This window comes from Marmota flaviventris, chromosome X (assembly GCF_047511675.1).
Source record: "Marmota flaviventris isolate mMarFla1 chromosome X, mMarFla1.hap1, whole genome shotgun sequence".
Taxonomy (NCBI): domain Eukaryota; kingdom Metazoa; phylum Chordata; class Mammalia; order Rodentia; family Sciuridae; genus Marmota; species Marmota flaviventris.
In genome coordinates, this window is record NC_092518.1 from 40551278 (window position 1) to 40788858 (window position 237581).

The following is a 237581-nucleotide window of genomic DNA, read 5'->3' on the forward strand; positions in this document are numbered from 1 at the left end:
TTTCCTGCATCTATTTACATGATAATTTATTACTTTTTGCCTGCTAATATGATACATTACACGAATTGACTTTTCTCTATGTTTTTGCAGTACTGGGGATTGAACCTGGGGCAAGCAGTCTACCACTGAGCTACATTCAAGCCCCATCAATTGATTTTTGAATGTTGAACCAGCCTTTCTTTAACTGGGATAAACCTCTTTTAGTCATGGGGTACAATTATTTTTATACATTGTTAGATTAGAATATTTTGTGGAGGATTTTTGCATCGATATTCATAAGAGATAATGTTTCAGTTTTCCTTATGACATCTTTTTATGATTTTGTTAATTAGGGTAATGCTTGTCTTATAGGAAACTTAGGAAATGTTCTCTTCTGCTTCTGTTTTCTTTAGATTGTGGAGAACTAGTATTGTTTCTATTTTGAAAATTTGTAGAATTAATCAGCAAAACCATCCGGGCTTAGTGCTTTCTGTTTTGGAAGGTTATTAATTTATTGACTTCATTTCTGTATTGGACATAGATCTATACAGATTATCGATTTCTCATTGTGTGAGTTTTGAATGTTTGTGTTTTTCTTGCATTGGTCCATTTTATATAGGCTATCAAGTTTCACAGCATAGAATTCTTCATAAGATTTCTTTATCTTACTTTTAACATCCATGGAATCAGTAGTGATGTCCTTTCATTTATTTCTGATATTAGTAGTTCATATCTTCCCTAATTTTTTATGGTTAGCCTAGATAATTGTTCATCAAATTTGTTAATATTTTCTAAGAACCAGCTTTTGATTTTGTTAATTTTCACCATTGATTGCCTGTTTAAAATTTCATTTATTTGTGATATACTTTTTTATTTTTCTTCTGCTTGTTTTAGACTTACATTGTTCTTCTGTTCTTTAGTTTCCTAAAGTAGATGATGATATTAATTTTACATTTTTTTCTTTCATAATATAGATGCTCCTTTGTCTTATGAAGTTACATCTCTATAAACCCACCATAAGTTGAAAATACCATAAGTCAAAAATGCATGTAATACACCTAACCTACTGAATATCACAATGTAGCAACACAGTACACTGTAGAATGTTGGTGGTTTACCCTGGGCCATTGCATGGCTGACTAGGAACTGTGCTCACTGTTGTTGCCCTGCATAATGAAACAGTGTCATATCATTGAACAGGAACATTCAAAATTCAAATTACAGTTACTACTGAACATGTGTCACTTTTAACCCATCATTGAATCAAAAAATCATAAGTATAGCCAGTATGATTTGAGGTCCATCTGTATATACATTCAATGCTATAAATGCCCCCTCTAAAAATTCATTTTACTACATCCTACAGATTTTGATCAGTTTTGTTTTCATTTTTATATAGTTCAAATTATTTCAAAATTTCCTTTGGGACTTCTCTTTTGACCTAAGTGTTATTTATAAATGTGTTGCTTTCTTACCAAATATTTTTACATTTTCCACCTATCTTTCTGTTATTGATTTTTAGTTTAATTCCAATATAGTCCAATAGCAACTAAGCACTTTTAAATTTGAGATGTGTCTTGAAGCCAAGAATGTGGTTCTTCTTAGTGTTGTTCCATGTGAACTTAAAAATAATGTGCATTCTGATGTTGTTGGATGAAATATTCTATAAATGTCAATTAGATTTAGTTGATTGATGGTGCTGTTGAATTTAACTATATCCTTACTGATTTTCTGCCAACTCAATCTGTCAATTACTGATAGAGGGGTGGTGAAGTCTCCAAACTACAATAATGAATTCATTTATTTCTCTTTGTTGGCCCATCAGTTTTTGCCTTATGTATTTTGATGTTCTGTCTTTATTTGCATACACTGTCAGGATTTCATATCCTGTTAGAAAATTTATCCCTTTATAATTATATAACATCCTTTTTTTATTCTTGATAAATTCCTTTGCTCTTTAGTCTGCTTTCTGAAAGTAATACAGCTAATATAACTTTCTCTTGATTATAGTTAGCAGGACATATTTTCCCCATCCCTTTATTTTTAACCAATATCTCTCCTTATATTGAAAGATTTCTTTTAGGTAATATATATCCAGGTCTTGTATTTGAATCTTCTCTAACAAACTCTATCTTGTCATTTATGTAGTTATACCATACACATTTAGTGTGATATTGATATGATTAGATTAATGTCTGGCATGTTAGGAACACTTTTCTATTTGTTGTATTTATTCTTTTTTTAAAAATCATTCCTTCTTTTTGACTTCTCTGATTTGAATTGAACAGATTGTATGATTGTATGTTTTCTCCTTTCTTAACATATCAATTATGCTTCTCTTATATTTTTAGCAATATCCTTAGAGATTTTGCTATACATCAGTCTCTCCCTTCTTTCTGCTAAATTAAAATTGTATTGAATAAAGAATGCTCTCTAGAACACAGGATCTTATGGACTACATCTACAGTACCTTCAATGAAGTGAAACATGACTGTCATGGAACTACAGTCAATGGAATATCAAACAAATTTATATTTTTCATTGTACAAAACTGTGTTTTACTCCACCCTGTTTTTGCTTGAATGGTCTGTGAAGGGAAGAATTGTGTATTTCTTATCCCTGCTCCTCCATAAGTAAGATTCTTTCTTTTCGTCTGGCTTTTTTCACACTTTTCTCTTATTTTCTAATGTTTGAATATGGTACTTCCACATGCAGATATTTTGGTATTTGCCTTGGTGTTCTCTGAAGTTTCTAGATCTGTGCTTTTGTGTTTGGCAATAATTTTGGCAAATTCTCAACTATTATTACTGTTTGTTTGTTTTTTAAATTGGTGCTTTATAGATATACATAAAGGTGGCATCCACTGTGGTATATCCATATATATACATAGCATAATTTTGTCAGTTTCATTCTGCAGTTCCTACCTTTTCCTATTCTTCTTCCCTCCCTCTTGATTCCCTTCTTCTAGTCTACTGATCTCCCCTCTGTTTTCATGAGATCCACCCTCTTTCTTTGCCTACTTTGTTCTAGATCTCACATAATGTGAGAAAATATTGAATTCTTCACTTTCAGAGTCTGGATTTCATCTTCCTAAGTGAACTATTATTACTTTAAATATTTATTCTGATTCTTTCTTTTCTTTCCTTCTGGTATTCCCATTACATATATGTTATACCTTTCCTAATTGTCTCAAGTTCTCTCTTTTTTATTCTTTCTTCTCTTTGTTTTGCAGTTTGGGAAGTTTCTATTGACATAACATTAAACTCACTGATTATTTCCTTGAACATATCCCGTCTACTTGATCAAAGTTATTCTTCATTTTTCTTACAGTATTTTTCACATCTAGAATTTAGTTTATAGTTTTCATCTCTATGTTTACATTATGTATCTGTTCTTCAATATGACCACTTTTTCCATTAGAGCTCTTGGCATATTATTCATAGTTATTTTAAATTCCCAGAAGGTCATATATGAGTCTAGATTTTTTGTAAGTATTTTTCTGTAAGTGCATATGTTTTGGCACTCCTTGTAATTTTTTGTTGAAAATCTGATGCACTATATCAGGTCATAGGAACAGAGATAAATATGCAATTAGTGTGAGTTTTATTTTTTAATCTGGATAGGAAGTAGGCTGTTTAATATTTTTTGTAGTTGTAGGTGTTGTAAGCTTCAATTTTCTTTAGTATCTGTGTTTTTGTCTTCCCTGATGTCTTTATGTTTGCCTGGAAACTTCTTCCTAAAAGGAATCAGAAAACTGTTTCATCTATAATCCACTGCTATTATGAAGAAATTACATTGATGTAGAGAGAAATAATAAACCCTAAAATGTTTTTTGTTTGTTTTTGTTTTGGTACCGGGGATTGAACCCAGGGGCACCTAATCACTGAGCCACATCCTCAGCCCTTTTTTTATTTTGAGGCAGTGCTTCACTAAATTGCTTAGAGCTTTGCTAAGTTGCTGAGGCTGGCTTTGAACTCACAATCCTTCTGCCTCAGCCTCCTAAACTGCTGGGATTACAGGTATGTGCCACCATGCCCAGCTGCATCCTAAAATCTATGATTATGTATCATCTTTTAGTGGGCCTTTGTTTTTTCTCCAATATCATGGTCTCTCTGTTTTGATTGATTTGTTTAAAGCAAGTGAAACTGAATATTAACATTGAAATATGGGGTTTTACAATCAATAAATTGGGCAAAAGGACTAAACAGTCATTTTTCAAAAGAGGAAATACAAATGGCCCAAATATATGAAGAAATGTTCAACATCCCTTGCAATCATGGAAATGCAAATCAAAACTACATTGAGATTTCATCTCATTACTGTTATAATGACAGTCATAAAGAATACAAATATTGGGGCTGGGGTTGTGGCTCAATGGTCGAGCACTTGCCTAGTGTGTGTGGATGACTGGGTTCAATCCTCAGCACCACATAAAAATAAATAAATAAATGTATTGTGTCCATATACAAACAAGAAAAATTTTAAAAAGAATACAAATATTAATAAATGCTGGCAAGAATGGATGGGGAAAGACACACTCATACATTGCTGGTGGGACTGCAAATTAGTACAACCACTTTGGATAACAGTGTGGATATTTCTCAAAAGAGTAGGAATTAAACCACCATATGACCCAGCTATTCCACTTCTCAGTATTTATCCAGAAAAACTAAAGTCAGCATATTATAATAATACATCAACATCAATGTTTATAGCAGCACAAATCACAATAGTCATGTTGTGGAACCAGTCCAGGTTCCCATCAACAGAAGAATGGATTAAGAAAATGTGGTACATATACAGAGTGGAGTTTTACTCAGCCATAAAGAAGAATGAAATTATGGCATTTGCTGGTAAATGGATGGAACTGGAGACTATCATGATAAGTGAAATAAACCAGAATCAGAAAGTCAAAGTTTGAATGTTTTTTTTTTTTCCCATATGTGGAAGTTTGAGCAAAGTAAGGGGAAAAAGGGGGCAGATTCCATGAAAATAGGGGGAAGACCTGTGGAGTAGAGGAAGAAAATTGACAGGGAGACAGGAGAGATGGGAGAAAAGAACAATTGCAGAATGAATTTCATAAAATTGTGTCATGTGCCACATTGAATTCTACCTTTATGTATACCTATAAAGCACCAATAAAAAATAACTAGGGCTGTGGTTGTAGTTCAGTACTGCATGCTTGCCTAGCATGTGTGAGGCACTGGGTTCAATCCTCAGCACCACATAAAAATAAAATAAATAAATAAGATAAAGGTATTGTGTTCACCTACAAGTAAAACTAAAAGAATTAAAAATAACTAAATACAAGGAAGAGCAGTAGAATAGAGGAAGGGGAATGAGGGCAGGAAGGAGGTAGGAATTGAAAGGGAGTGAATTATATTCCAAGTATGAATGACTATGTCAAAATGAATCCCGCTATTGGTATAACTATAATGAACTAATAGAAGAATATTTTTATTTTAAAAAGATTGAATTTACATCTATTTTGCCTTTTCTTTATTGTCTTAGTACTTTTCTGTTTATTTGTTTCTCCTTTAAGATTTTATTTTGCACTAGTTTTTCTAGTTAACAGTTTGATTCATTTAATTATTTTTTTACTGTACTTTTGGAGCTATATTCTTAACCAATTTCTCTAGAGCTTATCATATATGTTTTAACTTATCTGAATATACTACAGATTTATACTAGCTTAATTCCAGTATGAAATATAAAATATATCGGTTACTATACAGTTTAATCTATTCCTGTTTTGTGCTATCATGTTAATACATGTTACATTCATATATGGTAAAAAATTATTGCTGTTTGATTATATTAATATAATTGTCACATTAAATAAATGTATATGCTTGAAAGAAACTGAAAGAATAAAGGGCATTATAATAGCCTTTTTAGGGCTGCAGTTGTGACTCTGTGGTAGAGCACTTGCTTAGCATGTGGGAGGCACTGGGTAAGCACTACATAAAGATAAATAGATAGACAGATAGATAGATAGATAGATAAATGTATTATGTCCATCTGCAACTAAAAAATTGTTTTAAATAGCCTTTTATATTAATTATTTTTTTGTTTCTTCTTATGCATTCGAGTAACTACCTAGTAACATTTCCCTACTCTAAATTGGCTTTTGTCCTACCCATATACTTCATTCTTCTATCATCAGATTACATTCTATATGTTATAGGTCCAAAATATAATCACAAATGTTTTAGTCAGCTTTTTCACCGCTGCAACCAAAAGATCTGACAAGAATAATTTTACAGAAGGAAAGTTTATTTGGAGCTCACAGTTTCAGAAGTCTTGATGCACAGATGGCCAACTCTATTGCTCTGGGCCCAAAGTGAGGCAGAACATTGTTAGAGTTTAGATGTGATGTCCCCCAAAAGATCACGTGTTAGACAATGCAAGAAAGTTTAAAGGAGAAATGATTGGGTGAATTAATCCCTGATAGAGATTAACAGTGGTAACTGAAGTGGTAGGGTGTGACTGGAGAAGATGGGAATTGGGGCGTGGCTTTGGGGTGTGCATTTATATCTGGCAAGTGGAGGCCTCTCTCTCTGCTTCCTGATCACCAGGTGAGTGCTTCCCTCTGCCACACTCTTCGACCATGATGTTCAGCCTCAGCTCAAGCATTCAGGAATGGAGCTGGCCTTCTATGGACGAAGACCTCTAAAACCATGAGCCCTCAAATAAATCTTTCTTCCTCTACAGTTGTTCTGGTCAGATCTTTTAGCAGCAAAAATGCTAACTAAACAAACATCATGGCTGACAGATATGGAGGAGGAAAGCACCTTAGGATCTTGTACCAGGAAGCAGAGAGAGCTCCACTCAACAAGGACAAAATGGATGTCACAAAGGCACACCACAATGACCCACCTCTTCTAGCCATACCTTACCCTCCTACAGTTACTACCCAATTAATCCTTATCATGGGATTAATTTACTGATTATGTTAAGGCTCTCATAACCCAATCACTTAACCTCCGAACTTTCTTGCATTGTCTCACATATGAGCTTTTGGGGACACACCACATCTAAACCGTAACAACAGACATGTTTTTTTTATTGTATTTTGAATCAGCCATACAAGTTCTTTTTGTTTTTCTTGTGGATTTGAATTACTGTCTGGGGCCACTTGCTTTCAACCCGAAGAACTTTCTCCAGTGTTTATCCTTCCTTTCTTCTTTTTATTCTTCCTTCCTTTCTTTTCTTTCCTCTAGTATTTTTGTAAATCATGTTGGCTCATAGCAAATTTTCTCAAGTTTTCCATCTGAGAATATCTTTATATCCTCTTGATTTTTGGAAAATAGTTTTATTGAGTATGAAATCCTTATTTGAAAGTTTTTTTTTTTTTGTTTGCTTGCTTTTTGAACACTTTGAAAATGTTTGCCACTGCTTTCTGTTGTCCTTTGTTTCTGATTAAAAGTCATCTGCTAATCTTATTGTTTCTCTCCTGAACATAATGAGTCATTTTTCTCTTGCTAACTTCAAGATCTTCTATTGTCTTTAGCTTTACCATTTTATATGCTGTGTCTATGTGAGTCCCTCTTTGAATTTATCTTTTCAGACTTCTTTGAGGTTCTTGCATGTGTAGATTAATATTTTTCATCAAATTGAGGAAAATTTCAACCATTATTTCTTTAGGTACTTTTTCATTTGCTTTTTTCCCTTTCTCTTCTTCTGGTTCTTCTATTATGTATAGAATGGTGTACTGAAATGTGTGCTACATTTATTTGAAACCATATTCATTGTTTTTTGTCATTCTTTCTTCTATCTGTTCAGATTTTATAATCTTTATTAAGTTCAAGTTCACTGATTCTCATTTTTGGCAGCTTGAATCTGTTGTCGACCTATACAGTGAATTTCATTTGACTTATTATTAATTTTCAACTCTTCAAATTCTATTTGGTTCTCTTTAAAATAATTCTGTCTCTTTATTCCATGAGATATTGTCATCATACTTTCTTTTAATTCCTTAAGCAAAGTTTGCATTAGTTCTTCTAATGTTTATCTGGGCCCCCTCAAAGGCATTTCTATTCCTGTTTTTTTCCTATTTTCTTTGAATATTTCATTATTTTTGTTAAAATGGACATTTTAAATAATTTATTGAAATAACTCTAGATAACTGATACTTTTTGGGGGGTTTTATTGGTTGCTCGATTGCTTATTTGTTTTTTTGCATAGCTAAACTATTTCAATGAAGTGTAAATCCTCCTCAATGTGGAGCCCTTCTATCATTCCTAAGGTAGTACAGCCTTAGGCATGAACACAGTTTTCCTAACCAGCAAACATGGCAGTGATTTCAGCTGATTCTCTTTGAATGTTTCTCTCCCTGATGTTCTTCTTAAACGTGTTCTGTTTCTCCATTAGTATTATATCCAACTATTAACCTCTATTAAATTCTAGCTGATTCATCTATTGTTTTCAAAAGTGCTCTGCAGCATAAATTAATCCATAGCGTGGTCCAATTGTAGTTGGGTACCTTGGCAGAGATCACCAGTCTCGTGGGCTTGCTCAGATCCACCTCTGTGAAGAAACTCTGCAATATAGATCAGGCTGGAGGTTGAGGATAGGGAATGTGGAAATTATTGTTCACTAGATGGTCACCCAAACCTTCCTCTGGAGCAGGTGGTATGCGTGTGTGTGCGTGCACGCATGCGCACATGCATGCACATGCACACATGCACAAGAGCACTAGTGCCACCTCAGCAGCTGACAGTGCTTAGTACGGATTTTCTGCAGCTCAAGGGTGGGTATGATGTGATCTGCAATTTTCACTGGCCACTGATTCTACCAGTAATAGGTTTCCTCCCTGGATATCTTGGCAAGACGAGAGCTATCTCCTGACTGCTAAGTGCAATGGAACAACCTTCTCATAACACAGAGCCGTGCAAGAAAGAGAGAATTTTCTTTAATCAGCTACCCTTTCTGCATCCTCTCTACACAGTAGGAGTTCAGATGAAGGAAAGGTATCTCCTAGCTGTTTCTGCCATTCAATATAGGCTTTTCATAGAATAGAGCTGTAGGAAATAGGATCTGACAATGTTTATTGGTTGCCAAAAGTACACAAAATAGTTCTTCCACCTCAGGGGTCTGGGAAGTTAAGAATTGCTACTTAGCTGCCAAGCCTGCTAAAACAGTTCTTCTGCATTACGGAACTGCCAGGGATGGCTTTAGTTCCCAGTTCAAATGCCATAGAATCCCACTATTCTTTTTTTTTTTTTAAGAGAGAGAGAGAGAGAGAGAGAATTTTTTAAATATTTATTTTTCAGTTTTTGGTGGACACAACATCTTTATTTTATTTTATGTGGTGCTAAGAATCAAACCCAGCGCCCAGCACATGCCAGGCGAGCGCATTACCGCTTGAGCCACATCCCCAGCCCAGCCCATCCCACTATTCTTATTAAGTTTCCATACATTTTAAAAATAAACGATGCTTAAATTTGTTGTAAGCTCTTTGGACAATCTTCAGATGGTTTACTCATTTTGACTAGCTTACCAGATTTTTTTCTTGGGATATATTAATTCAAATTCCTTACTTAGTAATTTTGGTATTAGGGAAATCCACTTTCCCCTTTTATAGCCACCTTGGTAGAATGAATTGTTTAGTGTCTCACGTTCTCTATTCATATTCCTCAAACTATTGCATTCCAGCCAGGTGCGGTGGCAGACACCTGTAATCCCAGCGACTCAGGAGGCTGAGTCAGGATGATTGCAAGTTCAAAGCCAGCCTCAGCAACAATGAGGCCTTAAACAACTCAGTGAGACCCTGTCTATAGATAAAATACAAAATAGTACTGGGTATGTGACTCGGTGGTAAAATGCCCCTAAGTTTAATCTCCAGTACACCCCCCCCAAAAAAAAAAAAAAAAAAAAAAACTACTGCATTCTGGCTCCTGTCTCCGCTATGTACAACAGGTAGTTTTCCTGATGACCTTCTGACTGCCAAATCAATTGATGCTTTATTGTCCTAATTTCACCAGAAACACTTAGCAGAATTTGACATTGTAGAAAAATCTCCCTTCCCCTTCCCCCCCTTTTTTTTTGCACTGCTGGGGATTGGACCCAGCTAGGCATGTGCTGGATTGAACATGCTAGGCAAGGGCTCTATCACTATGCTACATCCCAAGTCCCCAATCCTCTTTTGAAACTTTCTTTCACATCTTTGAGAAAATTATCTTCTGAATCTCATCCTATTTCTCAAACTACACTCACTTTCATATTCTATCTTTTAGACTTTTCTTTCTCTACCTTCCCCTTAAATGTTGGCTTTTCCCAGAATTCTGTCCTTATTGCATCTTCTTCTATAAATTCTCCCTGGGTAATCAAATTCACTATTTGGGTTTCAAGTACTACTGACATTTTAGTGCTTGCCAAATAGACATCCATATAATCTTGCCTGGAGCTTGATCTTTGTATGTCCAAAAGTTTGCTAAAAATCCTCACACAGATATTTCCTGGGCTCTTCAAATTCAGTGTCTACAAAATAGGCCTTATCATCTACCTACCCCTAAATCTGCTCTTCCTTCTACATACTCAGTCTCAATGAGTTGTACCAATATTCACCTAGTCCCCCAGATAAAAACTTGTAAATCATTTTTATTTGCTCTTCCTTATTTTCTGCTAAATCCAATAAAGTTAACAAGAGCTTATCCCTGAACATCCCTCAAATTTATCTTTTTTGTCTTTATTCTTCCTGCCCATGCTTTAATTCAGCAACCTTTATGTCTGGCCTTAACCTAGTAGTCCCCATGTTCCTCTCTAGCCACGTCACTTCCACATCTTTCCCATAACAGCCAGAATGATGTACCTATAATTCATAAATGACGTTATCACTACCTTTGTAAATACCTTATCACCAACAGGATAGTGTTCAAATTTTCTATTCCTATAAATCTCTTTATGACTTGGTCTCTGAATACTTATCAGGGTTCATTTCTTACAAATTCTTTCCCTCCTCCATTCTTCCAATTACGTATCCCAAACTACTCATATGTTTTTAGTAAACAACTTTTCTGCTTCAGGTTAGTTAGGTTTCCCTTTCTTATAATAACACATCCAACTAATACTCTACCTCTTTGTATTACTCAGCCAATGAACTCAGGCTTTTGTTTACTTCCTCATCTTTTTAAAAGCATTTCAAACAGTTAAGAGTATGCCACTTACATCTCTTGACTGCCTGGAAATATCTGAAAATTTTTCAAGGCTCATTTATGATACCAACTCCTTTCCAAGGCTGTCTCTGAATCCCTGGTACTGTTAAGCATTTTCTTTTTCAAAAGATCTCTGAAGTTCCAAGTGTGTTGTTCATCTCCGTATCCATAAGGTCTAGCAAATGTGTAGCATATAACAGGTGTTCTATAAATGTTTAATAAACAAATGACTGAAATTCACACTAAATTTCTATTATGTATGGTGTGCTCTTATATTGCTTTTTTCTTTCTTTTTTAAATCTGTTATTGCAGTCCTCTCAGTAGCACAATATGTATTGTTATTATCCTGAATATAGGTTGTCCCATCCAAAACTCACCTTGGAATTTAACTGTTTTTGTGATATTATTGGGAGGCAGGGCATTTACAAGATGAGGGCTCTATCCTTGTGAATGGATTATGGTTATTGTTGTGGGAATGTGTTCACTATGAAGGAAATATATTCCTTATAAAAGAGCCCACCAGTTTATCTCATTTTTACTCTCTTTCACCTTCTTTTGTTTTTCCAGATTCTGGAATAGGATGACATAGTAAGAAAACCCTTTCTGGATACCATCCCCACAATTTTAGACTTTTCAGCTACCAGAACTGTTAGGAAATAAATTTATGTTCACTTTGAATTATCCAAAATAAGACATTCTGTTATAGTAGCACAAAAGAGACTACGATAAAAAAAAAATAGTATTGAGAAATGGCACCATTGTCATACCGAATATCCAAAAATGTGGAAGCAACTTTGGAACTGAGTAATAGGTAGAGGCTGGGAGAGTTTGGAGGAAAAAGGCAGAAAAGGCTTATATTGCCATGAACAGAGCTTTAAGAATGATTGTAATCGGGGTTCAAAAGAAAAGAATTGTAGGAAAAGTCTGAAACTTCCTAGAGATTATTTAAGTGGTCATGACCAGATTGTTAGTAGAAAAATCTACAATAAAGACTGTTTGATAAGGCCTGAGATGAAAATGAGGATTATCTTACTGGACTGGAGAAAGGACCCTCATTATTATGAAGTGGCACAGAACTGTGCTAAATTTTGGGTCCACCCCCAAGGATTTTATGGAAGTTAGAATTTAAGATCAATGAACTAAGATGTCTGGCAGAAGAAAGGATTTCTAAGCAAATATTGCAAGAGCTTCATAGCTTTTTAAAAAAAACTATATACAGCAAAATGATAGAAGAGATAAATGGTTTAAAGATGGAACTTATAATTAAAAAAGAAACAGAACATAAAATTTTGGAACATGTCCCACCTGGCCATATAAAGAATAGAAAGTATATTCAATCAAATGCTAAGAGTGTGGTCAAACAACACTTTGATAAGATTAATATGGATAAAAGGAAGCCATCAAGATAATGGGAGAAAGACCCCAAAAGCATTTCAGAGATCATCTAAGTTATTCCTCCCTTCACAGGTCCAGAGTTCTAGAAGACAGAGTGGTTTTGGGGGATGATCCCTGGGTGTCCTCCATTAGCTCCCAGCCTAGAGCCACCTGGAGACTCTGCTCCTTATATTTGAATGTAGCATCCCTGCCCTGACTCAAGCTGACCTAGATATGGCTCAGGCTGCCCCTCCCAGAGGGTGAAAGCAGAAAGCCCGTGTGGCATTCATATAGTGCTAATTTTGCTGGTGTAAAGAGTTCTCAAGCTGTGGAGACATGTGGCTACTTCACCTAGATCTCAGAAAAGGTTTCAGACAGTCTGGGAACCCAGGCAAAAATCTGCCGCAGTCTGGCTGACTACAGCAAAAATCTACCAACGGGGGCACAGCCCCTGCAAAGACTTTCCACTAGGGAAATGCCTAATAATGCCATGGGGCAGGGCCTCCCCGAGACCCCCAAATTGTAGTGCTACTGATGTTCAGTACCAATCTGGGAGAGTAGCAGGCATGAGACCCCAATCTTTGAAAGCTGCTATATGGGATGAACCCAATAAAGCCAAGAGCAGTACTACCTTGTGGACCCTGTACTGCTTCCAGTACTCCCAGAGACTGGGACATGGAGTAAAAAAAATATTCTCTAGTTTTAAGACTTTATATTGTCTTCTCTATTGGGTTTCAGGCTTACTTGGAACATGTTACTCCTTTAAAATTGCCTGCCACATCATTGTATTTTTTATACCTTTATTTTGTTTATTTATTTATTTATATGGTGCTGAGGATTGAACCCAGTGCCTCATGCATGCCAGGTGAGTGCTCTATAACCCCAGTCCCACATCATTGTATTTTTTAAAGAATTTTTTTTTAGTTGTTGATGGACTTTTATTTTATTTATTTATATGTGGTGCTGAGGATCGAACCCAGTGCTTCACACATGCTAGGCAAGTGCTCTACCACTGAGCTACAATCCCAGCCCCCACATCATTATATTTTGATAATAACTTATTTAATTTCACAGGCTCATAGCTGGAGGGGAGTTTGCCTCTGGATGAATCATGTCTTCAGTCTCACCCATATGTGCTTTGATTTAGATGAGATTCTGAACTTTGGACTTATGAGTTGATGCTGAAACAATTTAAGATTTGTTGAGGGGCAGTTATTTGATGGAATGAACATATTTTGTATGTAAGAAGGACATAAGTTTCATGGGGTGAGGAATGCAATGCTACGGTTTGAATATAGTTTCTCCCCTCCAAAACTCACACTGAAATTTAACTGCCATTGGGGTGTTATTGGGGCATGATACATTTATGAGGCAATGACACTCAGGGACCATATCCTAAGGTATCATGTTCCAATAGCATCCCAACAGATCAAAGCTGTTATGGGAATGGGTTTCTTATAAAATGACAAGTTTTCACCTTTTGCCTCTGTCTCTTCTGCCACATGATGATCTGGCAAGAAAGCCCTAGCCAGATACCAGGGCCTTGAACTTGGACTTTACATTCTCCAGAACTCTTAGGAAATAAATTTCTGTTCATTATAAATTACTTAGTCTCAGGTATTTCTTGATAGCAGCACCAAATGGACTAAGACAACCTATTTTATACATAAGAAAAAAGAGGCACAGAGAAGCAAATCATGTTGCCCAAGAACATATGGCTGGTGAGTAGCAGAAATCAAAATGGAAACCAGTTCTTTAGGAATCTGAAACCTTCACATTATAAACTCCTGGAATGAATCTTAGGTTGAGGATATAAGAAATAATATAAGCAAAGATGCAGATTTTCAGAGGCAGAAAACAGTGAACGTTCTAGTTGGTGTGTGGACTTGCAGAAAGCAGCATAGTAGGAAGACATCTGAATACAGATGGCCTGAAATGCCAAACAGTGAAGCATGAACTTTGTGCAGCAGACATATATTGGAACAACATGATGAATGTGTCTTTTTGAGAATATTAATCAAGTGCTACTGTGCAAGATGGATTTAAGGGCAAGAGACTGAAGTATAGAAGTCAAGTCAGGGCCCTTAATACTGCTCAGCAATCTTCTTGTTCCTCAGCACCTCCCTCTCTACTTCTCAGCAGGTTCCAAGCATTTTAATCCTTTTCTTCAGCCCCCTAACTGCCCGCATTGGTGGCACTTTCAATAGCAGATATTTATTAAGAAAGACAGAGTACTCGAGTAAGAATGCTTTCAATTCTTGGCTCTTTACTGCCAAATTTATTTCTAGTTTGTCCTGTCTTATTCTCGTTAGTAATAATAGTGACCATTCTGAGCACTTACTGTCTCATATAATCCTTACAACTATGCTGTGAGAAAGGGTTCATTATCCTCAATTTGTAACTAAGAAAATTGAGGTCTAGAGTGGTTAAGTGCTTGTCAGGTTCTCCTAGACAGTAAGTGGCAGAGTTGGGATTTGAACCTAGGGTGTTTTGATTCCAATATCACCCTCATAACTAATGCAGTCTGGGAGTGAGGGATGTCTGCACCACTGTTCCCTTGGGCTCCATTCTATCCATCTCCTCCAACCTCCTTGGCACCTCTCTTCAGCAACTATCTCCTGTCTTTCCCATGTAAACTCAACCTCTCTGTTTCCATGGACTTTTTCTTCTCAGGGAATATATACCCTGAAGTCTCATCTACCAAAAACCCACATCAAATCAACAAAAGAGTCAACATGTTTTTCTCCTTAAATGCCATTCTAGCTCATATTTTTTATTTCAAGAATCTGTAAATATTTGTCTGTGTTGTCTCTACATCCTCACCTCCCACACTGAAATCTGGATTCATCTCTCCACTACATGATATCACTTTTTATAGTGTTACCAAATTGGCAAATCCTATTTTAGTCCTCATGTTACCTAGTCTCTCTTTCTGTGCTCTTCTCCTTGTTACTCTTCCACTGTGTCCTCTATACTCAGCTTCTATACCACTATTTGCTGTATTTCCTCATGGTCTCTTATGGTGGGGGGCAGGTTTCAGGGATTGAACTCAGGGGCACTCGACCACAGAGCCCCATCCCCAGCCCCATTTTATATTTTATTTAGAGACAAGGTCTCACTGAGTTGCTTGGGGCCTTGTTGTTGCTGAGGCTGGCTTTGAACTTGTGATCCTCCTGCCTCAGCCTCCAGAGCCACTGGGATTACAGGCATGTGCCACCATACCTGGCCCTCATGGTCTCTGGTCTGGATAAATCTCCATTCTCCACTCTTGCCATCTCCAGTCCATTCTCCTCACTAGTTATAAGAATGAAGTTTCTAAAATGTAAATCTGACCATGTTTTTGTTCTGCTTAAAATATTTTAATTAAAGTATGAAACTATGGAGTAGTAGTAGTACATAGTACATATAGAGTTATGATACTTTTTTAGACTTTCAGTCTCATCTTCACCTCGTCCTTCCTATGCATCATAGATTCCTCCTATATTAAGTGCCTTATTTTCTCATACCTTTATGCCTTTACATGTGCGTTGGTCCCTCTGTTTCAAATAATCTTCACCTTGGTCACTGGTTGAACTTCTTTTCCTTCAAGATTCAGTTCAAATGCAATCTCCCTTGTTCTGCCATTCTTGGGCTACCTCTCTACAACCTTTCTACCAGTACCTCTTCCCTATGTCCTACTCTCCCAGATACAGTTTGTTGCTTTGCTGTCTATTTTAACACAGTGCCTCTAGTAGAACACACACACACACACACACACACACACACACACACACACATATATATATATATATATATATATATATATATATATATATATATATATCAGAATAATTATATGCACCAATGGTACTATCAATTCTTCAATGACAGAAACTGGATCATAAACATGTTTGTATTTCAGAGTTTGGCATATAGTAGGCACTCAGTGAATGTTTGTTGGACTTGAAGAATGAATGAATGAAGCTTTCAGCTTTGTACATATATAAGAGACCTCACCTATGGTAGCAGTTGTAGGATTAGCAAACAGAAGACATAATAGGTCTTGGTGATTGGCTGGGTATTGAAAAAAGGGGCTAAGCAAAGTGGAAAAGATAATTGGGGATAACTGGGTACATAAGAGTGTTGATGGCAAAGTATGGAAAACTAATGTGATTATGTCTCAAGTGCCGAAATAGTACTGGTTACAGAAAACATAAAGTGAGAAATTGCCACAGTCTGGCTGGGCACAAATGCCGCAGTCTGGCTGGGCACACAATCACGAGCCACCACACAGCTTGTAGATTCAAACAGCAACTCTTTATTCCCGAACTCACACCAGCCGTCTATAATCACGTTCTGGGGAAATCCACGTTCTCTGCCCAAATCCACGTTCTCTGCCCAAATCCACCTCCACTGGGCTTCTGTCTCCCAAAATATACTGTCTGAATCCCGTGAGAACTCAAGGGGAACTCAGGCAGCAGGATACGCCCTATTCCCAGCAGGAATAATCTTAAACCTTAAACCTGGAACCTAAACCGGGAACGCCCTAATCCGCCTTGGTCCTTGAACAAGGTCACCTACATTCAATGTCACTGCAACATGGGGTACGCTGGCAAGGAAATTGTCATACCTGCTTGGCTAATGGCTCCCAGCATCTCCCCCCTTCTGATTAATTAAACAACAAGCAATGTGGCTTAAGGACCGTGCCTGGTAGGTTGTCCAATTCAACATATGGTTCTTACCCGTCATCGGAAAACTGACCTTTAGGCGTCAGCCTCCTGTCTTAGGTTGATACCACTGCAATTGGATCATACCCGTCACTGACTACCGGTCCAGCATAAGCCATTGGCCCCCAAATTTTAGACCATCACTAGCAGAAGGGAGGAGGATACAGAAATGCCACGACACCAAGCCAATTGACGGCTCCTTGGGAAAAAATTGCATCACTGGTGACACCATCAGCAAAGATATGTCAGCACTACCACAATTAACATGGGGTGCGCTGGCAAGGAAATAAAAATTGCATCACTAGTGACACCATCAGCAAAGATATGCCAGCATTACCACAATTCGCTGCACCAAACGATAGTTACATAGTCCAGGCAAGTTCTGCAAGCAGTTCAAAGCAGAGGAATCTATCAATATGTCCATTTCCTCCCAAAATCCGTTTCCTCCTAAAGTAAGTTAACTCCTTGATTGAGCATTACTTGTTGAGTTATATTCATTGATGCATCAGTTTATACAGCTTACTGTGATAGCTATCATAGAAGCTGACTTCACCGGCACTGGGATGGAGATGGGAATTCTGGCAATGATGCTAAAAAGACATTATCCTGAAAAGAATTATTAAATATAATGAAAAGGAAAGGTGAAAGTAAACAAACAGATCTGTTAACCTACTTTAAAAACAATCCTTAACAGCTGTTTACCTAATTTAAATTAGTAAACAAACAGATCTGTTAACCACCTTTAAAAACAATCTTTAACAGCTGTTTACCTAATTTAAATTAAACCATTTAAATCACGTGAATAAAAATAATAATAATTCGGGTCCATTTTTTCATGAGCGCTCCTCATATAAGAAATATGGACATACGCACATACAGACATACAACACAAAACACAAGAGTGTACACAAACGTACAACACATAAGAAAATAGTAAAGGCCTTGTAGCTTTACCTAGGTGAAATCTCCATTGCAATGTTTAAAAACTCCACAGTCAAAAAATAAAACTGATCAGAAAAACATTAACCTAGGTTTGTATGAGCTCAAAAAATAAAAATAGAACCTTATGATGTGGAAAAATGCAATAATAAAATAGCTATTGAAAAAAGCATCCTGGTTAATCACTGTCGCAGATGTAAGAATGGCCAAGCTGGAGTTCTGGATATCAGCTGTTATGGATTTGAGTCAAATCATCTTCTTTTCGATCTGTAGAGACTGTTTTAGTTAATCTCTCTGGAATCCAAATGGGCTGCTGTTCTCCCTGTGGAAAAACACAAACAGACCCCCGACTCCAGACAATCACTGGGTCAGGACCTTTCCATTGTCCTGTTAGAATATCTTTCCAAAGTACTTTAGGCTTATGTACATTTTTTTGGATACATATGCCTTTCCGCAGCACTAAGTCCTGATGAATCCAAATTTAAAAAGTTTAGAGTAAAAAGCGTTATTTTAAGTTTATCTTTGGGGGATATATACCCCTTTCCAATTCCCTCTTTTTGCTTTAATAAGTATATGTCTGTATCTAATAGTTGTCTTAGCTTTTTGCATTTTCTATCTGTGTAATACCTTACTTGACATTTTCAACCATTTTCTATCTTATTTCTATCTTCTAGTTGTTGTTTTTTTTTTTTTTAAGGTTTGTATTTTTACCCTTAGTTGCTTATTTTCCTCCTAGTTTTTTTTTTCTTCCTATTTTGTGGGTTTAAAATTCTTGTCTTCCTACATTTTTTTTATCTTTCTACATCTTCTTTATCTTTTTTTCTTTTGAACTTTCTATTCTTCTGTCTTTAAAGTTTTTCACTTCAAATTTTTAATCTTCTTTATCTAAGTATATTTTATCCTATTATCTTCCCATTTTTTTTAAAGTAATGCCTTTAAGATTAACTAGGCTTCGAATGATGCAATAAAGCAATCTTTTTTCCGCCATGAAGGTATCTCGACCACCTTCAATTTAACCTTTTAAAGCCTTTTAATTATCATCTATACTGTACTTTTAAATGTACTTTTTCACCACCTACAGCTTCACTCTTTTAAACGAGGCTTAGATTTTGTTTAAATCGCTTCAATGTTAGTTTACATGGCTGCCCTTCAACCAAAGGCTTTTTTTTAACTCCATTGAGAAGCTTTGTCTCAATCTGCCATGTACAAATACCTTTTTCTTCTTTCTTTCTTTCTCAAGCTTTTAAATTAAGTCTAGTTTCCTCAAAATCTTTTTAAATGGCATTTTACAACTTTTTACTTTACCACACAGATTATCTCATCTAGAATCATTTCTTTTTCCTTTAACCTTTTATATTAAAATATATTTCCACATCTTGAATCTTTTTCTATCTCTTTTTTAACCGTTAACCCTTTTTATAAATTTACATTTTGAAACAACTCTTATAAAATTTCTGATTTAGACAAATTACTCCACTTTAATAAGATGAAAGACTTTCATGTTTTTTTATGATACTATAATACTATAATTGAAACCCAACTGAAAATTTTTCTACTCTTTGTATATAAATTACACATAATAGAATCTTAACTCTTAGTAACCTTGTTTTAGCAAAGACACAGACACAAAGCAATATTAAACATTTTTCCATTTACCAATTTATGAAAACACACATAATGCTCAAATATATTACCTTATGGAACTTAATAAGTAAAGAGTGGTTGTTGTTTCAACATTTTAGCTTTGTAAATTAATCAGAACTTTGTAGAAACCAAGATCTTAGACAAGTGTAGCAAACAGAACTAGCCCTCTCTTTCTTGTGGAAGAAAAATCTTTCTACAGGATACCATGATGGTCCCATTGATATACTTAATAACTCATCTTTAAAAAGCCATGGGCTACATTTTTGTATTGTATCAACATATGCCCTAATTGTTCTTGGTCTCACTGTGGTGCCTTCTTCCTCTAACAATTTCTCTTGCTCGGAGGCGAACAACTTCAAACCTTGAGTCAACCATTTTTCCCAGTTTGCCTGAGAAAGTTCTAGGAACAGGCAACTTGAAATAAAAACAAAATAAATCAAAACAATAACACATTGTTTTTTGAATTGGTCACCCATTCTTTCGCTCTTCCTCAGGGGTGAGAAATTTCACTTACCTTTAAGCTTCAGAAGTTCCCCGCACGGGACGCCAAATGCCACAGTCTGGCTGGGCACAAATGCCACAGTCTGGCTGGGCACACAATCACGAGCCACCACACAGCTTGTAGATTCAAACAGCAACTCTTTATTCCCGAACTCACACCAGCCGTCTACAATCACGTTCTGGGGAAATCTGTGGAGATTTTGCGTCATTGGAAATAGAGGTATGAAACTCAAAAGTGAAGTGGAGGTTTCCAATATATAACCTGGAAATGGTCTTCTCCTATAGTAATCATATTTAAGACTGAGTTTGATCGAAATTTCCTGCACTTCCTTATTTCCCACAAAGTGGGAAAATAATTATTAAGAACTTATTATTTATAAGTCAGGACTAGATTACTGTGGTTCCACACGTGTGAGTGTGAAAGTGTTGAGGACAGACATTCTGTTCCCTTTCAGTCACTGAAAGTATTCATTCAACAAGTACTTGGTAAGAACCTATACTCTTCCAGACTTTGTGCTAGGTGGTGCTCTGAACAATACACACTAGGTCTCTGCCTTCATGTGGCTCATGAATTGTGAAAAAAATCATAAGAAAATAATTATGTGAATATATGTAAAATGAATCATAAAACTAAAACAATCAATCATAATTTAGGGGAACTTAAACTAGGGAAGGGGCAGAGTACGCAGTTAAGTCTTCTTTGAGAAAGTGATATTTAAGCTCAGATCTAGATTTTCATCAATCTTTTCAAAGGTCAGTTACTTAGAAATAGGGCACAAACCATAAATAAAGAGTCATTCAACACTGGGGAGCTCAGCTACATATACAACTGATTCCATCTCTCTCTCTCTCTCTCTCTCACACACACACACACACACACACACACCACTACCATCATAGACAAATCTGCCCATTTATGGCTACAGAAGGGCAAAGATTGGTGGCATCAGAGGTAAGGTTCTGTGGAAGGTAGCCTCTAAACATGACTCTTAGTGAACCATACTTCCCAGGGTTCACATCTTTGTATTCCTCTCTCACATTGACTTTGGGCTGTCCCTGTGATTCATTTTCACCAATAGAAGTTGCAGCAATAATGCTTTGTAACTTATTAAGTTGGGTCTTAAAATATCTTAATTTTCTGAATTCACTACTTAATACACACCTTCTTTAATCTTGCTGTGTTTCTGTGAGGAATCCCAAGAAACCACATAAAGAGGCCCACATGAAGGAAAACCAAGCTTCTAGCCAACAGGCCCCGCTAAGCTCCCAGCAAACAGCCAGCACAAACTCCCAGCCCTGTGAATGAGACCATTTTGGATCTTTCAGCCATCCCAGCACCTCAGCTCAGTACATGAAGCAAAACTTTCAAATCAACACACAGAATCATGAGAAATAACAAACCATTCTTGTTTTAAGCCACTAAGTCTCACAGCAGCTGATATGGGGAATTATATCCAGAAAAGACGAAAAGTAAGAAGAAACTATATGGATTATCCTTTCTATGTTTTTTTTAATGTTTCTGTTTATTTTGTAATTCCTAACCTGTTTTCTTCTAGAATGATCAGCAGTTACATTATTCTTAGAAAAACATAAATATTTTTATAATTAAAAATATGGTCATTCCCAGGGTGATCTGTGTATAGGATTGGGTGATGAGCCTGGTAGATAACTGCCCACACAACCTCTTTGCTGACTCTTTCTAATGAGTACTGTATATTTTTTACTGAACAAGTGCAGTATTGGTAATGTATCTTCCTGACTCACATGAGTCTAGATTGTTGTTAGAGGTTCAATAAAGGCACCTTAAATTATTTGGAGATTTGGAAGAGAATGGAGAGAATCATGAGAATAAATTCAATAATATAGAAAAATACACAAAAGTAAAAGAGACTGAAAGGTGTGGGGGCTTGGACAAGAAATACCTAGACATTTCTGCAAACAGTTGAAACCCTGTTTTGGGGAGAAAAATCTGATGCAGAGACAATTAAATATCGAACAGAACCCTGGCCTGTCTGTCTTCCTGTTCCTAAATTTCTTTATTTGGCAAGAGGTATGCAGGTAAAGCAGCCAAACTTCAATTTCCCAAATAAACAAATCAAGATGATAGCTGCCCAACTTGATATTTTTTATCAGACAAGAATGCCTTCTTCTCTTGATGAGAAGACATCCCAGTTGGCACCCAGATGCTTTATAGCAGCAATACAATGAAGAAGAGGCACTGGACACAAAAACTCATTTTCTTGTCACTCGTCACAAAAGCAATAAGAATTGGAAATTGGTACTTCAGCCTTAAAAAGAAAGAAAAGGGCTTTCTTCAGATTTACTTGTTTGACAAAAAAAGGTGATTGTTTTCAGCAACAATGGGGATTTGTGTATTTTAATTAACATCACATTTATGTATTTATGGGGTGCAGTATAATAATTTGATACATGTAGATAATGTACAATAATCAAATCAGGGTAATTATCTCCATCTCCACAAACATTTAGTATTTCTGTGTATTTAGAACCTTCTCTTCTAGTTCATTTGAAATATCTAACAAATTGTTGTAGACTATGGTTACTTTTCCTTTTTTTTTTTTTTTTTTTTTTGTGCTGGGGATCGAACCTAGAGCCTGTAGTTACTCTCTCTTATGCTGTAGCACATTGCAACTAATTTATCCTACAAAAGTATATTTTGGAGGGCAGCCATGCTCACCACTATACAATCAATGGCTTCCTAAAACTGTATTTTGGTGACCATAATCCAACCTTTCATTATGTCCCTTCCCCACTACTGTACCCAGTCTCCAGTGGTCACCAGACTACTCTCAACTTAAGAAATCACATTTTTCATTTCCACACATGAACAAAAAGAAATCATATTTGTCTCTGTGTTCCTGGCTTATTCCACTTAACATAATGTCTTTCAGTTCCATCTATGTTGTCACAAATGACAGGATTTCATTCTTTTCATGGCTAATTAATATTCCAGTGTACATATATCCTCCTTTTTTATACATTCATTTGTTGATTTTGACATTGTCATTTATTTATTTTACAAATAACTATAATTATGTTGTGATAAATGCTATTAAAGGAATATGCAGGATATTAAGATTATAATGAGAGGTTTCAAATAAGAGACTCGATAACAAGAGGTTTTCATAAGCAATTTGTTATATTGTTTCATATCTTCCATACAAGGATATTTATTTGGTAATCAATATCCATCCTGATGTTTGCATCCTTAAAATGGCTCTCAAACACAGTTTTCAAAGTCCAAACATTAAAAATTATTAATGCTAAGAAGATATGTTTGCTGCTTTGACTGTGGTGATGGTCTTTTAAAATTTGATTGGTGCATAGTGGGTTTCATTGTGACATATTTATACGTGCACATGACATAATTTTCATTCCCCAGTACCTCCTCTTACCCTCCCCTCCTCCCTCCACCAATCCCTTTCCTCTACTATAATATTCTCCCTTATATTTTCACTAAATTCTTTTTTTCTTTTTTTTAATTGTTTTTAGTTATACATGGGCACAATATCTTTATTTTATTTATTTATTTTTATGTGGTACTGAGGATCAAACCCAGGGTCTCACACATGAGAGGTGAGTGCTCTACCACAGAGCCACAACCCCAGCCCCATTCTTTTTTCTTTTTTAAGAGAAGTGAATTTAAAAATTTTCCTCTTGTGTTATTTCATTAAATTAGACACTAACAATCCATTCCTATCCAATCTGTTGGTTAAATGTGAAGCAATTTATTCAAATTCAGTCAACCGGGAATGTGATAATGGTTTCTTCTTCAGTATGCATAAATGTAACATAAACAGGTATTCACAACTTGATTATAAATATTTGTCCTAACAATAAATAAATAATATTTATTACTCACATACAAATTACAAATAAGCAAAATCAAAGCCAAGTTCAACATTCAAACTAAGACCAAAGTTATATAAAATAGTAGGATAATAGAAAAAATGCTTTAATAATTTCAAGATAGACCATCACTCTCAAATTTGTAGTATTGGAAAAACTTTCTCAAAATCTAATTGATAAAAGACATAAAGAAACTCAGAAAGGAATATGAATGGTGGGTTCTCATCTCATACCTTGATAGTGTGGATTTTGGACTCTGCATAAACTCTTCACAGCAAATGTTCTGTGCTCTATTTTGTATCCAAACAACTGTGATTTGAAAATAGACTCCCTTTTAGCTTACACTAGAATTGCAAAAACGAAATCAATATGTAATTGTGTTCTGGTTCAAGCAAATATCCATTTGTGAAGACCAAGATCTGTAGTAGAAAGGCTGGTAAGGAGGTGACTGAGGGATGAGTGCTTTGGGGGAAGATATGAGTTCCAAAATCAATGATGAAGACTTTAAAACATGGCCAGTTCACATACAGTTACTTCAGGGGTTCAGAACTGGGAAAGGTTTTAGGTGATTCTGTAGACAGTATCTGAGGAACTGGACAGAAAGAGCCTTAATTATTGAGTCAGCAGAGGAACTATAAGAAAAAACACTGGTTTTAATAGAAAAGTAGTAATCCTCCTTTGATTTATTCTAAATATATTTGAGTTCTTACTCTATGTTATGCCCTATACAGGTATGGGGATGTAGCTGTGAGCCAAATAAAGTATCTGCTCTCCTTAGAGCCTACATTTAGCAACTAAATTCAAATGGCAGTGAATGATTTTTTTCTTTTTCATACTTTAATTTTTTTATTTTTAGTTATACATGACAGTAGAATGTATTTTGGCAAAATATTCATACATAAAGTTTAACATTCTATTTAGGTCTCCACTCTTGTAGTTGTACATGATGTGGAGTTGCCCTGATAGTGTATACAAATACAAGGCTAGGAAAGTTATGTCCAGTTAGTTCTACTGTCTCTCCTATTACCTTCCCCCTCCCTCCCTTCATTTCCCTTTGCCTAGTCCAATGGATTTCTACTATTCCCCTCCCCAACATCCCTTGTTTGGGGTTAGCATCCACAAATCAGAGAGAACATTTGGAACAAAATGTTTAAATGGTAGTTAAGTAATGGATCTATTTGTGAGTGATGCCTATGATGTCACTTGTACAGACTTTCTGACTCCTGAGCATCCGATTTAAATTCCTTTATGAGCATGTATATATCAATGTCAGGGAGTTTCTCCCATCCCCAAGATTCTCCCCTTTTTGCTTTAGCTTCTCACTAAGCATCCTTCATCACCCAGAGTCTGACCTTTGAGAGTCAGCATAATTAAGGAGCAAATGTTGACTTCACCTTGTGGAATAAGGTGCTCAGTCTCTGCACCTGAAGGAAGGCCTTGAGTGTCCCATTCTGTTAGCTGTAGGCATGCCAGGTGAGAGAAGCTAACAAATATGCAAGCAGGCCAGAGAATGGGAGAATAGATCTGAATTCTAACTCTGGTTAGTTAGTTACATACTCCTAAGAGGCATATTGCTGTGTTACTATAAAATCAAGAATAAATGATACTGCCTGAGAGGAGAAAGAGAATGAGAGAGAGAAAGAGAGACAGAAGCAGAGAGACAGAGAGAAACACAGAGAATGACCATGAGAAGATTAAAAGAATCAGAGATAGAATATGAATAATGGTGCTGTCCAGAGTAAATAAATTTTATAAACTCCTTGTTTTTGTTTGTATGTGAGGTGTCCCCCAAAAGATCATGTGTGAGACAATGCAAGAGGGTTCAGAGGAGAAATGATTGGGTTGTGAGATCCTTAACCCAATCAGTGAATTAATCCCCATAGGGAGTAACTGAGTGGTAATTGAAGGCCAGTAGTGTGTGGCTGGAGGAGGTGGGCATTTAGGGGCATGCCTTTGGGATATATATTTTGTATCTGGTAAGTGGAGTCTCACTTTGCTTTCTGATCATTATGTGAGCAGCTTCTTTCCACCACTCTCTTTTGCTATGATGTTCTGCCTCACTGCAAGCCTGGAGAAATGGAGTCATCTGTCTATGGACTGAGACTTCTGAAGCCGTGAGCCCTGAAATAAACTTTTCCTCCTCTAAAATTGTTATTGTTGGGTCTTTTAGTCACATCAGAGTAAAAGCTGACTAAAACACTCCTTTAAAAAGGTCCTTTATTCATTTGTTGCTTTTGTAAGCCAAGAAAAAAATCACATTGAAAAATAAAGAAACCTAATCATAGTAGGCACACATGAGTGTAGTGTTACAGTATACCTGCACCAGCAAAGTTTTGAGTAAGTTTTGAAGTGAAATTAAGTGTAATAAAGAACTGGCATCATCAAGCTCTTATGTCCTTGAAGTTTCCAGAAGTCCTCTTCAGAATTTCTACAAAACTCTCCATCTACCTCTTCATCATCTTCTAATTAAACCTGATTTTCTTCAAGCACTAGCAATCCTAAATACATAAAATAATTTCTTATTCAATTTTATTGTTTTCCCATTTACTCATTTAACAGTATCACTTTCTACCCTTTTCCTCACTAAGTCTCCATACTTCAGCCACATTATAGACTAATATGGTTTTATGGGCTAGCCTTGGGACCGAACAAACATTTATAAAAGATTTTCCATACGAAAATTAATTCTGTACTTCAGACAACTGACATACAAATGAACTTTGCAGCTCAGACCATTTGTAAATTAGCAATGGCATTTGTGATTGATAAATGTCAGATGATGTTGCAGCCAAGAAATGCTATTAGAATTCAGCTGGAAAGAGATTAAAGATTCTGAAAGAGTTTTTACATATAAGACGATAAAGCACCCTAACCAAGCGAAAGAGCAAGAGCAAGGGTATTAAAGCAGGAATTTCCTAGGATGTATTTAGAGGGAATGGCTTGGCTGGAAACTAGATTACTATTATAGTCAGATTATAGAGATGTGTGAGGGCTAAAGATTCACAACAAGAAATAGATGTATACAAGAGACCTAAATTTATGCAATCTTCCATGTCAACACTCTCAACCACTTAAACACAGAATAATATACAAGCTTACACACACATGTGCATGCACGCACACACACACACACACAGAATTCATGACCTTCCACTGCAAATTATTGTCCATACTTTTCCTGAACTCCTAATCTCAGTGAACAATAACACCATGCACCCATATGCACCAGATAAAAACATGGTTAATTTCCCTTGGTATCTTTCCTTTCATTCCCACATACAAACCATCAGCAAGTCCTGTGAACTCTATCCCACAAACATATCCTGAATTCACCCACCCTCTCTGGGCATAGTAGCCTCTACTGCTACCTCCATAGTCCAAGCCACCAACATCTGTCACCTGGATACCTCAACATCCTCTCATGAATATTTGCCATCTTCATTCAACCCACTCCACATCACAAGCAGAATGACCTTTCCGGAAAGCCAATTGGATTGTGTTACATGTGCCTGAAACTCTTCAGTGGTTTCCCATTGCTTTTAGAAAACAAAACCTCTCAACATGACCTTTTGTAGTTTGTTTCCCTCTGTATCTCCAATCCCACCTCAAAGCATGCACACACTATTCTCTACACTCAGCCCTGCTATCTTTATTTCAGACCTTCCTCCTTTCTGTGTTTCCTGTTGCCACAGGGAACTTTGAACATAGTGTTCCCTCAGTCTGGAAGGTTCTTCCTTTAATCTGCTTAACCTGTTTAGCTCATTCTTCATAGTATTCAGTTTATTCTGAGAAGACTTCGTTGATCTCCTGGTCTGAATTAGGACCTCATATTATTCTTTCATGATATGTGCAAGTTTTTCTTCCTAACACTTTTGGACTTGGGCAGTTAGAGAGCATACATGATTTTTTTTAAAAAATAATGTATCTCCTTTATTAGACTGTAAGCTTCAGGAGAGCAGGGGCTGGATTTATTTTGCTTTCTAGTATATCCCTGGTGCTTAGGACAGTGAAAAATATACAATGGGTGCTCAATAGAAATGTAATTCAATCTCCTTGCTCCCTTGCACTTCCAGATATACCAGCTTCCTTACTGTTCCACTAACCCACTCCTTGAACACTCCCTGTGCAGAGACTTTTGTACTTGCTTTTCTTCTAGAAAACTCTTCTATCGGTTTATTTCCTTATATTGTTCAGGTCTGCTTTAATGTATCCTCTTTGAGCACATATTTGTGGTATGCACTCTTGAACAAAGTGTTATTATGCAGTGATAGTGAGGATTATTAACATAGCCCCTTGGAGTATGTTTCATGAGAGCAGGGATGTTGATCTGTTTTATATACTGCTATATCTCTAATGTTTAGAATAGCACTTGGAAGATAATTTTACTCAAAAAATACTTGTTGGAAATAAATAGATTATTCCAGACACCTAAACAAAACTGTCTATACTTTGTAATAGGACAATTTGAAAAACCACTGAAAAATGATCATTGGAGAATTATTGGACTGATAGCTAGAGCAATTTGTATGGGGTATAAGTGTTGGCAGACTTACTAGTTCTCAGAGATTCTTTTCTTCCAGCTTTATTGAGATATAATTGACAAATAAAAATTATAAAACCCTGATTTGAACATTATGCGGTCCATGTATTGAAGCATCACACTGTATCCTATAAATTTGTATGATTTCTGTGTATCAGTTAATTTTTTAAAAATAGAAAACATCATATATATTGAAGATGTATTACATGGTGTTTTAACTTACATAAACATTATGAAATGATTACCACAATCAAGCTAATTAACATATCCATCACCTCACATAGGTATTAGAGGTTCTTTTGAATTTATATGTTAATGGGATACCTCAATATTGTAAAAGCAATCTATGCTAAGCCTCAGGCTAGCATCATTCTGAATGGAGAAAAATTGAAGGCATTCCCTCTAAAATCTGGAACAAGACAGGGATGCCCTCTCTCACCACTTCTGTTCAACATAGTTCTCGAAACACTGGCCAGAGCAATTAGACAGACGAAAGAAATTAAAGGCATCAAAATAGGAAAAGAAGAACTTAAATTATCACTATTTGCTGATGACATGATTCTATACCTAGCAGACCCAAAAGGGTCTACAAAGAAACTATTAGAGCTAATAAATGAATTCAGCAAAGTGGCAGGATATAAAATCAACACGCATAAATCAAAGGCATTCCTGTATATCAGCGACAAATCCTCTGAAATGGAAATGAGGACAACCACTCCATTCACAATATCTTCAAAAAAAATTAAATACTTGGGAATCAACCTAACAAAAGAGGTGAAAGACTTATACAATGAAAACTACAGAACCCTAAAGAGAGAAATAGAAGAAGATCTTAGAAGATGGAAAAATATACCCTGTTCATGGATAGGCAGAACTAACATCATCAAAATGGCGATATTACCAAAAGTTCTCTATAGGTTTAATGCAATGCCAATCAAAATCCCAACGGCATTTCTTGTAGAAATAGAGAAAGCAATCATGAAATTCATATGGAAAAATAAAAGACCCAGAATAGCAAAAACAATGCTAAGCAGGAAGTGTGAATCAGGCGGTATAGCGATACCAGACTTCAAACTATACTACACAGCAATAGTAACAAAAACAGCATGGTACTGGTACCAAAACAGGCGGGTGGACCAATGGTACAGAATAGAGGACACAGAAACCAATCCACAAAACTACAACTATCTTATATTTGATAAAGGGGCTAAAAGCATGCAATGGAGGAAGGATAGCATCTTCAACAAATGGTGCTGGGAAAACTGGAAATCCATATGCAACAAAATGAAACTGAATCCCTTTCTCTCGCCATGCACAAAAGTTAATTCAAAATGGATCAAGGAGCTTGATATCAAATCAGAGACACGCCGTCTGATAGAAGAAAAAGTTGGCTACGATCTACATACTGTGGGGTCAGGCTCCAAATTCCTCAATAGGACACCCATAGCACAAAAGTTAATAACTAGAATCAACAAATGGGACTTACTCAAACTAAAAAGTTTTTTCTCAGCTAAAGAAACAATAAGAGAGGTAAATAGGGAGCCTACATCCTGGGAACAAATCTTTACTCCTCACACTTCAGATAGAGCCCTAATATCCAGAGTATACAAAGAACTCCAAAAATTAGACAATAAAATAACAAACAACCCAATCAACAAATGGGCCAAGGACCTGAACAGACACTTCTCAGAGGAGGACATACAATCAATCAACAAGTACATGAAAAAATGCTCACCATCTCTAGCAGTCAGAGAAATGCAAATCAAAACCACCCTAAGATACCATCTCACTCCAGTAAGATTGGCAGCCATTAGGAAGTCAAACAACAACAAGTGCTGGCGAGGATGTGGGGAAAAGGGTACACTTGTACATTGCTGGTGGGACTGCAAATTGGTGCAGCCAATTTGGAAAGCAGTATGGAGATTTCTTGGAAAGCTGGGAATGGAGCCACCATTTGACCCAGCTATTCCCCTTCTCGGTCTATTCCCTAAAGACCTAAAAAGAGCATGCTACAGGGACACTGCTACATCGATGTTCATAGCAGCACAATTCACAATAGCAAGACTGTGGAACCAACCTAGATGCCCTTCAATAGACGAATGGATAAAAAAACGTGGCATTTATACACAATGGAGTATTACTCTGCATTAAAAAAATGACAAAATCATAGAATTTGCAGGGAAATGGATGGCATTAGAGCAGATTATGCTAAGTGAAGCTAGCCAATCCCTAAAAAACAAATGCCAAATGTCTTCTTTGATATAAGGAGAGTAACTAAGAACAGAGTAGGGTCGAAGAGCATGAGAAGAAGATTAACATTAAACAGGGATGAGAGGTGGGAGGGAAAGGGAGAGAGAAGGGAAATTGCATGGAAATGGAAGGAGACCCTCAGGGTTATACAAAAGTACATACAAGAGGAAGTGAGGGGAAAGGGAAAAATAATACAAGGGGGACAAATGAATGACAGTAGAGGGGGCAGAGAGAGAAGAGGGGAGGGGAGGGGAGGGGAGGGGAGGGGGGATAGTAGAGGATAGGAAAGGCAGCAGAACACAACAGACACTAGTATGGCAATATGTAAATCAATGGATGTGTAACTGATGTGATTCTGCAATCTGTATATGGGGTAAAAATGGAAGCTCATAACCCACTTGAATCAAAGGGTGAAATATGATATATCAAGAACTATGTAATGTTTTGAACAACCAACAATAAAAAATTAAAAAAAAATAAATAAATAAAAAAGATGTTATGAAACAAACAAAAAAAAAGAATTTATATGTTAATGGGAGCACATCTTGAGGTCCTTCCAAGGGTCCATCGTGTTTGGGTGTGAAAAATGTCTCAGCTTATATCATCTTCCTCCCAGAATTACCAAACATCGACTTAAAAGTTGCTCTTATATAGGTTAGTCTGACTTTCCAACTACTATAGAGTGTAAACTACTCAAGGAAAGATACTGCTTCCCTTTTTGTCTCCAAGAGGGACAATGGTTTTCAAAACATAAGGATTGGGGGCTGGGCTTGTGGCTCAGTGGTAGAGTGAGGCCCTAGGTTCTATCCTCAGCACAACATAAAAATAAACAAAATAAATGTATTGTGTCCAACTACAACTAAAAAAATAATTTTAAAAAAAACATGTGGATTTGACCCCATTTAGGGTAATGCTTTTAAAGCTTCATCTTCATTTTTCAGGGGGATCAGTGCTTTCCTATCTTTTTCCACCCTTCCTCCCAGAAATATTGGAAGTCATGGGAAGAAAGGAATGAAGCTGTAATGAGTGCTTCAGAAATAATTGTTGAGTGTTCTCAGATGACTAAGAATACTGCTTTTTCCCCACAGATGAACAAATTAGTCTATTAGAGAAATAGAATAGAGATGTATTACCTAATATAGTTAAAGAACTATAGCTTCTGCTGAATGGATCCAAATAGCAATTTACTTCATAACTAAAATAATTTTCTGGAAACAAATGATGAAACCAATTCACGACTTTATAGCAAGGTTCATAATTTACATTGTTAAAAGAGGAGCCTCGAGAATTCATTTAATCATGATCTGAGGGCTCTGAGTATGCATCAAACATCAGAGACCAAATAAAAAATGGACTAAAAGAGTTTTCAGCTTTTCTGAGGTTGCTAGTTAACAAATCTAAGCCTTTGTTTGTTTGTTTTCTATTCCATGGTCTGTGTGCCTTTTTGAGCTTCTTAAACAGAATATGAGAATAATAACTATGAAATACAAATAGCCAGGCCTTGAGATTCATGGGTGAATATGAACTTCAAACTACCCCAACTATTATTCTGAATTATTCTATCCAACAATAAGAGGAGAAACCATGGATCTTTTCTTCATTTTTGTAAAGATAAGACATCAACTGAGTATTACCAGGCTGCTGTTATAGAGCTGACAGGCAGATACAATAGGGAAAGAACCAAACATGACAATATACATCTTTCTAAGCTTTCAATCTATCAGGCCCATTTACAACGGCCCCAATGTGTGGGTTTGGAAAAGGTTCGTGGCAGGGATTCTATCTTGGCAGTGTGAATTGATTCTTTGTAGCATGCAACCTCCTGTAAAGATAACCCCCTCCCACATGCTAGTCATCTATTAACCTGTTCTGACAGGTGAGGCACATATTAAAATGCTCCCAAGTATATAGACAAGGAAATGTCAGACATGTAATAAATCAGAGAAGGGGAATGGACCACAAAACCAGAGCAACCATACAGTAGAAGAGACCAGTTTTGTCATCTTTCAGATTGGTTTTGTTTAGTTTTTTTAAAGGTAAGTTATACACAAAGTCCAATCACTCTGTGGTTAACTCTCCTGTCTTAAGGCTAAATTAGCAGTATCTAGAACTCGGCTACTCAATTCAAATCTCAGTACCGCCACATGAAACTTGGGAAAATGAATTCATTCTGTGCCTCACTCTTTTCTTCTGTAAAATGGGAAGAATAACAGTACCTACCTCCAGGAATTTCAATGACAAGAAAATGTTTATAGAGGACATGAAACAGTGCCCAGCTCATAAAACCTGATGCCCCATAAAGGGTAATTATTACTACTATCCAGCTAATGGATAAGATAGTTAATCAGTTGTAACAGCAAAATACCCTATGCCTAAAATTAAGATCAAATAGCCATAATTTTAAAGCTTTTCTTTCTCAACATATTGCATCTTGCTTGCTTTGCCCCGAGCTTCAAATTTAAAAAAAAAAATACTCCTTGGGTCCAAATAATCATGCCTCTATCACTGTCTATGCTACATTCATCAAGTTATATGACTTATTATCTCAGTTTTTCAGTTTATGAAAAAAACATAAATTAGGAGCACCTTCATGATATGGTCATTGTGAAAATTAAATAGGTGAATTCAGAAGAAATCCTTAAAAATAGTGCCTCCTGGAAAGGCTGGGTGGGACTGCAGCAAGATTAAAGAAAACCAGGAACAATTTCTAAGGATGAGGAAACCAGAATACAAAAAAAAAAAAAAAAAAAAAAAAAGTTAAGTAATCTCTAAAATCTTACAGTTAACAATTGTGGATCCAGTGAGCACAGTTGTAATGTATTTTTTCCTACAATTTTCTCCTCGTCTTTTTTTTTTTTTTTTTTAATACCAGGGATTGAACCCAGGGGCACTGAACCACTGAGCCACACTCCCAGTACTTTTTATTTTCTGTTTAGAGACAGAGTCTTCCTGAGTTGCTTAGGCCCTTGCTGAATTGCTGAGGCTGGCTTTGAACTTGCAATCCTCCTGCCTCAGCCTCCCCAGACACTGGAATTACAAGGGTGTGCCAACATGCCTGGCCTCCCATTCTCTTAATGCCCAGTTCCCCCATGCATGAACTATCTCCTTCAAAGTAATGTATTCAGTGGGCCTCAAATGTGCCTTACTCCAACACATCTTTGCATACACTATATCTCTTGCAGTGCTCTTTCCCCTTTCTTTACAACTCTCATTAAGAGTAAAAACTTAAATTAAAATTCCACCTCTCACCATGGAGCTCCGCTGACTTCCTCTTTAGCTCATACTGATTTCTGCATATGTACTCTGCAATTTTCAGAGTCTATACCACACACTTGATGCTACCACCAGTGATTAACATTTATTTGCTACCTAGTAGACCTAGGCAGCATGCTATGCAATTACATGCCTGGTTTCATTTACTTTTCCCAAGAAGCCCAGATCCAAATACATTTTTTCTTCCAAATATGTTTTTGTCAGCCTCATTTTGTAGATGAGGAAACTGAGGCTTACAAAACTAAGTAATTCTGTTCATGGCTGATATATGAAAGAGACAGAGTTCCAGTCCAGGCCACATGATCCCCAAGACCACACTCTTGGCCCATTATACTTTACTGACTGGTGTCCTTAGACATCTATTTACACATTTTTCTCAGCTCCCCAGTTTGATTCTGAACTAATTGAGGGGAACAACTGTGTCTTATTTATCTTTATAGTTTCAGTGTACCTAGTAGCATAGGACTTGGCAAGAAACAGGTATCATAAATATCTATTTAATAAGAATCCGCTTCCAACTTAATCCACAATTTCACCTTGAAAATCAAACAGAAACAAACATGAATCATGTTTATGGATGAAATTAGTCAAAGTAGTACAGAGCGATCATCAATCCCATTAGTCATTAGTGGCAGGGTGATGTCTGCATATTCTGGAACCTGAGATAAGCTTCTCTTTTTTTGTCTTTCTGTCTTTCTTTCATCACTCATTCATTCAACAAACTATAATAGATGTGGAAGTGTGCATAGCATGCTATGGAAGCATAGAGAAATAAACTGACTGTGGGGGTGGGTGGGCAGGGGGATGGTGTCAGGGAAGGTTTTTCAGAGAAGGTAGCATAGCCCCATTCAGCAGCCACTGCAGTACCATTTCAATAAGTGGATGCATAATAAATGGCAGTAATAATACCATTACTTAAATAAATAATGGAAATGAAATAGAGTTGGCAGAGATCACTTGATTATAGAATTCTTAGTGAAAGCAAGTTAGAGACAGGATCTTAAGGCTTAAGGGCATGGAGTTTGCCAGGGCCGAAAGTATAGATAAAAATTTAAGAAAATAGGGGAGTAAAAAAAGCATCCCCAGGTACTGAATGTTTGTTAAGTGTCAGATGTTTTATGTATGTTACTTTATTTTAGACCCCAAAGGAACAAGATGAGTTTTTCTTTCCATTTTTTAATAATAACATAGAGAACAGGAAGGAGAAGTGACTTAAAAATGGTGAAGATCAATTTGACTTCAGTTTCAGTGCCCTTTCTATGATTGGTAACAAGCTTTCATATAGACACGATTACGTACCAAGTATGTTCCTTAGGGTATTAGGTTTATGAAGTTATTTAATCGTCTCAACACTTCCAATGAGGTAGGTGCTGTTATTTTCATTACAAATAGTGAAAATAAGATACAAGGAAATTAAATTATTTGCCCTAGATCACACAGGAAAACAAATGATAGAAGCAGAATTCAAATACAAATCATGGGTCTTAAAGTGTGTCTTCTAAGCTGCTTCCACCATGCTAAACCTACATAGCTAGAAGGAGATATTTTCATTCCTACTTCCTCCAGGCCATCAACACAAACTTCCTGTGAAGGTAACTGACTGGGGCAGGTGAAATAAAGAAGAGGAAATGAGATCTGGGGTCAGCAGAGGAAATCAGCTTTTCTTGCTGCCTCTGTTTTTCCCTGCGTTATCCTGAGGTCAGAAAGGTGGATGTGTGCAGCTAATGGAACATAGAACTCATGAATCTCTGTCCCTAGATCAAACTAGGGAATTTTCTTTCTTTTTAGAAGATACCACTCTGTCTAACCCCACAATTCTCTCATAGAGAAATGTGTAAGCACTGGTCCTAGAACCTTAAATTTCTTCTTAGTTGGTCCTATTTACCACCCACAAACATGGCACAAAATAATGGCAGAGAATTACCAAGTGGTAAGGGAGTCTCCTTTAATGCTATCATTCATATTCCCAGGATATAATTGTGATTTTCAGAAGCCCACAGTCAATCTGCAGCCACACATAAGGATAACTATATAAAAATGTTTCTCCAATATCCATTGCAAGAATGGGAAGGAATTGGCAGACTGGTAGCCATCCCATATTTCCTGGGCTGATACAGTTCAAGACTACTCTCAGTGTGGAAGTGTTAGAAGTGGGCTGTTGAGTTTCAGAAGAAAAAAAAAATCAGTCTCAGACTGGGAAGCCAGGAGTCTGTCTAGGCTAACCATGATGAACAAGGACTCCAGGGTAGAGAAATTTGAACTTATTTAAATCTAAGTTTTCTCTTTGTTAGTGGGGAAGAGTATGGCCTAGGGGTATGAAGGCACAATATTGTCTATTTCTGGACTGAGGCAAATTCCATGAAAACTCCCAGCCCTTCCAGCATCAGACCTGTTGAATTGTTCTTATAGGGGTTGTCAAAATCAGTGTCTCCTCTTAGGTGGTACTATCCAAATTACATCCTTCATTTCATTTTTTTTAACTAAGTAGCTGGCTATGTCATCAATATTTGCAACATTACTTTGGTGAATGTGTTTCAGTAATGTTTGTTAGTTGCTTTTTTTTTTTTTTTTTTTTTTTGGTACCACAGATTAAACCCAGGAGTGCTTACCCACTGAGCTGCATTCCCAGTCCTTTTTATTTTTTTAGAGACAGGGTCTCACTAAGTTGCTGAGGGCCTCACTAAACTGCTGAAACTGGCTTTGAACTTGAAATCCTCCTGCCTCAGCCTCCCAAGCCATTGGGATTACAGGCATGCACCAATGCACCCAGCTTGTTAGTTGCTTGTAATGGAACAGATAAGAGCCTTTATTATGGATCTGGTTCAGATTGTATGTCCTAAAGGAACTTCTGTCTGATGTGGCAGTACCTCACTGACATGCCACTTAGTGACATCCAACTCAGGTTTCCCCACATATTCAGAACTGATTTATCGTGGCAGAACCCCCACTGAGATGATTGAGACACTCTTGCTTACAGAAAGGCATATAGCATTTGAAGAGGAATCCCCAATACTATCATGAATACAAAATGAAACATCTACATGACACCCCCTGCAAGTTTCCAATTTGGAAGGCAGTCCAGAGACTGATTTGTAACAAGCCACAGAATTAACATTCAAAGTGTTTCTGTGGTTTGACTTTATTATACCTTTGATTAAATCAATGCTGTGGTACCCATTTACCCCCAATGGAAGTGGCAGTTAATTCAGAGGATTCTGAGGGAAAAAGGCTTGTCTAACCTGTAGGCAGAGAAAAATGTTGGTTGCAACAAAGTCTGATGCAACTGTTGCTGGAAATGAGAGAGGGAGAAGGAAGGAGGGAGGAAAGGAAATAAGAGGTTCATATGAAAGAGAGAGAATGAGTGGAATACTGGATAACCAAGACCAGAGAGAAGGTGAAGCATGTAACAGCTGCAGATCAAGCCCCATAGCACAGGGCTGAGACATCTGAAGAGTTTTTTTCCCCCTCTGGGAAATAACTAGATCTGTGAGCACATTAAGAACCTCATTGGAGGCAGGAGGTTTGTAAGTTCAAAGCCAGCCTCAGCAACTTAGCGGGACCCTGTCTCAAAATAAAAGATAAAAAGGGCTAAAGATATGGCTCAGTGGTTAAGTGCTTCTGGGTTCAATCCCCAGTACCAAAAAAATAAAACAAATGAAAAATACCCTAATTGAACAGCACAGTGGCTACAGTGGCTGGAGCTATAAAGTGTGGAGGGCAAATCATAATCTCCTGGATATGGAAATGACTTAAGGTGGTCAGGGGTGGAAGGGAATATAGAATTTGGGGGGGGGTGCAGCAATCTCTAAAAGAATGGGGGAAAACATTAAAGATGGTATTCGGATGTTGACATTCTATTTACTGTTCAGTGTCAGAGGCTCGCAGGGGAATACAGAATTACACAATCCTCAAGGTGAAAGGAAGACACATGCAGAATTACTGAGGGGAAGAGAAAACATCAGTAAACCATTCAAATGATGATTTGTTGTCAGGATTAGATACCCAGTGATATAAGTAAATATTCACACAGAGACTGTGTGGTGGGAACATTAATAATTCATACATTGGGATGCTTCCCAGGGATCTATTTGCTATGATTCAAATCTGAGGCGTGACAGAATTTTATGTAAGTTGGAGGCCTCAGGGACAGCTGCATATTGTAGGGTTAGAAATAAAACTACAAAGAAAAGAGTCAGATAAATTTTTGAACTCAAGTATCACCTAATCGAACCCTCTTTTTGACAAATAAAGACACTGCAGCTCAAAAAGGAGATCCATTTGTCCAGTAAATTATTATGGATCCCATGCTTTTAGGCCATGACCCCATACACATCCCCAAACCATTAAACCCAGGTGCCATCTGTGTGGGTGCAGAACTGAGGAAATTTGGGACAAAGAGACACTAGAGCCAATTGCAATCCCCCACCCCTACTCCCATCTCCAAGAATCAGAAAGTGGAGAGATCTTGAAATGCATATTAAACAAAAAGAGGAAATGTTTGGGACATCATGAAAAGAAAATTGGCTCTTCCTTTCATTATTTGAATTAATTAAATGGATGCAGCATCAAATCACATGCAACCAAAATGATAACCCAACATTATTTAGAAAAGTACTTCTTGAGATGCTTCTATGTATTTCATCAATATGAGGTAGTGAGAAATGGAAGGGAGGTGTTATTGTTTGGATGTGGGGTGTCCCTCAAAATCTCACATGTGAGACAATGCAAGAATGTTTGAAGAGAAATGACTGGGCTATGAGAGCCTTAACCTAATCAGAGAATTAGTCTCTGATGGGATTAACTGAGGGGTAACTGGAGGCAGGTGGAGAGTATTTGGAGTAAGTGGCTCATTGGGTTATATATTTGTATCTGGCAACCTCTCTCTGCTTTCTGATTATCAAGTGAGCTGCTTCTCTCCACCACCCTCTCCCACCATGATGTCCTGCCTCACCTCAAGCCCCGAGGAATGGAGCTGGCCTTCTATGAACTAAGACCTCTGAAACCATGAACCCTCACATTTTTCTTACCTAAAATTGTCTGGTCAGATCTTTTAGTCACAGCAGTGCAAAATCTGACTAAAACAGGAGGCATGATGTTTAATTTTCTCTATCAAAGGTGATCTCTGTGTGAGTGTGGAAAACTACCCCAGTGTAAGTGAATTTGGCCACCAAATGGACTTGATCTTCCAGGTCAATCTGTTTAAAATCTTCATCTCCATGATCCCCTTTGTATTTTCACAGTTGCAGAACAATACCTTAAGCAACTTCAATTAGAAATTTGGGTCAGTCATTCCTGGCAAAAGGAATAGCATGTGCAAAGTCCTAAAAGCAAGAGAGCAAAATTTGGAACCCATTTATGTTGTGGGTTACAAACATTAAACACATTCAAGATGAGAAGGAGGAAAACAAAGTTGTTGTTTTTTTAATGGGGAGGGATAAGTGGGATCAAGACTGAAAGAAAATCCAAAACCCTGAAAATTAGCTAATACAATTTTGACTTCCAAAAAATGGGAAAAGAATAATTTTTAAAACCATTAACCAATGTGTTTGATGTTAATCTAGGTCCATATTTCTAAATGTATTATTTAAAAATATCTTTTTTTGCAAAGAAATGAAACAAGGTAGAGCTCACCACGGGTTAGGTAAGTCAGTCTTCCTCCATTTGCCCTATTTATGAAATTAGTAACTCATAGAAATACTATTAACAGGGAATATTTGAGTGCTAGGCAGGTCCCTCCTTCCATTTATCTCAACAACTGGATAAATTAACAAGGATGATAGTAGAATTTGATGGATTCTCCCACAAGATTAATGACCATCCCCAACATGTATCGAATATGATGGAAATCAGAATAAGGAGCCACAAAGATCTTTTCTCTCAACCAAGTCATAAGTGCTCTGTAGTTTATCACCCATACTGGAAGATTTTGAGAGCAATGGAGGCATTCTGAAGAATTATCTCAGCAAAACAAGCATAAACTTGCAGATCAGGGCATATGTCCCCTATCTATAATTATTTGTTGACTGAATGAACAAATGGACTAATAAATATCACCTAAGAACTCTACTTCTTAAGTCCTTTCTGGTGTGGCATAATCAGGAGACAGTATTATATATCCTTCTAGTTCTCCATATTTGTTTCCAAAGAAGTAGAAGTAAAACTCTTTTCTTTTGAAGTTCATATCTTCAGCAGATGGCCAGTACCTGTCAAAGCCACTTGGTCATTCTTCCACATTCATTATATCTATGGAACCTACCCTTAATTTCTCCCTCTCTCACCCAAGCCTCCTGCCATCCTTGGGGGACTTAATGGTCTCATAGTCCCTGGCTCTCTTTAATTTCAGTGACTTTCTCTTTTCTGCTTCAACTGTAGCCACATCCTGGACTTTTTTGGTACTTGGAACTGCACCATTTTTGAAACTTTGAACTTGAACATCCTATTGTGTGATCACACCTTCTTACCCTCTGACTCTCTCACTCCCTCCTCCTAGGACACCAATTATGCCATCTCACAGAAACCTTAAATTGCTTTTCTTTGACCAGTGTAGAACTCCTGAGCAATATACAACATTTTTTAACCTTTATTTTATTTATTCATTTTTATGTGGTGCTGAGGATCAAATCCAGTGCCTCGCACATGTTAGGCAAGCGCTCTGCCACTGAGCTACAACCACAGCTCCTCTAGGATTTTTTTTTGTGTGTGGTTTCTTTGGGATGTTTTCCATAGATAATCTGCAAATAGAGATAATTATATATTTCCATTTCTTATCTGTGTGCCTTTTAAAATATTTTTAGACATTGATGAACCTTTTATTTCATTCATTTATTTATATGCAGTGCTGACAATCGAACCCAGTGCGTCACACATGCTAGGCAAGTGCTCTGCCACTGAGCCACAACCCCAGCCCTTCTGTATGCCTTTTATTTCCCTCTTGAACTGTCTGAAATTTCCAGTACTGTATTGAATAGCAGTGGTGAGAATGGATATTCTTCCCTCCTTTCAGTCTTTCAGCATTAAGTATGATATTAGCTGTAGGGTTTCTGTATATGTTATTTATCAACTTCATGATATCTCCTGCTAATCTTAGTTTGTTGATAGTTTTTATCATGAGTGGGTGTTGAATTTTATTAAATCTCTTTCACATCCATTGATATGATCATGCAATTCTTTCCTTTAGATTCTTAAGGTGGTAGATGGTATTGATTAATTTTCAAATATTGAAGTAGTCTTTCATCCCTGGAATAAGCCTCACTTACCTTTCCAGTGTTGATTTGCAGTGTGATTCTATTGTGGTCAAAGAACACATTCTTATGTGATTTCACTTCTTTTAGATTTGTTTAAGTTTGTTTTATGGCCCAAGATATGTTATCTTGGCATATATTCTTTGAGCACTTGAAAAGAATGTGAATTCTGATATTTTTGGATGAAGTGCTCTATAAATGTTATTAGATCCTCTGGGTTGATATTTTCCTAGGCTGAGCTACTACTGAAAAATACCTTTTAGGGCTGGGACTATAACTCAGAGGTAGAGCACTCACCTAGCAAGTGTGAGGCCCTGGGTTTGATCCTCAGCACCACATAAAAAAAGATAAATAAAATAAAGGCATTGTGTCCAACTATAACTAAAAATAAATATTAAAAATACCTTTTATCTGGTAACTTACAAACAACAGAAATGTACTGCTCACAGTTCTGAAGGCTGGGTAGTCTATGACCAAAGTACCAGAAGATTTGGTGTCTGGGGATGGCTAAATTTCTGTCTCATAGATGGTACCTTCCAGGTATTTCCTTATGTGGAAGAAGGGGCAACCAATCTTCCTTGGGCCTCTTTTTATCATGGCACTAATTCCATTTATGAGAGCAGAACCCTCATGACCTAATCAACTCCCAAAGGCTCCACTTGTTAATGTTATTGCTGTAGAAATCAGGTCCCAACATATGAATTTGAGTGACACATTCAGATGAAAACAATGATGTGTTTAGTTTTCCTGTATCCTTGCTGATATTCTGTCTAGTACTTTTATCAATTATTAGAACAACAAAAGTATATTGATCTCCAACAATAATTTTAGATTTATTTCTCTTTCTAGTTCAATCAATTTTTGCTTCGTGATTTTGTGGCTCCATTGGTTTGTTTTAACACATTTAGAATTGCTGTATCTTCTTGGTGAGTTTATGCTTTTATCATTATGCAACATTCCTCTCTGTCTCTGGTGATTTTCTTGTAAAATCTACTTTATCTAACATTATCATAGCCATTTCCACTTTATTTATTTCTTATATATCAATGTTTGTATGGGATATCTTTTTTCCATCCTCTTACTTTCAAGCTGTACACATCATTATGTTTGAAGAGAATTTCTTGTAAGTAGAATTTAGTTAAGTCATTCTTTTTTAAAATTTCACCATACAGATCTCTCTTTGAATTTGTGTATTTAGATGATTTTCAGTGAATATAAGTATTGATACATTAGAGCTCAAATCTATCATTTTCTTTTTTTTTAGTTATAAGTGGAAACAATGTCTTTATTTTATTTTTATGTGGTACTGAGGATCGAACCCAGTGCCTCACACATGCTAGGTGAGTGCTCTACCTCTGAGCTACAATCCCAGCCCTATCATTTTATTTTTAACAAATCCATTTTTATGTTCAGTTTTAAGTTCATTGAGTTTTTTCCCAGGAGGATTAATTGAACATTATTAGCTTAGTTCAGTTTTTTGTTTTGAACATTATTAGCTTAGTTCAGACTCCTTTATATAGCATTTTAGTGACTGTCCTTAATACTCCACTATACTTCTACAACTTATATAATACTTATATAAGACATACACATATATAGACATATATAATTTATATATCACATTCTACTGGTGGCAACATATTTCCTTGCAGAGTAAAACAGAGGACCCCTAACTCCCTTTATGTCCTTTTGCTAGCTCCAATTTATAATATAATTGTCTTAAATATTTCCTTTATGTCTACTGAGAACAACTGTAGCATTATTATTTTTGCTTCAACCATTAAACATAATTTATAAAAATCACAAGGCAAAGGAAAGTGTATTAGTCATCTGGGGCTGCTATAACAAAATGCCACAGCCTGGGTGTCTTAAACAACAGAAATTTATTTTCTTATCATTCTGGAGGCTGGAAGTCAAAGAGCAAGTTGTTGACAAGTTTGGTCTCCTCTGATACCTCTCTCCTTGGCTTATAAATGGCTGCCTTCTGGCTGTTTCTTCACAAAATCTTTCCATTGTGTGAGCACCAATATATATTGGAATCTCCTCTTTTTATAAGGATGCCAGTCATATTGAAAAAGGGCCCACATATGACCTCATTTTTATCTTAATTATTTCTTTAAAGGCCCAATATCCAAATATACTCACATTCTGAGGTATTACGGGTTAGAGCTTCAATACGCAAATTTTGGGGAGATGTAGTTCAGCACATAAAGTCTATTGTATGCACTACTGTTCTTCCTTCCTGCCTAATATTCCAAGATTCCTTTGCTTTCAGAAATCCCTTTAGCAGTTTTTTAAGGTAAGTAGGTCTGTGAGCCACAAATTCTCTGAGTTTCTTTCCTCAGAAAATGTCCTGATTTCTGCAACATATCTATATGATATTTTAATTGGATGGAGAATTCTGATTTGGTTGTTATTTTCTTTCAGCTGTTGAAAAAAATCTTGTACCACTTCCTTCTGGCCACCATGGTCTCTGATGGAAAATTTTATAGAACATGCATCATATTTCTACGCCTGCTTTCAAGATTATTTTTCTTTTTTGTTAGTTTTCAAGACTATGATGTGACTTGACACAAACTTTTATTATGTTTGGGGATTACTTAGCATTCTGAATCTGTAGCATCCTGAATCAAATTTTGTCACACCTGGGGAAATGTAAGCCATTTTTCTCTAAATACTTTCCAGTCCCATCTTTTTTTCACTTTCCTGTAACTTCAGTGCCAAGGAGGTTAGATTTTTTATTATAGTCCCACAAATCCCTGAGGTGCTATTTTTTTTTCAGTTTAGTATTTACATTGGATATTTTCTATAGTTCCATTTTCAAGTTCACTGATTGCTTTCTCTGTCTTCTCTCCATTCTGTTATTGACCCCCATGCCTTCAGTGTTTTTAATTTTCTTATTGTATTTTTCAGTTTAAAATTTTCCATTTTGTTCTACTTTATGTCTTCTATTATTTTTCTGAGAATTTCTTTTTCTTTGCTGAAACTTTCCACATTTTCACTTGTTTCAAATGTTTGTAATTGCTCACTGAAGCACTTTTATGAGAGTAGCTTTATGATTTATTTTAAGATAATTCTGATTTTATTTATTTCTTTATTTATTTGTACATAGTATTGAACCCAGAGGTGGTGAGCCACATCCCCAGACCTTTTTTCTGTCTTAAGACAGGGTCTCTTTAAGTTGTTTATGACCTTGATAAGTTGCTGAGGCTGCCTTTGAACTCGTGATCCTCCTGCCTCAGCCTTCTGAGTTTCTGGGATTATAGGTGTGTACCACTACACCTGGCTAATTCTTACCATTTTATTTTAATTCTTGTCATCCTGTCATTGATATCTGTGGATTATCTTTTGGCTTCTGAGAGCATCCTAGTTCTTGGCATGATGAGTTATTTTTCTACTGAATCCTGAACACTTAGGTATTTTTTTTTTTAATGAGACTCTGTAACTTTTAAATATCTTGTTTTAGCAGGCTTCCTCTGACACTGCTCTGGCATGGGACAGGAACGTGCTGCTTCATTGCTGCCTAACACTTAAATTCAAATTTTCCCATAGGTCTACATTGCTTCTCAGGAGGAGTATCATCGAGAGTCTCATCTTCACACATTTTTTCTTCTGACATCACCCTAGCAAGTAATGGGTGGAGTTACTCAAAATCCTAGCTTCCCATGGAGTTTCTATGTGATATCATGGAAGGGAATATCATTACATCCAATTGAGGATGAAAATCTCAGCTCATCGCTCAGCATTCTTTAACACCACCATGGCAGGAAATGGTATGGGGTTGGTGTACCTTGTTGTAGCCCTGGTGAAGGTAGAAGTCTAGCTTCCCCCCTTGATCTCTGCTGACAAGAGTGGGAGAGGGACCAGAGATTTTTTTCTGTGGTGTTTGGTTGGGATTTTTTTTGTCTTGCCACTTTTCCCCTTTCCTTGTCCTTTGTCTAGAGAAATCAGGCTTTCCTGGAATATATATGCACTTTTAGGTGTTTCTCTGTTTCTGGCATATCGAGTACTCAATCTTCAATATATGAGGTACAAAGTTAACTCAGGGGACTTAGCTTTGTGTCATTCCTTGGGGCCCAAGGTCCTTAGCTAGTCTCCTTCTTCCCAACACCTTTCAGTTGTCTTATTTTGGGGTTTTTTTTAAAAAAAGTATAATTACCAGGGTTTTGAGCTGTATTTATGAATAGAATAGGAAAAAGTATGTCTACTCTAACTTCCTGGAAGAAATCCCATAATCCTAAGTAATAATTTATATCTTCAATTTATTTGACCTCCCTGCAACATTTGATTCTGTTGCCTATAGCTTCCTTCTTGAAATTCATACTGTTACCTCGCTCTCTGCATTTCTTCCTTATTTCTTTGCTGTTGATTCTTAGTCAACATTTGGGGCTCCTTATTCCTTTGATAGATTTTGAAGTCCTCTGGCTTCTCCATCAGATTTACAAATTTTCACTCTATATCCTATAATGATTAACTCTCAGATCTAAATATTAAACTCAGATATTTCTGTCAAGCTCTCCATGCACATATCCAAATGCCACAGGATATAAATACTTGTATCTCTAACATGTATTGCACACTTAACAAGTCAAAAACTAGTCCTATAATTTTTCTACTGAAATCTGATTTTTTTATATGTAACCTTGGAAAATTGGGAAGATATAATGGTTAAGCATGTGAATTCTGGAGCCTAGATTAAAATGCAAGTTCAGTTCATTACTAACTGACTACATAATTATGGGAAAGTTATTTAATATTTCAGGGCACCATCACCTCTTCTATAAAACAAGATAGTAGCTGGGTATGTGGCACATACTATAATCCCAGCAGCTCGGGAGACTGAGGCAGGAGGATCAAGTTCAAAGCCAGTCTCAGCAATTCAGCGAGGCTCTAAGCAACTCAGTGAAACCCTGTCTCTAAATAAAATACAAAAAAAAGGGCTGAAGATGTGGCTCAGTGGTTAAGCATCCCTGGATTCACTCCCCAGTACCAAAAAAAAAAAAAAAAGAAAGTGGGGCTTGGGATGTGGCTCATGCAGTAGTGCGCTCGCCTAACATGTGCGGGGCCCTGGGTTTGATCCTCAGCACCACATCAAAATTTTAAAAATAAATAAATAAATATGTTGTGTCCACCAAAAACTAAAAAATAAATATAAAAAATTATTTAAAAGAAGTAACTACCTCACAAGCTGAAGAGTGGACAACTATGGCATAAAATTCTTCAAAGGCTACTCTGCTTTTTCAGGGTCTGATCCAAACTTATTACCATGGCAAACAAGGTTTAGTCTCATGTGTTGACATCCTCCTTGTTACCTCTTCCCCTATCATTGCCAATATACAATCTTTGCTCTGTTCTTCCAAACTTACAATTTTCAAATGTATCATGTTCGTTCTAACCCTACCTCTTGAAAGGCTTTATCCTTCACTTTTAAAGTAATTCTTCTAATCTTTTAAGAAGCTGCTCAAACACTCAAGCTAAGCTGCTGAAGACTAATTTAACACTTATGTTACCCTTACCATGCCCCAGAAAGTGTTCTAAAATCTCCACTTGCATTATTTCATTTCATCCTTGCAATTTCATGGTGGGTGCTATTATTATCACCATTTTAATGACAGAGAATGAGGCTTGAGGAATTGAGCAACTAGTAAAAGGCTAAGTGAATCTATCTTTCTAGGCTTATCCCCCCAAATCTGAGTTTAGACTGAGTACCTCTTTTATGTGCTTCCACATAACTCTGCATAGTTAACTTAGCATTTGTATATCAGTCTTGTTGTTTACTATTCTCCCCACAATACATGGAGGTCAGGGGCTGTCTTTGTATCTCAGCACCTATCACAAGAGTTGACTTTGTAAATGAATGGGATGGTGAGTTAAATAAAACACAATAAAGTATAAAGGAATAAATGGAATGGATTACCTGTGGATCTTAAGAACTAGGGTGGAGATCTGTGTCTTCACACCAGTTCATGTGAGAACCATGTAGATTTGTGGTTTCACAGGACTCCCTTTCCTGCTATCAGTGGAATAGTTGTCAAAATTCTAAAAGGACAGCAACCCTAACTAACTTGACCCTTCACAGCTACAGTCATTACAAGCTCATCTCTGCCCTCATCAAAAGCTTATTCTGGCAAGACATTTAGCACATTTCAAGTCTAACACGACATCAAGTGGAAGTTACACACAAATATCACAATGAAAAATGACCAAGGGCCATTGTAAGAAGTCACTGATTGCAAAATTCATTCTGTCTTCAAAGAAAAGAGAGATATGCATCTTAAATTTGATAAAAAATTAATAATATCTGTATCTTTAGCCCCACCTAAAATAGGAACCTAAAATCATCTCACTAGCAATGCATTGTCAGTGTAGGGCTAACACAAAGCTTTTATATAACCTCTAAGGTACAACATTTCCATAATACCTCTTCTCCTTTCCCATTTCCTCTAACTTCTCTGTTTAATGTAGGTTGTAGAATAGGGGGTCTATCTGTCTGACTCTAGATCCTTCTTAACATTGGACTGTTCTGGTACTAGGGCCCCACTCCAATTCCTAGTCTATATGGATGAGGCTGGAGCCATCTCTCTGACCTTTCTATTCCCCAACTGGAGTCTAGAGTAAATAAGTTAATTGTCCAAAGGCTCCTGACCTATTGGAGGGATACTGGGAATCAAACCCAGGGTTTCGGGCCTACTAGGACAGTACTATATCACTGAACTAACTATATCCCTAGCAGAGAAGCACCCAATTTCAAAGATCCCTCTACCCATTGGGCTTCTGAGTCTCCATTTTTTTTCAGAAGCCTGGAGCTTGTCCCATACTTTGGATATCATGCATTAGACCTTTTAGTGGCCCCTCAAAGACTGGCATCTGCATACTAGCTAGTGTCTCCAGTACTGCTCTGCTCTATTATGAAAAGCAGCTTCACAGCTGCGACAAAGAGCAGCTCCAAAGAACACTTCATCATGGCTTAAAGCCTGCTGCAGTGTTTAAAGCACATTCACCGCTTGATTATCAGCCTGTGGATCATTTATTTTGTGAATTATCTGTGGTCATTTAGAGCCCTGGTTTGCCCCTCCCCCAACTGCAGAGGCTGCATCCAGGCACCTCCACTCTCAGCCATCAGGCTCCCCCCTCCCTTTGCCAGCAATTCATGTGTGCTCAGGAAATGCAAACTCATTCTAATATCGGGCCAAGAAAAACAGAATTAGGAACTGAGGTGGCTGTAAAACAAATTCATAAATATACTTCTAACTCAAAAGGAGATCATTCTAACATTATCAGTACCACTGATAACTTCAAATAGTGTAAATAATGAAGAGTGGACTCAATTCTCTGAAGGCACTTTAAGGCACATAAAACGTGTAATCTGATGAAATCTAGGCAATTGAAATAGACTATATATATGTATGTACATATATTTGTGTGTACATATATGCACATTTATATACATATGTGTGTATATATATACATATATACATATATATACATATACATATATATATGTATGTATGTATATATTCTGTACAGAGGTAGACCCTATTTGATACCTGTATGAGTTTAGACTAGAAATGAGATAATTAGGCAAAATACTAGAGAACAGGAATGAAATGGCCTGAAAGATCATTGCCACTGAAAAATAAAAGAATTGTGTATGCTTAAGAGATGGTGGATGGAGATGAACTAATGAACACGGCAGAGGGAAGGAGGAGGAAGGTGGGAGAGGGTCTTGTAGACACCTAGGAATGTTTAATGCTAACAGTGGTGAAGATGGAAAAGAAAACCAACATTGTTGCTTGCTGTCTGCTGTAGGAATAGGGAAGTGAAAGGGACTCCAGGGTAGAATGCAGTCTGTGGTGACTGTAGCCAGTGAAGGACACTTCAGGGATGTCTTTAGGGATGAGCTGTAGATATGAATTCTTCATTAGTTCTTCAACTGATTTGACATAGAAAGGACAAGCAAGTGGTGGTGGGGGGAATGGTAAAAAGAAGTAATGAGGAAAAAGAAAACCAGAAATTGAAGGCCGAAAGAGGCTGGGCCAGGAAAAAGAGAAGCATGTGGTGAAAATTGAAGCTAAAAAGTACTTGAGGTCCAGCTATTTTAAGAGGTGCCTGATGTGAAGAGCCAAATGAGACACAGCTTTAGTCATCATTATGCCTTCAATGCCTAGTTCAATGCCTGGTACATCGTGAGTGTTCAAGAAAGGTATTTGTGTGAGTCAGGATGTGCGTGCGTGTGCGCTCACTCATGTGCATATCTCTTTAGAAAGTTGGGGGAGGGCTAAAATATAAAATTTTCCACAGAGAAACCCAAAAGCTAGTCAGATTTATTCCTGCCTCTGTCTTTGCTAAGGCTTTGCCCTCTAAATTACATTAATCCCAATAATGGCCCCCTTTTGGGGACCCCAACTGCCCTGCTTATGGCATCCATCTTGCTCTAAGAGTTGGGTTATATGGTTTGCTGCCTTTCCTGTGTACTCATTGAGAGTAGAGAGCAGTTTTTCATAGCACTTTCTGGCCCAGAGTTAGACACATAGGTGTGTAAAAAATATAGAGTGAGTATATTAAATAAGTAGAAAATCCCAGTATGCTTTTCTTAAATGCTATGTTCTTTTTGTACTTTACAAAATAAGTTATTGACAAGTTTTCTTTTAATTTGGAGAACACTATAGAGTATCTTCAAAAAACTAAAAATAGGGGCTGGAGATGTGGCTCAAGCGGTAGCGCACTCGCCTGGCATGCATGCGGCCCAGGTTCGATCCTCAGCACCACGTACAAACAAAGATGTTGTGTCCGCCAAAAACTAAATAAATATTTTTTAAAAATTCTCTCTCTCTCTTTAAAAAAAATTAAAAAACTAAAAATAGATATACCATATGATCTAATATTCTGTAGATAAACAGAGGCTCCATTTTATTCTGCAGGGAACTGCCATAAGGTAAAAAGGAAGAGCAGCAACTGCCCAGTAATGATGGTTGGAAGTTGCTTATTGCTTTGGAGAACAGGCAGGCAGGGATGCTTCCCTCTCCCTCCACTTCCTCCTCCTAGAGAGCATTCTGACCCCAAAGGTCATATCGAGAATCAGAGTATTCTGTTCCTAATCAGCCTACCTTACTCAAAAAAAACCTTTTTTACTGAATACAAAGTGTGATACCACATTTGAAGACAAAAACCAATTTGAAGGCATTCTTGTCTTTATTTTTGTTTTTCAAGTAAATAAATATATAGCTTCACATTCTATTAAAGGATGTAAATGCCATTTGCAAGGATAGATTCCATCTCACACACTATAAAAGGGCCCTTAGATGTGCTTTAACAGAAATGGGACTAGGAGATGATAATGACAGCTAACAATTGCATAGCATAATTCAGTTGCAAAGATTCTTCATATCCACTGTCACATTTAATCTTTAGGACAGCCCTGTGAGATAGAATTTACTCTACTATTTTACAGATTAAAAAATGGAGTTTGGAGAATTGAAGTGACCTGCTGATAAATAGTAGATGCAAGGCGTGAACTTGTATATATTGCAAATACCAACTCTGCCTAGAATCTCTTGTTGCCAGGTTGTACTGGCAAGAACAGTTTGATATGCCTTCCTGATAACTGTGATTTAAAGCTTCTTCCTTTGGGAATTGTTCTGTTTGTCCATGAGAACTCTGAGCAATAGCCTGGCTTATCCTCCTTCCCCAAAAGCTGCCATTTGGAGGGGTCCAGCTAAGAGGCTTATGTCAGGTCTGGCTAGATGAACCAAACAGGTCATTTAGCCCCTATAAGACTTATTTCATCTCCATGAACCATCATGAGGATAATTTATAAAGATGAGTGTCAATGTTATCTATTTGTTCATTATTAAGGTATAATTGACAAATCCAGAAGAATACTGACACATAGTAGGAGCTCAGTAACTGTCACCTCTTGGAAAGCTTCCTTTCTCACTAAAACCTGTTTCTCATTCCACCCTTGTAAAGATAGTAGATGGTTTCTTTCATCAACTTTCCTCTTGTCTCCAGATCTGATTCAAGTTGCATGGCTTATTTGATTCAACAACTCGCCACAATTGCTTTACCCATTCTATTTTTTAAAAAATATTTTTAGTTATTGATGGGCCTTTATTTTATTTATTTATGTGTGGTGCTGAGAATCAAACCCAGTGCATCACATATGCCAGGCAAGTGTGTTACCACTGAGCCACAACCCTAGCCCCTACCCATTCTAATTTTTAAAAAATATTTTTAGTTGTAGATGGACACAATACCTCTATTTATTCATTTTTATGTGGTGCTGAGGACCAAACCCAGTGCCTCACACATGGTAGGCAAGTACTCTACTGCTGAGCCACTACCCCAGCTTACCCATTCAAATTTCATGAGTCTTTTGCCAAATATATTTGCTGGTTATTTCTCTGTCCCTAAAGGAACACAATGGAAGGAAAACATATTTTCATTTCTTTATTTGATCCATATTTATTGAGCTATTTAAAAGGCACACACTCAGTAGGTATTTCATATTTTTAAAAAAGTAAGTTTTAAGGCATTATCTCTAGACACTCGTGAAGAATATCAGATATATAAGTGAATTGTTATAATATGATGAAATAAATATTCTAATGCTTTGCTCCTTCAAAATACCCCCTTGGCAGCAGCATTCCCCCTGTGCAGGAGATATCATGAACATTCCATAACCTAGCATTGTGTTTGCCACTGTCCTTTAGGTACCTGAAATTATTAATTTTCCCTGAGTATAAACATGCTTTCCTTGTCTCCCCTATTCCCAGACCTCACCCAGTCTACTTATCTGCACCTTTTAATACCATTGACCAGCTTCCTCCTTGTTGATAGAGTTTCCTCCTTATCTTCTGCATCCTTTGGTTGTGCTCCTACAACTTTGATTGTTCCTCTTGACTCATCTTCTTTGACTTCTCAGTCACATCCTAAATTTAGGCATTCCTAAGGTTCTGTCCTTAGCCAACTTTTTCCTCTATATGCCATTCATAGATTCTTTCACCCATTCCCATTCCTTTGCCTGTCACCCATTCACTGATAATACCCAAATCAATGATAGTCTTGACCTGGAAGTGATTTTTATCCCCTACAGGACATCCACCAATATCTGGAGACATTTTTGGTTCTCAAAACTGGGAAAGGTTCTGTTACTGGCATATAATGAGTAGAGGTCAGGGGTGCTGCTAAATATCTTATTACAATGTGCAGGACAGGTCCTCACAACAAAGAGTTATCTGGTCCCAAAATGTCAATTGCACTGAAGTTGAGAAACCCTGATTTAAAACAACCATAAATCCCAAACATTTGGGAACAAATATTTTATTCCCAAGTAACAACACTGTCAGACTGTGTGATCTAACATTTTTTTTAAAAAGCACATGTGTGCTTACATGTGTGCATACACACACACACCATCAAAACCCATATTTTGAAGGATTGTCTGAAGAAAATCATTTGGATTTCACATAGTCAGCTCAACATCAACATTATGAAAATAAAATTTATTATCTTCTTCCATCTCAATTCTATCATCTGTGGTCTCCATTCTAAGAATTGGGAATAATTTCTTACCCTCTCTCGCCAGATTTCATACCAACAATCAGTCCTAAGATCCCTTATTTCTACCTTATGATATATCTAACACCTACCTGTTTCTCTTTGTTTGTGGTACTCTAACCCTAGCCCAGTCACCATTATCCTCTTATTGAGATGACAGAAAGAGCCCCCAACAGGATTCACTGTCACTCATCTCAGTTCCTCTGATCCATTCTTTACACTACATCCAAAGAAAATATACTAAAATGTAAATCTGATCATGCGACTTTCACCATTCATGGCTCCCAGTTCTTGAAGAAATCTCAGCACTCCTGTTCTACTTTTACAGACTTCCTACATATACTTTTTATTCCAGCTACATCAGGTTCTTCAACAATGCTTAACAAAATTCTGTACAACTTGTACTAGGGAAGGAATCCAGGGCCTCATGCATGGGAGCTACATCCTTAGCCTGTACAACTTAAAACATATGCTCAGAAGTCATTCTGCTTTACTCCAGTATAAATGTGGACAAGAAACCTGAACAGGAGCTTTGCAAAAATAGGCCATCCAAATGGCCAATTGAACACACAAAATGACATTAAACCATATAAATCATTGGGAAAATGCATATTGAAACTACAATGAGTTACCATTATATAGATACTGGAATATCTATAATTAAAGAGACTGACAATACAAAGTGCTGGCATGGGTGTAAAGCAGCAAGAAGTTTCACATACTGCTGGAAGGAATGAAAATTGGTTCAACCACTTTGGAAAACTGATACTATTTATGAAAGTTGAACATATGTTGTAATTCACCAATTTCACTCCAAGGTATATACTCAAGAGCAATGGGTGAACATGCAATCACAATACATGAACAAAAATCTACACAGTGCCATTATTCACAATAGTCATGGACTAGAAATAATTCAAATGCCTAACAACATTGGAATGAGTAAATAAATTATAGTATACACCCACAATGGCACACTCTACAGCTACATGCAACAACATTGATAACTTTCACAAGCACAACATTGAGTGAAATAAGCCAACTTTATACCACACAACTTTACACACCACTATACACACAACTTTATACCAATTGTAAAATAGTGATAATTGATTTATTCAATGAATATTTATGTATAATTATGTATACTTCTATATATAATTCAGAAATCATATTTAGGTAGTAACTTATAAACATAAGTAGAGAAATAATTATCATGAAAGATAACCTATTGATTATATTAGTATGTAAGGAGGGGCTGTGATTGGTAAAAGAAATGCGGAAGACTTCCAATATACTGTCAATGTTCTAGTACCAGACATGGGTAGCGGTTAGCCAGTTCTTTACTTTAAAATAATTTTGAAGCCGTAAATTTGTGTCTCATATATTTTTCTATATCTGCATTTTATTTCACAAAAATATTTTTTAAAGTTAGGTTGTTTTCAACTGATGAAGTGAGTTGAGTACTTGTTGAGATAGTAAGAAGCATTTAAATGTAATAAGTGATCATAAGGCAGTGCTTTTGCACTGTGTTAAAGTAATTGATTGTCTTTATCATCTCTGAAACTTGTCAGAAAGCAATAAGCCCTTCATTATCATCTAAAAGCCCATAAAAGTGGCTGCCAAAAGAAGATAGTCACCTCTGGCAGATTTACAAGAATTTGTTTGGGGGTGAAAAACCTCTGAAAAAAAATGTTTGTGTTGCTGTCCTTTATTGACACAATCTAAAGCCCAATGACTAATTGGACACAATGCTGCTAAAGAATAAATAAATGTCCAATGATGGTCCTCTCACCTCTTTTCCCAAACCTACCCAGGACTGGTTGGGAATATAAAAATGATGGTAGGACCCTCTCCCAACCCCCTCTGTTTCCTGACTGCAATGAGCGAGAAACTTTCCTTCCACCATGATATTCTACTTCCCATGGACTGAGACTTTAAAACTATGAGCCTCAAATCAATTTTTCCTCTTCCAAGTGCTTCTTGCTGGATATTTTTGTCACACAACAGTGATGAAAAACTGACTAACATAGAAATTGGTAGCAAGAGGTAGGGTTTTTGCTGTGACTAATGTGACCAATTGTTTCAGAAGCATTTGGAACAGGTTTTGTGGGAAGACTTTGGAAAAATTAGGAGATGCAGTATGGAGAAGCCTTAGAATGTTGCAAGCGGAGATTAATGGGCAACTTTGGTGGGATCTCAGAAGACCAGAATGTTGATAGGAATGAGGACATTAAAGATTGTGTTCATGAGGTTTCAGATGAAAATGACAACTCTATTGGGAACTGGACTAAAGACCACACATGCTTCATTCTAGCTGAGAAATTGTCTACATTTTGCCTGTGTCCTGACACTTTGTGTGAAGTTGAATTTAAAGGTTTTGAACAGTAATCTGGCAAAGAAAATTTTAAGACAGCACAGGATTCAGGAGGTAGCATGAGTATTGCTAGAAGCATTTAGCTAGGTTTCCTGGGATTATCTGGAGAAGAAATAAGTGAAGAAAGATTTTTGAAAAATGCAGTTTGGCCAGAAAGCATATATAAAACTGTGGTCAAGGAAGATGCAGCTGCTGAAAGGATTACCAGCAACTAAAAAGAAGTTAAGTGCTTTGAACAGAGACAATAGGAAAGATGCCTTGAGGTCACCTCACGAATCAGCAAGACCACATCCATTGTAGATTAAAGTGTGTAGAAATGAAAATTCCTTTAAAAAGAGACACTGGGGCACTCTGCTCACACAGGATTGCTTAGAAAGTTGTTTTCCCCAGGATTTGTTTCACTATGCTCAGTCACCCAGGCACTCAGATCAGAGGCCAGTGCAGCTATGGTTCCAAAAGGCCCAGCTACTGCTTCAGCTGATTTTAGACCTTACTGTTGTCCACATGTGCTGGCTCTGCAGGAATGCAGATTGCTGAAGTTAGTCAGAGGCTTCCACTGAGATTTCAAAGGAAAGCCTGAGAGGCCATGCAAAGTGTAGCAGAGTTGCAGTCCCAGCAGGCTGACTCTAAGAGAGTGATGCATAAGCTGGAATGGAAACCCCTGGAATTATAAGATGCCAGAAAAATGGAATGTCAGCCAAGGAAGGCTGCTGGTGTGGACAGAGATAACTTAAAAGAGAGGCCACATGTGCTGCAGTCAGCAAGGCCATAAGGATGGAGTTGCCCAAGCCTTTTAGAGATCACATCTTTCTTCCTCGTGCCCTAGATGCTGGACAAGAAGGTTCTAGACGTACTTACCCAGCTGGGTTTTCATCTTGTTTTGGTCCAATTCCTTCTTTCTATACCCTGATTCCTTCCTTTTGGAATGGGAATGTTTACTCTGTGCCTCTATATATTGCATATATAAATACGCAATATATCGGAAATATCTAACTTGTTTTTGAGTTTTACAGGTGTTCACAACTAAGAATTTGCCTTGAGTCTCAGAAGAGACTTCAGACTTTGACTTTTGGAAAATGCTGGAACTGTTAAGATTGTGGGGACTCTTGAAGATGGACTAAATGCATTTTACATTGTGAGATTGATATGAGTTTTGGGGGACCAGTGGCAGGATGTTATAATTTTGGAAATAAAAGGTTCCCCAAAAGCTCATGTGTGAGGTAATGCAAGAGGCAAGATGAGTAGATTATGAGATTTAACCTAATCAGTGGATTGATTCATTTAATGGATTAATAATTTCAATGGATTACTGAGCAGTAATTGTAGTCAGGTGAGACATGGCTGGAGGAAGTAGATCACTGGGGGGGGGGGCATGTTTCATTTATTTTTAGTCTGTCTCTCTCTTCCTCTCTCTGCACACCCTTAAGCCTTGCCAAATGCCACTTCCTCTGCCTAGAATGCTGTCCCTTATTCCCACCCCATTTCTTACCCAGCCAATCTGCACTCTTCTGTCTGAACCTAGATGATGCCATCTCCAAGAAACCTGTGTCTTCACTTGATGCCCTTCCTCTGTACTCCCACAGCATCCTGTACTCACTTTCACAAGACCCTGATCAAACCAGACTGTAATAACTTGTTTGGGTTCTTGTTTACCATGGCAGACCCAGCATAGGTTCTGGCACATAATAGGTGCTCAGTGAAAGATGCTAAATGAATAAATGAAAGAAAATCCACTAATATGAAGTCTTCCCCACCTTTACCAGTAAGAACAAATTGTTCTTTCCATGTTTCATGGCACCTTTTTTTTTTACAGACCTCTATTCTAGGCTACCTTACAGGATAACTAGTTGTGTACTAGATATCTTCCCTCACAATGTTACATGCTTCCAGGGAGCAAGGAATTAATCTTATTTATTTTTATATTTTACCTGGAAATTACCTTCTTCTTTATTTGAACAAAGTGGACCTCAACAAATGTTTGTTGAATTGAATTGAATTTCTCTGCCCTCTCACCTCTCTGTCCCACAGTTAATGATTAGTAATGATTGGTTCATGATCTATAAACAAAAACTTAACTGCACTAGACAAATTGCTATTTAAAAGAACATGTTTGTGACTATTTAGAGAAAGCAGAAAAGGGAAGATTATGTAATATGAATAACTATCTCCTAGTTCATCTGATTTGTATGTCTAGGATTTTATAAGTATATTTTTTTTCCTACAAGCATACACACCTCTCTTTGATTACTTTATACAATTTTCGTATTTTTTGCTTGTAGGATTATATATGCATTAAGTGGGCCAGAATTAATTTTAGAAAACTAAATGAGAAGACACTAAGGCACCTTATGCAAACACACACACACACACACACACATACACCCCTACATGGGGAAAAAATGTTGTAAATTAGAGAGACTTCTTTGGTCTCCGCTGTAACCTGAAAGAATCCCAGTTAACCGAGATGTGAGGTAGCATAATGAATATAGCTTGACACTTTTGCAAGCCACTAATTTAATCTCAAGGTGTGCATATTCAATCTTTGCAATTTGTTGCTTATATTGCATACTTGTCTGGTCACGACTTTAAAAATTAAATGTAACATTGCAATCTCTACTCTACTGATTTTCCAGCTTTCACTCTTCCCCATGCACAGCCCATTTCCTACACAGCCTGCTAGAGTGTTCTTACAAAATATAAATCATATCATGTGTGTCCACTGCTCCTAATTCTTCAATAACTTTGCATCACATGAGAATAAAATCTAAACTCCCTATCTTGGCATAACAAATCCTGGGTGACTCAACCCCTATCTACCTCTTTTTACTATTTACCTTGTTCTAGTGGTTTCCTTTCAGCCATGCTATACCAGCTTAGAGACCTTGCAAATACTATTGCCTTGCTTAGATTGCTCTTCTCTTATATTCTGCCATGGCCAATTCCTTCTCTTCTTTCTAATCTCAAGTCAAATACCATTCTATGACCACATATGTAAAGTAGCCCCACATCCCAACATGAGTCACTTTCTAAATATTTACCTTCACAGCAATGATCATCATCTAATATCAGTATACACTTGTTTGTTGTCTTACTCTTCAAAAAAAACCAAGTTGTAGTAAAGAAATGGCCTTTAATACAGCTGTGTTGACAGCAGGTAGAATAGTGCCTCATTCATGAAATAAGTTATTGTGAAAAGCAGTTGAGATCCTTTGCAGTACTGAGTTTGTTTTCTAACTTGCCCAGAGCTAAGCCATTCAACCCAATTTGTTTAATTTAATTCAATAAGCATTTATTTGTTTGCTTTATATTCTGATCTTCAGAATCTAGGGCCAATGCCTGGCATACAGTAGATGCTCAACCAACAAAAGTTAAATGCCTATTGCGTGCAATATTGATATACAAACAGCTGCTGGGAAAGGGGGTCATGGTAATAAGAAAAGCAGTCCACAGGCCATTTATTGACTACCAATAGGCCAGAGGCAAAGAACAGGCCTGGTCTTCATAACAACCATTCAAGAGAAAGCATAAGAAGTAATCTATCTTACACCTCTTCCCCAAGCCACTTAGGAGTTATAAGGAAGATGAGAAAAGGAAGAGGCTTTTTTTTTTTTTTTTGAGGAGGCCCACATCACGTCTCCTTTTCATTAACAGGGTGTGGATCTCCAAACTGCTTTGTGGAAGAGGCCTCTCCATCAATCTCATTGTCACCTGAGCACACTGATTGAGGAGTGCATCACAGTGCCAATTTGTCAGTAAGGTGGTCCCTTGGGGCCTACCTGAATCATTGTGTGGGAGGAGTTTCCATGGAGAGGGCTGCTTCCCTTAACTCCATTAGGCTTGGGTAAAAGGTGGAGATGGCGAGGAGGAAGGGGCTTAGCATGAATTAATGCTGCAGCTTGTAAAGCAAGATTCAGGTTCCATGACGCCTCTGGGGCTCTTTCTACAGCAGTGCCTCTCTCCTGCTCTCCTAGTCACACTGCTGGTGATATCTTTAAGGAAAAGCATCACCAGTGCTGTAGATTCTACTGAAGGGTTCTAGTTCTGGAGTACCTATAAAGAATGGGCCCAAGATATATTATTTATATATCTCCATAGTAGTATAATATTAACCCCATCTTATAAGTGATGAAACTGAGACTCAGCTTTAGTAGAAGTTTAACAGCTTAGACTCTGGATCCAGATTATCTGAGCAGAGCTTTGCTGCTCTGTCATCTTGGAGAACTCAATTAACATTATAGAACCTCAGCTTCCCCATCTCTAAAGCAAGGATAAATTCTAAATTAGACATTTAGATATCTAATTCTATAGGGATAACACAAACATAAATGTATACATGATAATCCCTTAAAAATTGGTAGATAGGGGGCTGGGGTTGTGGCTCAGGGGTAGAGCGCTCACCTAGCATGTGTGAGGCCCTGGGTTCGATCCTCAGCACCACATAAAATAAATAAAATAAAGGCATTGTGTCTAACTACAACTAAAAAAAATTTAAATGATAAATAGCACATTATCTGGTAAACAGAACATTGCTCAATAAATATTAGCTATTTTCATTATCCAAGGTTACTTATGCAGTGTGAAGACCAGATTCAAATCCAGGTCTATTGGCTCCACAACCCAAATTCCTTTCATTATGCCAGGGATTTTCAAACCTTAGCCTGCATCAGAAATGACCTAGAGCACTTGTTAATACACAGATTACCAGGTTTCAACCCTAGAGTCTGAGGTCTGAGTGGGGCCTGAGAACTTACATTTATAACAAATTCCCAAGTGTTGCTGCTGCTCCTGATCTAGGGACTATACTAAAGACCAATGCACTAAACCTCGAAAATCAGAGATTTGCTTTCAAAAAGCATCTAAAAGCAGTTCAAGAAATTTTAGATGATAATAAAATGTGAATGCTCCCAGAGCAACTGCATTTTAAATAGGGGATTAGGGAAGGTGAGGTACTACAACTCTGCCTACAGAAAGGTGCAAAGCAGGACTGCTTTTTAGAGCAAGGGACTTGTCCTTTTAATCGTAAAAAAGCTGTAGGCTGGCTCTTTATCCTGAGACTGTGCAGCTACTTTATGCAACACGAAAAAGCCCTAGGGGAGAATCTCCTCTTGACTGCTCACTAGAGCCACAATGGCAAGCAGCCAGACCTGAAGAGTGCTTTGGGTTTTTCTAGCCACATCCAACCCATATTCTTGGTGCTGGGTCAGGCCCAAGTTCACACCTTGGGGATTTGGGAGTTAATGGGAGATGGTGGAGCCTGGAGGTTTGATTTACAACCTACTTGGCTCACATGGACTTCTCTTTTGAGTGAACAACAATGAAATACTGCCTTACCAACAATTCATTTTAAAAATAATTGAACCTAGTAACATGGGCTTTCTCAGTTCTCCCACAAACCAAAGTTCATGCTTAGGAATTCTGCACCCTGGGACATCTACACTCACCTTGCTCAAACTCTTATCTCTAGCTCAGCTCCCAACAGGAGTAGAGTACCAGTAGAGTTCCCACAAAATCCCATCCCTACTGCTTCTTAAAGATCTATGTCCTAACTGGGTGTGGTGGTGCATGCCTGCAATCACAGTGGTTCAGGAGGCTGAGACAGGAAGATTTCGAGTTCAAAGCCAGCCTCAGCAAAAGTGAGGTGCTAATCAACTCAGTGAGACCCTGTCTCTAAATAAAATACAAAATAGGGATGGGGATGGGGCTCAGTGGTCCAGTGCCCCTGAGTTCAATCCCTGGTACCAAAAAAGAAAAAAAAAAAAAAAAAGATCCATGCCCTATACTTATTGGCCATCACAGGCCACCATTTCCACCGTAGACTCTCAATTATCTAGTTCCCTCCACACCATCATGGGAATTCAAAAACCATATTTCAACCTCCAGGTAGGAAATCTTTCCCCAATTCTCTTGTGAACTGTAGTTCAAAATGCAGTTATTTGGCATAGGCTCCTCAAAATGCAAACTTCCCTGGCATGATAACATTTCAAAACACAGTAAGTCTTAATACCAAGTGTCAGTGATTCTGGGAGTCCTGTGTCAATGATTTTGGGAGTCCTTGACAAGTATCAGAAAACTAATACAGGGGATAAAATCCAAGCTGCCTGAATGCTGGTCTCATGACTGGTCCATTTCTATATCCGTCCTCCTAAGAAGGCCTTGCTTTTATTCTGAACTATTTATCTTCCTATTTTGTTATTTCTTTGGGAAAATCAATTGAGTGTCCATGTGCATTAGCTACTAAGTCATCCAAAACACCTCTGTACAGTTAACAACGTGAACAATTTGCATGACTGTCCCAGGTCTCCAATTTTGACTTTTGTAAACAATAGTTACATTCCTTTCCAGAGGGTGAAAATCTTCATCTCTCTCTCTCCTCTCTTATTGTCTTAGATCTGGAGATCCCTTAACTATCATCTATTGCCATTGCTTCTCAATTGTAGATATGCATTAAAATCAGTTAAGTTGCTTTACAAAACCAGAGATACCTGGTACCTACTCCACATCTAATGAGGCTCCCACAAGAGGGTCTGGGCATACAGATTCTCAAAAATGTATCTTCCGGTTGTTTCTTAATCCATCTAGTCAATGCCCTCTTAAAGATGTGGTGCCTAAGAGTGAAAGGACTTGTGCAAGATAACATAGCAAAGTTATGTCAGACCTGACTCTCCAGTCCAATCTTTTTGGAGGGGAGGTGTACTGGCGATTGAACTCAGAGGCACTCAACCACTGAGCCACATTTCCATCCCTATTTTGTATTTTATTTAGAGACAGGGTCTCACCGAGTTACTTAGTGCCTCACTTTTGCTGAGGCTGGCTTTGAACTTGTGATCCTCCTGCCTCAGCCTCCAGGGCCTCTGAGATTACAGGTGTGTGCCACTGTGTCCAGCCCCAATCCACTTTTGATACAGCCAGTTCGTTGCCTTTATTCACAACCTTGCCCACAATTGTTCTTTTTCTCAGTGGCATACAAACTTAAAAGTACCCAACAGAAGCTATTCAAGAAAGGACTCACAAAGAAAAGATAAAGGAAAAACAGGCTGAGGAGATTTCAAATTACTCAAGGACTTACATGGGGATAAGAACCTGTGAAGGTCTGAAATTTCCAATACACACTAGTCTGACAGAATCTACCCAGAAATGATATGAGAGTCATATTGCAAATACTATTGAGAATTTTATGATCCCTGAGCTCAGTGGCTGTCATCTTTGTATTGCTATTAATCAGCCAGGTTTGGTCCTTCATTCCCCAGTACAATCTCTTCAATTGTCCTTAGCTCTAGGCTGTGTCATGTAATAGTGTCACCCCACACTGAATCGTACCCAATCTTCTGTCTCCTTGCAGGTCAGACAGGCTCCCAGCCATCCTTTCTGTATTAAAGCCATTTAAGGAAGGGCAGAAACGATGATCCCATGGATCTACTTACATGAGTTGGTTTTATTTTCCCATTTCTTGAGAAGAGTGCAGAGCTGGAAACCTCCAAGGCTTTATCTGCCAACACATCAATGACATCCCAATCTGTGGGGGGGGGGTTAGCTGTCACAATTGTCTGAGGGGAGGTACCGGGGAATTGAAATTGATCAAATTATGTTATGTGCATGTACGAATGTGCTACAATGAAACCTGCTATTCTGTATAATTATATGCACCAATAAAGAAAACCACAGAAAAGAAATAGGATCCTGATAGAAATCAAGCTATTTTAAATTGAAGATTAAGGAAATGTAGCTTGGTGATTGGTAGCACGAATTTCTCAACTACCTTTCCCCTCTGTCAACAGTACTTCTGCATTAGTGATTTCTGTCCTTCTAAGCCTTGATAGAAGAGGTCATGAAATAATTCTTAAATCATTTTAGACATATTTCTTTGGCTCCTGCATCACATTCCCACTGCATGTCACATACCTGCTCAGCTCAGTCAAGCCTCCTCTAGTCAATCTTGCCACCCACCTTATTGAAATCAATGTCATCTGAAGTGAGCTCCCCAGACTTCCCTCCTCCGTACTCTTCTACCTAACATTCTATAGCCTTCTTCGTATCATCCATCTTCTCTGCGATGACTGCTCGTATCCACCCACCCAACCTTTCCTTAACCTCCACCATGCTGGCTTCTATCTCCATCTCTCACTTACACTATTATTTAATCAATAAATGCATGAAATGAGCTACTACATGTAGATTACACACACAGTTCCTCACACAGAACAAGTGCTCAATAACATCATAGTCCTTCCCAAACATAAGCAAGCATTCACATATGTACAGGTGCACACACACACACACACACACACACACACTTAATTCCATTGGCTTTTCTTCTCTCATTCTTTATCACTTCATGGCATTTGATACTATTGACTATTTCCATTCCTGAATATTTCTCACAGCTGAGTGGGGACATTGTACACTAGTGCAGACTCTTGTGACTTCTTTCTCTTTTGGTAACTCTTCGCTTACTACTCCCTCCAAATATGGTCACATCCTAAGGTTCTCTTCTCTCTTCTAGAAATCTCTTTCTGCAATTGCTTCTTTTTCTACATTCTTCCTTTCACAGAGTATTACTATTCAAACTGTAGTTCACATACTGGTGCCCATCAGCAAACTGTCGGTTATTGGTCCACAATGAGATTATAAGCATGCGTAGGATGTAAATCACTCCTATCACTAAGCTCATAGATTAGTTCAGCTTGCATTTTTTACAACAAAAGTTTCTCAATGAAGGAAAAAGTGCATTGATTTACATTCTGCCACAATTATTTCCTCTTGTTATGGCCTGGTACTTTGAAAAGCATCACCTTTGAGGTCCTTTCATGATTTTGGCTTCAATATTCACCCCTAATCAAAGAAATTTCATTCAAATCAACATCTCTAGATTTAGCTTCTCCCTAGAACCAAAAGCCTGCATTTCTAGCTGCCTCCTGGGCTCCAACCACAAGATCAACCTGGATATTCCATTAACTCCTTAAATCCAACAAGCAAAAAACTAAACTCACACCTTATAATTCTTTTTGGAAATGAAAAAGTGCACATCTCCAATGAGTTTTATTTTGTATAAATTTAAATCATACATATAACACATGAATTCATTTTCTTTGTAAAAAATTTGAAGTTATATATAAGGTCCACTTTGCATATCATCAACAGTTAAGGTCCACTCATCTTCTACTCAAAAATAACTATTGTTGACATTTTAGGTTTTGGTATCATTTTAGACCTTTTGCTAGACACACACACACACACACACACACACACACAATATGCACTTACATGGAGCATTATTTGATTAAATTCATTTTTCCATTTGTTTTCCTTTTAACATTGATATTTTTAACTTCTTAATTTTATAAAGTTATGGATTCACATGAAGTTGCAAAATTCTATCAAATTCACATATACTCTTTACCAGTTTTCACCAATTTTTACAACTCAGACAATGAGAATGTAATAGCATAAACAGGAATTTGACACGGGTACAATGTGTGTAAATGATTCTATGTTATTTTATAATCTAAATATGAGTGTGTGGATTATATAGCCATGAGTACCATCAAGATTCCATCACCATATATAAAGAACTTGACAAACTCAACACACACACACACACACACACACACACACACACACACAAAGTAACCCAATCAATAAATGGACAAAGAAACTTAACAGACACTTCACAGAAAAAATATGAATGGTCAACAAATATATTTTTAAAAGTTCAACATCACTAGCAATAAGATAAATGCAAATTAAAACTACATTGAAATTTCATCTCACTGTAGTCAGAATGGCAATTATCAAGAATACAAGTAACAGTTAATGCTGGCAAGGATGTGGGGGAAAAGGTACACTCCTACATTGCTGATGGGACTGCAAATTAGTGCATCCACTTTGGAAAGCAGTACGGAGATTCCTCAGAAAACTTGGGCTAGAATCACCATTTGACTCAGCTATCCCACTCCTCAATATATACCCAAATGATTTAATATCAGCATACTACATTGACACAGCCACATCAATGTTTATTGCAGCTCCATTCACAATAGCTAAATTATGGAATCAACCCAGATGCCCATCAACAGATGAATGGATTAAGAAATTGTGGTATATAATACAATGGAGTTATACTCAGCCATAAAGAAGAATGAATTATGTTATTTGCTAGTAAATGGATGAAAATGGAAAATATGATGCTACATGTAATAAGCCAATCCCAAAACCAAAGGCCTAATGTTTTCTCTGTTATGCAGTTGCTGACTCACAATAGGCAGAGGGGAGGGAGGAATGGAGGTTCACCAGATTCGACAGGGGGTAATGGACAGAAGGGAAGGAGGATGGGAATAGGAAAGACAGCAGAATGAGCCAGACATAATTTCCTATGTTCATTTATGAATACATGACCAGTTTAGCTCCACATCATGTCAACCACAAGAATAGGAAGATACTCCATGTATGTATGATATCTCAAAATATATTCTTCTGTCATGTATAACTAAAAAGAATAAATAAAAAAATTTAAAAGATTCCATCACCACACTAAAGCATTGTTTTGTTATTTGTAAAAAAAAAAAAAAAAAAAAAAAAAAAAAACCCCTATAGAATAAGTAGGAGAATGGGGAGGGAAAGGGGAAGTACTGTGGACTGAAGTGGAGTAAGTTATATCCCATGCTTGTACAATTATGTAAAAATAAACCCCCAATATTATGTATAATTATAATGCATTAATAAGAATATTGGTGTTATATTATAAGGTATCATTCTCAAATTGTTTCTAACTGATCATCCAAATATTCTACAGATATTCATGCCAATGCAAATAGAGGCCATTCATTATTTTTAAAATATTAAGTAACTTTTTTTTTGTTACTGGGAATTGGACTCAGGGATGCTCAACCACTGAGACACATCTCTAACCCTTTTTTTATTTTATTTAGAGACAGGGTCTCACTGAGTTGCTTAGCACATCACCAAGTTGTTGAGGCTGGATTTGAACTTACTATCCACTTGCCTCAGCCTCGTGAGCCACTGGGATTACAGACATCAGCCATTGCACCCAACAAAATATTAAATTGCACTGTCCAGAAAAGGTATCCATAGTTCATTTAGCCATTTGTTGAATCTCATCATAGCCAAAACACTGCTATATGTTCAGCTAGCCACTCTATTATTCTACCCTGTAACGAAAAGTTACAGGGTAGAAGATTATAGTATTACAAGATGGAAGAAATCAGATTTCTGAATGCCTATGGGGATCAGAGGATCCATCTCCTCACTGACCACATTAGACTGTTATGTGAGCAGGAAATATATCTTTAGTCTGTTAAGTCACCGAGATCTTAAGATTATTTATTACAATAGTTATCGTTGATTATCTTATATTAAGAAAACAGATTGGGTAGAAATTAAAGGCCAAGTGTTTAGGAGATAAAAAGGTGACTGAGTGTTCCTAGGTAGCCACAAATCTATGGTGGCCTTAACATTTTCTTCTTTGTTCCATTTGTGATTCAACCAAAGCTCTAATTACAGTTGATGAGTCTAAGAGAAGTGCTAATGCAACCGAATTGAAGAATGAAGAGCCATATGCTTTAAAGTGCAATAATACATGATGAAAAAAGGTGCAGCACCCTCTAAAGTCCTTGAAAGTGTCTAAAGTCCTATTGGGAATCTTAATAAAAATATTCATCTATTCTAGTCCACTCCTAATTAAACCAACTTCTCTTCAAGTACCAGAATTTAAAACCCATGTCTTATGCAACTTTATAGTTAAATCTGCTTAATTGTCAATACCACAACAATGTTATTTCATACTAATTTTCCTAGCAAATATATAGTGTTTCAGCTATTTCATGGGACAAATTGGATTTATGGATGTACATCTTTAGCAAGTTCCCCTCAGTAAATCAACTCTGAGTTTCAAGCAACTGCCTTACAACCCAGGCTTAAAAAGCACCATCTATTATTTACTTTTCCATATGTTTATTTATTTAAACAACAAACCTAGACAAACAGTCCATAAATACTTAAAAGTTAGGAACATACCATCTTCATCCTACACCGACCTATGGCCCCTCCAACACAGGGTCAGGTGCACATCCTACATCTTCCAGAGAGGAGAATAGGGTTTATATAAGAGTACAGCTGAATATTAAACTCAATCTTCCATCTCCATACCTGTTCCTTTTACATTCTGTGTTTCTTCACCACCACATTTCTTTTTTGAGGGGGAGGAGTGTACCGGGGATTGAACTCAGGACCACTAAGCCACGTCCTCAGCCCTATTTTGTATTTTATTTAGAGACAGGGTCTCACTGAGTTGCTTAACACCTTGCTTTTTCTGAGGCTGGCTTTGAACTCATGATCCTCCTGCTTCAGCCTCCCAATTCCTGCTGGAATTACAGGCTTGCACCAATGCACCCGGCTGCCATCACACCTCTTGAAGGGGTAGTCTGTCAAGGTTAATCACATGATGTGATTTCTATAACAAATGCTTCATATTATCAATTTACAAAGATAAAATGTTTTTTCCACTTACAGTTTTAGAAGTTTCAGTCATGATCAGTTAGACCCATTGCTTTGGGGCCTGTGGTAAGACAGAACATCATCACCAGAGTGTGGCAGAGCAAAACCACCCTTCTCATGGCCAGGGAGCAAAGAGCAGAAAGAGGAAAGGTCTGAAGATCCATTATTCCCTGCTGGGAGCCATTAGCCAAGTAGGTATGACAATTTCCTTGCCAGCGTACCCCATGTTGCTGACATGTTGCAGCGACATTGAATGTAGGTGACCTTGCTCAAGGACCAAGGCAGATTAGGGTGTTCCTGGTTTTAAGATAATCGTGTTTAGGGCGTTCCCAGTTTAGGTTACAGGTTTAAGGTTTAAGATTATTCCTGCTGGGAATAGGGCGTATCCTGCTGCCTGAGTTCCCCTTGAGTTCTCACAGGATTCAGACAGTATATTTTGGAGATAGAAGCCCAGTGGAGGTGATTTTGGGCAGAGAACGTGGATTTGGGCAGAGAACGTGGATTTCCCCAGAACGTGATTATAGACGGCTGGTGTGAGTTCGGGAATAAAGAGTTGCTGTTTGAATCTACAAGCTGTGTGGTGGCTCGTGATTTTGTGCCCAGCCAGACTGCAGCATTTGTGCCCAGCCAGACTGCGGCATTCATTAGCCCAATGTCTCCCTCTACGGCATCGTGGGCAAATACCCGGTATTCTATTCCTTTGATACCTACTTTTGTTAAACCCTCCTCCTATGGGGCAATTCCTTTTAAAATGTCCTGTTTGTTCACAATCATAGCATGTTTTTGGCCTGGCATCTAAAGCCTGTTGTACTGCAGCTGCCAAGACTTGCCCTTGTTCATTAATATCTCTACATAATTTAATATATGTGTTTAAATCTTCATGTCTCCATGGTCTAATAACCTCTCTGCAGCAACGATTTGCTTGGTCATAAGCCAGTTGTTTTATTAATGGCATTGCTTGTTCTGTATCCCCCAAAATTTTGGCAGACGTTTGAATTAGCCTATCTACAAAGTCAGTGTAAGGTTCATTAGCTCTCTGTATTACCTTAGATAGCTGACCTTGTAAATCTCCATGTCCTTGTAAAGTCTTCCATGCCCTAACTGCGTCTGCAGCAATTTGTGCATATATAGCAGGATCATATTCAATTTGTTGCCGTTGACCCTCATAAGGTCCTTTTCCTAACAACATATCTAGATTTCTTTGAGGGTAACCGGCTGCTGCATTTCGCCTAGCTGTCTCCGTGCAAAATTCCTCATTGGCAACCTTCCATAACAAATATTGTCCTCCATTTAGTACAGATTTACACATGCTAGCCCAATCTGCTGGCGTCATGTCCAAGTTAGTAATGGACTCAACCATGCTTACCGTGAAGGGAGCTTGGGGACCATAGGTTGTTACAGCCTCCTTTAACTGCTTCACTGTTTTAAAATCTAATGCACGGTGAATTCGCTGCCCTCCTGCCTGTTCAAGTACAGGGCATGCTAATCTTTGAGGTCCTGTCTCAGGATCCCATTTATCAACTACAGGGTTTGAGGGCCACTCAGCTGTCTCCATCGGTGGGGCTGTTGGTTGAATTACGCCCTCTTGTGATAAAACGGAGTTAGTAACAGCCTCCTGTTGTGGCCTTTTTCCTAACAACCCCTTTTCCTTTAAATTTTCTTCCTCTGTCTGACTAGCTCGAGAGACCTTCTCTTTTGCTTGATCTAAAATGTCTTTCTCCATGGTCTGAACCTCTAACAATTTACTTAACATCTTTTCGGTTTGTTTTTTACTAATTTCTAATCTACTATAAAGATAACGCAACCCAATAAGATAGCACAAAACAAAGCCGAAACTGAATGAAACAAAAACGGAATAAAAAATCATTGTATCAATGATTTTTTATTCCGTTTTTGTGTCACCAGTGATGCAATTTTTCCCAAGGCGCCGTCAATTGGCTTGGTGTTGTGGCATTTCTGTATTCTCCTCCCTTCTGCTAGTGATGGTCTAAAATTTGGGGGCCAATGGCTTATGCTGGACCGGTAGTCAGTGACGGGTATGATCCAATTGCAGTGGTATCAACCTAAGACAGGAGGCTGACGCCTAAAGGTCAGTTTTCCAATGACGGGTAAGAACCATATGTTGAATTGGACAACCTACCAGGCACGGTCCTTAAGCCACATTAACCTCACTCCCCCACTGGCACCAAGGCCAAATTTGGGGGCCAACAGAGGTGAGGCAAAGAACCTCACCCCCCCACTGGTGCATAGACCTATCCACAAGTATGGCTGTATGCTGGACCGGTAGTCAGTGACGGGTATGATCCGATTGCAGTGGTATCAACCTAAGACAGGAGGCTGACGCCTAAAGGTCAGTTTTCCGATGATGGGTAAGAACCATATGTTGAATTGGACAACCTACCAGGCACGGTCCTTAAGCCACATTGCTTGTTGTTTAATTAATCAGAAGGGGGGAGATGCTGGGAGCCATTAGCCAAGTAGGTATGACAATTTCCTTGCCAGCGTACCCCATGTTGCTGACATGTTGCAGCGACATTGAATGTAGGTGACCTTGCTCAAGGACCAAGGCAGATTAGGGTGTTCCCGGTTTTAAGATAATCGTGTTTAGGGCGTTCCCAGTTTAGGTTACAGGTTTAAGGTTTAAGATTATTCCTGCTGGGAATAGGGCGTATCCTGCTGCCTGAGTTCCCCTTGAGTTCTCACAGGATTCAGACAGTATATTTTGGAGATAGAAGCCCAGTGGAGGTGATTTTGGGCAGAGAACGTGGATTTGGGCAGAGAACGTGGATTTCCCCAGAATGTGATTATAGACGGCTGGTGTGAGTTCGGGAATAAAGAGTTGCTGTTTGAATCTACAAGCTGTGTGGTGGCTCGTGATTTTGTGCCCAGCCAGACTGCGGCATTTGTGCCCAGCCAGACTGCGGCAATTCCCTTCAAAGATATGCCCCCAACAACCTGAAGACATCCTACTAGGCCCCACCTTTTAAATTTTCCATCACCTCTCAAAAGCACCAAGCTAGGGACCAAGCTTTTATCGTATCAGCTTTGGGGAGGACATTTAAAATTCAAACCATAGTGCCTGATTTCTCTGACTCATTTGCACACCTGTATGCTGGGCACATAGTGATTTTATTTGATATAAAATGCTGAGGACAGTATCTGGCTATTTAATAAAAGTGGTCATCATTATTACCTTGCCTCCTGGTTTACTATCAATGGATTACTGTTACTGATAGTGTAAGATAGACTCTCAAGTGTGTTAGAGTAAAAAGCACAGGTTGAGCATCACTACCCAAGAAAGTTCCTTTGTAGAATTTGGAACTCATTCTTTTTAAAAAACAAATTATTTTTAGTTGTTGATAGACCTTTATTTTATTTGTTTATATGTGGTGCTGAGAATCGAACCCAGTGCCTCACACATGCCAGGCAAGTTTGCTACCACTGAGCCACAACCTCAGCCCTGGAATTCATTCTTTATAACTGTTTTGAGAAACCCGGATGGACTCAGGAGTGCTTCTCAGCCTCAATTGGCATTCTTGCTCAATAATGGTTCATGGGAAGAGTACTGTTCCCAGCATAGGTAAATACAAAAAATATAAATGCTTCCAGGAGGTTCTTCATGCCTTTCATGGTAACATCCCCCTTTCACTGGGGATGAAGCTGCTTTGAAGCAGGTATGAGCATTTCTGGAATCAAAAGGGTAAGTAACTGTTCTGCCAATCATTATCCTGAAGGGATCTCCAAAACCTTGATCAAATTTTTACCCTACCAGAAACAAAAGACACTCACATATGTGTATATTTCTTCATATATATTATATAAACCATGGCACAATACACAAAATGAAATGCTAAATATTAGATATAGAAAAAAGCATCTGTTACTATCATTTCATCTGTGTTTTTCAGTGTACAAGGGAACCTCAGGGCAAGGTTAATTGTTATTGGAATGTTTACGAATCTATATTTCAAAGTGAAAAAAAAAAGAGTAGTCTGCACTGTCTCCACTTCCTTCCCTCCCATTTGTCTCCTCCCGCTTGGAGTGGGCTTCCTCTGGCACTAATTTACTGAATATGCTCTCTTTAGGACCACTACCAACCCACATGCTGAATCAATATGCTCCTGTCATCATTTTTTGACCTCTATGGAGAAACTGACACTGTAAATAAGACCTTCCTTCTCTCAAGATTTTCCTTCTGAGTTTTCATTCTTCTTTTTCATTGACTTTTTTTCTTGTGCACACCCATTAAATGTTGTTGTTTCCAAAGACTTTATTCATAACACCCTTTTCATATCATTCTGCAAACTCTTTTAGGGCAATCTCTACTTCTATGGCTTCAACTACCACATAATGATATGCAAATTTTTACCTCTAACCTGTACCTAATCCTCTACTCCAGACCCATATACTGAACTGTCTGTTGGAGCTCTCCAACTGATTTCTACTAATGACACTGTCATCTATCAAGTCACCTAAATTAGAAATCTTAGAGTCACACAGCTCTCAGTAACCACATTCAATTGGCCACACAGTCCTCTTCTATCTTCTTTCAAAATGCTTCTTAATCATAGTCCCTCTTCATTGTTTCCAACTGTCACTGCCTTTGTTTGAAAACTGTATAGCTTCCCACCTGGAGTTTTGAAACAACCATCTAATCAGTCTCTCTGCATCCATTCTTGCTTCCTTTCAAAGTGTCTTCCTTGTAGTTGCTGTAGTGGACTTAATTATAAATTCTCAATAATACTATATTACACCTCTACCCCAAAATATTCAATGCAAATCCAAGTTCTTTAGCATGGCACAATAATGTCCTTCCTAATCACTCCAACTTCCTTTTCTAGCAAAATCACCTGACAGATTTAGCCAAACAATTTCTTGCAGATCCTTGAACACTCTATGCTGCTTTACATTTCTATCTTCACATATGCAATTCTTTAGACCCAGAATGACTATTCCCTTCTTCTCTATCATTGAAAGAGCAAATATGTTACCTCATTCATGAACCTTTCCTTGTTTCCATGAAGCAGAGATATGCTGTTCTCCCTGAGCTAGCACTTTGTCCAAATCATCACACTTATTACAGTATACCTCAGCAATTTGTGTGTGGCTCTGTCTTGAAGAGAGATCTGTGTTGGACCTGTAAGTGCACCAAATGCAGAAAATTGTATATTATGGGTTTCTCTGTAACTCCAATGCCTACTAGAGTGCTTGGCACACAGCAAGTACTCAATAAAGTTTGATGAAAGGATTAATATGGTTGGCTGTCTAGAAAGACGCTACCTCTCCTATGCGGGAAAAAGCAAACAAACAAAAACAGGCACATGCATTGAGACCTATGGACTATTTGGAACTCAACCATCTGGGTTCATGGTGAATGGCCACACAAACTCTATTGTGAAGGTGCCTCAGGAAATAATAGAAGGCTCTATAGCAGCAACCAGAAATACAATAACCAGGAAACTAAGTTATTTAGTTACTTATAGCACTGTGATATCCCTTTCTATTCTTTAGTATGTTCATTATTGGCACTAAAGAAGAAAAATACTAGCCCTTAGGCTAGCGGTGGAGGTGGGAGTGGAGCAGGGAGTGAGAATTAGCTGACTCCTTCAGTCTCATTCACACGTTTCGGTTTCCATGGAGGAGAGAGAGCACACGGTTGATGTCGTCAAGACTACAAAATCTTCCCTCGTCATTCTTGTCTCCTAAGAAGTCAAACCTCTTTTACAAATTCTATGCTCCGAATTACCCTCACCCCTGTCACTAGTCACACACAAAAAAGAACCTTTCTCAAGGGAGGAAAGTCAATGCTATTTTAGTATGTAGTCAGTCAATCTAGCCACATCTTTTATCATCAAACCAGAAGTACATCTCAATGAACCTTAATATAACACAAAAGGAAGAGATTTACAGAGAAGGAAAATCCAATCAGAAGTCAGCAGAACAAAAGTGGTTCGAGGAAAGAATGTCAGCTCTACAGGCACTGTTATAGGGAATGGCACAAAGGAAACAAAAGGATCCATGCAAATCTCACCTAGATTTGCTGATTGACTCGGTGTTAACGTCCCATGTTCCCAATTTTGTTAATTAACATTAGGGGAGATATTCAGTGAGGACGTGGAAAAGTAGAGCTTAATCTTTTATAGGTACTGAATTGCACCCCACATACAATTCATATGTTGAAACCCTAACCCCCAAATTGATGGTAGATGAGATGGGGCCTTTAGATGAGATCATGAGCATGAGGTGTTCATGATGCAATTAGTGACCTTACAAGAAAAGACACCAGAAAGATGGCTCTCTGCCCCAGGAACACACAGAAAGAAGATGACCATCTGCAAACCAGGAAGAGAGCCTTTTCCAGAACCTGACCAGTCTGACATTCTTATCTCAGACTGTCAGACTCTAAGAGTGTCAGAAATAACTGTCATTCAAGCCCCCACCCACCCAGTCTGTGACTTTTGTTATGGCAGTCTGATTGACTAAAACATCCTTCCAAGGTTTAATCCTGGGGGTAGCAACCCAATATAAAAACTAAGAAATGAATGTAGTGTATACTGGCTGCTCCATTCCCCCAACCCTTCCATTCCTCAAGAAGGTCAGGAAAAGTCTCAAATTGCATTGAAGTCAAATCTCCTTATTTTTCCTGTTTGTCCACTTCCAGGTTATATGAACAATTCAAGACATTTTCATTCTCATGCTTTTTCTTCCTGAGATTCCACAGAAAATATGCAGATTGGGCCAAGTTCTGCTGATTTCCACTCTGAGCCTCCTCATCTATGAAGAAAGTGTAGCATGGAATAAGATTGCATTTCTGAGCTACAATTGTAAGAGAAATGGACATTTCTTAGGAAATAAATAATTATTTCTTGGGAAATAATACAAGCCCAGGAGAGGATTTTGTTTAGAGGAAACAAAATTCTAATGAAAGGACAGGAGGAACCAGTTATCAGGAGACTGAAAAGCAGGTGCATACTACCACAAGTGTGGAGTGGACAACAAAGGAATAGGAATGACAATAGCTGATGTGATATCCCCTGCTGTCACTTCAAGAGCCCCTGACATATTTTGCAGTGAAACTATCTTCTTCAAAATTTGATTGATTTGGAAAGAATCCATTTGAAGATTTCAATGGTCATGAACTACAGATGTATGTCTACCTCATAGGACTGGTAGGAAATTAAATGAAAAAAATATATAGAATGTGCTTAATCTGGAACTGGTCTTAGAGTCAACTTTACATAAATGGGAGTTATTGTTGATATTGTTGTGGTGGTTATTGGTTAAATTAGGGTTTCTTTATCATGGTTATTGTGTTCCTGGCAATGTTATATTTGTTCTGATTTGGTATTGTGATGACATCAATTGGAGTAGTAAGGGGAGACAAGTATCTTGATAGCAATCCTAGAAAATAACATGAAAACACAGAATCAAAAAAATAGATGAAACCTATCTTGCAATACAACTTAGGACTCATCAGTAACATCTTCCTCTCTCTCTCTCTCTCTCTCTCTCTCTCTCTCTCTCTCTCTCCCCTAATCTCAACCTATTACCAAGGTCTATTTCTCCTCTCAAATATCTCTTGATTGGCTACCTAACTATTCTCCCAACTTCTATGATTACTGCTCCCTCATAGCCTATTCTTCACAAAAAGGTCAGAGTAATCTTTTTAACATGTAAATTAGGATATTCGACTGACCATAACAATTTGAACACATGCATTTACCTCCACTCCATTGCCAAACCTCACTAAAATGACAGTAATTTTGGGAGAGGCGATAACATTGCAATTTTCAAAGCTGGAAAATAGAAATACAAGAGTAACTGACTTAGCAGACCCAGGGAAATTGAATACAAAACTGTCAATGGAGAAAGTTGATGAGCAACACAATTCACAATAAAGAAGCTGTGAAAGGCTCAAAAATTGGTGGTATCAATATGTCTGGAAGTAGAGACAATAGTGAAGCTGAAAAGGAGACATTTTAATCATGCAGTTAGATCCCAAGATCTCTTCCACAACTCCACACAGCCCCATTGTATATGAGTTTTATTCTCTAGAGAGAGTAGAACAAGGGAGGAATTGAGTACAGTTGAGGAAGAGGTTTCATATGGAAAACGGAAAAAGTTAATAAGTTTACATATTGATTATTGAGACTCCTATCTCCTTACTCCAGTTAGTTCTTAGGTTTATAAATTCCAGGCAGGGGTTGGAAGATTCTTCTTTGGGAAAGTGAAAAATCTCCATAAAAACTAACGATACAGATTTAGGGGATGTCCAGTGAAATGACCCAGCCATGCCACTTTGTAGTGAAGCTCATTGTTGTAGACAAACTCAAAAGAAATCTCCAATGATTCCTGCCTTCTGTTATTTATACTTTTGTATAATTCTCTCTTCTTCAATGCAGGTAAGATCTGTGACTTGCTTCTAAGCTAACAAAATATGGCAAAGGTGCTAAGTTACATTTTTAAAAATATTTATTTTTTAGTTGTAGTTGGACACAATATCTTTATTTTATTTACTTTTATGTGGTGCTGAGGATCGAACCCAGGGCCTCACACGTGCTAGGCAAGTGTTCTACCACTGAGCCCCAGCCCCAGCCCACTAAGTTACATTTTATAAGGCTCTACCTTAGCAAACCCACGATAAGGTCTCATCTTGTGGAGTTGACAAAACAAGAGACTATGCTAGGGAAACCTACGTGGTAAAGAACTGGCAGTGGCCCTAAGGGACTTTGGATGGCCCCTAGGACCTGAGAGTGGCCTCCAGCCAACAGATAGCAAAAAGACAAAGCCCTCAGTCATATGGCCACAGGGAAATACATTCTGGGAACAATCTAAATGATCTTGGAAAGCAAATTCTTCACCACTCAGAACTCCAGATGAGACTACATCCTGACCAATATTTTGATTACAGTCTGTGGAGACCTAATACCAGAGAATATAGCTGTACCAGGCCTGAAATACACAGAAGTTGTGCACAGAAGTTATGAGATCATAAACGTATGTTTTTGAAAGTCACTGCTTGTGGTAACTCATTACACTGCAATAGAAAACTAATATAATCATAACCCACAAGTCTCACTAAGTATTTTGACCTTCCAATTCATTTTTTAGGAAACTACTCATAAATATGAACAAATAGTCAAGGATGAGGAAGGATCTGAGAAAAGCTTCTCATATCAAATACTAGGGACCTAAACAAGCAAACAAACCAAACAAAAGAAACAGATGAATATTAACGACCATTGTTATCTTCAATGAAATAAGAGAAGATACTGTATCTATCAAACAAGAACAAGATGAAATTTAAAAAGATACTCAGAGAACAAAAAATTGCTCTTAAAATTCCTGCTTTTGAAATTCTTATAATTTTTTTTATATAATGAAAAATTATAGGTTTTGTCCCAGGCTTCTGGAACAGAGATTCTAAACCCTTGAAATTTGTTGAGTGGGAGATGTGTCTTTGTTGTTAGTACTATGCCTCTGGTACCATGCCTGAATTGATGCCAACGAGGTGATTCATGATGGGCCCCATGATAGTTTAAGCGTGGGGACTGGCCATGCTGGAAAGACCGACTATGTGATTAGAGAGTTAGGAATTTGAGTCAGATAATATCAGTCCAATATGACCTCTGAGGAGGGAAAAGGGGATTATAAATCAAGTTCAGTTGTATGGTAAATGATTCAATTAGTCATGCCTATGTAATGAGACTCAAATGATATCTCTGGACACCAAGGCTTGGATGAGCTTCCTGGTTGGTGAATACATTGATATGCCAGGATAATAACATCCTGAAGGACACAGAAACTTCACAAAGGGACCCTCCTAAGCCTCATCTTATAGGTCTTTTCATTTGGCTAGTCCTGATTTTTTATACTTTATAAAAATTGTTATAAAATAGCACTTTTCTGAGCTTAGTGAATTATTCTAGGGAATTATTAAACCCGAAGGACTCAATGAAATTCCCAATTTTCAGCCAGTTGGTCAAAAGTGTGGGCACAGTAGAGATATCCAAGAATTTGTGGCTGGCCTCTGAAATGAGGCCAGTCTTGTTGGAGACTGTGCCCTGAACTGGTGTGGTCTGTGCTAACTCTGGGTAGTTGGTATCAGAATTGCACTGCAGTATTTTAGAAGAGTTTTAAGATAAAGCTGAGGAAATCTCCCAGAAATAGAACAAACAGACAAATAGGGAAAATAGAAGATAAAATGTAAGCCAATTATAGGACCAGTGCAGAAAGTCCAACATAATAATTGTATGAATTTGAGGGGGAAAAGGGTCAGAAAATTGGAGAGAAAAAATAACTCAAGAAAATTTCCCAGAATTGACAATTTTATCATTGAAAAAGCCCATGGAATGCTCAGCACAAGGGAAGAGAATAAACATGCATCATGGGATATAAATGTGATGTTATACACTAAGGGCAAAACAAAGAACCTAAAAGCTTCCAAAGAAAAAATACTACAAGGGATAAGGAATGAGAATGGCTTCAGACTTCTCAAAAGGTAGAATCTAGAAGACAATGCAGAAATAAATGCCTTTGAAATTATTAGGAATATGAAAGGATGAGGAGTTCTACAGATTTAAAGTGCAATTGAGCCAGATTGGAGCAATTTGAAAGGATGTCTCCTAAAAGATGAAATTGATAGAAGGGTTAATGCATCTTAACATATGGGAGAAGATTTAGTCAACTGAATAACAGGTTGTGGATAAACTAATGTTAAATATATAGAAAAACAAGCAAGTGAATTAACAAGACAATTAATCTGCTCCATTAAATACTAGCAGATGGCCAGGCACAGTGGCACACATCTGTAATCCCAGTGGCTCAGGAGGCTGAGGCAGGAGTATCACAGGTTCAGGGCAGCTTCAGCTCAGCAAGGCCCTGAGCAACTTAGCAAGACCCTGTCTCTAAATAGAAAAACAATTTTAAAAGGATGGGGATGTTGCTCAGTGGTTAAGCCCCCCTGAGTTCAATTCCTGGTACAAAAATAAATAAATAAAACCAAAAAATACAAGGAAAAGTAATCATAGCAGTGTGCTACATAACTGAATTGGGAATAGGATTTCTATGAATATTAAATATTGAGCTAATCAAAATTATGACATAACTGTGCTGGGAGAAGAGAGAAATGAGAAGTTTGTGTTTGTGTACACATGAGGGCTAAAGGTAGATGAAAAAAAACCCTCTCTTCTTCCATAGAATTCATGAATCTGAAAAATTATCAATTAGGTTTATAAGTATACTATTTAGCTAGGATAGTTCGAAGTAGTTTCTTTCAGCAAGTAGATAATGGGGGTGGACTTTTGCACTTCCGTAGCTGTGACAAAAAAAAAAAAAAACTTGCTTCTCTAAATTACATATAAAGTATGATTTTTAGAATATCAAAACTACTTTTAAAAGAAAATTCAAATCAAACTGTCATTGAATTGCTTAAAACCCATAATGTCTTGCCATTGCAATTAGAAAAAAATCCCAACTATTTTCCAAACTTATATGGCTCTTTATGCCTAACTCTTGCTTCATTTCCTACCACTCTTCCCCTTGATCTCCAGATTTCAGCCACTCCAGCCCACTTTCTCTTCTTTAAGTACAACAAGCTTGCTGCCATCTCAGGGCCTTTGTTATTTGTTTCTCCCTCTGCCTGGAATCATTTTTCCCAGATTTTTTTTTTAAATTTGTAGTTGTAGATGGACACAATACTTTATTTTGTTTCTTTATTTTTAGGTGGTGCTGAGGATTGAACCCAGTGCCCCACACGTGGGAGGCAAATGCTGTACCACTGAGCCACAACCCCAGCCCTCAGCTTTTTTTTTTTTTAATAGCTGGATTCTTCTTTCTTTCTTTTGTAGTTTTTTTTCTTCTTTATAGGACTCATCAGAAAGTTGCCTCTTCATAGAAGCCTTCCATAACCACATAATCTCAAACAACTTCAACCTCAAACACTCAATCAGACAAACCCAAATCAAAGTCCAGTCTGTAAGTCAATTGGCTTATATTCTTCAAAAATGTCAATCTGTCATGAAAGAAAAACAAAAACTGGAGACTATTCTATACGAAAGGAAACTACAGAGACAAAGCAACTAAAGGCAATCTATGAGTATGTATTTAAAAAATATATACAGAGGACTATTGGGGTAATTCAAATATGCATTGTATGTTAGATGATATTAATTTATTGTTTTTAAGTTTTCTGAGTGTGATAATTGTGTTGTGTAGACAGGAGAATGTCCTTGATCTTTATGAGATCCCTACTATAATACTGATGGGTAGACTATATTGATATTTGCAACTATGACATGGCTCAGCCAAAGCAGACCCATGCATCAAAGAGAGACAGAGAGAGAGGGAGGGAGGGAGGGAGGGAGAGAGAGAGAGAGAGAGAGAGAGAGAGAAACAGACAGAAATCAAGTTAATGTGGTAACATGTTAATGCTTGTTAAGAATAAATGAGTGTTCATTGTATTATCCTTGCAGCTTTTTTGAAAGGTTGAAATTTTTCCAAATTAAAAGTTAGAATTTTTTTGAACTTCATTTAGTGTTTGTTGGTGGTAGTAGTATTGATAAAGTTAATTTCAAACCGTTTGTGCTATAGGATGAAGCAAACAAGTAGATATATTGACCAGCCCTTCAGGTGCTTTCTATCACATTATCCTATTTTGTTTCCTTCATCAGATTTATCATTTTCTGAAAAATTTTTGTTTATATATTTACTTGTCTGTTTAATGTCAGTATTGCTTTAGCCCCTATTCCAAATATGTCATTTTAACAAGGTTGGTGTCTGTCTTATTTACTGGTGGATTCCCTGCATTTAAACAAGTGCCTACCACATAATACATGCTCAGTAATTACTTGTACAATGCATTAATGAAGCAACCCCAAGGAATTCTGGGATCAGGCAGCTGGGGTTTTGCTCCTAGGGCCAAAGTAAGGCCCTGAGGACCAATTGTGAAAAGGCCTTGTTAATACAGAGACGTGTGAGACTGAGAGAAAGTGGGAAGTGGGAAGACTCAGCCTAGATGTGGTATATGGAATGTGGTTAAAAGGAATAGGCACTACAAGAGATTGCAGGGACCCCAAAGGTTATAACTAGGGAATGGGAACTTAAACCTAAAAGGTTAATGAAGACAAGGAGGCCCTGGAACTGACTGTTTAATGCTTTAACCACCTTTTTATAAAAACTGAGTTTTGTGACACCTTGTCCTTGTCATTTCGATATGTAGAGAATTTTCCCTATGATTACCTCTTACCACAGAACCAATGAATTGTACATTTTGAGTTACCTCTCAGTAAGGCAGAACTATGAGGGAAAATAAAAGGACATCTAGCAACACAGCATATGTTTCTTTGGAAGAAACAAAACCAACTTCTTCATAGCCATTCTGCCTGTCAATCCATTTTTATTAAATTCCTGTCCCTACCTCTTTCTCCCTCTATCACTTTCTCCCCTTGGGTTGGTGTCAGAAAGAAATGTTTGTGGAGAGTGGTAGGGTAGTAAAATCATTTTACTATGCAAGGACAATTCTTACTAAATGAGTCCTTTCTTTCTTTATTTTTTTTCCTTGCACTGGGGATTGAACCCAGGAGTGCTTAATTTTTGAGCCACATCCTAAGCTCTTTGTATGTTTTATTTTGAGAAAGGGTCTCATTCAGTTGCTTTGAGCCTTGCTAAATTGCTGATGCTGCCTTTGAACTTGCAATGCTCCTGCCTCAGGCTCTGGAGTTGCTGGGATTACAGGCATGCACCACCATGCCTGGCTCTTTCTTCTTCTTCTTCTTCTTCTTCTTCTTCTTCTTCTTCTCCTTCTCCTTCTCCTTCTCCTTCTCCTTCTCCTTCTCCTTCTCCTTCTCCTTCTCCTCCTCCTCCTCCTCCTCCTCCTCCTCCTCCTCCTCCTCCTCCTCCTCCTCCTCCTTCTCCTTCTCCTTCTCCTTCTTCTCCTTCCTCTTCTTCCTCCTCCTCCTCCTCCTTCTTCTTCAATATCTTTATTTCTTATTTATTTTTATGTGGTGCTGAGGATTGAACCCAGTGCCTCACATGTGCTGGGAAAACACTGTACTGCTGAGCCACAACTCCACAGCCCTTTTTTTCCTTTTAGAATAAAATCTTTCTCTCTCTTTCTTAAATATTGAGGATGAGTATTACAAGCATTCCCCTTCCTTCATTTAGAGACATCACATCTTGAGTGTTCTAGACACATTTTTTTCCACTCTTTCTAAACATCACCTTAGTCATACTATCAGCTCTATGCTCTTTTTCTTGGCATCACCCCACCCCACACATACCTGCAACCTCCACACCAAATCTTGCCACTTTTTACTCTGTGCCATTAGGACAATCTGTTTTCTCTTCTTAATCCAAGCTCAGTTTAGATCCTTGGTAGTTCAGGACTGAATAGCTATTTCTCATCCTCATTCCCCTATATCTGAGCTTCTGCAAAGATCCATTTTCTTTATTCTCCTCCTTCAAACTGTTCTCTATTTCCTAATCTGCTTTCAGATCCACAACCATCACACTCCAGCCTGACTACAAAGACCTTTCTCTCATCCCCTGGTCATTCATCATCACTTAGAATTTCAAATTAGGAATTCCATTAGCATGTTGAGTCCATGGAAGCCAAATGTCCCATTATGGAATGAATCCAAATATATAGGCAGGTGATTAAGCAGGTTGAGCCAGCAGCTTGGCCCAAGCCTTGGCAGTTCAGACCCGAAACTAGAGGTTGCAGCAAAAATCAAGAAAGAATCATGATTTCACAAATGACCCCACATTAACTGAATATCAGCTCAAGGGAACAAAGCAGCTTTGTAGATGCTTCCAGAATAAAGTGCAGTGTCAAGGATAATTTATTTCACTAGATGGCTTTACCATGTCATCCTTACACTCAAACAACTTTTGTTGGCTCCCTATTACTTTTAAAACCAAATCTTTAAACTCTTCAATCTGGCATCCAAATCCTTTTACAAACTCACTTTTATCTAACCTCATCTCTCATCACTCCTTGGTATGGACCCTCTGCCTCAATCAGCCTGGCTCATTCTCACTACCAGGTTTCTTTTTTTTTTTTTTAATTTGTTCTACTTAGTTGTACATGACAGCAGAATGCATTTCAACTCATCAAATGGAGTGCAACATTTCAATTCTCTGGTTGTACGCAGTGTAGAGACGCACCATTCGTGCAATCAGACATATACCCAGGGTAATGATGTCCATCTCATTCCACCATCTTTCTTTCCTACCCTCATAACTCCTCCCACTCTCCACTTTGCCCAATCTAAAAATTCTCCATTCTTCCCATGCCCCCCCATCATAGATCAGCATCCACTAATCAGAGAAAACATTCAGCCTTTTCACTACCAGGTTTCTATGCTTTCCCTTCTCTTTGCCTGCAGCGCCTTTCCACTTCCACCTTGCTGACCCACGTTAACTGAATTATTCAAGACTCACATCTAAGTAACTCACAGCAACATTGATATTTCATGTTATAACAGTTTAGAGCTAGCCAATCAAGTTCAACTTTATCCCCCAATACATTTTTTTCAAATGAGAAAACTTGAGGCCCAAAGATATTAATTAGTATAAGATCATGCTATGGGTTATAGTGGTAGAACCTTGCCAGATTTCTTCCACCCTTTGCATTTTCCTTTCCACTCTGTCACACTTTATTCCCACCCTGCTAATCGCCCCCCCCAAAAAATTCAAAGTGTGATATCATGTTTATAAACTAGTATCTGTGTTTGGATTAGTTTTCACCTACATCTGATTTATCTCAACAACCAAGTTCTGATGATCCTTATGGGAAAGATCATGACACATATTTCTGCTCCCTCTCCTCCTTCTCCATGACTCCTTAAAAAAAACGTTTTTGTAGTTGTAGATGGACAGCATGCCTTTATTTTATTTGTTTCATTTTTATGTGGTATTATGGATAGAACCCATTGCCTCACACATGATAGGCAAGTGCTCTGACACTGAGTTACAAGCCCAGCACTTTCAGTGGCTCTTTAACAGAGCCATACACCTTTCAGACTGGCAGTAAATGCATCTTAGCTGCAGAGTGCTTCACTTCAAGAAAATATAAGAACAGAACCAATAAAACAAGTATACTCTGGATGAATTATTCTATTACATACATATTCAAAAATGTTCCTCTAAACAAGGATCTCCTATAGTGAGTTTCATTACTGATCAACAGTTCATTAAGTACCGTCCGGAGGCTGGGGGTCCCTAGGAGAGAGAGAGAGCTGAGAAACACAGAGATAAAAATCTGAGAGTCATAGCTCCTCTTATAGGCTGAGAAGGAAATGGGCATTAAGACAGCATCCCATTCTGCACCACAGAGGATTTACATAGCCCCTGTCTCACAACTCCCAGGTTAGCACTATGCTTTGGTCTCCCTCAGCTGGGAGTTGAGTGACATAAGTTCTAAATGTCTGTTCCAACACTAATTATTTCTGTGACCTAAGACATGGCACTTAATCTCACTGGACTTGTGTTTTCTTCTCTATAAAAGGTTAGAGGGTGGAGATGTGCTGTGGGAATCCAGATTATTTGCCTCACACATTTGTTGTGAGGCTCAAGTGAGATATTGTATGTGAAAGTACTTTAAAAACCAAAAGGCATTATATGAATGCAAGGTATTAACTTTTTATCTCTACAATCCTGTATCAATTAAATCCTAGGAGACCAGAGTGAGTGAAGGATAACAGGCTTGCATTTTAATCCCATCTCAATTACTTGCCTGAATCCTCTCCTTTCTCTGTAAATGCTGTTCATGGTCCCATCTCTTAATTTTATTTAGCAGATTATTATAAAGGCTGCTGTTTGGGCTTTGCACACTGCCAAGGTGGTGAGGGTGGGAGAGGTCAGCACCTGTTAAGCCTCAGGAGAAGCACTGATTTCTTCCCAAATTTCTCTAAAACGGAGGGCTTAGGGAATTTGAAACAATTGGTTAAGGGAAATGGGGCTTTTATTCTAGCACTGCAGCATTACTCTCTCATTTGGTAACAAAAGGAAATGAAAATAAGGAGGAAGAGCTTTTAATTTTGCTACATTTCTCAAGTTTTTTTTTCTACTTTGCCTCTCTGGAACTCCTAGCATGGCTGATGATGACTTGGATGGTCTTTATTTGGGGTGGAATCAGAGTAAATGCTGGGTGTAGGGGTGAAATAAAAGATTGTACATGCAACAGACATGAGCCACTATACTGATTAATCCTTCATCCAGCACAATCAGGTTACTTTTATACAACATGCCAAATAGTACCAGGTTAGGGACCACATCTGCCCTGGGACATCCAGAACTATGTCTCTATGGAGCCATTCAAGACTCTGTGGAAATGGTCATCATGCTGGTATGCCTGCTTGAAGAAAATTTTTTGTAGCTCTTGGCCTTTTATCAGTATTGTTCAATTAGAAAAGAGCCTCTTAGGAGATCATTAATCATCTGAAATATCAAATACTGCTAACAAGCAATGCAGCAAAAAGACACCCAAACCAGTAACCTGCAATGAATCAGCCATTAAACAGACATTTCCTGAATTGCTTACTATGGCCTTAGCACAGGATTAGGTTTTGCGGAAAATACCCAAGAATCTAAGTAAAGCTTTGTTAAACACACACACACACACACACACACACACACAGACTCCAACAGGTTACAGGGAAAAGGAAGATGTATACTAGTTACAAGAAAGGTGACTTCCCGAATCAGGTACTAATGAACAATTCTGACCATCCCTTCCCCAATGTAAAGCATTATGTTCAATGCCATCTGAAGAGAGACCAGAACAAACACCTTTTACTGTGGCAGAAGGCTATAAGGCAGCTTGTGATGTGCTGAGGAGTAATTTTTTGAAACCCTCAAATCTAACCGTATCATAATTCAGGCAATGTATTGTCAGTAACCCACCCTAGAGGAGCAAAAGCCACACGCAAACAATCTCAACTGACCTTGCGCTGATATTTTACATCATAATGTTGGACTCATTGTGATTGAGCATAGAATTATAGACAGGAGTTTCCACGAACGTACATAAGGCAATAGCTCCAAGTTGTCCCCTTGTTGTGTCCTGCTTGACAACAGACATACTGTCTATGTCAAGCCCCACCTCATTGCTCTCTAACCTAAGAGGCCGTCTTACTCTGTGGCTGTTCAGCCTTCAGTCCTTCTAACTACATGGCAGGGTTTCATGAAAAGCAATATTTAAATGTAGGATATTGGTTCCTTCTAAGGACAGGGATTTCACCAAGGTGTGATAGCCCGAGAAATGAGCTCCAAGCCTGGGCTTACAAGCTGATCAGATCTGGCACCTGTAGGTTTCAGATCTGAACTCTTAGGGTTAAAGGCACCTTGGTTGTTTGAATGTGGGGGAGGAGAGAGGAGAAAAAGCCCAAGGAAGGTGAAGATGGTGGACACAAGGGCGAATTTACTGAGAGGCCTGCCACCTGAGAGACTCTAGGGTTCACCTCCCCTGGGCTTCTCCATCCCCAAGGGTTAGAGATTGTCCCTGCACTAGGCTTAGTAGCTGCCAAGCAGTGAAACACATCTCCGGAAGGGTGGGCTTAGGTTGCCATGCTGCAGCAAGGATCCGGGAAATGCAGATTTCATCAGAGATTCTGGTCTTTGGAGGGGGTTAGGTGAGACTGTGTTCTGTGGCATTATTTCCTGCTGGGACGTGGTGTAGGGAAAAGAAAAATGCTGCAGGTTCTAGATAATTCTGGGCGGGTCAGTGTCGGTTGGCAAAAGAAGAGGGAACTAGTGAGGGATATGGTCTGGGAGAAGATAGCGAGAGAGGAGGGACTGCAGATGGAGGGCTGCCATCCACAACTGCAGCATTATGTGTGTGGGAAATAAATTCACTTGTCATATTTCAAATTAGGTTTATAGGTATTCCTCCCCCACCCCACCCCCACCCAACAGTAGCTTGATGGGAAGTCTTCTCAAATTTTAATTGCAATTGGCAGTATATTGGCGTCTAAAGTCTAGGTCTGACTAAGATGATGGTTTGTATGTATGCGTACGTGACTAACCAAGAGAGCTTCTCAAGTCTCCTGATGTGGTGGGAAGGGTGCTGCGGCAGCGACCCGTCGTTCTAGTAGCAATAAAATTTCCCATTCCTAATGCCAGAGTGCTTCAGGAGGTGAAAAAGGTGTGGGTGTTGCAGTGAATTTTTCCCAGCTCAAGACACACACGCACAAACATTAACAAGTTCGGTAAAAAGTCCTGCCGATGCTTGGAAAGTCCAGCTAAAAGCAAAAGGCAGTCTCCTACGGCAAAGCCCAGCCAGACTTGCCCTGCTAGCTGCGGAGATCAGGGTACCCTCAGCTCCCAAGCGCGCAGCCCAGCTGCCGCTGCCGGGGCACTCTCGCCTTGCTCTCAGGGCTGCAGGCTGCGGAAACCCAGGGCTCCAATTCTCCCTCATCACACTCCTTTCCCTAAGCAGCCCAAACCCTGTACCCAACGACAAACCGCTGGGATCTGGCAAAGCACAGAAATGCAAAACCTGAGGCAGGGTTGGGGGTGTGTGTGTGTGACAAATTTTACTTCAATTCAAAGGAGGTGGAATCCCGTTCCCCTGACCCCGTGCACCCACACACCAACCCCAACCCCGTGCAGGTTAATTTCTTTTCCCGGGTTAGATAAAAAGGATTACTTGCCCACCGAGGCTTGAAGATGGGGGCAAGAGGTTGGTCCCAGACTAGGCTCACCTGCTGCTGAGGTGAGAGAGCAGCCACAGGATGGAAGCTGCTATGAGCAGCAGCTCACGACTGAGTGGTTAGGGGGATTACAAAGACCCTCAACTTCGCCTGTTTCCCCCCCCCCTTCATTTGTGTCACTAAAGAGTTAAACGCGGCCGGGCTCCAAATCCTCCCCTCGAAGCCCGCTCCACTCCCCCTCCCCTTTATGCCTCCCCCCTCCTCTCTGTGCGCGTCGCTAGGAGGTCATCAAGCGCTCTGCCCAGTCCGCGTTCGCAAGCCCCTCTGTTTCCCGCCCATCTGGCCCGTGGCTGCTTACGAAGAGGTGTGCGCACACCGAGGGGCGTGTTCCAGTACAAGCAGACGCTGAGCGCCCCTGGGTTAGACCTCAGAGCGGAGCCGGCCATGGAGCACGGCGGGGGAAAGTTTGGCACCCCGCAAGGGGATGTCGGACAGGAGTGGGCGGGGCGCCCGAGAGCTCGTTAGCCCTCTAAGCTCAAGGGCTCCGACTGCCTGGACCTGAAGCGGTGTGCAGCCATGGACCGCGAAGCTGCTGCGGCCCAGGGCACTGCCCCGCCTCAGGATGGAGAGCAGCTCTTGGAGTCTCCAGAGCCTCCGCCGCCTTGGCCGCCGCCACCACCCGCTCCGCCGCCGCCGGCTCCACCGCCGCCGGCTCCACCGCCTCCGGCTCCTCCACCACTTCCCGACCCCTCACAGGAACCGGCACCAGAGTCCTGTCCAGAGCCTGCTCCAGGTCCCTGTCCGGAGGCGACCCCAGAACCAGCTACAGAACTAGACACTGAACCGACCCTAGAACCAGCCCCAGAGCCGGCCCCAGAGCCGGCCCCAGAGCCAGTCCCAGAACTGGCCACTGAGCTGACCCCAGAACCTGTCCCAGAGCCGGCCCCAGAGCCTGCCCCAAAGTCGGCCACAGAGCCAACTCCAGAACCAGTCACAGAGCCGACCCTAGAGCTGGCCCCAGAACCTGCCCCAGAGTTCTGCCCTGAGCCGGCTCCAGAGTCCGGTCAGAAACCGAGTCCAGCACCATGTCTACTGCAGTGTCCAGTGGTCCCTCAAGAGAGGGATCTAAAGACTTCACCATTGCCGTCACCCCGAACACCAGTGACGTGGTCCAGAATAAAGGTAAGAAAAAGACCCCCGAGGTGGAGGAAAGAAGCAAGGCGAAGTCAGGTGGTTATTGAGCTTAGGGGACTCCTGGTATCCCTTGCATCCCATTTGACTGCCATCCACTGACCAAGATGCTCAGAAAGATGCAGGAATAGGGGAGCCAGGAGGAGTGGGAAGCGATTAGGAGGCGGGAAGCAACATGTGGGAAGCAAGAGTGGGCTTTGGGGGGCTAGGAATGGAGGTGACAGAAGGGGTGGGAGTCGGAGCAGTTTTCCCCATGTGGAGAAGAGACAGTGCGATGAGCGCCTGTCTGGGAAAAGAGGGGGAAGATGCCTTCAGGAAGCGCAAGGGACCTGTTTGGGGCTGGTCCCGGGTACACAGAGGATGGGATTGAATGGGGACGGTGGGACACACTTCTTAGTCGTGGTCACTGCCGCAGAGGCCCAGGCTGCAGAGCTGCCGCCTACTTGGCCCCCTCCCTGCCATGAGGAGGGGGCGCCCAGGCTGGGTCTCAACTGGCGACGGTCCAGGGAGGGGCTTGGCGCCTCTGCGGGCTGCCGGGTACTGGTACTCTTGGTGGGGGATGAGGGGATGGGCGGCGCCCACGCCCACGCGCACTGCAGGGGAAGGGCAGGGTTCGCTAGGAGGAAGGGGAGAGCATGCGTGTGTCGAAGCCACCATTCCATCTGTCTGCAGGATTTCCCAGCAGGTAGTCGCAAACAGTGATACAGTGATGTGCCGCGTCACAAGCCCGCAACTGGCATCCCACACCAGGGCCAGTTGGAATGGTACACGAGTCCTGGTTTAGACACAAGAAAATAAGAGTTGGGATTTGAGAGTGTATGAATGGGAACCCTCATCTCTACCAGTCTACAGAGATACCTTCTAAACCATTGCACTTAGCCAGTGAAAAATGCGTCGAGGGTCCTCGGGCACCAACCCAAACGGGAGGAGGGAGGGAGGTTTTTGGTATTTATCCTGGATCTCTGAAACCTCATCAGCCTGCTTTTCAGTGAGAGTCTTTTTTGCTTTCGCTGTGCTCCCCCTACTCTTTCTTTCCTCCAAACTTCGTTCCACAAAACAGTGAAAATCACGATAATGCTTACGTACACTTCAATATAGCTTACCCTGGGAAAACACAGAGAAACGAGCAAATGAACAACACACCAACAATGCCAGTCCATCCTGCTGTTTGGCAGGGCAAAGGGACAAGGCTCCAGAACCCTTCCGCTGAGGACCGCACACTTGTAGAATGTAGAATGCGGGGGTGGAGGCGGGAACAGAGATTGGCACCACGAAATGGAAGCGCTGGTTGCTTCCTGAGTTATTAGTAGGAAAGGTTGAGTTTGCAAAATATCTGCAGTGATAAACGACTGAAAAATAGGAAGTCTAAAGGGAAAAGTTTCACTGAAGACAAAAAGTGCAGAGGTTTAAAAAATAAATGAATAAAATAGGCTGGTAGGGGACTCAGACTTTTTTTTTCTTTAATTCAATACTCCCACTCTCACAAGGGGGTGGATCCTTCCCCTTCCTGCAGATACCTTCCCTTTCCCTGCTGAGATCTCAATAAAGGGAAGGGTGGGGCAGCTCCACATGGTGGGTCACACTAACCCTGAGGCTTGCTCTGGTCTTTTTGGAAGATTTTACATTTAGCTGGTGGGAGGGAGACCAGCAGGAATCACCTGATCAGTGGCCATCTTAAGTCAAGTTTGGGGAACCTGGCTGGGAAACTGACACCTAGTGACTTAATTACCAAGATGGCCAGCTAATACTCTTTGGCCTCTGGAAGGCTGATTAGAGGCCCAGAGTCTCCCCACCCTCCAATTCCCCCCACCCTCAATCCTGAATAAAAATCTTCCTGTCAAGCTGGTAGGAGATGTTCTGAAAACTCCTGTTGCCAGACTGACTTGGAGGATCAAGGCAAGGGTTATCAGGTTAGCTTTCTGTATATAATGTCCATTCAGACATGCTGGACTGCTGTCCCACAGACACTTGACAGCACTGCAAGGAGTCCAGGGTCCCAGGGTTTTGATTTTGCCTGACCATCCATCAAGAAAGCCATGAAGATTAACTAATCAATGGCTCTGGAGGATTTTGAAGGATGCAAAAGATCTAGTTAAATATGCTCAGATTGCTAGGAGCAGAACCCTTCCCCAATACCCTCCATGTTGCTCTGTAATTGCTCTCTGAGCAGTTGAGAATATCTGATCTTCAGTGATAGGACCATTCTCTGCGGCATCCTCTTCAATCAAGTAGCAACTGCAACCAGCTGACTTGAATCTTAACATTCAAGGTAAACAGGTTGCCATCTTAGTTGGAGTGGCATTGTTCTCAAACACTGCCTCCTTGAGGAAAATATGGGGGAAAACAACCACACACACACACAATATCAAGGAACAAAACAAAATTCCATACAATAAAATCCACTTAATTATCATGAAACTAGTATAATAATTCAAAGGATGAAATTAACAAAGCCAAGTGCTTGAATACAAATGCAAACTTCTTCCAGTTAATTTCATCGACTGGTACTGCAGTAAAAATACAACATCTTCCAGCCTGTCGTCTGTTTTCTTTGGGGATTTTGGGACTTGCTGTTTGGAATTCTGTACCAAGAGTGTGGGTAGTGACTAAGAAAGGGGGGCTCATGTTTTCTTTCCAAATAGCTATCAAGGTTATGCAGTCTGTGAACCAAACCTGCCTATTCCTTCCTTTCTAAAATGTTTTGATTCCCAGGAAATGAGCCATGGTCTCCCTCCTGTTGGCTGCAACTGTAAGTAAGGATGTGTGAATTGGTTCTTTAACAATGCTATACTCTCTTGGGGGCTTGGGGGGCTTATATGAAGTGGATCACATTTTTCTCCCCTCAGCTGTGCTTGAGGAAAGACAGTTTATATTTTTATTCACTGGATTTTGACCAGCTGTGAAATTATAATCATACTATACCAGCAATCAATGAAAATCTTTTATTTGAATAGGGAGGGGTCTGTATATCCCTTCTAATGACTACAAAGTACTACTCCAAAATCAGAACAGAACATTTTTTGCCCACAAAACTGGTGTTTTGGACACATGTTTTCTTGTAAAACAGCAAGCATTTATTTATATCATGTCTGGCAATTCCTACCCAAATATTTTATTATCTTACCTATTTGTGAGCTTCCCAGAAGTAAGTACTGTCTTTCTCAGACCTGGTACATGCAGCCTACCAGGTTTTTGCTCAATAATTAGTTGCTGAAACTTGAAACCTATTAATTCCATTTCCAGCGACGTAGATGCTGCTGCTGTGAATGAATAAAAATTCATTCTCATTGGATTCAGAGTGAGAAGTAAATGCTTATTTAAATAGCCTGGAATATATAGCTCTTAAGGAAATACAGTCAATCTTTCCATTTTCATAATGGATATTGGAACCATAATTAAGAATAAAATTATTATAACACCTTTTTAAAAATGGCTTGTAAAGTGTCCTTATCCCATGCAGTCCCAGCAGTAGCAGACTAATGGTGATGTTGGTTTCAGGAGTAATAAATTTTTTCCTAAGTGCACAGAATATCTGCAGTGACTGTGAACAGTTTTTGGAATACACATTTTGATGTTTAACCTGTTGAAGTTCAGGACAAAATTATTTTCTTTTTTTCTTAGGTTCATTCCCCCTTCTTTGCCAGCCTTTGATGAAACCATCTGACTTATTTAGTATATTCTGAGAGCTCCTGAGCATTTGCTGCAGAATGTTTGAGAAAAGATAATGAGGCATTTGGTCAGTGGTCTTTCCTTTCCAAGAGCACTCTTCTTAAGTGTTTATAAAAATCTATGATTTGGATTTCTGCAGATGGGTAGCCCAAAAGGAAAGGTTGAGCCTTTATCCAAAGTGCTTCCCAGGAAAGGGTAAAAATCCATAGAAGTCAGGAAACCATTCAGAGACATTGTAATAAGGATTATTTAATCTATTCTGCTAGTATGGCACTTTACAGTTTACAGAATGATTTCATCTGCATTATTAACCCTTTTATTCCCCTGAGGAAGGCAGCATGATAGCACAGGGCAAAGAAAACAGTTGACAGAAAATACTGTACAATAGTTAATTTATGTATTGTGGATATTTCTGGAATATTCAATACAAGGCTTTCTGTGACACATAAGATCCTCATTTGTCTAAGGAAAGTCTTTTTAGCTGACATTTCATTAGCTCTGATTTTTTTCCCAAAGCAGTGATTGCTGCTCCACTTCCCAGGCTCCCAGAGGGGGCCAGCATAGAACAGGAGCCTCACAAGGAAAGAGAAGAAGCACAAGCCCTTGAACCTATTACCCACACAAAAAAGACCTTTTTTGGAAAATGAAATAAATAGAAATCCTCCTGAATGATAGGATATTCAACCTTTCCAATGCCTGCTGACTGTAATTCCCTCCGTGGAAAAAAAAATTTAAGTATTTAAAAAAGAAAGAATGCAGTCATTCTTAGACGGAGATGCTACACCCTCATCAAAGCAAATAAACCTTATTCTCAAAATAGAAAAAAAATTATGAATTTTTTATAAGGAAAAGAAAGGGACAGTCACTGCAGATAATAAAAGTTATCTCTCCTCCAAAAATTTTTAAAAGAAAGGTAAGAAAGGAAGGAAAGAATTCTAAAGGAACATCTTCCCCTCACCCCCTCCAAAGCTCATGAAGTTTCTATTCCCCTAAATAAAAATTATGAAAAGAGAAATAAACATCTTAAATTAAACAGCATTTCTAATTTTCAAAAAAATCATGAAATTTTCAACTTTATTTGCACTACATGTCCCATGCCTAATCCCTGGTGAAAATTATAGGGACAAAAATAATTCTTCTAACAGGGAGGCCCACAACCTCATCAAAGTTCCCTAATATTATTTCTTTCAATTCAATGAGATGTCAAAAATAAGCAAATCCTGGGTCAGGGATATAGCTCAGTTGGTAGAGTGCTTGCCTCACATGCACAAGGCCCCGGGTTCAATCTCCATCACCACAATAATAAATAAATAAATAAATAAATAAATAAATAATCATTATAAAATAAGCAAATTCTTAGAGATGGGAAGGGGATGAATGGTTGCCAAGGACTGGGACAAAATGGAAGGGAAAGAGTGGGTGATGGCTGAGGGGTGCAGGTCTTCCTTTGGGATACTAAAATGTTCTAGAATTAGATAACACTGATGTTTGCACAACCTTGTTAATACACTAAAACCCACAGAATTGTACACATTTAAATGGTTAATTTTATGGCATGTGAACTGCATAAAATAAAAGATAACTAAATGAGTCTATCCCCTAACCTCAAGATAATGATCTATTATATTCCCACAAACAACCAAAGAAATTGAAAAAAGAATATAAAAAAGGAAATAAAAGAAAGAGATCCTCATAAGGACAGTACCTCCAAACTCACCAAAGAAAATAACTATTATTCACAACTACCCTAATTTTTTAAAAATATGGCAGAATGCAATTCAATTCAATTACACATATACAGCACAATTTTTCAAGTCTCTGTTTGTACACAAAGTAGATTGACACCATTTGTGTCTTCATTCATGTACTTACATCTTTCTTACCTCTATGCCCCCTCCCTTGCCCTCCCTCCCCTATGCCCTATCTAAAATCACCCTAATTTTTAATATTTTGAAGAAAACAATCAAAAAAGGAGATTGTTTTAAGGGTAGATACTCTTAAAATTATCAGTCAATGAAATGTACTTATTGTGCCCCGTACTTGCATTTTAATTAAAAATATTAAAAGACAGGGTTCCTGATCTTGCCAAATGTTCTGAATTCTTAATTCCAAGAAAGGGAATAAAGAAACAAAAGAAAGGGCTGGGGTTGTGTCTCAGTGGGTCTAGCACATGTGAGGCCCTGGGTTTGATCCTCAGCACCACATAAAAATAAGTAAATAAATAAATAAAGGTATTGTGTCCAACTACAACTTAAAAAAATTAAACATTTAAAAAGAAAAGAAATACAACCCTCAGATGACCAAAGCACATGAGCCTTATTCTCAATGTATGCTTTTTTATGATATAAAAGAAAATTAATAATGAAAGGTGTGTGTGTTGGTGGATGGAATAATATTAATAAAATGTTCCAGCCTCACAAACATCCATGAGCACAATTTAAATAAATGTGAATTTTTAAAGAAGAACAAATAAAGGAAATCCTCTAATTAGAGTTGACCCAAATTCACACAAACTCAAAAGCTTTATTTTTAATTTTTTTTATTGTAGATGGACACAATATCTTCGTTTTTTTTTTTTTAAAGTGGTACTGAGGATCAAACCCACTGCCTCGTGCATGTGAGGCAAGCTCTCAATCACTGAGCTACAATCCCAGTCCCAAAAGCTTTATTTTTAATACAGAAACTGTTTTGTTTTTTTTTTAATTGGAAGAGAAATAGAAAATGTAGGGGAGAAACAGAAACAAAAAACAAAAACATCCACTTAAAGAAAAGAATCCCCATCCTCAACAAAACTGCCTTCCTTTTTTTCCCCTCAAAATAAGTAAATACATTCAGAACTAGAGGGGGGAAAAGGAAGAATGTGAATAGGGATTTTTTGGGGAAGGATACTGGGGATTGAACTCAGGGGCACTCGACCACTGAGCCCCATCCCCAGCCCTATTTTGTATTTTATTTAGAGACAGGGTCTCACTGAGTTGCTTAGTGCCTCACTTTTGCTGAGGCTGACTTTGAACTCATGATCCTCCTGCCTCAGACTCCTGAGCTGCTGGGGTTACAGCCTTGCACCACGACACAGGCTGAAGAGGGTTTTTAAACTCCCCCTTTTAAGGGAAAGTCACCAAAGTCCTGGAATATTTTTCTTAAAGCAAAAAAGAGAGTGAGTGAGAGAAGGAGCTAGGGGAAGAAGGGAAGGAGAAAGAGGAGGGTGGGAGAGAGACAAGGTGGAAGGAGAGAGGGAGAGAACAGAAAAAAAGGAGATGGGGAGAGAAGAAAAGAGGTTGAGAGAGAGGGAAGGTGAAACAGGGAAAGACAGAGAAGGAGAGAGTGACAGATGCTGGGGGAGGGGGAGAAGAGGGGAGGGAATAGTGAAGGAGATGGGGAAGAAAGGAGAGAAAGACAGAAGGAAGACAATAAAGAGGGTTGGGGGTGTGGCTTCAGTGATACAGCTCACACGTGGGAGGCCCTGGCTTCCATCCCCAGAACTGCAAAAGTAAATAAATAAAGAGCTACTTCATTAAAGGTTAAAAGGAAGGAATTCTCAGGAAAGATGTGTCCACACCATCTTGAAGACAATGCATGTTATTTCTGATAATCAACCCATCCCACCCTACAATAAGGAGGAAACACCATAGAGTCTCCCTCTATAGTTTCCTCAAGGGTGGGGGCAGGAATTTATCCAACCCAAGGTATCCTTTTTATCTTCCAATCTTCACTGTTTATTTTATTTTATTTTTTTAGTTGTTGATGGACCTTTATTTTTTTATTTATTTATATGCAGTGCTGAGAATCGAACCCAGTGCCTCACACATGCCAGGCAAGTGCACTACCGCTGAGCCACAATCCCAGCCCTCACTGCTTATTTTTTAAAGGAAAGAAAAAAAAATATTTTGAAGGAGAGATGTCCCCAATCTAATATCTTCCAAATAAATTATTTATTTAAAAAAAAAGAAAAAGAAAAATCCTCCTAGGGAAGGTTCCTCAACTTCATTAAAACTGGTGGCCCTTGTAGTACCTCTTCACAAACCTATTTTTAATGGAAATCCTCCAAACCTAAAAATAGGTGTTCACTCAACCCCATCTAAAGCAAAGATTCTTTCCTCCCAGACTTTTTTTTTTAAAGAAAAATCCTTCTATCCCAACAGGGGATACCTTCAACTTCACCAAAATCAATGGTCTTATTTCTGTCTACACCCAATAAGAAAAAAGCATTTTTAAATAATTGGGACCCTCTTACCCCAAGGCAAGTTGGCTGTAAGCTACCAGCACCATTGAACTTTCTTGCCCTAAGAAGGTTTTTCAAAACAAAGAGAGGAAAAAAAAAAACTGTCTTCTAAAAAAAGCACCCTCTTGACCCAATCCCTCCACAGACTCAGAAATATTACACAAAGAAAAGGTAATAAATATCCCTCTCAAATGCTCCCAGTGAGTTTTAATTTGAGCATGGAAGGCTAAAGGGAGGTGCACATATAATCCCAGGTTGGCTTCCCTCTGCCTCAGCCTATTTACAGTTACCTTTCCCATAGCTAGGCAGGGTAAGCACTCAAGAGGGCAAACCCTGTCCAAAGAAAAAAGAATTGGAAAGGCAAACCTGCTGGGGAAAAGGCATATATACCTCTTTTCCAAACCAAACAGATGATTTCAGGATGAGCTGCATCATTGTTTGTTCTAATACTACTTCTAATTTTACAGAGTAGATAGTAAACTTTAAAGCAGTGACACTCTGCTGGTAATTCCCAATGAGATACACACCTTTGCCTAACAGGCAAGGACCCTTAGCCAGTTCTGTCACGAGGGTGACATACCATTTTACAGTGGTTGTCTCAAGATGTGCTGGCTTCAATTTCCATTCTTGTAGGGTGGTAAAGACTTGCTTGTCACAAATTCATAAAATCTGCAAGTCATATTTATAGACAGAGAGTAAGACTTAAAGTTTTCCACATTTTTAAATTCATTTATTTTTTAAAAAAATAAATTGGTGCATGCCTGTAACCCCAGTGGCTCAGGAGGCTGAGGCAGGAGGATCACAAGTTCAAAACCAGCCTCAGCAACTTAGCAAGGCCCTAAGCAATTCAGTGAGACCCTGTCTCTATATAAAATACAAAAAGGGCTAGGGATGTGGCTCAGTGGTTGAGCACCCTGGGTTCAATCCTCAGTACCCGCCCCCAAAATCGAGAAGGGTATGGTACCACACACCTCTACTCCTAGATACTCTAGAAGCTGAGGCAAGAGGATCCCAAGTTCAAGGCAAGCCTGGGCTACTTAATGAGATCCTGCCCCCCCCCCCAAAAAAAAAAAAAATTAAAGGCTTGGGGAGGTAGCACTGTGGTAGAGAGTTTCTGGGTGCAATCTCCACTACCACAGACACATATGTGAGCACACACACATGAAAATTAAATTGAGTACTTGCTCCCTCTGCTTTGTGCCTAGCACTGTGCTAAGCAGTGGAGTCCATGGTAAACAAAATTGCATAGTTGAGACTTACTTTAAGCAAAACTGATAAATAAGAGACCCAATTACCAAAAAAAAGATACAAATGGTGATTATTTGTTTTATCAGATGCTTTGCTGAGGTATTCACTATTAATAGCCAATTGTCTCAACATCTCTTCTCAAAAACCCAGGGTAATAAATGAAGTTGTGCTAATTTCAGAGAATGTAGAAAATCAAGGAAATTTCCAAAAAGTAAATAAAAATCTTCTACCACCCCACCACTGAGAGATAATTACTGTAAAAATATATTGCTATGTTTATCCATTTATTTTCTCTGACTACATGCATTTAGTCTATATAGTAAGATGTCAGGGAATGGACAAATGTGTTTCAGCCTTCCCCCTGTTCCAGTCATATCCCCCTGTCACAAACTTAATTATTAGATCATATTCATTGTTCTCTATTGTTTTTAGGATATACTTATAAATTTTAGCTTGATATTTATCTAGTCAAATTGCTATATGAACTTATTGATAAACATGTGCTTGAAATGTAATTGTGCAGGTGTGTATTTGATGTGCAAAGCAATACACTAATAATACATTCTGTGAAGACACATTGTTGTGAATACTCCCATATAAAATAGCAGTTTTATTTTATTTTCACTTACTGTACTTTCTTGGATATCCGAATTTCATTTGTCCAGGTAGCTTTATATGAGTTGGCTTTGGAGAAGCGGATCCAGAACAAAATCCACCATCTTTCCACTGTTAAATTCACAAAAAGAAAATGTAAATTTCTGAGACTCTCTTGGGTCACATTTTTGGGGAGAGTACAAGGGATTGAACCCAGAGGCAGTCAACTACTGAGCCACATTCCCAGTGCCGCCTCCTCTCCCCTTTTAAATTTTGAGACAGGGTTTTGCCAAGTTGCTGAGGGCATTGCTTAGTTGCTGAGGCTGGCTTTGAACTCGCAATCTTCGTGCTTCATCCTCCAGAGCCACTGAGATGACAGGTTTGCACCACCACACTTGACCTCTTGGGTCACTTATAACCATAAGCAAAAATATCACTGATGGCTCTATTTCTAATACAAAGTTTCTGTATCGTGCTCAGCTAAGTACTTCAGACTGAAAAGGGAAATACTCATGTGTGAGGACATTATTGACAATTATAAGGAGATAGAATATTCAATCCATCCAGCTCTCATTAACCAAGTGTGGTAGACGATTGAGAGTTAATAAACTGTATACAATCCAACCAAGGCTGAATCGGTAATTTAAAAGGCAAACATAATGCATTATTGAGTAAGATCGGAATCTTCAACCCTGTCTGTAGCACTTAGAGATTTTCATCTTCCAAAGCATTACAGGCATTTATTGTTTAAGCCTCTTGCTTTAAAGAGCCTGTAAAAGAGATATTGGCCCCTGAGGAGAGGGATTCCCACCTCATTTCCCTCAAGCAAAGAGCCAGGGACTGGAGGCTCCTGATCAATACTGTGGGATTCTGAGAGAGAGGCTTGATGCTCCCCCAGCCCAGAAATTTGCATAATTCTCCTGAAACAGGAGACAGTGGGCCTGGGAAGTGAGCCTGGACCCTGCCTCCAGGAATAGGAAGGGGGGGATTGCTAACAATGTTCACAATCTTGGATGTTTATTCATTTGCCTTCTCCTGCAACTAATGTCTCTACCTGTTCTCATCTGAGATTTTGCAACTTTGAGGCAGAATATGAAAAGTACCTGATTAGCAAAATTTGTTAAGCTGCTTGGCTATGAATAGAGAGACTTGAAACCCCAGGAAAGTTCCTTTAGCTCTGGGCTCTGTCAGTTGAGTCCTCCCTCTCCTGAAGCAGGCTTCAATCAGTATCAGGGGACTATTTCTTGAATCCTAACAGTAGTCTCTGAACCCCATTTTTATAATGATCTTAATTGTTAATTTTACTTTGATAAGTGTCATTTGCATGAATTATTATACCTTTCACATATTATTTCATGGTATACTTATATTACTATACATGTTCCTTGCAGTATAAAAGAAAATGTGATGTCACTTTATTAAAACAGCTAAGCATAAACAGTAAAGAGGAAAATCAGTGCACCTACAGAACAAGATTCTTGCTTTCAAAAAATTAACAAGTTGCTACTCTTCAGTCTAACCTCAATTAATGTATACTTTGACAATTTCATTCTGGATGGGCTTGAGTAAAACCTCATTTTTTCTTACACCAAATTTTGGATATTGTTCTCTTTTCTTTCCCTCACCTCTAGCAACAAAGTACTTACTCTGCTTGACTGTTAATAATTTTCAATTAAAATGATAATTTTGACATTGCTGTTGTCTCCTCTGCTTTAATTTACTCAACTTGATATGAGATCTCCAGGCCTTTTGGGGTGGGGGCGGGGTGGATTCATTTTGGTTTCACATGGGATAAAAGCATTCAGTGGCTCTCATCATGAGTTTCTTTTCTTTTCTTTTTTAACATTTATTTTTTAGGTGTAGATGGACACCAGTACACACTGATAAGTTCACTCCCAAGAACATCTTTGCCTTTATTTTTATGTGGTGCTGAGGATCAAACCTGGGTCCTGCCCGAGCTAGGCGAGCGCTCTACCGCTGAGCCACAATCCCAGCCCCATGAGTTTCTTATATTGCTTCTCACTGGTGATTCCTCTTTCTAGAAGTTCCTGGAAAAGCCTTTCTTTGCCTTTATAGCACGCCTCATCAGCACTAAGTTTTTAAATAATGCCTGCATTTTTCTCTTTTAATGATGGAAATCAAAGAAAGACATTTCTAGACTGAAAGTTTACAAGCAGAGGGTAGTAGTTCTTTGCGTTCAATGTAATAAAATAAAAATAATGAACTTCATGCAAATATATCTGATAATTAGTTCTTTGAGTTTTCAATAATTAAGCAATTGGTGGTTTAAATGCTACATAATATGATACATATTTGGAGGATCATTACATGGATATTTGAGAATGTTTGGGTGAAATTGGTTTGGGTTTTTAGATGGAATAGGATTGCATTATCGTTTTTCCAGCTTGAATAATGGAATAAAGATTCTCAGTTTCAAAAATTCACTACTTAACAAGTTTTCAAAGATGTATCAGGTTCAAATATGAAGGGTTTCCTAATAACAAATTCACTTTGATATAAGAAGCTTAGAGGGAGAAATGAAGACATTATTTGAGGTAAGTGGGAACAACACAGCCTCCTTAAACCTATAGAGAAAACAAGCATTAAATTAATCAGTGTCATAAAAGTATTAGTAAAAGCAAGGTTATGGCTGAATTGGGCAGGAAAGTCTAGGACTTGGAGACAGGAGTGAAGCTCTTATATATAAAGTTATATAAGTATGACTACTTTGATTGAATTATAGGGTATAGATTGAAATATTGTGGAAAATAAATTTTATGGGGCAAATACTACTGAAACTTCAAAGACAACTGGTAAAATTTTGGATATCATCTGATGACATACAACCATCAGAGGACTGTAGATTAGTATAGGATGGCTGAAATGAAGAGTGGGCAGATGGGACATATAATTTTAAAACTATCTTTCAGTATCTTGTTATGCCAATTTTACCTATAAAAGCTAAAAATGGGAGAAAATAATTATATTATCTAGTGTACTTTTTCTACTGTTTCAGACCTTCTTTGACCCACATTCCACTTTTGGAAATCTGGTCTACTTTCTCCATCATTTTTTTTTTTTTTTGTATTTTATGTCCCAGTGTTTTCTATAGTGAAAATAAGAAACCGTGATGGGCATTCAATGAAAACTTTTATCTTCAGTATTATAGAACCATAGAATGTACTGGAAAGGGCCTTTGGGGGAAGAGCTAGTCCAGTATTTTTAAAAACATTTTTGTAGTAGAATCTTATGTTTTCCTCAATGAAATCATAAATGAAAACCCAATATTTAACAAAACAAGTTGTGTTTTATTAGTCCTTTTCCATGCTAAAATGGGTTTGTAATTGAATTACCACCCCAATTGTCTATTTTAGGATAATAGGAGAGTGAGTTTGCACACCTTGTTTATTATTGGCTCCTTAGCAAGGAAGTTGGTGATACAGGAGCAAATTGGACAGGGAAGAGAAGCAAGTCAGAGTTTAAAAAGTGGCCTATAATATTCCAGAAAGTAGGTAATACTGTCTTGGAAACATGGTCCATCTTGAGATTTTCTTTCCCCTCCCCCAGCCCCAGAATGTTACAACTGTCTCATAAAGTGGGTTGTCTCAGCACTGTCTTTGCTTGTAGGAACATTATTATTGGGGATTTTGTTCCTGAGCAAGGACACCACACCTAGTAAACTGTAGATATAACTAAAAATATCTAGTAAAAGCTAAAATATAACTCTAAGCTTCTGTAAACATTTAAGGCAGCAAAATTGTTCCAAGTCCTATAAAATGGGCATAAATGTACCATACACATCGATTTTCTAAGTGGCCCCAGTACACCATAAACTGTACATGGAACACATAAAAGAGCCGATTGTACACAAATTGAATGTATTGTTTATTATTTATTTGGAATTTACACTCCGCCTGAATCCAGAAAGAACATGAAGTATCTTACAAAATTAAATGTGTATAAAATAGGACAATTAAGAACAAATAAAAACAGAACAAAGCCATCTCAAAGCAGTGATGAATGAGACCTAAAACTAATATGTGCTAGTTATAATAAACCCTAATTACACATTTAATTAGCAGTACTTTTGTTTTGCTGCTTTGGGTGGTTGAAGGACTTTAGGGAATGATTTGAATGACTCAGCCCTCTTAAAGTTTGTATCTGAGGAAGTCTGAGCCGATGCCTCATTTTTATGCAATACATCTTCCTGTAGCAAGCTGCAGCAACCACAAAATGAAGAACTAAAGGTTGCCAGGATTGTGGTATAGGTGTTAATTAGCTGTCCTAGAAGGCTGCAAGCTTGGGTTATTTTGGTGTGCCTGCATTTTTTCAGTATTCTAATGCATGTGTCTGTGAAGCATATCAGTATGGAACTTTCTCAAATAAGCCCTTGTTCCATGGTAACTGGTAGCCAGAAGTTCAAGAGTGTGAACTCATTCTTAAATTGGGACTCACTTCTCTTTGGTCTAACTTGATTCCATTTTAGATAGTTATCCAATATGGAGTAAATTGCTTAATCTTTCCATGGATTAGCCTTTGTGTCTCTGAAATGAAGCCAATAATATGCCAATGACTCAGATCAGAAGTCTCCTCCTGAAAGCTTTCAGTAGTATCCCATCTAGGCTGGATCATCCTTCCTCTGGGATCCTGAACACATTATGCAAACCTCTGCTGCTTATTTGCTGTATACTGAGATCATCAGCTGAGTATCGCATTAGACTGTAAGAACAAGGCCCTTAGGGCCTATAATGCTGTCTGCCACTTAATAAATGCTGGTGGAACTACCTTAGAAGAATATGATAAAGGCTGATGAAAAAGTAGACTTTATTCTTTCATCATTAAGTGACCCGTAATAATTAGACATATGTATAGAATATAGTTTGATATTTTAATACATGTGTACAATGTATAAGGATAAGATCAGTGTAGTTAGCTTTTTCATCACCTCAGAATTTTGCCAGAGAAATTAGAACATATTTCAAAAATAAGAAACATGCAAATGCTAGTTTGTTTTAGTATCATTTGTACATGTGCCAAGATATTTGCTGTAATTTTTCCTATGTTTAGGTATGCAGATGAGTTTTAATATATTTATCTGTCAAAAATGGACTTAGCAATTCTGGTGCCTTACCAGTAGGTAATGATTGGCAGGGCTATTTCATATCTTCCCAAATAACAGTAGATTTTTCTAACTCTCACAGAAGCAATTTATGCACTTAAAGCAACCATGTATTGATCATTTGGTCTTAAGTTCCTAGTCTTCAATCATAAATATAGTTAATTTTGATAAATTTGATCTAATCATTTCTTAAGAAAAGCAAAATGCAAATGTATGAAAACTAAAGAATATTATATTTAAGTCTAATATATAAAGACTAAGTTCAAACAAGTAACTAGATACCATTTGGTACCCTTTTTACTAATCTTAAATCAAAATTTAATCTATTTATGGTATTCTTTTCATTTTAATTGAAAAGCTCTTGAGTCATTACCTTGGTGTCAAATTTCTCTTATAGCTGTCACTTGAATTTGGAGCTAGGTGTCAGTAGGACTACTCCAGGCTTTCCCTTTTTCAGAAGGACTGAGAAGCAACAGCTAAGCTTTGATGATCCTTTGGTAGTCCAAGTTGTATCCAAAATAGCTTTCCACTAATTACAAAAAAAGCCTTAACTTGTTTCACCAATGTCTCTGGGCAGATTAGCGCCCTGAGCTAGAAAATGGCCTGGTCAGGAAAGAGAATGTGGAGTCTTTTTTCAGACAGCAGAGATCCCTATCAGCCATCTTGTTTCCAACCAGAAGGAAGAATTGTTCTGTTAAATGAGATAGAAAACTTTTACCCTTTCTAGAATAGCTTGCTGGGCAGGAGCACCACATAATGTTGTTCAGGTTGCATACTATATGAAGTGCCATGTCCAAGGGGACAGCTTTCATATTACAGCTTCACAGATGTATAATTTATTCTAACAATTCTCTGGCAATGAAGTGCCTTGTTCTAACAAAATTAATATATTATGTCAATTTTCTGACAAATGAAGGTAAAGTATCTTTAGGAAAAGGTATCTTTTCCCAATGTGCTCAAAGGTGTCTTGTGGGATAACCCTACTATTAATTCCTTGCATTTAAATACAGTGATTTCTTTAGCAATCCCCTAGAAGAAAATAAATTACATGCTCAGAACTGATCTCCAAAAGTACATAATGAATTCCATATAATATTTAATCCAAGAATCATTTTAAAACCAAAAACTGTAATAAGGATTTGAAACAGGAATGAAGGGACCCAAGCATAGGCAGACATACAGACACCAGTACACACTGATAAGTTCACTCCCAAGAACATACCCAAGTATATATATTCCAATTGCTGAAAACCCTGATAGTTACACATGCATATACACGCTGATAGTGATTGAGGGGAACACTTAATTCTATTTTATAGAATAAAATGTTGCCCAATTGTAGAATCACAAAATAAATTTGAGAGAGGGAGGGGGGGAAGGGAGAGAGAGAGAGAGAGAGAGAGAGAGAGAGAGAGAGAGAGAGATTCATATTAAAGAGGAGGAAGCTCTGGGTATTTGCTGTGGTTGTCAACTTCTCTTCCAGTTCTCCTTTTAACCTATTTTCAGCCAGTTTCACTCCCACTGGCAGGGAGTTCCCTACAGTTTACATACACTTATGTGAGTCTAATTTAATAAATTTTTACTAAGGCTTTAATAGTGACAAAGAACGGTGCTATGTATAGATGGAAGACATTTAGTCTTGCAAGGAAGGTTTTATGAAGGAGCAAAGATCTATCTGAACTGTATCTGGAGATTAGGTAGGACTTTGATGGAAGGGCATACAAAAACAGACCCTTGAGGCAGTGGGAATATCTTAAACATAGACATGGAAGAGGTAGAAAGGGCAGTGCTCTGAGAATCCCACAAAGATTGACATGGGTAGAACTTTTAGTGCATCAGAAAGAAAGGCTGGGAAAGTTAGGTAGGAACTAAATTGCAGGAGACCTAGAATGCCGGGTAAAATAATATGTATTCTATTCCATAAATAGTGGAGAATCTTGGAATATTTTTGGTTGAGAATAAAATGGTTAGGTTAAGATTTATGAAAAAATAACCTCAATATATAGGATATGTTAGGTAGGAAAACTCTGGAGAATGGGACAAAAGCTATTGAGGGCCTTACCCTAAGGCAATAGGTACTGAAAGATATAGAAGAGATGCTGACAGGATTCAGTTTGTAGTTGATTTATTGCAAATGGCTGAGGGAGAGGGAAGAATAGAAGATGATTCTGAACTTTCTAACCTGGAGTTGTAAAAATTATGGAGAACACAGGATAAAAAGCAGGCTTAGGTAGTAGCTAGAGGAAGATGATCAGTTCAGTTTTGGAGAATTACAGTTTGAGGTGTTGGTGAAGCTGAAGTTCAAGACAGTGATCAGTGAGAGGCTAGGACTTAGGGGTTAAAGGAACATATTTTTCCATGAAAATTAGGCAAGGTGGAAAATGTCTGTACCCCCAACTGTATATCTGTGTATATATTTTACTGCCCTCCAATCTACCCATTATATGTATATACACGGTGTAATGGGTAGATTGGAGGGCAGTAAAATAGGAAGAGGCATGGAGATTACCTAGGTTGTTACAGAAATCCAAGTGAAAGATGTAGTGGCCTGCTTATTGCAAACAATGATGATAAAAATCACTTGTAGAGTGCCTACTCTGTGTGGGGCACTGTGCCAATATCTGTAATTCTAGACAAGTAAAGGAAATAAAACCAAGTCAAAACAGTGGCAGTGGCACATGCCTGTAATCCCAGCAGCTCAGAGGTTGAGGCGGGAGGATCACAGGTTCAAAGCCAGCCTCAGCAACTTAGAGAGGCCCTAGGCAACTTAGTGAAAAGCTGTCTCAAAACTAAAAAATAAAAATAAAAAGGGCTTGGGATGTGGCTCAGTAGTTAAGCACCCCTGGGTTCAATACCTGGATAAAAACAAGAACAACAAAAAATCAAGTGTTTGAATAACTTTAATTCCAAGAAGAAAATGAGAATGGACATGAGAAACTCTTAAATTCATAAGAGATAAAAATTGATTGGGGGGTCTGATATTGTGGCTCAATTGTAAAGTGGTTGCCTAGCATGTGTGAGGCACTGGGTTTCATTCTCAGAACTACATATAAATTAATAAATAAAAATTTTAAAAAAGGAATTGTTTGGGGCCTAGCTGGATGGAGTAGACTTAGGTATAGAGATGAATAAAATAACATTCCAGAATTTATTATTTGGGTGGAGGGGATGAGAGGAGCGATGAGAAGGGAATTCTAGGCAAGCAAAAATGGTATAAGCAAAGGAAGTAAAATGTGAAAACACAGGATTTTAGAGACCAGATGATGTGAAGGTTTGGGGATGCAGCAAGAAATGAAGAACTAGAAGGTGAAGGTGAGGACAAGTGAATGGGGGAAGTAGGAAGGATGTGAAATGGCCAGAGAAGGTAGCATAGGATAGTGATAATTTCACATTTTCTCTCCACTTTGCAACTCACCATTTCCTCAAACTCTGGATTCTTTCTTATTGCCATTCTGGGATCTGAGATGATTTTTTAAAAATTTCTGTACTGCCCATTTCTGTGTGCCATCTTTCTTTCATGTGACAGCATCAGATCTAGAGATGTCCAGGTCTGAGAAGGGGACCCATTCCCTCATGCATTTCATATATGAACAGGTTCTACACAAATCAGCACCTGTATTGAGTCCTTGTCATTCAAGAGGCTCTTTCAGTCTCAATTTTGCTGCCTATATATGTCTATTGACATACCTTTGGAAGGCTCTATCATGCATGTAGGAAATATGACTTCTAATGAGCTTTCTAGATATGCTTGTGATATTCAAATCACAGATTCAGCCTTTCAGAGACCCTTCCTAGGCATGAGATAGCCATAAAATGTAGTGCCATTTTTTTAATCATATACTACAGCCTCACAAAATGTTTCCACATCGCCCATTTCTTATGTCCTTGGATTCTCACCCCCACCCTGTGTGATTAACTGTATTAATTTCATCTTCATTGTGCATATGAGAAAACTAAAGGCCACTTAAGCACTAATGATTTGAGTCAAATCCCAAGCTCCTGACTACAAAACCAATCCCTAATCTACATCAGGCTAGTTAATACAAGGTTTTCTGAGCCCAGAAATTATCTAGATTCCTCTAAACAAAGTGGGATAATGGAGGCAACCTACTTCATGTTAGGACTAATTACTGCTTTAAAGCTAACCAAACTTAAGATGAGATACAGTTTTAAGGTGGTTGTAATGATTATTTTCTTTTAAAGCTAAAAAAAAACTGCTTTAAAAATGCTTATAATGATGATTCATCATTTAAATGGTTTGAAACTCCCTGAGATCAGAATTCTCAAAACGTTCTACAGTCTTAAGAGATTAAAAACACACCAGTCTAGTGGTTTGGGCCCAGAATTGAGATTTAAGAGGCTAATTCTATTCCTAGCTGTGCCTTTGTGATTTGAGGTAAATCCTTTAACCTCTCATATCTTATTTATCCATTTGTAAATAAGCATATTTCTCACCATAGAATATCTAGGAAGCACTTTAAAATTCTAGGCTCAACAATATTTTAATGCCTTACAAATTCTGTAGAGCACTTTGCACAGCTTCAAAATGAATCTGTATCAATACAAAATAGAATTTGTTCATTCAAAACAAGTGTATGGAGACATGGTCAGAGCAAAGATTTCTGCCTGCCTACTACTGTTTTAAATAGATGCAGCTAAGGACTGTTCTGTTTCCATCTCTGCCATAATGTAGTATTGCCACAGCAAGATGGATTATCTTGCATGGTACTCCATGGATGGTAAAAAGGCACTAAGACTGATATCTCTGGGTGGGGATTTTTCTAAGGTAGAAGCCTAATTTGAAGAAAGCTAATTCTCTATTTCATCTCCCACCCTTTAAAATTAGACCACATGGAAAGGATGATGTTTTAGGCCCTTTTTTAATATTTAATTTTTAGTTGCAGTTGGACACAATACCTTTATTTTATTTATTTTTATGTGGTGCTGAGGATCGAACCCAGGGCCTCGCATGTGCTAGATAAGCGCTCTACCACTGGGCCACAACCCCAGCCCAGATGTTTTAGGCCCTTTTGAATAATATTTCTCTGTCCAATGCCTTAATGTCTTTGTCTATAAAACAAAGTTATAAAGATTTGCTTCTACCTGCAGATCTTAAAAGTATGGAGTATGAAGCTAAATGCAGGAATTGCAGTATAATTAGTGAGCTTTAGAGTCAGATATGTTGATTCAAATTAAATGTATCTGAGCTTTAGAGTCATATACTTTTAATTAAAGTTAAAATTCCAGATCTGTCACGTGTTAGTTCTGTGAACTTGGGCAAAGACCAAGGTCACAGAGTCTTGTTTTCCTCATTTATCATATGGGGCCAATGATTCCCATCTTGTTGAATTATTCTAAGGATCAAATGACATATGGGTGGCTTAGTTCAATCCCTTGTACCTAGTTGATCTTAGGTAGGAGTAGATGCTACATTGTCGAAGACACTGATTTTATTTCAAACAAATGCTATACTTGCTCACTACCTCTGTTCTCCTTACCATTCCAAATGAGTGCCCATACAGAATGTGAAAAAGTAGGAACAAGAGTGGCTATCATTGTCTCTTAACCATGAATTTTAACATCAGAGCCTATATGCCCTTTACTTACTGCTCTTTTCTTCTGGTTAAAGGAGCAGATAAAGACGGAGAAGTGCAATTCAATTCAACAAGTATTTTGAGACATTTTTTGACTTCTTTCAAAACCAATTATCTTCTCTTGCCATAATTTAATGGGGAAGGGGAAATGTTTTATTGATATGAATAATTGTAGGATTTCCTATGGTTTAATCAATACTTATTTCAATCTCTCCTGACATCTGAGCTAACTTTATCTCTAATTACTATCATTTACATTATATATAATATACACATGTAAATATATGTATATATTTATATATGAATGTATGCATATTCTCCAGGGTGCATAGTATTGGCACCAATTTAACTGCCCTTTGGCAATAATTTATCAATACACATGAGTAATCTTCCTTCAGTCATCAAGGATATCATGGACTTTCATCATTACAGCTGACAAACTTTCTTCAGCAAAGATGATGATGATGAGCTTCCACAACCAAGGAATGGGAGGGAGCTTACGAATTCTAGTGTTAACTTGATGATAACTTCTGAAGAAATTGTCTTGGAAACCTAAGCCCTGGGAGATTCTCTTTTTACTTGGGGGCCCTCTTAGGGAAAATTTTCAAGCAGATAGAAGAGATACTAATTCAATATCTACCTAGAGATTTTTCTGTTAGATAGAGGACTAGAGAGATCCCACTGAATGTCAAAGCTCCTTTTATCATTCTTCCATTTTGGGAGAAAATTACCTGTTTTGCATTGTATTTTTCCATGCCACTTCCTTTGAAAATAATTCTTCTATCACCAAAGAATATTGGCAACTAAATTTTCCTAGGATTACCTTGTAATTTGAGGTTACAGCCCCAATCTCTGCTGCATGAATGGATAACCATGAGAAGAAGTGGGGGAAACAATGCTAATCTGTTTCTGCACTGATAGAACATTTGCTTCTATTAGAACTGAGTTCTGACATCAATTTTGGCTGCCCTGACAATGTCTCCAAGATCCCGAGGCTCCTCACACTTGATGGCATCTTGTATAACCACCTCTTCATCACTAGGTGAAATGAAGAGAAGATTTTAGGTATTTTATTCATAGTACAAAGTAGCTTTGAGATTTCATAGAAGAGGTTCATGGCAGAGTATGTCTCTTGTCCCCTGGGGTATTCTTAGACAGTGTAATTTAAAATGACATTTGAATCCCAGTGATATTCATGTAGACATTGCTGTAGTTGAATGGTTGTGTTTGGTAAGCACACACCTCAGAAGACAGGCAAGGGATTATAAATGGCATACAGAGAGCCCTGCACTTCTGGGAAGCATAAAGCAGACCCAGCTTATGTGTCATCCTGCAATAGGATCAAGTTCTGTCCACAGCTGACCCACAGCAGAAAGCTGCCATTTAAAGTCCACCAATGGAACAAGGTCAGCCATATCAAAATGTTAAGGCAGCAACATTCAAGTTCCCATCACACCTTCAGCCATCTGAGTTGGCATTGTGTGGATTATAAACAGTGGCTGGAAACTAAACAGCTAGTGTGTGATGAAATGAGGCCATCAGAAAGCTAGATGATGAAAAAAGCTTCTAAGACTTGGCTTAGAAGGCATGGCTTGGCCTTCAACTTGCAACGAGTGAAACTATATATGCAGGCCATTCTAGTCAGGAACTCTCAGAAACACAATATCATTTTACATATTGAGCCATATCTGGATCTTAGTTGTAAAGGAATGAAAAACACCTGGCATGAGTAATGGATAAGGTTGGCCTCAAGGAAAGAGTTTATGCAAAGAGCATGGAAGAGATTCCCCCCCTCAGTAATTATTTGCAGCCACATGTATACATGACCAGACATCACTCTAACTTGTAGCACATTCCAGCATGAAAGACAGCAATGTGTGCCTTGTTTCTGAAATCCATATTACAGTAGGCCAATGTACACATCTTCTATGAATTGGGGGAAAGAAAAGGAAAAAAATGCCATATACATGCAATCATCCTTTCTAGGCTAAGGTCAATCCTAGAGACTGACTCTTGGTTGCCAGAGAGAGTTTTGTAGGAGAAAGTTAAAGTCAGATAGTGGAGAAGTCAGCCACGAAAGCTTTACTCAGCTATAAGGGCCTCTGTGCTCTATGTATACCTGATCAACAGTAGGCATCATACCCACTCTTGCATAAATAGCAGCACAGGGTGGGTTATGAGGTGGCCCAGTTCTTGAGGTCAGAGTATGTTATTATTGGCTTTTCATTCTATGGAAACTGGTAACTAGGGTCAGTGCATGACCCTTTGCATTCTTTGCTCAAAGGCATCATGGGGTTTCTGTTCTCTGGCACGTGGTTTCTTTCTAACTCTGAGCGTATAGAGGAAAATACAAACAATCCAAGTAGTCAACCTTCTCTCTGCTCACTGTCTTCTAGTCCCATTATTGTTGAACTGTCTTGGCTATTTGGGTTAAGGCTTCCACCACAGCAGATACTTCCCTTGTGGGAAGGTTACTGATGGGGCATTTGAGTATTTCATCACCTTTGGGAGGCCCTTTCCCAGCTCCCTCTTGAGGAGGGGAAAAGTGGGGAGGAGTGAGTGAGGACAGGAGGTTTCTAGTGGGTAATATATCTCAAAGGCTCTTACTTCTCATATTTCCTCTCTTGACATCTCCCTCATCTGTCATCCTAAAGGACCCAGAGATCGTGTGTGTGTGTGTGTGTGTGTGTGTGTGTGTTTTAATGTCACTGTGTGGTTGAGCATGCAACTCTCATTCTGGAACTTGGACTTCCTGTGCAGCAGCATCTATAAGGCAATTGATATCTTTGGGAGAAATCAAGCTGGTGTAGGCCAGGTGTTGAGGGTGTTGCTGACAAGATTGACATCTGGTTTGCCCTCTACCTGCTCTAGGAGAAAAGGCCCAAAGACTTACTCAGTAAAGATGCCATTCAGTTCATTCTCATATCCTGGCAATTATCTTGTCAGGGTAAATACAAAGGCACCTACCCCACCCTCCCCACTTTACATGTCCCTATGGTCCCTCTGGGGTAGCAAGAGCCATTATTCCTAGAGAATCCTGCAGGGGGAGTTCCAGGTCAGGTAGCAGATAGGAACCTTAGGTTTTGTTGAATGCAGTTTGGTTCACTATTGGAACACCTTGGACTGTGACTCATAGTAGGCACCTGATCTTCTGAGTCACCCTATTAAAGGATGTTGGTCATCCGGTGCTCGTTGTGAACCTTTGATAGTTATATCGACTTTACAGACCCTCAAAAGAACCAGAGAACCTATTTTTGAAGCTCACCAGCCCCTACATCACCCTCTCCATGCACTATTGTATCCATCTGTTACTCTTTGTATACTTACGCACATTCTATAGATTTGTTCCTGCTGATGCATGCGTATTTCTCTTCCTACCAGTGTGAGTTAGTGTTTCTGTGTAGGAGTTTAGCATTATATTTTTTAGTCAAATCCTATGAGGAGCATTCTCAGGAGAATTAATAGAGCAATTTGTTTAGAAAGCACTTCCCACCTCCAGATGTCCCTAAGAAGACTGGGCTGATTACAAAAAGGACCAATTCAAATCAGAACTCTTTGGGGGAGCTCCCAGAAAATTAAATAGCCCGGATTTCAGATCAGCCATTTGGGAGCTAGGAAAAGGTACTGGGACCAGACCTGCAAGATGGTGGTCTTGGGGATGGGATAGGAAAAAAGGAGAGAAAGGATGTTTGGTGAAAGAGTGAAAAGACCCCCTGCTGATGCCTGATTTCTCCTTCAATGTTTCGAAATAACATACAAATAGCTCTTGCATTTAAATTGTCCAGGTGACTGGAGATCTATTTATTTTGCATTTAACAAGAGGTCAAAGGACCTTTGCTGATGTTTTTGCTCAAGGGTTCCAAATATACTTCCCATTATATTTATCTGACAGTGAACTGGGGTGGGGTGGGGATAGTGTGTTCAGTATTTAAGTTATTTTTAGATCATCTTTAAGCCACTCCTTTGGAAGAAAGCAATATTTACGTCTAGAAGATTTTTCTAAAAAGAACACAGAAAAGCTGGGCTACTGGTCCCTAATTCCTGAGGGAATTTCTCAGAGAGAATCCAAGCAAGTCACTTGGATTCTCTGTCTGCCCTGAACACAAAAATTACTGTGAAAATAATAATTGGTCAAATATTGGTACAAACAGAGGTCTAGGCTCAGAAATCTACTTTAGCCCAAGGTGAGCTTTAGGAGTGGGCTGATTATGATAACTGGTCTGTGCTTGGCAATATAAAAACTCATGAAATCTGATTATCCTTGTATAAAACACCTAAATCCTTTGTTCTTCAGTGAGTTCCAGTTAGATTCACATTGGTGTCTTACTAAAGTAGGTGTGTGGCTGGGTGTAGTGGCACACACCTGTAATCCCAGTGGCTTGGGAGGCTGAGTCAGGAGAATGGCAAGTTCAAAGCCAGCCTCAGCAATTTAGCAAAGCCCTAAGCAACTTAGCAAGATCCTGTCTCAAAGTAAAAAAGGGTTTAAGTGCCCCTGGGTTCAATCCCCAGTTCCAAAACAAAACAAAAAGGGGAGTGTCCCAACTGCTGTGAAAGTATATACTGCTTCTCCTCAGAGAACTTCGAATTTTAGATTTTTCCTGTGTATGAAAACATAGAATTTTCACTGATTTATATAACATTGTATACATACAAATATAAATATAAATATATATATATACATATACTAGTCATACTTCCTTATTTATCTTATCTATATAGACAGCAGTATAATTTTAAGAGGGTATGTAACTTTATGAGCTATTTCCCTCCTGCTCACACCAGACATGGTAAATAAATTCTAACTAGATATATGTTTTGCAATATTTATGCAGTTCCAGGAGTGAAGGATCTATGAATTTCATCATAGTATATATGCCCTAATAGTTCTGCACAAGCAATAAGCTCTAATTCTTCTAGTTAGACTAGTCAGCATATGTGTGCACACACATGTGTACATATGCATATACACACACATGCATACACAGACATAAAAACCTCCAAAAGCACGAAAGACAGCAGAAATATTCACAGGGAATATTTCTCCAATGGTATTGTATAACCAGCACATAGCAATATGCTACCAAATGCATGATCAATAAAAGTAAAAATTGATGCTGGGCACAGTGACTCATGCCTGTAATCCCAGCAGCTCAGGAGGCTGAAGCAGGAGGATTGTGAGTTCAAAGCCAGCTTCAGCAAACTCGAGGCATCAAGCAACTCAGTGAAACCCTGTCTCTAAATAAAATACAAAATAAGGCTGGGGGTATGGCTCAGTGGTCAAGTGCACCTGATTTCAATCCCTGGTAACACCCCCCTGCCCAGGCAACAATATAAAAATTGGTACACTGGACCTTGTTAAAAATGTAAAAACTTTTGCTCTATGAAAGAACCTGTGAAGAGGATGAAATGATAGATTACAGACTAGGAGAAAACATGTTCAAATCACATATCTATACTCTATGAAGAACTCTAAAAACTCAACACTTTTTTAAAAACAAAACAATATGCTACCAAATGCATGATTAATAAAAGTAAAAATTGATGCTGGGCATGGTGACTCATGCCTGTAATCCCAGCAGCTCAGGAGGCTGAGGCAGGAGGACCATGAGTTCAAAGCCAACCTCAGTATATACTTTCACAGCAGTTGAAAGACACAAGACATTTAATCCAAGGGATTTACAGATAGCAAATAAGCACATGAAAAGATGTGCAATGTCAATAATAATTAGGGAAATGCAAGTTAAGACTATAGTATGATATCTCTACATACATGGCTACATATCTCTACATATGGCTGGAAAAAAAACAGTGACAACATCAAATGCTGGAGAGTATATAGATAAACTATCATACATACTGTTGGTGGAAATGTAGAATGGTGCAGTCACTCTGGAAAACAGTTTAGCAGTTTCTTTTAAAATTAAAAATGGACAGCACATGACCCAGCAATTATATTGAGTATATATTCCAGAGAAATGATAACTCATTTTCATGGAGAAGCATGTGCACTAATGTTCATAGCAGCTTTAGTCATAATATCCAAATACAGAAAACTACCCAATGTCCTTCAATGGGTGAATAGTTAAAACAAATTGTGATATATTTGTACTATGGAATACTCTGAGCAACATAACAACTTTGATGGATCCAAAAGAAATTATACTGTAAGAAGTCAATCTTTAAAAAGAAGAATGAAATAATGGCATTTTCTGGTAAATGGGTGGAACTGGAGAATATCAAGCTAAATTAAACAAGCTAATCCCCCCAAAAACAAAGGCCAAATGTTCTCTCTGATATGTGGATGCTAACCCAAAACAAGGGAGGGTTGGGAGGAGAAGAATAGAAATCCATTGGGTTAGACAAAGTGGAACAAAGGGAAAGGAGGGAGAGGATAATAGGAAGGACAGCAGATTTAATTGGACATAACTTCCCTAGCCTTGTATTTTTGAATACATGACCAGGGTAACTTCTCATTATATACAACCACAAGAATGGAATCCTAAAAAGGATTATATTATACACTATGTATGTATAATTTGCCAAAATATGTTCTATTGTCATGTATAACTAAAAAAATTAAAAGATACATACTCATTGATTCTATTTATGTAACAATTGTGAAACAACAAATTATCAAAATAGTGAACAAACTTGTGGTAGCCAGGAGTAGAGATAGGCAGGAACAGAGGGAATGTATATGGCTATAAGAGGGCAGCATGAGGGAGCCTTTTTGTGATGTTTACAGTTTAGTATCTGAATGTAGTGATGATTACCCAAAGCTATACATGTAGTAAAATGACATAGACACACAGACATACACACACACACACACACACACACACACATATACACTCATTACCACACACACACACACACACACACACACACATACAATGAGTGTATATGTAACTGATGAAATCTGAATAAGCTCTATGGATTTTGCCAATATCAATATCCTACTTTTGATTTTGTACTATGCAAGATTTTAAAACTGGGTGAAGGATGTACAAGACCATTTTGCACATTGCTTTGTTGTGAGTCCATAATTATTCTAAAATCTTAAGAAATGTTTTTATTTTTAACCCAGTGGTAACCTTTTTTGGATTCTGTATATTTCATTTTACATATAGATCATAATTAGTTTGTGTATTAAAAATCATTCCACTGGGTATGGTGTTGCATGCCTGTAATCCCAGAAGCTCAAGAGTCTGAGGTAGGAGGTTCACAAGTTCTAAGCCAGCCTCAGCAATTTAGCAAGGCCCTAGGCAATGTAGCAAGACCCTGTCTTAAAAACTTTAAAAATGGGCTGCGCATGTGGCTTAGTGTTTAAACACCCCTGGATTCAATCCACAGTACCAAAAATAATATAATTCCTCTTTTGGTCCTATCTGTGCCTTTTTGTGTACACACACACTGACATAGAATTTTGCTAATTCTCTCACCCAATGAGAGGATTTATGCTACCTAATATGGAGTTTATTGGGGTATGATCATCAGTATGTTGTGGCACACAGATTCTAAGTTTACCTCCAATGATCCTTGCCTCCTGGGAGATCTCCTTTGTGTACCTGCTCCTGTTTGTGTGTGGACAGAACCTGTAACTATATGATTTACTTCCAATCAACAGAATATGGCAAAGGTTATAGGATGTCATTCCCATGATAATATTAATATGTATATGTGTGTATAAAACTTTGTGTTACTAGCAAGTAAGCTAGACAGTGTTCTCTTCACTGACCTTGTAGAAGTAAGCATCCTTTAAATAAGTGGCTATGTTGGAGAAGCCCATGTAGCAAAGAACTGTTGTTGGTAGGAAATAAGTATGGTTTCCAGCAAGAAACTGAAGCCTTAGTCCTGCACAAGGAACAGAATTAACTCTGCCAACAACATGAGGGATCTTAGAAGCAAATCTTCCCTCTGCCAAGATTCTGATTAGACAGACCGCCACCCTGGCAGATACCTGAATCACAATCTGGTAAGACCCTGAAGTAGAAGACTCAGCCAGACTTCTGACCTACAGAAACTGCAAGATAATAAAAAGGTGATTTTTTTTAAGTAGCTAAGTTTTGAGTAACTAGTTACTCAGCAGGCAAGACCTAATACACGCAGCAGTCCCTTTCAGGGTCCAACTTAAGAGTTGAAGCCATGATCCACATAGATCCACTCCTCATGACCTGCCTCATCATCTTGAGGCAGAGAGAGATTAAAAAGAGCAGTTTTGCACTTCTTTTGCTGATCATGTCCTGAAATAATGCCATTTTTTTTTAAATAAAGTGGATACCTGCAATTGGCTGGGGCCAGAATTTTCCAACTCATTGTTTAAATGTAATGGAAAAACTAATAGGGTTTGCTTAGTTTTTTGAAATAATCAGTTCTTAGCTGTAGCATGACTGTTCAAAATATATTTATATTTGGCTTTTAGAACATGTTTTACGTTTTCACTTAAATATGGATATATGAGCCCAAGTAACTTCACATTTCATTCAGAAAATAGATGGCATTATGTCTTATACACAGGCCAAGTATCCAATTTAAGCAGAATGCCTATTTAAACTTGAAAAATATACATTTTGCATATCTGTTAGCTCTAAGTTGCTCTGGGTTGTTTGTTATATGAAGCAATGGCCTTGTGACATCTACCTGGAGGAATGAATTAAACATTCTGATTCAAAAATCTTCTTTGGGAGTTATACATTGCATTAGAATATAGAACTCAATAAGAAAGTAAAGAATGTTATCAATGGAATTTCTCAAGATCCTTCGTTGAACTGTATCAATGAGACCCTGAAAGCATTTAGCCCATGAAAATGGCATCATTTTTAAATTTTTATTAATTTATATAAATTTACTAAAAGGTTCATACCTAGACTAATATATACCTACACACACATTCTGAAAAAACATAGAAGTGTGATAATACAAAATGAACATAGTCTGTAACACACTTTGATATTCTTGGAAATAGATGCTATTGAGAAAATATGACATTTTAGTGCACTTTAAACTTGGGGAAGGAAAAGCACTCTAAGTGCATCTATTAAGGCAACGAGTTATGAAAATAATGACCTACTTCCTCAATTGCCTTTGTGGGATGTTGAAAGGATGAATCAAGCAGTGTATAAAACATTTTAAACTTCATGGCAAATGTGTACTTGATACTCTTTTTCCATAAGGTAAAAGGTTTTATACACTGATGTCTGCCATCTTCAAATCTGTTCACTGAATACTTTTCCTCTAAAAAATTGCTTCTCTCTTTGATTCTAGTATCAGTTTCCTCCAGAGCTACCTTATCTCATTCATCTGTTCATCTACCCATCCTAGTTTCAAGCCATCAATGAGCATGTCTTCTTAGTTCTGAACATGCTGTTTGAAGGACACATATATGTGGGACTCAGTTAAGAAATTGAAATAGACCAAAGGGATCTCATGGTACCCAATTCCTTAAATTAGGAGATAGTATATCTATGTACTTCACACATTTTGAAGTCAGAAAGTGGCCCCTTTCATACTTACTCAAGATTTATGAGGTTTTGGTTCACATTTCCTTTATTTTTCATTTTGTAACATGCTACTTCTGAGTACAGATAGTTTAGAAATCATGAGCCTGGAAAAGAGTCTTATCATGTTTCCAAGTAAGAAAGACCCAGAGGAGGGGGGAAATTCCATCAAATTACGAACACTGAGGTGGAAGTTCCAATCCTCAGAAAAACCATGGGGCTTATAGGAAGTCAGAGTTCCCTTAGAGCTAATTTCAATGTAATAACTTTAGAGAGTTTGTCAGCATGGGCTATTGTCCACCTGCTTTATACTCATTCTTTGCATCACAAATGTTCTTGGTTTTCCACTGGTCTCACCTTAGCATAGCAAATCTTTGGCTGCTCCTGGCAGAATTAAGAGTTAAGTAGAATGAATGTTTCCCGCTTCCGCATCAAAGGTAAAAGGAAGAGCAGAAACTTCAGAAAGAACAACCATCAGAAGGATATAGCTTAAGGATATAGGATATAGTCATCCCATATAGCCATTGGCAAGGAGATGGATTTTTGATCATGTAGTCTACTTCAACTCTCTTAAGTTTTTCAAAGGCATACAGATAACATGAGAAAATGCATTTGACAGATTTCATTGTAGAGCTATACATTTAGACTTCCCTTGAGAGCCCAAAGCACATGAATGACAAAGGTGAATGAAAAAGAATTTGGTTTGGTTTTAGGATAAGTGTATGGCATATGCCATTATGAAGATAGTTGTAGACCTCTGGATATTGTCCAGTAAAGTCATAGATCTTGTTAGTTGGTCCTGTCCAGTAAAGTCATAGATAAAACACTGCTCTTTTTAATTTAATTTAATTTTGTTTTTATTTTTATATGGGAAAATGACACTTTTAACATTTACCTGTATTTCATTTAACTAGTTTTGACTGTGAAAAGTTGGATTAAAGAAAAAAGAGCTAGTGATAGCCTCCTGGGTAACTGGCCTTGAGTTAGAATACACTATGAGTTGAATAAATCTATACCAGGTAAATGGTGGTACCTTAGTTATGGCAGATTATAGCAGCTCTTGAAGCAATGTTTTCCATACCTGTGAGTAAAGGACTACAACAGAAGAGAATTTTTTCAACTCAGTCAGGCTTTTAGGCCTTTGAAAATTGCCTGGCTGTCTTCATACAAACATTAGAGCACATCAGATTTAAAATGTCTATGTGCTAAATTTAAAGAGATCCAAACACCTGCATTCACTAACTGTTCTAATCACCACTTGTCCTTACACTGTTTTCTCTTCCAGGCTTAAATAGAACTCTTATATTCTCTTAACTTATTTCAGATCTTCATATCTACAACAGTAATCCTGATGCTCTAGGTTCTGTTTTTCCTGAGGACTTTATACATCCCAACACAAAGAATGTTATTTTTATTTCTTATTTTTAGTTATATATGACAATAGAATGTATTTTGGTCTATTTATACAACTATATATCTTATTCTAATTGGGATCCCAGTCTTGTGGATGTACACAATGGTGAGATTCACTGTGGTGTATTCAATGAGCATCTTTACAGGGTTAGCAGGCACACATTCTTCTACAGATTTAAATTTGATTTTCTTATAGACTTTGTTTCCTTTCTCAGTGATCCATGCTCTGTTACCCATGGGAAGGAGAGAGTCTGTGTTTTCCTGGACTAAATCAACAAAAATCAATCTCAGTGGGTAAAGACCCCCTGAGTTTAGACTACTCACATGTAAATTATGCTCCTGAATTTGGGGCAAGCACTGATTTCAAATGCAGCCTCAAGACCCTGTTGTAACCACATATACACTCACACTTGACAAGTCTTGTGTTTTAGGGGTCCAAAAAATGATCACCATATCCACAGCAAGAAAGAAGAAATATGTATTTTATTTCAACCTCACACCAGGCACTTTCATGCTTTGTCTTGATCCTTATTCAAGTTGAATGTCACCTATAAGTGTTTTCACAGATAAAAATTCTGAGATTCGTAACTTAAATGACTTACTCAAGGATACATAGCTAATATAGTAAGTGATGGAGCTGAGTTTCAAATCTGGGTTTATCTGAGTCCAAAATCTACATTCCTTTTTACTGTGCTAAATTGGGTTTTGCCTAAATATAAGTGCTTGGATATATAACAATCTTCACGTGTTTCCTGAAACAGCAACTAGCTTTTAGGAGCCAATTGATAAGAGCTGGATCCCTGGACACTTGAGAACACCCTTTCTTATTGTCTTCCCTGGGTGTGGTTTTTCCTCACTCAATTTCACTTTATAAACATTCATCAAGTGCCTACTGTGGATAAGTTGTGGCATTGTGGCATTCTGTGCCTGTCAAACATAACTCAGATATGATGCATATTATGATTTATCAAGAGAATTTTATTCTGAGGTTTGCCTTTTGGATCTGCTCAGTTTTGAGATAATTTCTAGTCCTGGGATCAGGGGCTATCCATGCAGTCTGAAATTTAGTAGGAAGCTACTTTATGTCAACAGACCTGAGTGATATTAATAGTTTCTTTTTTTTCCTGTTATATCTTGGCTTCCCTTGATGACTCAAGTGCCAAATCTCAATATCCTTATCCACAGTTCCTAGCAAGGAGATGGCAGCTTGGGGAAGTAATATGCTTTGCTTGTATAGCATATTACTGCTGAGGACCAAACTCCATGGAATTCATAGGCCTTTAAGCCCATGGTCTCTCCCAGGTGCCATATTGCTGCCCATGCTGTATCTATGTACAAACATTGCTATGAAATGTGACATGGGTTCATTCAGATCTCTCATGGTTTTTCAAACTATCATCCCTCTCTTTCACCTAAAAGCAACCCTCACTTCCCAGGAGAGAGAGGCAGTGCATATAGTATGCATGGGGTAATGACTTGAAATCAGCCTAGGCTTTAGACTTAGATAGACTTGAGTTCAAATTCATCACTGTTTGGGACTGTGTGTGATCTTGGAGAAGTGAGTTGACCATTCTGTGCTTCAGTGCCTTATCTGTAATATGAGGAAGATAATATCAATCTTGCAGTATTGTGAGTGTTAGCACTAATGTGTACAAAGTAGGAAATTATTTCAAAAATGGAGTGAATATCAGATGTCAGTCTAATGAGACCATTATTTTTTTAATCATAGGTATGTAGAGGTAGAAAGGTCAAGAAAGAGAAAGCTGAGTCTAGTCTCCATATTTCTGCTTCAGTTTTGGGGTGTGCACGTTGCTATTAGTGAGCTTGTTTCAAACTGGACTCTCCCCTGATCCTTCCCTTTCTTAAGCCCTATTTGGAAGGCCCTGTTTCCAATTAAAGGACAGTTCCCTTCCACTCACCCCCAGGACAATTTTGCCATGTGTGTGTGTGTGTGTGTGTGTGTGTTTCAAAACTACCTATTCCCCAGATTGCAAGTGATATCACTTCTCTTCCAAACTTAGTCACTTTTGCCTTCTCCCAAGCAACTTTGAACAGAGAGCTGCACACATTGATAAAGGTACAATCTCAGAGCCAACAAAATGGTGGCTCAGAGATTGTTCCAGGACCAGTGGGAATACTATGAGTCATTGGTGGAAAAATGAGCATCTCTCATCATGTACGAGTCTGTGAGTGTTTGCTGCTACCACCTAAAGACTCTTCCAATGTAACATACTAATATTATTTCTTCCTACTCCTCTTCCTCCGTCTCCTACTTCTAGATCTGTCAGATTGAGTTATCATACCATTGATTCCCCACCCAATCTCTCTCTCTTGTCCCCTCCCTCCTTTGCTCCCTTAGTGCATTTTTTTTTCCTGGTCACCCATTCTGGATGGGCTATTGAGCAGCACGAAATCCAGATGGTAACAGTCAGCCTTGCTCTAAGGCCTGGCCAGTGGGTGTCAGAGTTTGATTACTGTAGTTAGTGGCCATTTAGTAGTTGAGCAGTCTTAATCCCTTCAACATAGCCTGTCTAGAGAGGAGTGAAGGGGCTGTGATTTTACCAGGTGTTTGCCTGCAGGGAGAAGTAGGAAAAGGATAAAGATCTGGATGGTATTTCAACAGGGAGATAAATACAGATCCAAAACTATGAAAAGGGTAGCAGTGGGTCTTAGGGTAAAACACCTGAACAAGCTGTGGAAATGTCGCTGGGAGGGTGAGGCAACAGTAAAAGCAGCACACTCAGATTTTTTTTCCTGTAAGATCCTTGTGGGATGCTTTTGTGCAATACTTGCATGACCAAGTTAATTTTTTTTTTTTATTATTGAGCCACTCAGGTCAGAGAAGAATTTCCCTTTGGGTCCAGCATGATATTACCTTCATTAACTGAAGATGACTTCCAATGGCACATTTCATTATGTCATACTTCTTTACCAGCGGGGATGGCAAAGAGTTATATCGCAGGATGGCAGGAAAGTGGAAAGCAGGCTTTGAAATATAGACTGCTGATTAAAATGGTATCAAACATGGGAAACATAAAATGTGGAGAGACAGTGCAAAGAGGCTTGTACTGGAAGTCAGGAGGCCAGTTAAATTACCATGTAGTAGTGACCTTGTATATGTCACTTAGCTCACTTCCTTGAGGCACAGTGTTCTCATCTGAAAAAAAAAAAAAAGCCAATAGCATTGCCTACCCTGGGCACCCCTTAGGGCTGTCTTCAAAGACAAATGAGAATCTTTTAAGATCATTATTGTTAGGTCGGCCCTATAAAATGCTGTGTGAATTAAATAATTATTACTACTTGATTACTTTGGCATTTAATACTAAAAAGAATAGCAAAACTGAACCAACAAGCTGTGATTCATACCACCAACCTCCTCCTTCTGTTGATTGACTTGGAATACAATATAACTTCCAATCAGATCAGTGATTGAAACCTTACTTTTTTCCCCTTTTTTTTTAAAGAGAGAGAGAGAGAGAGAGAGAGAGAGAGAGAGAGAGAGAGAGAGAGAGAATTTTAATATTTATTTTTTTAGTTTTCGGCGGACACAACATCTTTGTTTGTATGTGGTGCTGAGGATCGAACCTGGGCCACACGCATGCCAGGCGAGCGCGCTACCGCTTGAGCCACATCCCCAGCCTCTTACTTTTTTTTTTCTTTCCCAAAGGAATAACTGATCATCCATGTCCTATAGAATTCCACGAAGAATTTTAGATCTTCCCTGTATTAACCCACTAGGGAAATGACTCAATCTCTCCAAAACTCAGTTTCTTCATCTATAAAATGAGAATTATCATGACACCTGTCTTTTAGAGTTATTAGTATTAAAAGAGATAACCTGTGTCATATTATTAGCATAGTCTTCATCCTAAGAAACCAGCAACAGTTAGCAATTCACATTATTGTTATTATTACTCCAGAAGCTTGTCCCTGACAACTTTCTTTTACCAACTGGTACAGCTTTTTAGCTTTGTTACCTGGCCAGTGGTTTCTCTGGAACCAAGCCCCACGACAGTTGCTTTTGTGATAGTATAGTATCTCCTGCAATCCCTGCTCTACCCTCCCATTCCCTTCCAGGTTTGGTGAGCTGGCAACCTACCACACCTCTGGCTCTATTTGAGGCAAGTTTGCTCAGGAGGGACAGTCCTCTTCTCAAAGGCAACAAAGCCATCCACAGCTTTAGGGCTTGAGTGGATTCTCCCATTGATCCATCATCATCCATCCTACTCCCAAGCCAATCCCACCCCAGAGTTGCCCTTACTGACAACTTGTTCCTCCTTCTCTCACCTAGCATTAGTGGAGCAAAGTAGACAAAGGATTCTCCCTCCTCACCCTGCCTCATGCACACACACCCACACGAACGCACGCACACGCACACACACACACACACACACACACACACACACACCTCTCATTCTAACCATTCACACACATTGTCTAGTGAATAGTGAATTTCATCTTCCTGAGACTGCCACTGCTACAAAAAATAGTAATCAGAATCAACTGGGCTAGCATCATTTTCTATCTACCCTCTTCGTGATTCTTGTCAATGTCACTTTATTAGGCAAACAAAAAAACATACATTCTCTATTATCTGACCACTTCAACTCCAGATAACTTGTTTGTGAATGTATTCTTAAGTCCTATGCTGGTGCCATGTGGCTTTCAGCAATGGGCCATTTTGGCAATAAAGCAATTTTCCAACTCGGGGGTAAACATTTACTTCCCAAGTATGTGTGGTTGGGTGATATGGATTCACCAATTCCACATTTTGAGAGACATTTAAAGCCCTGATCAGAAGGACCAGATCACAGAAAGCACAAAATGAGTGAGTTTTAGCCAAATGAGCTACGTATTTGTAAGCTTCCTTCCTAAGTGGCCTTAGGCTGCCAAGGATTGAACCCAGGGGAACTAAAACACTGAGCTACATCCCCAGCCCCTTTTTTATGTTTTATTTGGAGACAGGGTTACTGGATTGCTTAGAGCCTCACTAAGTTTGAACTGGAGATCCTCCTACCTCAGATTCCTGACCCATGCCAAGCATTTGTACATACCTTTAAAGGCTAAAGTCTCCAGACCTGGGAGCTCCTGAATAGGGTCCAGCATATTGTAACAAAGTATTCAATATTTGCAAAAATTGGGATTATGACATCTCAGGTACCTCTCCAAAGGACTGTGATTTTTTTCTCCTACCTATTTGTGAAATCATTTGCAATATGTAGTCTCCTTAAGAAATTCAACTAAATTATTTAGAAATCTTCAGACATTACCAGTTCATGGCTTTTCTTGCTGTTTTACCAATAGTGGCCCCTAGGAGAAAAAAAGGCAGACTAAAGTGATCCATGAATTAAATGTGATACAGCATGATGATGATTATGTAGCTCTTTGGTATTATTGGGGGCATGCAGTGGAATCAAACAGATCAGCGTTTGAGCCACAGATCTGCTACTCACCATGACTTGGAACTAGTCATTCAACTTCTCTAAGCCTCAACTTCTCTACCTCCCTCATGAGAATGTTTCTGTGGGCATTTAAGTGAAATAGTGCATGTAAAGCAAGGGAATACAACAGACATTTGTCAGACATAAGTAACTCTTCCTTTGGAAGGGAATGGTTGAAAAGAAACTTTGATAAGAAATTGCTGCTCCTACTACTTTGAATGAGGACCATCACCAAAAGCAGACTAAGAGCCACCGGTCTTATAATACATGTCTAAGTTAAAGAGCCCTTGTGGCTTGATGGTGGGAAACCAGGGTTAGAAGCAGTGGACAGATAGGCCCTGAGAGAAGAAACATCTAGAATATTAGGACCTTCATCTCCCTTCATCTCTGGTAGCTGATGGTCAAGTGGAAGGGTGGGGAAGAAGGCAGTTGGAAGCAGGTATTGCTTTGTCATTCTTTGTAATTTGGTGGCACTAGATAAGCTAATTGGTATTTTGGCCTCTGTGAGTCTGATTCTGTTGAGAATACCAACTCAAAATACCCTGTTATCTTTCCTTTTGGGACTTCTTTGACCACAGTACTTCCTTTTCGAGTCAGCAAGCAACTGCTACTGTAGAAATAGGGGTCTCCCGCTAGGCTTCCACTTACACTATTCTTTCCTATCTGACTGTATTCTAAGCTTTTGGCTCCCCTAAGGCTCAAAAGCAATCTTCCTCTCCTGATGGCAACTGTTAGTCTTCCCTGCACTTGCAAAGGAAAACCAAACTTCTGCAGGAAGCTGTCCCAGAAGCCACCTTTCTCCACCAACTTCCAATGCTCTGACCCAGCCCTTCCTCTCGATGCCACTTGTGGACTCAAGCCATCTTCCTACTGGTCTCCTCGCATCCCTTCCCATGCTGTTTCTCCAGAACTCCAGAACGCTGCGTATGTTCAAGGAGGCACAGCAAACTCAATGGCTGTGGGAGGTTGGTGAGGAGGCATTATATCAATGAAAAGGGTGGTCTAAAGCTCTCTCCTGGGTCTGCCACTAATTTGCTCTTGACTTGGGTAAGTGCAGTCTTTTCCTGGACTTTATTTTCATCAACTTTAATTGGGGGGGGGGTGCTAAGAGTACTTATTTTTAAAAAATATTTTAGTTGTAGATGGACACAATACCTTTATTTTATTTATTTATTTTTATGTTGTGCTGAGGATGGAACCCACTACCTCACACGTGCTAGGCAAGTGCTCTACCACTGAGCCCCAGCCCCAGCCCAGGAGTGCTTATTGCTACGGTCAAGATTAGCTCAGAAAGTTGAAAGGCAGTTTTGTGGTAGGAATACAGAATTTGCACTACTTAGTCCAAAGCTCCTCATATCCCCATCCTGCCAACTTACTTAGAGGAGTGAATTGGCTTATCCAAGGTTATACAGCCAGTGCACAGTAAAACCAGTATTCAAACTTGTGTGCATCTGGGAGGGCTCAGCTGAGCTCTTCCCTCTTCCTGGCTGCTGTCAATCCCAGGCCAATTACTAAGAGCCAAGTTACCACTTTCTGTACTTTGTCAGCCTGGGCCCAGGTCGCTCACCTCCTCTGCACTCCCCCAGCAATTAGTGGTCTTTACCCTTCCTAAGAAACTCCACTAATAGAAAAAGGAATGTGGGGGAGGAGGCAGAGAGATTTGAGAAGACAGAGGCTTATAGGCTAAGATTCCACTTAACACGATTCCTTTCACTGTTTCCTGCTTCTAAGCTTTTGGCTCCCCAAAAAAACCGTATAGGTATTTAAGCTTTACTAGTTCATTGTACTGGTTTTAAAGTCACTAACTCTTGATATTTATCTTACCAATGTACTCACACTAAATAAAAAATAACATATGAGCCTGGTGGAGTGGTGCCCGCCTGTAATCCTAGTGGCTCGGGAGGCTAAGGCAGGAGGATTATAAACTCAAAGCCAGCCTCAGCAACTTAGCAAGGCCCTGAGTAGCTCAGCAAGACCCTTTCTCTAAGTAAAATATTTTAAAATGGCTGGGGATGTGGCTCAGTGGTTAAGCACCCCTGGGTAAAAACCCCATTACCAAAAATAAATAAATAAATAATGACATGGATATAACGACAGTCCTTATAGTATTGTTTGTAATAGAATAAGATTTGAAACTACTTGCATCAATAGAGAACTGTTTAATAAATCATATTACACTCATGCAGTGAAATATTGTGCAATTGTAAAAAATAAATGAGGCTCCTTAATATGTAGCAAGATGTGAGGGCCCGTGATATACTAAGTGTAGAAAGTAAGAAACATTGTACATAGCACACTATGATTTATGTGAAGAAAAATTAACACATGTGTATATGTTATATGTTTTTTTAAAATATTTTATCTTTTTGTTGTTGTAGTTGGACACAATACCTATTTTTTTTATTATTTTACTTTTACACGGTGCTAAGGATCGAACCCAGGGCCTCACACATGCTAGGCAAGCACTCTACCACTGAGCTACAACCTCAGCTCCTATATGTTTTATGTTATATGTTATACATGCATACATTTGTATATGTATATGTTAGTTTATGTGTGTTAAATATGTTTTAAATGATATACAAAGGGCCAGTTAAAGTTTTTGCCTAGGCAGAAAAATTCTGAGCTTTCTTTCATTTCAATGATGGAGAGCAGGGACATGGAAGGTCCTCTACAATTCTTCCTTAGCACTGGAAGTAGTGGAAGAGGATTCAAAGTCCTTTCAGTCTTGGATAATAGAAAGAGTTGGCTTCTCAGTGCTAGGATAAAGAACAGGTCTTGGTTTGCCCATGACTCTCCTGGTTTTCGTGCTGAAACTCCTGGGAAGACCAGACAGTAGATCACCCTATCCTTTATCCTTCTGCTATAGCCCTTAGCCAGCCAGGGAGGGAAGCTCCTGGTAGCAATGAGTGAAGCTAAGGTACCAACCCTTGCCTCCATAGCCTACAAGAGACAAGGGACTCACCGAGTGGCAGGAAATGCTCTGCAGGGTATCCTCATTTAACAGACAAGGAAATTGAGGCTCAGAGAGGTTAAGTGATTTGCCCAAGGTCACACAGCTAGTAAGTGCTGGAGCCAGTCTGTCTGACTCCTGCCATGTCAATAGGACCCTGGGGAATGTAAAGCTTTCACTGAAGCAGCGGGTCTGGCCTTTCTTAAAGCCTAAAGCACCAGGAGTTGCATTTTAACTAAATCAAACACTGTTGCTCTGAATCAACTTTGGCAGGCCTGTGTTGGGAAATGGCTTTCTTCCCATCACCCCCCACCCCCAAAGCAAAGAGAATAGATGGTCTGGGTTTTTGGACAGAAGGAGCCATAGGCAGAAAGCTGGTCTCTGCAGCTGTGTCCATAGTGGGAGTGCAGTTCTCACATGGAGAGTGATCATCCCCCAACACAACTTGATCCCCACTCTCTCACAAGAGCAGCATGAACAATTAAAAGAGAAGAGAAGCCAGCTGGTAACAGGTAGTTGTGCTTGTCATGATGCTTGCCTACTTTTTGATTGGGTGGGGGTGGAATTCAATTTGGCTATGTAATAGGGAATCCTTTTGCCAGGAAAGAGTAGCAAATCCCCTAAAGCTTCATGCACCCAAACTCCACCAAGCCATAGAAAAAGATGCAGAAGTTAGTAAAAGCTTTGGGGACTTCAGAGGAGCATATGAAAAGGTCAAGGCAGCAGCTGTACTTGCCCTTTCTCAATTAAGCAGCAGGCGGGTGTTAATTACATATAGGGAATTGGGCTGCTTTACAGACCCTGTTGAGATATTTTCTAGAAGATATTTTATAAATATGGAATAAAGGAAATGCTTATCCTTGCTGTTGGCAACAAATTTATACATGCTGATTTGTAGAGAGCATCAGGAAGAGAGACTACCTGGGCCAGAGTGTGAGAGTTTCTGGGAGAAATAGATTTAGGGATTGACTGATCAAAGAGGATCCAAAAATGAAGCTAAAACAGTTTTACAAAGCTCTAGGGTTTTCTGCAAGGTCCTCTGTAGTTTGGGCAGACAACAGAGCTCTAGGGTTTTCTGCAAGGTCTTCTGTAGTTTGGGCAGACATTTTGGGTGACCCCTGAACAAAGGACCCTATGCCTTGGAGTCCTGCACTCTTAGGACTTGAACAACAACCACTGATGTCTGTGGTGATTGAACTTGGGACAGTAGACTCATTAGCAATACTCACTCCCACTACAAAACACTAGCAGTGAGAATTTAATAGTAGAACCCAAGGTGTTACTTGTTGTTTTGTACTGGGGATTGAACCCAGAGGCACTTTGCCACTGAGCTATACCCCCAGACCATTTTATTTATTTATTTACTTTTAATTTTGACACAGGGTGTTGCTAAGTTGCTTAGGGTCTCACTAAGGTGCTGAGGCTGGTCTTGAACTTGCAATCCTCCGGTCTCAGCCTCATGAGTCACTGGCATTACAGGTGTGCACCACTGTGACCAACTTTATTTGGGTTTTAATGTGTGATAGAACTGGCAGGAAAGGCTAGGAGATTTGCCCTCAGTGTGCTCTGGTTTAAGAAGCTTTGCAGGTGGGGCCAAGGCATTTCAGAACATCTAAGGTTCCTGCAGGCCCTGCCTCATTTTTCCGTATCTGCCACATCATAGATATTTGCAACGGGAATATGGCAGCTTGGACAAGAAGATTATAAGTATGCCCCATTTTATGCAATAGCTCTGTGGCTGCAAAGGTGGTTTAGTAGCCCTGAGCAGTTTCCCAGAGAGTTCCATTCCTCATTGCCTTTTATAACTGCACTAGAAATGCATTTTTCTGACAAATATTGTAACCCCAAGATGCTGGAAAGTCTTAAAAGTGTGGGGGGGAAACATGGACTACCTTGTTTGAGAGGAAAATTTTAAAGTTCCTTGATGATGGAATATATGGGCAAGTTACTTAAAGAAACCAAGATCAGGGTGGTTTTCATAGGACAGAACTGAGTCAGAAACATGCCTTTTCTACCTACTTCAGAGGGCTGCTGGGAAGGTTCCATAATGAAAATAAAAGCATTTTATTAATTGCAAAGTGCTGCATCCATGTGAACTCTAGTTAATGTTCTGGTCAATCTTGGACATCATTTTTAAAAAGCAGGAGAAGTCCCCTTTTGCTCATCATGGAACATTAAGTCTTTAGAAAAATAAGGCTTACTATTTGCCTCTTGGAAGGAAACTCATGAACAATTCTAGTAATGAGTATTCAGGCTGTTCACAGAAAACCTAATGCTATCTATAATCTTGTCTTTGGGGACAAAGTTTGGTGGGGGGTTGGGTGGGCTATGTGTTCACCGTGTTGTGTCCTATACATACTAATTAACTAGGAACTCCCAGTTTCCTTGTCATGGGGAGAGAAAGCACAGAGTCCACCGCATTTTGTAATTGCGGGTCTTTAAACAAAGTAGCGGAAAATGCCCAAGCTTCAGATGTGCCATCTGGAAATTGGAGATGACACTCTGAATAGTTGTGCTGAGGAGGCAATGAGATGTTATCTGCAAGAGGCCAGGGACTGGGAAGCACTGTGCACGGTTCTCTTAAGGGAGAGGCAAGGGTTTACCTTCCAACACATCCATTTGCAGGATGTGTTGACTCGTTTGCTTGCAATTTTCCAATTTTCCTCTTAGGTCCTTGTTTGGTTTAGTAGCCCCGAGCAGGTAAAGGTTGTTTTTCATGCATGTATTTTATTGGCTTGAAAAAATCCATTGATTGAGTGATTTTTGACTTCTCCCTATTCAAACTGGTTTCCTGGGACGGCCTATTGGGTTTTGAAATAAACAAGTTTTGGTTTTTTTTTTTTTTTTTAATTTCTTTCCAGAAACAGTGTTGGGTTAGTAGGTAAATTTTCCTGAAGGAGGTCAGAATTTAGAAGAAGGAAATTTAGTAGTGTGGTACTTTACTTTCTCTCTAGGCTTGGGTATTTCTAGATGTTCAGAGTTGATAATACAAAGCCTGTGTTTAGAACTCAAAGAAATTCATTATGGCATTTTAACCCTTCTCCCTAGTATACATAAATCACATTACTTATCTGCTCCCATTTTGGTAATATATATCTCATAAGTATGTGTCTCACATGAACTCTGAACTCACTCTTAACCTCCTCTGACGTGACAGTAGCTATATAGTTCAGAAGGTACAAACTGCTTGCCTGTGAGCCAACCATGGCTTGCAGACATGTTTTGTTTAGGCTTCAAAAGTTTCTCTCTTAACTTGTTGCTAACATTTCAAAATTATCAAACTTCACACCCCAAAAACCCTGAATTGACAATTATGAATAAAGCATCAATAAACAGTTGTGTGCAGATTTTTGTGTGGACATAAATTTTCAAAGCATTTGGGTAAATACTAAGGACTGCAATTACAGGGTCATATGTTTGATTTTAAAAGAAACTGCCAAACTGTCTTCTAAACTGATGGTACCACTGTGTATTCCTACAAGCAATGAATGAGAGTTCTTGTTATTGTACATTTGGTAATATCAGTGTTTTGAATTTTAGCCATTATAATAGGAATGCAGAGGATTTTATAGTTTTATCATGGTTAAACAATATTTTAAACTTATTTTCTTGGTAGTTGCTCAGGGCTTACAATACACATCTTATCAGAATCTACTTCAAACTTACTTACAATGAGATACAGAAATCTTACTCCTATTATCTCTATTGATCCTCTGACTGGTGGTGCTTGGCTGGGGCCCTCTAAATTGAGGTGGGTGCTGGCTTATTTGAAGTGGGCTCTGAATAATCATTGACATTCACGATGGTTTGCTGGGAGAGGGGATATGGTCTGGAGACAGATAAAATAGGCACTTTGGAAATAATCATTTTTCCTTCTTGCTCATAGTAATATCATGAAAGAACTTGGCAAATGCCTTAACTAAAATCTGAGTTCTCTTGGGCTATCATATTCACAGGTTACAAAATGCGAGAACTTAGTTTACTGGTCCATGGTTTGCAATACTTCAAAAATGGGTTCCTTAAGGGGGAGTTGCTTTTGAGAAGAGAATGTAATTGTGTAAATATCTGCCAGTAAGAGCTATAAGGCTTTAAACTGAAAATGTGGGAAGGGGAATTATCTAGCCAAAGACTATAAAATGAACTAGTACAGGAGACATCATATATGATAAAATAAGAATACTAAAGGCAACATTTAACACTTGATAGTGCTGAACAGCTTGGAGAAAGGACATAAATAATGGGTGTAGCTTCAGTTTCATAGGATTGGAAGAACAAATTTTCTTTAAAGAGAAAACAGGAGTCTACCTAACATTTAATGGATCTTTTTTTTTTTCTTTTTTGGGGTTGTGTTGGGAATTGAACTCAGGGGTGCTTTACCACTGAGCTACATCCCAAGCTCCTTTATATTTTATTTTTGATTTTTTAAAGTTTGAGACCAGGTCTCATTAAGTTGCCTAGGCTGGCCTCCAACTGGCCATCCTCCTGCCTTAGCCGCCTGTCTCACTGGGATTATGGGTATGTGCCACCACACCCAGTGGAACAGTTCCATTTTAAAATTTAAGTCTTTAATAGAAAGAGGTAAATATGACTTCTTATGTTTCCCAAAAGTATCATGAAGATTAGTGTGGTAGAACTTAGGATATGGCATAGGAGAGAGGGTTAGGGCAGAGAAAATCAAATGCTATGATTGAGAGTATACACTATAGCCTATCTGGACAGAGAAAAGAAAGGAACTATGTATTGCTAATGCTTAGACAAAAGTTGTTTTTTCATTGATGACTCAGTATCAACTATTTAAGTATAATATCTCATTCTCCATGCCACCTCCCCCTTTCCCACAAGATGTTATTGTTCTCTTTATTCTGACTCCTCATTGCTATCATCCTTTTTCATATAAGAGTAGGACAATAGGGCTGCGGTTGTTGTAGCTCAGTGGTAGAACACTTGCCTCACATGTGTGAGGCACTGGGTTCAATTCCCAGCACCACAAAAAAATAAATGAATAAAGTAAAGGTCCATCATCATCTAAAAAATATTTAAAATAAAAAAAATATTTTTTAAAAAAGAGTAGGACAATAATCTTGAAACTCATAAGTTATCAAAAAGGCTCAGGTAAATTGTGATTGCTTATGAACTCATTTTTCAGTTGAGATACAGAGACTCTGTCCATTAGTACTATCTTACTGGTTAGAGAATAGAACATATAGAAGCATATGTGATAGAGAATGAGAGTGGCAAAGAGTCATTTAATCAGGGTCCCAAAGATGAATAATTGCTGGAATCAGGCACCTTATTTGAAGGAAGAAGCTACTACATGTTTCCAGCAGATTCTTTCCATGTGAGAATATAATCCCACCATTGGTAGATAGTCTGTTTTTTTAAGAAATGGTAAATATGGGTTTTTATATGAAATCTTCTGCCTTTGAAATATTATCAACTAAATAAAACCTTTGAAAAAACGAAGTAGGCCAATAAAACATGTTTATAGTCATTCAATAGTGAATTCTAATTTACATGATAGAAAGAATTCACAAACCTTAATTTGTTGATTGAAACTATCTGGCTTATTGTCCAATAAGTATAGGTTTGGTTCCAGCTTGGTAGGGATGAGTACTTCTCCCAAATATCAGTTTTGCATGATGGTTTGTACCCTACAACATACATGAGAATGTCTTCATGGGGGTCAGCATGTTCTTCACATAGCTGGAAAATCACATTATGAGATATGTAAAGAAAGTAATTAGAAAATAGTTGTATATTGGTGTGCTTTTATTTATTTATTTATTTATTTCTTGCATACATGACAATAGTGGAGTGCATTACATTCATAATTACCCATTCATAGCACAATTTTTCATAACTCTGCATATAGAGTATGACCATGAGTCCTCTGAAGGTCTTGAAATAGAATTTATATTTGTTTCTAAAAGTATTGGGAAGGTATTGGATGCTTTGAACAGGGAAGGGACGTGACACAACTTAACATTCTAAAAGGAACACTCTAAAAGAGCTACAACCTTGCTACTTTGAGCATTTCTGCCTTACCTGAACTCAGCCTTTTCCCCTGACCATTGTACTTTCCTAGGAATATTATCTTTATGTCTCATATTTCTCCCTCACACCACCACTCATTGCAACAAATGGAGATATTCTCCATGGATTGGAGGCCATGTACCCTGAGAAACTTGAAGCTTATATCATCTTGAATGTGTTACACAAGGGTAACCAATCCCTTTTCTGGTCATACTAACTTCATTGTATTCCTATATAGATTATAGGACATTTCTCACCTATTCAGCAGAGATAGAGTCTTCAAGATATCTAATCTTCTCATCTGAGAGAACAAATGATATGGTCTTGCAAATTGATATAATTGATCCCTATGCTTCTGTCTTTCAGAAAATACTAAAAGAAGGACCTCTGCTGAAGAACTGTAACTCCGTCAAGAGATGGAAACTTAGATATTGTCTCGTTCAAGGACGAAAGCTCTACTTTGCACATCATCCCTCGGTAATATATAGAATCGTATCAATTGAGTTAGTGGGTGGGTGCCAGGAAATGCTTGGGTGGGAGGATGGCCAACAGGTTTAAGACATGGTGGCAAATATTGGATGGATGTCAAAACCCTCTACTCTTCCATTAATTTGACTTCCTTTTGGGTCAAATGAGAGACACATTTCTCACCTTTCCCCTTCCAGTATCTCTTCCCTTTTTTTCTTCAGTTAGCTTCTGCACCCAGAGTCAACTACATAATTTGTAGGGTCTAGTGTAAAATGCTAATACAGGGCTCTTTATTCAAGAATCAGGAAGAATAGGTCATTAATGGTGCTAATATAATGTTTTGTATTTACATTATAATATAAAACAATGACTTATGTTGCTTTTGTTTTAATATTTAATGTTGTTCTAAGTAAAAATAAAATTTTACATGATTAGCATGAATTTTACCATTCATTTGTACATTGTATTGTGCTAGTTTTAAATGCAAATATGTTGTAAATAATCACTAAAATTATATAATTTGTATTAGTATCTCATACATGCATATGTATTTTGTTCTTATCGGAACACAAAACTGTACAAAACTAGCTCAACTGTTTTTTTTTTCAATTTTTAATACTTGTACACTCTATCAACACTTTTTGACTGAAAGAACTATGTATGCTTTGCTCTATTTTCCCCTTTCCTTCAATGTCATCCTTTTAAGCATAAATCGTTAGCTAACATAGTGAAGTAACATAAGTAAGAAAGAATACGATAGGAGTTCTTGATAGTTCACGTTTTCCAGAACACCATTGCCTCTTTTCTATGATTGCAGCAAGTTTTGTTTCCAACAGCACATGTGGCCTCTCAGGGCTGTCAGCTCCCCTGCTTACTCAGTCATAGATATAACACACTTAACCTGGTATTTGCTTTAAGTTTCACTGTAGACCCACATATGATGGGTCCACTGTGATTCTATGCTTATGGACATCACAAATGCAAATGGGTGGGTGTCTTTTGCCATACATTTTCTGCTCATATCACAGCTCACTGTTCCAATGAACTTATATGCAAAACACAAACTCAAAGATAACATGATTGCAAATTTCAATATGGCGATAGCTGATCATGAAACCAAGTGTGGGGCCCTTCTGAATATTGGGCCTTGTGCAACTGCGCAGCTTTCATATTGGTGATGTCATCCCTGTATATGTCAGTAGTACTGGATTCCTGCTGCTGGCTGGGTAGTATCTACTATGCCCAATGTACAAGGAGATATAAGGATCAAACTGGATGGGACAAGCAATGTGGTCAAAGGCTGTCACCCAATAGAACAGATGTTAATAACAATCTGTACTACTAGTACACTAACAGATGATATCCCATTATCTCCTCCAGCATTAATCTTTATATTTGAATAATTGTAGACCGACTCACTAACCCAAGTTTCCTATAAATCCACATAAATGATTTTGGAAAAGTTGTGTTTTGGTTTAGATTGATTTATTTTTTATTTGTCATATGACATATCCACAAAAATCATGTTTTTAAATAAATTTTGGCCTTGAAGATAAAAGAGTGATTGGATCATTACTGCCAAAAATGCCTGTCAGTGTGTGTGCATGTATATGTATGTCTATTTACCTTTTAATGTCACTTTGCGTCATTAAACAAATGGTTCCTCTTCCTCTTATATCTTTCCAGTTTGTACACTTTGAAACAATTGATCTGTCTCAAGTCACCTTGGCAGAAAGCAGCTGTAGAAATCTTTGCCACAGTTTTTCTGTAAGTATGATTGGGAATGACTGAATGAGCAGGGGTGGGGGCTAGATAAAAAGAGGGGCTACCATGCCTACTAATTCCCTCTTTGGACATTAAGTTTCCCAAGGCTCCTTTGATATTGAAGTGTTATTTTTCATACAAACATTTTCTACAAACCCACTGTTTGGGGCCAAACAGTGATAGTCCTTTTCCCTATTATCAGCGTACTATAAAGCTAAGCTGATTTCAGATTGTGTGACTATTAAAATCGTCAGTCAATCTTCCTGATAAAGTGATTTATAAGAGTATCATTGGGAGGGTTTCAAGAGACTACTAACATGTCATAGAAAAATATCAGGATAATCCAGTTACATGGTATCCCCTCCTTTGATGAAATAGATAAGAACCTAAATCCAAAGTGAAATCTACCCCATGCTGATATTACTAATGAGAGCATCTCAAAGAAAAAAAAATGGATTTTTCTGAGGAAGTGTTTAAGGGCTTAGCATGCCTGAAATGTCATGTGGGGCTTTTGTCATTCAAATGAATCCAGACTAGAAAACTCACTGAAAAATAGCCAGTCCATTGACCCAGAAATTTCCTACCCACCTCCTCCCAAAAGTATCTCTTCCCAGTCTCAACAGTGGGTGATCCTCTGCAGCAGGTAGAGGATGGTATTTAGTGGACTAAAAAGCTATAAGCCTAATACCCTTCTTCCATGGCTGGTCCACATTCCATCCTCTTTTGAAAAGAGAGCAGATAGATCTAACATAGAAACCCAGCTTTGTTTTTTTCACATTATGTCACATTGGCCCAAGGTAAATCTGGGCATTCTACTGATTTGTCCCCAAATGAGTCATTAGGTCAATGTTTTTGGCCTTGATTCTACAAAGAAATCCTACAGGCAAGGCTGCTCCTTAGCCTAATGTAAGCACAAAGGCACTGCACAACAGTCCCAACTAAGAATAGGTTTGGATCAAAGGAGTGGCTCTGATCACAATCACAACTACCTGCCAAACAATCATGCTGTGTTACATACAAAAGGAAAGGGAAATTGCTTGTTGGTGTGATGAGCTCTAATTCTAAGATTTGAGATGTTGGTAGCCAAAGCAAATAAGGCCTTTGAAGCAATGACTGATGCTATAACTATCCATGTTCCCACTTTCCTCTGGGGAAAGGCCAACTTATGCCCATGGTCTACATCTGCTAGACCCTCACCATGACTTACTTATTATTCCTGAAGGGTTCTTGAACCAGGCAAGATTAAGAGAGACAGCTATAAAATTTTCTTCAGGTTGTCCTCGCCCCTAAGAAAGAAAGAAACTGGATTTTTTGGACATCTCATTTTGGTGTACCCCCAAACAGAAAGATGTACACCTAATGAATTAAGTACACTTTTACCACTTTGAGTAGACAGCAGCAGTAAGCACTTGAGTAATAGGTGATGCATGGCTTTAGTAATAATCTCAGTGACTCAGGAGACTGAGGCAGGAAGATCACAAGTTCAAGGACATCCTGGGCATCTTAGTGAGACCATGTCTTAAAATTTAAAAAAATAATAATAAGGGTTGGGATGTGACACAGTTATAGAGCACCTCTAAGCTCAATCTACAGTATTGAAAAAAAAAAACATGGATTCTGGAGCCACAGACTATATTTCCATTCTAGCTTAGCTTTTTATCTGCTAGGTGACCCTGGAAAAGTCATTTATCTTTCTTTGGCTTAGTTTTCCTGATGATGAAATAGGAAAATTAACAACACCTGTCATGGGGTTGTAGTGAAGGCTGTAGTGGAGTCCTTTAGAAGAGTCCCTAGTACATAGGAAGTACAATTAAATTGTTAGCTATTACTATTATTGCCATTGTTATTATTTTGGGTGTGTATATAAGGAGCTGTGAGTAACCCTAGGAAATCATGTGTTATATTGAAGAAATGGTTTGGGTTATGTTTGATAGATCTAGCTAGTTCCTTAGACTATTCACAGACTGTTGTGGAGGAAAAGTTGTGGACCAAGAATGAGCTAATAATGTGACTTTTTGTTCAGGTTATTACACCAGAACGAAAAGTCACCCTGGCAGCACCCAACCGGAAAGACATGGAAGAATGGATTAACGTCATAAAAACCGTCCAACAAGGAGAAGTTCATAAGGTAAGGGAAATAGTAGAAAACCCACACAACTCTCATGGGTAAATGCTTAGGTAATTGCATTGGTTAATCCACATTTTAAACAGGGAAATAATATAATAGAAGCGGAGTATTCAGTCAGGAAGTACAAACAGATAGCTTTAGGAAACCTGTTTAGAACTATACTTGAAAAGGAATAAGTCACTTAGATTCAGACCCTGATAAATATGTGGTTTATATACCTTGGCACACATGTACTTGATATGTAGATATCACTGTATTACCCAATGAACAAGGCACTCAAGATGTATAAGTGCAGGTAACTTAGATGCCCTTCTGTTAGGAAGGCTTCAGTTGGAAGTCTTGAGTTGCATCTGCTGAATGACTATAGTAACAGGTAAAGAAACTGAAACTCAGAATCAGGAAGGAATCAGACTGAGGTGAAAACTACTCAGTAGTAAAATCAGGTTTTGAACCTAGGTTGTGTCATCCCAAAGCTTATGTCCTTAACCAGTATAGGATTCTTCCTGTCTGTTTTCTGTTCATCATAAAATGAGCATAGAGGGAAGAGCAAGGCACAGTCTTCTCCAAAGCTTATTAGGGTTCTTCCTCTCCTTGGCAATATCAAGTCTTTGACCACTGCTTCCTACAGCATTCAAACTCTGGGCTATGCCCCCAGCCTGTTCTTCTATTAGATCTCTATAGTTATAAGCTATGCGAGTTCCAAGAAAGGAGGGATCCGTGGCATTTATTTATTTAGAACAATGTCTGGCACATGACAGAGGCTTAATAATTATTTTTGAGTGAATAAATGTATCTGGGGATAATAGTGGAGCTAGGTTTTGGAGAAGGAATGATACATGGTTCATATTAAAGCAACATTCTTCTTTGAAGGTCTTGGAGATCAACAAATGAATACATACTTTAAAAGATCTCTATGTCTTAAATAACTAGCAAAGGGCAGAGGATTATTCCAGGTAATTCAGATGGAGCATTTTGCAATGTAGTTTAGTAACAATGGCCTTTAGAAGTAAAAATAATACTATCAAGAAGAACCATCTATCCTTATTCTCCCAGGGCTTCTTTCTTAGGGTTTTGACCACTTAGTCTTATAAATATACCTTCTTATACCTATGGCTGTGATGAGGGAACATGACAAGTTTGCTGACCTGGGGCCTTTCCACATGTCATTAAAGCCTCTTCCAAGCCCATGATGTGTTGTGCTTAATTAAGAGATCCTTTGCTTAGCATTTGATAATGGTCCTTCATATGACTCAGCATTTCATACATTTGTTATTTTCTTTTCCCCTTCCTGATGGAAAAGCATATCCCTCCCTGGCAGTGAGGCCATTATGGCACAACATTAGAGGTAGCCATGAAAAGCTATAAATTCTATGCTTCTGTCCCATCCTTATCCCCGTGGAACAATCTTTTTCTTTCCTTGGCTTACTTCTATTCAAACGGCAATGTTTCTTACAAATCAAGTGACATTTAAAATTTGGCATAAATGGTCACATAGGATATTTTGAATTTTAATTATTAGTCCATGAATGCAAAACATGCTAGAGAAAGTCACCAGAGAGTTGATGTGTCATTCCTGATTCCACTGAATTAAACACCTAGGTATTGACTACACAGCACAAAGCAGAAAGGAAAAAAAAATAATCTGCCTGTTTACTTTCTTGAAGAGTTGTGAGTATCAGGTTATAATCACAACTTCTGTGAGCTGCCCCAGGGACCTAAATCTATTAAGGAACACTAGTAGCTGATAGAGAAATGTCTCACCACCAGCATCTTAGCAATTTGTCTTGCTCGAGGCTTAAACGGACAAATACGCTTTCTCTCATATGCACCTTATCTCTAACAGTCTCTTCTATCCTCTGTCACCACCAGCGCCTGACAAATGTGGTGAGGGAAGATTAATCATGGATTTAGTGGTCTATTAGAGTAGTGACAATATAATTGGGTAATCTATTGGAAACTAGTCAGTACACAGTAGTGAGCCAGATTCTACTAGGTGCTCAGTTCTGTTCCATAGAGTTGAAAAAAAAAGTAAAAACTGAACTCCTGATCTCACTGAACATTGAGGTAGTTGATAAGACAAGATATACATAAAAAATAAATGACACTACTTAAGGTAAATAATTTCCACAGATATTATAAGGCAACACATGATCGACTGCTGGATGAATGATACAGAAAATAAAATGGTATAGGCATTCAGCTGGAGTCATTTGGGAATACTTAAAAGAGAAGAGACTTGAGATTGACCTTGAAACATGGATAGGATTGTTTTGGTGCAAGTGATTAGGGCAGGGGAAGTCCTGAGCATGGGAACTGTATAATAAAGAACTGTATAATAAAAAACTGAATAACAAGAAAACAGAACTTTCTTGGAATACAGTACAGGGGGGATCCATTTCACTAGAAGAGTTTAGGAAAGTGAGTGCAAGAAATATGTCTAGAGATAAATTGGACCTGATTGGCGAGGGTTTTCAATGCCATGATAAAGAGTGGGGAAGATTTTCAATGATCAAAATTAAGGTGAAGGGGAAGTGAAAAGGGAAGAGAGCTGATCAGAGAGACAGTTTAGAAACACAGGATGGATTTGAAAGGGAAAAGATGGAGGCCAGTAGTTCAGAGAGGAGGCTCTATATTAATTCAGGCAAGACAGTTAAGCACCATAATAAGAAAAGGAAGTGAGAACAGATACTAGATACTGAGTTTGGAACAGGGGAGAACCTACATATGAAGGCAAAAGGGGAATATACCTCAGCGGTTGGGCACTTGTCGAGCATGCAAGAAACCCTAGGTTCAATCCCCAGCACTGCAAAAGAAAAAGAGAAGAGAACAAAAAACAGAGAAAGAAAGAAAGAAAGGAAGGAAGAGAAAGAATCAAAGGAGAGAGAGGAGTCATATGCAGATGAAAGGTTTGAGGCTACAGGATTTTAAAAAAAGAATAGAAAGGAAAAAATTGGAAATAAGGAGCTGTTCAGAAGACTTGATGTAAAGGTTAATTCTTTTAATGAACTGTCATGTAACCACTGATTAAGGAAGCAAAAATGGACCTTAAAATTCATTTAGATTTCAGATTCTAGATCCTAGAGCACCTGGAGATCATGAGTCATGAAGCCTTTATTTGAACCCTTCCAACAACAAGGAGATGTTTCTTGCAAAAGTCTCCATTCAAGGGCTGGGGATATAGCTCAATTGGTAGAGTGCTTGCCTTGCATGTAGAAGGCCTGGGGTTCAATCATCACCAAAAAAAAAAAAAAAAAAAAAAGAGTCCATTCAATGCTCCTAAAGCCTTAAATCTTGCAATGTATTTTAAAGGCTTTGGCCTAAGTAGAAGAAAAAATGAAACAATGTCTGAACAATAACGGCTAGCTACAGCAATGGCATTGGCTGCCTCTTGAGGGAGAAAGTTTCCTATCATTGAATGTATTATAAGCAAACCATTTATACAACTGCTTGCCAGCATATTGTATAGAAAATTAATTTTTCAGGTGCACAAACTAAATGAACTCCAGCATTCCTTTCAATTTGTAAAGCGTATGATTCCAAGATTTGACTAAGCAGATGGGAAAACTAAGCCACAGAGATTTCAGTTGTCTTGCCTGAAATCACAGATGATTGTGGCAATATTGAGATCTTAGCTCTTCTAATTCTTAATCTATGCTCTTGGAAAGACATCTTCAATTCTGCCTAAATAACATTCTTCTTTCACTCCTCTAATCCCCATCCTTTGTGATTATGGAATAAGAATACTACGATAAAAACTGAACTGTGCAAATTAACAAATAGATTCAAAGAGAATAAAAGATGCTTTAGCTCAGTATCTCCATGCCTAGTGGTTTGCCCAGGATGAATTCGGTTTACACTTGTCCCCTTTCACTGTTGAAAGTGCCCTGACTTGGACAATATGGTTACCTTATCAATGACAAACCAAAGAGGCCCTAACAGTCTTCTGTAGTTACCCAAATCTTGATGAAACTGAGCAGTTGAGTTCACATTACAGCACAAACCACTGATTTGGTTTTATCTAAACTGAACCTTTCATCATGTAAGTAATCCCAAACAAGATTTTTTAAGGAGTTACATCTTTATAAAATTTTGTGCTTTATGGGATGTTTCACCTGAGACTTTTATGCACTTTTAACACATGTAATAATACCAGATCCTCATATTTGGATAGTATTTTAAAGTTTGTAAAACAGCTGAACTATAATAATCTCATTTAAGAATTATGCAAATAATTAATATACATAACTGAGTTCTGGATTATTCTGAAAAGGATTAAGGAAATTGGGAAAACAGTCTTAGCTGTCATAGATCAGCAATGTGTTAGGCAGTTCCAACTGCTATAACAAAAATACCATAAACTGTATGGCTTAAACAATATTTATTTCGCATATGCCTAGAGGCTAGGGAGACCAAGATCAAGGCACTGGCAGATTTTGTGTCTGCTCAGGGCCCATTTCCTGGTTCATGGATAGTTGGCTTCTCATTCTGTCCTTATATGACAGAAAATGAAGCAAGAGAGCTCTCTGGGTTTCCTTTTATTAATCCAATTAATGAGGGCTCCAACACCTTTTACAGCCATCATATTGTGGGTTAGTCTATCAATATACGAATTTAGAGAGACACAAATTTAGTTCATGACAATATGACTCTGTCCCATCAAAGTTTCATGTCCTTCTCACATGCGAAATAAGTTCATCCCATCCAAAAAAGCCCCCAAAGTCTTAACTCATTCCAACATTAACTTTGAAGTCTTAAGTTCAAAATATCATCTAAATATAATTTTAAATCAGATATGAGTAAGACATCCTGAAGCAAAATTGCTCTCCATTTGTGAATGTGTGGACTCAACAAGTTATGTGCTTCCAAAACACAATGTTGAAACAGGCATGGAATAGACATTCCCATTCTAGAAGGGAGAAATCAGAAAAAAGGAAGGGATGATGCGTTACAAGCAAGTACAAAACTTAGCAAAGAGAGATCCATGAGACCATAAAGCCCAAGAATGACCATATTTGGCTTCATACTCTGCATTTTGGACTCAGTGGTATGGCAGTCTCTCATTCCAAACACACTAGGTCAGAGGATCCACATTCCAAACACACACTAGAGTGGAGATCTCAGCATTCCACATCAGCTGGGTGGCACTGTCACACCACAAATCAGAGGTCATGACCAATGCTGTATCTCTCTACAGTGACCTCATCCATGCCATAATTATTTTCTGGGGCAGGGGTCATGCCCCCAGGTCTCTGGTGAGCTGGCTCTACCCTAACGGCGCTGCTAAGCATTTGTCCCATTCTTTGAAATTTAGGTTAAGGATACCCACTCTTACTAACCTTAGTCAAAATAGTCCTTGAAAGTAGCCTGAGCAATAAGGCAAGAGAAGGAAATTAAAAGGATACAAGTAGGAAAAGAAAAGCTCAAACTATCTGTTTGCTAATGCCATGATCCTACATTTAAAAGAAAAAATTTAAAAAAAAAAACCTCCACCAGAAAAATTCTAGAGCTGATAAACAAATTTCATGAAGTAGTAGGAATAAAGATTGACATATATAAATCAATCGCTATCCTATACTTCAATAATGAATCTGCTGAAAAAGAATTTAGAAACCCTATCCCATTTGCAATAATCTAAAAAAAAAGTATTTTGGAATCAATCTAACCAAGGAGTTGAAGGACCTCTACAATGAAAATTATAGAACACTAAAGAAAGAAATTGAAGAGGACCTTAGAAGATGGAAAGACCTCCCAGGATCTTGGATAGGCAGAATTAATATTATCAAAACAACCATTCTATCAAAAGTGATATACAAATTCAATGAAAAAACCATTGAAATACCATTGACATTCTTCATAGAACTAGAAAAAGCAGTTACAAAATTCATTTGGAAAAATAGAAGACTCAGAATAGTTTTAAAAAATCCTGGATAAAGTGGATAAAAAACTATCCCATGTACATACATGATTAGGGATTAGATCAGAAACTGCAACAGCTAAAAGAAAATGTAAGGCCAATACTCCAACATGCCAGTATAGGAACCAACTTCCTTAACAAGACCCTAAAGCACAGGAAATTAAATCAAAATCAATGAGTGGGATGACATCAAATTAAAAAGCTTCTGCACAGCAAAGGAAACAAGAACATGAAGAGGGAGCCTTCAGAATGTCCTATCTGCTCCTCAGATAGGACAATAATGTCCAGAATATATAAAGAATTCAATAAACTTAATACCAGTTATGAAAGGGCAAAAGAACAAGACACTTATCAAAAGAAGAAATACACATAACTAAGAAATATATGAAAAAATGTTCAACATCTCTAACAATTAGGAAAATGCAAAACAAAACTACATTGACATTTCATCTCATTACAATCACAATGGAAATTATCAAGAATATAAATAAACTGGACATGATGGTGTATGTCTGTAATCCCAGAGGCTGGGGAGACTGAGGCAGGAAGATCTCGAGTTCAAAGCCAGCCTCAGTAATGGCAAGGTGCTAAGCAACTCAGTGAGACCATGTCTCTAAATAAAAGATAAAAAAAGGGCTGGGAATGTGGCTCAGTGGTTGAGTGCCCCTGAGTTCAATCCCAGTACCACCCCGCCACAAAAAAGAATACAAATAATAATAAGTGTTCATGAGGATGTGGTTAAAAAGGTACACTCACACATTGCTGATGGGACTTCAAATAAGTGCAACCACTCTGGCAAGCAATATGGAGATTCCTCAAAAAACTAAGAATGGAACCACCATATGAACCAACTCTCCCACTCTTCAGCATATATCCAAAATATATAAAATGAGCATACTATCAGAATGCAGCAACATCAAAATTTTATAATAGAAAAAATTCACAATAGCCACGCTATGGAACCAACCTAAGTGCCCTTTAATAGATGAATGGATAAAGAAAATGTAGTATATATACACAGTGGCATATTACTCAGCCATAAAGAAAAATGAGATTATGGAATTTGCTGGTATAGAGATGGAACTGGAGATTATCATGTTAAGTGAAATGAGACAGAACCAAAAAGTCAAAATTGAATGTTTTCTCTGATATGTGGAAGCTAGTCCATATTAAAGAAGAGAGAGAGAGAGAGAGAGAGAGAGAGAGAGAGAGAGAGAGAGAGAATTTGAAACAGAAGAAATTTCTTATATTTGAAATATAGAAGAAAGATAAGTGGAGTAGAGGAAGGGGATTGAGGGGGAGGGAGGAGGGACAGAATAAGGGAAGAACAGTAGAATGAATCTGACCTAACTATCCCATGTATATATATGAATATACCACAGTGAATCTCACCATCATGTACATTCACAAGACACTAATTTAGGGGGAAAAACTATAATTAAATAGCAGAAATATCAGTAGAGGGAAGGAAACAGGGAAAGGGAGGAAGGAAGGAAAAGGGGATGTATGGGGGACTGAATTAGAACATATTATATTTCATGCTTTTATAATTATGTCAAAATAAATCCTAATGTTATATATAAATAAAAGGAACCAATAAAATGAAAATAAAGAAAAAGAAAAGAAATTGAGGATGAGGCTAGCCCGCCCCCTCTGTCCTGTTCACTTTGGGCCTTTGGTGGGAGTGGCACACCTCATGGTCTCTGAATCACCTTAGGGGTTCTTCTTTCCTTGTCTTCAATAATGGCATGTTTGGCAGCCAAGTAGGACTAAGTTCCATACAAATTTAAAGATTGTTTATTCCACTTGTTTTTTTATTATTTTGTAAACCCTGTATTTATTTCTCCCTTGCTTTTTTTCTTACTTTGTGCTTTAAAGGTTTTCTGTAATTGTATGGTTTGAATCCTTTCTTTTAATACTGTGTAAGTTCTATAAGTGTTTCCTTTGTGGTTACCATGAAGCTTACATAAAATATCTTCTCCTTAATACAGGCTCCTTTAAACTGACAATAAATTGCTTTTAATTGCATAAAAATATCCAACAATTTCACTCTCCTTGCCCTTTGATTTTTTTTAAAATTTTTTATTGTTGGTTGTTCAAAACATTACATAGCTCTTGATATATCATATTTCACACTTTGATTCAAGTGGGTTATGAACTCCCATTTTTACCCCGTATACAGATTGCAGAATCACATCAGTTACACATCCATTGATTTACATATTGCCATACTAGTGTCTGTTGTGTTCTGCTGCCTTTACTATCCTCTACTATCCCACCTCCCCTCCCCTCCCCTCCCCTCTTCTCTCTCTACCCCCTCTACTGTCATTCATTTCTCCCCCTTGTATTATTTCCCCTTTCCCCTCACTTCCTCTTGTATGTAATTTTGTATAACCCTGAGGGTCTCCTTCCATTTCCATGCAATTTCCCTTCTCTCTCCCTTTCCCTCCCACCTCTCATCCCTGTTTAATGTTAATCTTCTTCTCATGCTCTTCATCCCTACTCTGTTCTTAGTTACTCTCCTTATATCAAAGAAGACATTTGGCATTTGTTTTTTAGGGATTGGCTAGCTTCACTTAGCATAATCTGCTCTAATGCCATCCATTTCCCTGCAAATTCTATGATTTTGTCATTTTTTAATGCAGAGTAATACTCCATTGTGTATAAATGCCACATTTTTTTTTATCCATTCGTCTATTGAAGGGCATCTAGGTTGGTTCCACAGTAGTGCTATTGTGAATTGTGCTGCTATGAACATCGATGTAGCAGTGTCCCTGTAGCATGCTTTTTTTAGGTCTTTAGGGAATAGACCGAGAAGGGGAATAGCTGGGTCAAATGGTGGCTCCATTCCCAGCTTTCCAAGAAATCTCCATACTGCTTTCCAAATTGGCTGCACCAATTTGCAGTCCCACCAGCAATGTACAAGTGTACCCTTTTCCCCACATCCTCGCCAGCACTTGTTGTTGTTTGACTTCCTAATGGCTGCCAATCTTACTGGAGTGAGATGGTATCTTAGGGTGGTTTTGATTTGCATTTCTCTGACTGCTAGAGATGGTGAGCATTTTTTCATGTACTTGTTGATTGACTGTATGTCCTCCTCTGAGAAGTGTCTGTTCAGGTCCTTGGCCCATTTGTTGATTGGGTTATTTGTTATCTTATTGTCTAATTTGCCCTTTGATTTTGATGTAAAAAATTATAATAGTTTTTGTAACTTGTAGTACCTATGCTTTTGTTGTTGTTGTTGTTTTGCTTTGTTTTGGTACTAGGAAATTGAACTCAGGGGCAATTAAACACCAAGCCACATCCCAAGCCCTTTTTAAAATATTTATTTAGAGACAGGGTCTTGCTGAGTTGCTTATGACCTTGCTAAGCTGCTGAGGCTGGCTTTGAACTCATGATCCTCTGGCCTCAGCCTCCAGAACCATTAGGATTACAGACATGCACACCCAGCCATTTTTTTTCCTATATGTATCCTTTTAATTTCTTCTCTTGCCTGATTAATCTGGCTACAGTTTCAAAAATATATTGAATAGAAGTGATGAGACTGAACATTCTTGTCTTGTTCCTGATTATGGAGGAAATGTTTTCAGTTTTTCTCTGTTCAGTATGATGTTGGCTTTGAGTTTGTCATAAATAGCTTTTATAATGTTGGAGTAAGTTTCTTCTATCCCTTGTTTCCCCAGCAAAAATAGGTGTTGGATTTCATCAAAGACCCTTTCTGCATTTATTGAGATGATCATATGATTATTGTCCTTAATTCTATTTATGTGATGAATTACATTTATTGATTTGCTTCTGTTGAATCAGCCTTGCATCCCTGGGATTAAACTTGATCATAGTGGATTATCTTCGTGTGCTTTACAATGTGGTTTGCTAAGATTTAATTAAAGATTTTTGTATCTATGTTCATCAGGGATTTTGGTTCGGTTTTCTTTCCTTGAGGTATCTTTGTCTGGTTTTGGTAGCAGGGTTATACTGGCTTCATAGAATATATTGGGAAGTGTTCCCTCCCTTTCAATTTCATGGAACATTTTAAAGACTGGTGTTAGTTCTTCTTTAAATATATGGTAGAACTCAGGTGAGAATCCATCTGGTCCTGGGCTTTTCTTTGTTGGAAGGTTTTTAATTGCTGTTTTGATTTCTTGACCTGATATTGGTCTGTTTATGTTTTCTATATCTTCCTGGTTCAATTTTGGCAGGTCATGTGTGTATAAATTTGTCAATGTCTTCTAGATCTTCCACTTTATTGGAGTATAATTTTTCAAAATAGTTTCTAATGATCCCTGGATTTTAGCTGTGTCTGTGGTGGTATTTCCTTTTTCATCTATAATTTTGTTAATTACCTCTCTCTCCCCATTTTTTGTAAATTTCCTGTGGGTTTATCAGTCTTATTTCTCTTTTCAAAAGTCACCTCTTTGTGTCAGTGATCCTGTTTAGTGTTTAATTTTCAATTTCATTAATTTCAACTCTAATCTAAATTTTTCCTATTTTCTATTAATTTTCCTTTTCTGAAGTCTTGAGATGAAGCATAAGCTCATTTATTTGGGATCTCTCTATTTTTTTAATGTAGGCACTTAATGGTATAAATTTTCCTCTTAGAACTGTTTTCATAGTGTCTCAGAAAATTTGATATGTTGTATATTCTTTGTTTCTGAGAATTTCTTGATTTTTGTCTCTCATATTTTCTCTGATCCATTCTTCATTTCCAAGAGTATTTCCAATCTCTGTGTTATTTATATGCTTTTTATAATTTTTCTTGCTGTTGTTTTCTAATTTCATTTCATTATGATCTGATAGGATACATGGGATTACATCAATTTTTTTTTTTATTTACTAAGACTTACATTGTTGCCGCAGTCTGGCTGGGCACAATTCAGGAGCCACTTGTCAAAAGAAAGTAACTTTATTTTTAGAACCAAAACAGCTCCTCAGGAAAAACCTTCAGAGCCCAACTGCCACCAGGGCTTCCCATAAGCCTCTCAACCTCCCCCACTCCTCCTGCTCTTGAGGCCGATTGGCTGGGTCGCGTGGGCGGAGCCAAAAAAAGCACCCCAATGAGCAGCTCCGTAGTCTGAAAGGGCGGGGAAATAGCCCAATGAGCATCACCACAGAGGAGCCAATCAGCTAGAAGTTGCTGGGGCCGCTGTGAGCCAATCATCAGCTGGCAGTCTGAAAGTTTGCTGGGGCCCTTTGGGCTGTGGCTCTCAACATCTCCCCCTCTCTGTTTAAACAACAAGCATGTGGCTTAGGGACCGTGCCTGCCTTAGGTTGTCCAATAGTACATATGGTTCTTACCCGTTATCGGATGAGCTGATCTCAAGGCATCAGCCTCCTGTTTTAGGTTGGTACCATTGCAATTGGATCTTACCAGTCACTGACTACCAGTCCAGTATACAGCCACACCTGCGGATAGGTCTTTGTACCAGCGGGGGGGGGGGGGTGAGGTTCTTTGCCTCACCTCTGTTGGCCCCCAAATTTTAGCTGAACGATCATGACAAGCAGAAGGGAGGAAGATACACCAAGCCAATTGACGGCTCCTTTTGGAAAAATTGTACCACCGATGACACCATCAGCAAAAATACCCCAACACTACCACAAGTCGCTGCACCAACAGATAGTTCACAATGCATACAGGTGAGTTCACAATGCATACAAGTGATACATAGTCCAGGCAAGTTCTGCAAGCAGTTCAGTGATGGCTATTGCAGAAGCTGTAGATTGGTTTTATCTTTGTCTTCACCAGCACTGGGATGAAGATAAGAATTCTGGCAATAATGGCTAAAGAAAAAATTATGTAACATTCCAGAAGGCACTAAAAGAAAACAATTTTCTTAACAAATTACATTATCTTGAAGAGAATTATTAAATATAATGAAAAGGAAAGGTGAAAGTAAACAAACAGATCTGTTAACCTCCTTTTTTATTCACATATTAAAACAATCCTCAACAGCTGTTTACCCAATTTAAATTAAACCATTTAAATCACGGGCCCCTTCAGCTGTGGCTCTCAACACATTGTGACCTATAATGTTTTGGAAAATGTTCTGTGGACTGCTGAGTATATAATAAATTCAGATTTTTTTTGGGGGGGGTAAAATATTTTGTAAATATCTATTGGGTTCATTTGATTTGTAGTATTATTTAAGTCAGATATATCTTTATTGATTTTATGTTTGGATGGCCTGTCTATTGAAATCACCCAGTATTATTATATTGGTGTCTATTTGGGTTTTAATTTCAAGAAGTATTTTATTATGTAATTAGGTACACTGACATTTGGGGCATTTATCATTGTTATATCTTCTTAGACTGTTCTCTTTATCATTATGTAGTGGCCTTCTTTATCTCTTCTGATTAATTTTTGCTTGAAATCTGCTTTGTCAGTCCTACTTGCTTTTGGACTCCATTTGCATAGAATATTTTTCTACCCTTTTACTTTCAGTCTGTGAGTCCTTGCCTATGTGTTGAGTCTCTTGCAAGGTGCATGTAGTTGGATTTTATTTTTGATCCATTCTGCTAATCTATGTCTTTTAATTGGGGACTGAAGACCATTTACATACAGTGTTGTTATGGATGTATGTTTGTAGTTTCCTGACATTTTAATTTATTTGCTGTATTTAATTATGCCTTCATTTTCATTTAGTTTGTTGTTCTTCTGGTGATCTCATTTGTTTGGGAGTTTGGGTGTTTGTTTTTGGGTTCCCCTTTGTGCAGTTTATCTTTGAATATACTTTGTAGTGTTGGCTTAGTGGTCAAGAATTCTTTTAGTTTGTCCTTCTCATGGAAAGTTTTTATTTCAGTACTTATTATGAAAGATAGATTTGCTGGATATAGCAATCTTGGCTGGCAATTTTTTTTCTTTTAGAGCTTAGAATATCTCCTTCCATACCCTCTTTGATTTTAAGGTCTGAGTTAAGAAGTCAGAAGTGAGCCTTATTGGTTTGCCTCTACATACAACCTGACATTTTTCTTTTGCAGTTTTCAGTATTCTTTCCTTATTTTCTGCAAGACATCTTGATCATGATGTGTCTTGGAGAGATTCTGTTTCAATGTTGTCTATTTGGGTTCCTATATGCCTCCTAGATGTGGATGTCTATCTCACTTCTAACATGGGGAAATTTTTCCATTCCTATCTCACTGAAGGTGTTCCTAATGCCTTTAGCCTATATCTCCATATTCTGTTCTACCGTAATGACTCTCAGGTTTGTTCTTGATGCTGTCTCACATTTGTATATTCTGTTTATGGTCTTTTTTTCTTTATTGAATTCTGAGTATTCAAGTTCATATACACTATCTTTAAAGCCTGAACTTCTGTCTTCAAGGCTTGAAGTTCTATTTTCTATAAATCAAATCTGTTGGTGATACTTTCAAGTAAAATTTTAATTTGATTCATTGAGTCTTCCATTTCCAGGAGTACTGAATGATTTATTTTCATTATCTCTATTTTTTTATTAGAATGGTCTTTCATCTCCTGTATTTGCTCTCATTTCATTCCTGAGATATTTTTTGAGTTCATAGAATATTTCAATAATCAGTTTTTTACAGTCTTTCTCTAGAATTTCATTCTCTTGCATATCTGTAGGTTCCTTTGTTGGGGATTGTGAATTTTGGGGTGATATTTGTTTGCATTTTTCTCAAGTTTTTAGACATCTTGGACTTACACATCAATTGACATGGTTTCCCCTTCCTCTTCTATATTGTCCTTTTGTTTGTTGTTATCTTTTTTTTTCTGGGACTTCTCTCTGTTTTTCATGTATGAGTAGATGTCCAGGTGTAAGAAGTGAGGTCCCCCTCTGGTTCTTCCTCCTTGGGTCCTGGTTGTTGGTTTAGGGTTTTTGTCTCCCCAGTTCTATGAATTGAAGTAATGTGAGGCTAGATCATATGTGGGGTGAAGTTTGCTGTTACATGGATGAGTCATAAGTGTTTCTCAGCAGCAGGAAATCTACCCTGTGTATTTGAAGAGTCCCAATCACATTCTAGCCCCCCTTAGAGGAAGTGGGGAGTTACTAAGAGTACAAATGTTAGCAACAGATGTACAGCCTTAAGATAAATGTCCAGTATCTACTTTGACATGTATAACACTAATTTCCACCTGCATAGGAATGAAAGGGTTGCTATTTAACATCAACAGCAACAATAAAAAAAAAACTATGAACTAGATCAGATATTAAACATTAGATGTCTAATACATCATACACTGTACTGATAATCACAACAACATGAATGAGTAGGAATTAAATCAAATATATAATTATCTTAGATTGTGGGATTATAGTTTCTCGGGTGAAGAGAAAATAAGGTAGCAAAAGCAAGAGAAAAAGTTTGAAATATATAAAAGCGAACAGGACAGAAGCAGGAGAGTGTAGCAGATGATGGCTCTGAAGAAGGAGGAATTAAAAATAACCAAAATAATAAAAAAATGAAAGAGAAGAGGAGGGAAAGGGAAATTGTGTCTATTAGGGGGGAAAGAGAGTGAAGAAGTGGCAATCAGTGGGACAAAAACCAAGATATGAACAAACAAATGTCAGATCAAACAGCTCTAACCCACATATAATTATACCCCACCAAACCAAGGATAAATAATAACTGGGTAAAGAAGTATGCAATTAAAATTAATATAAAATTGTTTCAATATTTTTAATTGTTTTTGTATGTATGTGTGTGTGTAAATATATATATATATGTATACATATGTATATGTATATATATATATATATATATATATATATATATATATATGTACACACACATTTGCTTGTTTTGAACTTCTCTGCACAGTAAGAACACATACACATATTCTCACAGAATGGAAAAAAAGTAAAAAATTATAAAATATAATGAAATGATATTTTAATTATTTAAATTTAAAAATGGGAGGGATCATGAACAGTGATCAAAATCCATGCACGTATGAGTTTGTCAGGATGAACCCAACTGCTATGTATAACTAAAAAGTTCTAATAAAAATACATAAATAATTAAAAATTTAAGAATAACAAAAAAACATAAAAATGACACAAAAATATAGACAAAGTTATAATAAATTTTTTGTAAACTAATAAAAACCTAATATACAAACTTTATTTTAGGAAAAACTGACATAGAATGATAAAGAATGTTTGAATTTGCAGTAATGTATAAAGGTTATAAAAACAAAATGCAGAAAGATTTCCTTAGGTATCTACACAGAGAAAGCAAGATATCTAACAAAAATATCCTAGACTTTCCCATAGGAACATTCAATGCCAGAAACCAATAGAATAATATCTAAAGTTCAAGGGAAAAGGGGGTTTGACCTAGTAATTTATACCAGTGAAATTGTTCTTCAAGTATGAAGCCTATATGTGGAAAATTCTCAAGTAAGAATTATAGCACACATGAACTTTTCTTGGAAGAAAATAACATAAATCAAACAACTCAGCTACTAATCAAGGCAACCAATTTATAAAGAGAGATATCACAATAAAAGGACTATAGCATCCTATAGTCAACAGAGCACTAGACAAGGTGTTTCAAAAGGAAATGTGGCATGGATGTTATAGTTAATCAAGTGATCTTTCTAGTGTCTGAGCAAAGAACTTAGGCATACATGAATAATGTATAAGTAAACAGGAAAACTAAATGACAATAAAATCTAGCCAAATGAGGGCTGGGACTATAGCTCAGTAGTAGAGCACTTGCTTTGCACATGTGAGACACTGAGTTTTATCCTTAGCATCACATAAAAATAAATAAGTAAAGCTATTGTGTCCATCTACAACTAAAAAATAATTAAGAAAACAAAAAATAAAAGAACTATGTATCAAGCCAGAGAAGAATTATTTTTTTAAAAAATCCAGTCAAATGAAAGATTTTTTTAAATCTGAGGAATAACAAAGCTGAAATAAAATATATATTTTTTTAAATTTTTAAATGAGCAGTACATGGAAAAAAAAGAGAAAATAAAGATTAAAAAAATTATGAGAAATAAAGAGCTTGTTTTTGATGAGGTGGTCAGAACTGTGGCTGGCAAGGATGGATTTTCATCTTTTTCTTTTTGTGCTCTGTAACCCTTGGGTCAAGTGCTGGGGGTTGTTAAGTTCAACCTCTTTGTGTTCCTCACCTAGCTGCCAGCCACTGTGGCCAGGAGCCAAAGCTGGTTGTAGTAGCTTTCAGCTTCCTGTCTCCCAATATAGGATGGGATAGACTGGTGAGTGCTGGCAAATTGTGTATTCTAATGGGGGTGCTACAGAATTCTAAAACTAGAAGTACCAGTAGCTGGGGTTTCATTTTGCCTGACCCTTGGAACTCTGTCAGTGGGTATTTGAAATTTGATCCCCACCTCCTGTTGCTGGAAAGATATCAATCTCTGCTGAATATCTCCGTCTAAGGTGCCTCCTGTAAACTCCATTTTTATAGTGTTGAGTCCAAACCCCACAGTTTCATATTCACTGCTCTGGATGTGAATTACCCAACATCTGCCCTGGAATGCAGAGGCTCCTGTATGGCCATTATCCATTTTCGGCATCTTCCCAATAGCTGTTATGGGATGCCAGCAACAAAGCAAGGTCTCTGTTCTTCATATCTGGAGCCTGGATGCCCTAGGCGCAATTCTTTTTGTGCTTATTCCAGTCACACTGGACCAGGCACATTCTGAGGCCCACAATAGGCAACTTCTGGGTCATCTGGCAGCTTCCTTTATGAGTTCCCAATCTCCTGCCTCTGCTGGATCCCATGCAATCCTTATAAAGCTTCAAGCACCAACAAACCCTGGTTAATGTGGAACTATCCATTCACAGGCAGAGGATTTTCTTTGCTTCTTACTAAACAACTGCTCCCACGATCTCTGTGTCCATTAGGATTAGTCTCCTCTTTATTGCACAGGTTCCCACAAACCTTTATTGCACAGGTTCTAATCTACCATCTCATTTTTTTCTCCTTTTTCTGTTGCACTTTCCTCTCTCTCTCTCTCTCTCTCTCTCTCTCTCTCTCTGCCTGCACTCCCCTCCCCTCCCCTCAGCGACTGATGTGATGTCCTATATTATGTTCAAAATTCCCAACTTTCTGTATCTCTATGGTTTCTTTTATCACCCAGTATTGAATTTGGTGGGTTCCCTTAGCTACCCGCCTCACAGAGGAGCAGACTTCTTGCTTTTAAGTCTGTTTGTTGCTGATGAACTCTTCATCTAATCTACCATCTCATCTTCTCTATAGTTGTTTTTAATAGTTTTGTCTTTTAACTCTTGTAGTAAGGGATAAAATTTCTTTGCACACCATCCTTACAGTATCAGAGAATTCTCAGTATGATAATGTATTAATAATACCATTATGCTTTTTATTTTCATATTTTTATTAACTAGCAGCCTTTTTTCTAGACAAAAGAACTTCTTTAGCTATTTAGCAGGCCCTTAGCTTTTGTTTTTTTCAGAGTAAGTTTTTGATTATCCTTCATTTCTGAAGGATAATATGCTGGGTAAAGTATTCTTAATTGGCAGGTTTTCTTCAGCACTGAATATGTATATACCATCCCATCCTCTCCTGGCCTTTAGACTTTCTGCTAAGAAAACCACTGAAAGCTATATTGGGGATTTGGGGATATTAAATGTTTCATATATCTTGCTGCTCTCAGTATTCTTCTTTATCCCTGATTTTTTTTTTTTTTTTTTTTTTTGGTGCCAGGGATTCAACAAAAGTTCACTTAACGACTGAGTCACATCCCCAACCCTTTTTATGTTTTATTTAGAGATAGGGTCTCACTGAATTACTTTGGGCTTCACTAAGTTGCTGAGGCTGGCTTTGAATTCAACAATCCTCCTGTATCAGCCTCCTGAGCCACTGGGTCATAGGCATGCACCACTGCACCTAACTATCCCTGATTTTTGATAATTGTATTCTCATGTGTCTTAATAAACTCCCTTTTAGGTCAAATTTAATTGGAGACCATTGAGTTTTCTATATTCAAATATTGCCATCTCTCCCCAGATTGGGGGTATTTTTAGCCATCACTTCCTTGAATATATTTTCTAGGTCTTTTTCTCTCTCTTTTCCTTCAGTTATGCAAATTTCAGTTCACTTGATGGTATCACAAAATTATTTTTTCTTTTTGGGGGGTACCAGGGATTGAACTCAGGGGCACTCGACCACTGAGCCACATCCCCAATCCTATTTTGAATTTTATTTAGAGACAGCGTCTCATTGAGTTGCTTAGCACCTCACTTTTGCTAAGGCTGGCTTTGAACTCGAGATCCTTATGCCTCAGCCTCCCAAGCTGCTGGGACTACAAGCATGCACCACCAGTGTCACATAATTCTAATTGGTTCTTTTTTCATTCTTTTTTCTCTTCTGATTTGATAGTTTCAAATGTTCTGTCTTAAAGATTACTGATCCCAGGGGACAAAACAGGAATAAACATTCTGCATTTTCCTTCTTGACCAAGTTTACTGTTGAAGCTTTCTATTGATTTTTTCAGTTAGGTTATTCTATATATATATATATATATATATATATATATATATATATATATATATGATTTCTGTTTTTATTATTTCTATTTATTTGTCAAAATTCTCATTTTGTTCATGAATTATTTTCCAAATTGCTTTTAATTTTCTATATGTATTTTCTTATACCTCCACAAGCTTCTCTAAAAGGATTATTCTGAATTATTTTTCAGTCATTTCATAGATTTATATTTCTTCTGGTTCTATCACTTGGGCTTTATTCATTTATTTTAGTTGTATCACATTTCCCTGATTTTTCATAATACTTGTATCCTTACATGGCTGCTCATTTGAGGAGATGGTCACCTCTTCTAGCCTTTGCAAGTATTCTTTGGCAGTGACAGGCTTTTCCTGTTTAGTTTAGCTTAGGATTCAAGATGGGCAATCTGGTAGCAACCCTGCACAGGCAGATCTTCGTGTTGGGTTCTGTAGCTTGAGCGTGTTATTTCCTATGCTCCTGAGTGGAGTGGTATTGCTGGTTGTGTTCCATGGGCTGGTGAGACCCTGAGGGGACTCTGTCATTAGATGGAGCTGCTAGCTAGGCTCTAATCACCTCTGATTGGGCAGGGTTGCAGGTTGTTTTCCTTGGCTGAACAGTACTGTTGTTGAACTCTGTATTTGGGCAGGGCTGTGTGATGGGCTCTAAGCCTAAGTGAGGTCCCTGAAGTTGTTGCTCAACCCCACAGGGTGGGCAGGACCTGAAGCTGGTCTTTATATAAATGTATGGGTTTGGGCTTGCCTCCAGACCCAAGGCAAACTTATGCAAAGCACGAGGGTTTGGAAGAGTCACAGCTCTAAAATTGGGTAGGGCCAGATGCTCCCTCTAAGTAATCACTGGCCTGAGTTGCTTCCAGGTCTGGGAAAGACTTAATGTGAACAGCTGAACTTAGTTGGATCACCTTCCCAATGGTAGGGTTGGGTGGGGCCAGCTGCTCCTTCAGTGGGTAATCACTGACCTTCACTTGCCTCTCCACCCAGGGGAATAGTTAATAGCACCTGAGCTGTGTGGGGAAGCCGGGTAAGGATTTGAGCCTAGAAGAAATGTGGCCTGTGTTTCCTTCCGTGTGACCATTGGTTAGTTTCTCTGGTATGGTACCTCCATTGGCAAAAATGCAGAACAACCACCAAGGTCTGCACACTGTGCACTGTGAACCCCATTCCTCTTCTTTATTTCTAACTGACCCCAGGTGCTCAGGTCCTGTCGGTAGTCCCATTGCTTCCCAGGGGACAAAACAGGAATAAACATTCTGCAGAACCCCCAGAATGATGGGGAAGTTTATTGTCCACTTTCAGCTCTTTTCCCACTGTAGAAACTGAGTCCAGGGGAAGTTTCTGTATGTGGTACTGTGCCACCTGGAAGGAGGGATGGTGCAGTAAAGAGAAACATTCGTAGTACTCTAATCACAGCTTTTCTTAGTTCTGCAGTCCAAATGGGAGTGTCTCAGCCTCACTTCTGAGTTCTGGGATATTCAAAATGCTACTCTTGCCTGAGAGTAGTTATTACTTGGACTTTGGTAGGTAGAGATTAAAGCTGGAGAACTCCTATTCTGCCATCTTGCTGACATCAGTCCTTCTCTCAAATTTTATTATGAGCAGAAGGAACCAAACCTCCTCAATTAAAACTTCAGTTTCATCACTCACAACCTCTACCTTCCACAAAATACCAAAACACAAATAAATTCAGCTACGTTTTTTGCCCCTTTATAAAAAGAATGACTTTTTCTTCATTGTCCAATAGTATATTCCTTATTTGCATTGAGACTTCATCAAAATGGCTGTCCATATTTTTACCAGTTTTCTGTTCATGGTTACTTAGGTATTCTCTAAGAAGATAGAAGCTTTCTCTATTACCCTCCTTCTTTTCTTTCTGAGCTTTTGTCAGAATTACCTTTAAAATTCCCTTCACCACAATCTAGGCTTTTTCTAGCATGTACCTTAAAACTCTTCCAAATTCTTCCCATAACTCACTTCCAAAGCCATTTCTTCACTTTTATTTATTTGCTCCAGCAGTAGCCCCACTTCATGGTAATGATTCCTGTCTGAGTCATTTTGGGCTGCTATAATGAAATACTACAGACTGGGTGTGTTAAACAATAAACATTTATATCTCACACTTCTGGAAGCTGGGGGATTCAAAATCAAGGCACTGGCAGATTCAGTGCCTGATGAAGACCCTCTTTCCAGTTCATAGAAAGCCATCTTCTGTGACAGAAAAAGCAGTGAGACAAGCATTCTGGGTCTGTAATAAAGGCACTAATACTATTTATCAGGGACCCACCCTCACAACCTAATCACTTCCCAAAGCCCGCACCTTCTAAAACCATGACATTGAAGGTTAGGATTTCATCATATGTATCAAGGGAGTTGCAAATTCAGTCCATTGCAAGTGAAGAATCTGGAGCGATGAATGTATTGGTGAATGAATGTATTCACCTAAGTATTTTAGAGGTGATAAAATTTTAAAAACATAACTGCACACTAAAAGCTTTAATTAAACCTACTTTTCTAGCATTTAGAAATTGGTAGGTTGTGTACATGCTACAGATTGACTCTGTCTTCAAAATGGAGTATGAAATCTGCATCAGCAAATAAAAAAGACCTGTAATGACATGGCTGTGACAGTTAGTTAGGGCTGCTGTAATAAATTACCACAACCTTTGTGGCTTAAAAAAAAGAAATTTAATCTCTCACAGTCCTGGAAGCCAGATATCTGAAATCAAAGTGTCAGTGAAGCCATAATCTCTCTGAAGGCTTTGGAGAAGGAGCTTTCTTTGCCTCTTCCTAGATTCTAGTGGTTGCTGACAATCCTTGGTGTTCTCTAGCTTGCAGATACATCACTCCAATCTCTGCCTCCATCATCACATAGTACTCTTCCCTGTGTCTATTTGCTCTGTGCCTTTACAAGTTGTTCTTCTTTCTGCATATTCTGTATTCAAATTTCCCTCTTCTTATAAGGATACCAGTCATTGGATAGTAACTCACTCCAATCCAGTATGGCCTTATATTTTTAAACATTTTTACTGGTGCATTATAATTATACATAATAGTGGGATTGATCATGCCATGTTCATACATTCACATAACATAGTTTGATCAATCTCATTTCCCAGTCCCTTCCATTCCCTCCTCTCCTCCCTCTCACTGATCTGCTTGTTCTACTTTACTGATTTCCCTTCCATTATTATTATCATTTCAATTAGTGTAGTGCATTATAATTAAATATATAAACAGATTCATCATGATGTGCTCATACATGAACATAGCATAATTTGATAGATTTCAGTCCATAGTATGTTTCCATGCCCTTCCCTCTTCCCTCCCTCTTGATTACCTTCCTTTACTCTATTGGTTTCCCTGTATTTTAGTGAGACCCCCCTACACACTTTTTATTCCTTTCTTTTTCTCTCTCTCTTTCACATATTAGAGAAAACATTCAACCCTGATTTTCTGAGCCAGGCTTATTTCACTTACCATGATATTCTCCAGTGCCATCCATTTATCAGCACATGCCATAATTTAATTCTTTACATCTGAGTAAAACTCCATTCTGTATATATACCACAGTTTTTATCCATTCATCTATTGAAAAGCACCTGGGCTTGTTCCATAATTTGACTATTGTGAACTGTACCTCTATTAACATTGGTATGCCTGTATTCCTGTAATATGCTGATTTTGTTCTTTATCCAGTATGGCCTTCTCTTAAATTGACTACATCCTAAAGGACTCTATTTCTCCATTGCAAAGTAAGACTATCTTCACAGATACCAGAGGTTAGGACTTTTTGGGGAAACACAATTCTAACTACTTAGTTCACCTTTCTAACACACAAAATGCATTTACCACATCAAAACATCTTCAAAAGCCTTAACCCGTTCTATAATTAACTCAAATTCCAAACTCTCATCTTCTGAGTAATCTAAAGCAGGCATGAGTGAAACTCTGGGTATAGTCTTTCCTGGGGCAAAATTCTTCTCCACCTGTGGAACTATGAAACAGAAAACAACATATCTGCTTCTAAATTACAATGTGGAGAATGACGCAGGATAGACATTCTCATTCTAAAATGGAAAAAAAAAATAACCAGAAGGAACAAAAGGTACTGGTTTGGAGAAAGTTGGCAACCCAGAAAGACAATTTCATTAGATTTCCAGGCTTGAGAATAATTATCTGTGCCTTTATGTTCTGTCTCCTGGCTCTACCATCTCAGGCACCTGAGTGGCATTCTCTCTTTGTAACCAAGGAAGTAGCTGAACCTTCTGGAACTCAGAAGGGAACCCTACTCGTTGGAACCAAAGAGGCAGTTGCCCTGCCCTATAGGCTCATAGTCCTGTGTTGGCAACAGCAGCAATTCTGGCCCTTGAGCCTCTCTCAGCAGTCTTTCTAGACTCTAAGCCATCCCTTGAAGTCACTTTCCTGAAGGATAACACACATTCAGAGATGAGTAGCTTTATCAGTCTGTTTTATGCTATATAGTCTCAGAAGTCTGACAATCTTCCTTAATTTAGTTCTCTGTTCTTTTTGGTCTAAGGTAAGAGCGATCCTGCTGAGACAGTTGGTTGGAGCCATGTGTTCCACACCTAATCTTTCTAGAGAAAATATCTATGGTTGATATTCTCTCCAGAGCACACTTTCTTCTGATTTGGAATAAGGATAGAATGTTAATTTACAAATATTTAAGTTCTGGTGACTTTTCATTTAATAGTTCTGTTATGGACTGAATTGTCTCCCTAAATTCCTTTTGTTTAAAATATTTTTTAGTTGTAAATGGACACAATACCTTTATTTATTTACTTATCTATTTATTTTTATGTGGCACTGAGGATTGAACCCAGTGCCTCACACATGCTAGGCAAGTGCTCTACCACTGAGCTATAGCCCCAGCCCTTCCCCAAATTCTTATATTGAAACCCCAGCTCCCATTGTGACTATATTTGGAGATAGGAATTTTAGGAAGGAATTAAATTTAAATGGAATCATAAGGGTGGGGGCCTAATCCAATAGGACTGTAGGCCTCACATGAAGAGGAGAAGAGATCTCTATTTCTCTACAAACATGCATTAAAGAAAGGCCATGTGAGCAGTCAGTGAGAAAGTGGCCAGGAAGAAAGTCTTCACCAGGAACCAAATGGGTTGACACTTTGCTCTTGGACTACTCAAGTCTAAAATGTGAGAAAATAGATTTATGTTGTTTAAACCACTCAGTCTATGATATTTTGTTATGAAAACCTGAGCAGACTAACACAAGTACCTTTCTCAATGTATCTCTTTCCTCTTAAATTTTACACTAAACAGCAAATAGAAACCAAGGTACACCTTCCCTACTTTGCTTGGATATCTCCTTAGCTAAATATCCAAGTTATAATTTACATATTTTATACTCTACCCAACAGTATAATGGAATTCAGTCAGTTCTCTGTCACTCCATAAAAAGCATTGCCTTTCTTCCAATCCTCTCTGGTTCTCATTTCTGTCTGAGACCTCACCAAAAGCACCTTTAATGTTCATGTTTCTAGGGCTGAGGCTGTGGCTCAGTGGCAGAACCCTTGCCTACCATGTGTGAGGCACTGGGTTCAATTCTTATCACCACGTATCAATAAATAAAATAAAGTCCATTGACAACTAAAAATATATTTTAAAAAATGTTCATGTTTCTAGCAATATTCTATTTTAGGCAATCCAGGGTTTATAAATCATGTGCCTTGAGATTCTTACAGTCTTTATGCATTACACAATTCCAAAGTCACTTCCATATTTTTAGGTATTTGTTATAAAAGCTCCCATATGCCAGTATCAAAATCTATATTAATTTTATAGGACTGCTGTAACAACCACAAACTGGGTGAATTAAAACATAGCAACTTATTCTGTCAAGTTTCTGGAGTCTTGAAGTCTAAATTCAAGTTGTTGACAGGACCATAGTCTCTCTGAAGGCTCTAGGGGAGGATTCTTCTTTACCTGTTCCTATCTTCTGATGATTGCAAAACCTGGCATTTCTTGTCTTGGAGATCCATCACTGTAATCTCTGCCTCTGTTGTCACATGGTGTTCTACCCCGTATCTGTGTACTACCTATCTTTACAAAGTGTTCCCTTTTATGTCCTTGCATGCCTGTACCCATACTTCCCTCTTATAAGGACATCAGTCATTAGATTAGGGCCCACTTGAATCCAGCATGAGTGCATCTTAGCTTGATCACATCTGTAAAGAACCTATTTCCAAATAATATTGTGAATTTCACATTCACAGGTATGAGGTTAGGACTTGAACATATTTGGAGGGAGCACACAATTCAACCCATCACACATACTTTTCCAAGGTTAGATGCATCACAGCTTCCTTATACAAAGGAATATCAATTCCATCTCCTTAACTGCTAAACCTAAGTAATTGTCACTTAATATATTCCTTTTAATTCTGTAGCCAATTGGGCCATTGAATTCAGTATTCTATATTGGCAGAGTTTTGCATTTCTTCCATTTGATGTCCTGTAGAACCTTGCATATTAAAGATTTTCACTTGTTACTGTATACTGAAATGATTTATTTTAGAGTTTCTCTTCTTTGGTAAATTAAGAGCTTCTTGAGGGCCATAACTGTGGCTTTTTCATCTTTGTAGACCCAATTCCTAGTATTTTATATAACACATTGTAGAATTCTTATAATTATTGGAGGAGGGAAGGTGTTGTAGAGTTACAGTCGAGTGGCTTGAGGAATAGAAAGATACTGAGAGCTAAGAGTACCAAAGCCAAGACTATGCCACTTTCTTGGGACTCTTCATTTTCTAATTTGATCTTCCTAGAGTTTTCCAGGTCCTCAATATACAATAAACATTCCTATCACAAAGAAATTCTGGACCATTACTCATGAGCCTTTAGCTCATCAAATTAACTTTTTCTTCTAGAACCTTCCAAGTCAATCCAGTAGTGGTTTAGCCTATAGTCTGCAGGCTGATAGAGATAGAGAGGAAGGGACCAGACAGAGAGTGCTGTATGCAAGTTCTGTCTTGAGTAACTAATTCCTATAAATTGATAAAGGTTGAACACTTAAGGTGGCAGAGCCCTCAATTGCTCTCCCTCTAATGGATCACAATCAGATGATATCAGGGAAAGTACACAATTATTTAAAAAGTCTTGTCATCCGTTTACATACCCAATCCATTGTCATGCCAAGTATAAAATGCTATGTGTGTGTGTGCCTATGTCTAAACTCTAGAGGAAGGCAGAGAGGAGAAATTGAGAGGATTTTCTAATCACAGGAATTATAGAAAAAGTGGAAAAGTCCTTTGAAAATATAGAAAAAACAAAGTTGGGGGTTTTCAGTGCCACCCCTTCCTTCCTTTCAACACCCAAACTGTCAGTGGTATATCTGGTGCCTTCCCCACAGTCATGAGAGTCAGGCTGTGATACAGAACTGCAGTATTCATAAGCAGATGAACAATAATGTCAGAGTCATTATCATGTAAGAGAACACCAAACAGAATGTCACTTCATGAGGGCAGGGACTTTGTCTTGTGCATCACTATATCCCAAATATATTAAGCAGTGTCAAGCATATAGCAAGTGGTAGATATTTGTTTAGTGGGTTATTGAGTGAATTGAGTCTATTAACCAGGAAACTGCTATAGGCAGTCTGAGCTTGCTATTCAGAAAAACATGCTTGAGCAAAAGTTGCTGAGATAAGGAGTTAAATTCCTTTAACTGTTGTCCAGGTAAAGCAATGCTCTGCTCACCTGGTATCAGTAGGGTCAGGAAGGGGAGTAACTGCCCTTCTTCCAGGAAGTAGGTGAAGTCTGACAAGTATTCCTTAGTCCAGAGGCAGAGCTCTGCCTTCTTTCTTCCTTCCCGGGGCAGAGCACTTTACTATCTCTGAATTTCTAACTCACCATCTCCTTTTTGCTGTCGACTTAAAGAGAACCAAGGCCAAGGCTAACAGCAAATCTTGCTTGGACTAAACTGATACAGCAGTTGGCCAAGCATTCTAAAGAACATTGCTCTTAGTTCAGGATCTGCCCTCTATTCTTTCTCCCCTTTTTAAATCATTAGCAAAACAAAACAAAAAACAAACAGGTATTGGCTCCAATTTTCAGTCTTCTCCTTTGCATGCTCAGACACCTATATAGCAGACCATTGAATCCTAGCAGCAGATTTTCTAGCCTTTCCTAATAGTTCTCTGTGATTAACCCTCCATTCTCTTTTCTCTTTGATTTCTTTTAGATACCTGCCGCAGAAAACAACCCTTTCCTCGTCGGAATGCACTACTGGTATTCCAGCCACAGTTCCCGGACTCAGCACTGCAATGTTTGTCGAGAAAGCATTCCTGCCTTATCGAGAGATGCCATCATCTGTGAAGGTACCTTCTTTATTCTTTTTGAAAATGGAACTCAGTGGGTGGAGACAGGGGTAAAGGAGCTCAGGTGGCTTTAATATCCCTGACTAGCTCTAGATCATTCACTCTGGGATAAGGGTAAGGTTAAGGAAAGAAGAAGGGAGGAAACTAGCCTGAAAGGGAATTCTCGTGGATGAAAAGGAAAAATTGGGAATGGGGGGCTGGAACTTAATGGTCACGAGAGTAGGAAAGAAATCAACTCCTTCTTACCATTAATTTCCATTCAAGTTGAATAAGTAGAAAGTTGAGCTGGTAAGAAGCAAGAGGAACTGATTCATGTTAGAAATAGACTTTTGGCAGTGGGTCATAACAATTTAGAATGCATCTGAGTTTGAATTTGCTGAGTAGCTTAGGGAAGGGAATTAGAATCTTCATTGGCACAAGACTCACACTCATCTTCTTTTTTTCCCTCTCTTCTCACAGTGTGCAAAGTGAAATCTCATAAGTTATGTGCTTTAAGAGCGAGCAAAGACTGTAAATGGAATACCTTGTCCATTACTGATGATCTTCTCCTACCTGCTGATGAAATAGTAAGTACCAGATATGCCTCTATTATATCCCCTTCAGTCATGATACATGGGGGTTAGGAAGATTTTTTCCTGTTGCCAGATAAGGAAAGTAGACCTCTTCCCCAAGCTTGCTTTCCAATCAATCTCAAAGAATGAAATCCCCTGCCCCCCACCCCACATGCACTTCCACCTGTTACTGGTCACTAGAATTAGAGCAGGGAAGGTAGGATTATGAATAATTTGGGGCTTTTACCTAAGATCCTTCATAGCATACTAAAATTATTCCAGCTAGTCCTTTATTCCTGATATCACTAACCTCTGCCTCTTTTCTCTTTTCCCCCTTCAGCAAATCATGCCTCATCAGTGGGTAGAAGGAAACATTCCCGTCAGCTCTCAGTGTGCCGTTTGTCACGAGAGCTGTGGCAGTCAGCACCGTCTCCAAGATTTCCGGTGTCTCTGGTGCAATTCTACGGTAAGACTCTATTCATCTCTTTGATATACTTTAGTTCTAGAAAGGGGTGGGTGGAGCTCAATGGTGCCTATACATAGATAGAACTATCAGAGTTACTAAGCCCAAAATATTATACAGATTCGATTCCATAGTATAGAGCTCAGTAATCTGTCCCTCTGGCTAGGTAGTCTTTGGGAAACATTTAAAAGGCTCATATCTGATGGTTATTAATTGGTCGGACCTTCTAACATATGGGAAAAGCTGAATTTTTTAATGGCAGTATGGTCAAATAAAAAAAATAAATTCTGAGCCGGTCTTGGTGGAACACGTCTGTAATACAAGCGGCTCAGGAGGTTGAGGCAGGAGGATTGTGAGCCAGCCTCAGCAAAAGCGAGGCTCTAAGCAACTCAGTGAGATCCTGTCTCTAAATAAAATAGAAAATAGGGCTGGGGATGTGGATCAGTGGTCGTGCGCTCCTGAGTTCAATCCCCAGTACCAAAAAAAAAAAAAAAAAAAAAAAAAAAGAATTCTGAGCTTATCTTTAAGAAACCTTCTCTTTTCCTCATTGAGTATTTCCTAGGAACTTATAATCTTTGCAAGTAAATAATAGTTGATAATATTAACAAATTGGTATCACCACCATGTATTGAATGTTTTATATACATAATCTCACTTAATACAATTTGAACTAGGCCTCATTGTATCCATTTTATGAATGAGGAAAAGTGAGGTTCAGAAAGGTAAAATGATTTGCCCAAAGTCATGCAGCCAGAAAACAAAAGAGTCTTGGTTCCTACATAATTCTGCAAAAACCATATTTTTTTTAACTGTTGTACTTCTACGTCTCTATACCAATGATCATCAACTGTGATCAATTTTGCAATGCCCCAGAGCCATTTGAGACACTTTTGATTGTTAAAAAACTCAAGATGGGCATGTTACTGGAATCTAGTAGTTAGAGAGGCCTAGGATTATGCTAAAGGTCCTACAATGCAAACAATTATCTGGCCTAAAATATCAATAAGGCTGAGATGGAGAGATCCTGGTCTTGATTTTCCAGCCTTTTAGATGCTTTTCTTAAACTGAATTTTCTAAGTAGAAATTGAAGTATGGTGTTCTTCTCTAAAGACTGTCTGTGCCAGGAGTGGTGGCACACACCTTTAATCCCAGCAGCTTGGGAGGCTGAGGCAGGAGGATCATGAGTTCAAAGCCAGCCTCAGCAATTTAGTGAGGCCCTATGTAACTCAATGAGACCCTGTCTCAAAATAAAATATTTTTAAAAGGCTCAGTGGTTAAGCACCCCTGGGTTCAATCCCCAGTATTAAAAAGTAATAAAAGACTCTGTCCTCTGCCTCTTTGACTTGCTTTTGAATAACCAGGTCAGATTCATGTCCCCTAAAAATTGTCCAGGAAGTAGTCCTTGTAGAAATCAGAAACCTGGGAAGAATAGGTACGTGGGGGGAAGTCAGTGTGGGGTGGGGATGGCCAGGGAGTTAGGGGTCTGTATATGGCACCAAATTTCAGAAAGGGAGATTAGAATATTAAGGGTACAATTTTTGATATTGGAACCGAACGCTGATCAAGGTTTTCTTTTCTCTCCCCTATCCTTTTTTTTTCTCTATCTCTCTCTTTTTTTTTTTCTTTGCTGTGTTCTTATCGTTTCAGGTGCACAATGACTGTCAGAGACGGTTTTCCAAGGAATGTTTCCTGGGGGCTCATCGCTCGCTCGTAGTCCCCCCAACCGCCCTTAGCGACCCAAAGGGCGACGGTGAGTACCTAAACCATAATTTCTGGAATATCCCCGGGAGGGAGGGAATATGCATGCTGGGAAGAAGGGATGGGATGAATTGTTCTCCTCAATGAGTCAAGTATTTGAGGGCAATAGGAGAGTGTGGGTGCATGGGCAGTTTGTGGTTCCCTTTGAAACTTTGGGGTGGGGGATTATGGTCTGCCTGGTGTATATGTATGTGGAGATGTTCTCTGTAGCCTATGTCATCATTCTTTCTGACTGATCAAATTGCTTGCAGCCTTTTCATAATTTCCAAATACTAGATAATTGATGAAATGGCTTTGTATGGGTATGGATAGTTAAAGAAGTTTAAAAGTAACATACCAACTCCTGGATTATGTTACTTTTAAATTGAACATTAATACCAGGGTTGTTCTTAAATATGAAACTATCATGATCGTTGCTCCAATACTTCATTGAAGCTTTGTCAATTCCCAGATAATAGTGTTTCATTGAGAGCTCTATTCACAAGTTACTTGAAAGCTAAAGAGAGACCTAAGACACAAGCATTGCCAGACCAAGTGATTACTGTGAATTGAGGATGTAATACAACAAATTAACAATTCAATATGATATGTGCTAAGTGCCAAGGGAATGGTAGAGGTACTTGGAGATAAAAAAGTGTCATTGGGCTGGGGATATAACTCAGTTGGTAGAGCTCTGGCCTTGCATCACAAGGCCCTGAGTTCGATCCCCAGCACCACACACACACAAAAAGGGTTGGAAGGGTTAACTATTTTTAGGAAGTTGAGCAGAAAGAAGGTAAGTATGAAATGAAGATATTATATGTGCTAAGTGCCAAGGGAATGGTACAGATACTTGGAGATCAAAAAGGGTTGTTGGGCTGGGGATATAATAAAACTCAGGTGGTAGAGCTCTAGCCTTGCATGCACAAGGCCCTGGGTTCAATCCCAAGCACCACCAAAAAAAGTGTTGGAAGGGTTAACTATTTGTAGGAAGTCGAGTAAGAAGAAGGTAAGTATGAAATCAATGAAGCAAGAGTAAACTTTGTGTATTCTATCAAGAGGTCTGATAATGTTAGAGGAAGCAGGGACAAAGGAGAGGGGTGTTTTGTTTTGCTTCTATATTTGTTTTTAAAGAATAGATGACCCAGCTATCCCACTCCTTGGTTTATACCCAAAGAACTTAAAATTGGTATACTATAGTGATGCAGCCACATCGATGTTTATAGAATCTTACTTCACAATAGCTAAATTATGAAACCAATCTAGGTGTTCTTCAACAGATGGGTGGATAAAAAATGTGGTATATATACAAAATGGAATATTACTCAGCCATAAAGAAGAATGAAATAATGGCATTTTCTGGTAAATGGATGGAGCTGGAGAATATCATGCTAAGTGAAATAAGCCAATCCCCAAAAAATCAAAGGTCAAATGTTTTCTCTGATATGTGGATGCTAATTCACAATGCGGGGGGAGGGCTAGGGAAGAATAGAGTTACTTTATATTAAATAGAGGGGTGTGAAGGGAGGGGAGGTGGGTATGGAGGTAGAAATTATAGTAGAATGAATCAGACATTATTACCTTATGTGCATGTATAACTATATGACCAGTGGGATTCTACATCATGTATAACCAGAAAAATGAGAAATTATACTCCATCTACATATGATGTATCAAAGTGCATTCTACTGTCATGTATAACTAATTAGAACAAAATTTAAAATAAAATAATATAAAGAATAGATGAGGCACAGAGGCAGTATGGTATAAGGTGGGTGGGGGGGGGGCGGAATGCCAGGTAACCATGAGTTTTAGTCACTTACTGGCTGAAAAAAAAGTGTTGGGAAAAAATAGTGTTGGAAGGGTTAACTATTTGTAGGAAGTCGAGCAGGAAGAAGGTAAGTATGAAATCATTGAAGATATGATATGTGCTAAGTGCCAAGAGAATGGTACAGATACTTGGAGATCAAAAAGGGTTGTTGGGCTGGGGAATATAACTCAGGTGGTAGAGCTCTGGCCTTGCATGCACAAGGCCCTGGGTTCAATCCCCAGCACCACACACAAAAAAAAGGGTTGGAAGGTTTAACTATTTGTAGGAAGTCAAGCAGGAAGAAGGTAAGTATGAAATCAATGAAGCAAGAGTAAATTTTGTGTATTCTATCAAGAGGTCTGATAATGTTAGAGGAAGCAGGGGCAAAGGACAAGGGTTTTTGTTTTGCTTCTATTTTTGTTTTTAAGGAATAGATGACCCAGCTATCCCACTCCTTGGTTTATACCCAAAGGACTTAATATTTTTATACTACAGTAATGCAGCCACATTATATTCTTATATTCTCTGAGCTTTGCCTTCTCCTTATATAACTGAGAATTAAGCTGTTTTTTAAAATTGTTTAACTTGTCAATGTACCTTTATTTTATTTTATTTAATTAATTTATTTATTTATATTCAGTGCTGAGAATCTAACCCTAACCCTCACACATGCTAGGCAAGTGCTCTGCCACTGAGCCACAACCCCAACCCTGAGAATAAAGCTTTTAATTGTGAGGATAAAATGATAATATGTAAAGGGCCTAGGTATCTACAAGCATAATCCTAAGGAGCATACAACTAATTTCATCATCTTCTTGAACACTTGAATACCTAGTCTGTCTCCTAGCCCAGACTATGAACTCTCTGAACCCCTACCATTTAACTCAGACCTGAGGATATGGTATATGCAGAGTCAAGACTTGTTAAATGAATTCATTAGTCCATTTTCAGAATCCTGCCTGTATGTAAGCCCCAGTACTGAGCAATCTAGAGAATAAGACGTGTCTTAAGAATGCATTACTGATTCATACAGAGGAAAAATAGTGTATAAGCACATGTCACATTCATCTGGAAACACAGATTTCTGAACTACCCTAGGAGTTTTTGTTTCAGAAGACCTGGGTGGGACCCATGAATTCACATTTATAAAAAGTTTCCAGATGCTTCTCATGCTACTAGACCTGGAGCATGCTCCACCATTTGCTGTGTGGCCCTATAAAAGTTACTTAACCTCTCTGTGCCTTGATTGCTATTTGTTTTCTGCTGATAAAAAATGATAGTTTTACTCGGGTGTATAATGAAGGCTAAATGTGCGTGAAAGTTACTTAACCTCTCTGTACCTCATTTGCCATCTGTTTTCTGCTAATAGGGAATGATAGTTGTACTCGGGTACATTATGGAGGCTGAATATGCTAACATTTGTTAAAGAGGATTTTAAAAGTACAGGAAGGAAAAAAAAAACAACTAAGCCAACCTTATGCCTGTTTAGTATCCTTCTATGGAGTGAACAGAAAAAAATTGAGTGGGACTACTGGTTCCCTGGCTTAGGATTCTGTGGTTTTATTAATGCAGCTCAAAGAAGCATGGGTATTTTTGAAAGGTTCTTTCAGGCTGTTGACTCATCTGGAGCTTAAAGTCAATTAAATCCCCTAAGCTCTTTTCACACTTGCCAAGCCAAGTCCCTATTATCCTGTTATAGTGAAATGTATATCCTTGAGCCTAAAGGCCAAACTTCATACTTACTCCCTTTATATTTGTTGATTTTGACCCATAGACCTGTTGAGGTCATATTCTAATCTTGAGTCTATCATCCAGTAGCTCTTCTTTTAGCTTTGGGGACTTCAAAGTTCACAAGCCAGCCTTCTATGTTCATATCTGAATTGTCAAGTAAAATTGTGAAATGATACAAGATGCTTCCTCATGGTTAACATCAGTCCTACTCAAAACTTTGTGGGTGTGGTTGATTACCTGGTTATGTCTAATATTATGAATCTGCCTAATATTAATACATTTCAGCTCTCAATGGCACGGTAAAAATATTTTTTTAAAACAAACCTGACTTCTGCAAGAATAGAGACTGTATCTATTTTTTCCATCTACTGCATTCTCAGAACATAAAACAAAGACAGGCACAGAGAACGCTCTCAATACATATTTGTTGAATGAATGAATGAATGTGTTATCACAAGCATCATATCAGGAAATTACCTTTTATTAAAATATGCCAATAAGGGTTACCAATTTTGATTGGGGAAAGGAACTACTTTCAAGCTATCTCATTGAGGAGACACAATATCCAACTCTTGGAGCTATGAGTTCTAGCAAGCCCTGAAAGTTTGGTGCATGGCTGGTAAGTGGTTTAGGATGCCTTCAAACTCTACTGGCCAGTGAATTGGAAATGACCCACAGAAGAAACCAGCCTGAGATTTTTCCATGCAAAACAGCCATGAAATCTGTTTCAAGCAGATTTCCTTCAGGCTCTGTTTTACCCAGGTTACAATAAATGGGACATCTCACCCCATTCAGGAGTGAGCCACGTGCTTTTAGCCCTGTGAATTTGGGTTGGCATCCTTGGAAAGCCATGGACACAGACATTCAGGGACTTGCTACTTCTCTAGCATCCCTCTCCTGAGGGGCAGTTGCTCGCAGCCTGTCTCCCTGCCAACAAGCTTTAAAACTCAGTAAGAGCTGGCAGGCTTTGGCTGTTGAGACTGTTATAACCCCACTTCTCCACGGGCAACTCCAGTGTTGGGGATTATTAAAAGCCTCTCTCTTGTTCAGAAAATTTCCCTATAGTCTTGTTTTCCCCTGGAAGTGGTATGATAACATGGATCGCTCTGCCAGAGCCTTAGAGAAGTGATTAAGGCTCTTTGCTTCATTCCACATTGATATGTTCTGTCTTTAGCTCCTGGCTAAACAACAGCCATTCCCTCCCCTCTCTCTCCTGATATCTTCTTGCTGTGAGAATTCAGCTAACCTGGGCAGAGAGAGGAGCAGTCGGTGTGCTGGCCCTCCTAGGCTTTCAATCTTCTCCTTTTCTCAGTTCCTCTACAGAGATCTACTAATATTTGGTCATGGCACCAATTTCTTGTGTTCCTACATGGGCACATGTGTATGGGTCTGTATCCCAAGCTTGAGGTTATGGGCTATACCCCTGACAGCATCTAGCATGATGGTTGGTATATTAATAGTTGCTCAGCAAATATTTGCCTAGCAACAGATAAGAGAGAGACTTTTAAGCCCCCTCAGGTGGCCTGGCTTTCCCTGTGCCCCTCAGGAGACTGGAAATGGGATTTTTAAAAAAAAAAATCATTGCAAAGTATGATATTAATTCATATCTCATTTCCATGTCAATAACCAGTTTTTTCCCTTTTATATTTTTCAGGTCAGCTAGTAGTATCTTCAGACTTCTGGAATCTTGATTGGTCATCTGCTTGTTCATGTCCTTTGCTCATCTTCGTGAACTCCAAAAGCGGTGATCATCAAGGGGTCGTATTCCTCCGAAAATTCAAGCAATACCTTAATCCGTCTCAAGTCTTTGACCTATCAAAGGGTGGACCTGAAGCAGGGTAAGCATGAGGCAAGGGATATAATTGGGTTTATAGAAGGGATTCCCTTTGTATAGTCTGGATTAGGATAGATTTCTAGAAGTGGTCCTTGTACCTGGAGAGGAAGGATCTATTTTTCTCATATAACTCCATAGCATTTGGGATTGGCTGATTGGAGGGTTTTAAACCCTCTCCTTGAGTAGTAAAATATATGTATATATATATACACAGGCCTGTTCTATTTTGGAACCTACAGCTGCTTAGTCCTGGTTCCTGTAAGGCCACTGGCCACTCTACCAGGCATTCTTCCTGGGCCTCAGCACAAAGGCTTGACTAGGCTACTAATGGTTTCTAGAGCAAGAGTGTGACTTGACCCCTCTGGGGTCGCCTATGGGAAAGTGTCTGTAGTCTTAGGTCTGCATAGAAGCAGTGGCTAAGGGAAAGAAAGCAGATGCCTTTTATCAGGGTGCTAAAGCAGCAGTCCTTGGGCCCTCACATATGGTAGGAAACCCATATAAAACCTAGATGTTCGTGAAATGACCCCATTTCCCCCTCTTCCTTTTCAGGCTGTGCATGTTCAAGAACTTTGCTCGCTTTCGTGTTCTGGTCTGCGGTGGCGATGGCAGTGTGAGCTGGGTCTTATCGATGATTGATGCCTTTGGATTACATGAAAGGGTAAGTCCTTGGCTGACTCGGTTTAGCCACTCCTAGAAAGAGTAGGGATGTAGAGCTGCCCACCCCTAGGCAGGCCCCTGCTCTCCTGACTCTAGTAGCTTATTTCCTGAGGCACCCCACCTACTGGGCCCAACCCAAAGAGAAATTTGGGACTACATTTCTCTTTTATAACCATGGCTGTGACTTTTGGCATATTCCAATAACTTTCCCCTTTACTAAATAGATTCTGTATTGCTAAGTGTGGGGTCCACCTCCTTAGAGAAAATTTCACTCACCTTCAAACATCCTCCGAATACTCTTCCTGGATTCTGAAGCCCCTTAAAACCACTGTCTTTAAGACTGTAATTATTCACAAAGAGCACCTTCTGACTACCACTATTATAATTATACAATCATACAATTATAATGTACCAATCAATAAAAATAGAATAGGGAAAAAACAGCCTGTGGGTTCTTTCATGGGGGAAGATTAGTGGAGGAGTGTCTATAAAGTATACTATCTTTTGTTCTTGCAGTGTCAGCTGGCAGTCATCCCACTTGGAACCGGCAATGATCTGGCACGTGTCCTGGGCTGGGGTGCTTTCTGGAACAAAAACAAGTCACCGCTGGACATCCTCAGCCGAGTGGAGCAGGCTACTGTGAGGATTCTAGACAGGTGAGTGGCCAAAAGACCAGACCCTTGTGCCTCTTTCAGTCTCACACCATTACACCCAATTATATCATCTCAATTAAGTATATTCTAAACTCTCTCCCAGAGCCTCATGCCCTTTCTGGATTCAATTGTAGGCAATGTGGGGGGCCTTGCCTCTTGGGAAACCAAGCATGTAATATATTTCCTTCAAATATCACTGAAGGCCCTCTCCAAATCTAAAAGATCCTAAGCAGAGGCCTCATGAGTAAAGTTCAAGAATTCTATGAACCTCCTTCAATTTGCATAGCCAGGTATCTATATAAACATATTTTTCCTCAGAAAAGAGCCATAAAGAAACTTTGAAAAGGTGGGGGGAGAGTCAAAACACCTGGCTTAGATGGTCTCTACTCTAGAGAGAGTATTACCATCCTACTACCTCTGAGGGGGAAAAAACAAAACGTTTTATGCTGGGGAACATTCAGATATTTGATTTAGGGCTCTATGTAAACATTTCCTGGGGAGGGCTGGGGCTGGGCCTCAATGGTGGAACACTTGCCTGGCATGTGTGAGGCCCTGGGTTGATCCTCAGCACCACATAAAAAGAAATAAAATAAAGGTATGGTGTCCATCTACAACTAAAAATTTAATTTAGAAAACAATTTCCTGAGGAGCTTTTTCAATATACCAAACTGGGCCCTGCCATAAAGATTCTTTTTTGGGGGATGGGGGACGAGGGATTGATTTCTGGGGGAGGTACCAAGGGAACTCAACCACTGAGCCACATCCCCAGCCCAATTTTGTATTTTATTTAGAGACAGGGTCTCACTGAGTTGCTTAGGGCTTCGCCATTGCTGAGGCTAGCTTTGAACTTGTGATCCTCCTGCCTCAGCCTCCTGAACTGCAAGGTGTCTCTCTCTCTCTCTCTCTCTCTCTCTCTCTCTCTCTCTCTCTCTCTCTCTCTTTGGTACTGGGGATTGAACTCAGGGGCACTCAACCACTGAGTCACATCCCCAGCCCAATTTTGTATTTTATTTAGAGACAGGGTCTCACTGAGTTGCTTAGCACCTTGCAGTTGCTGAGGCTGGCTTTGAACTTGCAATCCTCCTGCCCCAGCCTCCCAAGCTGCTAGGATTACAGGTGTGTGCCACCTTGCCCAGAACCATAAAGATTCTTATTTAGTAGGTCTTTGGGCAGGGCCCTGTTATATGCATTTTACAAAAGCACCACCAGTGATCTTGCTATTAGGTCTGGTTGAGAAGCACTGCTGCTCTCTGAGAACTTTAGGAAGAATTCTTTCCATCACTGGCCTAGGAAAGTCATGAAGCAGAGTCCCTTCTTGTGGTATACCTTGAGATCAGTGGCCAGAAATTGCTTGAGTACCCCCATATAAACCATCCCCCCACCACATATACATTTTGCCATCTTTTTTGACCTATGAAACATTGATTCCAACTTTTATTAAAGGAGAGCCCTAAATTTCTGTCTTTGAACTTCATTTCAGATGGAGTGTGATGATCCGCGAGGCTCCCAGACAAGCCCCACTGCTAAAAGGACAGGTTGAGATGGACATACCAAGATTTGAGGTAACTACTCTAATTTAAGTTACCATCTTTATTACGAGTGAAATAATAGGCAAAGTCTAGAGAGAAGCTTTTGCATATCCATGGGTTTTATGAAAATGAGATCACTGATGACTGGGGGACATGTCAATCAACAACTGTTTTCTAAGAATTTGTTAGGCATTTATTTAACCATATACTTACCTATTTATTCAAAATATTTATGGGATAAATACTATATGTTAGATACTCTTTTAGGATCTGTTTTTATATACTAGTGAGCAAAGAGAAATGATATAGAGCTTATAGGTTCATAGTCTACTTGGAAAGAAATATATATATGTATATATGGAGAGAGAGAGAGAGAGAGAGAAGAAGAAGAAGAAGAAGAAGAAGGAGGAGGAGGAGGAGGAGGAGGAGAAGGAGAAAGAAGAAGAAAGGAGGAGGAGGAGGAGGGGAAAAAGAAGAAGGAGAAGGAGGAGGAAAAGGAAGAGGAGGAGGAGGAGGAGGAGGAGGAGGAGGAGGAGGAGGAGGAGGAGGAGGAGGAGAAGGCAGAAAGGGACTAGGCAGCAATTCCCAGTCCCCTCACCACACAGAAAGAAGACAGAGAAGAAACAACAAGTCAGAGAGTTGGAAGAAAAAAGTAAATGCCCTGAGGCCCAATATTACAAAGTCTGAGACCTGGAGAGAATTGAAGATTGGTTATCACAGTAGAAAATAAGTGTAGAGTTCCCCAACCCTGAATCTGGACCAGATTGGAGGAAGAGACAAGGGCAACAGAGAAAGAGGGAACAGGAAAATCACATAAGCTCACTCCCTTAACATTTGGAAAGAAAACCAGGAAAAATTAAAATACGACAGTAACAGCTGTGTCCTTGAAGCAGATCATGTACTAGACAACCAAATTGTAAATGGAGTGTCCCTGCTGGACACTGCAGCCATTTGGGGGAACCCATACTTGAATAGTCACTGCCTTAAATCAACATGAAATCCCCCTACCTCACTTAGCAGCAAACTAAACCAGAACACCCCTGTAGTGGGTTCTCTTAAGAATCCAACTGTAACCGATAAAAAAAAAAAAAAAACAAAAAACAAAGAATCCAACTACTATCTGAAAGTTGCTGAAACTGCCTCCTCCCCACTGTGAACAAGGGGAACAGGGTGGAGAAGCCTGCTTGGGAAGTGCTTGCCCAACCCAGTGCCTGCTCAGCTGATGCAGAGAGCCCAGCAGAGATGGAGCAGATGCTCAGAATTCAGGGTGGTGGAAATCTGAGCTCAGATCTGAGTGGCAAGACAGATTGGGCTCTGAGGATAGGAAAGGGGAACCTATAGAACCACTATCGTTGCCCGCTGACACTGGGAGTGAGATCCATGCAAAGTAGCACTAGTCCTAAGAAACCTAGAGAGACTGGTGACCAGATCATGGGCCTCATTGAAGCCAAACAGGACATAACCTGTCTGAATATTCAGCAGCATAGAGGTACTGGTTTCCCGACCATGGCTACACCTAGTAGAAAGCCACAGGCAAGTGCTTAAGCCCCCACAGGAAGCTTAAAGGAAAAGACCATTACCACAGCCAGCAGGTCAGCCAAGGGACGAATTTCCCTGGGCCCAAGGCAATGAAAATCAAAGGCACCCAATCTGACTTGCTCCCAGCCTGACCCTGTACCACAACTGTGGAGTGATCAGACACTGGATAGTGGCTGGACCCTGCCTCAGACACAATCAGCAGAGGGAATCAGCACCTGCTATTTACAAGCTGGGGCAGTAGAAACTAGAACCCAGATAGACTGGCTGAGTCCCTTCACTCCATAATAACAACAGTACCTCATAAGTTGTATAAGCTGGGTGATGTTTATACACCACAGATAAACTCATGGAGAAAACACAGCCACAGGACCTGTGCTTATAGACAGCAAACAGACCACACCACCAAGCAAAAGACCCTGTGCAGGGAAACACATACACACAGTGAACCATCCATCATAACCCCGGTCCAGAGCCTTTGTCCTGAATCTCAGCACACAATAAAAACCAACCAACAGACACAACACCACAACCTCCAAGAAGTTAGCTTCAGGCCCTTGAGCTGACAAACCAGAACCAACTGGAGGGAGGTCCACAGCAATTAGGGGAGGTTCCTGTATTCCAGCACCTCTGGAAGGATCCAGAGCCAAAGAGTGATGGATATCTGCTAAATGTACCAAATTCTAATGCAACCCAAACCAAGATTCAACCAAAAATTTCGTCACCTTGGCATGGTTTACTATAAATAGCAAAAACTTCAACTTTGGTCATATATATTACTTTTTAACTTGATACTTAGTCATCATCCTAATAGCCAACATTGTACTTTCAACCCATTTGAATGTATTTCTTCTAATGGTTTAAAGCATTACTTAGAATTAATTCTCCCAATCGCTGTCTCCTAGCCCTAGTTTCTCCTTGCTCCTCATATCCCTATACTAACTCACATACACCACATCTACCTATTTCTATTTTTACCTTGGACTGCACCATTCCATTCTATATTCACTTTGTTTTTTTTTTCCTTTTTTTCAATCTTTTGCCAAATCTTTTTTAGCCCACTTTCAGCCCTCATGTAATGTTATAGCAAACATATATAGCAAATGAATACATAAAATATATGGCAAATATATAGATATAATTTTTTACTTTGATATATGGGATTGAACCCAGAGGCACTTAATCACTGAGACACATCCTCAACCCTTTGTATTTATTTTAAGATGGGGTTACTCTAACTTGCTTAGGGCCTTGCTATGTTGCTGAGGCTCACTTTGAACTTCCAATCCTCATATATCAGCCTTCAGAGCCACTGGAATTACATGCATACATCAACAAGCCCAGTACAAAATTTCTTATCAAATATTGGCAAACAGCAAAGAAAAACATATTAAAAAGATAGTGCACTATGACCAAGTTGGGTTCATTCCAGGGATGCAAGGTTGGTTAAATATCTGAAAAATTAATAAATATAATTCACCACATAAATTGACTTACAGACAAGAATCACATGATTATCTCCATAGATGCACAATAAGCATTTGAAAAAGTGCAGCCTATTCATGTTTAAAACATAGAGAAACTAGGGATACAAGGAACTTAGCTGAACATCATAAAGGCTCTATATGACAAACCCAAAGCCAGTAACACACTGAATGGAGAAAAATTGAGAACATTCCCTCTAAACACAGGAACAAGACAAGGATGCCCACTTTTGCCACTCCTGTTCAACATACTCCTTGAAATTCCAGCCAGAGCAATCAGACAGGAGGAAAAATTTAAAGGAATACCAATAAGATAAGAAGAGCTCAGATTCTCTCTGTTTGCACATGACATGACCCCATATTTAGAAGATGCTCCAAAAAAACTCCACTAGAAGACTTCTAGACCTGACAAATTCATTCAGCAAGGTAGCATGATGAACATGTATTAATCAGTTGCTTTCCTATATTCTAATAATGAATCTGCTGAAAATGAAATTAGAAAAACTATTCCATTCAGAATAAACTAAAAAGAAAAAAAAAACATCTTGGGAATAAATCTAACAAGTGAGGTGAAAGAACTCTATGAGGAAAACTATAGAACACTAAAGAAGGAAATCTAAGTAGACCTTAGAAGATGAAAAGACCTCCCATGTTCTTAGATAGGCTGAATTACTATTGTCAAAATGGTCATACTATCAAAAGCATTATTCAGATTCAATGCATTCCCCATCAAAATAGCAATGACATTCTTCACAGAGCTACAAAAAACAGCTCTGAAATTAATTTGGAAATATAAGAGACCCAGAATAGCCACAGCAATCTTTAGTGAGAGGAGGGAAGTTAGAGGCATCACAGTATTGGACCTCAAATTATATTACAGAGCTGTAGTAACAAAACCAGCATGGTACTGGTACCAAAAGAGGCATGGGATCCAGTGGAACAGAATAGAAAGCACAGAGATAAACCCTCATGAATACAGTTATTTCATATTAAACACTGGAGAAAAGATAGCCTCTTCAACAAATGGCTCTGGGAAAACTAGAGATCCACATGTAAAAGAATGAAACTTGACCCCTATCTCTCACCCTTCACAAAACCCAACTCAAAGTGGACCAAAGACCTAGGAATTAGATCAGAAATTCTGCAACATCTAGAAGAAAATATAGGCCAAACACTCCAACATGTTGGCACAGGAACCACCTTCCTTAATAAAACTCCTAAAGTGCAAGAAATAAAACTAATAATCAAACACTGGGAAGGAATCAAATGCTTCTGCACAACAAAGGAAATAATCAAGAGCATGAAGAGAGAGCCTACAGAATGGGAGAAGGTCTTTGCCACCTGCCTCTCAGATAGGGCATTAACATTCAGAATATATAAAGAACTCAATAAACTTGACACCAAAACAAAAAATTTGCTAAAAAAAGGTATAGAGACCAATACATATATGTATGCATATATGTATATACATATATATTATTGGAATTATTTATCTCTAGATAGACTGTTACATAAATATGCATATATATGGGTTTGTATGTATACCTATATCTATATTTCTATATCTATATATCAGTACATTCTGGAAGGAGTCAGGGAAAGCCTCTATGGATAAGTGTCATTTCAGAAGAGATCCAAAGACCAGAGAGCGTTACCAGGAAAATAAGAAAGAAGACGCCTGTTCCAGACAAAGGGAACAATACATGTTATTTCAAGGATAAGAAAAACACAGGGAATATTCACAGAACTAAAATGCATTCATAATGGCTGGGGCACAGGGACCAGGGATGAAGTTATGAGAGAGAGAGAGAGAGAGAGAGAGAGAGAGAGACAGACAGACAGACAGACAGACACACTAAAGATGAGGCTAGAGAAATATTCAGGGTCAGACCTGCAAGATCTGGTAAACCACAATAGGAAGTTTGTACTTTGATCCTAAGAGTATTCGGAATTCCAGAAGATTTTTCTTACAATTTTTGTTAAAAAATAATCCTAGAAATTGTAGATTCTACCATTAACATTTCACCGCACTTGCTTTATCATGTATTCAGCCGTCTAACCATTCTGCTAGCTAACAGAAGGGTTTTGAGCAGAGGGATTCCATGATGTGTGGAGAAACAATTGAAGGAATAAAGGCTAGAGGGGAAAAGAAAAAAATAGGAGAGACTGAAGTTGTCTAGGCAAGAGATGGTGGTGATTTAGATTGGTGAAGTAGTAACAGGGTTGAGAAGGACATGTATTTGGGACATACTAAAAAATAGAGTTAGCAGGTCTTGTAGAATTTTGAATGTAGAGAGTGACAGAATGGAAGGAGTCAAAGTTGTATTTAGGAGTACAGACTCAAGATCCAGGCTACCTGGAATCAAATCTAAGCTCTGCCACTTACAAACTCGCCTTTGCCTCAGTGTTCTCCTCTGTGAAATGGGTATGTAGGGTGGTCATTGGGATTACATGAAAAATTACGTATACACATAGCTTGGAACATAGCCAGCACATACTCAGTACTATATAAGTGGATGCTGTTATTATTAGTAAAATCAATATTTAAGAGGTGATGCTCTGGCATTGAAAATATGTAGATTTGAATCCCAACTCTATATTTTCTAGCTATGTAATATGAGATAATTTGTGTGAAACAAACAGTATCTCCTTCATATGAGTTTCTTTTTAAATTTTTTATTTATTCTTTTTAGTTATATATAACATTAGGAGACATTTTCATATAATCACAAAAGCATGGAATATAATATGCACTAATTTCCCAGTACTGTCCCCTTTCCTACTCTCCTCCCTCTACTGATTTTTCTGCAATTTATAGTTTATTTTTGATTCATCTCTTATAGGATCCAATTATTTATTCATGTTTGCACATATGAAATTTCAGTTTGATTTGTTCCACTATTCTTCCCTTTTCCTGTCCCTCCTTCCTCCCCCTTCAATCACTTGTAGCTATTCTACTTATCTTTCCTCTATTTTAATGGACCCCCTCTTCCCTTTTTCCTCTCTCTCTCTCTCTCTCTCCCCCCCTACCCCTTATTGTGTATTAGCTTCCACATATTAGAGAAAGCATTTGACCTTTGACTTCTGGGAACTGGTTTATTTACATAGAATCACATTGTCGAGTTCCTTTCATTTACCATCAAATGCCAGACTTTCATTATTCTTTATGGCTGAGTAATATTTCATTGTGTATATATACTACATTTTCTTTATCCATTCATCTATATAGGGCACCTAAGTTGGTTCCATAGCTTGACTATTGTGAATTGTGCTGCTATGCATATTAATGTGGTTGTGTCACTGTAGGATGGTGATTTTTTTTATCTTTTGGATACATATCCTGGAAAGGGATGGCTGGGGCATATAGTGGTTGCATTCCTAGATTTTTTTTTAAAGAGAGAGAGAGAGAGAGTGAAAAAATTTTTTAATATTTATTTTTAAGTTTTTGGTGGACATAACATCTTTATTTTTTAAAATTTTTATGTGGTGCTGAGGATTGAACCCAGTGCTCCGTGCATGCCAGGCGAGCACACTACCGCTTGAGCCACATCCCCAACCCACATTTCTAGATTTTTGAAGTATCGCCACACCACTTTTGAGAGTGGTTGCAATAATTTGAAGTCCCATCAACAATGTATGAATCTATTACCCAATATCCTCACCAACATTAAATTATTTTTTTTTCTTGATAATCGCCATTCTAACTAGAGTGAGATGAAATCTAAATGTAGTTTTTTTTTCTTTTTTTTTTTTTTTTGGTACCAGGATGATTGATCTCAGAGGCACTCTACCACTGAGCCCCATCCTCAGCCCCATTTAAAATATATATATATATATATATATATATATATATATATATATATATATATATATATATATATTTAAATTTAGAGACAAAGTCTCAGTGAGTTTCTTAGTACTTTGCTGTTGCTGAAGCTGGCTTTGAACTTGCGATCCTCCTGCCTCAGCCTCTTGAGCCTCTGGGATACAGGTGTGCACTATGGCGCCTGGCTCAATGTAGTTTTGATTTGCATTTTCCTGATTGCTAGAGAAATCAAACACTTTTTCATGTTTGTTAACCTTTTCTTATTTTTTTATTAAACCCTGGGGAATTTAACAACTGAGCCATATTCCCAGCCCTTTTTCATATTTTATTTAGAGACAGGGTCTCATTGAGTTACTTAGGACCTTACTAATTTGCTGAGACTGACTTTGAACTTGGGATCCTCCTGCTTCAGCCTCCTGAGCCGCTGGGATTACAGGTGTGTGCCACTGCCCTGGCTATATGAGAAGCATATGTTTAGTTCTTTTGACCATTTATTGATTGGGTTGTTTGCATTTTGGGTGTTAATATTTTTTTAGTTCTTTGTATATTCTGGATATTAATGCCGTATCTGAGGAGCAGGTAGCAAAGATCTTTTCCTATTCAGTAGGCTCTCTCTTCATGGTCTTGGTTTGTTTGCTGTGCAGAAGCTGTATAATTGGACGCCATTCCATTTATTGATTTTTGGTTTTATTTCTTGCACTTTAGGAGTTTTATTAAGGAAGGTGGTTCCTGTGCCAACATGTTGGAGTGTTGGACCTATATTTTCTTCTAGCAGTTGCAGAATATATGGTCTAATTCCTAGGTCTTTGTTCCACTTTGAGTTGGGTTTTGTGAAGGGTGAGAGATAGGGGTCAAGTTTCATTCTTTTATATGTGGATCTCTAGTTTTCCCAGAGCCATTTATTGAAGAGGCTATCTTTTCTCCAGTGTCTAATATGAAATAACTGTATTTATGAGGGTTTATCCCCAGCCCACATTCCTAGATTTTTGAAGTATTGCCACACCACTTTTGAGAGAGGTTGCACTAATTTGAAGTCCCACCAACAGTGTATGAATCTATTACCCAATATCCTCACCAACATTAAATTATTATTTTTTTCCTTGATAATCACCATTCTAACTAGAGTGAGATGAAATCTAAATGTAGTTTATCTCTGTGCTTTCTATTCTGTTCCACTGGATCCCATGCCTCTTTTGGTACCAGTACCATGCTGGTTTTGTTACTACAGCTCTGTAATATAATTTGAGGTCCAATACTGTGATGCCTCTAACTTCCCTCCTCTCACTAAAGATTGCTGTGGCTATTCTGGGTCTCTTATATTTCCAAATTAATTTCAGAGCTGTTTTTTTGTAGCTCTGTGAAGAATGTCATTGCTATTTTGATGGAGAATGCATTGAATCTGTATAATGCTTTTGATAGTATGACCATTTTGACAATAGTAATTCAGCCTATTTAAGAACATGGGAGGTCTTTCCATCTTCTAAGGTCTACTTAGATTTCCTTCTTTAGTGTTCTATAGTTTTCCTCATAGAGTTCTTTCACCTCACTTGTTAGATTTATTCCCAAGGTGTTTTTTTTTTCTTTTTAGTTTATTCTGAATGGAATAGATTTTCTAATTTCATTTTCAGCAGATTCATTATTGGAATATAGGAAAGCAACTGATATGTATGTTCATCATGCTACCTTGCTGAATGAACTTGTCAGGTCTAGAAGTCTTCTAGTGGAGTTTTTTTGGAGCATCTTCTAAATATGGGGTCATATCATGTGCAAACAGAGAGAATCTGAGCTCTTCTTAACCTACTGGTATTCCTTTAAGTTTCTCCTCCTGTCTGATTGCTCTGGCTGGAATTTCAAGAAGTATGCTGAACAGGAGTGGCAAAAGTGGGCATCCTTGTCTTGTTCCTGTGTTTAGAGGGAGTGCTTTCAGTTTTTCTCCATTCAGTATGTTACTGGTTGGGGTTTGTCAAATAGAGCCTTTATGATGTTCAGCTAAGTTCCTTGTATCCCTAGTTTCTCTAGTATTTTAAACATGAAGAGGCTGCACTTTGATCTTTCATCACTAGGATGAACCCCACTTGATCATGGTGCACTATCTTTTTATACATGCTGTTTGCCAATATTTTATTAAGTAGTTTTGCATTTATGTTCATCAATGATATTGGCCTGAAGATTTCTTTCCTTGATATGTCTTAGCCTGCATTGGTTACTAGTGTGATACTGGCTCCAGAGAATGAGTTCTGCGTTGTTCCCTCCTTTTCATTTTTGTGGAATAATTTAAGGATTGATATTAGTTTTTCTTTAAAGGTCTGGTAGAATTTGGCTGAAAATCCATTCAGACCTGAGCTTTTATTCTTGGAAGGATATTGATGTCTGCTTCAATTTTGTTACTTGATATTGAAATGTTTAAGTTTCTGTATCTCCTGGTTCATTTTGGATAGGTCATATGTCTCTAGGAATTTGTCAATAACTTCAGATTTTCTAGCTTAATAGCGTATGAATTTAGAAAGAATTTTTGATGATCTTCTGGATCTCAGTGGTATCTGTGGTGATATTTCCTTTTTCATCTCTGCATTTATTTATGTGAGTCTTCTCTTTATTTTAGTTAATTTGCCTAGGGGTTTATCAATCTTATTTATCCTTTCAAAAGACTAACTCTTTGTTTTATGGATCCTTTGTATTTTTTTTCTCTATTTCATTGATTTCAGCTGTGATTTTTTTTCTTGTCTTCTACTGATTTTGGTATTGGTTTGTTCTTTTTCTAGGGCCTTGAGGTATAATGCTAGATTTTTTTTTTGGTATCTTTCTATTCTTTGGATGTATAAACTCAGTGCTAAAACTTTCCTCGGAGAACTGCCTTCATATAGTACCAAAGATTTTGATATGTTGTATTACTAGTCTCATTTACTTCTAAAGACAATTTTTTAGTATTTTCCCTAATTTCTTTTGCTATCCATTCATCATTCAAAAGCACATCAATTAATCTCCAGATGTTAGAGTGGTTTCTGTTTTATATATTATCATTGATTTATAATTTCATCCCATTATGATTTGATAGAATGCAAGGTTTTATCTCTTTTTTTGTATTTGCTAAGATTTGCTTTGTGACCTAAAATACAATCTATTTTAGAAAAGATTCCATGCACTGCCAAGAAGAAAGTGAATTCAGTCCTTAATGGATAAAATATTTTGTAGATATCTGTTAGCTCCATATCATTAATTGTATTTTTGAGTCCTGTAGAATCTTTGTTTATGTCTAGATGATCAATCTAGTGATGCAGTCACCCAGTATTATTGTATCATGGTGTATCTGATTCTTCATATTGAGAAAAAGTTTGTTTTATGTCCATAGATGCACCATTTTGGGGTGAATAAATATTTAAAATCATTATATCTTGTTGTTGGACATTCCCCTTAAGTACTATGAACTGACCTTCTTTGTCTCTTCTCATTAATTTTGGTTTGACATCCACTTTGTCTTATATGAGAATAGTTCCTCTTGCTTATTTAGGAGTACCATTTGCATGATATGCCTTTTCTTATCCTTTCACCTTCAGTCTGCGCATGTCTGCCTGTGAGTTGAGTCCCTTCCTAACAGCATATTGTTGGGTCTTTTTTAAAAATCTGATCTGCCAACCTTTGTCTTTTGATTAAAGAGTTTAGATCATTTACATTCATTGTTGTTACAGAGAGACTTTTTTTTTTTGGTACCACTCAACCATTGAGCCATATCTCCAGCACTTTTTTCCATTTTATTTAGAGACAGGGTCTCACTGAGTTGCTCAGTACCTCGCTTTTGTTGAGTCTGGCTTTGAACTCATGATCCTCCTATCTCAGCCTCCTGACCTGCTGGGATTATAGGCATGTGCCCTACACTTGGCATTAGACAGACATTCTTTATTTCATGCCATTTTGATGCATTTATTTTTTTTCTTTAGTAAAGCATAAAAGGACTAAGAGTTTATTAGCAAATCATCCAATTTAATAGTTTGGAAAAATAATATTTTATAAAAATAAGAGTCGAAAAAAGAAAATTCTAAGCCAAAGAAGATAAGAATGTATTGAAAATGAACACACCACAGAAAGAATCACCAATGTCAATGTTGGTGTATTTTTTTTATGTTCTTTTTAGATATACATGACAATAGATTATATTTAATATGTATACATACATGGTGTATAACTTATTCTAATTAGGATCCCACTCTTGTGGTTGTATATGATGTGGAGTTTCACTGGTCATGTATTTCATATATGAACATAGCAAAGTCATGTCTTATTCATTCTACTCTTTCCTATGCCCACCCCATCCCTTCCCTCTATTACCCATTGTCAAATCCCATGAACTTCAATTCTTCCCTCCTCCTCCCTTATTATGTATTAGCATCTATATATCATAGATGACATTTGTCCTTTTTTTTGGGGGGGGGGGTATTAGCTCATTTCACTTAGCATGATATTCTCCAGTTCCATCCATTTCCTGGCAAATGCCATAATTTCATTCTTTTTTATGGCTGAGTAATATTCCATTGTGTATATACATATCACACTTTCATTATCCATTCATCTGTTGAAGGGCACCTAGCTTGGTTCCAAGCTTAGTTATTGTGATTTCAACTGCTATAAACATTGATGTGGCTGAGTCACTGTAATATACTGATGTTAAGTCCTCTGAGTATATACTGAAGGGTGGGATAACTGGATCAAACGGTGGTTTCATTTCAAGTTTCCTGAGGACTCTTGGTCAGGAAGACAGAAAATTTAAACAGATCAATTTCAAGCAATGACACTAAAGACACCATCAAAATTCTACCAACAAAAAAATAAAAAACCCAGGACTAGATAGATTCTCAGCCAACTTCTACCAGAACTTCAAAGAAGAACAAACACCAATCCTCCTCAAATTATTCCATGACATAGAAAAGGAGGGAAAACTTCCAAACTTGTTTCATGAAGCTAGTATTACCCTGATCCCAAAACCAGACAAAGATATATCAAGGAAACAAAACTTCAGACCAGTATCTGTGATGAACGTAGATGCAAAAATTCTCAGTAAAATACTGGCAAATTGCATTTAAGAAAATCCTAAAAAGGTAGTGTACCATGATCAAGTTGGATTCATCCCAGGGATGCAAGTTTGCTTCAACAAACAGAAATCAATAAATGTAATTCATCACATCAATAGACTTAAAGACAAAAATCATGTGATTATCTCAATAGATGCAGAAAAAGCATGGGACAAAATATAGCACCCCTTCATATTCAAAACACTAGAAAAACTAGGGATAGTAGGAACATATCTCAACATTTAAAAACTATATATGCTAAGCTCAAGGCCAACCTCATTCTAAATGGAGAAAAAATTGAAAGTATCCCCTCTGAAACCTGAAACAAGACAGGGATGCTCTCTTTCACCGTTTTTTTTAACAGAAGTACAAATTTTTCTTGATTTGAAATTGCATAAAACATATTGTAAAACAAACATACTGTTAAAAAAAAACTTTGGTGAATGGTAAAGCAAGATTTATATCAATGTCAGGCCTTAGATAGTTTCTTCAAGTGTCATTCTCCCCCTTGCTTCCCCAAGGATCTATTATAACTCTTAATACTTGGTGCCTAAAAGAGATTAAAGAGAGCATACAGAGAATATTTATATATAATCACAGATTCATTCTGGGAAATATATGTTTTAAGTTCAAGGATAATAACTACTCCAGTCCTTTCACTCCTTGCATGGTTCCACCAGTCCAGTGTCTCTTTTTTAAATTAGGTATATATGACAGCAGAATGATTTTGATTCATTGTACACAATTGCAGCACAACTTTTCATTTCTCTGGTTGTACACAATGTAGCATTGCACAATATGTGCAATCATACATGTACCTAGAGCAATTAAGCAAAGGAAAGAAATTAAAGGGATACAAACAGAAAAAGAAGAGCTCAAAATTTCCCTATTTTGGATTTCAAAATTTTATATTTAGAAGACCCAGAAAATTCTAGAACTCATAAATGAATCCAACAAAGTAACAGGTTATAAAATTAACACCCATAAATTAAATGTGTTCGTATACATCAGTGATGAATCCACTGAAAGAGAAATTAGAAAAACTACCCTATTCACAATAGCCTCAAAAAAATAAAATAAAATCTTTGGGAATCAATCTAACAAAAGAAGTGAAAGACCTCTAGAATTAAAACTACAGAAAACTAAAGAAAAAAATTGAAGGAAACCTTAGAAAATAGAAAAATCTCTCACATACTTGAATAGGCAGAATTAACATTGTCAAAATGACCATACTACCAAAAGAATTAGAATTTAATGCAATTCCTATTAAAATCCCAATGACAGTCTTCATAGAAATAAAAAAAAGCAATCATGAAATTCATTGGAAAAATAGGATACCCAGAATAGCCAAAGTAATCCTTAGCAAGAAGAGTGAAGCGGGAGGTATCATAATACCAGACCCTGGTTAATGGATGGAACTGGAGAATATTATTAAGCAAAATAAGCCAATTCCAAAGAACCAAAGGCCAGATGTTTTCTCTGATATGCAGATGCTAATTCACAACAAGCAAGGGAAGAATAGAGTTATTTTGGACTAGATAGAGGGGAGCAAATGGAGGGGAGGGGGTATGGGGGTATGAATGATAGTAGAATGAATCAGACATTATTACCCTATGTGCATATATGATTACATGACCTGTGTAACTCTACATCATGTACAACCAGACGAATGAGAAATTATATTCCACTTATATATGATGTGTCAAAATACATTCTACTGCCATGTATAAGTAATTAGAACAAAAACCAAAAAGATAGTCCACTATGATTCATCCCAGGAATGCAAGTTTGGTTCAACATACAGAAATCAATAAACACAATTTATCACATCAATAGACTTAAAGACAAAAATCACATGATTATCTCAATAGATGCAGAAAAAGCACTGGACAAAATACAGCACCCCTTTGTATTTAAAACACTAGAAAACTAGGAATAGTAGGAACATACCTCAATGTTTAAAAGCTATATATGGTAAACCTAAGGCCAACATCATTCTAAATGGAAAAAAAAATGAAAACATTCCCTCTAAAAGCTGGAACAAGACAGATGTGCCCTCTTTCACCACTTCTTTTTTTTTAAATGACAGCGGAATGCATTACAATTCTTATTACACATATATACCACAATTTTTCATATCTCTGGTTGTATATAAAGTACGTTGACACGCAATTCGTGTCTTCACACATGTACTTTGGATAATGATATCTATCACATTCCACCATCATTGCTAACCCCCTGCCCCCTCCCTTTCCCTCCCACCCCTCTTTCCTCTATTTCTATTCAACATACTCCTTGAAACTCTAGCCAGAGCAATTAGAGGAAAGAAATTAAAAAGATACAAATAGGAAAAGAAGAGCTCAAACTATCCCTAATTGCCAATGACAAGATTTTATATTTAGAAGACCCAGAAAACTCTGACAGAAACCTTCTGGAACTCATAAATGAATTGAAACAAGTAGGATGATATAAAATTTATACACACAAATCAATTGTGTTCCTATACACCAATGATGAATCAACTGAAAGATAAATTAGGAAAACTATCCCATTCATAGTAGCCTCAAAAAAAGTAATAATAAAATATTTGGGAATCAATCTAACAAAAGAGGTGAAAGACTTCTACAATGAAAATTATAGAACACTAAGGAAAGAAATTGAAGAAGACCTTAGAAGTAGAAAGATCTTTCCTGTTCTCAGATAGGCAGAATTAATATTGACAAAATGACCGCACTAGCAAAAGTTCTATACAGATTTAATACAATTCCTATTAAAATCCCAATGACATTATTCATAGAAATAGAGAAATCAGTCATAAAATTCATTTGGAAAAATAAGAGGCCCAGAGTAGCCAAAGCAATCCTTAGTGAGGAAAGTGATACAGGAGGCATCAAAATACCAGACCTTAAATTAACCAACTGAGCTATAGTAACAAAAATGGCATGATATTGGTACCAAAATGGCTATTTTGATGTATTTATAATGTTTAAAATTGGACTTGATTTTTCTTTAATTGACTATTCTTGTAGTTTAATTCATCTCTATCATGGTTTTCATTTTTATTTTTCATTTCTTCTTTATGAAACTATTAATTGGGTATGTTCTATAATCCCAGCTTTCTTGTAACGAATTCTTTTAGCTTCTGTTTTTCATGGAAGGGTTTTATTATTTATTTTTTAAAGAGAAAGAGAGAGAGAGAGAGAGAGAGAGAGAGAGAGAGAGAATTTTTTAATATTTATTTTTTAGTTTTCGGTGGACACAACATCTTTATTTTATTTTTTATGTGGTGCTGAGGATCAAACCCAGTGCCCCGCACATGCCAGGTGAGCATGCTACTGCTTAAGCCACATCCCCAGCCCAGAAGGGTTTTATTTTATTTTCACTTTTGAAGCTTAAGTTTGCTGGACATAGTATTCTTGGTTGGCAACTGTTTTTTTCTTTCAGGGCCTCATATATATTATTCCAAGCCCTCCTGGCTTTTAGGGTCTTTTCAATTAGTTGAAATCAGGATTGGCTTACCTCTAAGTATGACCAGCCATTTTTCTCCTGCTGCTTTAAAAAATTATATCCTTATTCTGCATGTTAGGCATCTTCATTATAATATGTCTTAGAGTGGGTGTATTGAGATTTTGTATATTTGGAGTTCTATATGCCTCTTGTATTTGAATATCTATCTCATTCTTAAGCTTTGGAAAATCTTCTGATATTATTTCACTGAAATATTTGTGTGTCCCTTTAGCTTAAATTTCAGAGCCTTCATCTACCCTGATTATTTTTCTTAAATTTAGCTTATTGATGTTATCCCAGATTTCTTGTATAGTCTGGTGACAGTCTCTTACTATCTTCATGGTCATCTTTATTTTCATTATTATACACTTTGACTTTGAGACCTGAAAACCTATCTTCAAAATGGTCTCATCTATTCGTGAAGCTTTCCATTGAATTTTTAATTTAGTTCATTGAATCATTTTAAGTATTTCTCTTTAGTTCTTTTTGAGAATACCTATCTCTTTATTGAAGTGATCTTTCGTTCCTTGTATTTTTCTCTAATTTTACTCCATATGTCTTCTTTTAGCTTATTGAACATTTTAATTATAACTTTCTAAATTCTTTCCCTGACATTTCCTACACTGTGCTGTTGATGGAGTCAGTTGTTTAGGCATTATGGGATGTTTTGGGTGGTTTGTTTTCTTGCTTTTTCATATTTTTTTTCAATCATCTACTGGAATAGTTACCACTTCTTTTGAGCAAGGAACTACTTTGTGTACTTAAAAACTACCTTCTTAAGTTCTTTCTCTTAAGAACTCTAGGTTGGGTGAATATCCAGATATGATACTTCAACTCAGTGTGTGACCTGTGCTCATCCCAATTTTGGCACCACTTTGAGAGATACCACTAAATCCTATTTACTCCATACAATCACTTCAGAGTCAAGGCATGTACTACTATTTGGCCTTATGAAAAGTGAAAAACTTGTTGACATTGTTCTCCACTGTTCCTGTAATTCAGGTAAAAACTTGTAGCGAGTTTCTGAAATAAGATGAACAATTTGTTATTAAATAGATTAAAATTGCTATAACATATGAGAGCTGAAAGGAAGGAAGAAGAAAGATTGGGCAAAAAAGAGGAAGAAAGAAAGGATGAATGGATGGAAGAAGGGAAGGAGGGATAGAGGAAAGAAGGAAGAAAGAAAGAAAGAAGGAAAAAGAAAAGATACAAAATAATACACACCAAGGTATAAAGGAGAAAAAGATGAATGGTGGGTATTTGAGATAGTAGCAGAAAATGTAAGAGGATGAATAGGTGGTAAGAGGAGCAAGTATAAACTAGAGCTCAGAAATCAAAGATAGATTGATTCCAATTGATGGTTTAAACAATTAGGAGAAATGCAGTCAATGTAGGTTCAATATTGGCTACTAGGGTAACAACTATCAATCAAGTTAAAGAGTGATATATATGATCAAAGTTCACATTAGAATTATTTATAGTAAACCAATACAAGGTGAATAAAATTCCTATTGAATCTTGACTTTGGCTTCATTGGAGTTTGCTTATTTAGCAGATGTGCATCAATCTTTGGCTATGGATCCCTCCAGTGTTTCAGGGGCACATGAGCTACTTCCCTAATTGCTATGGGCCTCCTATCAGCTGGTTGTGGTTTGTCTGTTAAGGGGCCTGTAGCTGACTGTACAGAGGCTTGGCTGTTTCTATTGTATGCAGGAGTTTAGGATGCAGGCTCTGGAGTGTCCCTGTGATTGCTATGGGTCACTATATACCTGCTCCCCTCTCTAGGATGCTTTTCATGGTGATAACTTGCCTGTGGCTGTGTACAAGCACAGGCCCTCTGGTTGTAGATGTGTGGATTTTCTCTGGGTTTTCTGTGGTATAGAAGTATTCCCCCCAGCTAACACTGCTCTCTGGGGTCTTGTAGTAAAGGGACTCAAGTGGTTCACTTGAGTTCTAGTTTCCAATGCCCCAGGTTGTGAACAGTGGGCGTTGGTTTCCTCCGATGCAAGGTTTAGCCAGTGTCCAAATAATGTCCCTTCACTGGCCAGTTGTGACCATGGGTCAGGCTGGGAGCAGTCACTCCTTGCTGCCTTGGATCAGGCAATGTTCCCCCTTAGCTGACCTCCCTCTGGCTATGGTTGTGGGTGCCTTCCATTTTAGTATCCTGCGATACTCATGCAACTTCTCCTAGTAGCCTTCTGCCCATTGCCACCATCTGGAAACTGGATATCTATGTTACTAGATATTCAGGCAGCTTCCCTTTGGTACAGTCCTATGATCAAGGGGACAGTCCCTAGTCTTCCCATGGTGCTTCCTCCCACTCCCAGGAGCCAGGACTGGTGCATTTCTAATGGATCCACTTTTATCTGCTTGGGGTCAAAGTTGCCTTGCTTCTCCATTTCTGCTGGGGTCCATGGAAGCTGTGCAGACCTTTCCACCTCTGCCCAGGCCACAAGGAGGCTGAGCAGAGTACTGAGTTAGGTGCACTTCCCCATGCAGGTCTGCTCCACCTACTCCCCTTGTTTGTATGAGGGGGAGGGGGTCTCAGTAGCAGCAATTCCTCTAGAAGTTCTTTCTAGCCAGATTCTGAAGAGGTCTCTGCACAGGACTTCCTGGGTTTAATTTGCAGCTGTCTGGATGTGGGAAGATGCCTTGTTGATTGAAAGGGGTGACTGGTTGGCTGAGGGCTCCACAAAATGGCTGCAGACCCCCCAGCACAGCTTCCTTTTCATGATTTGGTTTTAAGTTGTTATCTGCTTCAAGGACACTGCCATTCCCACCACACTTGAAATTTTACTTGCCTTTCCAAATGTTTTGAAGTGGGTGAGCTTAAGAGTTTTTCTGCTCCCTCTTTCTCTCTCTGTGGCCCCTCCCCTTTGCCCCCACCCTGGTCTGGGTTCAGGGTTGGAGAACTCTGCACACATTTCTATTCTGATAACCTATCTTCCAGTCTCTCCAGATCTCAGAGTTTGTAATATTGAGTCTTACAGCATTTATTTTGTCACCCACCTCTCAATCCTGCTTTTCCTTCACTACCTCCTTTCTGTGTTATAAGGAAGTCGGGACTCAACACCTAACTCCCTTCTGCCATCTTTTCTCCACCATTTCCTGGATTTCAGGGCACCTAGCATTTTCCCTATGGTTCTTTGAGTACCTGTGTATCACAGAAACCTAGGGCTCCTGAACATAGGAGGAGTATAGAAATGTATCTGAAGAATCTTCATCTGAGTTTCTGATGACTAATTTAAATAAGAAGACACAGAATATATCTCTAATTTTTAGAATGACTGCAGAGCCACGATTATCTCTGGGGACCTTCAACAAGAATTCTTTGATTGTGATTATTTCCAGAAAGGCAATTGAGTTGTTCACAAGAGTCAGGAAGAAATAATTAGGCTGTGGGGTGGGTGAGGATGGGCAGCATGCTAGGTCACAGTGCTAAGACTTCAGGGCTCTATACTTGTTTCCTCCCCTAGACTGCTGCCATCCAACACGTAGAATCTGCAACCACTGAGTTGAACAAAGTCCTGAGGGCCAAGTTCCCCACGGAGATGATCATTGCAACCAGGTCAGTATTCCTTTCTCTCTGGTTCTTTAGGGGTAATTTTGCCCCTCACAGACTCTTCCAAGGACATACACAGGGCTCATTTTGATACCTTGGGTTTTTGAGGCCAAGGAAAGTGTGTAGTTATATTTCCTAATTGGATCTCTCCCAACTCAAACCTTCTGAATACAAAGTTTAAGAAAAAAAGATACTATTGAGGTGAGAGGTCCAGCCACTCCAAAAGCACAAAACTGCAAGACAGGTATTTGGAAGGAAGGTCACAGGAGGGAAATGCAACACTCTAGACCATTCAACAGCTCATATACTATGCTTTCCATCTTTGACACTGGGAAAGATCTCTATAGTACCTACCTACTTATAGCTGCTCTTTCATAACCTGAGCAACACATTCCTCCTCCCAAATATGTCAGTCATTCATTCTTCCCCGGTTCATACTCAAGCTATCACACTCTCCTTTGCAAACTAGTCCCCACAGGGAGAGCCCTCCTGATGTCATTATGTTTATACTTTATTATCGAGGCCCTTGAATCAGAGCTGATTGACCCAGGGCAAAAACCTGACCTAACTTGAACCAAATAAATGCTCTATTTTGGAAATGCAGAATTAGGACTAAAAAATCCTAGTCAACCTGCCTTAGATACTTCATTTGGAAAGTGGTTTGAAACTGAACTAAAGTGGAAGTGGAGCATATTTTACCATATATATGGGGGGGGGCAGTGAAGAGGGGACGGTTGGAGAGAAAAAGACAGGGAGAAAGGGAGGAGAGATGAGGAAAGAGGGACAGAAAAAGATGGAAGATAGGGCTCTGGACTGCATGGTCCATGTCACATCATGCCATCTATCTTCTTTCCAGATTCTTGTGCTCAGCAGTGGAAGATTTTGTGGAAGATATTGTAAAGGCCTGGAGTCAGATAAAGCAGAACAACACAGCAGTACAGTCTGTGATTTTGAAGGTAAGTCTCTTTTCCTTTTGTCTTTTTGTCCTCCACTTTTTGTGGAGCCAGGGACCCTTTTTACAATGAAAGCAAATGTGACAAAATATATGATACTTGTCTTTCTGTGCCTGACTTATTCCCTTAACATGATGTCCTCTGGTTCCATTCATTTTCCTGAAAATGACATTATTTCATTCTTTTTTATGATTGAATAATACACCATTGTGTATATAGACCATATTTTATTTATCCATTCACCTGTTGAAGAACACCTCAGCTAATTATATATCCTAGCTACTATAAACAGTGCCATAATAAAAATAGGGAGAGGGATAGCTGGATCATATGGGATTTCTATTTTTTTTTAGAAACCTCCATATTGTTTCCATAGTGGCTGTATTAATTTACATTACCATCAACAGCATATAAGGGTTCCTTGAATGAGATAGGGACTGGGGGGAAGAGGGAGGGAGAGGAAAGTGAGAGAGAACAGAAGGGAGGGAGGACATGATCAATACATGATATATGCATATATGGAAATATCACAGTAAAATCCATGAATTTGTACAATTAGTATGTGTAATAAAAATCATGGAGAAAAGGAATGTAAAAATAACTCATTAATAATTTTATGTTGATTACATATTAAAATGGCAGTATTTCAGGTTTTTTAAACAAAGCAAATGTGCCTCTTACTGGGAATTGTAAAAGAAAAACAAGGAAGGGCAACTGTTGAGCCTTCCTGATGGGGAGGGTTCAAACTTGTCACCCTCCATGTTTTGCCAAATAAAGAATGGCATTATGCATGCATACACACGTGCTGTGTACCTAGCATATGCCAAACATCTGCCCACAACTAGACACAACTGTGCACTAAGTATATATACCAGAACATACTTGAAAATAAGCACATATAAACACACACTAGAATTATGCCTGCATTAACCTCTGTAACAACAATAGCTAACACTTACATTGCACTTATTCTTGCCAGAGACTGTTCTAAGTGCTCTTAATGTATTAATTTATTGAAACCTGACAGCTTCCCTAGAATATAAAGGAATAAAGAGGTTAAGTAATTTGCTTCACATCATAAACTATTAAGTGATGAAGCTAGGAATCAAAATAATAAATCATGCAGCAAATGTATATCTTCAAGCATACACTCATACAAAAGCAGCTAGCAACACCGGTGCAGAGACCATTCACGTCCACATGAGCATGCCCATGAACATGCCATCCAGAAATGTTTATCTTTCCTAAAGTTTTCCATGTTATACATCATTTTATAGGCCAGTCTGGCTCAAGAAAGACTTGGAAACATACATTGATGCCTGAGGCTGCTCAGAAACAAATGAAGCATGTTTGATTCCCCCAATACCCTTTGAGTATGTCATCATATCTAGCCCTGTATTTCTTTCCCCATGTGTTTGATCTCCTCATATGCGATTTTTCTATGCTCAGAAAACTACTACATTTTGTCATCTCTCCCACTACCCCTACCCCAACTCCTTATTCTGTCCTGTCAGTCTCTGGTCCCTCATAACAATGAGCCATTCCCTTCCTCGCTTTACAGAGCGACTTAATGTATGATAAGCTCAGTGTCCTGATTGATGTCCTGGCTGAGGAGGCAGCAGCTACCTCTGTTGAGAAAAGTGCTACAGTATACACAGATGGTGGCAAGGCAGATGGAAAGCCCTTCGTCCCTCAAGTAGACCACATAGCCAAGTACAAGTTGGAGCTGGCCACAAAGGCTCAGAATCTCCAGAAATCCTTGAAGCTCATCATATTCCAGGTTGAACAAGGTATGGGGCCTGGGGTTTTGATGACTGAAGTAGGGGAAAGAGAAGGTTCCAATGGATGGTCGATTGGTTTCCCTCATTCTGGGTTTGCTATCTGACCTCACTACCTAAATTTGATTAGATTCTGCATTCATATTGTATTGAAAGTCAGTCCTCAGAGTACTAATTTGAAATGCTTCAGTCATGATAAGTTGCCACTTTGGCTACTCCTATCTCCCAGGCAGTCAACTAACACTAATGTTAAACAATTACGGGTGCTAAGAGACCTGGCTCAAAGCTCTGTTATCTCCCACCCCTAGTCATGCAACCTGTGCTCCTGTTTGTTTTCAACCTGTTACTCATTTAAAAAGGAAATGGTGTTCATGTCTGCATGTCTGACAAAATATTAATCAGAGATAAGGCCCTCAAAGTAATCCTGATGGCCCTCACATTGATTGTCATTACCCAGGACTCAGAAGAATATACAATCTCTGACTCAGTATGAAAACCTTTTCAACTCCCCCAACTTCTTCACCTAACATTTTGGTGACCACTTCTTCCACACATGCTTTATTTATTTATTTGTTTGTTTGTTTATTTTGTGAACATGGTATATTGCTTTATTTAAGTCTTCTCCCCCAGAACTGTTAAATAGCTATTAGTATTATTTTTCTTTTTTATTGATTTTATTATTTTTTTAAATACACGACAACAGTGGAATGCATTACAATCCTTAATACACATATAGAGCACAATGCTTCTTTTAAAAATCAGATCGGAAGATGGTAAAAGACCAAACAGGTTCTAATTGAATTACTGAAATTGAGCAGAAGTCCTGAGTAGCAAGGAAGTCATTTTGGCTGACCTTTGACTTTTAGCCATGGTACTTTCCCCTGCCTTGGTACCTATAGGTACAAAACCTCAGCCATGTTTATAAGGAATAAAGAAAGTCTCCCTTATGCATTGTGGATGAATTAAACAGTCAGTTCACCTGTATTTCTATAGTTAGTTTCCAAGTAAATGAAGATCAGATTAATCTGAACATCCCACCACTCTGTCACAACTGAAGCTCCGTCTGCTCCATCAACATGTCAGATTTATAGGTTTGGCTTGTAGCTATGGGACAAATCAAGTTTCCCTGGTAGGGTAGGAATTGAACCTATGAGCTAAGGCATAGGCTGAGCACCTGAGCTGTACCACACATAGGCTGGGGAAAGGAAGGAGATATCCCAAGTGTTTTAGGTATGGGTGAGATAATTGAGTAAAAGAGTGGCATGCTCCTAGAGACCCAAGTCTAGACAAAAGTCCTATAAGTAAACAAACTAAAGAATGGAGGTGGAAGAGCAGAGAGTTTCCTACCCTACTCCCCAATTCCCTGGTCCCAAGCTTCTACTCACAATCATGTATATGGGTGACAAAAAAAAAGAGTACCAGGAAGATATAGAAAGTTCAGACATGGCTATAAAAGCCATGGCAACAGCACAAGACAAGCTGAGCACAGGCATGCATACCACAGGAGGATGGTGAATTGTGCCAGCATGCACAACATAGTGAAACTCACTCCAAACCAAAGAAGAAAAAGAAAGAAAAGAGAAAAATGGAAAGAGAGTACAAAGGGCATCATGGAGGAGATATGATGGTCAAATGGGAGTGTCCATTGTCTACACACACATTGACTAGCATTAACTAACAAAAGAGATGCTCAATAAATGTGACCCATCCTCATTCCCTCTATTCTTCCTTCCTTCCATTCCTCTTTCCCTCCCTCCCTCCCTCCCTTCCTTCCTTCCATGTTTTCTCTATAGTTCTGGACGAAGAAAGCAGACAGACAATATCAGTTAAGAACTTTGCATCAACTCTCTTCCTGGAAGATTATGACTCAGAGGATTTTAACCAGATGAGCCCAAGACATCGTAAGGATCTTTCTCTTCTTCTTCTGTTATTCTAGACTTCTTCATGTCATTTAGTTTCCAAAGAATAAATATATGTTCTTCATGCATCCTCTTAATCATAATCCTACTCTGCAGTAGAGAGCCCCCTCCTTTTTCCAGAAACCTTATACTATGAAATCTCATGTGTCAATGACCAGAATAATGATCCCATTACACACTTTGAAAAGGTTGTACTGATGAAACCAGAGATTTGAAGCTATTTTCACTGCCAACAAAGAAGCAGACCAGCCTTACTATTCCCTCAGTGAAAGTCCCAGTCTATCTAAGAGGATCCTCCTCTTTGCAATGAGCACACTGCATGTTATTTAGGAGAAAGTAATGGAGCTTGACCCTCCCCCAACAGGGAAAATAAGATCAAATACAAGCAGGCAGAAAGGCTCCTAATGTTTGCATCTGACACCAAAGAGATGTCCTTTGTATCTAGGTTCTCGTCGTGGCACTTTGTCGTCTATACCTTCTCTCAAAAGTGAAGACCTAGATAACCTTAACTTGGAACACTTATATTTTACACCTGAAACAATGTAAGTATCTAGTCCAATTACTTTTTGATGTCTTCTTCCTGGTTAAAAGCACAGTCTAGGATAGAGTCAATTCCCAGCTCTACTTACTAGTTGTATGATGACACAGTAGCTTAACCAATGTGATCCTCATGTTCCTCACATGTAATGAAGATAAATAGAACATGCAACATAGGTTTGTTGTATTTATTGTTTTCATATATAAAACGTACTTGCAGAAAAAAATACTTGCATGAGCAGTGCATGGCATTCAAAGTTAAGTGTTATTGTTAGCAGTTACTATCATTATTAGAAACACATAATACATGTTAGTTGTTATTTCAGAGGACTTGTTTTTCCAGTGCTGCCTTTAACCGTAAATGGTTGAAGTACTAAAGAAGTCACTAAGGGACTAGGTAGCAAATCTAAGGACGTCTGTCTCAATAGTCCTACTCCTTTGGACTATTACCAGCAGCCAAATTCTTCCACATTCTCTCATCTTGCCTTCCATTAGAAAGATCAGTTGGGTCTGGGGTTGTGGCTCAGTGGTGGAGCACTTGCCTAGCATGTGTGAGGCACTAGGTTCCATTCTCAGCACCATGTATAAGTAAATAAATAAAAGTCCATCAACAACTAAAAAAAATTAAACAAATTTAAAAAAAGGAGATCAATTAGACATCAGTTAGAGAAAGTCCAATTTCAGGACTAAGGCTAATCTCATATGAGGGATGTTGGCTCGGTTGAGTAATGAATACAAAAATCATCTGTGATTCAATACCTGAACTGTATCCATTTTCAGATTCTCCAAAGGATACAACAAGAAATTATTTGTTTTCTTAAGCAATTTGTTTAAGAAAACAATTCTTATTCCTATCTCCAATTTTCACAGTCCCCATGTCACCACTGGTTTAAGTTTATGTCTACCCAGTGAGCTTTGATACATAGTATGCCAGCAAATGTTTAAAAAACAGCTCTCAGAGATAGGGAAGCACTGATTTAATCTTGGTATAAACCTCCCATCCTGGCCTATTTCAAGCCACTAATATAATGTCATTGAAGGTAGAGTTGGGAACGGATATGCATAATCAGTTTACATGAGCTGGTATGACCTGGCTCTAGCACCCCACTAGTTTTGATGTTGACACCCTAGATGGATACAGGAAACTCAAAAGTCTACTTGGGTTTTGGGTGAGTGCATATGTGTCCTCTTTTATCAGTTGTGCCCTCCAAAGGTGTGGTCACTTTGCGTTTTGATATGAAAGTATTACAAAGAAGTCAGACGTCACTAAAAGCAATAGTGTAGACTTCACTGCCATAATACATTTGTATCTGGTATGCTCAAAAGTTTATTATGAGAATAAGCCAATGACTCTCTTTTCCTCTATTATATTTGGAAAATATGAGTCACTCATATTTGAGGCCTCCAAAGATGAGTAAGATCATGAATGTTACTTTTTTTTTTTTTAATTTTTTATTGTTGGCTGTTCAAAACATTACATAGTTCTTGATATATCATATTTCACAATTTGATTCAAGTGGGTTATGAGCTCCCATTTTTACCCCATATACAGATTGCAGAATCACATCAGTTACACATCCATTGATTTACATATTGCCATACTAGTGTCTGTTGTATTCTGCTGCCTTTCCTATCCTCTACTATCACCCCTCCCCTCCCCTCCCCTCCCCTCTTCTCTCTCTGCCCCCTCTACTGTCCCCCTTGTATTATTTTTCCCCTTCCCCTCACTTCCTCTTGTATGTACTTTTGTATAACTCTGAGGGTCTCCTTCCGTTTCCAAGCATTTTCCCTTCTCTCTCCCTTTCCCTCCCACCTCTCATCCCTGTTCAATGTTAATCTTCTTCTCATGCTCTTCGACCCTACTCTGTTCTTAGTTACTCTCCTTATATCAAAGAAGACATTTGGCATTTGTTTTTTAGGGATTGGCTAGCTTCACTTAGCATAATCTGCTCTAATGCCATCCATTTCCCTGTAAATTCTATGATTTTGTCATTTTTTAATGCAGAGTAATACTCCATTGTGTATAAATGCCACATTTTTTTTATCCATTCATCCATTGAAGGGCATCTAGGTTGGTTCCACAGTCTAGCTATTGTGAATTGTGCTGCTATGAACATCGATGTAGCAGTGTCCCTGTAGCATGCTCTTTTTAGGTCTTTAGGGAATAGACCGAGAAGGGGAATAGCTGGGTCAAATGGTGGCTCCATTCCCAGCTTTCCAAGAAATCTCCATACTGCTTTCCAAATTGGCTGCACCAATTTGCAGTCCCACCAGCAATGTACAAGTGTACCCTTTTCCCCACATCCTCGCCAGCACTTGTTGTTGTTTGACTTCATAATGGCTGCCAATCTAACTGAGTCCCAATCACATTGACACTTCCCAACTGGCTGGGAACCCTCTCTTACAGCTGACAGGCTCGTTGTTAACACAATAGAACATCTACATGTGCCTCTCAAGGGCATTATGCATTGTGCCTAATGCAGCAGAGGCCTTGTCTCAGTGATTTTCCATCAGGCAGATGAAGTCTACAACCCAATGACAGCATCACTTCCTTCTTGCATCATTCTCTCCTTTTCTTGGCTCATTTCAGACGCTTCAAAGAAAAGTGTGTCATGAACAACTACTTTGGAATTGGACTGGATGCTAAAATTTCTCTGGAGTTCAACACCAGAAGAGAAGAACATCCAGGACAATACAAGTAAGGGGGAAAAAACCCTCCTCCCCTTCCTACATGCAAACACGCAATGACAATACACATATGTCCCTTACTTCTCAGACAAGCAACGGAAAGAAAGGGCTCCTTGGGAAGTAAAATACACTGGTCCCAAGACTAGCCTAGTTGTTCAGCTTGCTCCAAATGTTGGGCTAGTCTGTAATGACTGCACTGGTATACTGAACTTGGAGTTCTCATCATGGTCTAAATCTGTGAATTGCTATAAGAATAGCTTCCTGTGTTAGTATTATTGAGAACAGATTACATTGACTCAATTTAGCAAATTTCTTATCTTTTTTTCTGCCTGTGAGAGCTTAACTAGGTTGTAACAGGAGTTTTAGTTCCGTTCTTGCTTGGAAAGGTTACAAAATATCAAAGATCCCCCTATTTGTTCTTGGTATTCCTAATCTGGTTCCTCTAGACCCATTGATTTCACCCTATCTAGCATTGGCCTGCTTGGCACTTTGTGGTACATTTCTACTTCAGACATACCCTAAGGCAGCCTCACAGTCCTTATAAATTGAAACTATAGATAAAAAGAGGCATACCACTCTACCTGACCCCTGCGATTACTGTTAGAAACTCTTTCTCAGAACAGACCAGGGGTGAGGAACAAGTATTTTATCTGATAGATGGTTTACAAATAGTTTCTTCTAGTCTATTGATTGTCTTTTCATTTTCTTAGTGAAAAGTTCTAAATTTTTAAAGTTTTGAATTTTGATAAAGTCCAATTCCTTATTTTTTTTTCCTTTATGATCCATGCTTTTGATGCCATATCAAAGAAATATTTGCCTAACTCAGGGTCTTGAAAATTTGCTCCTAAGTTTTCTTCTAAAAATTTCATTGTTTTTGCTCTTACATTTAAGTCGATAATCCACTTTGAGTTATTTTTTTTATGATGGGGTCTAAATTAACCCTTTTGCATGAAGATATCCAGTTATCCCAGCACCGTGTTTAAAAAAAAAAAAAAAAAAAAAAAAAACTATCCTTTCCCCAGTGAATTGTGTTGGCAATTTTGTCAAAAATCAATTGACCCCAGTAGCTCAGGAGGCTGGGGCAGGAGGATCATGAGATCAAAGCCAGCCTCAGCAATTTAGCAAGGCCCTAAGCAACTCAGGGAGACCTTGTCTCTAAATAAAATATTAAAAAGGTCTGGCAATATGGCTCAGTGATTAAGTGCCTGTGGTACCTAAACAAATAAATACATACATACATACATACATACATACATAAAACAATTGACCATATATGTAATGATGGTTTATTTCTGGACTCTTCTGTTCCATTGATCTATGTACCTATCCTGTGCAAGTAACAAATTGCCTTGATACCTGTGGCCTTATTGTAATTTTTAAGTTGGAAGATGAAAGTCCTCCAACTTTGCTTTATTTTTTTCCAGAATTGTTTTGGTTTCTCTATGTGCTTTACATTCCCATATAATTAAACCTCTATTTTATAGATGAGTAAACTAAAGTGCCCAGAAAATTTTTGGCTTCAAATAGGGTTCAAATAAGGTTGTGCTAGCCTTACATTTCACAACTCATTCCCTCGCTGGGCAAGGTGGCACACAACTGTAATCTCAGTGATTTGGGTGCATGAGGCAGGAGGTTTCAAGTTCAAGGCCAGCCTTAGCAAATTAGGGAGGCTCTAAGCAATTTAACAAGACCCTGTCTCAATATAAAAAATGGCTGGGGATGTAGCTTAGTGGTAAAGTACTCCTGGTACCAAACAAAAACAAAAACAACCCTCATCCCCTGTGGTTGCTCATGTGATAGCTCATATCTGTGGCTGTACTTTAAAAGCTCATAGTAAGCAATACTATGACTATAGCTGCCTACCTGTTTTTATCAGAGGTCCTACAGTCAGCAGGACCCTGTTCTTTCCAACACCATCCTGAGTCTCCCAATTTCTTACGTGTCTCATATTCTCTCCACTGGCTCACTATCTAAAAGCTCCTTACTAAGCCTGGCCTTATTCTATCACACTGAATTAAGTATTTAATATAAGGCTCTGGTATTTGGAAAATTTCTCTACTTTGTTAGAAAAGTCACTTCTTCAAAAAATTGCAGTCCAAGAATCAGATGTTTCATATAAAATTGATTCTAGGCCGCTGAAATTTTGCACTCCTGGAATGGCACATGCCAGGGTAACTGGTTTGTATCAGCCAGCTATGCTCACGGATTTTGGTGAGCATTGCTTTCTAAATATAGCCTGTTTGTTCCAAGTCGGGACCAATATTTAGCAGCAAGGAGAAGTGGAAAATTTATTCATCAATAGTATACTGAAGCTTCAGCGGAGCCCAGGGATTCATTCCTGCATGTGTTTGCATAAGAACACCAGTTACACTATCCCAACAGCCCCTCCAGTTTTTTGGGTTTTTTTGATACCCAGGAATTGAACCCAGGGACACTTAACCACTGAGCCACATCCCCAGCCCTCTTTATTTTTTATTTTGAGACAGGGTGTCACTAAGTTGCTTAGGGCTCACTAAATTGCTGTAGCTGGCTTTGAAATTGCAGTCCTCCTGCCTCAGCCTCCAGACCTGTTGGGATGGGTGTGCACCACCATGCCTTGGCTCCGTTAATCTTTGTATTATTCACCTTATGACCATCTTTCTCTTGTTTGTCTTCCTGTAGCAGCCGCTTTAAGAACAAGATATGGTATGGCCTTCTGGGAAGCAAGGAACTTCTGCAGCGCTCTTACAGGAAACTGGAAGAACGAGTGCATCTAGAGGTTAGTAGAAAAAGGAGTGGTCCTTCCTGGGCAATGGAGAAGGAAAACCTCATGGCCTTGGAAATCAATTTTCCACTATATCCTTGGTTATTACCAAGCTTTAACTGTGATCCTCACTCACAGCTCATAGGAGAAAGGCAGAAAGATGGATTTCTATTGTATGGATAAGCAAATGATAGTATGAAGAGAAGACAGAGCCTTTTCCCATCTCTGTAAATGTCCTTTCACATTGGTATCTGAAAGTCAGCTAATGAGAGCTTATCTTTCCTTTCAGTGTGATGGAGAACCCATCTCCTTGCCAAACCTGCAAGGCATTGTAGTGCTCAACATTACCAGTTATGCTGGAGGTGTCAACTTCTGGGGAAGCAACACAGCGACTGCAGTAAGTATGGAACAAAAAATGGGGTGGGAGAAAAGCATGACCCTGCTAAGTCCTCTCAGAAAGGAGAGTTGGTCGACTACAGTGGGAAGTGGACAATGTGAGGAGGGAACATAGACTGGAAACTTCTATTAGCAGCCACAGTAGGCTCAGGTTTTTATTTATTTGTTTGTTTGTTTATGTTGCAGGGATTGAGCCCAAGGGTGCTTAACCACTTAGCCACATCCCCAGCTCTTTTTATTTTTTTTTTTACTTTGTGAAAGGGTCTCACTAGGATTCTTAAAGCCTCACTAAATTGCTGAAGCTGGCTTCAAACCTGCTATCTTCCTGCCTCAGATGCTGGGATTACAGGCATGTACCACCATGCCTGGCTAGGCTAATTACCATCCCAGAGCTGGCCTTGGGAATTTATGATGTTGGATTGGACAAGGTAGAAACTGGCTGTGAGTTATGATCTCAAAGGTGGATAAGAATTGCTGTGACCCAAGTGTCCTTTACTCAGATTGGCTTCCTCCTTTTATCCTTTCCCCTTTTAAGAATGCAGTTTTTCCACTTTTCTTGAACTAGAAAATGGTTAACAGGAGTCTTCAAAACACCCTTGTTTGTTATACACAAAGTGTAGTTTCTCAAGGGTGGGAAATATAATCCATTTCTTCCTCCTTAGGAATATGATGCTCCTGCAATAGATGATGGAAAGCTGGAGGTAGTGGCAATCTTTGGTTCTGTGCAGATGGCCGTGTCCCGTATCATCAACCTGCATCATCATCGCATTGCCCAGGTAGGCAGGGGTTAGATGGGTACTAGAAAGGGGGTGAGTTTTCCATCTGCAATCCTGGATGTGAGGGTAATCCCAGGAATTAACTAGGCATAAGAGTTTCAGGGTGGAGGAAACAGGTTATCTGGTGGGTACCAAGGTACGGGCTGATATTGGAGATAGAGGTGGTAGAGACCAAAGAGGTAAAAAGCTCATAGGAAGTGGGTGTTTCTCCCTGGCATAATCTAATCCATATGTTTGCTAGTGCTATGTCAGGTACACATTTAGGACATGATTGTGAGATTGTCAGATTGGTCTATAGAACTTGCTTCATTTTTCTCCCCTATTTCCTCTCCTGTTCTCTGACAGTGCCGTGAGTTGATGATAACTATTGACGGTGAAGAAGGTATCCCAGTGCAGGTGGATGGGGAGGCCTGGATCCAGAGGCCAGGAATTATCAAGATTAGATACAAGAATGCTGCCCAGATGCTGATGAGAGATCGGGTAAGAGGAGAGAGGCTCATCTTGGGTTCTCATACTACTTTATATCATCCATAGCTGTCATATGACTACTGAAAGTTTCAAGTCAAATAGAATTTCTCAAAGAGCAGTCTGCATGGCCATTTCATCACAGTCACCTGGGGTGCTGGTTATAAATGCATACTCCTGGGACCCATGTCAGGTCCACTGAACAGAATGGGGAACAGTGGTTCTCAGGAGCCTGCATATATAAACAAGTTCCTCAAGACATTCTGATATATATTGACACTTGCAAATCACTGTCCAAAAGAGCAAGGCAAAGAGCTCTCTCCTGTAGTTTTAGACAAAATTATCCTCCAGTCTCCACTGCACAGAGAATCAAAGTTAGGCCTTAGATGGTAATAGAGAAATTTGCTCTTTCAACATTTCATCTGCATTGATGGTCTTTAGCTTCATGTAAGGTTCCTTAAAATGCTGCATTCATAAATATCACCCACTTCACCTAAATCTTCTAAAGCTACAAAGGAGTCATTATTGATTAGCTGTTCAGTGATAGGAGGCTATCTTCCATCCTGACCTGCGAACAGGCCATAGAAACAGCAATAGAGGAGATAGGACATCCAATTTATAAGATGCCTACTTTGTGCTGGGTATTTTACATGTATTTCCTCACATGCTACCCCCAAACAATCCTGAGATGGATACATTTATTTCCATTTCAGGAGGTTAAATAAATTGCTCATGGCCACATAACTGATAAATGACAGAAGCATGATTGAAAATTGGATTAAGTATGTCTGGCTCTAAACTCCATCACAAACATATTGCCTAGATTTGGCAAAGAAAAAAAGCATGAAATGAACTCTACTCTCTTAACTGTCATGATGCCCTTATATAGGACCTTCTGGAAGGCAGATATCTGATTCAAGACCAAACTAAAAGTGCCTAGTACAGAAGAGATGGTGAATAAAAGGATAGGTAGGTCTATAGACAGGTGTACTGGGGAATGCACAGAGGAGCCTCATTCCCCATTTACCTATTGTACCCACATGTTACCCACAAATGTCAGACTCATAGACAGACCTGTCACGTACCCTCTTAGCTACAGCAATCATTAGGATATGCCACTGTTTTCATCTCCAGGACTTTGAGAATTCAATGAAAACGTGGGCATGCAAGCATAGTGAAATTCAAGCTGCCCCTCAACCCCAGCTGGACTCCCAGGAATCTCATGATAGCCTCTCTGATGAGGAGTTTGCCCAGATGCAGCACTTAGCTCGGCTTGCAGAAAACCTCATTAGCAGGTAAGTGGACTGGCCTAGATACAAGGATGGGAGACTCAAGAAAGGATAGAGAGAAGCAGCCAATTTGTCTAATGGCTACTGAGGAACCTGGCCTCAAGCATCTCACCTAGTGCTCAGAACATTGACTGACTCCCTGACAATCCATGGAGGAAATATTCTTTGTGCTTAGCAATAAACCAGCTTGGAAATTTCTCATTAGGCAGAGATGAATTTTGATGTCTTCCTGTTGCCCCAGACCCAAGAATACAAAGAATGTTTATCCTCACCCTTAATTATCAGGAGGACCTTGGAGTTTCTGGAATCAGCTACTCTCCTCTATTTTAGTCTCCCACTCTACTCAAATTCCTAGTATCTTAATTCAAGTTAGCCAAAAGTGAATATTTAGAAAATAGTAGAAACAGTTCCAAGCATCAGTGGCTCCTTAGAAAAGAGCAAACATAACAAAATAGAATAAAAAGTCCAAATCTAGTACCTAGGATTTTCATTTCTCCCCTTATCCCAACCTATCAGCACCCCAGGCCAGAAGTCCTAAGTTCCCAGCTCATCCATCTGTCCTTGCTTTATTACAGACTCAATGACCTCAGCAAGGTCCACCAGCATGTGTCTGTCCTCATGGATTCTGTGAATGCCAGTGCTACCATCCTGAATGATGTATTTTATGGCCAAGACAGTGGCAATGAGGCAGGTGCAGCTTCTTGTACTCCCATTGAGGTAAGGTCAAAGGGGCAGATGAAGGAATGGGGTCAACCTAGATAGGAAAGGAGATGCAAAGGGAAGAAGAGCCAGAGGCTGGATATGAAGAAACTGGGCAAATTTATATGGCAGGAAACTGATGGATAGAGTGGATAGGAAGACAAGCACATCTTGACTCATTACAGGGTCAAGATGGCTGCTGGGGGAATCCCACAGCAGATTTGATCAGCCTGAGAACTAGCCCTTTCTCCTGATGGCTATCCACCACACCAACCTCAGGGGAGAAACGGCCAATGAATGGAGAGGAACTTAGCCTTGGGCCTTCCTCATCCCATGTGGTTCCCTGTATAACTGAATAAAGGGACACCTGCAAGTGAAACCAAAGTTCCAAGGTGTTTTTGTTTTCTTCTTGAAGGAAAGGTCCAGATTAGACATTTATTTTAAATGTGCCATCCCATGGCTTTACCCACTTCCAGAAGATTTATATGATAATTTTAAGAATTAACTTCAAGGCTGAGGATGTGGCTCAGTGGTAGAGCATTTGCCTAAACCATAAGAGGCCTTTGGTTTGATCCCAGCACAGAAAAAAAAAAAAAAAGTTATTTTAGTGCTAAAAAAATGCCATATAATCAGGGTATGATGAAATGTGGGTTAACTATTTTGGGCCAGATCTTAGCCGGAAGAGCCCTGGAGACCAAGGCCTGGAATTTTGAGAAGAGAGAAGATTGGACCTAATTCCACCTGCCATGAGAAAGATGGTTTTAGCCTAGGGACAAGTGGCCTCAAATTTACTCTCCAGTTTGCATATTTCATATTTTCCTGTACTACTGCACCCAGTCAATGATGCCAAAAGCCAAGTTGTGCTGTGCCACTTTGTAGGGCACACCAATATAGCTGGCATCAGTTCTGAGTGCTTAGTACCCATACTCTACTAGTTATGCCATATTTTGAATATTACTTTTTTTTTACCTACAGCCATGTTCTACTCTAGCCTACTTCTACCTTCCCAGAGAAGCCAACTGCATGCTTACTAACCAACAACTCCTCTGTCTTTGTCCTTTCCCTTCCTTTCTTGTCCTTTCTTCTTCTCTTAGACTATAAGCAGAAATGACGCAGTAGATGTTACATTTAGTCTTAAAGGGCTCCACGATGACACCAAAGCTTTCCTGGATGAAAACTTGGTGAGTGCAGGGGGTTGGAGTATGGGAGGGCAAAACATCCTATCCAAAGATGGTCAGAGTCTGTGCGTTGTTCCAGGGCACAGGCAAGATGGGATTATTCTGAGCAGGTGCTTGCTTGGCAGTCTTTTCTGTGTCACCCGGAATTGTCATTGCTTGTGTTACTTCATGGGTTATGTTAATCCATAGGGACTACCATACCCCTGAAAGAAGGTCCCTCCTTCTCCTTTGACAAATGTCTCCTGGGTCCAGACCAGGTAAATCAAAAGTAGGGTATTCTCATCATACCTGATACAACTGCAGGAGAAAAGAGTGAGTTCTTCTGAGCTGCTCTGCGTCTCTCAAGTTTCTATATATTTCTTTATTCATGTCAGAAGGCAATATGAAATGGTGGGAAAATTGGGAGGACTCGGGATTCAAATCCAAAATCTGCCACTTACTAGTTCTATTCATTTCCAAAGCCTGCCACAAAAAATACTAAGAACCGGGTGACTTAAAACAACAGAAACATCTTGTCTCTTAGGTTCTGGAAGCCAGATGTCTAAAATCAAGGTTATAGTAGATCTGTGCTCCCCTGAAACCTGTAGAAGAATCCTTCCTTACCTCTTCTTAGCTTCTGGTGTTTTGCTGGCAATCTTTGATGTTCCTCAGCTTGTAGATGCATCACTCTAATCTCTGTCTTCACATAGCATTTCCCCTGTGTGCCTGTCTTCATGTGACCATCTCCTTCTAAGGAGCCCCTTCATAATGGAATGGGGCCTACCTTATCCAGTATAACCTCAACCTAACCATTAATTACATCTGCAATCACCCTAACTCCATCTAGGGTACTAGGGTACTGGGACTTTAGACTCCAACATATCTTTGGTCGGGAGCACAACTCAACCCATAATACTAGCTGTGTAGAGTGACTTTGCATCTCTGGGTCTTTGTTTCCATATCAACAGGATATGAAGTGTAATCCCTACCTCCCTAGATTATTGTGAGGATCTAGCAAGTTATTTTATCTCAAGTGCCTGGCACAGAATAGTGGCTCAATAGATGGTAGCTGTTAGTGAAAGAGAAAAGAGATTGAGGCTCTGTTTGGGGGCTATAAGACTAGTTGCATGTTTCTCAGAACACAAAACCCACGGGCACACTTGATGAGCATGCTCTAATGAGGCAAGCGATCATGACCACCCCAACTTGAGGTCAGCTGCTAAGGCCCTGAGGCAGCTGCTCTGCCTGCCTCTCATCTAATTAAGGTTTATTTGAAGAAAGGCTTCTGAGTTGAAATTGCAAGAAGTATAACCACTTTCCCTTTTCATTTGCACATCTAATTGGCACACTGTGCAGGAGGCAGAGTGGCTAAGGCAATCAGGCCAGGCTGTCCCAGCATCTGATCCCCAAGATAGGTTCTTTGAGCTTTAAACAACAGCAATAGATGTACTTTACACGTATAGACAGAACTCAGTGTTCTTGCTGTTTTGAACAGCAGGAAATATGAGATTTTGGCCTCTCATTGCTACTTAGGCTTTCTGGAGGCTCATGACCTGACAGGTGGTCTATACCAGCCTACAACCCAACTTGAGCATATCATACCATGGGGTGGAGGCCTCCAGAACACTTATAAGGCTCCCACTCCATAGGACCTCGTGAGGACCCACATACATACACATATATGCAAATGAGGCTAGAAAGCAGGCAGCAGTTAACCAAGAATGAACATGTATCTCCAGAAAGGCTGTCATAGATGTGGGATGAAGACAGATTTGTTTCATTTTTGTGTTATTCCTTCCCTTGAGGAAGGAGGGCAGTAAGCTGTGTAGTGTTGGCAAGGAGATTGTGTTAGTCAGTTTTATGATGCTGTACCAAATAACCTGAGATAATAAACATATAAAGAGAAAAGGTTCATTTTGGCTCACAGTTTGGAAGTTTCATGATCAGCTGGCTCCATTGTTTGAGGACTGTGGCAAGATAGCACATCATGGCAGGGAGTATATGGGAACAAAGATGTGTATTTTGTGACCAGGAATGAAAAACAGAGAAAGAGGAGGGGCTGGGATCTAACTATCTCCTCCAAGGGCGGATCCCACTATTCCCTTTAAGAGCATGCTCCTAATGATCAGAAGACCTCCTGTTAGTCCCCACCTACTATAATTTCCACCACTTCCCAAGAGTGCCAAGCTGGAAACCAAGGCTTTAATCTATGGGCCTCTGGGGAACATTCCAGGGATGTAGATTTTTTTTTATTTCTTTACTTGTTTACTTTTTGTATCAGAGCATTATAATGATACATACTATTTTCGTTCATTTTGACAAAATCATACATGCAGGGAATTTGATTTCAATTCCCATTCCCTCCCCCTTTTCCTCCCCTCTCCCACTTTTCTCCTTCCTCTACTCTACTGATCTTCCTTTCATTCCTCTATTATTTTTGACGGGTACTTCCTACATATACATAGAGGTGAAATTCCCTTTGCTACATTTATAAATGTATATAACGTGATTTTATTAAATTTAGTCCGAATTTCTTCCCCTTTCCCTTCCTTCTTTCCTCCTTGCCATTCTCCTACTTCTACTCCACTGGTCTTCCCTATATCTTTTTTTTTTTTAATTTATTTATTTATTTTTTATTGGTTGTTCAAAACATTACAAAGCTCTTGACATATCATATTTCATACATTTGATTCAAGTGGGTTTTGAACTCCCAATTTTACCCCAAATACAGATTGCAGAATCACGTCAGTTACACATCCACATTTTTACATAATGCCCTATTAGTAACTGTTGTATTCTGCTACCTTTCCTATCCTCTACTATCTCCCCTCCCCTCCCCTCCCATCTTCTCTCTCTACCCCATCTACTGTAATTCATTTCTCTCCTTGTTTATTTTCCCATTCCCCTCACAACCTCTTTGATATCTAATCCCAGCCCCACCACCTTCTTTTCCATATTTTGCAAAAAAACTTTGTCAGCTACTCCTCTGACAGGAGATTAATACCCAGATTATATAAAGAACTCAGAAAGCTCAATGTCAAAAATACAAATAACCCAATCAGCAAATGGGAAAAATACTAAACAGAAATTTCTCAAGAAGAAGCACAAATAGCTAACAAATATATGGGGAAAAATTGACATCTCTAGCAATCAGAGAAATACAAATCAAAAATAGACTGAGATTTCATCTTACTTCAGCCAGACGAGGATATGGAGGAAAAGGTATACTCATATATCATTAATGGGATTGGAAATTAGGACAACTACTCTGGAAAGTGGTATGGAGATTCCTTAAAAAACTAGAAATAGGACCAGTATATGACCCAGCTATCCCACTCCTCAGTATTTTTCCAAAGGAACTAAAATCAGTATAGAATAGTGATACAGGCACTTCAATGTTTATAGCAACACCATTCACAATAGTCAAATTATGGAATCAACCCAGATGCCTGTCAATAGATGAATGGATCAAGAAAATTAGTATATATACACAATGGAATTTTATTCCTCCTTAAATAAGAATGAAATAATGACATTTGCTAGTATATTAACTAAAATGAAGAAAATCATGCTAAGTGAAATAAACCAGACTCAGAAAATCTAGGGTCAAATGTTTTCTCTCATATGCATATGTAGATTTTTAATAAAATGAATTCCACCCAGTATTATTCCCACTTCCCTTACTGGGAATATACTTTTCCTGTGTATCTAGGCCACTCTGTATTATTCTAAGTCATTAGCTATAGAGAAAAAGAAGTTAGTTCTGAATACTGTCTGGTCTCCTCCTTATATACTGTCCTGATTGGCCAGAACTTCCCACCCCATCCCCTGCCCATTCACTTGCCATCTATTTGTGACAGCCAGGAAGACTACCTATGACTGGAGCAGCAAGTGGCCCATGCACAGCAAGAAGCCACAGACATGCCAGATTAAAAGTAGAGCTGGAAGCTGGGCCCAGTGGTGCAGGACTTTGGGAAGCTGAGGCAGAAGGATTGCAATTTCAGAGCTAGCCTCAGCAATTTAGCAAGGCCCTAAGCAAATTAATGAGACCCTGTCTCAAAATTAGATATGGCTAGGGATGTAGCTAAATTGTTAAGTTCCCCTGGGTTCAATACCTTGTACCAAAATAAAAATAAAATAGATGGCATGGTGGGCAGGAGAGGTGAGGTCAGGTTAGGTGAACAAGTGACAAGTGTAGCTTAGCTCTGTCAGAGCTGAATATATCAGCGTGCTTCTGTGTCCCCAGCTCATTATCTACCGGGGCAAGAATGATTTCACCTGTGTTGCTGGTCTAGCACTCGATTCTTCTGAATTGTAGATGGTCTCAAAAGAATTTATTTTATGTCTCCCATGCACTGTAAGGAGTTCATCCTGGGGTGTTGGGGATTACTGTTAGCACTTAAGTTTGGTTTCCTGAACCTATAGAACAAACCATCTGAAACTTTTTTTCTTAATTACCAAGAGCATAGGGGCTACAACAGTCTGGGGAGGCAGACCCTCTGCCAGGAAGGGAAAATCTGAGCCAGTCTCTCTCTAGCCCACTCTCCTTAATACATAATATAGTTTTAAAATTACAGTAAGTGTGTAATAAAGATTCCCCCAACATCTGAGCACCCCATCTGTCCTTTCTGGTATAGGTTGTAGAGTATTGAATTAAACCAATGAGGGTTCTGTCTAGCTATGTGATCCTGAGCATTAAGCTTCTTTGAGTCTGCCTTCTCAACTATGAAATTGGAACCATGGTCCCTTGTAAGGTATTATAAGAATATTTGGAAAGTGAAATGAAATTATGTATGCATGTGCCTGACATAGACTGTGTGCTCAAAATTTGGCAGTTGTTATTCAAGAGGACACTGGGAAGCTCCAGCAACTAGAGGTTAAGGGTAGGACCCTTGTCCTTGACCCTAAGTTGTAGGGGAAGAATTCAGTGATATTGGACAAAAAGACTTTGCTTGCCAAATTGAGCATACCCAACTGCAGGGAGTGCCCCACCACTTGTTTGTTTCCTGGATCTTCCTGTTGAGAAAGAAAAGAGCCTGATTGCCATCCAAAGGAGATAAAAGTTGTCTCCCAGTTGTCCCCCACTAGCAGGGACTGGGAATACAGGAGAGGGCAAGAGTCTATGAAGGCAGGGTGCAAGGCATTGGTCATTCATTGTTTTTCTTGTCTCTAGCTAAGAAATGCTGAGGCTGAGGCCACACTACAGAATGCCCTGGATGTCATGAGTCAGGAGTTTGAAAAGTTATCAGAGATCTACTGGATGAATCCAATCCTGGTTCCAGAGGTACGTAACATGGGGAATGGACAATAAAGGGATAGGGAATTCTTCCTTGGTGCCTTACCTTCCAGTGTGGGTCAGGACATGGTGGCTGATGCAGCAGGAGTCCAGCTTCAGCTTTAACAGAGCTTCTTCCTACCCATTTCCTCATCATAAGTGAAAGAATGAAACAGAAAACATGAAATGTAAGGTGACCATGGGGAAACAACAAGAAAGAAGAGCCACTCTATAGCAAGAGATTATCAGGAAGAAGAAAGATTGTTTTTTTTTTTTTTTTTTTTCCCTATGGTGTTCTCATGGCTGCAGATTCCCCCTCCCTGCTCAGTTACCTATGCCAGGGCTGAACTTCATCTGATATGAACCAGCATGGCCATACCAGTTGTTCACAGACAACAACTATCATAATGGTTAGTTCATACTGCAGTTACTCTATGGCCAGTGTCCAGGCCATACTGGTAGTTAAATCTTCCAAATATAACCTCTCTTGCTGCTGAGAGAGCAGGCCCTCTCAGTGGCTCTCCTTAGCAGGTACATGAGGTACATGGTTTAAAAGAAAATCAAGCATATAAGCAGTTGTTCCAATATAGTTGCAAGGATGTTGTCATGTTTTAACAACTCTGAACACTTTCTAAAGATTGAAAAATAGTCCCATCTCATCAATTGAATGACCCAAAGATGTTCACCTGTCACAAGGTAAATTATTTTCTTTATGGTATGAAAAATTCCTCAAAACTTCCCTACCATAGAACAATTCGTTTCAACCTGTTGGAATCCCTAGCCCCTCTATTCAGTATACCTGTTTTCTGTCTCTATACACCAATTATATGCATGTGAGTGGTATATAGAGACACAGTACAATTTTGGAGGAAATGTATATACAAATTTATGTCTTTTTGTGTATGTGTTGTCTGGGGATTGAACCCAGGAGCACTTAACCACAAAGTCACATCACCAGCCCTTTTTCTTTTCTTTTTTTAATTTTCAGACATGGTCTTTCAAAGTTGCTTAGGGCCTCACCAAGTTGCTGAGGCCAGCTTTGAGCTTGCAATCCTGCCTCAGCCTCCAGAGTCACTGGGATTACTGGTGTGTGCCACTGCACCCCGTTCCAATTCATGTATTAAAATATTTAATAACTTTCTCTAATGACCTTAGAACTTTCCAAGGCTGTTTGTACCTGATGCTTTTGATCAATAGCTCTCTGGGGAAGGAAACATAATGTTAAGACAGCAAAGGAAGTAAACTTTTATTGCACTCCTGTTTTGGTCAGCTATTTTGCTTCTATGACTAAAAGACCTGACCAGAACAACCATAGAGGAGGAAAAGTTTATTTGAGGTCTCACAGTTTCAGAGGTCTTAGTCCATAGAAGGTCAGTTCCATTCCTCAGGACTCAAGGTGAGGCAGAACATCATAGTGAAAGAGTGTGGCAGAGGGAAGCAGCTCACATGGTGATCAGTAAGCAGAGAGAGAGAGAGAGACTTCACTCTCCAGATACAAAATATATATCCCAAAGCCATGCCCCAAATCAACCCCTTCCTCCAGCCACACCCCACCTGCCCCCACTTATCACTTGGTTAATCCATTCGGGTAGTAATTCACTGATTAGGTTAAGGCTATAGCCCAATCTTTTCTCCTCTGAACCTTCTTGCATTGTCTCACACATGAGCTTTTGGGGGATACTTCACATCCAAACCATAAAAACCCCATTCTATTATTACCCAGTTCAGCTCTATCTCATCAAGCTTCTGATCTAGAAAATGCATTAGTTATTGAGAGAAATGAGACAAACACATCCCCTACCCTGAGATTCCAATGTATATATGAGTCTTCCCAGCCTGAGACATAAACTCTTTTCTGAGCTACAATATTTCCATAGAATAAAAGGCATGCTAGTGAACAACTAAATGGACAGAAAGAAAGCTAGGAAGATGTTTCTTATTCACTAGAAACCAAACTTGCTCACCTTTAGGTCACAGAAGGTTCAGATCCACTTTGCTGGGGGAATAGCAGGATGAGAGATAGTTATTCATTGGGCTTCCCAAGATGTTGAATGAAGAGACATCCTTCTATTCTGAAAGACAATTATTTTTTGTTTGTTTTGTTTTGGTACTGGGAATTGAACTCAACCACTGAGCCATATCCCCAGCCCTATTTTGTATTTTATTTAGAGACAGGGTCTCATTGACTTGCTTAGGGCCTTGCTAAATTGCTGAGGCTGGCTTTGAACTCACGATCCTCCTGCCTCAGCCTCCTGAGCTGCTGAGATTACAGATGTGTGCCACTGCACCCAGCCTGAAAGACAATTCTGAAGATTGGTCTGTATAACCAGGAGCAGTATTACAGGAGAGGGGGTAAGTGTGAGCCAGAGAGGAAGAAGAAGAGGCCAGGTGAAACTCTGCTCCTAGTGGAGGGGGATTGAAGACACAAATAGTCTCCAAAGGAAGGTAATCCCAAAGCTTCTTGAGATGTGTTTGGATGATTTTCTGGCAACAAAGTTAACCTCAGGGGGAAAAAAGTTAACCTTGGAATGATGTTTTACTAAGACCAGTAGTAAAAGGAGCAAGAGACTAGGAGGCTGAGCAGGAATTAGAGTGTATAGGATCTGCACAGCAGAGAACCCACATAACTAAGAGCTTTGTTTAGAGACCACTCTATATTCCAGACAGGCAAGCAGGTGGCCTGGGAGGCATGATCTTCCCTATAGGAAGGTATGTGGTCAAGGAGTGAGTGGGCACTCATCGACTTCATGTCTGAAGGAAGGAGTACCTTTTTTTCCTAATACATGCAGAGGAGCTACATGAGCTAACAGTGGCCCTAGCAACCTCACCCTTCCAATCTCTAGCAACGTGACCTCAAGTAACTTCTCTGAGACTCTGCTTCCTCATTTCTAATATAAATATAAGCAACCTTTGCCAGGTTGGGTGATTGACATGAGAACATTTACTGAAGTATCTAGCAAGACACCTGGCTTTTTGTAAAGATCAGTTCTTTTCCTAGAGCATGTAACCGAGCTTGTCTCTCATACTTGGGGATAGAGAATAGAATCACCTGCTTTCTGTAGCCATTCTTGTCCATCACATTGCCAGGCCCCTAGGAATTATTTCTGAATGTTAGGTGACTAATATTTTGACCTTCTTCTTGCTATGGTTTTCTAGGAAAAATCTTCAGATACTGATAGTAGAAGCCTCAGGTTGAAAATTAAGTTCCCCAAATTGGGGAAGAAGAAGCTAGAAGAGGAAGACAAGCCTAAATCAGGCCAAAGATTTTATGGTTTTATTGGTAAGTCTCTTCTACATGTATAAAGAACACAAAGACTTCCCTAATTGCCTGGGTACCTCCCAGGGACTGGAAACCCCCATTCAAATTCACAGGCACAGTGATGATGGAGCCAGCTTGAAGCCAACTTTATATAATGCCAAGCAGACTTTTGGACATGGTGTGGGTTAGAAAATGATATGGACACTGGAAAGGGAAGAATCTGAGAAGTAATGTTGCTGAGTAGCCTCTATGATATGTATAGATTAAAAGAAAAATGCAATCAGGTAGATACTTTTTCTGCTTGACCCATTCCTAAGAGTCAAGAACAGGTTTTATGACCTATCTAAACACTTATTTCCCCTGTTATGGTAAAAGTTCCTGGAAATGAAAAATTTCAATATATTTCATGCTTTGAATATTGGTTCCATCCCATCCTTCTTCATGATTGGTCCTAAGCATTGCTGAGATGTCACTGGGACTCAAGGTTCTCTTAGAGTTATCACTTGTATCAATTCAATGATATCCACAGTCTCTCCTAAATTTGGGGCCTAAGTAACCTGCACTTGAGAGCTATAGCAGTAGCACACATGGAAAAACATGATTAGAGGGAAGCAGTTTGTTTTGTTTCTTTGAGGATCTGAGAGTTTGCACAGATGCCAAAAGAGATTTTCTTGGATTAAGCTATATTTTCTCAGGTGTGGTCTAACTGGTCTGATTCCCTAAGAATCTGCCAGTTAGAAGACCATGGCATTTAAAAGTATTTCTGAAGACTCTGATGGAGTCTACTCATGGAGTAGTTTCATATGTGCATTCCATTTATTTTTGGCTCATTTGGTATCTGCTGGTTTTCTCTGATGATTCAGAGATAGTTGCTACAGCAGAAGCAAACCAGTCTGTCTCATAACAGATTCTGTTCTTTGGGGGGGTTCATACATTTTGGGCATCTGGCAAAGTACCAACCTCATAATTTCTATACTTATTTTTTCTCTGAAGGTAATTTGTGGCGTCGCAGATATCGTGAAGATGAAACAAAAAGTGACGATCCTCCAACACCATCAAGATCTCAGCTGTAGCTCTTGAAAGTTGGAAGGAGAACTCACACTGCTTAGGACTCTACAAAAACTCTCAAAACCTCAATACAGGCTGGACTAAATTATTTCAGAACAAACATGAGCACCACCAAGAAAGACCCTCTAATTCTTTACACTTACACATTTTTCCTGGACTTAATCAGGTCTCCTTAGAGGTTTACATTTTCTCATTAGCCAAAGATTCTTGTTCCGAGTTGTCTTGTTCAGTTCTCCTTCTCTTTGTACATTTTGAGCAACTACAGTATTTATTGGGATAATTGCTTCATGAATGGCCTGGGATCTATACAGGATTCAAGGAAGTTCACCTCTTCATGGAGTCTGGGAATGGTTTCCTCTGACTAGCAGAGAAACTGGAGAAGCTGAGGTATGAATGAATGACACTCTAGGGAGATGAAGGGATGGGGCAGGACAGCCAGGCCTGGCTGTGTTTCTCCTTCAAACCCTGCCAAGTGTAGCTTGAAACTGCAGGAGATCCATTCTAGTAGGCTTCTTAAAATGAGAACTAGGTCCCAGGGTCTTGTCCACTTGCCTGTTACAATGACTATGTGAAATCTTTCTGTGTTGATGTAGGAACCCCTCTCTCTCCCTCTCTCTTCTCTTCTTCTTGTTCTTCCTCTCTCTCTTTCTCTCTCTCTCTTTCTTTCCCTTTCTCTCTCTCTCTCTCTCTCTCTCTCTCTCTCTCTCTCTCTCTCTCTCTCTCTTCCCCCTCTCTCTGCAAATCCTTTGTTTTTCCATGTGTGCATGTATGTCTTTGCACATGTCCAGGTGGTGCTCTGGTGGCTGGGTGGGCCCATTGGTTGGAACTCACCACTCATGGCAACCGTATAGGCTCCCCTCCTACTGCCTTGATCCTAGCCTGCATGCCTCCACGGAGTGTCTGCCTGCATTCTTGCTGGATTTTTTAACTAGATGTTTTGCCGCTGTGCTGCAGTATAGATTATATAGAGACATAAAGATGTAAATATACATATATATATTTTTAAGAACTGAAAATACAACTCGACCTCTAAGTGACCCTCTAATTTATTGTGCTAACCCAGGAATCCCACCCCACCACCCATTACCCTACACACACATACATCTCTACCAACTGCCCTAGTTCTTGGTGGAGCTTCTAATCTTTTGGTGCATTTTTAACGTCTTAGAAGTAGCTGGGATCTACCTGTGGTCCAGCTGATTCTGACGTCCCCTTAAAATTCTGAGCCAGGCCACAGAAAGGGGAACAAAAACATCAATGCCCTAGAGAAGGGGCTAAGCTGGCATGCTGCCTTTTTTGCTCTATTTGTCCTAGACTTTACATCAGCAACTGCCCCAACCTGTGCTGTCCCCTTCCCCAATCAAAAGATGACATGGAGCAACCAGACCTAGAGCTCTGTGACTTAGATGTCTTAGCTACAGACTGTCTGACAATCTAGTCGCAGCCTAGGCCCTTCCCCTCAAATTCTCTCTCTTGGCCCGAATCTTCTGGACAGGCTGTCAGGTCAGTCCCCAAATCACCTTCAGATCTTCCCATCTTGTCTCTTTCCTTGAATACAAGAGGGACATTCAGAGTGACCAGAAAGAACATGGGCCTGGGGAAATGAAGGCTAAAAGCCTCTGCTTCCCCATGGTTCTTTTTCCAAATTCTTCATAAAATATAAACTTGGCCTAGATTGCTCCAAATCCTTAATTCAATTTTTTTTAAAGTCTGTTCCCATTCATACAAATCTAATCAAATCCCGGTGCCCAGAGAGATTTTCTCTGCCCTCCCTCTCATCCCTACCCCACCCTAAATTCACACCTTTAGGTAAGTGTCCCTCCCCACTTATCAAGATCAATCCAGAAAACTGGCTTTTCCCCACTTCTCATACCAACTTAGCGTGCTCAATTACCTGACTCAGTCCAATGGCTGGTTCATCGAGGTGCACAATTCAAACTCTAAGCACTGGTTCTCAACTTTAGAACTCCACCAGCCTAACCCACTGAAACCAGCCACCTGTGTTCCACCTCTGCAGGGGTGAGGAGAAAAATACTAACAAGGGGATAGTCCCCAAATGTCTGATTGCTGTGCCAAACAAACAAAAAAGTCCTAGCTCTACAACTAGAGAAGAAAGTCAATGGAAAATGATGACAGAAACCTAAAACCTACTGAGGCATCAGAATGTATCCTATGTATTCAGGTGGAGAGTGTGTCATTGTGTGTCGTTGCCATGACACTGGCTTTGTGTCACCCTTTCTTCCCAGGAGGAGGTGTCAGATCCAATCAGAAGGGTCACCATTGCAGGCCATCTTAGCTCCTCCTTGGCTGAGTGAATTAACACCTGTGCACACACTCACAGAGTTGGGAACTGAGTTGTATTTTTTTTTGCAGGAGAGCCTTTTCAAAATGGAAAAATTTCTGAATGACCAAAATTAAGGAAACAGAAGAAAATACTGGGAAAGTGTAGCCTTATCTTGGCAACGACTAAGCAGGGCTATCTCTTGTAATTATTTTTATCACTAATAATAGTCAACTGTAATAGGACTCCATCTCTTGTGCTTACTTTGCTGAAGTGCTATAGATCTTTGTAAAGTGTGCTGCTGCTGTTGCTCTGTTTTCCCATCTGGATTCCCTTTCATCCACCCTGTCCTCCCACCCTGAGTCAGAAAGATATTGAATGAAACAACCAGGATTGGGAGCTAAAGCCCAATATGGAGCAGAACTGATATATGATGGGGGTCCAAGAGCAGGTGTGGCTTGTGAGGTCATTTAAGATTCCTCCTAAAGTGACTTAGTTAGCATTTAGTGAGACAGCTTTGGAAGCACCTGTTCTTGCAGTACTCTCGGAAAAAAAAAAAAAAAAATGAGTGATCCCTCTCTCAAGGGAATTGTCTTAGCTCCTGAGGGTATAAGCTCCTTTCAGAATGAGATTAACCACTTGCAGGAATACAATTGCTCAGGTGGTGGGACCAGACACCAAATATACATCTCAATTATGTTCAGAAATCATTAGGAGCCAAAGCTCTGAAGTATGGTTGTATCTTTGGTAGCACTTTCTGAAAATCGTATGAGGTGGGTAAGTGAGGAGAACAGTATGAGGGGAAGGCCAAATAGATTTGAGCTGTCACCAACTTCTTCTGGTATCAGGACTAAGGAGTTCAGCAGCTATCCAAAAAAGGGCCCTCTATGCTAGGGCAAAGGAATAGTAAGGAAGAGATTTTCAATTTAATAATAAGTTTGGCCAGAAGAAACAGTTGGGATCAACATCGACTTCCCTCAGGATGCATATGGAAGGATTTTAGTTTCAAAAGAGATAGACACGAATACCAAAGCTACCAAACCCATTCGCACCATTCCATCCTATAAGGGACCTTGATTGGCTATATGGTTTGTGGAATTGCATTTGTCTATTTGTATGTTAACCTGTGATCCATTGTGGTCTTCTGTGTTTTTGTTTTCTCGGAGGCCCCTGCAATTAAGCAGCAGGGCCAGGGACTGGTTGGGGGAGGAAGCTGGGATAGTCATGAGTAAAAGGAAAAAAAAGCAGAAAGAAAAGGTTCCATGAAAGTGTGCTTATTCTTCTTCCCCCCCAAAATGGAACACCAGTCCTCAAAGTTAATAAAGTATTGCTTCTTAAAATATTTTAATAAACGAATAAATATAATCAACACCAGTGCCTCGTTATTTACCGCCGCATGGTGGGGGGGGGGGGGTGCGTGGTGATGGAAATGGAGCGCGAATGGGGTGGGGGGGGGGTCCTTCACGCTCTAGAGAAGCCCCATGCTGGTCAGGATGACAGGTGAGGGCAGGCGGGGGCAACAAACTGAAACTGGCCATCGGGGTTGATCATAATACTATAAAAGGGCTGCTGAAAAGAATTCTACAACCTAGTTACAATGCAAAACAATCCTCTGGGGAAATACATGCCACTATAATTGTTCTAGAAGTCAATTGACTTCAGGATACAGATCTCAATAAAATGAATTAGTTACTGGAGAGGTGAAATGGGATGAAGGAGGACTGGGGCACTGCTTAGATGCTAAATAGGGGCATAAAGCACCTTTCAAAATTTACACAGGCCAGGCACAGTGGCGCCTGTAATCCCTGCAGCTTCTGAAGGCTGAAACAGGAGGATCAAGAGTTCAAAGCCAGCCTCCGTGACTTAGCGAGGCCCAAGACAACTCAGCAAACCCCTGTCTCTACATAAAATATAAGAAAGGGCTAGGGGTATGGCTCAGTGGTTAAGCACCCTTGGGTTCAATCCCCAGTACTAAAAACAAAACAAAAACTTTCACAGTACAATCTGTTCCCCAAACACAAACATCACACACTCCTCTCCCTTCTAGAAGTATTTGAAGTAGTGTCAAGAGAGAAGAATTATCTCCGGAGAAGAGTTCGAGGAGTTCCCTGAGGAGTTTCTTGGCATACACATTGGAAAAGAACTTCAGCATGAACCAGACAAAGGCACAGAGGGAGGTTTATTTAGAAAGGTAGATACACATTCAAAGGAGAATGTGGGCTCTCTCAAGAGCAAGCAGCCTTGACTTGGGGTGGGGGTCCAATATTTACAGAAGGGGCCAGACTAGATAGAGGTGGGTGCCTCAATTTCATGCCAATTTTCCCCCTCATTTTCCAAGGGCTTGGGCCAACACGAACAAATGGCTTTCTGCATCTCAATGGCTTGTGGGTGTTTCTTTTAAGATTCAGTATGTTTCTTTCTTTATACTAAATCTCTATCACAGTAGGAAGTGGTGTCCCATTCAGATCCCAATTTGGTTTAGCCTAGCATGGAAATATTTAAAATTTCTGCCCTACTAACAGTGGCCTGGGGGAGCCAGGTATTAGTCATATTTAATAGGTAAGCATCTAAGGCCATTCTAGACCAGGGTCCCACAGCATGCTACACCAGGGTGAGAATGCAAACCTTCTAAATCTCTGACTTTCCAAATATGAAAAATTGTTTAGAGACAAAATATCTGTGACATTGAGGACTGTGTACTCCACAAAACGACATTTTTAGGCTTTATGAGAGAAACAACTCACCAGGGTGGGCTATGTAATCCGTGTTTAAAATTTTGTACGGCAACCGATAGGCTAGTGAAGCACTATCAGAACTGAATGAGGATGGGGTACTGGGGATTGAATCCAGGGGTGCTTTGCCACTGAGCCACATCCTCAGCCATTTTTATTTTTAATTCTGTGACAGGGTCTTGCTAAATTGCTTAGGGCCTCATTAAGTTGCTGAGATTGGCCTCAAACTTGTGATCCTCCTGTCTCAGCCTCCTGAGTTGGTAGGATTAGAGGCATGTGCCACCACACTCAGCTCAGATTTAAAATTTAAGCCTATGTTTTCAAATTATCATACAATAAAATTATCTTTTTTGTGTGTAGGGTTCAGTCAATTTTAACATGTGTAGAGATTTATGTAACCACTATCGATATCAGCATATGGAACAGTTTTCACTGCCTCATGAATCTCCTTCACATTATTCCTTTATAGTTACACCTTAACTCTACCCCTAAACACCAATCTACTTTTCATCACTACAAGTTTGTGCTTTCAGGAATGTCATGGGATATATATCCTTTTGAGACAGTTTTCTTTAACTCAGCTACTCTTTCAGAGAAGAGAGAGAGAGATTTTTTTAGTATTTATTTTTCAGTTTTCGGTGGACACAACATCTTTATTTTATTTTTATATGGTGCTGAGGATCGAACCCAGCGCCCCAGCATGCCAGGCGAGCATGCTACCACTTGAGCCACATCCCCAGCCCCAGTTTGTTCCTTTTATAGCTGACTAGTATTCCACTGTATGGATCCACTTATCTGTTTATCCATTTTCTCACTGAAGACTCTTTGAAGTATTTCCAGTTTCTTTGACCAATTGATTAAGTAATGTGATTTTATTCCGTGGGTTTGATTTCCAGCACAACAATAACAAAAAGATAAATAAAAGTGCTATTTTCCAAGCATTACTATTATTTTTTCTGTTATTGATTTCTACTTTAATTCCATTGTGGTCAGAAAACACACTATGCATACAATTTTTTTTCTTCTTTTTTTTTTTTTTTTGGTACTAAGGACTGAACCTAGGGGCATTTAGCTTAACCACTGAGCCACATCCCCAGCTCTATTTTATATTTTATTTTGAGACAGGTTCTTGCTAAGTTGCTCAGTACCTTGCTAAGTTTCTGAGGCTGGCTTGGAATTCGTGATTCTCCTGCTGCAGTCTCCTATGCAGCTGGGATTATAGGCATGCACCACTGTGCCCCACTCAATTCTTTTTAATAGGTTAAGGCTTGTTTTATGACTCAGGTTTACCATTTTATTATTTATTTTGCTTGGTCCTTGTTTTTATTCCTGTTTTCCTTTTCCTGCCCTCTTTCAGTTTATTTAAATATTTTTTAGTATTTCACTTAACCTGTTGCAGCTGTGACATCTGTTTATGTAATTCTTTAGTAGTTGCTCTAGAGATTGCAAAATACATACTTTTTGTGGTCTGCTTAGAATCAATATTTTATCACTTCAATTGTAATATAAAAACCTTATTATTAAGCCCTTTACCCCCCTCCACTTTATACTACCACTGTCTTACTTATTCCTTTTCCCTTTGTGTACCATTTCTTTTTTCTTTTTCTTTTTTTTTTAAGATGAGTATGTCGGGGATTAAACCCAGGGGCACGTGCCCACTGAGCCACATCCCCAGCCCTCAGGGTCTCACTGAGTTGCTTAGCACCTCACTGTTGCTGAGGTTGGCTTTGAACTCATGATCCTCCTGCTTCAGCCTCCAGAGCTGCTGGGATTACAGAAATGCACCACTGCACCTGACTCCATTTCAGTTCTATATAAAGAATTCTTTGCAAAAGTCTTTTACTCCAAATTTTCTTCATTTCCCTTCATCTTAAATTGTGTTTTTAAATTAATCTTCATTCCTGAAAGATATTTTTTTACTGGATACTGGATGGTGTGCTGACAATTCTTTCAACATCTGAAAAATATTGTGTGTCTCTTCTTTCTGGACTACAGTTTCTTATGAGAAACCTGCAGCCATTGGACTCATCCGGCCCCTCTGTATAATGCATTGTTTCTCTCTGGATGCTTTGAAGATTTTTTCAGCAGTTTGGCTATGATTTATTTATCCAGGGATTACTTTTCACTTATCTTGCTTGAGCTTAATTCCTCTGTTTTGAATCTCTAGGGTGGTGTTTTTCACCCAAATTGGGAACTTTTCAGGCATTATTTCTTCAGATTTTTCAATGCTACTCTCTGTTTTTTCCTCTCATTTCCTTCTAAGGCTCTAATAGCACAAGTGATAGACCTTTCATTGTTGTCTCAACAAGTCCCTGGAGCACAAGTTCCCACCTGCCCTCCCTAGGCTGGGGTCCACTATCAGTTCAGTTCTCAAAAGTTCACAATGCTACTCAGATCTGGGGGGCGGGTTTCGATTCACTAGTTAATTTGGGAAATAGACATTCCTTAGATCTTCTGCCGTGTGTGTGTGTGTGTGTGTGTGTGTGTGTATGTGTGTGTGTGTGTGTGTGTGTGTGAGAGAGAGAGAGAGAGAGAGAGACTGATTGGTCAATTTGGAATCTAGATGGAAGTCTATTAGCTCCTTTCTCAAATTTCTTGGTATGCTAATTAGGATCAGATCAACACATGTTGATCAAGTTAGTAATGTACACCCAGGAGAACATAGAAATAATAAATAATGTAAAAATAGCTCTTACCTCTCCACATTCTCATTACCACCCAGTTCCTGGTGCTTCCCTTTCAGTCTTCTAGTCAGAATAAAGCAGTGGTTCACCCTATGCTTTGAATATTTGAATATACCCCTTGCTGCTCTGCCTCATGCTTATTTAAATTGTTATTTTCTTTTTTTAAATATATTTTTAGTTGTAAAATGGACCTTTATTTCTATTTATGTGGTGCTGAGACTCAAACCCAGTGCCTCACACATGCTAAGTGAGCACACTACCACTGAGCCCCAGCCCCCTCCCTGATGCTTATTTAAAATGGACATTTTTTTTTCTTTTTCTTTGCACCGGGGATTGAATCCAGGGGCATCCAACCACTGATCCACATCCCCAGCCCTATTTTGTATTTTATTTAGAGACAGGGTCTCATTGAGTTGCTTAGGGCCTCACTTTTGCTGAGGCTAGCTCAGAACTCCTTATTCTCCAGCCTCAGCCTCCTGAGCGGGGATAACAGCAAGTGTTTACACTCCAGGGTGTTTTCTTCTCCTCTTCTCCTCCCCTCCCTAGCCCAGGGGCTGGCAACAGGGTAACATTTTTCACATTTTAGGCCCAGTTACCTGTCTTTGAGCACAGAAGGGAATCATAATTCCACTCCCCACAGGGAACATTTAGCCTGGCGCTGGGGGGGGAAAAGGTTACCTATTCACCTGGAATGAATGTCTTCCTTATTAACCCTCTGTTCTCCCTAAGGGAGAGAATCAGCCTGTGGGTCAGGAGTCCCTTGTGCTTTTCCTTTGCTAGCAAAGTAATAAGGCCATAATCAGAAAATGTAAGTCTTAGGTATGAATGGCCAGGCTTAAAGTTAGGAATAGAAGATTTAAAAATAAAACAGTATGATTAGTTGATTGGTTGTTAGTGAGGGAATAGACAGTCTAGATGGACTCCCAAGGGTCTGATTTGGATAACTGGGTGGACGGTGGTTGAGATAGAGAATATAGAGATAGAACGATGTTAGCAAGAAGAAAAATGCAGCTTTGGACACATTCAGTTTGAGGTAACTCTGTTACATTCAGGTGGATATGACCAACAGAAGGTAATTATAAGCATGAAAAGAGAACCACAGGTTTGGGCTAAATATCAAGCCTAAAAGACAATGGCTTGGTGGTAATTGAAATTATGGCAGTAGCTGAGATCACCCAGGGAGATTTTAAACCAGAGGCTAAAGCAATCAATCACCAACTTATGAGGGACAGATGTTTGAAAAAATCAGCCTACAAAGAAGATAGAAAATGATGGTCAGAAAGATGGGAATTAACAGCGGTCCACCTCATGCTTTGAATATAACCCTTGCTGCTCTGCCACTGAGGCTTATTTCAAAAAGGACATGATTTTCTTCTTCTCTTCTCCCTCTCCCCCTCCCTAACCTGGGGGTGGGGGGAAAGGTTACCTATTCACCATCCTAGGCCAAGTTATCTGTATTTAACTACACACACACCACAAAAACCAAGTAATTCACTCTCAGGGATGGTGCCAGAAGATGTAAGGAATGTCATCTCCCAAATTAACTTGTGAACCTCAGTCCCCACAAGGAATACCTGGAATGAATCTGTTCTTTAAAAACCTGTTATTCTGGGCTGGGGCTATAGTTCAGTGGTAGAGCGCTTCCCTAGCATGTGTGAGGCATTGGGTTCAATCCTTAGCACCACATAAAAATAAATTAAATAAATGTCCATCAACAACTTAAACATTTTTTTAAAAAAAACCTGTTATCCTTGATGGGTAGAATCACAGGAGTGCCCTGTGCTAATAAAGCAATAAACCTTTTTTCCTTTTTCTCAAAATGGTATCCTCCTTATTAAATTGGCATTGGTTCTTGGTAAAAAAATTGGTGATTATGATGGGACCCCAGAGCTAGCCCCCACTCTTGGGCAGGCCTGGCACTCCTAACAACCCTACTTCCATGCTGAGGATGTAAGATGAACTTATTGAGAGGCCACTGCTGGACAGTTAGGCGACCAGGGATCTTGCCTTGGGTCAAACCAGAGGAGCAATTCCTGTGACTAAAGAGAGGGACAAAGGGACTGTCCCAGCAGCTGTCAAAGCCCCTTTTGCTTCACGAACTCCATCTTCTCTCCCTGACCTATATGGATTGCTCAGTCTTTGTATACTCTGAGAAAAAGAACTAGAATGAAGTAAAGTCACAACACCTTGGCCATTCAATAAGCTCCTCTGTGTGCACACTGAAATCTTTGATTCTACACATCTGGTGTCCCTTTGTGGGAACATCTGAGGCACTGCTGGTATAGAAGTCATGGTTAAGTGGGATTTGGGAACTTGGGGCATTTCTCCCCTCTCTGGTCTGTCTGTTTTAACATTTTCTGTCTGTTGACCATGGTTTGGGAATACTCATGGTTGTCACTGTGTTTTTTGTTTGTATTGGTTACTTGCCCTTTAAAAACATGGACAATACTACATTGACCTTATTGGCAGTCTCTTGGGAAAGATAAGCTTGTCTAAGAAAAAGATGATGTTTGACTGTAACAATGAGGCCCTTAAGTAGTTTTCTGAATTATTGTACAATCTTGCAGTTGATGTTGGTCTGTCAGAGGTAAAATAAGTGAAAGAAATCCTGTATATACAGATGTGTATGCAGTTGCATAATAAGGAGACTGAACAGCCAAAAACTAAGCTGAGAGTGCTAAAAGGCACTGGCTTTGGTGTGCAAGGATAGCAGGACACCAGAAGAAAGCATTTTTAAAAAGGATTTAAATCCTTTCAACCCAGTGTGGGCAATCCCGGCACTGTTTCTCAGCCTGGCCCGAGGCACCTGCAAATCATCCTGCTCTGGGTCAGGGACACCAGTCATGGGCTGAGGGGGGAAAAATTCCCTAGGAAGTTGCCTGGGTTTTCGAGAAATGGACAAACAGAACCTGGCCTTTATCCTGCCTTCCAGCCACTTTTTGTCCATAGCAATAAAACCACAATTTGAGAATGGGTCTCAGTGTGCCGCTTCTGCTAATGGGTATAATCCATGCAGGCTGTGGGCCTCACTGATTTCTTTCTGGATTCTTGTCTCATAGGTTCAAAGAATGAAATCCACACATGGTGACAGAGAGCAAAAATAAAAGGAATAAGATTTATTTGAATGAAAGGACAAAAGATGGAACTTCAATGATGCGAGGGGAAAACTGGAGAAAGGGACTTACAGCTTTTGGATAAAGGCATTGATCAGAGTCCATGCCGAACAGACATTAAAATGCATTGGAGTTAATTGTTGGAGTCTCTGCTATACAGGCGTTGGGAGGGTACCAAGGCTATTGGCTTGGCCCATGACTTTCAAATTGGCTGTGTTCTTTTAGTCCTTGAGTCTGAATTTTTCTGTACCCTCCATTTGGGTCCATCCCCATTTCCACTCCCCGACCCCCGCTCTGGGCCAAAGGAGTTGACTAGAAATACTTAACCTCCCAAGGTGGCCTTTACATTTGGAAAAAAATAAAATAAAACCTTAATTGGGGCTCATTATCCTGACTATCTCTCGATTAACTGTCCTATAGTATTCAGGAGGTGAAGACTGCCAGTCACCAAACACATGACATTGTGTACCTGTGCTATTAGATTATAACCTGGGGACAAAAAGATCTCCCCTTTTAAGATCTGACAGGATGCTCCACTTGGCCAGGGGGCACTTCTGGGTGCCTGTTGCCCACAGAGCTAAAATACAAGAGACTCCAGGAGTCCCAGCGTATGCAAGTGCCTGTGTCTTGGCCCTGCTGATTAGTGCAGAAAGATGTCTCTCACAGTCTGTGTATGGTCAATATGGCCTTCATTGGACAGAGTTCCCTGAATATTTTAAAAATAAATAAATCAAAAGGTCTCTGGATACCACTGACAGTGGAGAACTTACTTAAAGTTGATGACACATGAGACAGGTCAAACTCAGCAATATCCTATACTCTGACTCCTTAAATGAACACTGGGAAAAAAAAAAAAAACGGGTTAAGGAACAGTTTTGTTGTTGTTGTTGTTGTTTTGTATATGCCAGACTATTGGATCCTGGGATAAAATTTGTTTTGTAAATTAATAAATGTACAGATAACATTCTCACCCAAAAAGCAAGAACTTCATTTGCAAGTGCCTCCAAGGAGAAGCAAATTGACCCTGCTCTGCTGGAGGTCTACTAAAAGGAAAGCCAGCCCTTTGGGCCAGAGGAACCCTGAAATGGTGATCCATGTTATTTTAACCATAATTTTGTTTAAGGAAGACCTAACTTGCCCCACAGAAAAAAAATAACCTCTTAAGAGAGAGGCATTAAGGGGGATCTATTCGCTACTGGACAAAATTTTAAAATGTGAATCAGCTCTGCCAGATATACCATACCATATGCTTTTTCTGCCTGTTTGGAAAAAAAAAAAAAAAAAAAAAAAAAAAACACCTCACACTGATGAGTACCAATTTGTGCAAGACATGAGAGCTATAAAATATTTAAAGTATAATGTCCATTTCTTTTAGCATTTTTATTTGTCAGAGAAAAGGATGACTTAAAATTTTGACCAGGCAACAGAAATATATATATATATTTGACTAAATGTTCTACTAAAGAGTTTATAAAATTAAATTTCCTGTAGGTTTATAGGCAAAGTAACCAATAAGTACTATTTGCTCTTTTTTAAAAAATATTTATTTTTTAGTTATAGGTGTACACAATATCTTTATTTTATGTTGATGTGGTGCTGAGGATTGAACCCAATGCCTCACACATGCTAGGGGAGCGCTCTACCACTGAGCCACAACCCCAGCCCTGCTCTTTTTTATACATTTGGTCTGGCATAAAAGAGCCACAATGACATTTGAAATATTGACTTATATCTGTCTGCTTTGATTAAGTATTTCTGATCATTAACAGTGTTTCCTCAATTTGTAAGAGATTGAAAGCTATCCTTTGATTTTTGCTAATACTGCTAAACTATACAGGCCTGTAATTATCATTATCATACACTATGGGTTGTAAATTTTTCCTTTAAAAGTTAAACCTAGTTAATATAAGAACATCTGTATAATTGTGGCACTAACAATTACTGGCTTCTTTTGTATATTAGATGTATTGTTCTTCTAGTATAAAAGTCGTTGAAAATATAAAGCTTAGGAGAGCACATTACCAAGCTCTGGTATTCTCCAAACTAAACTTGTCTGTATTAGTATCTCTTTTAGACTTATAAAAATACTTCAAAATACAAATTTTATTGGGGATTGATTGATTGATTGATTTTTGGTACTGGGGATTGAACTCAGCGGCACTCAACCACTGAGCCACATCCCCAGCCCTATTTTGTATTTTATTTAGAGACAGGGTCTCACTGAGTTGCTTAGTGCCTCATTGTTGCTGAGGCTGGCTTTAAACTCATGATCCTCCTGCCTCAGCCTCCCTAGCCACTGGGATTACAAGGGTGTGCCACCATGACTGGCTGGGGATTTATTTATGCCATGTAATGTTCTGTAACTGGATAAAAGTAACCTGTTATCAATTATAACAATGTTATTTTTTACACTGGGATGGAAATTTAAATGTATTTTTGAAAGATAATAAGGAAAGCCTGATCTCTTTAAGGTTGCATGGAAGCATTTTGCCACTTTTTCCCAAAAAAAAAGAAAGTTAAAAGTTCTCTTAGTTTTTGTTTAACTCATGTTTCAGAAGTAATATTGTATTTTTTGTTGTTGTTTCTGTCAAGAGATTTGCCTTACGTGAGATAAGGCTCTGCCTCTCACCTTATTACATGTCAGGATGGCTCAAAAATAACTTAGGCCTAAGCTCATTTAAAGTTATGCTCAAAGGATGGATTTTTATTATAAAGATTATTGTGAGCTCAATATAAACAAGGAATATAATACATAACTAAGTAAAGGTTTAAGATTATAAAAATGCTTCTTGAATCATAGCTATTATACATAACTGAATATGTTTTTGCTACTGTTTGTTTCATTTTTATTTTCCTTGTAAACTTTATTTTTTAATATTTATTTATTTTTTTAGTTATAGGTGGACACAATATCTTTATTTTATTTTTATGTGGTGCTGAGGATCGAACCCAGTGCCTCACACATGGTTGGCAAGCACTCTACCTCTGAGCCACAACCCCAGCCCCTCTTTGTAAACTTTATAACTGTTGCCTGTTAGTGTTTTGCAGGGGTATTCCTACTAATAGAACAACTGAGTTAATTTGAGATAATAAGCCATCACGTACAGGACAGACAAGGTATAAGGCTGAATTCCAGTACTAATGCTGACCCCAATGGAAGAGGTAACCATAACATTATAAACATGGAAGTCAAAACCCATTATTCTTACTTCAACACTGGTAAAACTGGTCTGCTTGATTTTTTTTTTTTTTTTGTAATGAAAGAAATATGTATCTTTATTGGGTGGGGTGTTCTTTTTAGTTATACATGTAGTAGAGTGTATTTTGCAGATTATACATACATAGAGTATAACTTATTCTATTTAGGATCCCCCTCTTGTGGTTGTACATGATGTGGACTTACTCTGGTTGTGAATACAAATGCAAGACTAGGAAAGTTATGTCCAATTAATTCTACTGTCTTTCCTTTTCCCCACCCCCTCCCTTCCCTTCATTTCCCTTTGTCTAATCCAAAGGATTTCTATTATGCCCCTTCCCAACCTCACTTGTTTTGGGTTAGCATCCACAAATCAGAGAGAACATTTAGCCTTTGGTTTTTTGGGGATTGACTTATTTCATATTAGCATGATATTCTCCAGTTCCATCTATTTACCAGTAAATGCTATAATTTCATTCTTCTTTATGGCTGAGTAATATTCCATTGTGTATATACCCCACATTCTCTTTATCCATTCATCCATTGAAAGACACCTAGGTTGTTTCCATAGCTTGGCTATTGTGAGTTGAATTACTATAAACATGGATGTGACCGTATCATTGTAGCATGCTGTTCTTTGGGTATATACCGAGGAGTGAGATTACTGGGTCAAATGGTGGTTCTAGTCCAAGTTTTTTAAGGAATCTCCATACTGCTTTCCAGAGGAGTTGCACCATTTAGCAGTCCCACCAGCAATGTATGAGAGTACCTTTCTCCCCATATCCTCCCCAACATTTATTGTTACTTGTTTTCTTTATAATTGCCATTCTGACTGGAGTAAGATGGAATCGCAGTAGTTTTAAATTACATTTCTCTAATTGCTAGAGATGTTTAAAACCAAAAAAATCAGAGACTAAAGTCAAGGAAGTAAAAGAGTCAAGAAGAAAGCAGCCAATATTTGGCGGTTGCCCTCTAGGGTCAGCCAGGATCCAGGAAATGACAGGAACCCTCTCTAGGGATCAAGAGGACCCTAGTGAACAGGAAGCCAACAGTGTACTTCTGCAAAGAGGAAAAGCATTGGACAGGGAATGTCCCTGATGATTCTGAAGTAAGCAACATATGGACATAAAAACTCTGACCTATCCTAGCAGATGGCACAATTGGTAGATGAAGGCTATAGGAACCAAGAGCCTTTTCACATGTTCCCAAGAATGACCTGTTGAGGAATCTCAGATGACCTTTAACAGTAGATAGGACCAAGGTCACTTTTTACCAACTTTGTCTTAAACACTCAACAAGAGAATATAACCAAAGAACCAGCCCTACGTGAACATTTAGGAGAGACAATGGCTCTTCTAGTATCATTTGAGATGTACACTTGTGTAAGCCACACCAAAAGTAAATAAAGCTGGAAGCTATAAAGGAAGGATTCTTATGTGGGAGTGCCTAGTAATAACTATCACAAAAGAACTCTAGAGTCACAAGTTTGTCCTGAATTTCATAGACTGGCTAAACTACTTTTGTGTTAATTGTTTACAAAAATGTAATACTTTGCTGTCTCATTCATTGTTGTCCTAGCATGATCCCTTCCCTATGTATGCCTTGTCCTGTCACCTGCTAACTGATATCATGGACCTCTGGACTGCCCTGATGCTAAATACCCTTAACTGTCCATACCCCACCTGACAAAGAACAACCCTTCCAGCAACTTCACCCTCTCCTAGCAGGAAGCAGTTTGAAGTTGTTGTTTCTCATTTTTCCATAGAAATGGAATGTAAAAATTGACAATGGGGGAAATGTAACAGTGGTTTACCAAATGCTTCAAATATAACACTTGCTGTTTTGTCAATGAAGTTTATTTTAAAGGGGACATGTCTTTTTCTCTCTCTTTTCCCTCTCCCTTTCCCTAAAAAGATTAGGGAGACAGGGTTATCTTTTCTTCCCCATCTTAGGCTTAGTTATCTGTCCTTGAGAACATACCCACCCCAGGAAGGCGATATCCCCAAAAGATGTAGGAGGTGACTATCTCCCAAATTAACAGGTGAATTTCAACATACCATTGGGGCGTAGGTGGGATCCCTGCTCCGGGCCTGCAGGGCACACCTGAAATTATAGCTTTTGAATCCTCTTTAAAAAGCCTTCTGCTGTCCCTGATGGGCAGAATCACAGCCTCTAGGACAGGAATCCCCTGTGCTTCTTCTTTGCCAGCAAGCAATAAAATTTCTTTTTTTCCTTTTTTTTCAAAATTGTGTCCTCATTAAATTGGCATCCAGGTCAAGGACCAGGTTTTCAGTAACAAGAGTATTAGAAATATCCAGTGGCCCAGAAACTAAGAGATTAGAAAATGCCAAGAAGATACAAAAAGATATTGGTGTCAAATGTAGCAAAAAAAAAGAGGCCCAAGTGAGATTAAGAGCTGAAAGCTATCTGTTGGATTTGACAATTAGAATGTTATCAGTAGACTCAGCAAAAGGTATGTCAATGAAGTGGTGGGAGGCAAAAATGACTAAATAGAACATAAGTAGAGAATGTGAGTCTGTATACCTTTAAACAAAGTTCAGTAACAAGAGATGTAATGGACAGAAGATAGGAAAGGGATGAAAATAAAGTTTTATTTTGTCAACAATAAATGTTGCTGATTCACAGGGAAAAAATACACTTTAACATTGTTGGCAGAAGTGTGAATTAATACAATCATTATGGAAATCAGTATGGAGATTCCTCAAGAATAGGAATGGATATGCCACATGACCCAGCTATTCCATTCCTCGGTATTTATCCCCCCCCAAAAAAAACTAAAATCAGCATACTATGGTGTTACATGCATTCCCAGGCTTATAGCAGCAGAATGCACAATAGGCACGTTATGGAACCAACCCATCAACAGATGAACAGATAAAGAAAATGCAGTATATATAGACAATTGAGTTTTACTGGGGTCATAAAGGATGAAATTATGTTATTTGATGGTAAATGGAAAGGA

At 38.7% G+C, this 237581-nt stretch overlaps 1 protein-coding gene across 1 annotated transcript; it reads left to right on the forward strand.

The window, feature by feature from the left end:
• Positions 1 to 88147: 88147 nt before the first annotated feature.
• Dgkk (diacylglycerol kinase kappa) lies at positions 88148 to 220597 on the forward strand. Its single transcript, XM_071606589.1, has 28 exons — positions 88148 to 88753; positions 134912 to 135022; positions 136700 to 136780; positions 138801 to 138905; positions 165512 to 165647; positions 166107 to 166213; positions 166539 to 166664; positions 168309 to 168411; positions 173594 to 173777; positions 174323 to 174431; positions 174947 to 175086; positions 176564 to 176645; positions 195505 to 195596; positions 196447 to 196546; positions 198105 to 198333; positions 200115 to 200222; positions 200686 to 200782; positions 203368 to 203475; positions 206127 to 206223; positions 206498 to 206605; positions 207267 to 207380; positions 207726 to 207860; positions 208980 to 209140; positions 209710 to 209851; positions 210928 to 211014; positions 216164 to 216274; positions 219422 to 219545; positions 220518 to 220597. Exons 1-28 carry the CDS (start codon positions 88148 to 88150, stop codon positions 220595 to 220597), a joined length of 3783 nt encoding a protein of 1260 aa, XP_071462690.1.
• The last annotated feature ends 16984 nt before the right edge of the window (positions 220598 to 237581 follow it).

Bases quoted from the DNA above. Each gene is read 5' to 3' on its own strand.
- Dgkk (XM_071606589.1), top strand. From the start codon at position 88,148: ATGGACCGCGAAGCTGCTGCGGCCCAGGGCACTGCCCCGCCTCAGGAT. The intron at 173,778-174,322 runs GTAAGCATGAGG...CTTCCTTTTCAG, and splicing joins AAGGGTGGACCTGAAGCAGG to GCTGTGCATGTTCAAGAACT. The intron at 206,606-207,266 runs GTAAGTATGGAA...CTTCCTCCTTAG, and splicing joins GAAGCAACACAGCGACTGCA to GAATATGATGCTCCTGCAAT.